The sequence below is a fragment of the Ovis canadensis genome, chromosome 17, assembly GCF_042477335.2.
Source record: "Ovis canadensis isolate MfBH-ARS-UI-01 breed Bighorn chromosome 17, ARS-UI_OviCan_v2, whole genome shotgun sequence".
NCBI classification, from domain to species: domain Eukaryota; kingdom Metazoa; phylum Chordata; class Mammalia; order Artiodactyla; family Bovidae; genus Ovis; species Ovis canadensis.
The window spans coordinates 61597642-61874355 of NC_091261.1; the positions used below are offsets into that span (position 1 = coordinate 61597642).

General features: G+C 55.1%; 2 protein-coding genes, 1 long non-coding RNA gene and 1 other non-coding gene across 36 annotated transcripts; 1 reads left to right on the plus strand and 3 right to left on the minus strand.

Annotated features, from left to right (window-relative positions):
* Positions 1-6856: 6856 nt before the first annotated feature.
* NCOR2 (nuclear receptor corepressor 2) lies at positions 6857-243227 on the plus strand. Of its 33 annotated transcripts, XM_069557624.1 has the most exons (50): positions 7131-7406; positions 41466-41512; positions 53455-53617; positions 86071-86288; positions 93104-93231; positions 95260-95437; positions 102345-102524; positions 106944-107057; positions 116547-116603; positions 124148-124200; positions 134928-134994; positions 142894-143066; positions 144226-144319; positions 147415-147593; positions 151128-151182; positions 153567-153665; positions 167393-167532; positions 169334-169506; positions 171398-171460; positions 184982-185124; positions 193420-193567; positions 197997-198047; positions 199137-199770; positions 206771-206891; positions 208049-208220; positions 212617-212781; positions 213900-214039; positions 214713-214815; positions 215021-215125; positions 215431-215534; positions 218601-218751; positions 221359-221499; positions 221863-221949; positions 222553-222851; positions 224662-225016; positions 226116-226337; positions 226912-227163; positions 228085-228234; positions 228369-228518; positions 228614-228836; positions 231237-231778; positions 232927-233076; positions 233245-233390; positions 233890-234083; positions 234936-235085; positions 235696-235841; positions 237207-237260; positions 239914-240138; positions 241286-241465; positions 242041-243227. In XM_069557624.1, exons 4-50 carry the CDS (start codon positions 86184-86186, stop codon positions 242220-242222), a joined length of 7743 nt encoding a protein of 2580 aa, XP_069413725.1. In that variant the 5' UTR covers positions 7131-7406; positions 41466-41512; positions 53455-53617; positions 86071-86183; the 3' UTR covers positions 242223-243227. The 33 variants fall into 33 exon arrangements, with proteins under 33 accessions (XP_069413730.1, XP_069413722.1, XP_069413744.1 ...); XM_069557629.1 differs by lacking the exon at positions 53455-53617 and having other exon boundaries at positions 6857-7406; positions 167396-167532; XM_069557637.1 differs by lacking the exon at positions 53455-53617 and having other exon boundaries at positions 7023-7406; positions 144229-144319; positions 167396-167532.
* TRNAG-CCC (transfer RNA glycine (anticodon CCC)) lies at positions 56350-56422 on the minus strand. The gene has a single exon. It is a non-coding gene; the product is annotated as a tRNA-Gly (tRNA).
* LOC138422562 (uncharacterized) lies at positions 154189-159562 on the minus strand. Its single transcript, XR_011249925.1, has 4 exons — positions 159480-159562; positions 158556-158638; positions 155603-155826; positions 154189-154690 (listed from the first exon to the last, which is right to left on the minus strand). It is a non-coding gene; the product is annotated as an uncharacterized lncRNA (long non-coding RNA).
* A 5708-nt stretch (positions 243228-248935) lies between the features above and the next one.
* Positions 248936-264277, minus strand: RFLNA (refilin A). Its single transcript, XM_069556606.1, has 3 exons — positions 263647-264277; positions 252225-252334; positions 248936-250501 (listed from the first exon to the last, which is right to left on the minus strand). Exons 1-3 carry the CDS (start codon positions 263851-263853, stop codon positions 250168-250170), a joined length of 651 nt encoding a protein of 216 aa, XP_069412707.1. The 5' UTR covers positions 263854-264277; the 3' UTR covers positions 248936-250167.
* Positions 264278-276714: the final 12437 nt, after the last annotated feature.

A 276714-nucleotide genomic window follows, 5' to 3' on the forward strand; every position in this document is an offset into this window, starting at 1 on the left:
ATCTCAAGAAAAAAAAATCCAGAAGCACACGCGGGGATGTCCAAAAACCAGATGTCCAAACTGGGGAAAAAAAAAGAAAAGGAAAAGAAAGAACTTTCATTATGCAACTTTAAACAGTCCACAGGGGATGTGGTCAAAGCAAATTGCCCCCCACTCCCACCCCGCCCCCTGCCTCTGAACCTCAATTCCTAGGCACCCCTCCTCCACCCAGAGGCAACTCCTGGTATCAGTCTCTCCTGTGTCCTGTTAGCCTCACCAAGCTCCTAGGACATCCCCGCATCCTCACTGCTCACGCGTTCATTTTTCTACTGGTCTCACTCTGGTTCCTTAAATATTGCGGGCACATTCCCACCCTAGGGCCTCTGCACTCCTGCTTTTACCCAGATACTGCAGGCATGGTTCCCTCCCTCACATCTACGGAGTCTTTCTTTCCCGATTTACTTTTTCTCAGAGCACTCACTTACTTACCTGTCAATAAAGCATATGATACATTTATTTAGTTTTCCTTATGGATCTGCACCTTCAGAATGTCAGCTTCAGGAGGGCAGGGACTTTGCTGTCTTGGTCACTTTGCCGAATTCCCTGAGCCTGGCTAACATGTAATATGGTGCTCAGCACACAGTAGGTACTCCTGAATTTATAAATACCCTTCTGGAAGTAGCCAAGCACAGATGAGCTCGTGGCTGCACAGTTGATTCCCCTTGCTCTTCTGTGCACAAAAGGGACCCCACTGCACGCCCAGGTCTGCACCTGCTTTTGTGCTAAACAATGTATCTTGGAGTTCTGCCCCCTTCAGAACGTACAGCCTGTTCTGTGCTCATCCACGGCTGCCGACTGTTCCATTGGAAGAATGCCCAGGCTCCACACGGCCTGCCCCACTGATGTCCACTCAGGCAGCTCGCCCTGGGGCCGCCGTGAGCAAGGCTGGGGGGACCTTCATCCTCCTTGGATGTCTCTGTTCTTACCCCCACTGGCTCCTGAGAGCAAAGATGCAAGCAGATGGGCTGCAAACACCCCAGAAATGCAGCCCTGGGAGAAAGGGAGTTGTTTATCTTCAGAGGTAATCAGGCCTATCAGACAGGGGCTTGATCTCATTCCCTGATTCCTTCTTTCTGAAATGCACACAGTGTCATAAATAAAAGCGCAGACATCAGAGGAAGCCGGGGGGTGACATGGCAGTTTCTTGCAGCGAAGGCGGGGGAGGGTGGCTGGGGGCCCTGGGTGACATTCTCAGTGATATTTTTGTCAGGTGAGATTGGAGAGGAACTCTGGACTCCCCTGTGCAGGAGAGGATGGGGATTTGGGGAAATCTGCTCCCTTCCAAAATCCTCTGTGTCCTGAAATTTAACTTTCCTATGAGCACCAGGGCATTTTTCCTTCCCTTTAAAGGGCTCTTAGCACACAGGCGGTGACATAACTTTGTATTTTGAATGTCGACTCCCTGCCTGATGCCAGTTCCTGAGGGTTCAGCTTGATCTCCTTTGCTCTTCCCTCTCACAGTGCCTGGCATATAGGAAGCACTTACTAAAATACACATTGAGGGACTTCCCTGGTGGACCACTGGCTAAGACTCCAAGCTCCCATTGCAGGGGGCCTGAGTTTGATCCCTGGTCAGGGAACTAAGATCCTGCAAGCTGCAACCAAGATCCACTGTAGTCAAATAAATAAATACATATTTAAAACAAAATAAAATACATCCTGAATGACCAAAGCTGGGATGCATGCATTGAAACCAGGCTTTCCCTCCTACCCACACCAGCTCACTGGGAAAGACTCTGATCTTGGGAAAGATTGAAGGCAAAAAGAGAAGGGGGCGGCAGAGGATGAGATGGTTAGATAGCATCACTGACTCGATGGACACGAGTTTGAGCAAACTCCAGAGATAGTGGAGGACAGAGGAGCCTGGCGGGCTACAATCCACGGGTCACAAAGAGTCGGACTTAGTGACTCAACAACGACCCACACTTATGGAAGAGGGTCTCCTGTTACCTTAGGAAGCTTCTGTTGCCTCCCCTACTTGGCCCCTCAACTTGGGGTGGGAAGCACGGGTCACTGAGTAGAAAACCGACCTGGGGAGTTCAGGTTTTGTCGGGGTCACAAACAAGCTGGCCTCTGCCGACTGTGGCCCACCCAGGCATTTGGTATTTGGCTTGGCCGCGCTTATGCTTTAACCAGGGTGACTCTGAGTGCCTCAGGACAGGCGTGGGGGTGTGCCTGCAGGCCCCACCCACCCCATTACTCACCTCTCCTCTAGTCACAGGCCCGCTGGTCTTGCCAGGCCCTGCGGGCTTTTACGTTTTGCCCTCTCGCTTTTATTTATTTATTTATCTTTTTTTTTTTTTTTTTTGGGCTGTGCTGTGCAGCTTGTGGGATGTTAGTTCCCTGACCAGGGATCGAACCCAGGACCACCACAGCAATGAATGTACCGAGCCCCAACCGCTGGACCACTGGAGAATTCCCACCCTCCCCATTTTGTGTGTGTGTTAATTGCTCAGTTGTGTCCTACTCTTTTCAATGCCATGGACTGTAGCCCGCTAGGCTCCTCTGTCCATGGAATTTTCCAGGCAAGACTACTGCATTTTAAGGCACAACAAAAGTATGAAAAGAAGTGTAAGATCTCCTATGTGTACACTGTTCTGATGTGTACAGGAGGCTTGCCCCTGTGATGCTCATCTAGGCATCTTTTGAGTTGTCGCTGACAGAGATCCAGAGAATGAGAGGTTTCCTTTGTGGGTACTCAGATGGCCAGCCTGGGGAGCTTTTGGGGCCACTGGAGTCAAGGAGGCTTAGGGCTGGGAATTCCCTGGTGGTCCAGTGATTAGGACCCAGTACTTTTATTGCTGGGGGCAAGGGTTCAGTCCCTGGTCAGGGAAATAAGATCTTGCAAGCTGCAGTTCAGTTCAGTCACTCAGTTGTGTCCGACTCTTTTCGACCCCATGACTTGCAGCATGCCAGGCCTCCCTGTCCATCACCAACTCCCGGAGTTCACCCAAACCCACATCCATCGAGATGGTGATGCCATCCAGCCATCTCATCCTCTGTCGTCCCCTTTTCCTCCTGCCCCCAATCCCTCCCAGCATCAGAGTCTTTTCCAATGAGTCAACTCTTTGCATGAGGTGGCCAAAGTACTGGAGTTTCAGATTTAGCATCATTCTTTCCAAAGAACACCCATGACTGATTTCCTTTAGAATGGACTGGTTGGATCTCCTTGCAGTTCATGGGACTCTCAAGAGTCTTCTCCAACACCACAGTTCAAAAGCATCAATTCTTTGGTGCTCAGCTTTCTTCACAGTCCAACTCTCACATCCATACATGACTACTGGAAAAACCATAGCCTTGACTAGATGGGCATTTGTTGGCAAAGTAATGTCTCTGCTTTTGAGTATGCTGTCTAGGTTGGTCATAACTTTCCTTCCAAGGAGTAAGCGTCTTTTAATTTCATGGCTGCAGTCACCATCTGCAGTGATTTTGGAGCCCCCCAAAATAAAGTCTGACACTATTAAGGTGCGGCCAAAAATAAAATAAAAGCAATAGAAACTTAAAGAAAGAAAAAAGAGGCGGCTCAAGGCCCCATGCCCTGCAGCCTTCAATCTGACCCTCTAAATGCCTGGTTTCCCCAGGCTTGCCTAGGGGGGCATATTTTCAGGGCAGACCCACTTGGAGTGGCTGGAAGTTTGATCTGACACTGCAGTTGCCCATATGGACTCAGTGACCCTGAATGGGATATCTTTAGGTGTCAGGCCCTGGGTGCTGTTCAGGGAGGCCCCCTAACCAACCCACCATCCACCCCCCACCTAGAGGATGAGATAGACAGAGGGAAGTAAAGATTCAACTCTGAAACATCCCAGAGGAGTGAGCATTAGAGAACAGGCCAGCCATGCCCAATTCCTTCCAGATTCTCCAGGGCCATGTCTGACACCCAGCCATTTTCCTCTGGGTTGTATTCACTTATCCATTTGTTCCTTCATTCTCAGTACACTTTAACTTAGTGCCTATTATGTGCCGGGAGTATTGCAGTGAGAAGACAGATGAGGTCTTTGCTCTCATGGAACAAACACTGATGATAAGACAATATATAAGTGACATGTCCAGGATAATTTTGGTGGTGAAAACAGATGAGGAAAAGGAATAGGGGGGTAGGTTAGTGATTGCCTTGGGAGTTTTAGATTGAGGATCAGTGAGGGCCTCTCTAGGGAGAGGGTATTAACCTGAAACTTGAAGTTAGATTCCTGTGTCAGGCAGAGGGAAAAGCAAGTGCGAAGGTCCTGAGGCTGGGGTGAGCTGAATAGTTTGCCAGCTATTTAGGAGGGAAACGTTGAAAGATTGGGAAGGGAACAGCGGGATCCAAGCCTAAGGCAGAATTTGGTTCCTTTGGGGCCAGAGCTCCCTCGATGCATATAACATTCCTTCACCTGTTCTAATCTGGCCCGGGTCACTTAGTGGATGTCCTTACACTGTCCTCGGGTGACTCCTCTAGCTCAGTCTCAGTCCTCCAACCCGTGAAATGGGTATATGGAAAATCTTTCCCTCACGAAGGCTTAATGAACTGTTTGGGAAGCTCTTAGTTAATCCTCATTCCCACGGGGTGTCGGGGCCCTCCAGAGAGATGGGGCCGGAGTGTTTGGCGGTTTTTTAAAGCTGCTATTCTTGTGAGTTACAAGTGGATCCCTGGGGCTGCTCCTCAAAGTCCAGTGGTGAAACATACAGAACGCAGAGTAGCAGTCAGGGCAGGGAGGAAATCTGTGGGGGGCTGGATGCAGAGATCTCTTCCAGCTCATCTCTCCAGAGCCTGGGTTCAGAGCACCCATCTGGAATCGCTAGCTGAGTGAGTCCAGCTAGTTAGGTTCTTCATCTCTCAGGACCTCAGTTTCCCTATCTGTATCGTGGGACCCATCTCAGGAGACTCCGACCCCCCATCTGAGGATTTCTGGGGGGAATTCGTGAACTCTGAGAACAAGCAGTTGTGTTGCTCCCTGTTGTACGTGAGGATGGGATTAATAATCATGAGAGACAGGAGTGGGCAAGAAAGTAGCCAGGTCCTGTGTAGAAAAATGCTGCCCCTTCTAGGGGTCTGGGCATTTCCATCTGTAACTTGGTAGGTCCAGAGGCTAGAGGATGGTTGAGTCTCTGCTTGACTCTTTGAGGGGTTTCCAAGTGACACCCCCCACCTCGGAACATTACAAAGCTGACAGTCCCCTTGCCTGCCTGACCCTCTTATTCCCCCAGATTCAGTCAAAGCCCAATGGCAACACTTGGGAGGCAGAAGCTGGGAGAAGGAACCCCTGAATTTACCCCTAGTACCCTCCTCCCCACCCCTGGGTGCCAAATCCCAGAACCAAATCTCATTGAAATGCAAATCCCAGAGAGTGTTCCCAGGTGACCTGTGGGTGGGGGTGGGGGTTTCCGAGTCTGCCTGGTGGGGTGGGACCCCCCTACCTCAGTTCCTCCCCTCCATCTCCTCCTCCAGGCCCCATCGGAAGGGCTAGTCCTTCCTTCCCTAGGTCTGGCTCTTGGCCTGTGGATTCTCGTGGTCTGGCTGGGTGCCTCTGGAGCTGGTGGAGCCAGGGTGGGAAGGGAGAGGACATTCATTGACCTGAGACCCCCTACTTCTGTTCCAGCCCTCAGCCCCTCCACAGACACTTCCCTTTTTCCAGATTTTGTCAGTCTCAGGTGCTCCCAGCCCCACCCTCCCCAGAAAAAAAAAAAAAAAGAGCCCGCGCAGCCTGAGGGGGCCAAGAGGGGCACTTTGCTACTAGGGAGGCTGAGAACCCCTGCAGGCACGCTGGAGGCGGAGGCCCGCCCTGCCCCTGGAAACCGCATGGCCGCCTCCCCACCGCAGCCATTCCCCACTCCCCCTGGGGGTTCTCAGATGTTGGCAGATGGCAGAACTGAATCTGCTGAGACGTCGCTCCAAAAAAGGAAAGTTGAACCGAAAAAAAAAAAAAAAAATTCAAACTCTCTTACATCTTAGGGGAAAGCAGAGGAGGAGGGAGGGTCCCGGTCTGGGGCTCCCGGTGCCCTCTGCTGTTTAAAAAGATCTCCCCGGCTTTGAGAAAGCAGCCTGGGAGGGGCATGAGGAGGGGGTAAATGAGGACACACGGGTTGTCACGGCTGCCAGTGGGGTTCCTGTTGGAGCGGTGAGCGCTTGCGTGTGCGCGGGCGAGTGTCCACGTGTGTGCTCGTCCGTGACCCTGCCCGCTCGTGCCCACCACACACTTGCAGCATCGTGTATCTGCGTTTGTGTCCCTGAAAGTCCCGAACTGGGAGTTCTTGCAACACATTGCGTCCCTACCTGGGAAAGATCAGGGAACAGATAGAAATTCTCGCCCTCTAGAAACGGACATTCTAGTGCATGTGTGTGTGTGTGTGTGTGTGTGTGTGTGTGTCCGCCCGCGTGCGTGAACTCCTGCCTGTGTCGGGGTTTGTTTATCTGCGGGTGACCTTATGTCTTAGGAGTCTATGTCCCAGGCTACGCTCACGTCTGCGGGGCTGGGGTGAGGGGTGGTTGCGAATTCTCCCTCGTGCCCACCTGGGTTAGCTCTCCTTTCTGAGGCCCAGTGTGTGAAGGTCCACTGGTGAGAGTCTTGCGCTCTACTGTGTGCGAGACACCCAGAGCGAACTCCACCGCTTGTGTCCCCTCGCATCTGTGTGCGTCCCTTAAAGGTCCTGTGTGTGGCCCTCCTCGTATGCCCCCTCCCCATCCACTGGTCACTCCAGAGTTAGACTGATAATTTAATAGCTGAAAAGCGATTATACTTCGAGTGAAGTATCTGGGGCTGGGGAAGAGGAGAGCGCAAGGCCCACTGGAGGAGGAGGGGGCGGGATGGGGAGGCGCTTTCCCCCTCCTTCCTCCTTCAGGGAGCTGCTAAAAAGAAACTCGGCGTCGCGCCCAAGCGTGTGTGTGTCTGTGTGGCAGCGTGTGCACGCGCGAGTGGGTGCGCGCAGGCCCGGGGGAGGCAACGTGGGCCCTTTAAGGAGCCCGAGGGGGCCGGGCCGGGGCGCGTCGGTGCGGGCGGGGAGCCAGGAGCCGGGAGGCCGAGCCGCCGCCTCCCGGGCTCCCGCCCCGCCCCCTCCTCCCCCTCCCGCCGCCGCCGCCGCCACCGCCGCCACCGCCGCCGCCGCCGGGGAGCGGAGCCGCGGGCAGGCCGGGCCGCATCGGAGCCCCGTGTCCGCCCGCGCCCCGCCCGAGCCGTGCGCCCGCGCCCTGCGCCCCCGCAATGCGCGCCAAGTTGCGGCCCGGGGACCGGGGGCTAGCGCCCTAGGAGGCGGCGGCGGGAGGATCGCGCCCCGGCTGGAGGCCGGGCCTGCTGCGCGCCCCCAGCCCGATCTGCACCGCCACTTGCCTGAGCGTCCGGGCGGCCCGAGCGCTCCCCGAGCCCGGGCGCCGCCGCCGCCACCTCCGCGAGGTGAGTTGGGGCGGGGGGTCCCCGCGGAGGGCCGGGGTGAGGCGCGGGGCGCGCTTCCGGGGAAATCGGGGAAGATCGGTCGGCGCACGCGGCGGAGTTGGCGGGGCCCCTGCACTCCCGAGTTGGCGCTCTCGGGGGGTGGCCTGCTGGGGAGCGAGGCGCCCCATAGACACTGCGGCCCGCGTGCGTGGGGGTGCCGGGGAACTTAGGGGAACTCCAGCTCCCCTGCGAGGGGACGGGAAGGAGGGAAGAGGCGTGGGGGGAGGGCGGGCGGGGGGTGTCCTGGAACTGCGCAGGACAGCCCCCCACCGTGTGCCACAGCCCTGGGGGCATGGCCGCCATGCGCCTCCGTCCTCTCCAAGCAGCCCTGGACTTGGGGGGTGACACTGCGCCTTATTTTCCAGTGGGCAGTGCGGCTCGGGGGTGCCCCTGGAGATGGCACCCTCGGCTCCCCGGCCTGGCTGCTCTGGAAGGCGCCTGGGAGGGGTTCCCGCCACGGGGGGCGGGGGGCTGCTGGCGTGGTCGCTCCTCGGAGAGGGGTCGGAGGGCTCTGGGTCGGGGTCCCCGAGGAGAGGCGCCCCTTGCTCCCCCCTTCCCCGTGGGCCGGTGTTCCTGGTGTCTGGGCCTGCCTCCCGCGGCTGGTGACGCCTCATGGGGCCGCCTCCTGGTCCCTCCCCCGGGCTGTGCGGATACTTGGGATGCCACTAGTTTGGGAAGTTGGAATTCAGAACTGATCCCACTTGGATTGGACCCGGAAGCCCCCGGTCCTAGTGCTGGGGGAACACCCCCGGAGACTTGGCGGGGAGTGGGGGGAGACCTGTGGGGCGCTCCTTCCCCACCCCGGACGCTTGCAGGAAAAAGCCCGAGGGAGTGAGAGAGGTCTAGGCGGGCGGGCGGGCGGGCGGGCGAGACACGCTGTACCTGTGAGCTGCTGTCGCCCGGGCCCAATTAGCGTGGGGCGCCCGGCGTTATTTTTACATTGTAGGTTTATTTTTTTGGAAGCGAGGGCCCTCCAGCCGCCTGTCGCGCGCTCCGGCTCTCTGAGGGTCTGGTGCAGGCAGCGGAGGCGGATCTGTGCTGTCGGCTCAGCCTCCTTGCTTCCTCCCCCTCCTCCTCCCCCCCTGTTGGTGAGAACTGGTTTTATTATGATTTTTTTTTTTTTTTTCCCTTTTGCAGATTTGGAGGAAGGATGTGTGAGGGAGGCAGGGAGGAGGGATGGGGAGAGGAGCCCTGCGGGCTGGCTGGATGAGGGAGTTCTGGGCTTGTTGGGGATTGTGTGATCCGTGGCCTTGACTTTGCTCTTTTTAAACCAGATCTGGGTCCCCGCGGTTGCTTTGATAGAAGGGGTTCTCCGGGCCTGCAGTGAGCTCGGAGGACGTCCCTGGGCATTGTTATGTACCTCGTGGTGGGTGGTCTTTTTTTTTTTTTTTTGGATTGAGGTGTAGGGGGAAAGCCCTCTGAGAAAGTAAGAGACCTTGAACCTGGGGAGCTGAACTACTCACAGCCGGCTCGTGCAACGTATTGCCTTTGGTGGGAAACACACTTTTGCCACTACTGGCATTGTGACTCTGGACAAATTACTCAACCTCCCTGTGCCTCAGGCTTCTCATCTGCAAAGTGGGATGATAACAATAATACCGAGTTTAGAGGGTTGTTATGAGAACCAAGGGTGGGAATACGTAGAAGGTGCTTGTATATGTATCACCAGTTACTGTTATTATTATTATTCCTGAGTTCTAAAACTTGGTCTTTATTCCAATGGCCTGGAAATTTGATGAGAAGGGGCGGCCATGCATTTTGCCAGAAGATGTGGTGAAGGGAGGGGGCCTTCTTTGCAACCCCTTGACTTTTCCGCTTGAGGACAGAGAAGGGCAGGTGGTGCCTTGAGCCCACTGAACAGATGCGCAGACTGGGTCCGGCTGTGGGATTCGCGCTGGGGCCGGACGCCGGCGGTGAGCTGGGAATAGGAGGCGGCGGTGGCGGCGGCTGCCAGGGCGTCCCGGGCGCTGTCTGGCTTCCTCGCGCCGGCTGCCTTGTCTTTGCTTGGAAATTTACCACCGCCGCCGCCGGGTGCCCGGGGAGTCTGCGGTGCCCAGACGTGGGGGCGGGTACCCAGCGGGCCCCAGCCCCTGCCTCTTCCCACCGAGCTATTTACGCTTGCTCTGGGATCAATACTATTGATAAAGCCATGTAAATGGTAATGTGGCTGTCAGGCCCCGGTGAGGGATGGAGACCCCCTCGTGGGGCAGCGCGCACTCTCCCTCCTTCCCTCAGCGAGGGTTTGGCTACGTGGGAAGGATTTATTTGGCATAATCCGTTCTTTTTTCCCCCCCAATTAATAATACTCATACCACCTCCTAAAGATTTCTGAGGGCTCTGCAAACACGAATTTAGCTGCATGAAAGGCCCGAGCTGGGAAGGCTTGATTGTTCTCCGGGCATGGGGGTTGGGGAGATTGGCCAGGCTCACACTGGCCCGCTGGCTGGCGTTGGAAAGAGGCCCCAGGAGTCCTGGCCCCCAGCATCTCGCCATTCAGGCTGGATGGAGGCTGCCTGGCCTTGATCCCCTCTGACTAGAGGTGATGGCGGGGTACCTTGTGCTGTGCTCCCAACCCGGCAGTGGGTGGAAAAGTTGGTTTACTCTGAGATTTTTTTTTTTTTTTTGCAGGGTGGAGGGGTGGGGGGAAGTGCTGCTAGGCATAACGCAGCTGGAGGGGTCTCCCTTCTGTAAGAAGCAGAGATGCTCCAGCAAGAGACCTGGAGCTCTCACCCCATCCTCCCAACAGCTCTCTGAACCGTAAATCCCCCACATCAAATGCTGCCTCTGACAATAGGGGGCTGAGAGCTTTTATTTGTGTGTGTTTTTCCCTCCTCCTCTATTTCCTCTTCATCTCTCTAATGCCAACAGCAGCCTCCCCAGGTGATACCTTCAAGACCAGACTCCCTGCCAGGGAACCAGCTTGGAGGAACTGGTCATTCCTGCCCTGGGCGCCCAGGGAAGGGGGCCAGGAGGGGATGGGAGCCTGGGTTGCCTGCTTGGGGAGGGCCAGGCTGCCCAGGGTCGGGCCAGGGGAGTCTTCTTAAAAGGCTTGTTCCATGAGTGGGTATGCAGAGTCCTCCAAGGAAGTGATGCTTAGGAAAGATAATCTGGCATTTTTGGAGGATCCTTGGAGGTGGGGAAGGGACTTTACAACCTGTCAAGTGAAGTTTTGGTTTAGGAGCTGAAAAATACTAAATATGATGCAATAATCCAATAACAGCCGACATATATAAAGTGCTTACTATGTGCCAGGTCCACCTTCATCAAGAATCTGTGTACTATTCGTTATTGCGCTGTGAGGTCAGGGCTCATATCATCCCATTTTATGGATGGCGAAATGAAGCCCAGAGAGGTTAGGTGACTTGCCCAAGGTCACACAGTTTGGATGTGGAGCTAAGAGTTAAGACCTGGGATTACTCGTGGTCGCCTTGGTGCAGCAAGAATGCACATACTGCAGACCTGCTCAGTGGAGCTGCAGACAGAAGACAGGAAGAAAGAAATGATGTTTCTTATTTGAGCAGCACCTACAGATCTTTGCCCTGCAGGGCTGGAGACTGAGAACTTGTTCTCCCCAGGATTTGGGGAGGGAAGACAGTGCCAGGAGCAGGTCTGAAGTTCCTTTGAAGTCTTATTTCATCTTAAACATTCATGCAAATTTGGCATTCGCTCTGGCGACAGGGCTGTGTTTATTTTGAAATGAAAACATGGTTTTGAATTATTTAGCATGGCGTATTATGGGACTCCAGAAAACTGCATCAGAAGAGCTCCTGCTCGCTGGTGGGCAGCCCTGGGGTTCTTTGTAGCTGGAGACCTTGGGAAGTCCTGCGGCGGATGACAGCTTTTTCCGGTTTTACGGATGAGGGTGCAGGTTAGAGGTGCCAGGCCAGCCCCAAGGTCACATGGTGGTGCTCCTTTCTTATGATGATCAAAATCATCATCACTGTTTTTCTTTTAGTCTAAAGTGAGGCTTTTCTGCCTGGGCACTTCCCCACCACCACGCCCAGGGAGAGGGAACTTGGGAACTTTTGGTTCATAGATCCGTAAAGAATCATCCTAAACCAACAGCAGAGGACTGTCTGGGAGTGTTTTGTCTGAGATTCGCACCACTGATCATTGCAAAGTTCCAGTGAGTTGCCGCCCTGGCTTAGCCATGTGCAAGCAGAGTGCCCTGGGACTGATCCCTGCCCCCTGGAGAGGCAGGGTGCCATGGTCTGTACAATGGGCATATTACCCACTAGGGCCGTGGGGTAGGGGGAGAGGATAAAAGGGCAGAAAGCTAGAGCTTTGGGTTTAATGTTCAGCTCTGCAGTTTCAAGTTGTGTGATTCTGAACGGGTTATTTAACTTCTCTGGGCCTCAGTTTGCTCATCTCTAAAATAGGGATGATGGTGATTCTACTTCTGGTTTTATTGTTATGAGGACTCTATGGATGTCATAATATATCACAGGAGTTGTTGTTATTTTGCCCCGCCCCGCTGTTTCCACCGTTGGAGAGGGGAGGCTTCCCCCTGTAGAATTTTTGTTCAAACTAGGTCCTCGCTGACAGGCTGGTTGGATGCAAGCTATTCTTTCTAAAAGGCTGCTGGGAAGGATCTTATGGAATAATCTCTTCACCTGAACCCCGCGCCTGGGCTTGTTGCTCTCTGGAGGCAGCAGGCTCCTCTCCTGTCCGACTGGTTGGTGATTCCCAGATCTGCCCAGGAGACCTGGGCCCTTGAAGGCCAAGGTTTTCTGTTCTGCTTTTAATTCCCTAGTGTCTGCTGAGAACTGAAGTTGGAAGACTCAGGCAGCCTGGAAAGTGGGGGGAAGACTGATGGGGAGGACACAGGGAGCCTCCTGGGGGAGGGCTGAGCTTCCCCTTACCCCTGGAGCTGGGGGGTGGTTCTCGAAAGGGCTCCTTTGAATCAGACCTGGCTCAAATCCTGCTCCCCTCCATTAAAAGCCTTTCGGCCTCAGTTTTCTTATCCTTAAATGGGGGAGGGGGGTGTGCAAAATAACACCCCTGGGAAGACCATCTAGGGCTGCATTGTCCTGGCACTCCTGGTAATGGTGGGGAGCATTCTGGACCTTTGCTGTCCCCTAACCACGAGGTGGGCTTCCCTGGCGGCTCGGATGGTAAAGAATCCGCCTGCAATGCAGGAGACCCGGGTTTGATCCCTGGGTTGAGAAGATCCCCTGGAGAAGGGAATGGCACCCCACTCCAATATTCTTGCCTGGAGAATCCCATGAACAGAGGAGTCTGCTGGGCTACAGCCCATGGGGTCACCAAGAGTGGAACGCAACTGAACGACCAAGTACACGCATATACATGCGCAACCACTAGGTATGTGTGGCTTTTGAGCGCTTGAAATGTGGCTAGTGCCGACTGAACTGGTAATTTTATTTCATGTTAATTAACTTACATTTAAAAAGCCACATGTGGCTGTGTCTGACGGCTGCCCTGATCAGAAGGCCCGAGACTGGATGATGAAACAAGATTCAGCATATGGGAGCAGGGCCTGACTCTCAGCAGCTGATTTTTTCCCTTCTTTCGTGTGTTTTTTCTCTGCCTGGAACCACTGGAGCCTTGTCATCTTGGAGGGACATTCTGCATTCTGTGATCCTGTTTCCCAACAAAGCCTGAGGCTCTCCCGGGTGCTGGCCTGGACTCCACAGCCCTCCGTCCACTCTCCCTTACCCACCTCCCTCACGTCCCCACCTCCTCCTGCCCTTCCAGCCTCTGTGGCAGCTCTGTCCAGGAGACCTTTCTGTGATGGTGCGATTGTTCCAGACCTGCCCTAACCGCTCTCCACAGGTGGCACTGAGCACCTCCAGGGAGGCTAATGCAACCCAGGATTGGACTGTTATTTGCTCCTTGATTTTAATAACATTTAAAATGTGATTTTCCCCATGGCTCAGCAGTAAAGAATCTGCCTGCCAATTCAGGAGACGCGGGTTTGATCCCTGGGTCGGGAAGATACCCTGGAGAGAAGGAAATGGCAACCCACTCCAGTATTCTTGACTGAAAAATCCCATAGACAGAGTGGACTGGTGGGCTACAGTCCGGAGGGTCTGTAGAGTCAGACATGACTGAACGACTGAGCACGCAGACACAAAATATGACTAGTGGGCTTTGTTCCTCATGGGCAGCTCTGACGGTAGAGCCTTGCCTTCTCTGTTTTTATTTTTGTCTTGTGGCTTGTGGGATCTTAGTTCTCCAACCAGGGATCGAACCCGGGCCCCTTGCGGTGGAAGCACAGAATTTGAACCACTGGACCGCCAGAGAAGTTCCTCTTCTTTCTTGACTCAGGGCCAAATGCCAGAATTCAGACCACTGGCTGGATGTTATCACCCTTTCTGGTCCTACCAGGCCACCATCCCTGAGCCTTGGGAGCTGGCTCAAGTGTCCCCTACATCCTCCCCTAACTGTCCTTTCTGCAGCAGGGGAGGTAGCCCCAGGTCTGTGCAAAGTGTGGGCAGCTCCCACTCGGGGCTGAGTTGAGGTTCAGGCTCAGAAGAATCTCAGGTTTGTAGAGATGATGGCCCAACTCCTGCCTTGCCTGTGTCCACACCTGCAGATACGTTGAGCAGGCCTGCTTCACACAGGGGCTGTCGTGGGCTGTACTTTTTTCCTGCTATGAATTAACACATTATGGATGTCTTTCCATGTTGATAACAACTAGATTAGCTTTGGTAGAGGAGACAGCATTGCTCTCTATTTGTCATTTGAAAAATACAGAAAACCCCCAAAATGATACACTCGTAGGGCTTCCCTGGTGGCTAAAGCGGTAAAGAATTCGCCTGCCAATGCAGGAGACACAGGCTTGATCCCTGGGTCGGGAATATCCTCTGTAGAAGGTCATGGCAACCCACTGCAGTATTCTTGCCTGGAGAATCCCATGGACCGAGGAGCCTGGTGGGCTACAGTCTATGGGGTTGCAAAAGAGTCAGACATGACTTAGTGACTAAGCAACGACAGCGTACTCCAACCCTGCCACTTGCTTTGGGCTTTATAAAAACTTATTTTAATAAAAGAAAAAGCATGGGCCTGTTAAAAAAGAGTAAAACAGAACCCAGGAGGTGTCGAGGGAAGTCTCCTTCCTGTTCTTGGCCTTCTGTTTGTGTCCCCCGAGGCAGATCCACACGGGTACGGTTTCCTCCCAGAGATACTCCGGCCATATGTCCGCCTCACAGGGACAGAGATGTGTGTGTTCCCTTTAAAAACAAGCACACACATGGTATCACACCATATTTATGTCGTACTTTCCTCCTTTAAATTATAATACATCTTGATTTATTCTGAAATATATAGAGAGCCGGGGTTCACAAACTACAGCCTGTGGGCCAAATCCAGCCCACCTCCTGTTTTTATATGCCCAAGCTGAGAATGGTTTTTACATTTTTTTGGTGGTTGGAAAAAAAAAGAAGAATATTTTGTGACATGTGAAAGTAAGTGAAATTCAAATTTCAGCATCCGCTGTCAAGTTTTATCGGAATGCAGCTATTCCTGGTGGCTCAGGTGGAAAAGAATCTGCCTACAATGTGGGAGGCCAGAGTTCGATCCCTGGGTATGGAAGATTCTCCTGGAGTAGGGAATGGATACCCACTCCAGTATCTTGCCTGGAGAATCCCATAGATAGAGGAGCCTGGCAGGCTATAGTCTATGGGGTTGCAAAGAGTTGGACATGACTGAGCGACTAACACACGCTCATTCATTCGTGTATAGTCTGTGGTTGTTTTCAGGATCAGTCAGCTCAGTTCAGTTGCTCAGTCGTGTCCGACTCTTTGTGACCCCATGAATCGCAGCACGCCAGGCCTCCCTGTCCATCACCAACTCCCGGAGTTCACCCAAACCCAGGTCCATCGAGTCGGTGATGCCATCCAGCCATCTCATCCTCTGTCGTCCCTTTCTCCTCCTGCCCCCAATCCCTCCCAGCATCAGAGTCTTTTCCAATGAGTCAACTCTTCGCATGAGGTGGCCAAAGTACTGGAGTTTCAGCTTTAGCATCATTCCTTCCAAAGAACACCCAGGACTGATCTCCTTTAGAATGGACTGGTTGGATCTCCTTGCAGTCCAAGGGACTCTTCAAAACCATCAAATTCTTCGTTTTCAGGGTACAGCTGCAAAATTGAGGAGTTATGACAGAGGCCGGAAGGCTGACAAAAGATGGAATATTGGTCCTCTTCCCCTTTGCATTTGCCAACCCCTGATAGAGAGCTGCCATGTTCTTTTTAACTTCAGCATAATCTTCCAGGGTCATATCAGAGGAACTGAGGCCCTTAAGAGGGTTGTGAGTTTAAGGGTCACACCAAGTAGGCCCTAAAGCCTCTTGTTCTAGAGACTTCTCTGGTGGTCCAGTGGTTAAGAATCCTGCCTTAGAATGCTGGGGATGTGGGTTCGATCCCTGGTCAGGGAACTAAGATCCTGCATGCCGTGGTGCAACTAAGCCCACATGCGGCAACTACTGAGCCCGTGCCACAGCTAGAGAATCCGTGCACTGCAACAAAAGATCCCACGTGTTGCAACAAAAACCTGACACAGCCAAATAAATATTAAAACAAAACAAAAACAACAAACAACCCTTATTCTTGCCTGGCTCGCTGTTCTTGCTGAGTTATGCTGATGCTATTGTAGAATGCAAGAGGAAAATGGGGATGGTTAAGGCAACTGACCTTTGGCATGGATTTTTGGGTTCTTAGATGATGTTTGAGGCTATAATCTCTTCTGTCCAGTGCTGAAGAATTGCTATAACACCTGGTGCTACATAGTTTTCACACTTTTTGCAAAGTCACTTAGAACCCATCTTGTTTCCCTCTTTGCTTTGGCCTCTAGGAAGCTCAGAGCCAAATTTTGCTGCCTGCCTTCAGCAGTCTAATCTGGTTTGTGTTTTGGACTTCATCCTGATTTCAGATTGGTTCATCCCTGATTTTTCTTCTTGGGCTTGCTCTCTGAATTTTATCTTATCATATGCATTCCTAAAAGTTGTCTCAGTTCTTGAAGGGTGAGCTGGAGCAGACAGGAGCAAAGAAAAGGGAAAACACTTGCAAGATGTTTCCATGTTTGTTCCTCCTGAGTGCCTGTGGGGGTGGGTGTGGGGTGGGTAGGGTGATTTCCTAATGGATAATTCTAGGGGAAGCCAAGGCCTGGCCCCATGGAGTGTCTTAACAAAGGTCATACCCTGGGCAAGAACCTGGGTCATTGGGTGTCCATCTTGGGTTGGGGCTTTGGCTTCCCAGGTGACTCTAGTGATAAAGAATTATCCTGTCAATGCTAGAGACACAGGAAAGTTGGGTTCAATCCTTGGGTCCGGAAGATCCCTTGGTAGAGGGTATGGCAACCCACTCCAGTGTTCTTGTCTGGAGAATCCCGTAGAGAGAGGAGCCTGGTGGTCTATGGTCCATAGGGTTGCACAGAATCAGACACGACTGAAGCAACTTAGCACACACTTACGCCTTGGGTTGGACTCAGGAAGATGACAGTCAGTAACCTGAAAGGTGAAATATCCCTATCGGAGGCCCTGGGGCCCTTGTGAACCACTTGGCCTGAAGGAAGGCCCTGGAATCGGATAGGTGACACTTAGCACTCCCCGATACTTCCGTCTGTTCTGTAGCCAGGGCCCAGGGATTTTGAAATTGTTGCCGTGGCAATGCTGAGGGTGTGTCGACACTTAGGGGCCTCTGGGCTCTTGTTCCAACCTTGGCGCTCTGCTGATGCTTTTGGATATTTCTGCTTCCTTCTGTTGACCCTGGGATATTTCTCTGAGCTGGAGAGGAAGTGGGGGGAAAAAAGTAAGCCATGGGTAGAATCAGATGAGATCACAGCCAGCTGCTCACCGAGTGCACGTGTAGGTATATTTCCCAGGGCTGACTCTCTGCCTCCTGTCTCCTGGGCTTGGCTTAATTTTCTGTGACTTTGTGTTTGGGTTTTAGGGCTTGTGAACGGGAGCTCAAATGAGCCACGGGGCAGAGTCCAGTGTCTGGCTATGCGATGCAACCTAGGACAAGTAACAGAGCCTCTGTATGAAGTGCCTTAGTTTACTCACCAGGGAAAATGGGGTCATGAATGCTCACGACCTCAGAGGGTGTGGTGAGGCACAGGGAGCTAAGGGGCCATTGGAGGCTTGAGTTAGTCCAGCAGGCCCTGTCCTTGCCCCTCATTTTCCTGTCTGCAGCTCATAAACCCATGGAGCCCACCCTGGGGCCAGGCAGGCTGATCCAGCAGGCTCCTTTACATTGCTCACAGATGTCCTAAAGCGGCTTCAGAACCACTCTGTCCCAAAATGGATCTCCCGTCCCCCTTTGCCCCCAGACTCCCAGCCTGAGCTTGCTCCCAGAGTGTGGGGCCAAGCCAGAGACCTGGGGGTCACCCTCTCACCTGCCCAGTGCCTGCAGAAGCCTCCATTTATCCTGCCCCCACAGTCTGTCCTGTGTAAGCAGCTGCGGGGTGGGGACACTGGGGCAGTGCCCCGACCTTACTCAGAGCCCCGTGAGCCCGCAGGGCTTCCCAGCACGGCTTGCCTGAAATCCAGGCCCTTCTCACTGCCTTGGAGGCCTGTCTCCCCAGCTGCCCGCTGACCTCTGACCTCCCCTTGGCTGGCCACCCCTGCAATTAACTATGTGCTATGTTGGAGTGGTGGGGCACTTCTAGCCAGGCAGGTCTGGAGGGATGAGTGGCAGGGGAGTGAATTTTTCTTTGTGGCCTGGGGGTTCCTCTCTGGGAGATGCTGGCAGTCAGAAGTCCCTGAGGCCAGGCCCAAAGGTGCACATGGCGGGGACCGCATGAGGAGAGGGGTGCCTCGAGGGCCCCTGCTTGTCCTCATGCTGAACTCTGGTGCCTGCCACAGACCCTCTGGGAGCATCGCCCAGCGCTGCGGTGCTGTCTCCGTGGCCATGGCAACCGCCTGGCACCGGGGCCCTGCTCATTAGGCTAACGAGGCAAGCTTGCCAGGCTGAGGTGGAAGGCCGGGGACGTGCTGCCCCGGGGCTTGGCGGGGCTTGTCTGCCAGGCCACTGGGCCAGGAGTGGAGCAGGCCCTAGAAGATGCTGCAGAGCCCAGTGGGATCAGGGGTCCTCCAGGGTCCTGGGGGCTCAGGCTTGGTTGGCAGGGTGGTGTTCTGGTGGGAATTATGTGTGGTGGTAACTCTTGTGACCAGTTAAACCAGGAGAGGATGAAATTGCGGGGAGAGATTGAGAGGCACCCACTTTTCCCCACTGCATATACTCACCAATGTGGTCTCCCATCCTCATGTTTTATTTTATGGTTTATCTTTTGGCCATGCCTTGAGGCATTTGGGATCTTAGTTCTCTGACCGAGGATTGAACCCATGTTTCCTGAATTGGAAGCGTAGCATCTTAACTACTGGATCACCAGGGAAGTCCCCCTCTTGAGTATTTGTAACCATTTTCACTTTGGCCCACCTCTGCTGCCTACTCCATCTAAGCCACTGTACTGGGTGGAAGAGGGTTCCCTACCAGCACACCCCCCTACACCCCCACCCCTGACCCCTGCCCCACCACCAAATTCATGTGCTTCTCTGAACCTCAGAGGGAGGCCTTATTTTGAAATAGGGTCATTGCAGAGGTAATTAGTTAAGATGAGGTCATGTTAGAATAGAGTGATCTTACATGGAATAATTGGACTGGTGTCCTTAAAAGAAGAGAAAGCTGTGTGAAGGTGGAGTGATCCATCTTCAAGCTAAAGAATGTTGAGGATTGCTGGTTAGATCCATGGAATAGACTCCCTGCCGAGAGGAAGTAAACAACCTACTCGACACCCTGATTTCAGACTTCTGACTTCCATAACTGGGAGAGAATAAATTTGTATTGTTTTAGGCCACCTAGTTTGCGGTCATTTGGTAGAGCAGCTCCAGGAAACTAACAGAACTCCCATCATCCCATCACTTGCTGGGACTATTGCAGTAGCCTCCGCACCAGTCAGCCTGATCATGTTCCTCACATGGCAGCCAGGGGATTTTGTTTTAGACCTGACCCTCCTGTGATCAGAGCCCTCCCATCTCAGGCATCGTAAAAGCCAACTCTTATTTATTTATTTAATGTTTTGGCTGCACCACGAAGTATATGAGATCTTAGTTTCTCCACCAGGGATTGAACCTTGCCCCCTGCTTTGGAAGCTTTAACCACTGGGCCATTGGGGACGTTCCAAAAGTCCACTCTTTATCTTGCCTACAGGTCCCTACACAGTCTGCTCCCTTCTCCCCATTCAATTTCCGATCTGTTCCGCTGATCTGGAACCAGCCACACTGGCCTCCTTGCTGAAATTCACTGACATGCTCCTGCCTCAGTGCCTTTGCACATGCTCTGCCTACAACACTCTTCCTCCAGGTGTCTGTGTGGCTGGCATCATTCCTTTGCCATCTTCGCTCAGCTATCACCTTTACTGTGGGTCCTTCTCTGGGCATCTTATTTAAAATTGCACCCTCTCCACCTCAAGCTCTCTCCTCTCCTCCTTTAGTTTCTTAGCACATGTCTCCTTTTGATGAACTGTGGTTTCATCTGTTCAAAGTGCTGTTGTCTGTCACCCCTGCTAGAATGCATATTCCAGAAGGCAAGGACTTTGGTCCCCATTCAGTGCTGCATCCTAGTTCTAGAACACCTCTGGACACACAGTAGGTGCTCAATAAATGTGAACGTCAGGTGCTAGCTAGGCATGGCCTGACCTGGCAACCCACTGCAGGATGTTTTGGGACCCAAAGTTGTCTGTCTGTCCCTGCATCTGATACCTTTGCCCTCACCTGAGACCCCCTTCTAACTCACCACAGGACATCACCCCCACCCCCCCAGGTCCCTGGCCCTCAGGCTACTTCCTCCCAGTCTCTCTTGTGGGTGGTTAGGATGGTCCTCTGGAGAGCGGAGCTGGTTGCTCTGGAGAGGCCGAGGTTTGGGATAATAAGATCCTGGCTACTCCAGGCCTCAGTTTTCCCCATCCATGAAATGGGCACAATCAGACCACTGGTCTCTTGAGGCTGTTGGAAAGGTTAAGTGAGGTGACACATGCAGGGGCACTGAGAGCTCAGAGAAGGACTTAGTTCAGTTGGTATTTGGTGCTGTTGGTATTTTCAGTTTGCTGTGTGGATGTTCCCTTTGCTGTTTTTTTGGAGGAGAGGTCAAACATCATAGCTAGATGACTCCAGGTGCTTGGGGGACTTTAAGCCAGGGTTCCTTTGGGTGGGTGGGTGGCCTCTGGATGTTCTTGTGACCTGGGACAGCTCCTTCCTGGCTCTGTACACCCCGGACCCCATCCCAGGAAAGGGAGTCCTGTGCTTAGGGGTGGGGATGGGGGAGGTGTGAGGGGAGCATTCCCAAGGCCTAGAAGCCTGTCTGCTGTTCAGTGAGAGAGAAGATCCCAAGTAACTCCATGAAACCCAGGGATGGGAGGTCCCCTTCTCTCTTTCTTGAGCTGGATTCTTCTTTTGCTCTGAGCCTCAGTTTCCGCATCCAAAAAATGGAAGTAAATGTCCTCCCTGCCTCCCAGAGGGGTCGGGTAGATTAGGGCACCTAGGGTGTCCTCAGTGATGGTGACCTTCCCTGGACAGGTGCTGTGCACGCCGTCTCCCTCCTTGAATTCCTGTTTGGTCTCTGCAGGGCTCAAGGGTTGGAGGTGGAGTCTGAGCTGACGGAGGCTTTCTGGGCAAGCCCACTGCATGCTGTTTCATATTAGCTCATTTAAGCCTCACGATAATGACAGCCTCACAATGACCACAATCACAATTGTGGTCAGAACTGTTAATTTCCCTGTTTAATGATGGGGAAGTCAAGGCACAGAGGGGTGCTGTCATTGGTTCAGGGCGCACAGCCTGTAAGCCCCTCCTTGGTGTGTGGTTGTTGCGAGGAACATCTGGACTTTCTTTCTGTCTTCCTGCCCCCCCCCCGACCCTGGATTGTGGACCCTGGGGGCTGGCCCTGCGTGCCTTGGCCTAGCCTGGCCCATCCCCCTTGAGGTCACCCTCTCAGGCTCCCCGCAGGCTCCTGGGCTCTGCCTTGCAGGAAGCTGACCCCACTCTCGAGACTATAAATAGCAGCCGCAGCAGCAAGCAGGAAGCTGCTCATGGCACCTGGGCTCTGGCTGCTGCCCCTGAGCGCCTCCTGGAACTGAGCTTCTCCTGGTGGAAATGCCAAGGTGGAAGCATGTGTGCACCCCAGGCGTTGCTCTGCAGGTTTGCTGTGTGACCTTTGGGCCCTCCCTGTCCTCTCTGTGCCCCTGAGCCCCTGGCTATGTGTCTGGGATGCCTCTGAGCTCCCTGAGCCATAAAGAGTGTCTCCTGGGTGTTTGGATGGCAGCCAGGGAGGTGTGGAAGGCTTGGTGGGTGGTTTGACATGGTGGGGGTAGTTTTTTCCTTGGAGGGGAGATAAGTGGGAGGAGGGCATTGATGGAGGCTGGAGAGGGAAGATGGGCCCTTTTTAAAGGCAGGGAGGAAGGGGAAGATGGGGTGGAGCTGCCTGGAGCGTCCTGGACTGGGAGGTGGACCATGGGCATGAGCATGGGCATTTGAGGCCCATCTTGACTGCTTGAGACCCACCTTGGGTTGCTGTGTAATTCTTGTACAACCTCTCTGGGCCTTGGCATTGTCCTCCCAGGTTTATCTGGCAGGAAAGAGATGCACAAAGGTTTTGAAGCAAGGAGACTATGTCACTGTGTCATCTTTCACGGGATGGCTTCTATGTTAATGTCACTGTGCTGGGTCATGGTTTCTGTCTGCCCTGCCAGGTCCCTGGAGACCCGGCTCCAGGGTGGGGTCAGTGAGCTCTGGTCATTAGGAGCAGTGGGGAAAGGGTGCTGACGCACTCCAGGGACCCCCCAGTTGGTCGTGCTGCTGGATACGTTGGGTGGCCTGTGTTTCCCCAGTCCCTCCTCACCACCCACCCCTGTCTCTGGCTGATACCAGCTATGCAGTGAGGGCTTGGTCCTTGGGGCAGTTGTCCAAGTTTAAGTATCATGCTACAGGTCAGTTGTACCTTGCAAAGCTTTCTGTTTTCCCAGAGGTTAGATGCTTTGTTAGTGCCACTGGTGTTCTTGACCTAGAATGCAGGGACGTGAAGAAGAAGGTTTAACTGGACGTCTTCCTTGTTACGGATCTTGCCGGAGTGGGAGATGTACAGTAGGTTGATTTATGACTGGTCCCCCTCAAACCCGCAAAAGTTGCCTGAGGAAATTGATGGATGAGTTATTTGTTGTCTTAGAGAAGTCTCTAGTGATAAACCATAGGGCTCTGTTTGATTCACGTTTTCATCAAAGGCTAGATTGAGCACCCTTGCGATATGTATTCACCATCCAGGTGACATAAAGGGGTATGCCTTCTCTCGCTGTGTAGGTGTGGAGAGACTGAGTCACGTGGACTCAACAGTTGCCTCCTAGAGCTCAGGGTTTGTAGAGTGGGCCTTTGGAGTGGTTCCCTCGAGTCCCAGAGATGTTTTGGAGCCGGTGGTAAGGCAGATGATGGTCTCCTTTAAAGACCTGCACAACAGTAAATCCCACAACCTGTGATTGTTCTGGGTTACATTGTTGTTCAGTCGCTAAGTCATGTCAACTCTTTGCCAACCCCTGGACTGCAGCACGCCAGGCTTCCCTGTCCTTCGCTATCTCCTAGAGTTTGCTCAAACTCATGTCCATGGAGTTGGTGATGCCGGCCAACCATCTCATCCTCATGGCAATGGGGAATTAAGGTTGCAGATGGAATTAAGGATGTCAATCATCCTTTGACCTTGAGATGGGGGAAGTTATTCTGGATAGTCGTGGTGGGCTCAGGGTAATCACAGGTGTCCTTATACGGAGGAGGCAGGAGATTTGAAAATGCTGTGTTCCTGGCTTTGAGGATCAAGGATGGGGCAGAGAGCCTAGGAATACAGGCAGCCTCTGCTGCTGCTGCTGCTGCTGCTAAGTCACTTCAGTCGTGTCTGACTTTGTGCGACCCCAGAGACAGCAGCCCACCAGGCTCCCCCTTCCCTGGGATTCTCCAGGCAAGAACACTGGAGTGGGTTGCCATTTCCTTCTCCAATGCATGAAAGTGAAAAGTGAAAGTGAAGTCGCTCAATCGAGTCTGACTGTTAGGGACCCCATGGACTGCAGCCTCCCAGGCTCCTCTGCCCATGGGATTTTCCAGGCAAGAGTACTGGAGTGGGGTGCCATTGCAGCCTCTAGAGTCTGAAAAAACAGGGAGTGCATTCTCACAGAGAACCCCCAGCAGGGGCATAGCCCTGCTAACACCCTGATTTTCTCCCTGTTAGATCCATTTCGGACTTCTGACCTCCAGAACTACGAGATAATGAATTTGTGCTGTTTTAAGTCACCGCGTTTGTAAGCATTTGTTACGGTAGCAAGAGGAAGCTCAAACAGAGCCTGCATATTCCCTGAGAACCTCAGCAGCCAGGGGCAGCCCGGTCACTTAGGTTGCTTGTGTCCCCAGCCACTAGTAACCTTGGAATCAGACTAAGGGACATAGAGTGAAGACAGGAAGCTGCAAACCATAAAAAGACTGTGCTGGAGGAAAAAATAAAATGCAAAGAAGAAAAGAAGTCTGGTGGTTCAGTGGTCAAGAGTCCGCCTATTGATGCAGCAGGCGCGGGTTTGATCCCTGGTCAGGGAACTAAGATCCCGTGTGTCTCAGGGCAGCTAAGCTTGAGCGCCACAACTAGAGAACCCCGTGCACTGCAACTAGAGAGAAGGTCATGTGCTGCAACTAAGTCCCGATGCAACCAAATAAATAAATATTTAAAAATTGGGGGAGAAAAAAGGTCTAGAACCAGCGGCATGACCAGCGGTTTTGGAGCAGGAAAGGAATGGTGCGAGGTAGGGATGTTTGTGTGTTCTTTCTTTCTTTCTTTTCATTCTTTCCAATCCAGTGGGGGTACTTGGCTCAGATGAAGGGCCAGAGAAAACTCTGTGTCCCCAGCCTGTCCCCACACTGTGCTGAGCCACAGATGATTCTCCTGGGTGGGGTCTCCCAAGGGGCAGGTGCTGACCCTTCTCAGAGGAGATGGGTGATGCCACACACCACTTCCTTCTTGGCTTTATTGGAAAAAGGAAGAAAATGACCCACGCCTTCAGCCCCAAAGGCCTCTGGGCCGGCGTCCAGAAACCTGAAGCCTGCAATTAAATGAAACTGGATCCTTAGGTGGGGAGAGCTTCTCCAACCTGGGGCGGAGGCACTGGAGACCAGGTCCTGGGGACCCGGCTGCTTGTGGATGGGCTATGTGGGGTCCAGGGGCAGGAAGGCTGCCATGGGGAGAGGGGAGAGGTTAGGAATGTTCTAGTCAGCCTTGGTCCAGGAGACTGGGCTCCAGGCCACCAGCTAAGGTGGCCACCTTTAAAAAAAAAAAATTATTTGGCTGTGCTGGGTCTTAGTTGCAGCACGTGGTGTTTAGTACCCTGATCAGGGATTGAACTCAGGCCTTGGAGGATGGAGTTTTAGCTACTGGGCCACCAGGGAAGTCCCAGGTGGTTGCCTTTTATTTCCCCCCAAAAAAAAAAAAAAAAAATTGCAGATGACTTTCTGGTCACCTGAGTCCCCTCCCCCGGAAACTACCACTTCTGCACTGGACGTGTGCCCTTCTAAAAATGTTGTCACAGGTGCAGGGGCCTCTGCCTGGTTTCCCGAAGGACCTAGGAGCCCTGTCTCATCTCTAGGCAGGGAAGATGCACGTGGCCAAGTCTTTCTGTGTGTGCTGCTCTGCAGTTTGCTATCGGAACGAGCTGTGGGACCCTGCCAGTTTTGTAGGTCAAAAGTGGTCGAATATCGACAGCTTTTATATAACTCAGCCCAGTAATTTCCTCTCCACACCGAGACAGGCAAGCAGACCGAAGTGGTTCCGAGCAGGGATTCCGATGGCGTGGGTTCCCACCCCCTCCGTGGCCTCTCACCAGCTGCGAGGCGTCACCCTGTGCCTCAGTTGCCCCTTATGTAAAATAGGGACTGAAGTAGTATGTGTTTTCTAGAATCGTTCTGAGAATTAAAAACGTAATACACAAGACTGTGTACCTACTGTGTGCTAAGTCGCTTCAGTCGCGTCCGACTCTTTGTGACCCTATGGTCTGTAGCCCGCCAGGCTCCTCTGTGCATGGGATTTTCCAGGCAAGAATGCTGGCGTGGGTTGCTATGCCCTCCTCGAGGGAATCTTCCCAATCCAGGAATCAAACCGAGGTCTCCAACGGTTCCTGCATTGCAGACAGATTCTTTATCACTGAGCCACCAGGGAAGCCTGTGTACCTATTACTATTATTTAAAAAAATTCCCTGGTGATCCAGCAGTTAGGACTCGGCATTCTCACTGCTGAGGGCCAGTTCAATCCCTGGTCAGGGAACTAAGATCCCACGAACTGCAGAGCATGGTCAAAAAAAAAAAAAAATCAGGATTTTGTGGCTTTAAACAAAAAAGAATTGTTTTAAATTTTGTACTGGGGTATAGCCGATTAACAAACAATGTTGTGAGAGTTTCAGGTGACCAGCAAAGGGACTCAGCCATACATACACATGTATCCATTCTCCCCCACCCCCCCTCCCTTCCAGGTTACCACATAACACTGAGCAGAGTTCCACGTGGTATACAGTAGGTCCTTGTTGGTGATCCATTTAAAATGTGTGTGATTTGTGATGTTTTGATGCAGTTAGATCTCGTTGATGAATTTTAACTTCTGTAGAGATAGCATCTTGTCATGGTGATACAGGACACGTGATCGGTGTATTCCCTACATGCCGCTAGGGTGGGTTGCAGTGTTTGGAGCTGCTCCAAGTGCCTCCAGGTGCTCATGCGCTGTCCTCCTCTGCGTATTCCTGGGAGTGAGACCGCCAGCTTGTGGCTCTCCTAGACGATGCTGGCAGGCTCTGCAAGAGGGCTGCCCTGGCTGGCCCTCTGCGTTGGGGTGTAAGATCTCCCCACAGCCAAGGCCTTGGGTAAGACATGTGGTTTGACAGCTACCTTACAAAAAAGACTTCCTTGGTTTCTTTTTTATTTTTTGGTGGTGCCGAGTGGCATGCCAAATCTTAGTTCCCTGACCAGGGATTGAACCCGCGGCCCCTCCAGTGGAAGCATGGAGTCCTAACCACTGGACCAGAGAAGTCTCTTTCTTCGTTTTCAGAAGCAGAACAGATGTGATCTCTATAAATTGGAAAATAAAGAAACCAAAAAAGCCTGCATATTAAAAAAAAAAAAAAATGGAACCACATTCCCATCCCCCATAGAGACTGTTGGCATCTTAGTGTCTGTGGGTTTGGATAGAAAGGACCACTTCTGACCTTTGCTGCCTGAACGTGATCATGGGGAGAGGGAACGGGGAACTGTCTAGATTCTGCAGCCCTTCTCTAGACCTGGTGGGTCAGAATTTTCAGGAATAGGGCGGGTGTCTGGTGGCTCTGGGATGGTGCTTGGAGTCAGTTGGACGTGAGACCTGCCTCTGCCCTGCAGTCGCTGTGTGACACTAAACACGAAACCTCGCCTCTGTGACCTCGTCTCCTTGCAGGCTTTTGTTCATGCTGGAGGTGCTCAGTTAAGGCTTGAGTGAACATAGTGCCGCAGGATTTCTCGACTGGACATTGCTGATGTTCGGGGTGGATGCTTCTATTTGGGGGCTGTCCTGGGCACTGTCAGATGCTTAGCATCATCCCTGGTCTTTACCCTTGGTACCCTCCACCCATCGTGATAACCAGAAATGATGGCAGAGGTTGCTCAGTGTCCTCTGCGGGGGAGGGCATAAACACCCCCCAGGATGCCTGTGGTACATGAGGGCTCTCAGGAGAGCAGAGAGGTCCTGCGAGGGAGTTTTCCTTGGAGTCTGTGTCCAGTGTGTAGATTTTGTTCATTTGGATGCTCTTACTGAGGGGACCTGCTGGGTGCCAGGAGCTGTCCCAAGCTCTAAGATGTGGCTGGGATTATGTCAGGTAGGTGCACCCTGGCTGCTGCCCCTCTACCAAGGCGTTAGCTGGACACTCTGCTCACCCGCTCCTGATTTGGCATCGGGATATGGTGGTGACTTAAGGCCCATCCCTGTCTCAGTCTCCCCCTATCTGTGAAATGCAGAAAGTGTTGTCCTAAAGGTTGCCGCTGATTCTGTGGGGAACCCTGTCACCTTTGTGGGCTTCCCAGGTGGCGCTTGTGGTAAAGAATCCGCCTGCCACTGCAGGAGACATGAGACGCGGGTTTGATCCCTGGGTTGGGAAAATCCCCTGGAGGAGGAAATGCCAACAGCCTGCTCCAATATTCTTGCCTGGGAAGTCCCACGGACAGAGGAGCCTGGCAGGCTGCAGTCCACGCTGTTGTAAAGAGTTGGACACGACGGAGCAACTAACACTAACACTTGCCGGGTCACAGGGCACACAAGGTGCTTTGTGATGGTGAGCAGATGATGTGTGCACAGACTCACAAGGCCAGCGTGCACACATCTGCCTTTGGGGATCGCTGCAGTAGGCATTGTGGGGGTGGGGTTAGGGGTGTGAGTGAGGTGTGGGCCGGTTGCAACAGTGTTCTCTCTGTGCCTGGCTGTGCGAGTGGGGGTCTTTGCTGGAGGGTACTCAGCTGCCCTCCTCCCCGAGTCCCTGAGGAGCCGGCTCAGTGGAGATCCCTAAGGCGATTAAGTGGGTTCATTTGATCTTGAACGTGAACTTGAGCAGGCGGCTTATCTCCTGGAGATGAAAGCCGGGCTGGCGAGGCACCACCTGGCCCATTCGCGGAGTACGGGATTTTCTCCTCCACCCCCTGCCCACCCGGGGCCTGTGCTGGGGGGCTTTTGCCCCATCCGCCTCCAGTGCACGTGGTGAACCCCGGCCGTGTGCTTCTTCTGTGTTGAGTAGCAGCAGGCACTCGCCGCGTTCATTCGTTGGGTCCTCTCCATGTCGTGAGCTAGCGAGGATCACATCATCACTTTCCCTGTGTTTCAGGCAAATGGCTGAGGCTCAGAAAGGTGGGCTGACTTACCTAGAGCCACACAGCATCCTTACAACCTCTGAGGATATTTACAGCATAATCTTGGAAAATCCCCTTTACTCCTTGGCACTGAGATTCCTCCTGAATATAGTCTTGACTTTATACAGAATTAACCAGAACAACAACAATCAGTGTATGCCCCATTGTAGTATAAAAGGAAATGGGAGGAAGTTGCTGCTGGCTCCTACTCAGCGTGAGTAAGTGTCGATTCGAGGCAAGTGAGATCAGAGGCGTTTCGGTTCTGGAAACACATGAAAGTGATGTTCAAGAAAAGGCTAGTGTTTGGATCAGTTCTGGCAGGTTTTGTTGTTTTTTTTTTTAACGGCCAGGTTATTTGAAAATTGTGTGGGGAGGGTGCCTTTCGCGGCGTGGGACTGTCCCACTGGCTGAGTGCCAGTCACAGGACAGCCAAAAACATCCCTGTCTGTTTCTGAGATGTTCCAGGGTGGGGACCCTGCCTAGGAGACCCCCTAACAACACAAAAATAACAATATGCTCTTAGTGGAGGGGTATGGGACCACTGTGGTTGAGACCCTCTCTGCTTTCATAACAGTAGGCCAGGTACTGTGGTCCCCCTCCCTGCTCCACTGTCTGACCTGGGCACCCATCCAGCCTTCTCCTGGCTTTGGAATCCATCTATTCTTGTTCCTACCATTTTCTTCATGCTCTCCAAAGGAGAATGAGAATCTTCAGCTTCTGGTCTCACATTCTTCCCTACTTTTCCTCCTCCTCTGAGAATAAAACTAGAGGCTTTGAGCATGCTGGGGAGCTGCCCCTCTCCCCCCTGCATTGATGGGTCTCCAGCCACATACCTCCCCCACCCTGGTCTCTGTACTCAGCCTCTCTACTTGCTGTTCCCCCACCAGGAATGCTGTTCCCTGTGATCAGCATGGTGACTGTCATTAGGTCTCAGGTCACGTGTCACCCTCAGGAAGTCCTCCTGGCTGCCCAGTCAAGCACCGCCCCCCACCCCAAGCCACTATCCCAGCCCTTCTCTCAGGACTGTAGTTGTTGATCAATGAAGTTTTTCAGTTGATTCCATTCCTTGGTGTGTTGTTGGCCTTCCCACATCAGAAGGTCACTTCCAAGAAAGCAGGGGCTGCTTCTGTCTCATCCACAGCTGAGCCCCCAGTGCCTGGAACGGTGTCAGGACATGACAGGGGCTTTCTGCCAAGGAATCCATTGGCTGTCAGTGTGGATGGCTTGTGTGTTTCTTAGCAGGGAGACCAGATCTGGCCTGACCTGGAGAAGAAGGAGGATGGGTCCTGGACACAGGGTCCTTGTCCCTTCAGGGGGTTCTACCCTGTCTGGAACTGACCAGACCAGAGGGCCAGCCCAGGGGAGGGGTGGATACCACTCACTGCTATTTCCTGTCCAGGAATAGAGGCTCTTAGCAGGGACCACGGTAGGGATGGGATCATCGGGGTGACATTGCCCCCAGGATTATTTGTCAGTGTCTGAAGACATTTCATTTGTCCCAACCCGGGGGAGGTGCAGCAGGTATAGTGGGTCGAGGCCAGAGATGCTGTGAACATCCTATAGTGCACAAGCGTTCGTGCTAAGTCACTTCAGTCATGTCCGACTCTTTGTGACCCCATGGACCTGGGATTCTCCAGGCAAAAATACTGGAGTGGGTTGTCGATAAGAACCAAATGTCTCAAGTGTGAGGACTTGGCGTCAGGCCTTAGAAACTCACATCTTCGTTCCGCCCTGGGCAGGGGAGGCAGGAGCACCTCGGTTCCCTTTTCGTGCCGTGTCTGTATTTCTGTGGCCCAGAGTATGTCCTCTCCCCCATCCCCCGCTCCCCTGGTTCTATAGGGACTCTGAACCTCCCACAGTTGCTTGTCCTAGCTGTCGCCAGCACCGGGAAGCCTGGCAGTTCCCTGGGTGCCATGCCCCCTGCCTGATGGATTCCACAGTCTGGCTGCCACACTCTCTCTCACCTTTCTGGTGGGAAATCCCTCTTGAGAGTGTCCTTTCCAGTACCCTTGTTTACAGATGGGGAAGTGGCGGCCCAGAGAGGGTAAGGAGTTGACCCAGGGTCACACAGCACAACACAGCCTGGATATGGGAGGCCTGATGCTTGAGCAGGAAAGGCCCTGAGGGAGGAACTGTTAGCTCTGGGGCTACTATGGTCCCCTCTCTCCACCCAACTGGTTCTTCCTTCTGGCCAGATTCCAAACTATATCACTACAGTCATTATGGTTATTTTATAACATTGCAAGTTTTAAAGTAGTTCACGTCTGTGTGTTTTTATATATATTGTCAGATTGCTTTTCTGTATTATTCAGGACACATTTATTCTTCTTATTTAAAAAATAAATAGGGAGGGGGGTTCAGGATGGGGAACACGTGTATACCTGTGGCGGATTCATGTTGATGTATGGCCACACCAATACAATATTGTAAAGTAATTAACCTCCAATTAAAATAAATAAATTTATATAAAAAACCCCCCAAAACAAAAAAATAAATAGTTGGTCCATCCCTACAATGGAATACTATTCAGCCATAAAAAAGGAATGGGTGCTGATCCATGTTGTAGTGTGGATGAACCTTGAAAACGTGAGGCTGAGTGAAAAGAGCCAGACGCAAAGGGCTGCACGTGGTGTGGTCCCATTGCTATGAAATGTCCAGAATAGTTAATCCGTAGAGACCAAGAGCAGATGAGTTGTTGCCAGGGGCTGGGGGGAGGGAGGGGGCGTGGAGGCAAACTGCTCAGTGAGTAGGGGTTTTCTTTTCTCTTTTGGGTGTTGGAAATGCTTGGAACTAGAGTTGGTGACTTCACAGCACTGTGAATGTAATCAAGGCCACTGAATTTTTCACTTTATAATGGTTACTTTTATGTTGTATGAATCTCACCTCAATAAAAAAACCCATTTGGGAACTGAAAAAGATACGTCTTTATTGGGCTCTTACTGTATGCTCAGCAGTCTGTATGCATACTTTCACTGAGTCTCTGAGTCCTGTGAGATGAGAATTTCCATTTCACTGGTGAGGAACTGGCTCAGAGATGTTGAGCAACACACCCACGGTCACCCAACTGGAAAGCAGGGGAACCTGGATTTGAAGCTAGGTCTCAGGCCAGTTCCTCAGGTCACCACAGCTGCAATCTGTGGTCTTTCTTGCCTGCCTGCCCTCCAGCCAGGAACATCCCTGCGGGCACTTCCCTGATGGGGCCCCGGGTCGGGGGCAGGGCTGGATGTGATATAAAGGCCCTGGGGCAGTTCACTGCTTGCCCCGTGGCTGTGCTGTGCCCTACTCCCTACCCCCACTCCACCACAGAAGCAGGAACTTTCCAACACAGAGCCCGGCTGTGAATCAGCGCGACTCACTCTGGGGAGTTCGTGGGGCCTCCAGGGCTGTTTTCAGTTTCCGTCGAGTTTCTCACTCTGACTCAGTGTTGGCCCCCGCCGCCCTGCCCCAGCAACCTGGGCTTCTGAGCACCTGCGGGACATCACAGAGATCCGGTTTTGAGGCTGCCCTTTGCTGGGTGCTCGGGCCTCAGTTTTCCCATCTGTGTAGTGGGGGCAGTGAGGGAGGTGTTTGGGGTGTTTACTGGCATCAAACAGTGGATCCCAGGGGCTGCACGTACCCAGGGTGTGCGTGGAGGGTTTTGGTGTGGACCTGAAGGGCTGAAAGCTGGGAGCTCCTTGGGGGCACTCAACGCGGGGGAGGCCCATACCCCATACCCGCTCCACATCTGTCCTCGGAGGGTCTGGGTGGAGGGCTGTGTGTGTCCAGGGCATTCTGTTCTCTATAACAGGCCACGGCAGCCTACATCTCCACTGGGTCCTGCTGCAGAGGCTGGGTTGGGGGGGGTCTGTGTTCCAGGTATTGTCATCATGACCAGGCTGGGGGCCTGAGCCTGGGTGTCCTAGGTCCTGGGGTGGCTGAGCCTGGGTCCCTGGGGTGGGCTGGTGAACCCTGATGGTGAGTTTGCCCTGAGCCCCTGCTGTGTGCTGGCTGTGTATTTCCACTCAAAGTAACCCTTGGCATCACCACCGCCCCCCCCTCATTTTACAGATGGGGAAACCAAGGCTCAGAGAAGCCAAGTGATGGCCTCAGGCTTAACAACATGGTAGAGCTGGCATTTGTGCCTGAGCCAGCCTGGCTTTAGTTCCCCTGCTTATCTCCTCCCTCCTGTAAAAGCACAGGAAACAGTCTCAGAGGTTTAAGCGACAGGCCTGGTCACCTAGCTCGAATTTGGTGCGGCTGGGATTGGGTCTGGGTCTCTGGCCAGATCCTGGGCTGCCAGGACTCTGTGTGTGGACTCGCTTGCCAGCCATCTCCATCCCCTTCTGTGCAGGATGGGCTGGTCTCCCTGGTGTGCAGGTCGTGGACACTGGGGTGGGTCAGAGGCTGGTGTTGGGGAGGGGAGGGGTTACCCGTGGAGACACGAGCTTTTGCCAGTGTGCCGTGTGCCATGTGCTGTGTGTAGAGGGGATGGGGGTGGGGGAGGGGGAATGGAGGGGGAATGGAGAGCTCCAGAGGTCCTGATCTTTCTCCCTGTACCTGGTCAGTGGGGACCACTCCTCCCTGCCCCCCAGGGTCACTGGACTCTTAGGAATATTCCCTGGGCCCCCTGGGTGACAAATCTCTTTCACCATCTCTTGACCCAGACAATTAATTGCTTCTGGTGATCCATCCATGGTTCCATGATCCCCCTGCTCTCCCAACCTGCTACCCTCAAGCCCCCAGACCCCCCACCTCCCCACCTGCCCTGCAGCCACTAATGGCCCAGACCCTGCTCCAGGGCAGGGAAGCCCGGGGTTTGGGGGGCCAGGCCTGGGAACGCTGAAGTGGTTTTCCCTTCTGGCTGACCATCAGGCAGCCTCTTCCCCAGGGAACCCTGCAGCTTGCACTTTAGGGCACTTGCCCTGTGTTCCTACAGGGTAGAAACTGAATTATCTTTACAGAGAGTCCAGGATGGGGCCTCTTAGGGACTTCCAAGTTTCCACCCCACGCAGTCCCCGGTGCCCCATTCCCAGAAAGCCCTCTCTCTTATCTCCCATCCCTCAGGGGACTCCCATGCAGAGGTGATGTGTGGTTAAAGTGGACACCCAGATGCAAATCTTAGCTGTGGGAACCCTGGGTACACTTTCTTGCCTCTCTGCCTCATTGCTCCCATCTGTAAAGTGGGGGAGAGTCATGGTAACTCGTGCGTACGATCTTGTAAGAATTAAACCAGTTAGTAAGCTAGAGGGCTTAGCATGGTGCCCACTCAGAGAAAGCCACAGTGGGTTCCAGGTGTCTGCCACTGGTGGTGCTGGTGATGAACAGACAGAGGGCATCTCTTGGGTCTCCGCAGGCCTTGAAGCAAAGCCGCCCACCCCGCCCCACCCCGGCCCCCACCCCGGCCCCCACCCCGGCCCCCACCCCGGCCTGGTCTGTGCTGCCTGCCTTGCCTTGACCTGGACTTGGCTGGGAGCCAGGCTGCCAACACTGGGTGTGGCCCGAGCCCCCTCCCATCCCCCCTTCCTTCCAGAAATGGGTCGATATCCTGGCTCCTTCCTGGCGTCTAATTGCTCCTGTTGGCTGCTGTCTCCACTGATGGCCCCACACCCTGTAGTGAGAAGATGGGCGAGGTTTCTGAAAAGTGTATTCCGAGGTCAAGTTGAGGGTGGAGGGGGTGGAGGACGGGGTGGCCAAGGGCAGTCCCCTGGGTGCCCATCTCTCTGCCCCTCACTGGCTGTGCCAGCTCGGGCGGATGGCTGAACTATTTTGGGTCTCAGGTTACCCATCTGTGAAATGGGGTCAGGATAGATGGCCCAGAACCTGGCATACTGTGAGCGCACTTACAGGAGGGGACTATTATTACTGCTGTGGTGACCTGCTGTGCTTGTTTCACCTGCCATAAGTGCAGGCCTCTAGGGAGCCCAGGTGGGTGATTTGGAGGCTGGGGCACTCATGGGCAGGGCTCAGGGCTACTCCTCCTCCTTCTCCTGACTGTGTGCCTCTCTTGGATGGCCCTCGAGCCCCGTGGAGTGGGGCGGTGCCCCCCATGGTTAGGTGGTCTGTGTCCCCTTTGGGCGGGGCCATGCATCCCCTTCTGTTGGGCCACAGCCCCTCCTCCCCACTTTGTCCTCCCCCAGGTCCTGTCCACTCAACATCCCTGCTGGCCGTGGTCTTGACTTGGCTGCCCCACAGCCCCACCCCCTGCCCCTCGGCTGTCGCTGACTGCCGTGGTGTGGTAGGGAATCGGAGACCTAGGTGAACTCTTGGTGACTGCTTCTCTGCAGTTTCAAGGAGCGCCAGCCTCAGCTGTCACTTGAGAAGGAAAATAAAATACCCCAGTGGCTTCTAAATGGAAGGAGCCGCCTCCCTCTCGCTCTGGCTGTCTGGCCTGCTTACTACCGCAGTGACAGGGAAGGGCGACACCTGGCCCCAGGGGACAGGGGAGACTTCCCTGTTCATCTAGTGTGAAGTGATGTGCCCGGCAGGCCCAGGAAGTTCTGGGAGGGGTGTTAGGTACCCCCCTAACCCCCTGCCACCCTCTAATGCCTCAGGGCCCTGGCGTGCTCCCGCCCTGAGTGCCTGGGTCACACTGCACCTGAAGTCCCCACATTCAGCCTGCAGGGACAGCTTCCAGAAGTTATGCCTGCCCCTTGGGGGCAATGTCGGGATCTGCAGGGTCCTGTTTAGGGCCTCCGTAGGGCATGTTTTGTGACTGGCTCATCTTGGCCTAGCAAGTTCACACTGCCATGCGGAGGCTCATGTGGGGGCCACTTCCCTTTCCTCAAAGTAGCAGGCATTGCAGTGGTCCCCAGGCCCTGGGTGATTTTTGTGGAACATGACCTGTGCTACTGAAGGAGTTTGAGGTGGGAAGGCAGGGGCTGCCAGGGACGGGGGGAGCCTGGTAGGCTTCCGTCTATGGGGTTGCACAGGGTCGGACACGACTGAAGTGACAGGAGCAGCAGCAGCAGCAGCAGCAGCAGCAGCAGCAGCAGCAGCAGCAGCAGCAGCAGCAGCAGCAGCAGCAGCAGCTGGTGAAGGAGCATCTTTTCTCCAAGGCTGACTCGGAGAGGGACCTAGTTCAGGCCCCGAGGGTCCTGGCTGGGGACCTTGTCCCAGCCCCTAAGCTCATTGGCCGAGTGATTGAACTTGACCTGTGCCCACTGAGGATGTTGAGATGAAATGACAGGGACTATGGATGGAGCATCTCCTCTCTGAGGGGCGGTACTGAGGGTCCTGGGCTGGAGGGGCAGAGCCTGGGCGGGGAACCTGCCCTGGGAGGAGGTGAAGACTGGGCGGGACTACAGTGGTTAGTTGTGGCTCCTGCTTCTGGTTGGGCACTGGCTTCTGGCCTCTGCACTGACTAGGGGAGAATCGTGGAGGACCCGCCCAGTGGGCGGACCACTGAGGTGAATGGCAGCCTGGCTGTGCAATCCCTTTTTGGAGCCTCAGTCTGTCCATCAGGGAGATGGGCAGCAGCAGCTCCGGAGGATCGGGTCAGGTTACTGCTGCCCTTAGACTGAGGGTCTGAGAACACAGAGGCGAGTACCAGTAACAGTAACAGCGCTCAGCCCCGTGTGTGCAATTAAGGCCACCTGGGCACCTGTTCTGACTTCTCTCACCAGCCATATGAGCCTGGGGCAAATGACTCAATCTCCCCAAGTCTCAGGTTGCTCATCTGTAAAATGGGGATAATAAATAACCCACCTGAGGGACTTCCCTGGTGGTCCAGTGGTTAAGAATCTGCCTTCCAGTGCAGGGGACGTGGGTTTGATCCGTGGTTGGGGAACTAGATCCCACCCACATGCCACAACTAAGACCCGGTGCAGCCAAATAAATTTAACGAAAGGGCTTGTTGAGGTCTACACTGTGCCGGGCCCCGTTCCAAGAGGCTGAGCTGTACTGAGTCACTTAATCATCGCAGTAACCCTCTGAGGGGACTGTTACCACCCCTCAGTTTACACACGGGGAGAGGGGGAGACCGAGGCACAGGGAATAAAGTGCCTTGGGTGTCCAGTGCGGTGGTGGCCGACCGGGACCGGAGCCTTAACTCCTCCTGTCGCTGCTTGCCTGTCGGCTGCAGGCATTGCAAGGGCTCCCTCAACTTCCGGAAAGTGTGGCCCCGGGGGGCCCTGCCGCGGGTGCAGCCCGCATGGCTGGAGGCCCGGAGGAGGCAGGGCTGGGAGAGAGGATTTGTTTTGAGCCCTGGCTTGGGCAATCGCTTTTAGCAACTTGCCCAAGGGACAGGTGGAGGCAAAGGCCAGGTGTTACCAGGGCCTCCGGGGGCCCGCAGAGTCAGGGCCTTGCCCCTGGGTGGCCTGGGGAGAACGGCCTGGAGGTACTGAGGCTTAGCTACCGAGCACTTAACTGGTATTGAGGCCGGAGCCCTGAGGTTCTTCTGACTTTAGGAGAGACGCCTGTGCAGGGAGACGCTGGGCATGGGGAAGAGGACACCGCTTCCATGGAGCCCTCAGGGATTGACCTGGAGGTGTTTCCCTGGCCCTGCCTCACACCGTTCTACTTGGTGATGTGACCGTTCAGAATGTGCTACTCCCCTCCTGTGGCCTCACCCTGGAAATAGTGATAATATCCTCGCCTCCTGGGACACCCTCGCTGTCTTCGCATTTTCGTCCTCACCTGCCATCACTCCTGTCATATACTGCAGGCTTACCCTGATTTGGGCTTTACTTGTGGCTCAGCTGGTAGAGAATTCGCCTGCAATGCAGGAGACCCTGGTTCGTTCCCTGGATTGGGAAGATCCCCTGGAGAAGGGAAAGGCTACACACTAGTGTTTTGGCCTGAGAATTCCATGGACTGTATAGTCGATGGGGTCGCAAAGAGTTGGACATAACTGAGCGACTTTCACTTACCCTGGTTTATGTCTGTTACTTCAGTCACTGCTTTTTGATGTCATCTTGCTCTTTTCTTTTTTTTTTTTTTTCCTTTTAAAGTTTTGGTTGTGCCTTGGGAATTCCCAGGCGGTGCTAGTGGTAAGAACCCCCCTGCCAATGCAGAAGACATAAGAGAAGCAGGTTTGATCCCTGGGTGGGGAAGATTCCCTGGGGGAGGGCATGACAACCCACTCCAGTATTCTTGCCTGGAGAATCCTATGGACAGAGGAGCCTGGCCGGCTACAGCCCATAGGGTTGCACAGAGTCTGACACGGCTGAGGCAACCTAGCATGTGTGCATGAACCCGTGAATACCTCTGTGTGTGTGTGTGTGTGTGTGTGTGTGTGTGTGTGTGTGTGTGACTGAAGGTGGGCACGAACAGGTGAGTGTGCGAGCACAGGTGTGGCTTAGACCTTGAATGAGGGGGTCTGCTCCCTGACTGGACTCCCTTGCACAGGGGTCAGAGCTGCCCGCCTCCTAGGAGGCCCAGGGCAGGGGGACCTTTCCAGGCCCAGGGAGGTCCCAGTGGGTGTGGTGTGGCTCCGGTGGGAAGGTCCTGCAGCTTGGGGTCAACCTGGGGGCCGGAGCGGCCATTTCCCCCGTCCTACTCCTCCTGTTCACACCCAAGGGAGGTCTTACTGCACTGCACACCCCTCTGTCCATCCCCCACCCAGTGACCTGGCTCCCGTGGCCTAAAGAGCTCAGATCTGGACTGGAATCCTGGCTCCTTCCCTTCCTAGTGGGATGACCTTGGGTGAGTTACCCCCACCCTCAGCATCAGCTTCCTGGGCTGAAAACAGAGGCCACCCCCATCTCCCAGGATGGTTGTGGGAATTATATGGGGTAATGGGGAAGCAGCTGGAACCCAGAAGGGCTACAGAAAGTGTATGTGGCTCTCCTGCCCTCTCCAACCCAGAGCCGTCTCCAGGCCGGGCGGCTGTGGGAGCCCAGCACGGCCACCAGGGCTCCTCTTCCATCCCTTGTCCGTGTGGACGCCACTTGCAAAATGTTCTCCGTCCTGTCCATTTGTCCCACTTCCATCTCCACCCATCCTCCGCTCCAGAGCCCGAAAAATGCACTCTCCAAATTCCAGTGGGACCGGTCCCTTTCTGCAAGCAGAACCCTCCGAAGGGTCTCCCCGCCCCAGGGAATAAAGCCCCCAATCCGCAGGGCCCAGCGTGATCAGCTCTGTCTCTTCAGCATTCACACACACTCTGTTCCGATTTCTGCACTGGGACCAGCTGTTCTCTGCCTGTGCCCCTCATCTTCTCATGTTGCCAACCTACCCCAATTTGAGCCAAGCACACCTTCCTTCTTGGGGCTCGGCATGGCTTCTCCTGGAAAGTCCCCAGATTCTTCAGGCTGGGAACTGCTCTCTGGACCTGCATGCTGCCAGCATTGCTGGAAGAACTCTATCTGTCCTCCTAAGGCTTGTGACCCTGGGGCTGGCCCAGGCCAGTCTTGACCCCACACCATCAGAGGATTACATTTGGGGACTAGCTGGGGCTGGGAGAAGGTGGGAAGCAGGTGGGACCTGATCTCCAAGCTGCCCTTCCAAGGTGGTGCCTGGGGAGAGCGCTCACCTACCTGACCCTGCCTGAGCCCTTCATAGGTCCTGCTGCAGGGGACTGGCCATGGAGGCTCCCGGGAGCCCCAGGCTGGGACGGCTGTGGAGACACACCTGGTCTCCCTACTTCAGCCTTCCTGCTGGGCCTTGTCTCTGCAGCTGCCCAGGACAAGTACCTAGCCTGGAGGCATCGTAGTGAAAAAAAAAAAAAACTTAAAAGAATAGGAGAGAAGGGGCAGGATCCTCCCCCTTGAGCCACTGGCGGCTGCGGCCCCTTTTAGGACTTCTGGGTCTTGGAGCTTAGCTGCCAGCCCCTGCATCGGGGTAACGTAATGTCCAGCAGGAACTGAGCCTACGTTGGCTCTTCAAGCACTTCATCTCCACGGTGTCCCTGTAAGGTCAGTGCTTTTATCTTTCGTCTTACCCACTTTATTTTTTAATTAAAAAAGAATTTGTTTTGGCTGCACTGCATGGTTAGCAGGATCTCAGTTCCTCGATCAGCGATCAGACCTGGGCCCCGGCAGTGAAAGTTCAGAGTTCTGACCACTGGACCGCCAGGGAATTAAATTCCCTCGTCCCCATTTTAGAGAGGAAGAAATTGAGGCTCAGAGAGTTGAAGCTACTTGTCCCAGGGAGCACACAGCTAGGAGGGGCAGAGCCCAGATTTGAACCCAGAGCTTGGTTCTGGAGCCTGAGCCCCACATGCAGTGGTCTCATGAGCGCTGGTAGCCTCAGCTCCACTCGCCTCTGATGCAGAGGAGGTTCCCTGAAGGCGCAGCCAAGGCAGAGATATTTGTGAATGGACGGGTTTTGGAGATGGCCTTGGGGATTGGGCCTGTCTTCTGGATGGGAAAACTGAGGTCAGAGAAAACGGAGGGCTTGCCCAAGGTCACAGCCGTTAGCAGAAGAACTGGGACCAGAGCCAGGTTTTTGATCTCGTCCAGTGGTCTGCCCGTTATTGTTTGTTTGAAGTGTGTTGCCTACTCAGTCGTTCTGACTCTTTGCGACCCCATGGACTGTAGCCCGTCAGACTCCTCTGTCCATGGAATTCTCCAAGCTAGAATAATGAATCGGTTGCCATTCCCTTCTCCAGGGGATCTTCCTGACCCAGGGATCGAACATGGGTCTCCTGCCTTGGTGGCAAGATTCTTTACCATCTGAGACGCCAGGGAAGCCCACTGTTTGTTTACTTGTTCTTTTTGTGTGTGTGCAGAGGCTAACACAGTAAAGAAAGCATAAACACGTTGGGTGCAGATTAATGAATAATTGTTAAGGAGATAGGTGATCAGTGTTCTAATTTTTGTGGGAAACATTTTTTTTGTTCTAGGGTGACTGCCTCTGCAGATCTCTTGTGAAAGTGGAGTCTTGCCTTTCCCAGAATCCTATAAATGGAATCCTAATGCGAGCTTAGTATCTGACATTCTTCCACGTGGTTGTGTGTTTGTAGTTTGTTCGAATTTATTGTAGAGTAGTAGTCCATGGTATAGATGTACCGCTGTTTGTTGATCCCTTTGTCTATGGATGGATATATTGTTTATAGTTTGTTTTTTTTTGTGATGGTGAATAAAGCTCTTATGAACATTCACGTATTGGTACAACTCTGTGTGTTGAGCATATGCTTTCATTTTTCTTGGGTAAATACCCAGGAGTGAAATTGCTGGGTCATACGGTCACCCAAATGTATGTTTAACTTCGTAAGAAACTGCCAAACTGTTTTCCTAAGTAGTTGCACCATTTTGCATTCCACTAGCAATGTCTGAGAATTCCAGTTGATTTGCATTCTTGTCAACACATGGTATTGTCTGTCTTATTTTGGCCATCCAGATGGATGTGTAGGGTATCTCTTGTTCTTATTTTTTAAAATATTTTTAAATATTTTAAGACCTGGCTGTGCCAGGTCTTAGTTGCAGCAAACGGGATCTTTTAGTTTTGGCATGTGGGGCTTAGTTCCCCAACCAGGGGTTGAACCCTGGGCCCCCTGCATTGGGCGTGGGGAGTCTTAGCCATTGGACCACCAGGGAAGTCCCTGGTCTCTTGTTTTTAGTTTGCACTTTCCTTCTGACTAATGATATTGAGCATCTTTTCGTGTGCTCATTGGCCATTTTTATATCCACTTTTGCAGAGTGCTATCAAGTCTTTTTGCCCATTTTTCTATTGGGTCGACTGGTTCTTATTTATTTGTGCGTGTGCTTTTAATATCCTGGACTCTTGTTTTTATTGTGCTGGCTTTGACTTTGAAGGGTGACTCAGGAATTCTTGAATGAGAGTAGTAGGCCCAGGTGTCACTTACTGGCTTTTTATGGGGTCCCTTGGGAGGTTAATGGGGGATGTTCATGGCAACACTGTAATCTACCACTGTTGGTCCAACACTGTTGGACCCCCAACACAGGCCCAGGGTCCCTGGGGGGGACTGCTGCAGTGTGGGCTGCCTTTGTAACCACATAGTTTGGATTAGAATCCCAGCTCCATGGCTTCCTAGTTGTGGATCCTGGGACTTGAGACTATGATTCTCTGAACCTCAGTTTCCCTCTCTGTCAAATGAGCTAGCAGTACCGCCTCATAGGGTTGTCATGGAGAAATACTTGGCCCCAGGCCCAGGCTAGGGCCTTGCCATCTACCTGCACTTTGATGTGGTCATGCCCTGGGCCATGTGTGGAGGCTGGGATCCTTGCTAACAAGACCCACATGTTCCCCTGCAGGTCCCCGGGAGTCTCTGAGGAATTGGAGTTGCTGGAGGCTTTTTCTGGTAGGTTCCTGTTTGTCCCCACTTGCTGTCTCCAGCGTATTGCTGGGACCTCCTCGGGGTGGTGGGTCGAAAGTTGCTGGGTTGCCATATTCTACTGGTGGGTGGATGTGGTGGGGTTGAGGGGGTGGCGCTCCGTGTGGCTTCATGGGGTGTGGAATGGGCAGCACCATTGCCCACTGTGAAGGCTGTGGGGTCCTCCAGGATGGAATATTTTCTAACCGGATGCACTGCTGTTCAGACAGGGCCTGGGAGAAGGAGCTGCCCCGATAGTGCAGCTGTGGGACTATGCATTTTCTTCATCTCTGGGGTTCACGGGCACATGGCTTCTGTGCCCTGATGGTGGGCTGCAGTCTCGGAGGGGGCGGGGCCTGTGTGCAGACTCAGAGAGGGCGGGGCCAATGTGCAGGCTCAGAGGGGGTGGGGCCTGTGTACAGACTCAGAGAGGGCAGGGCCAGTGTGCGGGCCCTTGAATTGGGACGTTGGATGTTGGAGGAGGGTGCGGGGCTGGACACCGGTGTGCCACTGTGGTCACTGTGCCCAGTGGGAGACCTGGGTCCCAGTCGCGGCCCCTTTCATGCTGAGCGCCCAGGGCAGGTCACTCACCTCCATCTCCCCTTCCGTAAACCCCGCAGGGTCGCTGCAGTGATTCAGTGGGGTGCTGTGGGACAGCGTCTGGCCCAGAGGAGGTGCTCAAAAGTCCATCACCATTTAGGGCTTTTCGTGTGACCCCATTTTGTCACCCTCATGGTGATGCTGCAAAACGGACTGTTATCCTCATTTTAACAAATGAGGAAAGGGAAGCATGCATAGATCACCTGTTCCATGGCTCAGCTGAAAGCAGAGAGCTGGCTGAGACTAATTCTTTGACCCTCCCAGGGAACCCGGTGGATTCTTCCTCAATGCACCCATTTCACAGCCATTTCACTGGGCAGACTGAGGCCCATGTTGGGCATGTCTGTGCCCACTGCCCTCTCTGTCTCCACCACCCACCTGGTACCTCTGAAGGCAGGAGTCTCCCCAGAGAGCTTCTCCCCCAGAGTGACTGGAGGGAGGCCATAGGGAGCACTGGCAAAGTTTGGGGTGTCAGGGGAAAGAGAAGGCAGACCAGAGGTGGGTCAGTGGGCTGGGCACAGGCTTGTTTTTTCTTTGGCTGTGCAGTGCAATTTGTTGGATCTTAGTTCTCTGACCAGGGATTGAACCCAGGCCCCCGGCAGTGAAAAGCACCAAAGTCCTAACCACTGGACCACCAGGGAAATCCAAGCATAGGCTTGAAGGAGAGGATTCAGGTCCTGGCCTGGCTAGCCAGAGAGGGAGGCATCTTTTATTTTATGTTTTTTTTTTTTCAACCAGGGGAGGCAAGTGGTCCTGAGCAGGGACCCCAGAGCCTGACTGCCTGAGTGCATATTGCCCTCTGTCGCTTACCGTCTCTGTGACTTTGGGCAAGTCCCCTTGCCACCTCATACTTCAGTTTCTGCATCTGTAGAATGGGGATGGAATCAAATGCCCCCATAGAAATGGTGATGAGCAGATCGTTGCTAAGATCTTGGTGCTTTGTATTTTTGTTGAAGCAGTCAGGTGCCCTAGCAGAGGAGGGGGCTGAATCTGCAGGTCTCCTGTGTGTTGTCCTTGGCTCCCAGGACAGGGGGCTGCCAACTGTCCCTAGCCTGGGAGAGGCAGTCATGTCCCCCAGAGACCCCTATGGGTGTGATGAGGAAATGCCACTCCCTCTCCTTCCCCAACCCCCCACTCTTCCCGAGAGTCAGGAATTTGGGGGAAGAAGCAGAGACACATCCTGGAGGGTACATGGGGTGCCCACCCAGTCCGTGCCAGTGAGGATGGGCTGGTCAGTGGGTATGGGTGCTGGGGAGTAGGCACTGGGCCTTTGCAGATGTCAGCTTGGCCCCTTCCCAGCTCTGTGCCACTGGTTTGGATTGGTGTTCAGCCACTGGGGCTTGGGACATAGGGCATGGGCTATCCCAGGCACCAGTTCTCAGCAGGCAGGAAGCACTCACTTAGCACCCCCAGCATTTTTCTTTTTTTTAATATATATTTTCTTGGCCAAATGCTCAGGATGTGGGATCTTAGTTCCTTGACTGCAGACTGAACTCGCACCCCTGCGTTGGAAGTGCGGAGTCTTAACTGCTGGCCCACCAGGAAAGTCCCTCCAGCATCTTTCTTTACCTCTTAGTGATGAAGCTGTTCTTCCAGGACTGGAGAGGGTTGTCAGCCAGGCCTGGCTCCAGGGAGGGTTGGAGGAGGGTCTGAAGAGCCTCCACTCTGGCCCTAGGTGTTCATGGTGGGGTCAAGATCTGTTACCTTCTCCTCGGGCTGCTGAGTACCAGTCACTGCTGTTCCCCCATCAGGGCCACGCTGGTGCAGTTGGGACTGGGGCAGTGTTCTGGGAGGGACAGTGGGGGTGTGGTCACTTATGTAGCCCCATTCTGCAGAGGAGCAAACTGAGGCCGAGAGAAGGGAAAAGGTCTCTCTCAGGCTAAAACACTGAGAGGCAGATTGAGGGTGAGTTTTGGTTGTCTCGTCTGTGATATCCAGCCCTGGACTGGCATCCTGAGTCTCTGGGGTGGTTTTGCAGTGGGTGGACCTCCTGCAGTGCATGCATGCTAAGTCATGTCCAACTCTTTGCAACCCCCTGGACTGTAGCCTGCCAGGCTCCTCGGTCCATGGGATTTTCCAGGCAAGAATACTGGAGTGGGTTGCCATGCCCTCCTCCAGGGGATCCTCTTGAGCCAGGGATCTCCTGCATTGGCAGGGCAGATTCTTTAGCACTAGTGCTACCTGGGAAGCCTCCTGCAGACCCGGGTGCAAGTCCCAGGAAGCTGAGACACTTTTGTGCCTTGGTTTCCTCATCTGACAAATGGGTATCCTCCAAGGGTTGCTGAGGGCACTGCTGGGCACTTCCTGGCTGCTACTGGGAGATTTTATTCTTCTTCTGAATACATTCATTCATCGAACGATTCTTTCTAAAGCACCTACTGTGTGCCAGGCTCTGTTCTGGGGCTGGAGTTAGAGCTGGGAGTAAGACAGACAAGCATCTTGTCCTCCTTAGGCGAGACAGACAGTTCACAAGTCAGATACATTGTGTGTCCTTCAGTGGTGAAGGACTAGGGTGAAGAACCAACAGGAAGGGTGTCTGGGGAGTGCGCAAGTGGTCTGGGGGTTGCAGTTTCAAATGAGGAGGGTCAGAGTGGCCTCCCTGAGAAGGTGGCATTTGAAGACCTGCAGTCTTTAGAGGAAGGGTACAGGTCTCTAGAGGAAAGGTGACCCAGGCAGAGGGAACCGCCTGTGCAAAGGCCCTGAGGCTATATGGAATGGACCTCCTGGTTTGCAGGAGTCTGTAATGAGTCACCTGGTTGGGGTTTTCTTGAGTCAGGCCTCACTCCTTTGTTCCTGAGCCTTTGGGGCTCTCCAGTAGACAGGAGGGAAGGACAGCCTTGGAGGTTGTCTGCTTCCTGAGCCAGGCCTTTGGTCCCACAGCAGGAGTAGGTTTCATCTTGGAAACGGGGAGCATGGGCGACTCTGGTGGTGGTTCCCACAGAGGTGATCAGCCCAGCCAGGCTTTCTACCTGGCCTTCTTGATGCCTTTGAAGTTGGAAGGCAGGTGGCCTTGCCTGGGGTGTTTTTCCCTCCTCTCCTCCTCTGCCTCTCGGTCCTCCATCAATCCCCATCCAAGGCCTAATGGAGAGCCTTCCTCCTGTGGCTGAGTTATCTGCTTGTCACGCCAGTGGCCCACCCGAGAACGATAAAAGGGCTTTTTGTGTGCAAGCACTTAGCTTCCTCCTCTGGGGCGATCCATCACGTGTAAGGGAGGCGGGAGGCAGACAGCAGGGAGGGAGAGAGGAGGTCCCTCCCCCTGCCGAGGAAGCCAGTTCTCCCAGGAGCCCCCCTGGCAGGACCCAAGTGGCTCCTCAGCCCAGAGATGAGTCCTGTCTGGGGACAGGTGGGGCCAGCTGGGAGGGAGGGCCCCAGGGGGCATGGAGGCTGGGTGGATGCTCTGGGCTCCCCTCCCATGCCCAGGAGCTCCCAGTTGGCAGCTCAGGGGCCTTCTGAGACCCTCTTCACCCCATCACTGGGGGCTGGGATAGGGGTTCTGGTGGGCTGGGGTGGGGGTTCTGGTGGGCTGGAGTCAGGTTCAGGGAAACAGGTATTTCTGAGGAAAAAACCACAATCAGAGGCAGAAGGGAAGCTGTGTGTGGGTCAAGGGGGATGGAAGTCCTGAATGATCATGAAACAGCAGCTGCACTCTGCTTCAACACTTTGTTGTCCTTATGCCCATTCAACAGATGAGGAAACTGAGGCACTAGAGGTGATGTGTTAGAGGAGGTGGCATTTGGACCCCTAAGCTAGGTACAGGTTTTGACCCTGCAGTAGGGAACTGCTTGAGGGTGGGGGTATAGGTGGGAAAGTGGGGTTTGGCTGGGCCTTGAGTCTCTCCCAGTGTGGTGCCTGGTAGTGTATACATGAAGGGTGAGGAGTCAAGTGTGGCTGGATGCTGAAGATGGGTGGGAGGGGAGCTTTCTGGGTCTCCTGGGGAAGATCAGGACCAACCAACTCCCAGGCAGACAAGTGGCCAATTGTATGTGGTGGGGGTTGGGGGAGGTTCAAGGCACTGGGACAGGCAGAATCACAACTGTCTGGACTCTGTTTGCCCCACCTGGGCAGTGGGTTGATGGGCATGTCCCTAGCTGGGGGGGCCCTGGTCCCTCCGTTGGGTGGAGGAGGAAAATGCATAGGTGGTTCTCTCTCCTTCCAGTTCAGGGTGCTCAGCCCTAGCCAGCTGTCCTTCCCCCGCCTTCCTTCCCCTTCCCCTCCTCTGTCCATCCCGCATTGCTCCCTGCTCCTCCTCCCTTTTCCTTCCCCTCCCCTTCCCACAGCCCCCCTCCTTCTCTCCACAGGCTACCCTCAAATGACAGCAATTAATGGTGCCTCTGATGGCGGCTGGGAGGACGAGGCTGACAGTTGAGCGTGTCTGCCTGCGGCTGGCCCTCTAATCGGGCCCGGGGGACGCCCCTCCCGCCCGGGCTCCCAGGCGCTGCCTGCCCGCTCCATCACTCACAGGGCAGCCGGAGCCGCCCTCAGACAGGCACACGGGAGGCCGGCACAGCATCTGCACCTCAGTTCCCGAAGCCCCCTCCCCTTCATCCTTTTCCCATCATCCTTTTTCCTACATAAATGAGTGGGCTCCGGGGTCACCCTGTCCTGCCCCAGTTAGTATATTCATGATGGCCTGACTGCCAAGGCATCCTTCTCTACCGGGAGGTCCTCTCCACCAGCTAGCTCCTGTCCCCAGATGACCTCTCAGGGTGTACCACACCACTCTCAGGGCGAGCTCCTCCCCACCTGGCCTTCATCCTTTTGTGTCCTCTCTCCTGGGAGGATTGAGTTGGGTGGAGTCAAGGAGACTTGTCCTGTCCTGGACAGCAGACATCCATTAAATGCTGGAAACTTGGCAGTCTGGAGCCTTCAGTGGTGGGGGCAGCTACCTGGACCTGGAGTCTTGTCTGGCAGTTAGGGACTTGTGCGTGTCTAGGGGACAAGAATCCTGGCCAGCCCTGTCCACAATGGGCCGGGTCCTTGCTTGTTCATCATTTTGCAGTAGCAGTAACGAGGCCCCTGCTGTATGCGGGCCTGCAGAAGTACTTCACCTTGGTGCATTTTACTCCACAATAACTCTCCAACGATCATGCTATTTATAACCTTGCTTCGGTAGATGGGGAACCTGTCAGATAGAGAGGCAAAAGTGATTTTGCCTAAATGACTCAGGAAGGAAGGGATAAATCTGGGATTCAACCCTGATCTGCCTTGTCCAGGGCTGATAAATCAGGGCCTTTGGGGAAACTTGAGGGACAGTAAAGGAACCAGCAGACCTGAGCTGGAAATGAGAATATAGTCCTTGAGCATGGGGATTGGAGTTAGTGGTGTTAATTTATGTATATATTTTTCTGTTACAGTTAAAATGAAAACCAGCCTTATTGAGATGGAATTAACCTGTAAAAAGATACACCCATTTTAAGAGTTCAGTTCCATGAGTTTTGGCAGAATGTAAACATTCATATGACTACCACCATCAGGAGGGTTTCTATCACCCCCAAAAAATCTCCATCTCCCAGCACCGACTGACCTGCTGGCATAAGGTTATAGACTCGTCTAGGTTTTTGCACTAAAATTATCTTAAAAGAGTGTGTACTTTTTGGTGTTTGGCCTCTTTCACTGTGTAAAGTTTTTGAGATTCATTTGTCATCGTGTGCTTATATGATTCCATTTGTTTATTCACTCATGAGTTGATAGACCTTTAGGTTGTATCCAGTTCTTGGCTATTAATGAATGAAGCTAGAAAGTCTTTAAGCCACTTTGCTTTTTCGTGCCTTATTGCATTGGCTGAGGCCACAGGGTAGCACTGACTAGAAGCAGCTGGCTGTGGGTGTTGTCCTAAATACTCCCATTTGACAGATGAGGAAACTGAGCCTCTGAGGGGTCAGGTGACTTATGGAAGGTCATTCGGTGAGAGTGGAGTGCTGTTTCTCCATCTCCAAGCTGGGAAGTACCAGCCCCATTGTTTTACCAATGTGCTTGCTGGTCCAGAGGGTCACCTCAGAAATCAGTGGCTGGGCGGGGGTGCCTAGAATCACCCTTCTTTCCCCCTGGGTTTCCTCTGCCCGGGGAGATGAGGGTATAAAGGGCATTCTGTACCTTCTGCCTTTCAGGTCACAGCACTGTTGAGTGAATGCCAACTCTGTGTTTCAGTCACAGAGACCTTCTGGGGAGCTATTTTGGGGTGAGGAAGCCCAGGAATGGGGGGAGGGGAGACAGAGTAGAGCGTCCCCTCCTTCCTTGCCCAAGGAGTGTGAGCTAAGATGACTTTTCGGGGAAGGAGGCCTGTAAATTAAATAAGCAATCCCGTAAATAAATAAGTAATGAAATTAGTGGGGTGCCTAATTACATCAGATTCATAATTATGGATGGATGCCTGCCCGATAATTGTACTTGTTTTTAATCTTCGGCTCTGACATGTGTCTCCTTCCATCTGATAGGATTCCCTGCCCTCAGCTGGTGGGAGGAGGGAGGCCCTGCTTTTGGGGGCTCCTGGTGAGCCTAGGTGGTGGTAGGGCCCCCCAGACCCCACGGATCCAGGTGTACTTGTCTTTTTCCTGCAGTCAGGTTTCTAAACCTTTTGAAATTGCAGCAAATGACAGCAATAACAAGAACAGGGTTTATCGTAGTAATCATGCTGTACTTTACCTATTATAATTTATTTAATTTTCCAGCCCTGCCTGTGAAGTAGAGATTGTTGTCATCTCTACTCTGCTGATGAAGAAATTGAGGAATAGAGAGGTTAAGTGACCTGCCTGAGGTCCCACAACCAGTGAGATTTGAACCCAGACTGTCTTCCCTAGAGCCTGCATCCTTCTGGGTCTCCTGTCTTCGCCTCTAGGTCATCTTGTGTGGGACACACACATCTGGAGAGCTGTCTCTGCTAGACATGTGCCCTCAGAGGGAGATGCTAATTTAGGGGGGCTCAAGGCCTCAAGAGGTTTAAGTGCTGGAAAGATCAGGTCATGCCTTCCACAATTGCTGTAAATCCAAACAGAAACCATTCTGAAACATGACACGTAAAATTATGTTTCATGTAATGAGAAAGCAAGCCCGTTTGCAGAAATTAAAATGACTTCTTTCTAGATCTTTCTTTTTGTGTCTTTGGTTTGCTGGCTCTTTGGGCACTCCTGGTCCTGCCTATGGTAGGTACTGTGCCAATGATCACTAGACCCAGCCCATTTTCCAGATGAGAAAACTGAGGCTTAGTGAGGCAGAGGACCTTGAGTGAGGTGCTGGAGCTGGCATTCTAACCAGCTTTTACCATCTGGTTTGGGGCCATGTCAGGTCCCTGGCATGAAGGGGGGGTGCCTCTCCTGTTTGAGAAGTGGAGGGGCCATGCACCCCAAAGGCTGGCTTCACCAGGTCCCTTGCTGTGCTTGGGAGCCAGGAGATCAGCTGTGCCCACCTCATGTGGGGGACAGAAAGGATGGAAGTGGCTGTGGGGCATTGTTGTTCTCACTTGCCGTCTCTGGAGACCCCAGACCCCCCAGCCAAAGTCACTGCCTGTTCTTTCACGGTGTGCCCTATGTCTTGGACATCTGACCCTGTCAGGGGCAGTGGGCCCTGAGCTCTTGGGACACCCAGGCCTCCACCAGGAATTGCCCCTTTGCAGACTGCAGGGAAGGAGCACCCTTCCCTTTCTGGGGTGCCTGATGGGGCCTGCATTTCTGAGAGTCCAGCAGGAGCTGCAGCTTGGGCTAGTATGCAGCATGCATGTGCTGACTTTAGTCTGGCGGGGTTTGGGGGCTCTCCTGTCCCTCTCTGTAGCCTGGGATGGAAAGGGGAATTGAGGACAGACTCACATGAGGAATTGTGTGTGTCCATGTTGTTCCTGAGGGTTGGAGCAATCTGGGGAGGCTGCCTGGAAGAGCTGGAACAAGCCCGTTGAATGAAGAACAAACATACCTTTGTTGAATAAGAAACATACTTTGGAGGAACTCATGTGTAAAGTACCTCAAACAGGCGTAGAGAAAATGCTACATTTATTACTCAAGCTAACACTTCCTGATTTTTTTTTGCTTGCCTTGGTGCTGTGTGAGTTTGCTGTTATCATTATTATGAACCCTAGAGTTTCTAATGATTCTTGCCTATATATTTTATGCCAGGCTGTGTTCTAAATCATGTCATATACACCCACTCATGTTCTCCCCAAGGCTGCCGTATAAGGTAAGGGCTAATATTACCAGCCCTGTTTTATGTGGAAGGATGCTGCAGGCACAGAGAGGTTAAGTGATGTGCCTGAGGTCACACAGCTGGCAGCTGGCAGAGCTGGGATTTGAACCCAGGAAGCTTGACTCCATGGCACCTGCTGTTAATTGTGGGGACTGTGCAGACACCACCTGCAGCCCTCCCTGAGCCTGGAGCCAGACTGAGTCTCTTGGCAGAGCTGCACCGGCGGTGGGCCAGGCTCCATGTGTAACGTAGGGCCCTCAGGCATGCAGCAGCTGCTCTGGGCTGGGCAGGACTGGTCAGGACATGAGGGGGTCTGCTTCCTGCCTCCTTGCAGCCAGCCTGGTGTCCCCATGGCCTCCTGGGAGAGGGGGTGGGTTGTCATACTCAGCCAACAAGACGCCAGGCCCTTGCCTTGTGGATCCTATGGGCTGATGGGGAGATGGACAGTGTAGTAAACACACATGCTCTTAGAAAGCAGGGAAATGCTGGCTGTGGAATAACAGGGTGGAGCAATTCAGCTTTGGGGTGGGGTGCGGTGGGGGTGGGGGGCTACTTGTCTTAGGTCAAGGAATCACAGGTAGTCTCCACGGAGGTGACAGTCGAACTGGAACCTGGACCAAAAGAAGGAACCAGACCTGTGCAAGGAAGAGGGATGAGCCAGCTGGGTAGGGAGACCAGCTTATGCAAAGGCCCTGGGGTCATGATGCCCCAGGAATGCTGAGGAGGCCTACCTGGCTGAAACAGAGTCAGAGGCACCAGGTTAGTTCTCAGGATCTGAGGCCGTTCAGTAGGCCTCAGGGGTTAGGCCCTCACTTTTAAGGCAGAGATTCATGGCCTTGGTTTCCTTCTTTTGTTCTTTTGCTAGCTGGTTAATTTACATTTACTGGGCACATGGAATGTTCCAGAGTCAGAATGATGGAAAAAGTCAGGCATCATTCGTGCCTTTGAGGAGTTTAGTGTCCAGAGGGAAAGGTCAGTTAAACAAGTGACATCAAGGGTCACACGGACAGAGTTCAGACCATTACTGGAGCGTAACAAGTTTCGAATTTGTCTCCGGGTCAGGACAGGCTTCTCTGGACAAGTGTCAATGGAGGCGAGACATGAGGGTGATTCGTTAGGACTGCTGAGTCGTGGTAGAGACACATTTAGGCTGGTTTAGGCCACAAGGAGGAGTCGATGGGCGCTCCTAATGGCAGAGTGTCCAGGGTAGGGCAAGTTCAGGCATGGCTAGATCCAGGGGCTCAAACCACACCTTGGAGAGCTGGCTTTGTGTCAGTTCTGCTTCCTTCTGTGTGGGCTTTGTTCTCAGGCAAGTTCATGCCTCCAGCACAGCAAACCAGGAGGAGGAAGAGCCGCCTGAAGCCCCAAGAACAGGCCCCCTTGCTCTTTGCCATTTCCTTACTGAATGAGGCCTTCAGTGTTGGTTCAGCTACTTTTACTGTTGGGTGGAGGTGGCCAAGGTAAGGGGAAGGAGTGTCCCCAACTCAGATGCAGTCAAGGAAAGGAATGAGGCAAATGGGAGGGGTGGGGATTGTGGCTAACCAACCTGCTGGATATTCTGATTTTTTTCCTAGAGAAGCTGGAAATCTGGATTTTATAAGCAATGCCCTAATTTAAAAACAAAACAAAACATTGTATATGCCAGAAAGAGCTTCCCTGTTGGCCACAGCTGCCCGTCATCCTTCTGTGGCCTCTGTGCTTAGCTGTGACTTTCGTTTCAAAATATTTTGCCCTCCATGATCTAGGCAGACTGGTCCATGGAATGTCACAGAAGGTCCTAAGACTTGGGAAGTCACGTTTTAGGCCTCCAGAAATGCCATCTCCACAAGTGGAGGCCTGAGGCTGCAGAATTTATCCCAGCACTCTCCAGAGGAGTTCAACCTGGTCTGAGAGACGATCTAGCCCAGTGGTTAGTGACCGGGGCATTCAAATACTGACTTTGCCACTCCTAGCTGTATGCCCTCAGACAAGTCACTTCACCTCTCTGTCCCTTGGTTTCCCCATCTGTAAAACGAGAATGACAATATCCTTTTGGGTTGTTGTGAGGCATCAGGGAACATGTGGGAAGCCTGTTCTTCCCAGTGCCCCATGTTGGGAGGGTGTGTGTCCCTGGGCTGGTATAATTTGTCCTTCCTGGGTTGAGCCCTGGCCATCTGGGGCTGGTAGTGGCCAAGAGCTTTCCTGGACACCTTCATCCTCTGCTCCTGGGTGTGGGTCCCCCTCCCCCAGCGATCCTTGCCAGTTGCTCTGTGCTCTTGGCTGCACGATGGCTCTGCACTTTGACGTGTAGCAATTAGCCCTGCCCGAGGCCAGTTCCCAGCTGTTGCCGGTGGGGGCAGCCCCTTTTAAAAATAAAAGTAGCACATAGGAAACTAGCCCTAGGGACCAGTTCACTGCCTTTAGCCAGCACGGCCAAGGGTTTAATGTGATGCTTTTGTGCCTGGAAGAAGTGATGAAGTACAGTGCATTTGGTCCCCTCAGGGAGGCCCCCTTCCTGCCAGCTGCCTATGAGTGGCTTATGGCTCCCTCTTTCAGGGAAGGATGTCTGGGTTCTTTGGGATCTGTTCTCCTCTGGCTCAGCCTGGGTGGGGAGCCCTTGGGGGCAGGATGATTTCAGTAAAATGCTCGAGCGTCTACTATACATGGGAATGCATATATGTCAGTGCCGCCCTCTCAATTCATCCTCCCCTGGCCTGCACCCGTCTCACTGTGTCTGTTCGCAACGTCTGCATCTCTGCAGATAGGTTCATCAGTGCCATTTTCCTAGACTTCCATGTATATGCGTTAACGTATGATGTTCATTTTTCCTCTGACTTCATTCTGTATGACAGGCTCCATATGCATCATATCACTGCAAATGACCCTGTTTCATTCTTTTTGATGGCTGGGTAATATTCCATTACATATGTGCTGCCACTTCTTTATCCATTCATCTGCCTGAATTGTATTTAAATCACACTTAGAGATCGGTTTTCGGACTGCGAAGCCCTACACGATCCCTCCAGGCCCTCCTCCCCTGCCGTGCTTTTCGGGCTCCTCGTGCTCCCGGAACTCACCAAGGACAGCAGCCTCAGGGGCTCTGCCCTGGCTGTTTGGTCGGCTTGGGACACTGTTCCCTGAGAAGTTTCCACATCTCTCTCTCTCTCTCTTACTCCATCCAGGCCACTGTTGAACTGTCACCTCCCCAGAAACTACCCGTCCATAGCTGCTGCCGTTCCTTGATGTCATCACATCTTGTCTGTTGCTGACTTCCTCACCTTTTCCCAAGTCACCCCCACGGGGGCAGGGAACCTTTTCTTGTTCCGGCTGTATTCTTCGTGCCTGGTGCGTATCACTGGGGCTCCCTAAATGTCCGGTGTCTCCAGGCCTGGGGTCAGGGACTCTTAGAGGTGGGCACAGCTTTCAGAAGGTCAGTAAACTGGATTGGAATGGAGTCTGTTCAACCAAACCACCTTTTTATTTATTTTGAATTGAGATGAAATTCACATCGTGTAAAATTTACCATTTGAAAGTGCACAGTTCAGGGACTTCCCTGGCGGTCCAGTAGTTGAGTCTGTGTTTCCACTGCAGGGAACACCAGTTCAATCCTTGGTCGAGGAGTTAAGATCCTACATATCACGTGGTGCAGCCAAAAAAAAGGTGCATGACTTATTGGTGTTTAGTATTAAACAATGTTGTACAACCGATAACTTCTGTCTAATTCTAAAACAGCTCCATCACTCTGTAAGGAGCCTCCGAACAAGCACTCTCACCCTTCCTCCTAGCAAATCCTGGCAGCCACCAGTTGGCTTTCTGTCTCTTTGGATTTGCCTGCTCTGGACATTTCCTATAAATGGGATCATACAAAATGTGACCTTTCGTGTCTGACTTCTGGCCCTGGGCATGATGTTTTTGAGGTTTGTCCACGTGGTTGCATGAATCAGTATTTCATTCCTTTCCCCTGCTGAAGAATGTCACATTGTATGGATGGACATCCACAAAGTCACCTTCTGTTTATCAGTAGTCACTCGCTTAAATCTGGGAGTGCTGGGCTTCAGGAAAGGAAAGGAAGAGGTGAAAAGAGCCAGATGTTTCTTTTTTTTTTTTAAGTTTCGTTTGTTTGTTTTTGGCTGCACTGAGTCTTCACTGCTGTGTGCCAGCTTTCTCTAGTTGCGGCAAGCAGGGGCTACTCCGTAGTTGCGGTGCGTGGGCTTCTCATCACGGTGGCTTCTCTTGCTGCAGAGCATGGGCTGTAGGGTACACGGGCTTCAGTAGTTGTGGCGCACAGGCCTAGTTGCTTCTCGGCACGTGGGATCCTCCCAGACCAGGGACCGAACCTGTGTCCCCATCATTAGCAGGCAGATTATCATCTACTGCGCCCCCAGGGAAGTCCCAGCCAGATGTTTCTAACTCGTTTTTCTCTTTCTCTTCCCCTAAACCCCACTCTGCTCCCAACCTTATCTTAGAGCCTGGCTGGGTCAGGAGCAGCCACGACGGGAGGGAGTGAGCAAGGATCCCTTCCACTTGGGGCTGGAGGCTGAATGGGAGCCATGACCGTGGGTTCCCTCTGGTCTCCTGAGGCTCCTCCCAAAACAGATGTAGTTTCTGCTGACCCTAACAGAGGCAGCAGGCAGGGAGGTGTGCCCCCATTTCTCAGCTAAGCAGACTTATGTCTGCAGAGGCTGAGATCTTGCCCAGGGCTGCTTGGCCTAGGGACCCCTCCTGCTTCTGTGGTCCCCATCACCGTGTATTCTGTAACGTCACTGATCTTTCCCATCGTCCAAAGCTTTGCCCACAGACAGGTTCCTGGAAGTACATGCTGGTGAATCTTGGTTTTTTAGAACACTGAGGGATGCTCGCCATCAGAATCTTGGGGAAGGAGGACTTCTTTTGCTAAGCAGATGGCCACACACTAACGTATTCTGAACAAGAGCTTGGTTTTGGTGGCTGGCTCTATCTCGAGGGGGCTGCCTGGGGCTGTTTCTGGTCTGTGATGATTTCCCATCTTCACAGAGTCACTCAGCAAACCATTTCATTCCCTGGCTCCTTGTAGGGCAGAAACAAGAAGTGACCGTGGAATGACCTGGCCCAGCTTTGAACCTGCCTGAAGCATAAATCCCTCTGGTGGGGGTTTGGGGTGTTACTCCTGATTCCAGGGCCAGCCTCTGAGAAAGTCTGGGAGCAGGTCTGTGTCCAAAACAAACAGAAAAGAACAAAAGGAACCCATGCTTTCTGACCCGGCTGCTTTGGGCTCCACCGCCTGCCTATTTGGTGGGGCTAGTTTGGTGGGGCTAGTTTGGCTTACTCTTGAGATCCTCTGATGGTCAGGATGAGAGAGGATGGGCGGGATCTTTGGTTTAAAAATACAGCATTCGATCACTCACATCTTTCTGTGCCTCGGTTTCCCCACCAATAAAAGAAAGCAGATCTTCAGAATGCTTCCATAATCCTCCGGAGTGTTTTCTTGGGAGAGGCTGAAGGGTGAGCTGATGAGAGTCAGCACACATGTGGCCTTCCCGTGGGCCTCTTCAGGGGGTCTCCTAGTGGCTGTTCTGGCCCCTCAGCCGGTTCAGTGGCTACGAACCTTGGTCACATGCGAATCTGATCTGCTGCAAACCCTCTATGGCTCTCCTCTGGTGGATGCAAGCCAGATTTGCGCCATTCAAACCTCAGTTCAACCACTTCCCAGCTGTGTGACCTTGGGCAAGCCAGTTAACCTCTCTGGGCCCGTTTCCTTCTTTGTATATTGAGTGCTCCTGCCTTTTGTTGTGCTGTGCTGAGGACAGATGGGTTAACTGATGAAATGCTTACAGAGCGCTTGGGACCCAGGATGAGTTACTATTACTACTGTCATCATTATTAAAATATTTTTTTTGTTTGTGCCTAGTCTTAGTTGGCTGGAGAAGGTAATGGCAACCCACTCCAGTGTTCTTGCCTGGAGAATCCCAGGGACGGGGGAGCCTGGTGGGCTGCCGTCTATGGGGTCGCACAGAGTCGGACACGACTGAAGCGACTTAGCAGCAGCAGTCTTAGTTGGCAGGATCTTTTTTTTTTTAGTTGTGGCATGTGGGGTCTAGTTCCTTGACCAGGGATCGAACCCGGGGCCCCTGCATTGGGAGTGCAGAGTCTTGGCCATTGGACCACCAGGGAAGTCCCCTCATCATCCTTATTACTTTCTGGGGTGTCTGCAGTCCAGCGAGTTAGGTGATTTGCCCAGAATTCTCATGCTCTCCCTCCCCTACTCCTCTCCCACCACTCCCTGACCTTGACTTCTAATTCTGTCACCGGATCCCCACTGGACTTGGCCACATCAGTTTCCTCTCTGCTTTTGCGACGCACCCAAGTCGATCTGGCCTCCAGACCTTCGTCCTTGCTGTGCCTCCTGCCTACGCTGCCTTTTCCTTCATCCGTATCCCGAGGGAACCCTTTGCATCACTCAGGATGCCATCTCGGGCAGACAGCATTGGGCCTGACTCCTGGCTGCTGGGGGCAAGGGAGCAAATCTAGAAATCCCTCTGGATCTTCTCCTGACACCTCGTCGCTCTTGCTCTGGGCACTGGGGAAGCCGAGCGGAGGCTGCCCGGCTGCAGAGGGGAAATCGACACCCAGAGAAGCTCAGACTTCTCTCTGAGTCACACAGCTAGCTGCAGCCAAGATCCAGACCCCTGGCTGACCACCAAGTCACCCATTTTGGCCAGTGTGCATGCGTGCGTGTAAGTGTGTCTGGTGTGTGTGTGTGTGTGTGTGTGTGTGTGTGTGTGAGACTGTATCTTTTTTAACCCTCTGGGCCTGTCAGCTGTGATGACCCTGGCTCAGAATGCCAATGTGAAGAGGTCATGTTTGCTTTTCCTGGGATGACAAGGACAGAAATATTTTAAAGGCAGAGCCTGCCCAGTGGCCATGTCACCCTGGAGACCGGAGGGCTGAGAAGGGATGGGAGTAGAGGCGTCGGTTCATGCTGGGTCCGGGTTGGGGCAGCCATGCTGCCCTCTGGGTGGATGGTCCAGCTCGGCGGGGGAGACTGGGTTGAGGAGGAGACGCCGGCGGGGAGCTCGCTTTCGCCTGGGAGCGGTGAACAGTGAGGAGGTTTTTCTACCGAGCTATAAAAAGGCCTCCCCATGTTTCAGCTCCCGAGTGTCGGCTGGAAGCCCGCCAGGGTTACCATGGCGATGAGGAATTATTACTTACTGCCAAGGCTGGGAGAGAAAGCTCGCGTACTTTTGGCTTCCCAACAAGAGGAGTGGACTTATGTAATTCCCTGTGTTTATAGGCCCGGAGTGGCAGGAGGCAAGCAGGGAGACTGTGGCCCAACACCGTATTTTCACCCTGCTGTGGGTCGGGTGGCCCCGTGGGTTGTTCCTGAGGGGTGGCCCTCTGCTCGCTCCATCTAAGGGAGGCATTGGGCCGGGAGCCTGGGGGGCCGGGTCGGCTGCAGGCCCCCCCCACCCCGTCCCCGAGCTGGGGTGGGAGCCCGCGGTCTCGCTGGAAGGCAAGCGCGGCTGCTCGGTGGGGTCGCCCCTCTTCCCGGGTCAGCCCCGGAGGAAGGATGGGTTTGAGGTTGGATGCCGTGTGTCCTCTGGAAGCCAGCAGCCCGGTCTGTGTGTGTGGACTCCGCTGACCCACTTGCTGGCACCTTCTACTTCTTTCTTTTTCTTTTCTTTTTTTTTTTGTTTTTGTGGGAGAGTTACTTCAAGTTGTGTTTGGAGCTGACGTGAGCGAGAGGCTGGTCATGTGCTCGGGTAAGAGAAGTTTCCAGGCTCGGTGGTGGGCAGGGAGATGCGGCGTGGCCCGGTCACCTGGCCGAGGAAGGGTGGGCAGAGAGACTGGGCGCCACAGATCGTAGGACCTGGACGTGGGATGGGGACCCCGTATGGGGGCTGATGGTTTCGCATTCTGGCTCCATGGGTTTGTCTGGGGAGGCTGGCAATGGCCAGGAGGTAGTGGCCCCCAGTGTCTTATCAGAGTGGCTGAAGCCCCAGAATGGGTGCTGGATGGGCAGGTGCCCCAGAAGGAAGGACAGGCTGGCCCCCTGGAGTGGATGCATGGGGTGGGGGGTGGGGGTGCTGCTTTCTGGAGTCCCTGCACCTCGTCCCTGCAGGGAAGCAGGCAAGACCAGGGATGCGGCATCCATTCATCGGTGCTGGCCCCAGGGGTGGGCGCCTCGGTGGCCACGGAGCAGGGGAGGGGGCCGGGTGCAGGCAGTGCCTTGGCCGCCCTGGCGCCCGGCTCCCACCGCGGTGGCGCTTGGCTGGGTGCCCGTGTCTGGTTTGAAATCAGCGCCACCAGCCCAGGCTTGCCCAGGGACCTGGCAGAGAGGACCTGGGATAAACACTGGAAAGTTGGAAGGGCTTCCTGAGCTCACAAGGAGCCTTCAGTTGCAAGTGAAGGGGATGAGGGAGCGATTTGTCCTGAGGTCTGGGTGCGCCGGGGCTGTTGGGAGGCAGTGGGCCATCTCATGGGGCGTGTGAGCACAGGCCAGGGAGGGCTGAGTTTCCAGACTGTGGGGCTCGGTGGCCGCGGACCTGGGTTTGAATCCTGGCTCCGTCCCTTTTTATGCTGGGCCTCCCACTGTGAGCCTCAGTTTCTTTGCCTGTCAAATGGGACCATGACAGGGCCGTGAGGATGAGGTAGCTGCTTTGCTCTGTTGCCAGACTGCCTGGGTTCATATCCCAGCTGTGTGACCTTTGGACCAGTCACTTCACAGCTCTGAGCCTCAGTTTCCTATCTGCAAATGGACATTCCATCTGTCTCCATCCCTAAGTTGTTGAATGGCTTTAAGGGGGCTAATGAATGGTTCCTGCCCCACCTCTCACGGACAGGGTGATCTTGGGCAGGTCATGGAACCCCCCAGAGCCTCGGTTCTCATGTCCATCCAGGGAGAGCTGCCCACAGAAGTACTTTGGGGAAAACAGAGACACACCTGCAGGGGCCTCGAGTGGGCTGATGTGGAGAGAGTCTGTAAGTGTAGACACAAGGTTGCATTTAAGTTAGTTATTAATACATCTTGGACTCCATTGGCTTGTCTTTTCCCTGTTGAGAGCCCTCCCATTTATAGACGTGAAACCCCAGCGAGTTAAGAAGGGTCCACCCCAGCCCCAGGCTCAGTCTGCATTTGGACCTGGGCTTGGGTCCCTGGGTACCCCCCACACCCCATGTATGCCTGTTTCTGCGCCATCCCCCACCAAGACTGGGCCACGCACCCCAACAGCGATTGGTGTGGCCTGGGGGCTGGGCACACACGGCTGGCTCTCCTGCCGAGGGTGGCAACTGTCCTGTGTTTGTAAGTGACACCGGATGCTGGGCCGGTGGCTGGCTCTGGCCTTCTCCTCTGGGGCCAGCGGGAGCCAGCAGGGACTTCCCTGGGTGTCCAGGCTGCCCTTGCCAGCTGCCCGCTGTCCGACTGTCCTCAGGCCTCTCCTGGGGACCTCAGGAAAGGCCGGTGCAGCAGGGGACCCCATGAATGTCTCCTTGCTGCCCATAAGGCCTTGGTAGTCACGTGGGTCAGCCACGGAGCTGTACTGTCCCTGCCCTGTCCTGCCCTGAGGGTCTCAGTGACTCGATCCCCTATCCACTGAGAAAGACAGTCACGTTTGGTGGTTCAGACCAGAGGTCGCACAAGAGACCCTTGTGGTAGAACTGTCTTGCATCAATAGCGGTGGCCACAGGAATCTACACTGAGATAAAAGTGCATAAATCTACACACACACACACACACACAAAGTGAGTGCGTGTAAACCCCCGAGATCTGAGTAAGATTAGTGGCATCAGTGTCAGTTTCCAGGTTGCAGGTATTATAAGGACGATGCCATTAGAGGAAGCTGGCTGAAGGGCCCACACAGTCCAGCTATTACAGCTGCACATGAACCTAGTTCAGTCGCTAAGTCGTGTCTGACTCTTTGTGACCCCATGGTGTGCAGCGTACCAAGCTCGTCTGTCCTTCACTATCTCTGGGAGTTTGCTCAAACTCATGTCCATCGAGTCGGTGATGCTATCTAACTCTCACCCTCTCTGCCCCCTTCTCCTTTGCCTTTGATTTTCCCAGCATCAGGGTCTTTTCTAATGGGTTGGCTCTTCACAGTGATCTTAAAAGGAAAGAGAGCACAGACTCGGAATACTGGCTGTCCTGGGTTCGATCCGCTTGTGCCCCTTGGTAGCCGTGTGAATTACACCAGGTGGCTTAACCCGGCTCCCTCAACCCCCTCATTTGTGAAAGGCGGGTAGTGTCGGGTACTCGTCAGGCTCGCGTGAAGATTAGATGCCTTGGTCCATGCTAAGTGTTCAGGAAGCTGCTGGCACACGTTGTGGGGTGAGGGGTGTTGTCACTGATACTCTTATCACTCTGATGGGATGGCTGCAGTTTGCCCTGTGCTGTCTAATTTCATATCCGAATCAGCCGCAGGAAGGGAGGGTGCTGCGTGAGCCCCACTTCTAAGAGGAGTTAAACTGAGGCTTGGCTGTGTGTCCCCCTCCGCCCCCCGCAAGGGCACACAGTTTGTAAGGACTGGAGCTAGGACTCAAACCCCAAGCCAGAGCCTGCGTGTGGAGTTTCTTTCCGCTGGGTGACCCTGGGGAGATTGCTTGCCCTCTCTGAGCCTCGGTCCCCTCCTCCTCTCCTCACCTGTCAGCCGGACAAGGGGCTGGGATCATGACCTGTGAAAACTAGGAAGCCTCGACTCTGGGCCCCTTTGCTCACTTCTGGGGCCCACCCAGAGCTCGCACCTCTCAGCCACATCCTCTGAGGTCTCTCTTTGCAACCCCAAGGGTGGGGCTGGGTCTTAGTTCTGTCTGTGGGCTCGCTCCTGACCTCGGCCTCCTCTCCAAGCACTTTGACCCCCTTGCTCTGTCTGCTGGGTGCAGCCTTTACCTCCTGCTGGTCCCTGCGGCAGCTACTGGTTTCCCTCAGGCTCCTTCCTGCCTCTAGCAGTGGTGAGAAAGCCTTTGGGGTGTAACTAGTTCACCCTTTCCGAGTGGCGCCAGTGGTAAACAGCCTGCCTGCCAGTGCAGGAGATGTGGGTTTGATCCCTGGGTCGGGAAGATCCCCTGGAGGAGGAAATGACAACCCACGGATGTCTTGACTGGGAATTCCATGGACAGAGGAGCCTGGCGGGCTACAGTCCATGGGGTCACAAAAGATTTGGACACAACTAACCGCGTGCGCACACACACACACACACACACACAGCCCACCCTAGAGTGAGCTGGGTTACCTTTGTTGGCACTTAGCATGAGAAAGCTGATCTGTGGGTAGGCATTTCTCCAGGGCTCCTGGGAAAGGTCATCAGAAGGTTGTGCCCCATACAGCTGGTTAGTAAGTGAGCATGGGCCCTTGGGCATCTCAAGAGGTCCAGGCAGGGCAGGTTTTGTGCCTCAGGATTCGGGAGAGTTTCAGAGCATCCCAGGCTGGAACAGGTGGGAGTCTGAGCTGCTGAGAGGGAGTGATGATGACAGTCATGATGGAGTGATGCAGGCTTGTGTCTCGAGGGAGGGGATATTGATCACATCTCAGGGTCTCGGGTTCTGGCTTTGCCGGACAGAGCCGGGAGGGTCAGGGAGTTGGGTGGGGGCTTAGGGACATTCCAACTGCAGAAGGCTCTTGGCTGTTTCTCAGAAGCTCCAATCAGGGTTGTGCCTTGGGACCTTTCTACCTGCTGTGCTCTTCCTGGGATGCCCTTCTCTGAGATCTTCACACCCTCCCCTCACTGAGCCTCTGCTCAAATGTCACATCCTAAGACAGGCCTCCACCTCTCCATCTTCACTTCTGTTAGCTTGCGGCTCTCATCACGTGCAATTTACTGTATGCCATGTCCCCCCAGCCTCTCCATGTGGAATTTTGTTCATCTCGGTCATCACTGCGTCGCTGGCGCTGGGCACATAGTAAGCGATCTTAGAAAACTTCCCTGGTAGGTCAGCATTAAGGAGACCCGGGTTTGACCCCTGGGTTGGGAAGATCTCCTGGAGAAGGAAATGGCAACCCATTCCAGTATTCTTGCCTGGGAAATCCCATGGACGGAGGAGCCTGGTGGGCTACGGTCCACGGGGTCACAGAGTCGGACATGACTGAGCGACTTCACTATAGGCTTCCCTGTTAGCTCAGTTGGTAAAGAATCTGCCTGCAATGCAGGAGACCCTGGTTGGGAAGATCCACTGGAGAAGGGATAGGCTACCCGCTCCAGTATTCTGGCCTGGAGAATTCCATGGACTGTATAATCCATGGTGTTGCAAAGAGTCAGACACAACTGAGTGACTTACACTTAGAAAACTATTGTGCCTGATTCGGTGTTGCCCACAAACTGTGGACCTGGGTCTGTCCCCTCAAGGTCCACGCGGATAGATGTGCACACCTGCAAGCGCTCTGGCTAGGGAGACCTAGGTCCCTCGAGCTGGAATTCATGGTAAACTCACCTCCTTGCACCCCAGAGCGACTGCTCCCAAGGGTTGAGATGAACTGGGGTGGGGGGGGTATTCTTGGAAAGCTAGAGTCTTTGGAAAAAACAGTTATTGTATGTTTACTCAAGAATGCCTTGATAGAACCTGCCAAGCATCCCCAGAAAGTCTGCACCTCCTGGATAGTGAAGGAGGTGGGGCTGGTGAGCAAGGAAAGTGCCCCCCTCCCCCCAAGGGGTTCAGGTTGTGGGAGCAGCGTGCTGACAGCATCTGCTTTGTGTGTTGAGGACTGACACTGTGGAGTTAGCATTCTGCACACCTTCGTGTATCAGGTTCTGCCCACAAGCCTCTCCAGATGAAGCACAGAGAGGGTAAGCAGCTTGCCCAAAGACACACAGCTGCAGGCACCTTACTGCGAGAGAGGCATGACTAATAGGTAGTGGCATTTCCTATGCGGCTGTTTCCGTGCCTCCGGGCGCTGCTCAGCTCTTTAAGCGGATGATCTTATTTCATCCTCAGGAGGCCCTTTGGTGTCCGTGTCTCAGAGGACAGTGGCACAGCTGTAGGGAAGACAGGCTCTGGACCCGGGTTCTGTTGGCGACCTTCCTCAGAGCAGGTGCTATTTTCTGGGAATCTGGCTCCGACCTGGGGAAGGGCCCACTTCCCAGTCTGAGAGCCTCGTTGGAACCAGATCTGAGGATGGGAAATGCCCATATGCTTCTAGAAGGCAGGGAGTTGGTTTGTCAGCATAGCTCTGAAGCTGGGAGGCAGGAGGGGCTGTCCCTGCGCACCCCCCAACCCCAGTCATGGATTTGCATGACAATGAGCCCTTTGTCCCTGGGTCCTGCCTCCTTCCCAGGCTAATAACATAATTCCAGGCCTGTGATGTCATAATGGGCCCTTTCTGCGCAGAGTGGGAGGCTGGGTGGGCAGCTGTGTGGGCCTGGCCAGGGCTGGGAATAAGGGGGTTGGTAATTTTCAGGGGGCAGAGGCTCTCCTTCCAGGATCCTCTTTCATCCTTTAGCAGGTGGGATTTGCTCCCATTTGACACAGGAGCAAACTGAGACTCTGAGGTTTGTGTCCTCCCCTCCCCCTCCCCCTCCCCGCCCCTGCCCCCCACCCCGCCCCTTCTTGGCCTGTGCAGCGGGGGGTGAGGGGTGAGTCATCACCCGTGGGCCTTCTCCTGGAGGCGTGGGTGTGAGAGTCTTGTGCTTCCTCTAAGTGGGAGGTAGGCCCTTGTGCCCAGATTCAAACTCTGGGCGTGTGGCTCCTCAGTTTGCTCATCTGCTTCATGGGGATTGTGCTGGGCCTTGTCCATGGGGCCAAGCGGGAGTGAGCGCTCAGTAGACGGGCGATCAGAAAAAGAGCCGAGGCCGGTGTAGTCGGGTGAATGATAGCCCCCCAAATGCATGTGCTTGTGTCTAAACGTGACCTGCTTTGAAGATGTGTCTTGAGATGAGGTGATCCTGGGTTATCTGGGTGAGCCCTAAGTTCAGACTGGTTTCCTTCTGAGAGACAGAAAGAGGAGGAAGACACACAGAGGGATGGCCACAGTGAAGATGGGCAGAAACCCGAGGGATGTGGCCACAAGCCAAGGGACACCTGGAGCCTCCAGGAGCTGAAAGAGTGCAGAAAGGATCCTCCCCTTCAGCCCTCAGAGGGCGTGGCCTTGCAGATGCCTAAATCTCCGACTTCTGACTTCCAGAGCAGTTAGAGAATAAATTCCTATTGTTTTAAGCCACCTGGATCCTGATTATTTGTTTACGGTGGATCTGGGGAAACTAACATAGCCGGTAACAACCCCGCCCCTGCCACCAATCTTTGGAGGTTGGGGGAAGCAATCTGTGGGAGGGGTCTGTGTGATGTCTTTTCCCACCCAAGCCTGAGGGCCCAGGACCATCTAGGGTAATTGAGTGCCCAGTGGTGTGAGGAGCCCCATATGAAGAGTCTGGAACCCACTTCCCTCACCCAGAACACAAATCTTTTTTTTTTTTTTTTAATGCTTGATTGCTCAGTCCGATTCTTTGCGACCCCCTGGACTATAGCCCACCAGGCTCCTCTGTCCATGGAATTCTCCAGGCAAGAATACTGGAGTGGGTTGCCCCATTTCCTTCTCCAGGGGATCTTCCCGACTCAGGAGAGAAGTTTTTTTAAAACTTAAGTGTTTGTTTATTTGGCTGTGTTAAGTCTTAGCTGCAGCACATACTTCTCCCTAGTTGTGGTTTGTGGGCCTCAGAGTGTGCGGGACTCAATAGTTGCAGCTCACAGGCGTAGTTCCTCTTCGGCATGTGAGATCTTAGTTCCTCAACCAGGGATCGAACCCACAAGCCCTGCTTTGGAAGGTGGATTCTTAACCACTAGATCCCCTGACAAGTCCGTAAATCCACAAATTCTTGAACCCGACCATCGCCTGCTTCTAACCTCTCCCATCTCTAAGGAAGGGGCCCCCTGGTTCCACACCAGACCCCATCCCAAGCCCAGAATGCCCATTCCCCATATGCTTGGCAGCTCACCAGCACTCGGATTGTCACCGTTCCCTGGGAAGCTGCCTCATTTGTCAGGTGCCCTTGATGAATGGAGACACCAAGGCTCAGAGAGGACAGGCTACCTGGGGAAAATCACACAGTCCCTTGGTGGTGGTGAGAGCCTTTGGAGACTCAGTCATAGCTAATGGATGGGCTGGCACCGTGGCTTCTGGGAGGGAGGGATCAGAGTCCTGGGCCACCTTGACAGTGGAGCGGGCAGTGTGTTTGTGGACGTTTCTGGGACACGCTGGCCCAGTGTAGATAACATCCTGAAATCTGGCTTTAAGTAGACACCGTCTTGGCCTCAGTTTCTGTGTTTGCAAAGTGGTCTTTGATCTTCAGCTCAGAGCCTAGAATTCTGCTCTTAGAAAATTTGTGGATTTAACAAGCATTTATAGATTGCCTGCTGTGTGTGACGTGCTGGGACTCAGTGATAGACAAAGCAGAGGTGGCTCCTGCTTTCATGGATCTTACGTTTGGGTTTGTGGGGGGTGGGAAATAAGGCAGCAGGACTTTGCGAAGGAGGATTCCAGGCCCTGAGGAGGGAAGGAGGAGGGCCGGTGGCTGGGCTGGGGGCCAGGAAGTTGCCTGCCTTCTCCTTCCAGGGCTTGGGGTCAGGGCTTTGCAGCAAGCTTTGGGGGCTGACTGGGTAGACTTGAAAATGGGTAGCCCTTCTCCAGAGATCCGTGGGCGCCTCCAGCTGGCAAAACTTGGCCTGAACCCATGAGCAGTGATGTTGGGTGTGAGACCTGGAGCGTGGTTGGGGGGATGGGTCTCCTCTAGTCCAGGAAGAAAGACAGGGGTACTCTGGTGATGACACAGTGGATAAGAGTTGAATGCTGGAGAGAGCTTTGCATCCAGGCTGTGTGATCTCAGGCAAGTTACTTAGCCTCTCTGTGCCTCAAGTCTTGCCCCCAGTGATGTTGGGATGATTCAGTGAACTGATGCCAACACCGTGTTAGGGACTAGCTGGGATCGTGAGTGCAAGACACTCACTTTTGGATCTAATACAGTGACTGCTTAGAACCTGGAAGCCAAAGTTGTGTTTGTTGGTCTTTCCGCTGCCCCATGCCTACCTGGGGGCCTTGGACAGACAGGCTTCTTTGCTGTCAGGTGCTCAGTCTGTGAAATGGTCACATGGAGGCTGAGGAGGGAAGGAGGGATGGTGGGAGAAGTGGAGGGAGGGTGGGGCCAGGATCTCCATCTGCTGGTTCAAGTCTTGGCCACCTTCCCAGCCAGCAGCAGCTGCCCGTTTTACAGCCCAGGAAACTGAGGCCCCGGTGTGACTGGGACCCAGGGTGCACCCATGGGTGGGCAGAGCCCCCTTAGCCTCCTGGCTGCAGACAATGCCTGCCTTCTGGCCCCCGCAGGTCTGCCAGGACCTCCTTAAGCCGGCCTCTGTTTATCAGCATGTTTAGTTCAGGGTAGCAGATGTTCAGAGAGAGAGAGAAAGTGCACTTGTGATGTTACTCCAGAAACCAAGGCTGGGGGCTGTATTTACTGCCTGGGGCAGTGTGGGTGGGGTGTGCTTGTGGTTGGGGAATGACCCAGATCTGAGTCAGCCAGGAGAGGCACCTTTATCTGCAAAGCCACTGTCTGCTGTATCCCCATTAGAACCACTGATGGCTCAGGCTGGGCTGGGAGACACCACTTCTGTCGGGTGAGAAACAGGGCAAACGGATCCCAGGCTCCTGCCTGGCCCCTTCCACACTGAGTCTGTCCCAGGCTCCATCTCAGTTCTCTTCTCTCCTTCTGGCTGTTTTTATACCTCTCCCAACCTGTGTGTGGCAGCTTCCCTGGTGGCTCAGTGGTAAAGAATCTGCCTGCAATGCAGGAGCCTTGGGGCCGTGGGTTTGATCCCTGGGTTGGAAAGATCCCCTGGAGAAGGGAATGGCTACCCACTGCAATATTCTTGCCCGGATAATCCCATGGACAGAGGAGCCTGGCGGCTATTGTCCATGGGGTCGCAAAGAGTCAGACACAACTGAGCAACTAACACTTTCACTTTTCACTTTCACTACCTGTACAGGTGAGGGGACCAGAGGGTGGAGGAAATCTGATTCCTGGGAGATTTCATGATGTTTGGAAGTTGGGTTTTAGGGTGTTGCTATCGTAAGTCTCTTGGTTGCAATTGGCAGACTTTTCTGCTCCTCCTGTATTTAACACAGAAGGCTTGGGGTAAGCTTCAGGAACTGTTGGATCCAGGTGCTCAGGTGATAAAGTGCTTTTCGTGTCCAGTCCGTGGTAGCACAGACTCATCCCAGCTCAGTAGCCCCAGTGGAAGGTAAGCATGTTGTTCCTGATATCCCAGCTAAAGTCCTGGGAATGAGATTTATCAGCTCAGAGTTGAAAGCCCCACCCAAACCAATCACTGCACCAAGTGCTGCCTCAACTGGTGCTGACTGGCCAGACCTGAGAGGCGGGGTCAGCCTACCCCAAGGCCAGGACTGAGGGTACCAGAGGGACCTCAAGAACACTGGCATGTAGCTTGCCATAAACAGCTCCATGGGTTGGAGGTGAGCCCGTCTTCCTCTCACATTCAGTGTGTGTCCTGTTGGGGCTGCAATGGTGTTGCTGGTGGGTAAGTGGCCTCTGTCCCTCTCACTCCCTGTTGTAATTAGGGGCCCCCTGGGCCCCCCTCCTCTTTCAAGCTCCCCAGACTTTGCCAGGCCCTCTCTTGTGGCTCCCAGCTGACCACATGTCAGAAGCCACAGGTCATATCCTGGTAGCTCATGGGCTATATTTGGATGTCAGGCTGATTTATTGCATTGGGTTTTTAGTCCAGTGTTTTTTAAATAAAAATTTCAAATTGAGGGATGTCTCAAAATCAGAATTTCTTCTCTCTCCCTTTTTTAAAAATTAATTTTTTTTGGCTGCGCTGGGTCTTTGTTGCCATGAGGGCTTCCTCTAGTTGCAGCGAGTGGGGCTACTCTCTAGTTGTGGTGCGTGGGGTTCTCATTGCTGTGGGTTCTCTTGCTGTGGAGCACAGGCTCAGTAGTTGTGGCTCACAGGGCTTAGTTGCTCCGTGGCATTTGAAATCATGCCGGACCAGGGATCAAACCTGTGTCCAATGACTGGCAGGTGACTTCTTAACCATTGGACCACTAGAGAAGCTCCAGACTTTCTTCTCTTGAAGGAATCAGAAGCTGTGATGGCCTGGGCTGGCCCCTTCCTGTGCCCCATGCTCACACACAGCGCCACCTGTCCTCCCTTGTCACAGTTCCAGCCTGGCCCGAGATACTGCAGGCGGCTGGTGGGTGTCCACAGCCCCCCTTTCTCTTTTCCCTTCCCAACTTCTGGCCTGGGACCCTCTGTATTGGAGTAGTTTAATTTTTTTCCTTTCAATGTTTAGTTGTATTTGTTTATTTTTTTGGCTGTACCAGGTCTCAGTTGCAGTGTGTGGGATTTTAGCTGGAGCATGTGGGATCTAGTTCCCTGACCAGGGATCAAACCTGGGGCCCCTGCACTGGGAGCGCAGCGTCTTAAGCCACTGGACTACCAGGGACATTCTGCCTGGAGCTTTTTAGATTCTCTTTTCTCCCCAAAGGGATAATCAAATCCCAGGGACACTCTTGCCACTCCTGGGCACTGAAAGCGTGTTTGCCATCTGGAACTCCTGGCTGCAGGGCCGGAGGACCTTCGATTCCTGGTCATTTCTCCATCATCAGACACTCACTCATCAGCGAACGCCCTCGGGCTATTTCAGTGGCCCCTTAAGCATCCACATTTGAGAGTTGAATGGATCGGATCAAAGTGGGTCATTTGCCCTTCGGCCTGGGCCTCTTGGTGGCAGTAGGGGGTCTCACAGCCAGGCCTGTGGGAGGTGGGCCCTCTGAGTCCAGACGGGTGGTTTGGTGGGGGTTGGGGAAGAGGTGATGTATGGAAGGGCGGGTGATGAGTGGGTGGGCTCCCAGCCTAGAGCAGCTATTCTTAGCAGCAGAAACATTTGTCCTTGTTCACATGTGGTGGAGGACGTCCCCCAGAGATCTGCCCTGAAATATTAGAGGCGACCCCATAAATTCCTCGGAAAGCTGTCCTTGAGGGCTTGTGTGCGCGGAGGAGGCTGGGAGCAGGCGTTTCCGGCAGCTGCACAGCTGTGGACACGTTTGCCAGATGTTGGTGCCGGGGAGTCGGTGGGAACCCAGGGGCTGCCCGCCTCACCTTCAGACAGGGACCCATCTTAAGAGGCATAGAGTTTCTAGTCAGCCCCTCCCTGCATCCAGGCCATCTGGGTAGAAGCGACTGGTCAGTGGAGAGCTCAGCTTACCGGGCACTGCTGAGGGACCAGAGCTGTGAGGCGCTGGTCTGTAGGCCCAGTCGGGTCGTGTGGCCATCAGATCCTGCCATCAGCCCTTAACTGTGGTCCCACTCTGCCCTTGGATCTGAGGGTCCACTGAGTGGTAGGACCCCTGGCAGTGTTCTTGGCAGTACTCTCTTTTCATGGGGTGGCTCTGACAGTGGGAACCCCCATAGAGCAGCTAGGTGCTCTTAGCTAGCAATCAGGGAGGCCTCCCTGGAGGAGGTGTGTGTTTTAAAAAAAATTTTTTTTTTTTTTTTTAGCTATGGTACAGTTTAAACACGTAACAAAAAATTTACCGTCTCAGCCATTTTTGTTTGTTTGTTTGGCCATGCTGTGCACCATGTGGGAATCTTAGTTCCCCAGCCAGGGACTGAACCCACACCCCTTGCTTTGGAAGCTCCAGGTCTTAACCACTGAATCTCCAGGGAAGTCCCTCAGCCGTTTTTAAATATACAGCTCAGAACGTTCACAGTTGTGCAACCATTATCACCATCATCACCAGAATTTTTTATCTTGAAAAACAGAAACTCTGTGCCCATTAAACACGAACTTCCCTTCTGCCTCCCCCAGCTCCTGGCACCTATCCTTCTATTATACTTTCTGTTCCTCTTGACTACTCTGGGGCTCTCATTTGGGTGGAATCTACAGTGTTTGTCCTTCTGTGTCTGGCTTATTTCACTCAGCAGAATGTCAAGAGCTGTGTTCTGCAGCCTGTTTTCGCTTAGGTTGTTGGTTCAGTCCCATCCAGGCTGAAGCCAAGTGGACGGACCCAGGACCCCAAACTCCTCATCCTTTCGAATGCCAGGGTCCTCCCAGAATTAGTAACCGGGTCACGGCATCTCACCACCAGCAGGCATGATGCTGAGCCCCCACATAGCTACCCCTGTCTCGGGCCTACAACCCACTCCATAGCCCCCCATCCCCATCCCAGCCTCAGGGCAGGGGGTTAATCGGTTTGCCCGGGTCACACAGCTGGTGCCAGGGCCCCATCCCCCACTGCCCAGACACCAGCCTCGTCTCTGTGTGTCCCCTCCCGCCCCCCCCCCCCCCCTTCTCTCTGCAGAGAAAATTACCGTTTGGAAGGCCAGATGGAGGAGCTGGGTCTAATGGAAACCACGTCCCTCCTGGGGCGCCCAGAACTTAATGAGGAAGAGCCAGGAAAAATCCGGCGTAATGTTTGTGAAATACCCCGGAGGGAGGGCGCATCGCACGGCAAGGGTTCTCGCGCGGAACCCTGAGACCTGGTGTGCCAGGAGGTTTTGTCAGGGCTGTGGCTTCCCTCTCTCTCTCTCCCTTTTAAAATTAAAAGAGGGGAAAAAAAGAAAAAGGGTCGAGGAGGAAGTGATTTTGAGCAGATCTTGCCCTGGCAGGGGAGCAGTGCCGGACGGCCGAGCTGGCCGCAGCCCAGCGGACGCAAATGTACCAATTAAATTGGAAACAGAAATGGGCCTCCTTGACGGCTCCAACGAGCACCGCCTCCCTTCTGCTGGCTTTGGAAGGGGGCGCGGGGCACTGGGCTGGCGGTTTGAGGGATCAGAATGAAGCTTGGCTGCTTCCTCGCTGTGTGACCTTGGGCGAGTGAGTTCACCTCTCTGAGCCTCCATTTCCTGTTCTGTTGAATGGGGACAGTCGTGTTTGATGTGGGAAATCGGATTCTTCCGGTGAGCGGGTGCCCGTGGATGAGGCCGAACTGCCAGTAGTGAGGAACAGCTCCGAGGACCCTGGGAGGGCTTCTCTGAGCAGAATGCGTGGCAGGGGGTGCCGGTGGGAAGTTCCCCCAGTAGCTGGGGATCCTTTTTCAGGGAGGTAAGAGATGGGGCGGGTGCCAGGGGTGTGTTTTTCCTGGAAGGTTTTTTCTTTTTTTGGCTGCACTTGGGGGATTGTGGCTTATGGGCTCTTAGTTCCCGGACCAGGAATCGAACCTGTGCCTCCTGCAGTGGAAATCAGAATCCTGGCTTCCCTGGTAGCTCAGCTGGTAAAGAATCTGCCTACAATGCAGAAGACCCCGGTTTGATTCCTGGGTGGGGAAGATCCTCTGCAGGACAGCATGGCAACCCACTCCAGTATTCTTGCCTGGAGAATCCCCATGGACAGAGGAGCCTGGTTGGCTACAGTCCACGGGGTGGCAGAGTCCAACACCACTGAGCGACTAAGCACAGCACTGCACAACCACTCAATTGCCAGGAAGCCCCTTCCTTGGAAGGTTTGATGCAGGATGTGGCGTTTGGGGTGGGGGTGGGGATCTCATCCATGGTCCCCCAGCCAGGTTGCAGAGGCATTTCTGTCCCGGGACCTGGTTATAGTGTGGGGCTGGAGCCGTTCCCCTGCCTGGCCCCTGGGCTCAGCGCAGACCACTCAGTTCCGCCCATTCCCGCCCCTGTCCCTGCCCCTGCCCCTGCCCTTGCCCCAGACGCCTGCACTGCGAGGGCAGAGTGATCCAGTTCAGGAGGGCGGAGTCTGGTAATGAGGCTACAGCCTGCTGACCCTCTTCCTGCCTCAGTTTCCCATCTGTAACTAGAGGGTGTTGAGTGAGCTGTCCTGTGGCCAAGGTCGCAGCGCGGGGAAGGGCAGCACCCTCCTCCTCGTTTCCAGACTGTGCGAGGCCCCTCTCATCCCGGGGAGTCAGCCCTCTGCTTTCTCCGCCATCAGGTATGGGGCTCCCCTGTCCCGTCCAACCTCACTGCACCATTTGGTCGGCTCTCTTTCCCCAGCTTAAGTTTGCTTATCTGCATCGCGGAGACAGTCACGGTAACTACCTCTGCCGGTAACATCAGCGCCATCATGGCTGTTAACTTGCCTCCCTTCCTCCCCCTAGTATTTGGAGCAATGCAGGGTGGTAACAGCCTTAGCTCTGATTTGGGGGGCTCATTATTATTTAAAAATACCTTTTAAGTTTTTATTTATTTGACTGCTTCGGGTCTTAGTTGCAGTATTCCCCATCTTTATTGCAGAGCATTGTCTGGCAAAAGGGCTTATTAGTTGCCTCGCGGCATGTGGGATCTTAGTTCCCTGACCAGGGATCGAACTCTTGTCCCCTGCCTTAGAAGGTGAATTCTTAACCATTGGACCACCAAGGATGTCCCTGGGGACTCATTTATGGGCGTTGAGCTTTCCATAGATCTTTCTCCAAAGAGTCATCTTTCCACTGGCCCTAGGGAGAGAGTTTGACAGATGGGATGTTAATAAAGCTCAGAGAGGATTTCCCTGGTGATACAACGGAGAAGAATCTGCTTGCCAATGCAGGAGACCTGGGTTTGATCCCTGATCCGGGAAGATTCCACATGCCCCAGAGCAACTAAAACTCATGTGCCACAGCTACTGAGCGGAAGTTCTAGAGTCCTCGAGCCACAACTCCTGAGTGCGAGTGTTGCAACTACTGAAGCCTGTGTGCCTAGAGCCCGTGCTCTGCAATAAGGGAAGCCACCGCAGTGAGAAGCCCATGCACCACAATGAGGAGGCGCCCCTGCTTGCTGCAACTAGAGAAAGCCCAGGCACGGCAGCGAGGGCCCACCCCAACCAACCAACCAACCAAAAAAAAAAAAATGCCCAGAGAGGTCTGTACTGTGCCCAGGGTCACAGAGCCACATAGTAGCAGAATTGGAAGTTGAACCTAGCTGGCCACTTTCCACACTTAGCAGTGTGTGGGCAGGTGGTGGCTTGGTCGAGAGGGTGCGTTTCTAGGGTGAGGGTGATCTGCTGCAGGGCGCCACCTTTTCCCTTAGTGCCTGAGGGGCTGTGACTCGGCCCACAGCCTCCGGGGCTCCTGCTATGCAGGTGATCCAAGATAGGGCTCAAACTGCTGGCTGTGAGCTCTCTCTGGGGTCTGGGAGACAGTGGGTAAACAGATGGCAGAGGTGCGTGGCGTGGGGCCCATGGGGGTTGCAGGAAGAAAGAGGCTTTTGGGAACCCAGGTTGGGGAGCTGGAGTTGGGGGAGGGTTCCTGGGAAGTGATGGTGGAGGCAAGGGCCCCATCCATGCAGCCAGGCCCAAAGGAGAAGGGGAACTGTGCTCTAGGTCATCTAGTCCTGTTTCAGGCTGGGGATATAAACAAAGGTAGCAGACTGCGAGGGGACATAGCAATCAGGAGAGGGATGTCCATCCCACGTGGGCAACCCCTGCTCACCTCCAGCCGGTCATGCCCCTAAATGATTTTGTTGCAGAAAAATACACTTAAGATTTACCATTTGAACCATATTAAAGTGTATGGTCTGTGGATGTGTAATAGATTCTGTGGCGTGCCACACTGTCACCACTGTCTCATCCTAAAATGTGTTCATCATCCCAAGGGAAACCTGCTGCTGCTGCTGCTAAGTCGCTTCAGTCATGTCCGACTCTGCGCGACCCCATAGACAGCAGCCCACCAGGCTCCCCCGTTCCTGGGATTCTCCAGGCAAGAACGCTGGAGTGGGTTACCGTTTCCTTCTCCAGTTCAGGAAAGTGAAAATTGAAAGTGAAGTTGCTCAGTCGTGTCCGACTCTTAGCGACCCCATGGACTGCAGCCTTCCAGGCTCCTCTGTCCATGGGATTTTCCAGGCAAGAGTACTGGAGTGGGGTGCCATTGCCTCCTCCCAAGGGAAACCTAATACCTATTAACAGTCACTTCCCATCCTCCCCTCCCCCAGCCTCTGGTAGGCGCCAGCCTGCATCTGACTCAGTGGATTTGCCTCTTTTGGACGTTTTGCATAAATAGAATCATTCAGTACGTGCTTCTTCCTTTCGGCATAATATTTTCACGGTTTTTATATCCCCCCCCCCTTTTAAAAATAATTTAATTTCTTTTTGGATGCACTGGGTCTTCATTGCTTCGCATACTTTTCTCCAGTTGCACCGAGTGGGGGCTACTCTCTAGTTGTGGCCCTGGGGCTTCTCACTGTCGTGGCTTGTCTTGTGGAGCACAAGCTCTGGGGCTCGAGGCTGAAGTAGCTGCGGCTCATGGGCTCAGTAGTTGCAGCTCCCAGGCTCTAGAATTTAGGCTCAGCAGTTGTGACACATGGGTTTAGTTGCTCCGCAGCATGTGGGATCTTCCTGGCTCAGAGATTGAACCCAGGTCTCCTGCATTGGCAGGAGGATTCTCTACCATTGAGCCACCAGGGAAGCCCTATGTGTCCATTTTTATGGCTAAATACTATTCCAGTGAATGGATCCATCACAGTCTACTTACCCACTCATCAGCTGAAGGATGTTCGGGTTGTTTCTGTTTCTTGGCTGTTGTGAATAGTGCTGCTCTGAACATTCGTGTTTGTTTTGTTTCATCACCTGCCTTCATTTTTGGGGCTGTATGCCTGGGAGGAGAATTGCTGGGTCACACGGTATCTCTCTGTTTATCTTCGTGAGGTGCTGCCAGACTGTTTTTCGCAGAGACTGCACCATTTCACATGCCTGCCTGCAACGTGTAAGTCCCTAGTTTTCAGAGAAGCCAGAAATTAGGGGTGTTTCTGTGAACTCCCTCTTGGTAACGCTTTGTGTTGAGCTGGTCCCTGGGTCCTGGCTCAGCTGGATGGGGAGACGGGGAGCAGGTCCCTGGAAACCTGCCCAATGAAAACAGATCTGAGGGTGTATGCCACATTCTGGACCCACTGGAAGCTGTTTTTCTGGCTGTTTCTTGGTGCCTGAGTGTGGCATGATGTGTCATGATACCCAGGGCTGTGAATCCCATTGGCCACAAGGGAAATGTTTCTGAGGCTGCAGTCAACAGGCTTTTCTTTTCTCCTCTTCCCCAGGAGGAAGGGGTGCTGGCTATGGGCTGAGGAGAAGTGGTGCCCAGGGGAGGGTGGGCCTTGAATCCATCCCACTGGGATTCTGGAGATTGGAATCAGAGGCAGCTTTCCCCCTGGGGTTCTAAGCCCAGCATCCTGGGGCTTTGGGAGAACTTGTGTGGGCTTGGGAGGACGTTCATGGGGATAATGATGCTCATCTGTGTCCCCCATGGCAGCTAGCAGGAAGCCTGATGGGGGGATGTTAGTGGAATAAAAACATGCTTGGCTCTGGGGGTTGGTTAAAAAAGTAACCTCTGAAAAGTGGAACACTTAAATTGATATCCATTGGTTGATTAGTCCATCCATCCATCCATCCATCCATCCCCCCTTTCATCCATCCCCCCTTTCATCCATCCCTGCATCTATCCTTCCTCCCTCATCCACCCACCATTCCTCACTCATCACCTTCATCCATCCATTCACCCGCTCTCCATCTATCCATCCATCCATCCATCCATCCTTCCCCCCTTCATCCATCCATCCCTTCATCTATCCATCCCTTCATCCATCCATGCATCCATCCATCCACCTATCCATTCATCCATCCATCCACCTATCCATCCATCCATCCACCATCCATCCATCACCCATCCCCCTTCATCCATCCATCCTTCCCCCCTTTCATCCATCCATCCCTTCATCCATCCATGCATCCATCCACCTATCCATCCATCCATCTACCCATCTACCTATCCATCCATCCATCCATCCCCCTTCATCCATCCATCCATCCATCATCCATCCATCATCCATCCCCCTTCATCCCTCCATCCCTTCATCTATCCATCCCTTCATCCTTCCATCCACCTATCCATCCACCTACGCATCCATCATCCATCCCCCTTCATCCACCCATTCTTCCCCCTTTCATCCATCCATCCCTTCATCTATCCATCCCTGCATCCAACCATGCATCCATCCATCCACCTATCCATCCATCCATCCATCCATCATCCATCCCCTTCATCCATCCATCCTTCCTCCTTTCATCCATCTATCCCTTCATCTATCCATGCATCCAGCCATCCCACCTATCCATCCATCCACCCACCTACCTATCCATCCATCCATCCACCCCCTGTCCATCCATCCATCCACCTATCCATCCATCCATCCATCATCCATCCCCCTTCATCCATCCATCCTTCCCCCCTTCATCCATCCATCTCTTCATCTGTCCATGCATCCAGCCATCCACCTATCCATCTATCCACTCACCTATCCATCCATCCATCCACCTATCCATCCATCCATCCACCTATCCATCCATCCATCCATCATCCATCCCCCTTCATCCATCCATCCTTCCCCCTTTCATCCATCCATCCCTTCATCTATCCATCCCTTCATCCATGCACCTATCCATCCATCCATCCATCCATCCATCATCCATCCCCCTTCATCCATCCAACCCTCCATCCATTCCTCACCTCATTCATCACCTTCATCCATCCGTCCCCACTGTATCCCATCTATCCATCCCTCCATCCATCCACTTATTTCTCCTTCCTCCTCCATCTATCCAACCATCTCCTTTCAGTTCCTGGCTGGAAGCTTTCCCTGTTGGGACCGGCCAGTCATTGGATGTCAGCTCTGATTGGCAGGCCTTTTTGTCTGACTGGTTCACTGCTGTAGCTCCAGTGTTTGGAATACTGCCTATACATTGTATATACCCAAATAATTTCCTGATTGGCCAGAATGTGTGGAGATTCCCATTGGCTTGGGTTTGTCTAACCTGGTACCAGATTGGTGGGGGGTGGCAGATAGCACCCCTATGGGCGGCACATTGAGTTGACTCTGAGAATGGTGACCCTCGGCCGCTCTGGACCACCGCCCCTTGGGCAGGGCCAAGGACATGCTGTGGTTGGGGTCCTGGCTCCTCCTTAGGGAGCCCAGTGACCTCTTTGCCAGGTGAGGAATGGGGAGGATGGTCTTCCTGCTGGAGTTGCCCAGGTGGGCAGGGGCCCATTTCTATAGGATTCTATAGGATCCTGGATGGTGGTTTTTTTTTTTTTTTTCCTGCACTACTTGGCACGTGGGATCTTAGTTCTCTGTCTAGGGATTGAACCTCTGTCCCCTGCATTGGCAGCACAGAGTTTTAACCTCTGGACCGCTAGGGAAGTCCCCGGATAGTGGCTTCAATAGTGTTAGGATTATGGGTGGGCCAGCCCTTTTGCCTGCATCCAGCGCACAGAGGCCTGCGCCCATGGCTGTAGACAGGGGGCACAGCTGAAGTTTCCCTGAGCACAGAGATGCGGGGGCAGGCTTAGCGTAGGAGACCCTTCACATCGCCCCAGCGCACAAGGTGTCATCCTTCCCATCTCACTTGGAGTGAAAGCCCCGTGTGACCTCCACTCGCACCGTCTGTGTCACCCTGCTGTTCCTACCTCAGGGCCTTTGCACTTGCTGTTCCCTCTGCCTGGTACACCCATCCAAGACATCTACACGGTTTCCTCTCTCTCCTCCTCCACGTGTTTGCTTAAGGACACCTTTTGGTGAGGCTGTCCCTGAGCACCCGCTTTAAAACTTCACTCCAGCCCCCATTCCCTGCCTACCTACTTCACACTTCTGCTTTTCTCCGTAGCACAAACACTGTCCGCCATCCTACAGTTATTCCCATGTCACCTCCTGGAACACCAGTTCCGAGACGGTGGGCGGGGGAGTTTGAATGTGGCTTTCGCTGCTGTGTGCTGGTACTTGTCCCACAAATGAAAGTGAAAGTGTTAACTGCTCAGTCGTGTCCACCTCCTTGGGACCCCATGGACGGTAGCCCACCAGGCTCCTCTGTCCATGGAATTTTCCAGGCAAGAATACTGGAGTGGGTAGCCATGCCCTTCTCCAGGAAATCTTCCCAACCCAGAGATCAAACCCGGGTCTCCTGCATTGCAGGCAGATTCTTTACTATCTGAGCTACCAGGGAAGCCCAACAAGAGGTGCCTATAAATCGTGGTTGACAGTAGGGGGTGGCCAGGGTACCGGGCAGGATTTCTGCCTGTGCCCCCATCCGCATGGGCTGTTCTGGCTCCTATGGGACAGGCCGGATGAGGCTCACCCACACCACTTACCACCTTCATCTCATGACCTGGTTCAGAGTCAGGTTCCTGGGCATCCATTCTGCACCATAAGCCCCTGCTGAAGGCGACCTTCAAATAGATGGCCTGGTCCCGATTTTTACTGTATGTCAAAAGCTAGAAATAAAAAGTGTGAACGGTCAGCTTCCTTCTAGCTGGTGTTTCTGCAACATCTTCACCTCACATTCCAGAACTGTTTTTATCTTCAAGTCCTGTCCCATCTCTCCACCTGCGCCCCAGTGCTGGCTTCTAGGTCTCCATTCTCCTTGGGCCACTGAATGCCTACTTTGTGCCAGGCTCGGAGATAGAGCAGTGAACAAAGCACATATTTATTGAGCACCTTACTGTATTGTGTTGGGGCTTTCCAGGTGGCGCTGGAAAAGAACCCATCTGCCAATGCAGGAGACAGAAGAGATGTGGGTTCAATTCCTGGATCAGGAAGATCCCCTGGAGGAGGGCATGGCAACCCAGTCCAATATTCTTGCCTGGAGAATCCCCATGGACAGAGGAACCTAGGGGGCTACAGTCCATAGGGTTGCACAGAGTCAGACGTGACTGAGGTGATTTAGCATGCATTGTACTGGGTTAAGTGGTGTCCTCCTCAAGTTCATGTCCACCTGGAACCTATGAGGGTGACTTTACTGGAAGAGAGGATCTTTGTAGATGTAATTAGTTAAGTTGAGGTCACACTGGAGAGGCTAGGCCTTAAGTCCAATGTAAGTGGAATCCTTATAAGAAGAGGAGGACAGGGACTTTCCTGGTTAAGACTCTACACTCCCAATGTTAGGCGCACAGGTTCAGTCCCTTGTCGGGGAACTAAGATCCCGCATGCTGCATGGTATGGCCAAAATGAAGACAGTCAAAAAGAAAAAAAGGCCATGTGGAGGTGGGCAGAGATTGGAGCGGTGGGGCCACAAGCTAAGGAAACCTGGAGCCACCAGGAGCTGGAAGAGCCAGGAAAAGGTCCTCCCCTGGAGCCTCTGAAGGGAGTGTGGCCTTGTTGTCACCCTGATTTTGGACTTCTGGTCTCCAGATCAGTGAGAAGATCCATTTCCGCTGTCTTTAGCCATTCAGTTTATGGCAATTTGTTACAGAGGCTCCAGGAAAACAGTACACCTACTATGTGCACCGTGCCCCTTGTGGGGGATTCAGCTGTCACTTAAAACAAACGTTTATGGAGCAGCTACTGTGTATCAGATGAGCTTCCCTGGTGGCTCAGTAATAAAAAATCTGCCTGCCAATGCAGGAGACTCAGGTTCGATTCCTGGGTTGGGAAGATCCCCTGGAGGAGGGCAGGGCAACCCACTCCAGTATTCTTGCCTGTAGAATCCCCATGGACAGAGGAGCCTGGCAGGCTACAGTCCATGGGTCACAAAGAGTTGGACAGGGCTTTGCGACTGAACAACTGTGTGTCAGACATCGAAGAGACCAATGAGGTGTCTGCCTACAGGCTCCCAAATCATCTGTGTGTCTCTGACCAGAGACATTCTGGGTGGGGATGGGGGTGTCATAGACCATGTCCCTTCTGTGAGACTGGTGGCTGCTCTGAGCACAGTGGAGGGTTCTGACGAGTGCTCGTGTGCTCGTGCTGGGGGGCCTCCTCGCTCCTGCCTGGCAGCTGATTTTAAATTCTGAGGCTCCTCCACTTGCTGCAATTTCCAGCGTGGGTGCCCATTAGCTCCAAGAAAATGTCAGGCACGTGCGGTGCAGACAGCTCCCCTTTCATCTTCCAAGGCTCAGGTCTGAAGGGTCCCAGGCACATTTCAGCTTCAGTTCCGGGCTCTTAACAACCAATCCCCCCGCTTCCCTGAGCTCTCAGACATCCCAGCCCCGGCAGCCATGATCCACCCTCCTATGAGCCAGGCTGCTTGGGATACGAAAAGTCCACGGAGTGTGTCTCGGTATGGCCTCCCTGGCTGTCTTGCCTGGGGCCTAAGAGGGATGTCGGGGCAAGATGGAAACGTACCCTCCCCCCACCCAAAGAAAGAGACCTCTCCCCAGCAGGGTTGGGGACTGAGGATGCAAGTCTGGTGGGCTCTGTCCTCACCTCGTGTTACTTGTCCTCATCTCCCCGGAAGTTCATTCATTGGGCAGCTGCTCTGTGCCCGGTGCTGTACTAGGCTCCCAGGAGGCCGCAGGGGGCAAGGCAGACTCAGAATCCAAGGCAGTGATGAGTTCTCTCTGTGGATGCGGAACGTGGGGTTGGCAGCATTGTGGGGGTGCTGCCGAATCAGAGCCACAGCCTATAGGGCTCTCCCAGGGCGGCTGCCTGGCTCTGGACAGGTGTCTCCTCTGGGGCAGGCGTGGTGGGGGTCCCTGCCGTGTGCATGGGAGCCCCAGTTGCAGCCCTCCTCAGGCTGATTCCGCAGGGTGGCAGGGCAGGTGCCCCCGCCGTGGTTTGTGATTCGGATGTGTGAGGCCTGGCAGGGCTTGTGGTGGCCCCAACCTATGGGGCTCAGGAGTGTCCTACGCTGCCTGGTGAAGCAAGCCCTTAACCTCACCAGAGTGCCCCCTCTTCTCCCTGGAACCCTGACCTGGCTGAGTTTGCCTTATTGAGCACCTTCTGTTCATCAGGCATCACTTCACAAGCGTGCTGTCCTCCTGGGTCCATGGAGCAGGAACATGCATGCTTCCAGTCTGCCATTGAGGAAATCGAGGACCAGAGCCCTGAGGCGTCTTGTCAGAGGAAGGGAACCACGGGCCCCATCCCTGGGGGAACGCATGGCCTTCTTCACTCCCAGAGCAAGGTGTTTCTGAGGCCGGCAGTCTCCTTCCCAACTTCCACACAGTCTGCTTCTGCTTCTTTGTCCCTGCTGCCCCGATCCCACCAGCATCATCTCATGAATCTTGTGATAACCCCCCCACCCCCATACCCCGGCCTCCTGGTTCCACGCTTGCTCTTCACGGCGTTTGCTTATCAAACACTCCGGCCCTTTCCTCTCTTCATCAACCACCTTCTGTAGCTCCCCACTGCCTTTCAAACAAAATCCACCCTTTCCATGGCCCATGGGCCTTGAATGACTCGAGGAATTTCTCAAGCACACAGTGCCTGTTCTCATCCCTGGGCTCTTGCTTAGGTGGTGGCCTCTGCCTAGAGCTCCGTCTCTTTCCCCCTCCCCCGGCTGTGTCTTGTTCACACTCCAGGAGGTTCTCCCTGGCTCCCTCTTGCCCTCCTCAAGGCTTGTAGAGCTCCCAGCCTGCACTCAGAGGTCACTATTTACTGCTTGTCTGCTCTCTGCCCCACCCTGCCGGAGCGCCAAGACCATCTGTGGCCTGGACCCTGCCTCATTCAGTAGCTTGGGGCTGAGCTCTGAGTGGGGACCTCAAAGTGTCTGGAGAACAATGGATGCCCACCATCCTCTCCTGACCCCAAAGCCCCAGACACGCAGTGATGTTGGGGCCACTGCATCGCTTTCCTGGTCTAACCTGGATCCTGTTCTCAGAACCCTGTTCAGCCAAGGCCAGATTCAGGAGACCCCCTACGTTGCCCCATGGGTCTTGCTCATCCTCTCCTCCCCTTGTCTTTATGTTAATTTATTTGGCTGTGCCGGGTCTTAGTTGCAGCACGCAGGATCTTCAAACTTTGTTGCAGCACGTGGGATCTTTAGTTGTGGCATGTAAACTCTTAGTTGCATGCAGGATCTAGTTTCCTGACCAATGATTGAACCTGGGCCCCCCACATTGGGATCTTGGACTCCTGGCCACTAGACCACCAGGAAAGTCCTCCCCTCACCCTTGTCTTTGGTGAAGCAATGTCATACTTTTTCTTGTTCTGCACCTCCCAACGTTGCTGATGAAGTCGAAACTTAATCCCCCAATGTTACGCAAACACCACCTTTATCTAGTTTCAAAACTTGCCTGGTGACCCTTACATCTACCAGCACCCTCCCCACCTCCATCCCACCCCTTGCCCCTGGCAGCCACCAACCTGTTTTCTGTCTCTCTGGATTCACCGTTCTGGACATTTCACATCAGTGGAATCATCCAGTGTTTGTCCTTTCGTGTCTGGCTTCTGTCACTCAGCATCCTGTTTGCAAGGTCCATCCACGTTGTGGTGAGTGTCCGTGTTTCGTTCCTATTTAGAGCTGAATCATACTCCATCATAGGGGTAGACCGTGTTCCATTGATTTATCCGCTCGTCCATTGACGGACCCTGCTGGAAGAGACTCAAACAGATGGTCTTGGCGCTCCGGCAGAGTGCAGCAAGGGTTTCCGGTGGTTCCCACCTTTGACTATAATGAATAGTGGTGTTGTGAATACGTGTGTGTACATTGATTTGTTTGAATCTCTTGTTTTCCATTCTTTTGGGTCTATGCCTAGGAGTGGAATTGCTGGGTCATATGGTAATTCTATGTTTAACATTTTGAGGAGCTGCCAGCCTATTTTCCTAAAAAAAATTTTATTTTTCAAGTTGGCAAAAAAAATGTGGCTGAGGTTGGGAGGGATAGAAATTGAGCTTATTAAAATAAGCTCGTGGTGAATGTAAGAAGTGTGAGGTCCCAAGGGTCCCCTGGCTTTGGGGACAACCTGCACCTAAGGAGGCTGGACCAGGGAGCTGGTGGAGTGCCTGTGGCAGGTGGGTGGCAGGGGTGTCAGTCCCTAAGCTTGGGGGTGGATACTCTGTGAGTGTTGATGAAGTGGGAAGCCAGCCAGGCTGGGCTTGAGGAGGGTGGGAAGGTGGCCAGGGATTCTCCAGGGCTGGTTTGAAAAGGTGTCACTTCCCTGGCTTCTGGAGCCCATGTGCAGTGCACAGTGTGAGCACCTGTCCAGGGCTGCCATCCCTAGTCGGCATTTCATTAGACAGAGAAGGTCAGAAAAGCTGTGGGTACATCAGACTTCTCACCACCTTGTGCAACGCAAAGCCACAGAGCAATTTGGATGTTGCCTGTGGTGCTCTTGGAGGAAAGGCAAGCAGAACCGACTTCTACCTGCCTAGCCGCTGGCCTCATCCTCTTGCTGGCCTCTCTGGGTTTAAAACCCAGAGAGAGGCTGGGATAGAATTGGCTTTGCTGCATCGGACCACAGGGTCTGCTGGGCTTTGTGACAAGCTGGGACAAAAGGAATTCTGGAACTGGGTCCAGCATTGGTGGCCACAACTGACCCCTCTCCGGAGGCCAGTCTCTTGTCTCTGGGCTCCAGGACAGATGCCAGATTGCTCTTGGTGTGGACTGTCAGGGGCAGCTTGGTCTCCCTTCCACATCGCTGTGACCGGCCTGCAGAGCTACTGCAGGGACAGTACTAGTGGTTGTAATCGTAGTAGCTCCTGTTTGCTGGGTGAGACTTGTTCCCACGTTCATAAGAATTACACGGTTTATCCTGTCTCTATGGCTGGGAGAAGTCCACGTGGGCTTTTCTCTTGCAGTGGTTGTGGGGTGGCAGCTTTGGCTCTGAATTCTTTGGCTTTGCAGTGGTGGAAGGCTGGACAGCACCCGATGGAAGGGTTGCCTGCTCCAAGACTCCTTCCTGCCCTGGAGGAGTCAGAACTTTTGATGGCAAGTGGCAGAAACCCAGGTTGGGCTGGCCAAAGCAAAACGCATAGGAGAGCCTTGACTTCCCTGAATGAAGAAGCAAGCTTTGAGCTGCCTTCAGGCATGGCTGCCATCAGGACCCGACTGTTCTCTCCCCACCCTTCACTTTTGCCTTTCTAGGGGTATGTTCTTGAATAGGTTTCTGCCACGCAGGGGCCCCACAAGACCCACAAGCTTTCATCTTCCTAGCTTGCAGCCCCAGTGGAGAGTGCCTCTTTCTGGTTCCTTCTCAAAGTCTCAAGACCCAGTGACTCTCATTGGCTCATATTGGGTCACATGCCAATCCCTGAGCCAATCACTGGTCCAGGGGAAGCAGGAATCTGATTGGCCAGGCCTGGATCATGTGATCATTCCTGGAGTCTGGAGAGGGAAGATGGTTCCTGAAAGGAAAGTCAAGTCTACTGTAGCAGGTGATGGGGGTGGAGAGCAGGAAGCAGTCAGGGCCCCCAGATGGAGGGGAGAGGGATTTGTTCCTCTCCTGACCACCATGATCTCCATCTTCCCTCTTAACATCCCTCCACATCAGATCTTCAGTGGGCAGAGCACCAGAGGAGGGTTTCGGGGCGTCCATGCCCTTGGAGAAGGATGGTCGTCAGTGGAGGGCAGGGCGATGAGGGACATTGTGATGAAATTTCAGGGAGCTGGGGGGTACACGTGAGGTGCACCCCCAGCCCTACCTGGGGACATCCAGGTGTTTCGTGCTTGCGCCATCTTGGATTTTCCTCAGCTTTTGAGTAGGGGCTTGTGAGTGGGGTGTTGCACATGGTGGGGGCCTGATGGACACCCCTTTTCTCTTTTTCTTTTATTTTTGATGTTGGGTATGATTTATTTGACTCTTAAACAGTACAAATGCAACAACCCATGGTCTCCCTCCCTTCCCCTTTCAGAAGGCACTGTCCTCTTAGCTACAGGGACAAGCAGAAGATTCCACATCACCAGAGCTGCCCCCAACCTCCCAGGTCTTTCCTTCTGTTCTGTTAACCACTCTCCTCCTCCTATGTGTGGTGCTGGTGTTTCTGAGTGGACACCCCCTTTCAGAGTGGCCCAGTGTGGAAGGGGCCCAGGACCTGGCAGACTCTCAATCCTGGCCTGGGCAGAGGAACCAGTTACAATCCTGGGGAGGCTGCCTGCAGCAATGGCCAGCAAAGAAGGGAGAGAAGGGTCCTGGAGAGAGTGGGGGGCCCCTAGAGATTCCTGGGCAAAGGCCTCTTCTGACCAGAGGCTCTCTTGCTCTCTTGACTGCAGTCCGTTCTTCTTTCTGAGTCTCAGTTTTTCCATCTGGAAAGCCAGTGGACTCTTGAGATTCATTCCGTTGTGAACACAGGTGTGCTTTCTCCCCTGCTTTATCCTTCGCCCGCCCCCCAGGAGCCACCTGGGGGCCCCTTGGGGCCGCGTCCCCGGCTGTTTCTGCAGCATGGCCCTTGGGTTCCCAGTGCCCTCGCTCTCAGCTTACATCCCGGCCGACCTCATGTTTGCCCTGTCCCCCAGCCCAGTGTCACACTCACCCACCCAAGGGTCACCAGGAGGCCCAGGCAGGCCCAGCTCTGCCCGTGGTCACCCTGTGACCTGCGTTCTGCCCGAGATGACCCTGTTCACCACCGCCGCCCCCCCCCCCCCCCCCAAGCTCGTGTGGACCTGTCCCCTCGTGGGACTGAGCTCCCAGGTGCTTTTGGGGAACTTTGCCCTCGTGACTCAAAGTGGCAGAGGACTTGGGGTGAGGTTGGGTGGGTCGAGGGTGTTAGCGGGCCGTTGGGGTGGTGGGGTCAGTGTCCGCAGAGTTGAGGTTCCATGGGGGTGAGGTTGGGTGGTCTGAAGGTTCTTGGGGGCCACAGGGGTGGTGAGAGCAGTGTCCGCAGGGTTCCCTGGGGTGCAGTTGGGTGGGCTGAGATTGCTTGGGGGCCATAAGTGAGGTAGGGCAGCGCCTGTAGAGTTGGAGTTCCCATGCCTGCTGAGCAAGGACCTTAGCAGTGGGGGAGGGCACAACTGTCATCCATGTGGCTTGTACAGCAGCTGCTGGCCTGGCCTGTGGTTTGGAGGGGCCTCAAACACCACTTGGCATCTCCCTCTGCTGTCAGTGGGCAGAGAGCGTGCCAGTGGCATGGAGGAGGGTCCTGGAAGACCCCTGTCTGCCCTCACTCCCTCACAGTGGCCACAGGAAGGACTTGGGGCCCCTCTAGGGTCCGCCAGGAGCAGCTGCCCCATGGCTGATCTTGCTTTCTTTTCTGTTCTCACAGGTGCCTGGGACAGGGTGGTCTGCGAGCAGATGACGAAGACTGGCTTTTAATCATTGTTGACCATTGAGAGGGAGATTACAGGGGCCCAAGAGCCCCTCTGGACGCCTACCACCATGTCGGGATCTACGCAGCCTGTGGCGCAGACGTGGCGGGCCGCCGAGCCCCGCTACCCACCCCACGGCATCTCCTACCCTGTTCAGATTGCCCGGCCGCACGCGGTAAGGGGCACGGATGTTCGCCTGGGGCCACCTTCGGAGTTTTCCTTTGTCACTGGGTTCCTGTTTCTCCCTGGAGTCGGCGCTGGTGTGACTCTGATGGTGTCCAGCCAGGGCTCACTGTCTCCCGTGGGGAAGTGGGGTGACTGGGCAGATACCACTGCTATCTGCGGCCTTGCCAGGTCCCGGGACATCTGGGAAAATCTCTTAGCTCCCACTTTAATGCTGGGAAGCTGGAGCCCAGGGCCAGGCTGAGCTGTGATCCCTGCCTCTGGGTCTGCTGTGGGGTTTGCACGTGGATGTGGAGCTCCTGCTGTATACACTGTCAGCCCAGCCTCAACCAGGCTCCCCTGCTTTAGGATTGAAGTGACTTCCTAGGGGCTGTGGTTCGCAGACCCTCCCCTCCTCAATCCTCAGGGCCTGGAGCCTATTCACTGAGTGATGCTCAGAGCTCCCGGATGACAAGGCCAGCACGTGTCATTCTCTGAATCTCTGACATGAGCGGGGGAGGTGAGGGGGTGGTGGTCCAGGGGGTTGGTTCTGCTCATGGGAGAGCTGCCCCAATGTTGGGGGTGGTGGCCTGGTGGGGAGGGAGCAGGTGTGACCTTGGTCAGCTTTTTAAAAAATTTTTGGCCATATCATGTGGCATGTGAGATCTTAGTTCCCCAACTAGGGATCTAACCCAAGCCCCCTGCACTGGAAGCCTCGAGTCCTGACCACTGTACCACCAGAGAAGTCTCCTTGATCAGCTTTTCTGAGCTGCACCCAACTCTGACCACCTCCTAGTGGGGGTCCCCTTTCCTGACTTCACCTGTGGCTGCCTGTGGCGCTGAGGATGGGCTTTGGTTCTGCTCTGTTGGCACTTATTGGGCACTTACTATATGCCGCATCTTCAGGGGCTTGCCAGAGGGCCCTCAGAGTCCTGGGCTTCCCCTGTTGGACCTCCTAGCTACTCAGCGAGGGACCGTGAGGGTTTGCAGTCACAGCCGGGGTTGAAGCTGGCCCTGCTGGCCCCAGTGTGTACATGCTTGTGTCTGTTCTGCGCAGGTGGCATGGTCCCTTCTCCTGAGACGCTGAGAGGATATGGCGTGGGAGGGCTTTTCCATCCTCCGTGAGCGAGACGTTTTTGCATATGAGCCCACTGACCCAGCCTGAGGGTGTCCCAAACACAGCGGCCTCTCGAGAATTTGGGCCCCAAGATGCTTTTGAGAGCTGGCTGTGATCAACAGGCACATTATGGATGGAGTGGTCGAATTCTCACAAACAGCCTGATGAAAGAGCACCTCACGTTATCTTCCCATTTTGCAGACGAGGAGATTGAAGCTGGGAGGTTAAATAATAGGCCTCAGTTTCAATCACTGTGAGGAGGCAGCGTTGCTTCAGCTTCAGGACTCTGTGTGCACGCATGCTCAGTTGCTGAATGGTGTCTGACTGTTTGCGACCCCATGGACTGTAACCTGCCAGGCTCCTCTGTCCGTGGGATTTTCCAGGCATGAATAGTGGAGTGGGTTGCCTTGTCCTCCTTCAGGGGATCTTCTCGGACCAGGGATTGAGCCTGCGTCTTTTGCACTGGCAGATAGATTCTTTACCACTGAGCTACCAGGGAAGGACTCTGAGCCCCTGTGAAAAAGATGCTTCTGTTTATTGGTCACCTACTGTGTGCCCAGGGCCCAGGACTATGCTCCTGGGGGTCATTTATTATTATGTATTGTCATCAGCTTTGTCATGATCACAACAGCAAAAATAAGCATTCTCATCCACTGAGTGCTTTATTTATTTATTTTTTTAGTATTTATTTATTTGGTTGTGCCGGGTCTTAGTTGCAGCATGTGGGATCCAGTTCTTTGACTGGGGATCGAACTCAGGTTTGCTGCATTGGGAGTGTGAAGTCATAGCCACTGGACCATCAGGGAAGTCCCTAGGGCGAGCGTTTAGTTTATACTCTTTGTGTATACAGTTGCCCTTGCTCCAGGGGGAACATTTTGCAGGTGAGCAAATAGGACGGGTTATGTAACAATTCTGAGCCTTGATTTTTCATCCATAAAATGGGGTAATGAGAGCATCTGTTGCCTGGTTTCTCCTGGGGATGAAACGTGATGATCTGTGGAACATCATTATGGTACATGTGTCCAATTGCAAAATTGTCACTGTCATTGGAGCTGCCTGGGGGGCCCCTCCCCCTCCCCCTTCTCCTCCCCTGCCCCCTCCCCACTGTCCCCTCCCCCCTCCCCCTCAGGGGGCCTCCCTCCCCGCCCTCCTGCCCCCTGGGTGAGTCCTCGAGTCCACATGGCCCTCCTATCTTGCCATCCCACCCTTCCTTTGCCTTAGCCTGGCCCTCTTGCAGTCATTTGGAGTCACCACCTGATCTCAGACACTTTCTGTTTTTTCTGCTGGACTGCCAGTGATGCAGGGTGTGGCTGGGCAGGACCTAGTGGTCACTTCCTCTGGGCAGGAGGCTGAGGCTGCGTGTGGGCAGGGCCCTGGACAGCTGCGAGGTGGGGCATCCTTATCCTGTGTGCTGACCGCAGTGGGCCCCGCTTCCCGACCACCCTGCCTGGTGCTGGGGCGGCCCAGCTGGGGTCCCCTGCTTGTTACTGGGAAGGCTTTAAAAGCAAGATTTCTGGGTGTCCGGGGCGGGTGGTGGGGTCTTGCTCTCCCAGGCACGTGTCCAGAGCTTTTCTTTGGCAGGTGGGAGGTGAGCATTGGGACTGTAATCTGGGGGTCCCCCTGCAGCCCTGAGCCCCTGACCCCTTACTGCCAGGCCATTGTACAGAGTTTCTGAGAATTCCCTCCTCCACCCCAAGTCTTTGAAAGACAAATGCTGAAGGAAAAGGGGAATAAAGGCACAGAGAGACAAATGCCCGGTCCAAAGGCCAGATGGGGACCCAGGGTCCCAGCACCTTGTATAATAGTTGAGACAGGGATGCTGGGATGAGGGGCAGAGCAAGAATGCCCAGATGTGCCTTTGAATCCCTGTCCCTCCCAACTTGCTGAGTGACATTGGGCTGCGTGGGGCAGGCTCAGTTTTCCCATCTGTGATATGGCTGTTGTGGGTCTGAGCATCACCGGCAGATGTTTGCAAGGTGCCTAGGGCCGTGTCTGCACACGGCAGTTATCTCTTTCCTCCTGGGAGGCTGGCGGGAGACTGAAGAGAGCCTGGATTCTGAGAGGGGGCTGGGAGCAGCCTCCTCCGCTGGCCTATGCTATGACCTATGGATCTACGTCATCTCCAGGCCGCCTGCTGTGTTATGCCTGGCTCAGATGGAGGGCTTAATTCAAGTGCGCTTCTCCGATCTGGCGTCAGGCACGCTCAGAGCCTCTCTCCATGGTGCTGTGCACGTGGCTTGCTCAGTCCCACCTGCTCCTCCCGCACACCCTCTCTGTGTGCTGTTCTCACCATCTCTGTGCTCTTGGCTTTCCTCCCCCACAGTATCAGAACCCCACATTTTTCCCCAAGGGTCCTGGAGTCTGACGGTCTCCCAGGATTGAGGGTCTGAACACATTCTCCCCTTCTTGTCTCTTTTCCTGCTTTCCACAAGCCACTTCGATTCTGCCGCCTCCCTCAGGTCCCCTGGGACCTCTTGAGCTCTCTTAAGTTCCTTCAAGCCTTGAGCTGAATGAATGCATTCAAGCCCCAAGACACAGGGTCTGAATCCCAGTGCCACTCCTCCCTGCTGTGTGGCCTTGGACAAGTTGCTTAACCTCTCTGTCCCTTAGTATTAGACGGGTGTTTAAGTGCACAGGCTCTCATGCTAAACCCCTTGCATTCATGTCCTGCCTCAGTGATGTCCTAGCTGTGAAACTCTAGTTTAGTGGTCTGGCCACCCCTTGCCTCAGTTTCTCCGTCCGTTGAGTGAGGGTAATTACAAGCCTCTGAAAGTGTTACTCAGTTGTGTCTGACTCTTTGCACCCTTATGGAGTATAACCCTCCAGGCTCCTCTATCCATGGAATTCTCCAGGCAAGAACACTGGAGTGGGTAGGCGTTCCCTTCTCCAGGGGATCTTCCTGACGCAGGGATTGAGCCTGGGTCTCCTGCATCGCCGGTAGCTTCTCTAAGCCTCTGAGGATCAAGTTAGTTGACACATGCAGAGGCCTCTGCACCACGCCTGGGGAGGTTAACGTGACTGATACAGTACTGTGTTGATGACTGATGCTGCTGCTGTCATGACAACAGCGTGCCCGTTAGCATCCTTTTCCGAGTGGACCCCAGGGTACACGGCAGGCTCTTCCTCCAGAGGAGGGGTTGGCAGACCTTCTCTAAATATTTCAGACTTTTCGGGCCATGCGGTTTCTGTCACAATGACTCGTGGCTGCTGCTGTCCCAGCGCGAAAAGCAGCTCAGCCAACACGTACTGGAGTGGCTGTGGCCGTGTGCCAGGGACACTTGATGAGACAGGCCGAGCCTGGCTTTGGCCTTGGGCCTCGTTGGCCCCAGATCAGTGCTTATCAGGCTCTCTGTGGGAAGGACCGGTCTGTTTCATTTCCAGTTTGTCACAAACGGATACATGGCCTTCTGCACGTGACCCAGTTTGCGGGCGTGAGGGCAGGTTTAGGCCGAGGCCGGCAGGACCGTGCTGGCCATGTGCTCAGATGCTGCGGTCGTGTCAACAGGCTCTCAAGAAGGATCTGAATCTGCTCATCTTCAGTGCTTCCCCTGAGACCAAGGGTCACAGACTCAGGAGCCGGCTTGGGCCACATACATGTATGGGGGCAGCGGGCGGGGCTGGAATGGTTTGAAACACATGGAGGGTTCTTATGTTGCTAGATGTGGCTGGAGGGTTCCAGCCAGCATGCCGGGTGTCTTCAGGCTCCTAGGATCACAGTGAGCCTCACTTTCGGCCTCTCTTGGGGTCTCCCCAGTTCTTTCCTTCCTGTAAAGATCAAGGCACCCTCGGGGGTCCCTGGACTCAGAGCCCTAGGGTAGAAATCAATATGGGTGGCCCCCAAGGTGGTCTTGGAGGGACTGTGCTCTGAGCTCATCCTGCTTGACTCTTAAACTGGGAAACTGAGGCCAGAAAGGCTCACACAGTGGCAGCCCCATGCCCTTGCCTCAGGGGCCCCAGGCGCCACGTGCATTTCTCCACCTCAGCTGGCGGCGGTAGGCACGCCATCCTGCCCGGGCCCTCTCCCGAGGGATTGGACTGTCTGCCTTTCTGCCGCTTTGTTCATTTTGCTTTTGTGTGAGAGGGAATTTTCCTCCTGGCAGACTAGCGCTTGCTGATTTCTTCTCACACCTCTGCGTGCGTGTGCACACCAGATCCGTGCCTGGCAGCCTCACCAGCGGGATCCCAGAGGCTGCCACCCACTTCCCCCAGCCCTTTCTACTTCTCCTTTTGAGAGCACCTGGTGGACATCCTGGAGTGTGGGGAAGCTCGGGGGAGGCCGAGCCCTCCTCTGCCTCCTGGAAGCTGCCGTCAGTCTTGGGGGAAATCCTTGGAGTGTTAAGGGGGATTTGTGGTTGGAGGCACAGAGGCCTCCTTCAGTCCAGGTCAAACATCCATTTCAGTTTTCTCTTCTTTGATTTGGCCACGCCTTGTGGCATGTGGGGATCTCAGTTCCCTGGCCAGGGACTAGGGAGCCCTTGCTCCTGCAGTGGAGGGGTGCTCACCACTGGGCCCCCAGGGAATCCGTTTTAATGGTGAAGACACTGAGGCTCAGAGGGTTTGAATGATGGACACTTACCTCTAGCCTGAGGCCTTGTAGCTTCTTGCTTCCACGTTGGCCTGCCCAGGAAGGCCCTTCCCTCAACATTTCCAGCCTCTGAAGTTGACAGGATCCCTCTTGATTCTAGTTACTCATCCCCTCCAGCTTCCTAGCCTCCCAGCCTCTTACATGCTGTTGTTTTGGAGGGTCTGAAACACATCCATTTCCAACACACCTACGTGGTATCATCTAATTCTTTTTGCAGAAATAACAGCTTTAAAAAAAAAATTAGCCAGACAGCAAAAGAATGACTAGATTTTTACGGAAGATTGGGAGAATTCAGAAAGGCGCCAAGAAGAAAATAAATCACCTACCATCCTACACTTTCCCAAGTCTTACTCTTGCCAGACATCACTAACTGATTGCCACCCACAGCGTGAATGTTCTCGGCAGACAGAAGTAATCGATTTGGACTGGTACAAGTAGGAAGCCTGTCCTGTTTTCTCCTTTGAAAGACTTCTTGTTTCAGTCTTTTTTTTTTTTTTAACATTTTAGTGCGTCTCCAGTCAGCGTGTAGTTGCTAATCGGAGCACATCTAATTCGTTAGTGTTTTGTTTTCCCCCAGATGATAATGGTGATGATGGCACATTACTGAAGAAGGAGGGTTTTGCCTGGAGTTTATCCTTTTGACTTTGAGCTGTGCTTGTGTATGTGACACACGTGTGTGGGTTTTCCCTGTGCAAATGGGAGACTCCCACGGCGGTGCTTCGTTTTGGAACCTGGTATTTGAGCCTTGCAGACTCTCAGTGTTTGCTGTGTCACCCGCTTCCCCTGACCCGTGTCTTGCTGTGTCTCCTGCACTGGAGACAGACACACAGGTTGTGCCTTTTTCCGGTTTTCTCTGCTAACACATGGGCTTGGTCGTCTCATATGGAAAGAGGGCCGGACTGGGAGACTGTGACAGGGCGGGGCGCCCTTTAGCTGAACAGGTCACTTCTTGGTGGCCACTGGCCCCAGGAATGCCTTCTGGCCGGACAGGGACTGAGGGCCGGGAGAGGACGTGGGAGGCTCCCTGGGTGGAGGAGCAGCACCGGGCAGGGGGCTCTGGCCCTGGGTCGCTGTGTGGGTCGCACCACAGTGGGGTGGGCGCTCATTGGCCTGTCTTCTGCTGCAGGATGTTGGGCTGCTCGAATACCCGCACCACCCCCGTGACTACACCTCACACCTGTCGCCCGGCTCCATCATCCAGCCCCAGCGGAGGAGGCCCTCCCTGCTGTCTGAATTTCAGCCTGGGAATGAAAGGTGAGGAGGGGCTTGCGCATCCATTGCTCAGATGGGGAAGTGGAGGCCTGTGCTGGTGGGGAGCTCCTGAGGATGGGACGTGTTAAATGGAGGTGTGTCAGCAGGGCTGGAGATGGGCAGGGAAGAGCCACGTGGCCCCTCGGACTTCCCGCCATGGTCCCGCAGGGGTCTCTGGGTGTGTGGCCCAGGCAGGAGGGGATGACCACCTAGAAGTAGGGGAGCAGGGCTGGGTTGCTGGTTTAGAGGGATGTGCCTGCAGCTGGCTTCACACGGGGAGCCCCTTTCCCCCTCCCTCCTCCCTTTTTCTCTGAGTCTTCGTCCATTCTTCAACTGGCAGACGAGGTCCCCTGGGCCTGCCTTGCCTTTGCGAAATCCAGGTGGGAGGGAGCAGACCATGCTGCAGGTGGGGGCCCAGCAGGGCCAGGGCTGAGGCTGTCAGGACAGGCCAGAGCCCTGAGAGAGCCTGAAGATGCCTGAGACGGTAATAGCACTCATTGCTAAGAGTCCTGAGCTTTTCTTTTCTTTTTTTTTGCTGCGTCTTTGGCTTATGAGATCTCAGGTTCCCAGCCAGGGACTGAACCTGGGCCACGCAGGTTCACCTTAACCACTAGGCCACCAGGGAACTCTTGAGAGTCTTGAGCTTCTAACACGTGATGAACTATTATAGGCTGTGGCTGCCCACAGGCACCTAGACAGACAGACTTGCGCGCAGGGAGCCCATGGTCTTAGCAGGGGAGATATTGCAAACACACAGGATGACTTGAAAATGGGGCAGGCGACTTGTTTCCTACTGGGCGGGGAACGGCTGCTATTTGGCTGGAGTGGCTGGTAAAGGCCTCTCAGGGGAGAGACACTTGGCACTAAGTAGCCAGTCATTCAGAGAGCCATTTGGAGAGTGAGGTGACCAGCCATTCAGAGAGCAGGGTGAAGGCATTTCAGGTGAAGGGAACAGTATGTGTAAAACCCTGGAGAGGGGAATGTCCTTGGACTTTTCCAGAGAGGCAAGGAGGTTGGGTGGCTGGGGTTAACAGGTGATTGGGGATCCAGAGGGTAAACTTCACAGAAACCAATGGGAGGGTTTCGAGCTTTTCTGGGCAGGGAGATGGCTGTTAGGAGGAGATGCCCCAGGCACTAAGGAAGGAGAAGAGCTAACATGGAAAGAGCTGGTGTGTGTGTGTGGTCCAGCCTAGCCAGTGCAAAGGCCCTGGGCCAGGAACGCAGCAGGCAAGGTGAACAGGGGCCAGATCAGGCAGGGCCTGAGGGTGGGGGGAATGCATCTGGATTCTTATTCTGAGTTTATTGGGGGAAAAAAGCATGAACTTGAAAGGCGTTTCAACAGGGGCAGCATTTGGACTGTCTGGTCAGCAGCAGCGGCTGGAGGTGGACGCTAGGAGTCCTGGGTCTGCTGTGTGTGCTCAGGCGAGATCATGTCCTCTCTGGGCCAGTTTCCTTCTTGGCCCACTAGGGAGGAGGGTTAAGGAGAATTAGTCACGAGTGATTAGGCTGGACAGCTCCTATCTCTGCATAAGACTGCTGGGCTGAGTTGAGAAAGGGGCAAGGCCAGGTTGAACAGCCAGAGTGCTGGGATAGACTAGTGATAATCACCTCTGGGTGAGTGATGTGCAAATAGCATCACGTGTGTTAACGTCTGTGTTAGACCCACAGTGTTTTTCAGACTTTCCCTATGAATCACCCGGGATCTTGTTTCAATGGAGAGTCAGACTCAGCAGGTTAGGGTAGGACTCAGAAGATTGTGTATTTGTAATCAGCCTCAAGAGGGGCTGATGCTTCCGCTCTGGGGACCACACTCAGGGAGCAGGCAGTCACCAGGACCCTCTCTTGCTATAAACATTGTCGATGAATGCTGTCTCGGAGGAAGACAAATCTGTATTTGAGTCCTGCCTTGCTGTGTGCCCTTGAGCAGATGGACACTCCTTTCGGGGTGGAAGAGGGCGTGGCTCATGGCCGTGCTCAGCAAGGAGGGCAGCAGGTGTGATGTCATGTGCTCCCCCCCGCCCCTGCTGGCAGGTCCCAGGAGCTTCACCTGCGACCTGAGTCCCACTCGTACCTGCCTGAGCTGGGCAAGTCAGAGATGGAGTTCCTGGAGAGCAAGCGCCCTCGCCTGGAGCTCCTGCCCGACCCTCTGCTACGGCCCTCGCCCCTGCTGGCCGCTGGCCAGCCTGGGGGCTCCGAGGACCTGTCCAAGGTAAGGCTTGGCCCCCAGCTGGGAGCTGCTCTGAGGGTTTGGGTGGTGCTGAGAGTGGGCAGGGTGCAAGGGATCGGGTGGGTGTGTCAGGCTGGGAGGAGGGACTGAGCACAGGGTGTGCAGAGGCTGGGCAGTGAGAGGAGGGTCTAGGGATGAGCTTGGCTTCGTGGGCTGTTTCTTGGCTGGAGAGGGGCATCTCCCCTACCCCCGGTTTCCATCCCCGAGTGTTTCCCGCCCTTGGGGACCATAGTGCCCTGGAGGGCTCTTGCATTTCACTCTTCTTTAATCAGAGTCGAGCTGAGATGGAGGGAGAGAATGTGCATAGATAAAGCACCCATAGTTTGCTGCTGGGAGAGGTTTTCTGCCATTCCAATGAACCTCAGGACCGACCCCTAGAAGCTCATTTGGTCTCCATCTAAATGGAGGAATCACAGCCAGTGGTTCAGATGCTTCTGTCTCCCAGGGTCGCCCAGCTGCCTCAGAGGCTGCCGTTTCCCTGCCACTGCCTAGGGTGCAGCAGGGACCATGGCCAGGTGACACACTCGTCCTTGGCCGGCTGCATGACGGATGTCCTTTCTGCACGTGCTGAGCGGTGTCACCGTGGTCTTTCGTGACCGCGGGGACACACATTAGCTCATTAACGGCTGCCCAGCTGCTGAGTGAGGTCAGTGCTCTTCTTCCTGCAGCCTCAGCGGGGGTGGGTGGGGACTGGGAGCCAGTCCAGGGGAGGGAAGTGGTCCCCTCGGACCTGCTGGATCTTCCTTCTCTGCCTGACACTGGATGGGATTGAATAGTGAGATTTCAGGCCGAGGCAGGTTCTTTAATAGGGGGACTGGCAGGAAACGGGGTTCCTGGGTTGGTCATGATGATGATGATGATAAACTAACACGGACAGAGTCTCTGCCTGTGGGCCGGGTCCATTTGAGTATCAATTCCATTGTGCCATCTCAGTTGGATGAAGACTGATCTGCGATCATCTTTTTAAAATGTATGTATGTTTATTGGGCTGCGCCGGGTCTTAGCTGTGGCATGTGGGATCTTTAGTTTCAGTATGTGGGATCTAATTCCCTGACTAGGGATTGGACTCATGCCCCCTGCCCTGGGAGCACCGAGTCTTAGCCGCTGGACCACTTGGGAAGTTCCTATAATCACCTTTTATATAGGAGACCCCAGGCTGAGAGAGCCACTCGCCCGCAGTCACCGGAATGTGGGAAGTGGGCACTGAAGCCCACACAGCCCAGGTCTGCCCAGGATGCTGGCCCCGCCTTGGGCTGTCCCTCTGGCCCTTCAAGCCTGCCATCCTGCCATCCCCTTGCTGGCATCCTCCTCTTAGATTCTGTGACCCCTCAGCCTCCTGGGAGGGATGTTGCTGTTGGAAAAACTCTTCCCTGAAGGGGGTCTTGGGTAGTGGGGGAGCAGGGTGCATGTGGCGGCAGACACAGGGCCATAACCAGGGAGGCTTGATGTCCTCCCAGAGGGACCAGAGCCCTGAGTGGCCCATGTCCCTGTGCTCACATCTGGTTCTGCCTGGAGAATGGGCTGGTGCGGGTCTCTGGTAAGCCCCCATCAGGCCTCTGCTGCCTGCCTGATGGCTCTGCAGAACTGGGCTCCAAGCCCTCAGGCCTGGGGGTGCTTCTGAGGGTCTCTGGGCCTGACAGGCACTCTGTGAACCCTTCTGCTCACCCCTCTCCTTCTTAGAGTGCCCCGGGGGGCCTCCTCTCCTTCTATGAGTCTTTCTCAGTCTCTGCTTCTGTCTCTGTGTCTCTGTCTCTCTCTGCCTGGATGTGTATGTGTATCTGTGTGTCTCTCTGTTTCTCTCTCTGTCTCTGTCTGTTTCTTCCCTTCCTGGACCCCATGGGTGTGGGGGAGTGATGGGCCCTGTGTTGGGGCCTGGCTGGACCAACTCCTGTAATTGCTCCAGGCTGTTAAGAGCATTTGGAAAGTATGAGCGCATTTTGGGCAAGGGAAGAAGCCAGGGGAGAAACACAACTCTGAAGGAGTTCAGATGTTTTTTGCGTCTGTTGTGTGGAATTTAGCTGGATGCGTGAGACAGGAATTTGATGGGATTTTTTTTTCTTTTAACAGCCCTGCTCCCTTCCCCTCCGGCTGTGTTCCTTTTTCATATAAAAATGTTCTGTTTTGTAATGCTTCCCTGCCCTCAAGCCTCTGGAGTCCTGTGGCATCAGAGGCTTCCTTTGAACTTCACCAGACTTGGTTCTGGGGACTTTAGAATCATCACAAACAGCACCATTTCTGAAAGTCTCTTTGTCTGTTGGGGCCCCGTTGGCTGAAAGGGACAGAAAACCCATGCAAAACTGGCTTAAACAGGGGTCCTGGCTCATATAACTGAAATACCAGCATTGTTGGCTTCAGGCACAGCTTGATCCAGGTGACATGTCCCTGGGTTCCTGTCTCTGTCCGTTTCTTGGCTCTGCCATCTTGCATGTGGTCTTGTTAACAAGAAGGCAATTTGAGATTCCAGGCCTTCCTCTTCCCACATTCAAGGTCAACAAAAAGAGCTTTCCCTGTGTTTCCACATTTCCAGACAAGAACTGTTTATCTCCCTGCCTTTGAGTAAGCCCCAGCCTATCCTGGAATCCATCATGGTGACTGGCAGAGTGGACTGTGGGTGCCTGAGCCTGGCCCTGCCGTTTCCTGGGTCTGAGACGGAGGAGGAGGGAGCCCCAGGGGGTCCTCTCCAGCCCTCAAGGCTTTTGCTTACCTCTGTGTCTGTAATTTTACATAATGAGCTTTTCTGTTCCACGTTGGCCTGAATTTTTATGCCAAGGGCATCTGACGGGGAAAATGGTGCCAACTGCTACCTAGCGACTGGTAAGGGCATTGGATTGTTATTTTCCTCCTGCGGGTTTGGACTGAAATGAAGGCCAGCTGCCATTGGGAGAACCATCTGGAGGCCCAGTAGCCGGGCTCCCCCAGTCCCATTCCTGGAAAACTCAGCACTGCAGAGAGCACTCTTTGCCCTCTGGTGTGCATCTTCTATTCACATAATATGAAATTAAGCAGGTTGAAGTGAGCAATTCAGTGGCATTTAGTACATTCACGGAGTCGTGCACCATCTCTGTCTAGTTCAAGAGAATTTTCATCATCCCAGAAAGAAACTGTGACCCATCAACACCCACTTCCTCCTCCCCAGCCCCTGGCAACCACCCGTCGGCTTTCTGTCTCTGAGGATTTACAAGTTCTGGCCACTTCACATCAATGGGATCATCCGATATGTGGCCTTTTATGTCTGGCTTCTCTCATTCAGCATCATGTTCTCAAGGTTCGTCTGCGTTGTACCGTGGGTCTGTACATCACTCGTTTTTATGGCTGAATCATATTCTATTATACGGAGAGACCACACTTTGTCAATTGATGGACCCATCTTTGCAGCTTTGCTGAGAATAAAAGCCAGGCCTGCACCTTGAGGAAGAAACCATTGAAGAAGACAGCTTTTCCCCATTAAGACTCTAAGAAAAAGTTTCCAACAACTTTTCCAATAGTTCCTGGTCATTGCCAACTGCTTCATCCAACCCCTCTGCTGCCCTTGTCAGCTTTGGGGACGGAAATCTTTTTCCTCATGGCATTTTATTAAAAATTTTTTTTCTTTCTTTATTTGGCTGCCTGGGCTCTGCATTGCAGCATGCGCTCTTTATCGCAGTGTGTAGGCTTCTGCAGCTGTGGTGTGCAGGCTCAGTTGCCCTGAGGCATGTGGGATCTTACTTCCCCGACCAGGGATTGAATCCAAGTCCCCAGTGTTGGAAGGCAGATTCTTTACCACTGGACCACCAGTCCTGCTCATGTCATTTTGAGAATTATCCCCAAATTAGATGAGCTGTTTTGGGGTGTCCTGGCTCTGAAAGCCTCCTGTCCACAGTCCTCGTTCTCACCTTGCTCCTCTCCGTCCCTTCTTGGTCCTGGTGGAAGATCAGAGCAAGGCAGGGGAGATGTTTCCTACAGCAGGTAATAGGACCGGGCTCTGGGAACCACGTCACCGAAACCTTTCATCTCAAGAACGCTGAGAAATGATTGAGGCTATTGGGGGAGACCAGCCAAGTTTAATTCCGTGCACAGCTTTGCTTCTAATATCAGGGAGTCGTGGACCCTGGAAGGGACCTCGCTCTTGCTTTCCTGCCCAGCCACATGGTTCTGAGGGATGAGTGAATGTGTGGTGGCGACCTTGTTTCTGCTGTAGGAGCCCCTGCCACCTGGTTGTGTGCTCTGCCTGCTTCTGGAGAGTTCTGATTGAGGCCTTGTCTCTCCTGTCCTGAGCCCTCCAAGCCAAAGCTCTATCACTTTGTGACTGGTGACCTCAGGCATGTCATTGAACCTCACTGGATCTTTAGTTTCATCTGGAAAATGAGGAAAAATGTACTTGCACTTCCCATGTGGGCTGTGACAACTATGTGAGTTAAGAGCATAGCAAGCTCCAATCCTGGCCCTCAGCTTGGGTTTGTAAATAAAGTTTTATTGGCACCCAGCCATGCCCATTCCTGGGTGTCTTGTCTTTGGCTGCTTTCCCACTGCAATGATGAGTGAGTGGCTGGAGCACAGACTGTCTGATCTGCAAAGACTGAAGTGTTTTTACACCTGGCTGTTTACAGAAAGTGTGCTGACTGCTGGGTTAGAGCCATGCCCGACCTGTGCCTGCCAGTTCCTTGCCCTCTCATCTGTGCTGTGGGAATGCAGTGGCAGCCCCCTGGGAGAGCCACAGTCAGAGTTGAGGGGTAGGTTGTGCTGAGTAGAATGCCTGGTTCAGTTTCCTAGGTGTCCCTGAGGAGCGTGGAGGGCCACGTCAGGGCCACATTCGGCCCTGTTGAAGGACTTGGGGCCTCTTCTGCCTTTTCCCCAAGGGTTCTGGGTGTGTGGAGGATCTGAGAGTCCTGACACCTGCTCTCCCCCACATCTCAGATGGAAATGATAAGGCCAGAGTGATCCCCAGACCCTTGGGCCCTGTGGGCTTCAGTGGGGTCTGTGTGTGTAGGACCGAGACCCAAGGACAGAAAGGGTGGACTTACGATGGCACCAGAGGGCTTCTCTGGTGGCTCAGATGGTGAAGAATCCGCCTGCAATGCAGGAGACCTGGGTTCATTTCCTGGGTCGGGAATATCCCCTGGAGAAGAGAATGGCAACCCCTTCAGTATTCTTACCTGGAGAATCCCATGGACAGAGGAGCCTAGCAGCTACAGTCCATAGGGTCGCAACGAGTCAGACATGAGTGAGCAACTGACATACACCAAAGATGGTACAGCCTCTGCTCAACTTGAGCTGGGGGGGTCGGGGGAGGGTGGCACTTGGCAGCCCTGGGGCTGCAGTTGTCCCTGCGAATAATGTGTCCTCTGTCCTCCGGCTGCAGCTGCTGTGGGGGTGGGGAGGCAGCCGCCCGGAGCTACTCCTGGGGCCTCCTCTGCCACAGCTGCCGGCTTGGCCTTGAGGATGGTTCAGGGCAGGGGCCAGGTTTGGGGGAGGATGGTTCCAGCCAGTGCCTGTGGAGCCCTCAGAGTGCGCCAGCCTCTGAGCTGAGTGCTCTGCACATAGGTACTCATTCAAGCCTCACAGCAGCCGGAAAGTGCGAATGGTCCCATTGTGCAGATGGGGAAATGGAGGCAGGTGATATGCTTGTGGTCACAATGATCCTGGGTGGGGATTTGAACCCAGGGCCACATAGGTGAGTGCTCTGGGGGCAAGGACTGGGTTTTATTTTACTTCCTCCTCATTGTGCTCCCAGCAGCCTTGGATGTTCAACAAACTTTTACTAGTGGAATGGAGCCACTGACTCCCTTGTTTGCTTAACACATTTTTGTTTTGTTTTTATTTTTGGCCACATCGTGTGGCTTGTGGAATTTTATTTCCCTGACCAGGGATTGAACCCAGGCCCTCAGCAGTGAAAGTGAAGTCCTAACCACTGGGCGACCAGGGAATTCTCAAGGTTTTTTTTTTTTGCCTTTTTTTTTTTAGCACATTTTGGAAAATGACTTCATTACACAGAGAGTAACACTCAGTAAAGGAAAAGCAGAAAAACACTGGTAAATAAAAAGAAGAGGTAGGAAGAAGGGTGGGATGAATTGGGAGATTAGGATTGACATATGTATGCTACCATGTGTAAAAGAGATAACCAGTGGAAACCTATTGTGTAGTACAGGGAGCTCAACTCAGTGCCTTTTGATGACCTAGAGGGATGGGATGTGCGGTGAAGGTGAGAGGGAGGTCCAAGAAGGAGGGGATATATATGTATAGCTGATTCACTTCAATGCACCGCAGAAACTAATGTAACACTGTAAAGGCAAGTAATACCTCAGTTTACAAAAAGGAAAGTGAAAATATCCCCCTTTTCTCCCACTTCCCCAGGAAATACTTCTGACATCTCTGTTTCCCATTCTTATAGTTTTCTTGTGCGTTTGTGTATATCTTCTACAAAACCAGATTTGTACTGTGTATGATATTCTATAACTTGCTCATTTGGACTGAGAATTGTGAATAAGTGTTCATGGAGGGTCAACTGAGGCCAGGCCTTGGGTATTTGGAGGTTGTGGGTTTTGATGCCAGTTCTCGAGAAGCTTGATCTGGAGGGAGGACACAGACAGGGTAACAGGGTAGGAGAGAGGTGTGTAATGGGAAAAGGGAAGAGGGAGGCCTTGCAGGGAGGTTTGGAAAACTTGCATGTAGGAAGATAGAAGAAAGGATCTGAACTTTGGAGAAGGCCAGGGAGGGGACATCTGGCAGGAGACCAGTGAGGGCAAAGGCAGGGAGGTGGGATCAGTGAGCAACCTTGTGTCTGGGACGTGGGGGCCGGCACAACAGATGCCGGGTGTGTTGGTACCTGAAGTCATGGCTGGAAACGTTCAGTGTACTGGGGGTGTGGGTGCCTCCTGTCCTGACCCCATGCCTATTCCTTTCTCCCTTGCAGGACCGCAGCCTGACAGGCAAGCTGGAGCCGGTGTCTCCTCCCAGCCCCCCGCATGCTGACCCTGAGCTGGAGCTGGTACCTCCACGGCTCTCCAAGGAGGAGCTGATCCAGAACATGGACCGGGTGGACCGGGAGATCACCATGGTGGAGCAGCAGATCTCCAAACTGAAGAAGAAGCAGGTGTGGGTGGGTGGGGGAATGGTGGACCTCAGTTTCCGATCCAGCAGCAGCTGCAGCTGAGAAGATAACATAGGAGGCATTGCAGTTGTTCGCGTGTGATGAGCACTGCCTGTGTGCCGACTCATTTTTACGCCCTTTATGTTTAGTGGACAGGAGAGCTGTTTTGTGTGGTGCTGCCTTTCGGAACTTCCTAATGGAAATGCTCTGGATCTGCCTTGTCCACAATGGTAGCCACTACCCATATGTGACTGTTGAGCCTTCGAAATGTGCCTAGTGCAGCTAAGGAACTGAACATTTAATTTAGTTTAATTTGAATTAAATGAGCTGTACACTTGGATAACCAAATATGGCCACTGTCCTGGATGGCACAGGAAAGAACAGCTGTGCGGTGGACAGTTGATTCTCTGTGCCTCCCTTTTCTCATCTGTAATGTAAAGGAAAATTTCACATGATTCTGGCCCTGGCTCTGGAATCTGGATGAGCTGGACCTCCTACCTCTGCCTCAGAGCATTCACCTCTCTGAGCCTCAGTTTGCTTGTCTGTAAAATGGGCACAGACATGACGCTACCTCATAGGGTTGTGAGGAAGGGACAGAGTCACGTGATGAAAAGAAATCAATATTGTCATTGAAATCAAGGAAAAGTTAACATAAAGAATAATAAGATTAATTTTATAATTTTATTTTTACCTTTTCTTGGCTCTTCTGCTTCCCTCTCTGGCATCTTCAGGTGTCTGCTCAGATGTTCCCTCCACAGAGGAGACCCCCCCTGACCTTTATAGGAGTCCTCATCCTCACCCATTCTTTATCCTGGAGGTCAGCAAATCCAGCCAGATGTGGCTCAATGCTTATTTTTGTAAATAAAGCCTTATTGGCACATAGCCACATCCAATTGTTTACACATCGTCTGTGGCTGCTTTTATGATTCAACCGCAGAGCTGGGTGGTCACAAAAGAGACTGTGTGGCCAGCAAAGCCTAAGATATTTACTTTCTGGGCCTTTATAGGGAGTTGGCCAATGTCGTCACCCTGCTGAATGGTGTCACCGTTTGAACGAATGTATAGTTTGTTTTGTGACATTGTGGTCTTTTCATGACTACAGTGTAAAAGCAGGGTTCTTTTTTTTTTTTTTTAACTTGTATTTATTTAATTTAGTTTTCGATTTGTGCTGGGCCTCTGTTGCTGCGTTCAGGCTTTGTCTCGTTGTGGTGACGGGAGGCTGCCCTCTGGTTGTGTGCAGGTTTCTCATTGCAGCGGCTTCTCTCGTTGCAGAGCTCAGGCTCTAGGGCGCGTGGGCTTCAGCAGCTGTGGTGCTTGATGCTTAGTTGCTCCACGGCATGGGAAATCTTCCTGGAGCAGGGATTGGACCCATGTCTCCGGCGTTAGCGGGCAGATTCCCAACCACTGGACCACCAGGGAAGTCCAGAAGCAGGGTTCTTGTCTCCTGTTCCCTGCTGTGCTCCTAGCAACACTGGCACAGAGTAGCTGCTCCTTAAAAACTGTGGATTGAGTCAGTGTAACACCTGTCTTGACCCTGGGGGAAGCAGGGTCGCACCTGATTCCCTCCAGGTAAGGATGCATGGGCTCCATGACGGATCTAAGGACTCATTCTGGCCACCATAGGCAGTGGAAGGAAGGCCAGTGAGAGACGCTTCCTGGAGGCCAGTTTAGGGCAGTGTGACAGGCTTTGAAAGTTATACAGGGGGAGGGGAGCATTGATTCCAAGAGACCTCAGGACTGTCACTCGCCTGGGGGCGCCTGAGAATGGTCCAGCAGCCTGACCAGTCAGTGAGGCTTGGCCTACTGCAGGAAGTGAGTGGGTTTCCAGGATGGCAGTGCATCATGTGGGGAGGCTGGGCCCTGATTGGAGTCAGCAGTTATTGCCAAGGCCAGTGGAGTGCTGGGCCTTTAGGTCCCCCAGGCCTGGCTCTGGGGTGAGGCTGAAGCTACAGGCCATGTGCACACCTTTGTGACTAAGGCTGGAAGCCAGGTGGCCCAGGGCAGCCCTCGATAGCCAGATTAAAAAAAAAAGAAATTCCACTTTGGCATTTTTCTTTTTCAAGTAAAATTCACAAAACATAAAATGACTCTTTGTAAGGTGAACAATTCAGCGGCATTTAGTCTGTTCACAGTGTTGTATGAGCACCCGTTCTATCCAAGACATTTTCATGACCCCCAAAGAAGACCCCTGTGCACACTAGCAGCCACCCCCTTTCTCCCTGCTCCACCAGCCATTAACCTGCTTTCTGTCTCTGCGGATTTGTCTGGACATTTCCTGTAAATGAACCAAACACCACGTGGCCTCTTTTGTCTGGGATCTTTCACTCGGTATCATGTCTTCAAGGTTCATCCACGTTGCAGCCTCTGCCAGCGCTTCATTCCCTTTGTGGCCAGTATGCCACTGTATGGATAGATGGTCCACAGTTGTTTATCTGTTCATCAGTTGGTGGACATTTAGGTTGTCTCCACCTTTTGACTCTCATGAATAGTGCTGCTGTGAGCTTTTGTGTTCCTGTTTCTGTTTGAGCACCTGTTTTCAGTTCTTTGGGTCTGTATCTAGGGATGAAATTTCTAGATCCTACAGTAACTCTGTGTTTAATTTTTAGTGTCTCAGGGAGGGTCCCCTTCACTGATGGGTGAGAATCTTCTTCCCTGCTAAGCATGCCTTCCATTTCTTGGCTTAGTTTCTTTCCCACTTTTTGGAGGGATTTCAATGTTTTCCTGAGGGCTGGTTGTCCTTCTGAAAGCCACCACTAGGGGTCACTGTGGGACTGAGGCAGCTTGGCTCAAGCAGCCTGGCTTCTTTCTGCATGGCCCCTCTCTTGGCTGTATTTTCAAGTTCATAATGGTTTGCTTCATGGTCATGGGCAGCGTGTGTGAGCCTTATGAGCAAAGAACAGTGTTCTCACCTCCCTGAAGATGCCCTGTCAGATTGTATTCCCCGGGCATTGGCCCCCTGTGTGACCTTGGGCCAGTGTCTTAAACTCTCTGGTTTTTGCTTTGCCTTTTTGATATAAAGCAGATAACAGCATGCAGGGAGGTCTTTTATGGTGTTTGGAGGAGAAGGGTCCAGTATGAAGACCACAGGGCTTATGATAATGATAATAATGATGATGAGAAGCTGCTCATTAGGTGCTGAGTGCTTTGTGTGCATCGCTCATTTACGCCTCATATCAACTCTCTAGGATAGAACTTTTTATTATCCCCATTTTCCAGATGAGAAAAGTGAGGCTTGGGGGAGTTCAGCCACTTCTCAAGGTTACACAGCAAGTAAATACAGTTAAGTCCACTGCATATGAACAAGTTCCATTCCGAAAGCACATTCCTAAGTCCAGTTTATACCTTAGTCCAACGAAGTTACACAGGCTTCCCTGGTAGCTTCACTGGTAAAGAATCCGCCTGCAGTGCAGGAGACCCTGGTTCAATCCCTGGGTTGGGAAGATCCTCTGGAGTAGGGATAGGCTGCCCACTCCAGTTTTCTTGTGCCTCCCTGGTGGCTCAGATAGTAAAGAATCTGCCTGCAATGTCGGAGACCTGGGTTTGGTCCCCTGGAGAAGGGCATGGCTACCCACTCCAATATTCTTGCCTGGAGAATTTCATGGACAGAGAAGCCTGGCAGGCTACAGTCCATGGGGTCACAGAGAGTTGGACATGACTGAGTGACTTTCACTATGAGCAACTAACTCTCAACCAACAGTTAGCCTAGGTACCTAACTAACACAATTGGGTATATAGTACTGTACTATAGTAGGTTTATAATACTTTTCACACAAATAATACATGAAAAAAAACACAAAAAATAACCATTTGTAATCTTACAGGACCTTGAAAATTATAGTAATTACATTACAACAGCTGGCATACAGGGGCATGCTTGCATCTTTGGAAGTTTGCAGCTCAAAGGTTCATATGTAGGAGACTTACTGTTGTAGAAATAGTTTTCCAGTATGGACAGTTTGGCTCCAGAGTCTCCATAGCCTCTCCTGAGGATGACGGTGCATGTGTTTGATGATGGATAATGGGTCACCTTCAGTGAGCCCCCAGTCTGACTGTACATAAATTAACCCATCCAGGAGGCACGGCCATGAGTCCCACTTTACAGATGAGAAAACTGAGGCATAGCGGGGTTAAACTGCTTGCTAATACTCACCTAGCGGGTAAATCACCAAGGCGGAACTTACACCCAGGTAGGCTGGCAGCAGAGTCTGGAGCCAGCCCAGGTCGGGCCCTTCCCTGTGGGAGCTGGGGCCTCTCCAGGGCTTGGAGTTCCTGTGGGTGACTCAGAGGAAATGGTTAGCAGCCTGACTTCCTGTGTGGGGCCACCAGCCTGGCTGAACGGGGAGCCACCCCCGCTGTTGGGGGGGCCGCCTCTCCTTCCGCCTGCTGGCGTGCTCACCACTACACTCTCCCCGCTCCCCACAGCAACAGCTGGAAGAGGAGGCCGCCAAGCCACCAGAGCCCGAGAAGCCTGTGTCACCACCGCCCATCGAGTCTAAGCATCGCAGCCTGGTGCAGATCATCTACGACGAGAACCGGGTATGCCCCATCCTGTCCTTCATAGCCCCGGCCCCACCTTCTCCTGCTTGCCCTGTGCTGGCCACCAGGTGGGAGGCAGGTGTCGCTGTAAAGGATCTGACTCTCTCCCGGGGCCTCAGTATTCCCATCTGTGAAATGGGCATCCCTGGTGACCACCCTCCCACAGATCTGGGTTTGTGAGTAGGAGGGAAGGGGTGGCCACTGGAGACCCATCTTGGTGTGGCTGTGGTTTGGACCATGGCTGGCCTGTGGGATGCAATGAAAATGCAGGCATTAGATCATAGGAGAGCTTCAGGGGCCAATTGATCAGTGGGGGAGATGGGTAATCACTTAGGTACTCAGAAGAAATTCCTGTAATGCAAAGACAGTAGTAACATTATTTGTCATTCAACATTAGTTGAATAGCTCCTTCTTTTCAGGTGATGGGCAAAGTTTTTTTACATAGCAGTCGTCAGAGAGTAGGTATGGTGATTGTTTCCAATTAACAGAGGGAGAAACTGAGGCCCAGAGACATTAAATGACTTGTCTAAAGTCACACAGCTGGGAAGTGGTGGGCCTGAGATTTGAACCTGTGAGCTGTCAGATCCCAGAGCCTTATTTGTCGACACTGGCCTCTGTTTACACTGAGCCCTGGAAAGAAAGGGCTGTTGGGATGGTTGAACATAGAGTCTGTAGCAGACTATGGAGCCTCGTAGGGATCTTTGGAGGGCAGCTGTTGGGTGTCTGAAGGGGAAGGGGCTCAGGGTACCCAAAGTAGAGTGTCTCCCAGGGGGCTGAACCCCCAGGCTGGAGCTGCACTGAAGTGGAATCTGTTATCTGATGAGGTGGTGAGCTCCCCATTTTTCTCAGTCAAACCACTAAGAGCTCAGCTTCAGTGATTTGCAGTTGACTCTTTCCAAATGTGCTCAGGGCCTGTGGATATCGAGTCCCCTCCTTGATTTTACAGGAGAGGAAACTGAGGCCCAGAGAGGGATTGTTCCTTGTCTGCGGTCACACAGTGAAGTGTGACAGATGGACTCCTATGATTCCCCCCTGCTCCTGTCCTTGGCCCCTGGCCATGCTTCCCAGCTGTCTCTGCTGTGAGATTTGCCCCGGCTGCTGGATCAGTGCTTAGAGTTCAGGCAGGCGCTGGAGAGTCCATGGTGTCCCATGGCTTGGATGGCTGACTCTAGAGCCGGGGAACATGTGGTTGGTGCCTGTGGCTGTAGCTCCAGGCAGGAAACTATTGGATCAACTGGTTTAGCTCTGCCATCACCTCTTGAAACTGCAATAGGTGCAGGATGAGACTGAACTTGCTGGGAGCCTGGGAACTGTGTGCCGGGCCTGTCAGGGCTGGTCACCTCTCACACCGTGGCTTCCTACCCAGTCAACACCGGTAACGATCACAATGATAGGAGAACTGAAGGGGCCGTGTGTACTTTAGCCAGATGTCGTAGGTTCAGATCCCGTCTCTACCATTTTCTGGCTCTGTGACCTTGGGCATATTTCTTAAGCCTCCCTGTAACCCATCTTCCTTACCAGTGAAATAATGATAATTATAGCACCTACCTTGTACCAGGGTGTGGGGATTAAATAAGTTCATTATGTAGCATCCTTGGAACAGTGCCTGCCACCATGTAGGTGCTGCTGCTGCCAAGTCGCTTCAGTCGTGTCCGACTCTGTGGGACCCCATAGACGGCAGCCCACCAGGCTCCCCCGTCCCTGGGATTCTCCAGGCAAGAACACTGAAGTGGGTTGCCATTTCCTTCTCCAATGCATGAAAGTGAAAAGTGAAAGTGAAGTCACTCAGTCGTGCCCGACTCTTAGTGACCCCATGGACTGCAGCCTACCAGGCTTCTCCGTCCATGGGATTTTCCAGGCAAGAGTATTGGAGTGGGTTGCCATTGCCTTCTCCATGTAGGTGCTAAGCTTGGGCTATTAATTGTTATTGTCATTGTTCTTTTATTCTTGCCATTGTTTACGTTTTATATGATTTCACTGTATTCTTTCCAGACCTGTATAAGATAGGTACTATTATTCTCTCTGTTTTACTCATAAAAAACCACAGTTCAGAGAGGGAAAGTGACCTACCTGGGGTTGCACAGCAAGTGAGTTTTGAGGCTGGGGATCAGAACCAAGAATGAATTGGCTCCAGGACCCTGTGGCAGAGGGGGCAAAGGCAGAGCTCCTGGAGCTGTCACCCCAGGCCTCCCTGATCCTCAGGTGGTATTGTCCTCTCTTCACCCCAACAGCACCTCAGGCTGGGGACTTTATGCCCATTTATGCTGATTTCATCCTGATGGGGTCCTGACAGTAGGTGAAAGACACTGGCCTTCCCGCAGCCCCCTACTCCATGTTTTCAGATGAAGAAAGAGAAACTCTGGGTAATTTCCCCAAGGCCTTACAGGTAGTGAGTGGCAGACTGGGACTCCAGCCCTAGATCCTGAGCTTCTGAGAGCAGTCGCTTGCCTGGCCAGTTCAGGCGCTCTGGCTGCAGCACACGCGCCCCACATACTCCTTCATTTACGCACTCATTCAGCAGCTGTGTAACTGAGCATCTGCTTGGGCCTGCCACTGTTTCAGGCACTGGGGTGCAGCAGGGACCCGGGCCTCCTGCCCACTCCCAGTGGCTTTCTGGGAGGAGATATCAGTTCAGTTCAGTTGCTCAGTCATGTCCAACTCTTTGCGACCCTATGAATTGCAGCACGCCAGGCCTCCCTGTCCATCACCAACTGCGGAGTTCACTCAGACTCATGTCCATCGAGTCGGTGATGCTATCCAGCCATCTCATCCTCTTTCGTCCCCTTCTCCTCCTGCCCCCAATCTCTCCCAGCATCAGAGTCTTTTCCAATGAGTCAGCTCTTCTAATGAGGTGGCCAAAGTACTGGAGTTTCAGCTTTAGCATCATTCCTTCCAATGAACACCCAGGGCTGATCTTCAGAATGGACTGGATGGATCTCCTTGCAGTCCAAGGGACTCTCAAGAGTCTTCTCCAACACCACAGTTCAAAAGCATCAGTTCTTCGGCGCTCAGCTTTCTTCACAGTCCAACTCTCACACGCATACATGACCGCTGGAAAAACCATAGCCTTGACTAGACAGACCTTTGTTGGCAAAGTAATGTCTCTGCTTTTGAGTATGCTATCTAGGTTGGTCATAACTTCCCTTACAAGGAGTAAGCGTCTTTTTTTCATGGCTGCAGTCACCATCTGTAGTGATTTTGGAGCCCCCAAAAATAAAGTCTGACACTGTTTCCACTGTTTCCCCATCTATTTGCCATGAAGTGATGGGACCAGATGCCATGATCTTCGTTTTCTGAATGTTGAGCTTTAAGCCAGCTTTTTCACTCTCTTTCACTTTCATCAAGAGGCCTTTTAGTTCCTCTTCAGTTTCTGCCATAAGGGTGGTGTCATCTGCATATCTGAGGTGATTGATATTTCTCCCAGCAATCTTGATTCCAGCTTGTGCTTCCTCCAGCCCAGCATTTCTCATGATGTACTCTGCATATAAATTAAATAAGCAGGGTGACAATATACAGCCTTGACGTACTTCTTTTCCTATTTGGAACCAGTCTGTTGTTCCATGTCCAGTTCTAACTGTTGCTTCCTGACCTGCATATAGGTTTCCCAAGAGGCAGGTCAGGTGGTCTGGTATTCCCATCTCTTTCAGAATTTTCCACAGTTTATTGTGATCCACAGTCAAAGGCTTTGGCATAGTCAATAAAGCAGAAATAGGTGTTTTTCTGAAACTCTCTTGCTTTTTCCATGATCCAGTGGATGTTAGCAATTTGATCTCTGGTTCCTCTGCCTTTTCTAAAACCAGCTTGAACATCTGGAAGTTCACAGTTCACGTATTGAAACCACCCGCCCTCCCAGACACACCATGGGTCTAAAGAATTTGCCCCTCCTTGTCCCAGTCCCTCTTTCTTTCCTTTCATCTACCCCCACCCTTTGCTCCAGCCTCATACCCTTGTACTTCCTTGAACACTCAGGCATGCTTCTTTCTCAGGGCCTTTGCACTGACTGCGTCCCCTGCCTAGAGCTCCTTTTTCCCCGTCGGGCTGTCTCTCTCTTACTCCTTCAGCTGTTTGCTCAAATGTCCCCTTTTTGGCCAAGGTCCATTTTGACTCTCTGTTTAATCCTGAAAACCCATCAGCACCTCCTCTCCCTGGCTTTAATTGTCGCCACTGGACATAATTTATATTTTGTTTGTTTATTGTGAATAGAGGCTCCATGAGGGCAGGATTCTTTTTTCCCCAGCTATATCTCCAGTGCCTGGCACACAGTAGGTGTTTCTTAAGTATCTGTTGAACAGATGAATGGATGCCAGAGAGGTGGGAGACTCTCTGCACAGAGAGTCTCTAGTTTTGGGTGGGACTGGCCTGTGTCCCCAGTGGAGGTTGGCGGGGGTCCCCCTGCCTGGGCCAAGCCTCAAGGGCTGGAGGCCGGGTGGGCGGGAGCAGTCAGGACTTATTGCCCCTTGGGGGATCAATCGGATTAAATTTTAATCCTCCTTCCTTCTCTGCGGGTTCCTCTGAGAGGCGGACACAAGGATCTATCTTTAAATGCCACGCCGGCTGGAAAATGTGGCTTCCTGCCGGGCAGAGCCTGCCTGGCTCTTCTGCAGACTGGACTCAGGTTCATTATCCATTCGGGGCACATGGACGAGGCGCCAGCATGCATGGGGGGAGCTGCCTGTGTGGGTGGGGCCGGGCAGGTGCACGCAGATGGCAGAGCAGGAGGCAGGGTTGCTGCAGGCCCCAAGGGGCAGGAATGGGCAGGGCGGGGCATGACCGGGATTGGGAAAGGCTTCTTGGAACCAGTGGGTGGGCTGTCGACCTGAGGAGTGCCTTCTGTGGGGGTTGCAGCACATGTGGAGGCTCACAGAGGGGATGGACTCTCGTTTGATCTTAAAAGGGAACGTGTAGGGGTTGGAGGTTGAGGTCTGGCGGGTGTGGGAAGAGGCTCACACTTTGAGTTTGGGTGCAACAAACACACACAGCACTAGTGAAGGATGTTTACACATCCTTATACAGTTTACATGGTGCTGGCACTGTAGAAGCCCAGGGCAGTGGGCAATCCAAGCAGACTTCCTGGAGGTGACTTGAGCTAGGTCTGCACAAATGGGCACCGCTGGGAAAAGGTGGAAGGATATTTCCAGTGAAGAGGATGACAGCCCCTTCCGAAGATGGTGAGGAGGCAGAATTCACGGAGGCAGGGCCCTCCGATTGCTCAGGGATGAGGAGGAAATAGAGAGTAAGAACCAAGTCCTTTTTTGTCTTAGATTTTAAGCATCTTTCTAGTAAAGTGTGTATACAGTGTGGTTAGGACTACTCTGGACGAAGATGAATAATTCTATCAGTAATAATAACCAAGAATGTGAAGCATTTTGTAGAGCATCTTGGGAGTCCAGGAACCCCAATGCCCAGCTTCAGACTCCCCTCCCACTCGAGTTGTGATACTGGCGTCCCAGGCTGAGCCCCGCCTCTGCCTCTGTGTCTGTCTAACTAGCCCTGGAGTCCAAGGCTTCCTCCAGGTTCCTGTGCATGTAGGGAGTGCTGTGCTCTAGAGTTAACGAGGGCCCATGAATTATACCTTGGCACTCGGTCACTTCCATCCCGCACCTGGAAAGGGTCTTTAGGCTGCAGCTACAGATGAGGAAGCTGAGCCTGGGGGGAGGGGTAACTGCTCCCCTGAAACGCTGTAGCACTTGCCAGGTATGGAGGGGAGGGTGGTGCAGCCTAAAGTGGGGTGCAGGGGTCCCAGACTTCCTGGATGGGTAAGTGGGTATTTCCTGGTGCTGCCTCCTCTCTGCAGAAGAGGACGGTGAGGCTTGGAGCTCAGACTGGAGGAGCTAGAATGGGGGCTTCAAGGGGCGGGGGGCTGGCCAGGGGTCTGGTCAGGGTGAGGCTCTGGCCCTCCTGCCCAAGAGCTAGGACTCTGTGTGGGTGTCTGGAGGGAGCGGTTCATGTGTGCCTGTGCGTGAGTACATGTGTTAACAATGGACAGTTGTTTTCATATGTGCAAATTATGTGTTGGAGCCACCTTGCGGGGGACGTGTGTGCACTTGTACCCCACACATGTATGTGTGTATTTGTTTACGTGGGTAGACCTACTGAGGGCTCTGTGTGTGTGGGTGTGTGCCTGTGTGTGGCTCAGCATGTGCGGGGCGTGTGATTCCTATGCATTTGTATGTCTGTGCACGTGTGTGCGTTCCAGTGGGATGACTTTGTGTGGATACACATGTGTTTGAGTCAGCACGTGTGGGGCTGAAGTGACTTGCTGAGGGTTAAAGCAGAGCAGACTCCCAGACGTGGGTCCCTGATGGATAGCTGTGTATTTCTCGAAAGCCACCCTGACGGCCCTAGCTCGCTGGAAACCACCAAGCAGATTCCCAGTGGCACCCCGTCCCCACTGCTGCCAGCGCCCTGCCCCTGCAGACTGGACCAGAGAGCCTGGGAGCCGCGATGTGTAGCATGAGGTGGAAGAAGCGCCCCCAGGAAAATGTGAGGAAGTGGGGTGCCAGTTCAGGGCCTGCCTGTCCCATCCTTTACCGGCTACTTGAGCTGTGAGACCCCAGCCTCGGCTTCCTTGTGTGTAAATGAGGCTGATGCTAGAAGCTTCTGCCATGAGTACCTGCAGGAATCCAAAGGGACAGGGCTTACAAGGGATCCAGGCCTGGCACGTGTAGGGGGGTCACCTGGTGTGAGCCATGGCCGTGTCATTACTGTTGACAGCAGTAATAACAGCTAGCCCTTACCTAGCACTCCCCACATGCCAGATCCTGATTTTAGCTCTGATTTTAGCTTGGAATGTGTGTCAGTTCATTTAATTCTCTCAACAGCTGCATGGGGCGGTGCTGCTCTTGTCCCCATTTTGTAGATGAGGAAACTGAGGCTCGGAGGCGGTGAAGGGACGTGTCCAGGACCACACAGCTGGCAAGTGGATCAGAGCCCAGTCCAGCTGCCCGTGTGGCCTTGCTCTTGACCGCCCTGCTGTGCCGTGTTCCAGTGTTGCGGCATCTTTAGGACTGCTCCATGACAGTTTTTCTTTTTTTCCCTGAGTGACCTTTTGGAAATTGAGTTGTCTTAAAAAGGCCCCAGGGCCACTCAGGGCTTCAGCACAGAGCCTGGGGGAAGGCCTGTTAGGGAGCAAAGGAGCTCTCACCGGCTGTGTTGACAAGAGTTGGCTGCCCTGGGCTGTGCCTCGTCAGCTGGGCTCCCTGTGGCTTTGGAAGGTCAGGAAGGGTCTCTTCCCTGCTCTCTTCTGCAGGGGCTGCAGGAAGGCCCCTCCCTAGGTGCTTGTGTTCCCGAGACAGGGAGGATGTGATAGAAGATGGTATCCTCTGTGCTTCATAGGACACAGGGTTCCTGAGCCCCCGTATGGGTCCTGGATCTGAGACCCGGGCCCAGGGATGTGATGTGGCAGTTCTAGTGTCCCAGTCTCTCCAGCCCTGCCCTTCCTGTGTTTGACGTCACCTCTTTGTCTCAATGGGCAGTTTCCCATCTTCACAGAGCCTCATGAGTACACATAAACTCCTATTCATTCCTCAAAACCCTGACTGTGTATCCCTCCTTTTACCTTTCTGGAGAGAGTGACTGACCCACTTAATGACTCCCTCGTATACCTCACGTACCTTTCCTGCCTGAGCATACTAACCTGCCATCACTGCTCATGACTAACTGCCCACTAGCCTCGGTTTATTGCAGACAGAGGCTAATATTATTCGTTTTGTTTCATGCTGTGGTGCTTAATACAGAGTGGCTGCTCAAATGTTTGTGGAAGCAACCCTGTCCTCTTGCCACCCTATACCCAGTCCTTCTGGTCCAGCTAGGGAATTCTTCCATCTTTGGTCCCCCATGGCTGACAGTTTCTGGCTTTGTGATGTGAGCAGGGCTGGGGTGGTTTGTAGTGACTGCCAGACGGGTACCTGCCACAACTGAAAGAAGATGCGGGACCTAAATCTAGGGGAGGCCCTGGATAGGACCAGCTCTTGTCTTTCTCCCTTCTTGGAGCCTGGAGCTCAGAAGAAAGACTTATTATACTATTTTCCTGTGCCTCAGTTTCATCATCTGTAAAATGGGGATATTTCTATCTCCCTGACTCCGTGTTATGTGTGATTCAAATACTACTAATGCATGCCGTGTACCCAATGCTTGACTCATAGTAGGTTCTCAATAAAATGGCCATCATTAATGATAATCATCTGCACCGCCTCCCCCCCCCCCCGGACGATTTTTTGGCCCCCAGCCACACTCTGAGGCTGCTGCCCTCAGGGTTCTGGCTTTGCACAAAGGGGGCCGAGATCATGGCTTGTTCTTGGGTGGGCTGGGCCCAGGGCTCTAGGCAGAGCCGTCCTCGGCGCCAGCTTGAGCCCACCTACATACCTGCCCCCTGGCACGGGGGCTGGGGGAGGGGTGAGGCTGGCCCTCAGCATGCCTCCCCACTGCTGTGACACCTGGGCCTCCAATTCTGTTGTCAGCCATGTCCTCTGGGGCTCTGGGTCACCCCTGTATGGTGGATCTGGATTAGGGGGTCACTGGGGGAGGCTTTCGACCTGATGATGGTGAGTTGCTTGGCCTGCCCTGCCTGTCCACGCCGAGTCCTGGCTGGTCTCCGAGTTGGGCTGAGTGATAAGCACCCAGCCTGTCCTGGGTCACGGGAGGGTCTCAGGTCTCCCACGTGTGCACTGTGGGCACCCCGCTTTCCATCTGATAGAGACATGCCCCGAAGCCACCTTTCCCAGCTCTGTGCCCACCCCATCCCCTGGCTGGCCCAGCCAAGCGGGCCCTGTGGTCCCAGAACTGGGGGCCTGGCACGGACACAACGTGTCCTTCATGGTCAGGGTCCAGCCTGTTGAATTCGCAGTCACCTAGCCCTTTCTGCCATACGCTCCTGTTTTCCTAATAAGTCCTGAGTTGTGAGTGGGGAGGGAGGCGGGGAGCTCCAGGGCAGCTCAGAAATAGTCACATGATTGTGAAATAGAAGAATCCTAGAAAGGGTATCTTCCCCATGCCTCTATCTCGCCCTCTCTCCCCCTCCTCCTCCCCACTCACTGGCGGCACCAGCTCCGAGGTAATTGGAGACACTCAGCCAGCTTCCAGGCTTCCAAGGCAGAGGAAGGCATCTCGAGGCCTGGCCGGGGATCTGTGCCCACCCCGGGCCCTGGGTGAGGGGGGCGCGTTGAGCTGGGGGCTTCGGGGGAGCCGGCACCGGAGAACAGGGTGTGTTTGTTTGAATCGAAACTTGGCGGGCTTGCCAGGGCTGCTGTGGGGATGCTCAGGCCTCTCTGTGTTGGTCTGCAGCCCAGGGAGGGCTGGCGAGGGGGACCTTCCCCGCCCCCCACCCCCACCCCTGGGGCCTGGATGGGCGTGCTGGGCTGGGCAGCTGCTTGGTGTTCCAGGAGGAGGCCTCTATTTATAATCTGTTCTCTGTGTGTGTGTGTGTGTGTGCGTGCGCCTTGGGTGTCTTTTTTTTTTTTTTAATTCTTCCTCTTCTCCGTCCCTCTGCAGAAGAAGGCCGAGGCTGCACATCGGATTCTGGAAGGCCTGGGGCCCCAGGTGGAGCTGGTGAGCTGGGGAACAGGGTGGGGTGCTCTGGGAAGCGGGGGGTAGCTAGAGAGGTGGACGGGGCGGCAGGTGGGTGTGGAGAAAAGGAGGAAGTTGTCTGTTGCCAAGCTGCTCTGTCCTCTGGAGGAGGCAGGAAATCCACCCTCTGATAAGAGGGACAGGCAGATAACAGTGGGCAGGTGGGCTGGGCCGCGCTGGGTGCAAGGTGGGGGTGTGTCAGTCCTCCGGCTCTGCTCCCAAGCCCGGCCAGTCAAGCTGTAAGATTGACCAGTTGGAGTCCAACCCGTGCGGTCTGGCTGATTGCAGAAAGCCCGTGCTCCGGGCCGGGTGATCTGGGTTCATCTCGCAGGTCTGTTGCTTCCTAGCTGTGTGACCCTGAGCAGGTGTCTTAACCTCTCTGTGCCCTGTTTCCTTGTCTGTAAACTGGGATGGATAATCGCACATACCCATTAGTGAAGATGAGCCATACACCCTTCTGTCAAGCCCTGAACATGCCACCCCTTCGACAGTAAGGGAGGAGGGTTAGTTGTTACTGTTACCACTGTCAGTGTCATTTTGCTGATGGGAAGATGCCACGTCGGCAGCAGAGACTGGAAGCAGACCAGGCCTCTTCTATCTCAGGCACCTGTCATCCTCTTGTGTCACCAAGGATAGGAAGCACAGGAGCGCGGAAACTCCCGGCTGGTGGCTTTGGAGTCCTGGGAGAGATGGCCAGAGCTCCCGCCTGCCCGGGACCCGGGCGCGGGTGTCCCATGGCGCGGGTGGGTGCAGAGATGGTGGGCACAGCATGGGGGATGCGCCTGCTGGATGGTGCGAGGGTCTCTGCATGTGTGTACCGGGTGGGGGGCGGAAATAAAGTTTTACGCATTTGGAGCCTAATTTTAAACTTGGCCCCACCTTGCGTTTGCCGCGTGGCCTTGGGAAAAGGACTCGGTTTTCTCATCTGTGAAATGGGGACGCTGTGGATCTTGATGAGGGACCAATGAAGTCGTGTGCGGTAAAGGCTCGCCCGCACAGCACCTGGCCCCTGGCAGGCACTTGGTGTTGTGGTCGCCTAAGAGGGTGGAACTTTTGTCCCTGGAGTTTTTTTCTGCAGTGACAGCTGCTCCCCAGCCTGGGGGGCCGGCTGCGGATGGGCCACTGTGGAGCTGTGAGCAGCTGGCCTCTTCCTGTCCCCAGGTCCTTGCAGGGGGCAGAGCCAGACAGGGAGTTGGGTAGGGGTAGGGGCTCCTATGGCTCAAGGACAGAGCCCAACGCTCCTCCTGCAATGGGTGACAAGCTCCCAGCCTGAGCTCTTGCTTCCCGTTGGGCATGCTTTCTGAGATGTCTCTCGCAGCCTCTTTTTAAAAAAGCTTTTAAGTAGCTTTATTGAGACGTAATCCACGTGCCATACAATTCTCCCATTTAAAGAGTACAATTCAGTGGTTTTTAGTACGTTAGCAGATGTGTGTGAGCGTCTCCACAATTGACTTGAGAACATTGCACCCTCTCAGAAAGAACTCTGTTCCCTGAACTATCACCTCCTTATCTTCCCCCTGCTCGCCTCCCACCCCTCTCCCCCCAACCACCAATCCGCTTTCTGTCTCTATGGATTTGCCTGTTCTGAACATTTCGTATCAGTGGAATCAGACGACACGTGGCCTCTTGTGCCTGGCTTCTCTCTCTCAGCTTCCTGTTCTTAAGTGGTAGCTTGTGTCTTGGTTGCCTCATTCCTTTTTATGGCTGAATTGTATTCCATTGTACGGATGGACCGCATTTAGTTTATCCATTTACCCATTGATGGGCCTTTAGGTAGATTTTGCTTTGGGGCATTATAAATGAATCTCTGTGGACATGAACGTACAGATTTCCATGTGAATATGTGTTTCTCTTTCTCTTGGGTGGATATCTAAGCCTGGACCTGCTGAAAGTGAAAGTGTTAGTCCCTTAGTCGTGTCCGACTCTCTGAGACCCCACAGACTGTAGCTGCTAGGCTCCTGTGTCCATGGGATTCTCCAGGCAAGAATACTGGAGTGGGTTGCCATTCCCTTCTCCAGGGGATCTTCCCGACCCAGGGATTGAACCCAGGTCTCCCGCATTGCAGGCAGATTCTTTACTGTCTCATCCGCCCAGCTGGATCATATTCATTCTGTGTTTAACCTCTTGAGGAACTAATTGCCAGATGATTTTCAAGAGTCACTCCACCATTTTCCATCCCCATCAGTCAGCCGCTGCTCACCTTGGTTTCCCCTTTCTTGCCAGGGGAGCTCCAGGACTAGATTTGGCCCCTCAACCATTTCTAGACCTGAGGCCCTTCCTTTCCCCTTTCCTGACTTAATTACTCCCAGGGGCTCCTGAGTAGGCGGTGGGGACCTAAAGGGAGATCCCTGGGCCTAGAGGCCTGAGGAATTCCTCCGAAAGCAGCAGGGTGTCTGTGGGGCTCACAGTCTCAGTGATTCTTTCCTGGGTCTTTGGGGGTGAGGACACCGTCCTCTGCTTGGGGTTTTCAGAGAGGAGGCTCCCTCAAGGCTGGTGGCACAGGAGGCGGAGGTCTGGAGTGACTGGTGGGGCTGCGTGGCTGTCCCTGGAGTCCTCTTGAAGTCAGTCCATAGGCTCTTGGCTCGGTGGCCTTTGGCGGGGCTGGAGAGGGGACTCATGCTGACAGAGCACCAAGTCAGGCCTTGTGGAGATGTCACCATCCACCTTCCAGGTGAGGCTCAGAGAGGGCAGTGCCTTGCCCAGGGTCACACAGTAAGAGAGGAGGTGGAGAGGTGTGCTGAGCCCAGGGGGTTGCCACCAGCCAATTCCTCAAAGGTCTGCCCTCTGCCTTGGGTACCACACGGCCCGAGTGGCCAGAGGTATCCTCCTAGCAGAGGCAGCTCAGAGGCACACTCTTCGCAGAGAGCTGCTTCGTGCCACCCGAGAGTCCTGTCTCAGGCTGGGAGCGGGGCTGGCGCTGCTGATCCCAGGTCTCAGGTCACTGGGCAGCACCACTGGGGAGTCCAGTTTCCCGGGGGTCTCTTCCATCTGCAGCCAGGGAGCAGTCAGCCGAGGAAGACAGTCACCTGGGGGGCGTCCTGGGCCCCGCAGAAACGCATGTGGGCAAGAGAGATAATAGTGAGAGTGGCTCCGAGCAGGGCCCTGCGGGCTCGGCCCTCCACCCCTGCACCCTGGGGACCAGGCCTGGCCCAGAGGAAGGGGCAGCCCAGCCCCCACCTCCTCTCCATACCGCTCTGAGTCACTGGTTTCCTTCCTGTTCAGAGGTGTTATTTTAAGAATGCGGTGTCACCAGAGGACCGAGGCTCAGCGCTGACACTTCATTTCTGGCGCCTCGTCCACCTGGTTCTTCTCGGGGAGGAGCCCCGTCCTTCTCCCCAAGACCTAGCTCCTCTGTCTTAGTCATTTCTGTCCCAGGCCTTCCAGTCTGGCACATCCTGGCCTGTGTGCGCTTTCTCCCTCCTTACTCAGCTGCGCCCCCATTTCTAGAGGAGGAAATACAGGCGTGGAGGGGGTGGGCCTTCCTATTGATACCCCAGCCACTCCCGCACTCCCGCCCCGCCTCGCTCCTCTGGGGTCTGGGCCAGGGATTTCCCCGCCTAAAGCTTTTTTTAAATTTAAGTTTATTATTATTATTGGCTGCGTTGGGTATTTGTTGTTGCGGGCAGCCTTTCTCTAGCTGCGATGTGCGGCTTCTCACGGCGGTAGCTTCTCTCGTTGCAGAGCACTGGCTCTAGGCGCACAGGCCTCAGTAGTTGTGGCAAGCAGACTTAGTTGCTCCGCCTGTGGAATCTTCCCGGACCAGGGATTGAACCTGTGTCTCCTGCACTGGCAGGTGGATTCTTAACCACCGAACCACCAGGAAAAGTCCCACCTCTTTGGTCTTGTGTCGCCCTGGCAACAGGAGAAACCTGGGCGGTAGCAGAGAAAGCTTCTGTGGGTGTGAAGGCCAAGGTGGCCTCATGGCCTCTATATTAAAGGACATGCCTCCCAGGACAGAGCAGGTGTTGCCTGGCCTTGTACAGCCCCCTGCAGGTGGTGAGGAGGGGTGAGAACCCCCACCTCTGGCCCTGCCCCCTCCCCCCTAGCAGTGTACCAGCCAAAGATGCCTTGTGATCCTTCCTTACTCCCATGACAGGGCAGCGAACAGCCTCCTGAGGCCAGAGTATTTCCCGCCCAGGTCTGTTTACCTCAGTGCCCAGCGAGTGCCTCCTTGGAGGACAGCCCCTCTGGTTAGAAGCAGCACATCCCACGGTGTTCTCTGATTTCTTCCCGGTCTCTTGCTGAAGGCCACCTGGGGCAGCAGAGTGCTGTGTCCTTGTCTCCCCCAGCAGGGCTGGAGGGTGAAGGTGATCCCTCTCCTGCAGGTTTGGCAGGTCAGAGGCGGGCTGGGACCCCACCACCCTCCCGGAAGTCCGTCGCCTCTTTTCTGGCCCATCCCACCTTGTAGAAACAGGCCACCCCCCCCCCCCCCCCCCCCCGCTTCTCACCCCTAGCCCATCACTGGCACCGGGGGTCTCTCTATGTTGTCCTTCAGCCCCTCCTGGCCTCCTTAGACTGTAGAGACTGCCATCTGTAAAACCAAAAGACGGCAGTTGAGTCGCCAAATCTGACACTTCCGGGGCTTCTCAAAAGCCCTATAAGGTAGTTCCTATTTGCTCTATGCCCATTTTCCAGACGAGGACACTGAGGCCCTGATTGTTGAAGGCATATGTCTGACAGTTAGCAACGGGAACGCCATCACTTAAATTGGGACCCATCTGCTCCCCGAAGTGAACATGTAAGGCATGCCCACTCCTGCCAAGCTTGTGTTTTATTAGCTTGTGGAGAACATAAAAGACCTGATGCAGAGTCACCCAGGATTAAGCACAGCATTTAACGCCCTGGAATTCAGTACAGGCATCTTTGTAGGACTCCTTGCCGTCCTGAGATGTGGGCCGTCATCGTGTGCAGTAACGTGTTAACCTTCTTTGGTTGGGGAGTTCTGCACTGAGTCTGACTGTGGTCTCTCCTGCTGCCCTGATGTTCAGATACACAGAGTGGGGGTGGGGAAACCTCCTCGATTAGAGCCAAGCACCTGGAAGAGCAGCTGACCCAGCATGGGGGGAGATGGCCTGTGCCAGCCATGGGGCAAAGTCTCCATCCTGGGGGGAGTAGCTGAGCTTGGGGCCTGGAATTGCCTGAGGAATGGTCAATTGTCCTCAGCCAAGGCTGTCCACAGAGGGTAGGAGGCCTGTCCCTGGGGAAATGACAGGTTGGACCTGTGCCATGATGCTTGGGGGTGGTCCCCATCAGCTGGGACGATGTCAGGAGGTGTGTTCAGCTCCCTCTTCAGGGGTTGGTTCAAGGGCAGGGCCTGATATACCATCCTGCCTCACCCCAGGGCCCTACCTCGAGGCTTCCGGACACCACATCTCCGTCTTTGCCTGCCCAGCCTGACCCATCACCCTCTGTACCTGAGGCTGGTACCACCGTCATCCGTGGCTGCCTGTGTGGGTGTGTGAGACGGAGAGAGGGAGGGAGGTGAGAGGGATAGGAAGAGAGGCCAACACAAAGCGAGATGCACAGAGAGGCGTGCCGGCAGAGAGAGGGCAAACCCCTCCCTCCAGGGCTGGAGCTGAGAGGTGGGATTCAAGTGTCAGCTCATCTCTTACCAGCCAGAGGCAAATGTTTCCATCTCTCAGAGACTAGATTTTCTCATCTGTAAAATGGGGATGGTAATTGTATCAGTTAGTAACCGCTGTGTAACAGACTGGCCCCAGATTTAAAGAACAAGTTGATATTTCCCACAAGTATAGAAGTCAGCTGAGCAATTTCTCTTGATGTGGGCTCGGCCCACTCCCATCTGTGGGCAGCTGGAAAATCAGCTGGTGGGTCTAGCTTTTGGCTAGGATGGTTCTCGGTTTTTGGCTAGTGCTGCTATCTTCCGTGCCAGCTTCTTGCCTCCAGCAGGCCAGGCTACACTTGGTTCCTTGACGGTGAGGGGCAGGGGGAGCAGGCGAACGAGAGAGGAAGAAAGAGCAGAAAGGCTTCATCTGCTTTCCCAGTTTGCACCTGCCCCACTGGGGCTTCCCTGGTGGCTTAGTCGGTAAAGAATCTGCCTGCAATGCAGGAGACCCAGGTTTGATCCCTGGGTCGGGAAGATCCCCTGGAGGAGGGCATGGCAACTCACTCCAGTATTCTTGCCCGGAAAATTCCATGGACAGAGGAGCCTGGCAGTCGACAGTCCATGGGGTTGCAAAAGAGTTGGACACGACTGGGCGACTAACAGGCAAACAGAAAAACAAAAACACTGGGTGTGGATGGATACAAGGTGGGCAGGAAAAATTGCTTCCATGAATACAGTCACTGCACCTTGATGGTGACAAGGACCCTGATACTTCTTGGGCCTCTCAGTCTTCCAGACGTGACTGAGAGCTTTGCATTCATTATCTCGTTGGATCTTGACAACAACTCTCCGAGTTTAACGCCATTTACGGATGAAAACCTGGGGCACAGATGGGCTGAAGTCGCTCGCCCAGAGACATACAGCTGGAAGATGCCAGAGCCAGGATGTGAGCCCGGGTGGTTAGCCTTTAACTGCAGCCCTGCCGTCCAGGAGAGAGAACACACAGCATCCAGCTCAGCTCTTGCCCCATCGCAGATGCTGCAGCAACTTCCTCCTTTTGATTTGCACACTTGTTGTTGTTGTATGTGGACCCAGTTCATTCATTTCTCACTGCTGTGTAGCCTTCGAGGAATAAACGAGTCCTGACTTCCTATTCCTTTTTCTGAAGGTGGATACTCAGCTTGCTTCTTTTAAAAACATTTTTGGCCGTATCGTGCAGCGTGTAGGCTCTTAGTTCCCTGACTAGAGATTGAACCTGTGCCCCCTGCATGGGAAGCACAGAGTCTGAACCACTTGGCCTCCAAGGAAGTCCTGGCTTGCTTCTAACGTGTTGCTGTTACGAACAATGCCTTCCGTGCTTTCTGGGGCCCATCTCCTGGTGGAACACAGTGCCTGACTGTTTCCAGGGCACCTGCAGGAGGGGAGAGGGTCCTCGGGCACACCTCCCTTCACATCTCAGGGGCACAGATAACCTGTGTATGTTTCCGTCGGCTGTATGCACGCCTTCCTATCTCCCCTTGTTTTCACCAACCCTTGGCACTATTGGACTGTTTTCTCTTCTGCCAGTCCCTGGTGGTGGCCGGGTATGTCACCATGTTGGGCAGTTTTCTCTGTTCAAGGCCGTTGCTGATCTCAGCTCACCTGGGAGGTGTGTGCTTGCCTTGGGTGCTCATGCCCGAACTGTCCTGTGTCCCGCAGAGCAGCCACGGTGGCCCCAGGGGAGAGGGCCATAGTACCCATCGCTGTGCCCAGAGGGTCACAGTCTGTTCCTGGCGGGGGCTGTGGGCTGGGTCCCCATGTTCTGTTTCATGCCTGCCGGCGGCTGGTTCTCACACCAGTGGACAGCTCCCTGATGCCAAGGCCTGGGGTGCCGCAACAGGGCAGTGGCCAGCCCAGCCCGCGCCAGCTGCCCACAGTCCTGGCCCGGCTCTGACCTGCCTCCCTCTCTGTTTTCCTGCAGCCATTGTACAACCAGCCCTCCGACACCAGGCAGTATCATGAGAACATCAAAATGTGAGTACTTGAGGGCAGCCGTGCAGACGCACAGTGGGGTGGGTGGCCCGGGGTGGGATGCGGGTTTTCAGTTTCCGTCGGGGCTCCCAGCCAGGGCCAGGTGCTGGAGGAGGGGGTGGAAGGGGGCGATTCGGGCCGGAGTTCTGGGCCAGGCTGGGCCTTGGATGGAAAGGCAGAGGTGGTGAGGGGCCAAGGGAGTGGCCCCATGAAGCTTTGGGAGACAGACCGTGGCTGGGGAGGGTGGGGAAGCTGCATGCATAGCTTCTGAGAGACAGAGGCGGAGGGCTGCAGGTCCTCCTCCTGTTTGAGCTGGAGGAAGCTGTTACCAGGAGGAGGAGTGTGAGCTCGTGCGGTGGCCACGGAGTAAGCAGAGACCCTGTGGTTTGGGCTCTGATGTAAGCATAGTTAGGACTGTCTGTGGTGCGCACAGGGGGTCCATCTGTGACACAGCCCAGTGTGGGAGCAGCTGGGGGCACTCACCCAGACCCAGACGCTTTGGAATGGCCAGTATGATATAGCCCAGTGAAGGGGCCTTTTCCCAGATGAACACTAGAAGCAGAAAAATACCAGTGAAGTGCCACGCACACTTGGCGTGGGCCAAGCTGGCAAACCAGGGGCACCAGGATGGTGCTGGGGGCCAGTGTCTTTATGTGCTCAAGCTGGGCACCAGGCGCTGAGGAATTGTGACTGTCAGAGGTTGGCTTTTTCCTGGGCGTGCATTAATAGCAGCATAGCTTCCTTGGCCGAGGAGGGGTTATTACCTCATGTCGTTATCCAGGAGTCTAAAAGGTCAGAGGAGTCTTGCCTGTTGAAGAACATGTGGCTGTGAACACTCCAGGGATGTTAGGTTATAGGAAGGTCCTTTGGGATCACAATCTTTGAACGGTTCAAGGTTCATTTTTGTGTGACCTCAGGAGGGCGGTGCTTAGCTGGTCCAATGGGCAGTCCAGTTTGGTCTGACTGTCTGAACTTCCTTGGGGTGGAATTGCAGGGTGTATGTGCGGCACTGAGCTCCCCATCCCTGGGGGCATGCAAACCTCCTGATGGTTTTCAAATATCTGCTGGGGTTGGATAGGTTGTTGGGGAGGTCCCTCCTCTTGTAGTTTTTGGACCCACATGACTAATCTAGGCTCTGGTGACCCAACACAGCCACCCCCCTTGCAGCTCCCGGTGGCTAATGGAGCAACCTAGAAAAGTCTCTTGTTGCCACTGAGGTCCTTGGCTTATTTGGGCTTGTGAGCACCTGCCTCGCCTTTGTTGCTGCCTGTCACTTAGCCTGTGGCTGCCAGGGGCTATGGGGTATCCTTTCCGGGGGAGCATTGGGGTATCCCTGGGTTTTCGGTGTCCTGTGTGGCCTGTGCTTTTGTTTGGCCTTGAGAGTGTGTTCGCCGTTCTGGTACCAAATCCCTCTCAATACTACATAGTTTATTTTCCAATCAGGCCATATTAGTCCTTTATAAAGCTTCCCAGGACCTGCCTGGGGCCACTGCTGGGGGTGGGGGAGCCCTAGATGGAGTTTGGTTTAGGGCCTCTCATGGCTGGTTTAGGGGATGAGCGTGGCATGTTCTCAGCTGGGCAGACCCTGCTGGGAACGTTCAATCATTCAATACACATTTATTACACTATGTGCCAGACCCTGTTCTAGGACCTGGGGATTTAGCTGTGAACAAGACAAAGTTCCCTACACTTTCATTAAGCTATATCTAGCAGTGGAGACAGAAAACAAGTTAAGTAAATGAGAAAATATCAGCAAATAAAAAGTACTGTGGTCACATAGCTGCCTTAAGCTCTTTATGCTTTAATATACCGAGTTGTATTTTTCCTTTCAACATAAACATTTTTGATAGCAATATTATTACACTAGAAGTCTTGCATACATTTTTTTTTCCACTAGACTACAAATGAGTAATATTTTAAGCTGAATAGCGTGGATGATTTCAGGTTATAAGAATGGCCATAGAATCCAAACAACAAAGGCAAAAGGTATCCATACAAATAGTACTAACTGATAAGATACTGCTGCTTATAAGTAAAATAAAGCTATGAGTTTACTGAAACCAGTGCCCAATTCTTATATCCTATAATCTTCATCAGAGGACAGTTCTCCTCTACTAGGGTACATTTTGGCTAAGTGGGTAACTGCCTAGTGAAATTTACTCCAAAATCTAAGTCACAGATGAACATGTTTAAGTTTAAAACATAGAGATAAATAATTTTGAGATTTCTTCGGTGGTAAGTGGTCTGTTTCATGTTAGAAAAATGTATCTGTAAGCAAGTTATTTGAATTGCTTTCTTCTTAGAATTTTAATTTTTTTCCCCATAGTTTGCCACTGAAATCATAATCAATTCTGTAATTTTAGTTCCAGTGTGATCGTGATTAAATCAGTACAGTCATTTACTTTAAAAAATACTATGAAGGGACTTCCCTGGTGGTTCAGTGGTTAAGACTCCACTGCAGAGAGCATGGGTTTGACCCCTGGTTGGGGAGCTAAGATCCCGTATGCTGTGTGGCATGGCCGAAAAAAAAAAAAAAAAAACAAAGACAAAAAAAAAGTGCTATGAAGATGGCAAACAGGGTGATGGGAGAGAATGTAAGGGGTGACTTTAGCTGAGGGGATCAGGGCCACGACCTGACAGCTGAGGGAACATTCAGAGACCAAGCAGCAGCTGGCATGTAGACCCTTCCCCCTACCAGGGGCAGGTGGAACAGGCGTTGCAGAGGCCCTGGGGCTGGACTGAGCTGGTGGGATCACAGAGAAGCCTGGCAGGTCCCAAAGGGGTAGGTGAAGGAGAAGGTGCTACGCAGATCACCTAGGGCTGGCGACGAGTTTGGGGTTTTATTATCTGTGCTAAAGGAGGCTAGTAATGAGGTTTACGTGAAGTGATGTGATGGAGTTTTTACGAGCCCACGGTCTAAGGGGCAGGTTGAGGACCACAAGCATCTGGCTTGAGTGGCCAGTCACTCTCGGTGCCTCGGTTGCCGCATCTGTGAGATGGGTTGAAGATTCAATGAAACCCCAGAAGTTATTCAGTGTCAGGCCTGTAGGAAGTGTTCTGTGATTTTTCTCACTTCATCAGCAGAGACCAAGAGAGCTACCCTCCCTCATTCATTCACTCATTCATTCAACAGATATTTAGGAACACTTGCTCTGTGCCAGGCACTGTTCTGGGCACCGAGGAGAGAGCAGTGAGTGAGGAGGTCTGCCATTCTGGTGGCGCAGACGGATCATAAAGAAATACGTCTGTGATATAATGATAGCTTGATAAGGACAAGAAGACAGATCAGGCTGGGGCTGGGGTGAGGCGTTCTCTTTCTCAGAGTGCAAAGCTTCACCAGCTCACCCCAACTGGGCCTCCTCCCAGGCTCCCTCCCTCCTGCCTCTGTAATCGCCACCAGGTGGAAGGTTATCCCTTCCCCAAGGACCTTGCCCTGTCACTTTAATTTCTCTGTGTCTGCTCGCTGGGGCCTCTGAGTTAAAGTTAATTTCACGCCTGACTTCCTGCTGCACTGGCAATTTTGGACGTGTTGAAGTCACCTGTACCCCACTTTGATGCCTCTGCCACCTGCCTCCTCTGGAGGCGTGGGGGCGGCCGCTCATGCTCCTGGCTGGGGCGGGAGACTGGCTGTGGTCTGGTCTTAGCCCCAGTCTTCGGCAGTGACTCTGCGGACCTCCTAGGCTTTGGGAAGCAGGGGAAGGGGCCAGGGGTGGGTGGGGGGTGACCCCAGAGCAGCATCAGTGGGTGTTCCGTGGAGGGGCTCGCTGCCCTCTGCAGGCTGGACCCACGGGGAGAGCTGGGGGCTGAATTCTCTGGGTCGGGGAGCCTACAGTGATTCGGTGAAAGGTTGTGGGTTTGATGCAATGGTTACAGTTGCAGCCCCTTTGTGCTCTGCCGTGGCCACCCCTTCACCTGGTGTTGAGCCTTGTTCTCTCCTCCCCTCGAGGCTGGAAGCCTGCTGGCTCCTGGTGGCTCTTCCTTCCGGATTTTCTTGTCTTACAGACTGATTTCTCCCCTTTTCCTGCCTTACTGGGGTTTGGCTGATGCCCTAGGGCCATGCAGGTGGGAAGGGCACTGTGGACCCAGGTTACTGTTAACTGGTCCTTGTGGTCTTGCGCTGGAGGTTCAGAGATGTTGAGTAACTTCCCCAGGGCCACACAGCCACACTCTTTAGACCAGCCCAGTCTGCATACACACCCTGCTTTCCTTGCCTGTGTCTGCAGTCCAGGCTTTGCCCCTCACTAGCCCAGTGACCTCGGGCAAGTCACATCACTTTGCTTGTCAGTAAGTTGGTCTCCTTGGAAGTCCCACTGTGTGGGAAAAGTATGCTTGGCCCCCAGTGAGCATGTTTCAGACCATCAGTCACCCCAATCTGACAAGCTTTTCCCAAGGCATTCAGGGCCCTGCACGGGCTGCCTCCATCTTACTCTTCCCCTGAAGTCGGGGGGTCTGGTTCTCCTGAACACCCCTCCTTACCCCTTCCAAATTCACCATCACCCTTCCTCCCTTGGAAGGGTGCCTACCTCATTTCTCTTTGCCCACCCATTCACTGCTTCTCCCAAGCCTGTGCTCAAACCTCATCTCCTTCAGGAAGCCTCCCCTGATTGTCCCATGCTTTCCTTTTTCAGAATCCTGTAGACCCCAGGGCTTGGCCAGACTCTCCTTGAACGTCCACAGACTTTTCATTCCTTCCTAGCTCCCCTTCTCCTCGTTCAGTGTCAGCTAACAAAGCCTGTATTTCTTGACAGGTTGTGCTTTCTTAAACCCTGACTTTTCCAGGAGACTGAGATATCCTTTGCACCCTAAAAATGCTTCCACCAACGAACTCATCACATTGCTGGTCTGTCGGTCCTTCCGGAACCCTTTGAGAGAGACTCTGCTTCTTGTTTTTGCCAGACAAAATCTCGGCAGAGAAGATTTGTCTGCAGTATGCTGTTTGCAGCTGCAATACCTAAACACTTCTTGCGACAAAATAAACACTCAAAAAAAAAAAAAAGTTTGCCAGAAGAGTATTGCACAAATGAACACCCCAAGCCAGATGTCTAGAAGCTTGTGAACCCAGATGCATGCCTCTGGGGCAGGAACAAAGTTAGGGAAGGGCTGGTGGGAGGTGCTAGGGAGTGTAGGGACTAGGGGGAATGGTGAGCTTGTCACTCTTTTAAATGGGCAATCAGGGGACTTCCCTGGTGGTCCAGTGGGTAGAACTCCAATCTTCCAGTGCTGGGGACAGAGTTTTGATCCCTGGTCAGGGAACTAGATCCCACACAGCCCAATTAAAGTGTTGACATGCCACAACTGAGACCCAACACAGCCAAATAAATAAACATTTTAAAAGGGTGGCGGGGGGACAGTCAGACCTCAGTTCCCAGTCTGTGGCCATAAAGGAGTGTGATCAGGCTGCCTGCTTTTTTTTTTTTAAGAGAAGCTCTCTGTTCATCTTTTTATGCAGCAGCTTCTGGTTTTCAATAATGGCAACAAACGCAGTGTTTTCAGAAAGCTCCACAGCCCAAACACAGCAGTCTCAGGAACTGGCCCTGCTTGGTGGACTGCACCTGTTTGCAACCTGTGGACTTGACATTGGTCCTCTTTGGCAGTCAGCAAATGGATACCTGCCATGGATACCAGCTTGCTCTGGAAGGAAACCCGGATCAGCTGGGGAGGACACGTGCCCTCCAGTAGCTATGAGGAATGGAGACGGCTGCTTGCCTGGCCTCTGCCCCTGCAAGCGAGCCTTTGTTCTCACTGAGGCCTCTTCAGCTTGAAGCCACAGCACCGTGCTTGGGGTAGACTGTTCCAGGCTGTGTGAGTTTCCTCAGGCTGCCAGAACTCTTCACAACAACCAGGCTGCCTGGAAACTATAGTGATTCATTCCCTCGTGGTTCTGGAGGCTGGAAGTTGGAAATCCAGGGATTGGCAGGGTGATCTCTTGCAGGTGCTATGGGGAAGATCCTTCTGTGCATTTTCTAGCTTCTGGTGTTTGCTGAGCATCCTTGGCGATCCTTAGCCTGCAGACGCTTCACTCCAACCCGATCTTCACGTGGCCCTCTTCCTGTGTCTTTTCATCCCCAAACCATCTCCCAGTCCATGGGAAAATTGTCTTGCATGGAACCTGTCCGTGGTGCCCAAAAGATTGGGGACCACTGCACAGACTTTCTTTGGATTTTCCATTTTCCCACTGATGCCTGTTTTCTGGTCCAAGATCTGATCCAGAATCCTTCTATGTACTTCATCTTCGTGACCCCTTGGCCTTCACTCTGTGACCATTTCTCAGTCTTCCTTGATTTTCCTTACCTTGTCACTTTTGAAGAGGACTGCTCTCGGAATCTGCAGCATGTCCTACGATTTGGGTGTGTTTGATATTTTTTCAGGAGGAGGCTGGGCTTGTGGATTTGGGGGAAGAGTGCCCCCGAGGTAAGGGGGTGCCCTTCCCATCACGATACGTCAGGGGCACCCAACACCCTGACTGGGGGTGTTTATGTCACTACAGGTGGTGTTGACTTTGCTCCCTTGCTCAGGGAAGTATCAGCTGCCTCCCTGTCAAGTTGCTGTCTTTCCCATCCCTACTCTGTGCATTTTTTTTTTTTGATGTGTGGGCCATTTTTAAAGTCTTTATTGAATTTGTTACAATATTGTTTCTATTTTACATTTTGTTTTTTTTGGCCAGGAGGCATGTGGGATCTTAGTTCCCTGACCAGAGATCGAACTTGTGCCCCCTGCTTTGGAAGGTGATGTCTTAACCACCACTCTGGACCACCAGAGAAGTCCCCACTCTATGCTTTAGGAGCAACTTGCTGTCCAGCCTACTGTCAAGGGGAGGGAAGTCCAGCTGCACCTCCTAAAGGGCGAATATCAAAGACTTTGTGGACTCAAGTGAAAGCCGCCACGATGCTTAGTAAATATTTGGGGAAAATGCTTTGCAGCTATGCAAATTTCTCATCTTTCCTCAACGTTTTGCCAGCCAGTTTAACATTTGTGGAAGGGTCTTGCCTGTAACAGTTAGCACCGTGGTATCTAATAGTGATTTTCTACTTCCCTCAGTCCTTCTGGGTTTAGTAGTTGAAACTCTGTAAGGCTTCCCAGGTGGCTCAGTGGTAAAGAATCCGCCTGTGGTGCAGGAGACACAGGGTCTGATCCCAGCATCAAGAATATCCCTTGGAGAAGGAAATGGCAACCCACTCCAGTATTCTTGCCTGGGGAATCCCACGGACAGAGGAGTCTGGCAGGCTACAGTCAGTCCATGGGGTCACAAAGAGTTGGGCTTGACTGAGGATGCATGCACACGCACAAAGAACACGTGTCCCTTCTCTCTCCTTTGTTTATTTATTCTGTCACTGATTTACATCTGTGTAGATGTTTATTTTATTCGTCGGGTTATAGTCTAGCACTAGAGTTATTTACTTTGCTTCTCAGATTGTTCCAGCTGTGGTCGTCAGAAACTCTTAGGTTGGGCCCTGTGTCCTTTTGACACCCTCCCACCACACTTCTTTTGGTGTGTCCTTCCTTTTTAACACTTCTCTGTTTAAAGACGTTCTGGGCTCGTCTTGTATATTTCCTGCCCCAGCGCCGGACTCAGTCATTCCTCCAGGGAGAAATGGCTCTATTTTTTCTTTGGCCATGTCCCCCTGCATTCAGGATCCTAGTTCTCCGACCAGGGATCGAACCCATGCCCCCTGCAGTGGAAGCACCGAATCTTAACCAATAGGCTGCCGGAGAAGTCCTGAGAAATGGCTCCTTTTACTGGAGAGTGGTGTTCGAGACCAAGACCTCAGAGCTGGCGGGCTTATTGCTCTGGACTGTCACGGCTTCTTGGCCTTCTCAGCTGCTGCCTTTAGGTCCAAACCCTCTCCTGTGTTCCAGCCCATGAGGCCTTGCACAGTGGGCCCTGCTCACCTTGTGCTCTCCTCCTCTCTGTCCCTCCACAGCACTCTGCAGCCACAAGGATCTTCTTCTGTCTGGTCTGCAAACACTTGAGTTTGTTCCCACCTCAGGGCCTTTGCACACCCAGTGTGCTCTGCCTGGAGTGCGTCTCCCTGTGGGTCGTTCCGTAGCTGGGCCCTCCTGGTGATTGAAATGTCCAGGCCAACTCTGAGACATTTTTCTGCACCCTGAACCTGAAATAGCTATGCCCTCCCCTCCCCCAGCCACTACCCCATCCCTCTGTGTAAGTTTCTGAATCTAAGGTTATCATTTTTTAAAATATTTATTTATTTGGCTGCGTCAGGTCTTAGTTGTGGCATGCAGGATCTTGGTTGCTACACACAGACTCTCTAGTTGTGAGGTGCCAGCTTAGTTGCTCCAGGGCATGTGGGATCTTAGTTCCCTGACCAGGGATCGAACCCATGTCCTCTGCATTGCCAGGCAGATTCTTAACCATTCGACCACCAGGGAGGTCCCCAGGATTGTATTGCTTATTGTCAGCATGGTCCCTCTATGTATCACCTGCCTCCGTGAAGACTCGGAGGACTCAGGGCTTTGTGTTGCTCACCCCTGGGTCCCCAGGACCCAGAACAGTGCCTAGCGCATAGTAGGTGCTCGGTGAACTTTTGCTGAGTGACTGAGGAGATGAAAGCATGGTGCCATTGCTCCCATTATTCAGATGAGTAAACTGAGGCTGAGAGACCTGAGATTTGCTCAGAGACCCCCTGCTGTGGAATGAAGGGTTCTGGTCTCAGCCTGTATGGCTGAGGACCCCCAGTGCCCACCCTGCTGGGGAGGGCAAGATTGATGTTAAGTAGTGAGACCTCGAGGTGGGAGGCCTGCACGACAGGAGGTGAAATCAGATTGATCCAGGGAGCCCACGGTCTTACCAGCGACCCTCCTGGAAGTGAGTGTGGCCTTTCCTTGTCGGGAGATGGATGGAGACAGGGCTGGAAGCCTGGCTGGGGTCCATAAATGAAGAGGGTCCGTGCAGGCCTGTCAGTGTCTCAGACTTGAGACCTGATAGTGAGGATGCTGGAAATCCCTGCAGGGTCTGGGGACACTCATCCGGACAGGGGTAAGGCGTGCTGGTAGACCTGTGCATGCATGGCTCCCAGCCACTGGTTTGAGAGCTTTTTGCAAGGGTTCTGGGTACAGCTGAGGCTATGAGCAAGTTGGGGGACCCCGCCCCAGAAAAATTGATCCCACTGTACACTCAGATGGGATCAAGCAAGTTCACAGGCCTGATGGCCTCCCGGGGCCTGTCTGTGACCCCCGCAGACCCCAGCTGCTGCACTCTGCTGTGTCTTGGAGGTTGTGGGGAGGGGGCTGGGGGCAGTGGGCCCTTGGGTGTGCCTTCCCCCCTTTCCTGCATCGCTCGGCATCTCTGACTCTCCCTCTGCCTTCTTCTAGGGCTCCATCTCCCTTTCTTTCATTTTTAGTTTATTATTGAAGAATGGTTGATTCACAGTGTTGTGCTGTACAACTCTGCTGCACTGCGAATACGTATATACAAATGCATACCTTCTTTTAATATTCCTTTTTAAAATTTTGCCTCCTATATACCATTTCCATTCCTTTACTTATTCTTAATTGGAGCATAATGGCTTTACAAAAATATTTCATTGGTTTCTGCCATGCATCAACATGAATCAGCCATAGGTACACATATGTCCCCTCCCTCTTGAACCTCCCTTCCATGTCCCACCCCTCTAGGTTGTCACAGAGCACTCGGTTGTTGTTGAGCTCCCTGAGTCATACAGCAGATTCCCATTGGCTGTCTGTTTTACATATAGGAATATTAATATTCTTTCCCCTTATGGTTTATCACAGGATATTAAGCATAGCTCCCTGTGCTCTACAGTAGGTCCTTGTGTATCCGTCGTCCCGCCCACTTTCTTTGGATCTTGTCCTCCTCTGCCTGGAGGCCTGTTCCCCTCCTGTCTCGCTGTCTGTGTCTCTGCCAGGCTCCTTCCCCTCTGGGGCTCTGTCCTCATTTGGGATCTTATCCACTTCTCTCTCTCTCTCCCCTTGCTTCTCTCTGGGCCTCTGCCTGTCCTTCTGCTTTCCTTTTCTCTCTCATTCCTGGTCTCGGTGTCTCTCTCTCTGCTCCTCTTTCTCTCTGAACCACCCACATCCGTCCCACCCCCTGAAAGTGCCCACTCCCCTCTGAGCCCGCGGTGCTATGTGTGGCCTCCTTGGTTAAGAACCCCGATGGTGGGAGGGGTCTGGCTTCACCGACCTGAGGCGTAAGACCCCTCGAGTGCTTCCTGGAGTTCCTGCTGCACTGGCCCCCACCAGCCTGTCGCTGGCCTATCCATATCACCTCTACCCCAGGGGGGGCAGAGCAGGGTCTTTCTTGGTTGGAGGTGGCTTGGGGTCACTGAGGCCAGACCCCAAGATCCTGCCTCTGTGTGGCTGCAGCTTTCGGGGGCTTAGTCTGCCCGGCCTGTGTTCCTGGTCTAAGGCTGTGGCTTTTTCTCTGTGGCTGGTTTTCCGTGGCTAACAAGAGAGGGGAGCTTGGGTGTGTGTAGGGGTGATGGCAGCTCTGGGGAGGGCAGGAAGTCACAGGACCTTGACCCCCGTTCGCAGCCCTCTTTTCCTGCAGACCATGCTCATCCAGAGTATGGGTGGAGGGCACCTCCTATAGGGCAGAGGAAAGACACACATTGGGAGTACGTGGCTTGCCTCGGGGGATTATGGGGTCTCTTCCCTCACCGGAAGCCAGTGATGGGGCAAACTTCAGCGAGGGATGAAATTCCTGAAACCCTGCCTTTCTGACCTGCCCCGTTGGCTGTCTCCTTCTTGCTTAGAAACCAGGCGATGCGGAAAAAGTTAATCTTGTACTTCAAGAGGAGGAATCACGCCCGGAAACAATGGGTAAGTCATCACTGGGGCCCCCAGCCTTAGAATCTCTTCTGCTGCCCCCTCCCTTCTGTGAGCCAGGCTTCCTGGAGAGTGGAAACGGTCCCCGCCACTCAGACCACGGCCCCTGGGACCCCTGGGTTCTGAGCCTGATTCCTAAGTGTCCAGGGCATGAAAAAAAGCCAAGGACAGCAAGAGAAATAGGAAAAGACAGCAGCTGCTTTAGTGAAGCCGGGGGCTCGGGTTCAGCTGCCTCAAGGAAGCAAGGGTGTGGGCGTGAGGGGGTGCTGGAGACACTGCCCCTCCTTTTCCCACCTGGAAGAAGAGAAAGCATAACATTAGCTGGGAAACCTGGTCCCTTGTCAGAGGACCCACTGTGGATATTTTGGGCAGAGAGAGGTCTGCTGTCAGAGGTGGAGGACGGGGGTGGGCTGTGCGCTGGGTGACGGTGATTGCAGGGGATTCCCTGGGAAATGAGCCTTTCCCAGCCCACTGTGCTCATTCTGGGCTCAGGAAAGTCAGGACCCGGAGAAGCAGTGAGGCCTCCTTGCGGCAGTATGACTCCTGCGTTCCGCTGCATGCACACTCCAGGCTCAGCTGGGAGGCAGCCCCAAAGCAGGGAGAGCACACGCCAGAGAACACCTTTAGCTGTGGTTTAGGATGCTCGTTTACATCACTGGTTCTCTGGGGGAGGTAAGGGCTGAGGGATGGAGGGAGTGTTACCCGTTAGTGTTCTTCCAGCTGGGAGAGGAAGAAAAGCTGGCTCAGATGGGCTTGACCGGTCAAAGAATTTCTGTAGCTGAGAGTCTACTGAGTGGAGTTCAGGAGTGGTTTGATCAAGCAGTGGTTTGATCAGGTTGTACCTGATCTGATGTACCTGAAGTCTATGCGGTTTCTTGGTGGTTGTTTTTTTTTTTTTTCAACTCTGTGTTAGCACATTTAACAAACTGATTTTCCTTTGGGACCTGAATTTCTGTAGCAGGCTTGGAGGCCAGAAAGAGAGAACTTTTCTTTCTTAGACCATCTCACAAAAGATCGGATTGTATCACCTGAGGGCCCTGGATCCTTTGAAACAGTTTCTGAACCCACCCTGCTCTGGCCTTAGATGTCAGCTGGACCCTCAGAGAAGGGAGATACTTCTGTCCCAGATGCTGAAGGACTGAGAGGCTGGGGGCGGTGGGGGGGCAGCAACACCTCTGGACTCTGGGGACCCATGGGGTAAGAAGCGGTGGGCTTCCCAACCTTTCCTTTCTTGACCTTCTCAGACTCCTAAATTGACTGGATGGTGACCAGAAGCACCCAACTGGGTAGATGGGGTTCATGAAACAGGGCATCCTATGTTATTCACTGAATTAAGAAATATTTACTGAACACGTGCTGTGGGCCTGGTGCAGTGCTGAGCTGTGTTATACTGAGTGGAGGAGAGGAGGGACAAGTGCCGGGCAGAGAAGTGGGGTGGGCGACAGCCTGGATGTCCCACCTCAGAACTGAGAGAGGAATGACCAGAAAGGACGACCTGTGTGAGTATCTGGGGGTCTGAGTGTCAAGAAGCGGGCGTAGCAAGTGCAGAGGCCCTGAGGTAGGACCCAGCATGGGGTGACATGGGACAGAATGCAACAGGCAAGTTGGACTACAGCGCATGAGTGAGGAGACTGTGGTGGAGAACCTTTCTGTACTGGAGAGGAACATTTGGATTTTATTCCAAATACAGTGAGACAGTTTATTCTTAATAAAGAATACAAAGTCTTTAAGGATTTTTAGTGATTCAGAGAACTTGACAGTCATGTAGGCAGTTTGACAGGATACAGTGAACGGCTATATGCCCACCATCTAGAATTCCTCATGGTTAACATTTCTTTGGGCTTCCCAGGTGGCGCTAGTGGTAAAGAACCCGCCTGCCAGTGCAGGAGACGGAAGAGATGCGGGTTTGATCCCTGGGTCAGGAAGATCCCCTGGAGGAGGGCATGGCTCCCCACTCCAGTATTCCTGCCTGGAGAATCCCATGCACAAAGAAGTCTGGTGGGCTACAGTCCATGGGGTCGCAAAGAGTCAGACACAACCGAAGTGACTTAACGTGCACGCACTGCTTTACATCCACTTGGTGTGTATGTGTGTGTGTGTGTGAGTGTGAATGTTTTTGTATTGAACGCTTAGAAAGTAAGTGTGGATGCCCAGACCCTCGCCTGTCATGCTTCTCTGTCTCTTGGATGAAAGAAATTCAGGAGCACACCTCAGGATGTACAGCCTTTCCTGAGTAGTCCTGCCTGGGGGTGAAGGGCATGGTTGGGGAGGTCCTTTCGCTGGGGAGAACGGAGATCTGATCTACATTTTAAAAGGATCCTGGTGACTGCTGAGGGTGGAGTTGGGTGGACGTAAGTTCTTAAGAAATCTCCCAGGGCTCCTTGGAGGTCCTTTGAGGGGATGGAGGGGAAATGGGCTTATTTAAAAATAGGGGAAGAGGAACTGGAGACTTCTAAGAAACTCTGGGTGGCTTTGTGGCCAAGCTGAGCCCGTCTTAAGAGAGGCTTTTGTGAAAATGAATTCGGGAAACCACAGAAACTGACAGGAGGGCATCAGGCATGATCTTGCTCTAGTTCTTATATAACGGGCCCCGAGGCCTGTGCATCGTTGTCAGGCGGGACCTGGAGGGGGCTTGGTCAAGACGTGCCCCTTCAGATCTGTGTGTTTCCCGCCTCCACCTGAGTCAGTTCTCCGGTGGAGCTCTCACTTTTCAGAGGTTTCTGGGACTGCGACCTAGCAGCCCAGGCTGCCCTGCATGCCTGCTCTGCCCAGAAAGCTGAGGCTCTGTACCCAGAGGGGTGCCCAACCCCAACAGGAACCCCCACCGGGCCTGCCCTATCCTTCCCTGAGCTTACCCCACGACCCTGGAAGCCAGATTGTGTGTGTGTGTGTGTGTGTGTGTGTGTTGGGGGAGGGGTGTAAGGCTGAGTCACTAATGTACAGGTTCAAATCCCGTCCACCATACCTGCTGTGAGTGGTCCTGGGTGAGCTGTCTAGCCCCAAGCCTCGCTTTTCCTCATCTGTGAAATGGGGTCATGGTGGCGCTGCAGGAAGCACAGTGCCTGGCGGGGAGAGTGGGTGTGATTGACGGTGGCCCTGCAGAATGGGTTAGTTAGCAGTGAGCCTAGCCTGGACGGTGGGTGCATTCACTTCCTGAGGTGGCTGTAACAAATGGCCACAAACTAGGTGGCTGAGAAAACAGACATGTATTCTCTCTGTGCTGGAGGCCAGAAGTTCAAGGTGAAGATGTGGGCAGGGCTGTGCTCCCTTTAGAGGCCCTAGGGGAAGCTCCTTCCTGCCTCTTCCAGTTCCTGGTGCTCCAGACGATTCTTGGCTGTGGCCACAGGACTCCCATCTTGGCCTCCATCCTCACCTCCCCTTTCCCCTCTCTTCTCTTCCATGGACATCTGGCCCGGGGTCTAGTGTGTGTGTTAGTCCCTCAGTCATGTCCCACTCTTTGCAATCCCACGGACTGCAGTAAGCCAGGCTTCCCTGTCCTTCACCATCTCCCAGAGCTTGTTCAAACCCACGTCCATGGAGTCGGTGATGCCATCCAACCATCTCATCCTCTGTCATCCCCTTCTCCTCCTGCTCTCCATCTTTCCCAGCATCAGGGTCTTTTCCAATGAGTCGGCTCTTTGCATCAGGTGGCCAAAGTATTGGAGCTTCAGTGTTGGTCCTTCCAATGAATATTCAGGGTTGATTTCCTTTAGGATGGACTGGTTTGATCTCACAGTCCAAAGGCTTCTCAAGAGTCTTTTCCAGCACCACAGTTCTTTTTTTAAGAGATGGCTAAATGAAGCACGTTCTGTATCCTCGGCACCTCTGATGTCCTTATGCTTCACATCTGGCTTTGTTCTGACTTGGCCCAGCATCTGCTTTTGCAGCCTGAGTGATGGGCCGCAGGACACAGGCTGGGAGAGCCCCGGCCTGTCCCCTTCACCCATCTCTGAACACGCAGGACAGCCAGTGGGGGAACATTTCTCTGACTCCATGGCGCCTGAGCCGCTGAGCCCAGCGGAAGAAAGCCTTTAGGTGAGGCTGCAGGCTGGGCTCCCTGGGGGTATGGAGGGTGCCAGGTCACTAGGTGACCATAGAGATCGGCTTCCCTGGCCAGCCGGCTCCAGTCAGCTCCCTGGCACCTCCCTCTGTGTTCTCTGTTGGTTTGAGACTGTCTTCCTCAGTTTAGGGGGTTCCTCCTGGGCACCCCATCTCTTATTTCCTCCCTAATTGTAGAGTTGCATCCTGCCATACCTGGCAGGGCAGACGGGTTCAAATCCTGGCTCTGCTCGGTGACTGGGGCAAATCACTGGACTCCTGGCCTCAGTTTCCTGTTTCATTCAGTGGGGACTGTAGGAACACCCACCTCATCAGGCTACTGAACGAGAGGCTACAAGCAGCATGCTTGGAGCAAAGCCCAGACTACCGTGGTTGCTCGGAACTGTCAGCTGCAGGACGACCCTCAAATTCAGAGGGACCCCAAATAGCCAAAACAGTCTTGAAAAAAACCATCAAGTTGGAAGACTCACTTCCTTATTTTAAAACATATTGAGGTGGTCCAGTGGTTAAGAATTCACCTTCCAACAGAGGGGAAGATCCCTCATGCCGTGGGGCAGCTAAGCCCGTGTGCCACAGCTACTGAGCCCACGCTTTAGAGCCCTCGAGCCGCAACTATTGATCCTGAGCGTCCAGAGCCCATGCTCCCCAACAAGAGAAGTCACTGCTCGCCACAGCTGGAGGAAGGCCACAGGTAGCAACGAAGACCTAGCACAGACAAAATTAAAAAGTAAATTTAAAAAACCCTGCAGAACTGCAGAAATCAGCACAGTGTGATTCTAGCCTAAGGACAGACACGGAGGACCATGGAACAGACTAGAGAGTCTGGAATTAAGCCCTCACATCTGTGGCCGGTGGATTTTTGACAGGAGGCCAAGTCTACTCGGAGAGTTAGGACCGTCTCTTCAATAAATGGTGCTGAGACAGCAGGATAGTCAGACACGCGGGAATGGAGTTGGACTCCACCTCACAGAATTAACACACACACTTACTCGAAATGAGCTAGAGACCTAAATGCAAGAGTGAAAGCCAGGGCTTCCCTGCTGGTCCAGTGGTTAAGAACTCAGCTGCCATTGCAGAGGACACGGGTTCAGTCCCTGATCCAGGAAGATCCCACATTCCTTGGAGCAGCTGAGCCCCTGTGCCACCGCTACTGAGGCCTCTGCTCCTGGAACCCATGCTCCGCAACAAAGGAAGTCACTGCAGTGAGAAGCCTGTGCACCGCAGCTAGAGAGCAGCCCCTGCTTATTGCAGCTCGAGAAAGCCCGCATGCAGCAACGAAGACCCCATGCAGCCAAAAACAAATAAAATAAATCTTAAAAACCCAAACCTCTAAAGCCATGCAATTAAGAAAAGCCCTGGTGGTGAATCTTGACAACCTTGGATTTGGCAGTGGCTTTTTGGTGCGACCTCCAAAAGCATGAGCAGCGAAAGGAAACGTAGACACACTGGGCTTTATCAGAACAACCGTCAGGATCCTGACCGCCCGTCTGGACCGTGTGATCCAGGCCTGATGGCGCCCAAGCTCTGAGCTCCCACCTGGACAGAGGAGCGACGGTGGTCACGGGAAGGACTCGGCTCTGTGCCTGGCACGCGACGCAGCGGTCCTTCGGCCAGTGTCAGTGGTGATGCCGATGGTGATGGTGGAGCCGACGTTGCTGTTTATGATGGTGACGATAGAGATGGTGAGGATGATGGTGGCGATGGTGCTGGAACAAAGAATTCTCGCAGAGGGTGACAAACTGTGGTCACAGGGGCCATCCTCCTTCTCCTGTGCATATTCTTGCCCCTGTCGCCAGCAGGCGAGCTTAGCGGTGCTCCAGCTTCTGAAATGTAGGTGTGAGACAGTGTGTGAGTACCTGTGTGCTTGAGAGAGTGGGTGTGTGAGATTATGAGTGAGTGTGTGTGGTTTGTATTGTGAGTGAGAACATGTGTTACGTGTTTGTCAGTGTGAGTGTGTGTGAGTGTGTGCATGTGTATATGTGTGGGGATGTATATGCTTCAGTGTGTGTGTATGTGTGAGCATATGTGTGTGGAAGTGCGTGTGTGATCCGTATCCTCCCCCGGCCAGCAGGGCCACCCAGGTGGAAACTCCTGGCAGGGTCATCGCTGCCCCAGGAGGGGCTGTGGCCACTGCCACGGGCTGTCCTGCGGTGCCCAGTGCCCTCAGCCCTCAGTGGACAGAGAGCACGCCCAGCACACAGGTGACAGCAGGTGGCACTGTGGTCAGATATGAAGGGGAACTTCCTCACGTTGAATAGTCCTCAGGAGCTGCTCGCGTCTTTGTGTGTGGTGACTGGGGCTGGGCAGTGTGACTGGTGACCCCTCGTGGCTGTTCTGTCCCTTTTGCTCTACAAGGGCCCCAGGCAGGGCCGGGTCATCTTGCTGGCCTCCCCTCCACTGGGCAGCTGGTTGGTGGCCCCGTGGGTTTCTTGCTCATCTTCACTGGTAACTGCGTTTTTTTCTCTCTGCTGGTGTTTGGGTGAGCACGTTCTCACCGTTAGCCCATCTGACATTTCCCTGCTCTCACCCATCAGACCCAGGCCTCCTGAGCACCGCAGGACAGCCCGTGGCAGTGGCCACTGCCCCTCGTGGGGCAGCAATGAATGACCCTGCCAGGATTTCCACCTGGGTGGCCCTGCTGGCCAGGGGAGGATACTGATCACACACTCACACTGAGAGGGTGGGGAGGGTCCCCTGCTCTGACAATGAGCCGAGTGTCCTTCATGTTGGTCCCACCCCAGGAGTCCTGTCTGCAACATGTTGAAACGAACACATGTGGCCATTGCATGCTGCTAGAACTTGACCTCCCAAGGGTTCTTGGGGCAGCCCGGTATGTGTGGCGCCCCCGCTAGCTGGGGATCGAGTTCTGCTCCTCCTCGTAGATGGCCTGACAGCCCCCTGGGGACTGTCAATGCTCCTGGGTTTGTTGAGGACCAAGGTCACAGACTGCCTTGGTCAGAAGGTGAAATTCAGGGTGGGATGGGGTGTCTGGGCACGAAGACCAGAGGCAGGTTTTCTGATTATGATGAAGTGTCAAGAAGGCATTCAAGCGAAACTCCCAGACCGTGCCATCTGTCCACGGCAGCTGTTAGAGATGGGGAGATTGGGTCTCAAGAGCAGCCGGACGCTTCCTGCCTGCTTGAGGTCTGGGTCACCTTGGAGACTCAGAAGCCAGGCAGCTTACACTCTGGGCTGAGCACGGGTCTTTTCTCTAAGGAAGGACTTGTATACAGCAGGAAGCACTGTGGTTAGACTCAGAGAGGGACTTCCTTGTCGTGAACAGATAGCAGCTTGAGTCTTTACACCCAGTCCTTGGATCTGGGGAGCATGGCTGGGCCTGAGGCTGGGGGATGAGGAACTATTCAGAAAGAGAATGCTTTCCACGGGGCCGCCCCAGGTCTGACGGGCACCCCAGAGCTGCACCATCTGACACAACTTACAGTGATGGAAATGGTCTGTGCACAACGCCCACTGCAGACAATAGCCCTGGCCCCAGTGGCAGGGGGACCAGGGACCTGAATTTAAATACAACTTAGTTTTACATGATTCAGCTTTAACGGCCACATGTGACTGGAAGCGTCTGTATACTATAAGGCCTTTCTATAGGAAGGCTGGGGGTGGGGGTGGCCCACGCCCCAAGGAGCAAGGCAGCCAGATCCTTAGGGCAGACGGTGGCCTGGGTCTGCCCCGGTCTCCGCGTGATCGTGTGTCTGCCCGTGCACCTGTGTGTGATCGCACACCTGCCCGTGTGCACGGCAGAGCAGGGAGCCCTGGGGTGCTGAATGTCGGATACAGGAGGAGCAGCTGCCACAGGGCTCCCCCGCGTCTCCCCAGGAACAGAAGTTCTGCCAGCGCTATGACCAGCTCATGGAGGCCTGGGAGAAAAAGGTGGAGCGCATCGAGAATAATCCCCGGCGGCGGGCCAAGGAGAGCAAGGTGCGCGAGTACTACGAGAAGCAGTTCCCCGAGATCCGCAAGCAGCGGGAGCTGCAGGAACGCATGCAGAGGTGAGCTGAGGGCCGGGCCCACTCGCGCCCCCCACCCTCCCCCTCTCCACACCACCCCCCACCCGCCACCGCCTCCTTCCCTGCCTCCCAGGACCTGGGGCCGCTTGCGGCACCGTCCGCAGAGGACCCCTGGCTGGCATGAAAAGGAAACCACGGCAGGTCTCGAATTGCACCCCAAGGGCCGAGTTAAGGCCTCGGGTGTGTCACTCAGCACCTGCCTGGCCTTAACACTTCTTGGAAAGAAACTTAAATCCATTTTGATGGAGTGAGCTCTCCTTCCGGTGTGCCATGGGCTGGTACCCACCCCAGCTTCGTTCATTTACGTGGCCCCCGAGTGTGAGATCCCTGGTGTAAGTCAAAGGGAAAGGATGCTGGTCACACGTGGCGGGCATAAGGACTGGGTGCAATCCTGTGTCGGAGTGCCCAGCACACAGTAGGTGCTTGGTGGCATGTGAGTGCGGTTTCTGTTGTCACACAGATAAGGCAATGGGCTGTGAGCAGGGATGATGGACTTCACTCTTTCTTTTTTTAAACAAATAGATGAAAATTTATTATTGTATGATTCTTAGTTTTAAGTTATTCCTGCATGTTGTCTCCTCTTTCCATTAAAGCCCTTGATTATTTGCCATGGGTCTTTTTGTTTTTTTTTGCCACACCACATGTCATGTAAGATCTTAGTTCCCTGACCAGGGATCGAACCCATGTCCCCCACCACAGTGGAAGCTCAGAGTCTTAACCGCTGGACCGCCAGGGAAGTCTCTGGATCTCACTCTTCACTGGATGCTCACATCCCATGTCTCACTGAATGCCTGCTCCCAGTCCTGGGAGCCAGGCACCACCTTATCCCCAGGTTACATGGGAGGACATGGAGCCAGAGGCTGTGAAGAGGCAGGGCTGGACTTTGTACGTGGATCTGTGTAGCTGGTCTTTTGTGAGGGGCATCTTAGGAGAGAAAAAGCGTTCTGGCATTTTCTGGGTGAGAGTGGGGATGCTCCATCCCTCCCCCAGACCCCTCAGCTTGGGGCCATCCGTGTGGGTGTGGGAGGCCTGGCTCCTCCCCGCTGCCCACACGCTGCCTCTGGGGAAGTTGTGGGCTCAGGGCTGTGCCGCTGCGCCGGCTGCGAGGGGCCGGTCCTGAGTGTGTGCCTTCGATCTCCAGCAGGGTGGGTCAGCGGGGCAGCGGGCTCTCCATGTCGGCCGCCCGCAGCGAGCACGAGGTGTCCGAGATCATCGATGGCCTCTCAGAGCAGGAGGTAAGTCCTTGACCCCGACCTCAGCTCCACCCACTGTGTGCCCTGTCCAGGGAGAGGGTCCGGCAGGAAACAGAATTCACCTGGATGGTTGAGATCAAGGGCTTGATACTGAATGTGGGGTGGAACCAAGGAGGGATGGGGAGGCCCCAGGGGAGCAGCCGTTGGCTGTCCCCGGGCCTGCAGGCTGAGCGGGGAGAGAGGCCTTCCTGGGCCATGCAGGAGGGGCCACCTGGCAGGACGTGGCCAGGAAGGGTCACAGCTGGGGGGCCCCGTCGTGACGCCATGGCAGAGTAAGTAGCCTGGCCTCTCGCTCCTCCCCCGCTCTCTGGCTACTTTCAGTGCTTCCCATTGGCTGAACCTGACCCGAAGCCAGAGGGCACAGGAGCCCGAGGGTGGCGGTTTGTAGGTCAGCCTCCCAGTTGTCCAGAACCAGGGTCAGAGGAGGGTTTCTCAGCTCACCAGCTGTTCACCAAGCTGGGGACCTTCTATCAAGAGTTCCCAGGTGACCTATCAGCCAAGTGACCCTGGCTCTGGTCACTGGAGCCCAGAGGTGGCCACGGAGCAGAGGGAGGAGGCATTTGCTCCTGGGGCAGGGCTGGTACAGGCCTGTCCCCTCCCAAGTCTTACAAGCATCTCATGTGTCAGTTCCCCATCCCCCCCTCCATGTTCCCAACATCACAGTGGAAAGGAGGGGGCCTTGCAAAAGGAGGGGAGCACATTCTTCCTCCCCCGGGCCTTGTGTCCAGGGAGAGCTTTTGTCCAGCTGGGAGGTATTACAACTCCAGATCAGTGCAGTCACCGCTGACGAGCTGCATGTGGCTATTTAAATGGAAATGACCAGAAACGAAATAAAATTAAAAACTCAGTTCCTCCGGTGTCACCAGACACATTGCAAGTGCTTAGAAGCCACGTGTGGTTAGTGGGCCCGTGCTGCACAGAGCAGACCATAAAACCTGCATCGCTGCAGAACATTCTATTGGGCCGTGCTGGCCTAGGCCACTGAGTCTCATATGGGACAGACTTAAGAGTCCTGGGGAGGGGACGTCCAGCTTGAATTGTGATTTCCCAGGCCCGCACCCCCAGCGGTTCTGATTTAGCCAGTCTAGGGTGGCAGAACTCAGAACTCTGCATTTTCACCAGGCTGTTCATGCAGGTTTGACACAGGTAGTTCGGACTATCTGGCTATTTAAAAAAAAGAGCCTTCATTTTATTTTTATAAATTTTAATTAAAAAAATAATTTTTTTTCTTGTCCACGCCTGGCAACATGACAGATCTTAGATCCCCAACCAGGGATCGAACCTCTGCCCCCTGCATTGGAAGGAGGAGTCTTAACCACTAGACCGCCAGGGAAAAGTGTGAAAGCCAAAGTGTCAGTTGTTCAGTCATGTCCGACTCTTTATGACCCCATGGACTATAGCCCGCTAGGCTCCTCTGTCCATGAGATTCTCTGGGCAAGAATACTGGAGTGGGTTGCCATGCCCTCCTCCAGGGGATCTTCCCGACCCAGGGATTGAACCTGGTCTCCTGCATTGCATGCAGATTCTTTACCATCTGAGCTACTAGGGGAGCCGAAGTCCAAGCCTTTGTCTTAAAACCTCACATGATGTGGCCCTGTTTTGAACACCATCTAGTCTGCAGAAAGCAGAACTCAGAATGCCTTTGCCCACACCTGTGGGTTTGCTCCGGCTCCTGTCCCGCCGATGGTGGCCAAGTACACAACCCACATTGGCACGTGGAAGCAGGAAGAGGGTGACCCTTTCCTGCAGGCTCCCTGCTTGATGCAGGGTGCATGGCATCTCAGCTGATTCAGGGTCCGGCACCACCCCCATCCCAGAAGACCACTTCCCCAGCTCCTGGCCACATGAGAGTGCAGCCACCAGGGTCCTTGGGGCGGTTGAGGGGACAGTGTTTAAGGGTGATGGTCAGAAAGGGAATTCAGGGCAGCAACTGTTCACCCAGTCCAGGCTGACCTGAGGTTCCCTGGGAGGGTGGCAAGGAGGGGACTGGACAGGAAAAGAGATGCTCGCGATTTCGGGGGAGCTTGCAGTAGTCAGGATGTGAGCCCACTGTGGATGGAACCATGGAGTAGGGTGGGGGTTCCTGCCAAGAGGAACCCGGCTTGGATCTGCCAGGACTGTGTGTCTCGTGCAGGTGAGGGAGATAAGAAAGTGATGGTATTGGAGGGCTGCTCAAGTGCCGGGGAGGCTCAGGCCTCCCTGGGAGTCCTCCTCTCAGCCAAGGTCAGGGCTGTGCCCCCATTGCGCTCCCCTGCTTCTGTTGGGAATCCCCAGCACTGAATGGAGTGCTTAGATGTGGGAGGCTGGGCAGCGGATCCTTTGAACCAGCTGACCTTGGCTGGGCTGGGGCCCTCGCCTGCCTCTGGAGATTGGTAATTAATCGCCAGTAATGGGCTGGCTGCAGAGATTTGGGGAAATGAGTCCAGCTGAGTGGCGGCTCTGAGCCTCTTAATAGCTGCCCCGATGCATTAGGAGCGAGCCCGCCCGACTCCTGCCATGCACAGGGCTGGGCAAGCTTGGTCCCCAGTGGGCACACTTGAAGGAGCGGGATCCGGGGCTGGAGGTGGATGGCTGGTGAGGAAATGGTTCTGCAGCCTCGCTGGGCCCTCCCAGAGCAAGGCAGCCCCTCGCCCCACCCTGCATGCCCTCTGAACCCAGGGTGGGGGTGGGCAGCCCCGTCCCTGAGCCAGCCAGGTTGCACATCTTCCCTGCAGTGTTTTATGGCACTTGCATTTCTAAAGGGAAGATTCATCACTCCCCTCTTACTGCAGATAAGGTGACTGCTGCTCTCTGTTGAATTTACAGCCCTGCCCACCATAAACCTGTCTGGGGCTGCTTTTAAATTCTCCCTTCCCCCTGCAGGGCCTGTTCTCATTTTTTAACCCATCATGCGCTTTCTCTCTGGTTTTGTGTTTTCCCATTCTGACTTGGAGCATCCCTACCCTCTGCTCATTCACTTGGGTTCCTCTGTGCTGGCGGGAGCACCCCGTCCCCTCCCCCGCCCAGTCCCCAGCTCCTTGTCGTCTTGCATTTTCCAGCCAGGGAGGTGCCCTCCGTCATCTCCATTTTCCTTCCAGAACCTGGAGAAGCAGATGCGTCAGCTGGCCGTAATCCCGCCCATGCTGTACGATGCCGACCAGCAGCGGATCAAGTTCATCAACATGAATGGGCTCATGGATGACCCCATGAAGGTGTACAAAGACCGCCAGGTCATGAACATGTGGAGCGAGCAGGAGAAGGAGACCTTCCGGGAGAAGTGAGTCCCCTGTTGGTGGGGTGGGGGGCACCTTGGCCAAGGCCACCCTCCCCTACCCTGGGAAGCCTGTCCTGTTGAGGTTTGCCCTGGCTTCCCAGGGCCGTGACGACAAGTGACCACCAACTGTGTGGCTCACAACAGCTGGAATGTATTCTCCCACAGTTCTGGAGGTCAGCAGTCTAAGATCAAGGTGTGGGCGGGGTGGTTCCTTCTAGAGGCTCCGAGGGAGGGTCCCTTCCAGCCTGGTTGCCAGCGGTGGCTGGACATCTCTGTCACCCCTCTGCTTGCAGATGGATCCCTCCGTCTCAGCTGTCTTCACGTGGTCTTGTTTCCCGTGTGTCTCTCTGTGTCTTCTCCTTTTCCTATAGATTCACCAGTCACATTGGATTCAGGGCCCACCCTACTCTAGTATGACCTCATCTTAACTAATTATATCCACAAAGATCTCATCGCCAAATAAGGCCACATTCTGAGATTCTGGGAGGACAAGATATTTGGGGGGACACTATTCGGACCAGTAGAGTGTCAGGGAAGCTTTATGTGAAATGAGTCAGTGAGTATTAGAAGAACAAGGCAGGAAGACCTTCGAGGCTGGGCTGAAGGCTGGGGCAGGGGCATGTGGCTGGCTGGTAACTTTGGTTTTCGTTTTATCTGGAAAGTGGCTATTGGTTGAGCACCTCCTTCATCACAGACGCTAAACAGATGTCTTCTGGGGATTGTGCATTTGTCCCGCTTATCCCCCATAACAGCATTACCCATCCCCATTACACCGAGGAGGAAGCAGAGGCTCAGAGAAGTTTAGACGCTTAACAAAGGTCACACAGCTTGCAAAGGGTGGAGGCAGGATTCAGAATCCCCCAGCTTCAGGTCAGGGGCTCAGCTGCAACTGGGAGGCTTGTCGGGGGAGAGGGAAGACGGAACCAGGGAGTAGGGAGCGCTTTGGGAAGCAGAGGCAGGATCTAGATGCTCAGAGGTGAAGCTGGGGCTTCTGATATGGAAGAGCAGAATGACTGTTTTGGGGAGATGAGTGAAGGGCCAGATGGAGAAAGCCCTCCTTTCCCCAACTAGATTCGAAAGGTGTGTCCCAGGGAAGCCCATCCTGAGCACATTGCACCTTCACAGCACTGAGGACCCTGTGAAGCAAAAGGGTGGGGAACTGAGGGACAGGTGGAGACCTTAGTGCTCAACCAGGAGGGTGTTGGGGGCTTAGCTGCTGGATGTCCACGCCTACCACCTCTTTCATCGCCAAGAGAGTTTCCTCAAAAAAGATGACCTGCATGGGTCATTAACTTAACTTCTCCAGCCACCCGCTGTGGTTCCAGGCCATAGGGGCTGGGGCTCTCTCTGCCCTTTGCAGAGTCAAGTGACCCCAAAATGTCAAACTAGGCTCCCGAGATGGGGATGCTTCTGGGTCACGGGCAGGGCTGGGGTGGGCAGGGCTGGGGTGCGTCAGCTAGTGCAGTCACCAGGACTTGGAAATGCAGGAAAAGAGACTGAAGAGGCTCTCGTATGGAAAGTATTGTGTTTTTGTTGTCGTTGTCGTTTTTTAAATGGCTTTTGATTATGGAAATTCTAAAACATACATAAAAATAGAGGGATGGTATAATGCCCCCTTGAGCACCTAACACAGATTCAGCAGTCTTCCACAGGAAAGAGGGCTTTGGGAGCAATTTCCACATGTGTTCGGGGACTACTGCTCAGGGACAGAAAACCCAGGTACTTAGTGGCTCCTTTCTAGGTCCTCATGCTCACAGACGTGCTTGCCCTGCCATTGAATCAAGTTCTCTCTGTTAGGCGTTTTACACTTTAAGAACCAACTATAGTATGGTCATGGATTCCAAGAATTACTGTTGCATTAGATATTTAAATCCCCCTAACATGTTTCCTATTTTTATTTATGCTTTTTTTTTTTTTAAAAAAAAGAGGTTTCTGGGGGTGCTTTCTATGTTTTGGCCTTTCTGGAGCTTTCCTGTTCTGACCTAATGATTGCATACTGTTAGTACAGTAGCTGAAGAACGGGGGACCCAGGCTGGGCTGATGTGGGCTGAGACCCAAGTTGGCAGCTTGTGTCCTTCAGGGTGCCAGGTGATCGCTCCTTTTCAGTGGAAGTTATAGCACTCAGGGCCTTTGAAAATCGTGTGTTAGTGCCGTAGAGCTCACTTAATGGCCTTGTGATTTCGAACAGCCACTTCTCCTCCCTGAACCTCAGTTTCCACATCTGTAAAATGGGTGTAGCCTCAGTGCTTCCTTGTGTGGCTGTTGAGGTGCCCCATGTCAGAGTAAATTCTCAGTAAACATCCGCAGAGGATACAGGTGTAAGTTGGAGGGAGGTGAACAGTTGACCTAAGGGAATCCTCTGAGTTTGCTTCTTGGTCTCCTGAGGGCCCCATCTCTGCTTGGGGAAACCCCAAGGAAGGGATATTTTGGGGGGTGGGGGTGGGGGAAGGAAGTGTCACAGGGGCAGGGAGAGAAAGGGAAGATTCTGTCTGTCTGGAAAATCAGGGCGTTAGGCCGCCTCCAGCTCTGCAAGCTGCCTGAGGCGGGCTTGCAGGCCGGGAAGCCTGCCTGACTCGCGGCTTCCTCTGGGAAGACAGAGAGGCTGTTCCGGATTCTCCAGTGTCTGGTTGGGGAGCCGGGGAGGGGCCGGCTGGCCTCCAGCCCAGCCATCTGGAGGGCTGGGCAGGATGATCGCCAGCCCTGGCCCGGACTCCCTGGGGGTGGGGGTGGGGGTGGGGGACCCGGGGCCCCTGCCTCCCCAGCAGCCTCTTCCCTCCCCAGGGAGGCTGCGGGGTGGTGGTGTGTCGTGGCGGGGTGGGGGGGGGGGGCGGGGGCGAAGCAGCCAAGGCCCCGCCCAGCATCCCCGGGGCCCCAGCAGCCGTGACCCACATCTCCACCCCCGCCGTCCGCCTGCTCCTGTGGCCCTGACATTTCAGCCTGGCCGAGCTCTTTCCCAGTAATTCTCTCGGCTTCGCAGGAAGCCAGTTGGTGGGGCGCCAGTTCCCCGCCACCCCTCCAACTTCGGTCCCTTCTTGCCGCCTCCTGGGCTGGCTTGCCTCCTGCTCGCCTCCCCGCGGGCACTTGGAGCCTCTGCTCCCATCTCCCGGGGAGGCCCGGCAGCCTCGAGATTCTGTGCCGTCACCTCGCCCTTGGGGGCCCCGTGTGGGCCGGGCGAGGCCCAGCTTCCCAGGCCCAGCCGGAGATAGAAACAAAAGCAGATTTTTTAAAGGGGGGGGAACCCCACCACAGGGCTGCATGTAATGTCCTCATTTTTCCTGGAACCCGCCTCTAGCAGGACAAACAAATGTATTTTCAAAGGCGCTAAAACTAGTGACTCACTCCAAGGAACGCCCTCTCTTACCCCTCGGTCCCGCCCGCCTCGGCCCTTCCCACACCCCCCTGGGCTTAATTGCTCCGAGTGGGGCGGCGCCCGTCCAGCCGGGCCCGCGGAGATGGCAGGCGCCCGGGAGCTCGGCGGCCGCCCAGCCGGGCAGCCCCCCTCGGCCTGGTCTCAGGCCCGCCCTTCTCTCCTCGCAGATTCATGCAGCACCCCAAGAACTTCGGCCTGATCGCATCATTCCTGGAGAGGAAGGTGAGTCTGCCCAGGAGTGCAGCGCCGCCCGCCCCTCCCCGTTCCCCTCTGGCGTCCACTTCTGCGGGTAGCCGCTTGGGCTGCTGGTGAAGGACCCTCCCTCCCCACCCACGAGGCCTCTGCCTGCCGGCCCCTTGCTCTCCTTGCTGTGTCTGACAGCGCTTTCCTCCTGCCTCCCTCCTGGGAGCAGCCACAGGCCCCGCCCCAGCCTCCCGGGCCCTCGGGGGCGGAGCTCCAGGCTGGGAAACCCCAGGAGAGTTGTGTGCACCAGCTCCTCCTCCGACGTGGCAGCGAGCATCCTGGCAGATTGGGCCTGGGTTCTAGAAGCTGTGCTGTGCCTGGCATCCTAATTAAGTCTTATGGGCAAGAGTGCTGGTCTTCCAGGGCACTGGATGGAATGACCTTTCTAGGTCCCTCTGATGGTCTCTATGCTGACACACCTTATGCCAAGCCAGGCGTGTGGCTGGCAAAGTCCTCATCCCCTTTGGATAAAACCCGATGGAGAACTGACACTTGAGCTTCACAGGGGTGGTGCCCTTCTCTGCTCCAGCTCCCTATTGGCAGGTGGACACAGAACGTCCTAGGGAATGGTAACGCCCCCTTTTGTGCACCCACGAGGCTGGGCTGGACGTGGCCCTAGGTCAGAGTCTGCCATTGGGCCCTAGCATCATCGGGGTGGAGCCAGACAAGCTTCCTGAAAAGGTTTACTTTCTGGAGCTGCTTGTCTGGGTGTTTAAAGCAGCATTTCCCCGAATCTTGTTTCTCAGTGTGGGGGTGTCTGCCCACCCCTAGCTTTGCAAACACCCTGCTAGTGGAGGCCTCATGCTTCCTAATTTTGGGAGGGCAGTTGGAGCAGAATCCAGGCGGGTGTTTTAAAGGGTAACAGTTGTTCCCAGCATCTGCCCTTAATGAACTGATACCCATAGAAGGAGGGAGATGGGGCAGCGTCGGGAAGCGAAATCTCTCCCGGCCTGAAAAACCAGTGTAGAGAAGCAAGCCCATAAATAGCCTCTCCCCTGAGTTAGTGGCAGCTTCTTACTAGGGGTGTGGACAATGCAGAAGACTCTAGGTTGGGGCTCCCCGGAGATTCAAGGAGGGATTTCAGACGTTGGTAATTGAGCAGCGCTGTTTGAATGAGGAAATCAGAGGTCTCTATGCTGGAGAATAAACTTTATGGTGTTCTTTGGCTAAGAGGCAGCCCAAGCTAAGACTCAAATAGAGCTTCCAAAAGGGTCTAAGCTGGAGCCTCCTGCTATGCCTCTGGGGACTGGTGTGTCCTGACAGTGAATGAGGCCAATAGCAGGGTGGGAGCCCAGTGGACTGGCCAGCTTGTGCCCACCTACAGGGCCAGCTCATTGGTTATCCAATGCAGGAAGGCACTCTTCGTGAATTGTTCAAGGGGAAGGCAGACACCCACATCCCCCAGTGTGCAGATATTGGCATCTGATTATAAAATGTTATTCCGAACTATTTTGCGGGCCGTGTGTGTGGTCAGGTTTAGCCTGGGAGCCACCTCTGTTCACAGTCCGTTCCAGGAAGTGGATGAGGACACAGGGGTTTGAGGCCCAGCCCGCCTCTGCACCCAGCAGCCCTCATGGATTGCCCCTCAGAGGCTAGTTCCTGGCTTGGCACCAGCTCCGAGCATCACAGAAACATTTTACATCATGTCAGTAATGGCTGCCAGCATAAGCGAGCTGTCACCTGGAGTGGGCCCAGGTGGTGGCATCATCGCATTCTGTCCTCCAGTTGCTCTCTGTGGATGATGCCCTCTTACTGATCTCATTTGGACAAGGAGGAGGTGGTGGAGTTCAGAGAGAAACAGCCACTTACTCAGCAAGTAGAGGTGTCAGGTCCACATGGAAAAGACCACGACAGAGAAAAGACAGAAAGGTCCCAAGAGATGAAGAGTCGTATGGGGGCATTAGTCAGGCTGGATGCACGAAGCTTGGAAGAGGTTACTCGGGGCCTCAAGTATTAGGGGGGAGGAAACTGGCGTGAGAGAAAGGAGACCCCAGACCCCAGCTGGGGAGCTGGAAGCCTTGTTCCCGAGTGGATGGCAGGTGACGGCTTTATCGGCGCGACTGCTGATAGTAGCAGCGCCCACCATACGGAGAGGTTACACATTTGCAGTGCGTGCTCTGTGGTCCTAAGTCCTTTACACGTATGTATATTAACTTCCTTGGTCTTCATGACAAACCTATGAAGTGTGTGGTAAAGTACTCCCATGACACAGGTGAGGAAACCAAAGCCCAGAGAGGTTCAGTAAACTAGCCAGGGTCGCCCAGCCAGTGTGTGGAGGAAGTGGGATTTGAACCCAGGCTTCCTGCTCCGACTGCCCACACTGCACACTCCTCAGAAGTCTTTTCTCTCTCTCTGTCCTGCAGACAGTGGCTGAGTGTGTCCTCTATTACTACCTGACCAAGAAGAATGAGAACTATAAGAGCCTGGTGAGGCGGAGCTACCGGCGCCGAGGCAAAAGCCAGGTGAGAAGGGGGCAGTGTTGGGATGGGTTCCCAGCATGCTCTGCGGCCAACTCCCAGCATGCTTGGCAGCTGGCAGCCCTGACTGCTGCTCGCAGTGATGTTTCCACATGTGTCTCAGCAGTGGGTCCCTCATTTTGGGTCCTCTCAGTGGCAGCTGGGAGACCCTCTCTGGGGGTATGTGTCGTACCCCAACAGTGCGGAAGAGAGCTGGGAGAAATGGCCATTTCCATCTTCAGCCTGGAAAATTCTAGAAGAGCTGACTTGGTGACCCATAGGCTCTGGGATGAATAGGGTCACATTCCCAGAGCAAGGCCTGGGCTTCCGGGATGACTTGGACTGGCTCACAGACTTAACATCTAAAAATTTTTAATAGTTTTTGGTGTAACGTATTTTTGAAGGAAAAGAGTAGCCAGTACTTGAGATTGCCGTATTTCAAACATCGCTGTATATGACTGAGAGATGATTTAAGTTAGAGCAGGACTTGGCAAACTAAGGCTCTTGGGTGAGTCAGGCCAGCCACTTGTTTTGTGAATAAAGTTTTATTGACACGGGGCTACACACACCTGTTGAGGAATTACCGTGGCAGCTTTTCTGTTACAACAGCAGAGTTGAATAGTCATGACAAACTGCAAAGCTTGACATACTCACCATCTGGTCCTTTGTAGAAAAAGTCTGCTGACCACTGACTTAGAGGAAAAGGCTATTCATTTTTAAAAAATTAGTAAATATGTTAAAGATGATGGGGGTCAGTGGCGCACATTTTTAAGGGGGCTCATGAGTGTTTGGTGTCGGGGAGACAGAGGGATGGGGATGGATTAGTCTTGCTTTGGGGCTAATGAGAATCAGCCCTGAGCCAATGCTGGGAGTACTGAGGTTGGGGGTCGGGGTTAAGGCAGGAAGATATTAGAGTGGACTTGTGCTGCAGGCAGGGGGTTGTAGGCGGGACCCTGCAGAAGGCGCTGGACACTGCTGCTACATGCTGGACTGGAACTAGTTGAGGCATATCCTTCTCTGGGGCCTCTGGCCTGGGAGATCGCACAAGGGAAAGGGACGAAGGTCAGAATTAGCAGGACGGAAGAGCAACACTCAGAGGTTCTGGTAGGTGAGTGCTCCCTGACATTGGCATTTTTCCTTTCCGAGGGCAGCAGGGACAGGACCTTGAGGGTGTCAAGTCCAGCCAACTCCCCTGGGGTTCCAGTGTCCACTGTGAAGCAGCTGCTCTGTGATCAAGGCCCACAGCCTTTGAGGGGTTGGTCTACACATCCCATGTTTTTTTCTTGCTTTCTGGAAACTGTGCTTCAGGACTGTGAGTCCATTCCCCTGTTGGCTAAGCCACGTATAATTAGGGAAGCAAGTCTGTTGGCAGGGGGCAATAGACAACCCCTTACTGCATCCTGAACATCAGGCCAAAATGATTGAGACAGAGCATTGGTTGTTGTGGGCCCAATCGTTGAAGGGTGGCTGCAATTGGTTTGAGGATAGGGTTTTCTTCTAGGTTTAGCACGGCCACAATTGGCCAGCCTGCTCGCCCATCTTACAGATGCGTAAAACTGAGGTGTATTAGCTTGGAGCGAGTCAGTTCTAAAGACCTAGCTGCCACGTGTTAGAAATTGAAGTGCCTTTAGGAACTTTTCTAGACTGAGAGGCAAGAACTCAGATAAATGCCAGGCAGAGAGCCTAAGTATGCTGGCATAAGAGGCAGTAGGGCATGGCATGGACTGTGGCTAAACAAAGGGGGAAATAAGGCCTCTAGATTGATTTTAAAAACATCGTCAGGTACTTTTTGAGCATCTCCTGTGTAGCAGAACCCCTGCTCCCCTACCTTTGTAGGGACCTTGTGGGTGGGCTCATGAAGCCCTTTCTTGTGGCTGGGCTGGGTGCTCAGGAGGGGAAAGTGTTCTGAGTCAGATGGGGAGAGACAGGGCCATTCTCCTCACCTTATGCAGAAAGCCACATTTGCATGGAGGGAGGCAAAGAAAGGCTGTGTGTTGGCGTCACCTTAGGGAGGGGCTATCTCCAGAGGAGTCCTGGGAGGTGGGGGGCCTGACTCCCCGGTCCTGGCTGCCATGCTTTTCACTTTGTGGTGTTTATGCCTTGCTTGCTGACTCATCTGTCCACTGGACGCTTGTGTGCTGATGCAGGTGGCTCCATGCCCAGTCATCTAGAGCAGGCATACAGGGGTGGTTCCAGGTTAGTATGCCAGTGGTCTGCCTGAGAGGTTCCATCGAGTAAGGGCCCCCAAAGATGAGGTTGAGGAGCAGCCCCTTGGAGATGAGGACAGAGGTAAGGGTGAACTGGGCAGAGGGAACAGCAGGTGCAAGAGCACCGGATCACGAGAGAGGGCACAGTGCCCTGAGAGTCTTTGGAGCAGGAGTCCGAGTACCTTCCAGGGTCTTAGAGTGAAGAGATGGAGAATCCATGGGAGACAATAGGGAATGGTGAGGCCTGGGGTTAACTAGCTAGCTTGTACCTCATCAGCTCCAGCTGAGTACTTGGCCCCATATTGTCAGATCTGATTTTTTTTTATTTTATCTAATTTATCTTTTTTAAATGGTATTTATTTGTTAATTATTGGTTGGGATGAATAGTTTTTCATTGCTGCCCTTGGGCCTCCTCTAGTTGCAGTAAGCGGGGGCTGCTCTCTGGTTGTACTGCGAGGACTTATCCTTGCTGTGGCTTCTCTCGTTGTGGAGCACAGGCTGTAAAGCGTCTGGGCCCAGTGCTTGTGGTAGACAGCACACAGTTGGTACCCTCGAGCATGTGGAATCTTCCAGAGCCAGGAATCGTACCCATATTCCCTGCATTGGCAGGAGGATTCTTAACCACTGGACCACCAGGGAAGTCCAGATCTGATTTTTTTTTTTTTTTAATATATAATGACGACCTGGAAATCTGGAATTACATGAAACTGTCTGATTTTAAAATCTCAGATCACGTATGAAACAATGACAACAATATGCTGTCTAGGCCAGACAACTCATATTTGCTCTTGAAATCTGTTCTCAGCCCACAGGATCTGTGGGCTAGAGTGTGATAAGGCTCAGGGAGGAGGTATAGAGAGTGTGTGTGACTTGCGACAGAGGCCAGGATCAGGGCACTGGGGGCCCTGGAGTGCTTTATGGCTATAGAAGAAATGTTTGCTTCCTCTTTTCATCTGAGTCGTTCTGGGTCAGCTGTGGCTGTGATGCTGGGGTCATGGGGTCCGGTGAGGTTTTACCCTCTGCCCAAGCTGGTGTCTCAGGCTGGGGCACCCAGGGTAGAACAGGGATGCAGAAAGAGAGAAGGCAGGGCAGGAGGCCTCCACCTCCTTCGGGTCTCTCCCCTCCCTCTGATTAGTGAGGGCTGCAAGGAGGCGTGGTGTGGTCCTGGCCTTGCCAGGGACAGAGATTTACACACAAACCCCGGAAGGGCTCCTGTGCCAGGCAGATCCACTGTCCTCACCACCATCCGCCAGCCCTGTTCATAAATACGGGATAAATGGGTCACCCCAGGTGTTGACTTTGTGGTCATAACTCATCTCTTGGCCCTGTGACAGCGAAATAAAAGGCAGACACAGGCCCCGCAGCCCCTCTTCTTAATTCAGGATGCACTTACTGGAGTGAACCTCAGCTGCTTTCTCTCTCCATGATTTTATAAAACCTGTGATCCTGCTGATAAATCTCTCAGGAGGTGGGTGGAGGTGCCCCAGCCTGGCATGGATTGTGGGCAGGTGTATCTGTTTGGGCACCTACCTGTGGATGGACGGATGGGTGCCTGTGGTGGTCGACCCCCGTAGGTTAATACTGTGAGCAGATGGGGTGGGGGTGGGGGTTGAGGAGTGGTAAGGCAGGCAGAGACCCTCTGCTCTGTACAGCCGGAAGTGCCAGGTGGGAATGAGCCTGGAGGGTGATTCACTGAGGGCTAGGGAGCTGTCACCGTCTGTCAGAGGCACAGCAGGTGCTCAGGTGACAGCTCGGCCGTCCCATCCTTGTGTCTGACCAACACTTGGCCCACTCCAGCAGCTCAGAAACTTGGCACAGGCTACGGTCCTGGTGTTTCCTGTGGCTCTGGCCACTCCATAGCTAAGGACGGCCACTAGGGGCCGCTCAATTTGTCCGCCCACAGATGTCCCTCAGGTGGGCGGGCCCGCCTGCTTCCATTTCTCCAAAGTCCACCCCCGGCGCCCACCTCCACTGAGGTGCTGCATGTATGACACTGTGTGGTCACCCAGCTTCCCTGGTGGCTCATGGCAGAGAATCCACCTGCCAATGCAGGAGATGCGGGTTTGATCCCTGGGTCAGGAAGATCCCCTGGAGAAGAGAATGGCCACCCACTCCAGTATTCTTGCCTGGAGAATCCCATAGACAGAAGATTCTCTGGTGGGCTAACACTTTCCCAGGTTCCCCAGGTGGGCAGAGAGGGCCAGGTCTTAGCCCAGAGGCCATAAAGGCTGAGTGCACTCATAGCAGCTGGGGCAGCAAGCTTCTTCTAGGAAGGGACCTGGTCATTCCATCCTGGGGACAAATCCCGCATGTCTGCATATTTGCAAACTACACTCCATGGTGGTGCTGACCTGCCTTGATGCTTAACCAGAGTGGGCAGCAAGATGTTGCCTCATGTGTTCAGGTGACACCCGCCCTGTAGACACCCTCTCCACACCCAGTGCCGGGCCCCTGGTTCGTCATGGTGGTGGTTGCCATTCAAAAGCGGGCATGATTACAAAAGCAGATATAAAATTCCTGCATGAAAAGCATTGACCAGCAGATGTCTCTGAGCTCAGACCTTCAGTGACCCGAGAACGCAAGGCTGCCCTGGCGTCCACTGCAGTGGCCCTGGCCCTGCAGCGGCTGGAGGCAGGGACACCTGTTGGCTATTTGGAATATCAGAGAAGGTGCCATCCTGGGGACTTACCTGCTGGTCCAGTGGTTACGACTTCACGCTTCCGATGTAGGAGGCCAGATTTGATCCCTGGTTGGGGAACTGGATCCAACATGCTGCACAGCGCAACCAAAACAAACAAACAAACAAAAACCAGAGAGAGAGGGTGCCATCCACTTTCCAGAAGCTTTCCCCTATCCTGACAGAGGGAGGCTCAGGAATTCCAACCCTTTCACACCCATCCCCTGCCAACCCCACACACCTGAGCTTTGGCAAGGAACCCTCACCCCCTGGACCCCAGTCCCCAAGATCTAGCCACGAGTGGCTAGTGAGCTTGTGGCCAGGCCCCCCGTGTCCTCTCCTCGAGGTGAGTCACTGGCCGAGGCAGGGACCAGCTCGGAGCACCAGTGACGGCACTGTGGTTTATAGTTCATGATTCATGGACGGAGGGGCTGCATTATCCCAGCTAAATGCGGTGCTGGAGCCCAGGAATGCTGTGGTCAGAAGTCTCTCCCTGACTTAACTGTGCGAACTGTCGGGGAGCCAAGATTGAGACCACTGGCCCAACTCTGCAGGGGGGACTCCTGGTGATGGGGGAGCATACCACGGAGGAGGCCTGTCCCCAAGGGTGTGTGCCCCCCCCCCCCCACTTTGACCCCTCAGGGCCACTCGGCAGCTGGGAGCTGGGCTGGTCGTGGTCTCGAGGCCACATGGTCTGTCTTTTCTTCCCTTGTAGACGGGCACAGGGACAGGGCGCCCAGCCTTCTGCTCCTGGGAGCTGAGAGAGCATGTCCGGGGTGTGGGGGGGGGGGCGCCACTTCCTCCCTCCTCTCTCTGGCCTACAGCCCCGTTCCCCCATCTCTCCTCTCTCTGTGTGTCTGTCTCTCCCCCACACATGCCCCTTCCCCTGTATCCCTCATCTTCCTTCACCCTCCTTCCCTTCCCCCACCTCCTTACCCAGCTCCCTGCTGGGGGACAGGTGACCTTGTTCCCAGTTGCTCTGCTCTGCACTCCAGAGACTCCCGCGCTGCGGGCAACTCGCATGGGGGACAGCGTGACCGGAAAGCATTCCAGGGCAGGGCCAGCCAAGCGGCCGTCCCCGGAGGGAGGGGGTGGCCAGCACGCAGTCGGTGCTGGTTCCCAGACCCTGGCTGCCCGCCCCGCCCTGCCCCAGGCGGATGATATCACTGGATGGCTCAGCCTGGTGAAGTGCAGAGGGGACATGTGGCCCGCCAGTCTTGGCCACATTGCCTCCAGGTTGGGCTGTGCTGTTCCCTGCCCGCTGGGTGAGCGTGAGGGGGCCGGTCCCAGACCGCCACCCCAGCCAGATGGGCCTCCAGCTTGGGGGTCAATCTGACTCTCCTCGGCCGCCCAGGCCTGCAGGAGGTGGCCACTTCCGCTCTGCTGGGGGCAGGCTGGGCTGGGCGGGATCGTGTCCAGGTTTAGGGCTCCAGCAAGCAGATGTCCCTGGTTTTGTGGGCAGAGTCCTATGGACAGCTTGTCCAGGCCCACGGTCTCCCAGATACATCCCCGCCCAGGGCACACAGTTACCAGGAAAGTGGCTGGAGTGGCCAGGCCCCAGGGACCCGGCAAGCTGGGCTGCTGTTTGAGGAAGAGAGACACTGACTTCTCAGCAGCCGTGACACAGAAGCAGCGGAGACCGGGCTTCCCCTCTGCACTGTCTGAGGCAGGCCGCACCGAAGAGACAGGAAGACACAGCAAATGTGATCAGGGATCAGTCTGACCCCCCGGGGGGTGAGAGGTGGGGGCTGACAGACCTCACATCCAGGCATTTCAAGCTTGGCTGCCAGGAATCAGGAAAGAGTTACCAGCAGAGCAGCATTCGTGTGGGCCTGCACCGGCTCAGGTCACCACAGGAGGGGTCCCCGTGGAGGGGGTGTAGGGGGAGACAGTGGCCAAGCTCCAGTCCATTTTGTCCTTCCTTCACAGTGTCACCCTTCTGGGTGATAGTGAACGAGACAAACCAGGTCCCCGGAGCTGTCACGCCCCCTGGGGGAGATCGGCGGTGCACAAGTAAATGACGTGGTTATCCGAGGGGGCGGCCAGGGGTACAGATGGTGAGCCAGGGTCAGGAGGCAGCTGACATAGGAGAGAAGGCAGCTTTGAGGGAGAGGATCCTGAAGGTTTCTCAGAGGAGGTATCCTTTGGGCTCAGACCTGAGCGATAAGAAGGAACCGGTCAGACAGAGTAGGAGGGGGAGTCTCCCAGGCAGAGGGCACCCTGAGTGCAAAGGCCCTGAGGCAGGAGGCAGGAACCAGTGTGACATCTTCCAGGAGGGGTGTGTGTGGATGGGAGGAGCTAGATCACCCGGCCTTGAGGCGTGGACCACTGATTTTATCCCAAGTGGCTGGACAAGATTGATTGACAGTTAAAGCAGAGGCTTGGCCGCCTCAAGCAGGCGTCTCCTCCCTCGCAGGCAGAAAAGACGTGACGGGTGTGGGTGTTGGGTGTTGCTCTGGTTATGCGAATGCATCGGTGTGCGATGGAGTGCTGGTGAGTGTCTGACAACCAGCTTTCCGGGCGCGAAGCCCTGATTGTAGCACGCACTGATTGCCATGGTGGAAATACTCCTCCCCCGCCGATTCCAGGCTACCAGCTGAATGTGGAGTTGGAAAGGGGCGTGCCTGACACCTGGTGGGACGCGATCCTATCCTACCTGCACCGTGTAGGCACAGCTGCCTACGAGAGCACAGACCACAGCCAGTGGTGTCAAGTAATGAGAAAGGGGTGCATTTTTTGAGTACTTACTACCTTTGTTTTTACTATAATTTCTTTCATTATAAAGTTATGTGTTTCCACTTTTAAGAATGGCTGTCTCTAACAGCTCAACTGCAAAATTCCTGGAAACTGAAGTCTGCACTTGTGAGCTGGTACAAGCCGACCCAGCACACCTGTATCTGTGTGTCTTGTAAAGGACGCTCCTCACCGGCCAACAAGGCATCCCCAGCCTGAGTTTTATTTTCAGGAAGACACGTGGGCTGGATTAGAAGGGTGGGGGCCGAATGTCAGGGAGGGCCTGCCAGCCACAGAAAACTCTGTTGTGTCTTGGTCTTGACCCCTGACCTCACTCCTCCCACCAAGCCCTGGACTCCTGGGATGTCCCTTCACTCTGCAAGAGATAGGATATCTCAAGGGCAGACCCCTCCCGGATTTGCTCGCTGGCACATAGTTCATGCTCAGCAGAGTGTTTGTTGAATGAATGAGTGATATTGTGCTGCAGTCACTGTTTCTGGGTGTTGGGAAATTCTCATCAGATTTTGGGAGGACCTGTCATCTGAGAACTAAATCTCACCAACTCCTCCCTGGACGTCGCTACCACCTCTTCGCTGAACTCTCCTCTCATTCCTCAAACTGACAGCCACTCCTCCCTTGACGAGCTGCCGCATCAGCCACAACATGGGGCGGGACACGACATTCCCCCCTGCCTCCACTTTCTGAAAAAGGCCCCAGTGGTTGTCAGGGCGCCTCCTGTATTTCCTTTTCTTTTTCTTTTTAAAATGTTTGTTTACCAAACATTTCTTTACCTCACCTTTCTTTACCAAAAGCCTTTGGAGGCTCAGCTCAGAGGCCTCCTCCCTCCTCCCCCTTCATCAGGGTAAATCGCTGTTGCTCCTGCAAGGTACATCGCTGTTGCCCCTGCAAGGTACTGGACCTTTTAAAAATTTTCTTAACATTGCAGCTTCCATGCGTCCTGTCATAGTTCCTAGTCTTTGTCAACTGAAGTGCTAGCTCTGTAATGTTGGGGACGGAATTTTCTATAATTTGGTACTCCCCATGGGGGCTCACGGAGAAGGCGATGGCACCCCACTCCAGTACTCTTGCCTGGAGAATCCTATGGACGGAGGAGCCTGGTAGGCTGCAGTCCATGGGTTGCGAAGAGTCTGACACCACTGAGCGACTTCCCTTTCACTTTTCACTTTCATGCATTGGAGAAGGAAATGGCAGCCCACTCCAGTGTTCTTGCCTGGAGAATCCCAGGGACGGGGGAGCCTGGTGAGCTGCCATCTATGGGGTCGCACAGAGTCGGACATGACTGAAGTGACTTAGCAGCATGGGCGCTCACAGTGTATTTGTGGAGGGAATAAACAAGGGGAGTAGGCACACTTTGGCCTAAGTGGGAGTGAGAGGAGCCTGTGATTCCCCCAGTCCAGGGTGAGAGGCTGAGCGCCTGTCTGTGGGATCTTGCTAGGAAAATGCGGTGTGACCTTTGGCGAGCTACTTCACCTCTCTGTGTCTTTGTGTGCTCGTCTATAAAACAGACTGTTGGGAGGCTGTTATTAACTACAGGCATGAACTGAAGAGAAGGCCTCGTCACACGTTCGTCGTGCTTCGTCAGCATTTGTTGTTTCTATTCGTAATGTTTTCTGTACTGCTTCCGGTCTGGGACTTTAGCATAGCGCAGGCTCACTGATGGGCTGCTTGTCCCGCACTCAGCGCTCGGTAAGCAGGGGTCTCTCAGGGATCTGAACTGAGGGCTCTGGCGAGCCCTAGATCCGGTCAGGTTTTCCGCAGAGCTGTGCTGTGGTTTGGGAGGTGGCGTTCACGCCCAGGCACTGGGCACGAAGCCCACTGTCAGCATGACCGATGGTGTGTCTGGAAAGCAAAGGTGGACCTCACCGTGAGCTCCAGAATCGTTTGAGATGGTGGAATCTGGCTTCCAGTCTTTTCCCGGGTCCACAGGCATCACGAGCTGCTAGTGGCCAGGGTCCTGGGTGTGCTTTGTGAAACAAGGACCCCCACCCCACCCCACCCCAGAAGCCTGGTTCCTCAGAGCGTGGTCCGGGAACCAGCAGCATTGGGGGGACCCGGGGAGCTACTTAGAAATGCAGACTCTCAGGCCTGCTCTAGGCATGCTGAGTGAGCATCTGCATTTCTCCAATATTCCCAGGTGCTTTGTGTGTGCATTTCCGTTTGAACAGTGCTTGTCAGTGACAGAGGGTGGTCAAACTATGGCCCGCAGGCCAAATCTGGCCCCCTACCTGTTTTTGTAAATAAAACTTTATTGGCACATAGCCACGCTTATTTATTTACATTTTGGCTGTTTTCACACTATAAACAGCAGAGTCAGTAGTTGCGAAAGAGACTGATGGACCGATGGCCCTAAAGTGTTTACCATCTGGCTCTTACAGAAGAAGTTTGCTGATCGTCAAACCTAGCTGCCCATTGGAATACCCTGGGAATTTAAACACGCTCCTGCCAGACTGTCACCCTGAGGTCCTGATATGACTGGTGTGGGTGGAGCCTGGGCGTCGGGACTTCCCAGAGCTCCCCAGGTGACCTGAGTGTGCAGCTGTGAGAACAGTGGCTCTAAATTGCCCGTGAAACCCAGCAAGTGCAGTTTCGATCAATGATGGGCCTAAGATTGGAAGCGGAGCTCTAATAAGTGTGAATCGTCTCAGAGTTAGCTGTCACCATGTTTGCTGTCCTCGAAGGCTTTCAGGGACTGAGCTGGTTGATGGGGACCTGGGAGTTGGGGCCTCCCTCTGGCTCCATCAGTCTCCCAGAGCGAGTGGACGCCAACCCACTGACCTCCTACATGTCCCAGGCAGCTGGTTACTATTGTGCCTGACTGTCCCTCCCAGTGGAAACCAGGTTTCAGGCCAAGACTGACCTAGGATTTCTCTCTTTCATCCCCTCCACTCGCATCACTCAGCTTGGGGTACAGGGACACCTCCTCAGAGGAAGATGGAGTTCAGGCCCCAGGAAACTGGGAGCCCATCCATGGGGCTCTGTGCCCTGGCTCCAGAGTGACCCTGAAGTCACTTCTCCCGGAGGATGGGATGTGGGAGTCACCCACCCCTGCCCTGGGGGACTTGAAAAGAGTGTCAAGTTGGAGGCCACGGGGTCTGGCATTGGGATTGCACACCTGGGTGGGAGGCAGCAGCGATAATGACCTTGTTCTGGTGCGGATCAGAATTTCAGAGCTTCCCCATAAGACTGGCAGGATTGGGGCAGTCAGGGGCGGGGTGGCGTGGTGGAGATGACAGGAGAGGGGCTTGGTTGTGCCCGGGGTCAACTCAGCCTCTGGGTTTGAATCCTGCCACTGCTATTGCCCAGCTTTGTCAGTCACCCTCGCTGTGCCTCAGTGTCGTCTTCTGTAACATGGGAGTGTGATGGGGGTGATAAAGGAGATGAGGAAGTACATAAAACATGCCGGGTGCGGGGCACTGGGAGCTACTTTTATTATTAATGCTGTGATGTTGATGGTTATACAGGGGAATGGGTCCTTATGGGCTGGCCCAGGCCCAGGCAGGGGCTCTAGGAATCTTGCAAGAGGGACAAGGTAGCCTTGATGGAAAGGGGCAAGGATGCCCATAGACACCCTACCTGAGCCTATGATGCCAACCAGTATGTAGAATCAGGTGAAACCCCCAGAGGGGCTTTAGGGACAACAGGATCAGGCCTCCTCCCCGCCTCTGAGAGCCCCCTTTTCGTTCCCTCTGAGACGGTGAGGCTTTGCCTGTCTGAACCTCAGTTGCCTCTTCTGCAGAATGGGGACAGTGGTCCCTGTCCTTTCCCAATGGAGGTAGGCTAGGGCGGCATGGTCCAGGGAAGGAGCGGCCACAGTGGATGAACCCCAGGTCACCATTACTGTTGGTTTTTCATCATCTTTATCCTCAGGACTTCAGAGGGGCCAGGAACTGATCAATAGACCGTGCACAGCACAGCGTCGGGGCGGGTAGTGAGCTCTCGGAAAGTGCTGGCCTCTTCCTCAGTGGGGCTTTTGGAGGATGTGGGGAGGGCTGAGTCAGGAGGGCCCTGGGCAGGAGGGCACAGGTGCAGACTTCCTTGGAGCAGCCCCGGTCAGTCGTGCTGTGTTAGTGCAGGGCTGGGGTCTGTGGCATGCTGCCGCCTGGCTCAGCAATTTGAGAGTTGCCTCTGCTGGCTGTGCTGGGGGCAGATAGTGGCCTGCTTTGTGGCCCAAGGGTGAGATTCTGGTGGGGGCTGAAGACACCGCCCCCAACCTACACCCAGGGAACAATGACAGGTGCTCCTGGAGTCAACCACTGGGAGGGACAGCAGATAAAGCTTCGGAGTGAAGCTGCAGCCCAGTTGGGCATTCTTGGCACAAAGTCCAACGATGGTGTTTCAGGAGACATCAAGCCCCCTGAGGTTGGAAAGCCCCGGCCCTGCCCTTCCAGGCCCTGGACGTCAGGTTCCTGAATATGCAGAAGCCGGGCAGGTCTCACAGGTGAAGACAGCAGCCATGCCGAGCAGCCCACGGGGCAAGGGTCCCTCCCCAGTCGGCCATGCCATCTCCCCTCGCTCTGGATCCTGGTCCCCGCCGCCCCCCCTTCCATCTTCGCCAGCGGTTGGAAGTTTAGTGTTTCAGGGTTTGGGGTGGTGGTGAGGGACAGTTCAGAGACATTGGGACACCCATTGGGAATTGACAGCGACATAACAGGGGGCAGAGGGAGGCTTTTCTGCCTCCTTGCCCCTCTTCTTGGAGATCAGAGGAAGGTTCTTGGGGAAGGGGGCAGACCTGAGCCAGGAGCTTCCTGGGTTCACACTGCTGCAGTCTCAGAAAGCCGATGGTTCCCATGAATACCCAGACCCCCGCTCTGTACAGATCGCCTGTAGCTGACCCCTGTGCTCAGCCGCATCGTGAATCATAAATTAAAACTACAGAGAAGGGCGGGGGATTAGGGGAGGTGGGGTCTCAGGCCAAGGCAGCCTGCGCTGGGGATCAGCATGTGTTCCTGGTATGGAGGAAAGATGGGGAGAAAGGGAGCCCCCTGCCCTATGCCCTCACCTTCTCCATCTGCTTGGGTTTCTTTCTCCTTGGTTTAAATGTTGGTGTGACCACACCCCTCAGCACACATTGAAAGGCTTTGCATTTCGTTTTTTTAAATTTCATTGACTCCTGGGGTTGGAAAGATGGTCTGCTTTGGCAGCTGCTCGCAAGGAGCACTTTGGGGGTGGCTAAGAGAATCAGTGTGTGGCTTAAAAGAAATCAGGCAGGACAGAAAGGAAGTCAGGTGGCAGTGTGGGGAGGAGCTCGCCTGCCCTCCCTGTCTTGGTGAGGGCAGGGTCAGCAGGCTGGCTGACTGGGGCAGGTTGGCCAGTGGCGGCTTCACTCACTCGGGAAGGAGATGAAAGGAATAGGCCTGCAGGAAGGGGGCTGGTTTTGTTGTAAGCCCCTTTGATCTCTCCTGTCCAGCAGGCCTGCTGTCTTCCCCTTCAAGGGCTGACTCACTGGAGAGGAAGACCAGGCCCACGGCAGCAAAAGCAGGCCCTCGTCATAGCAGCAGCCATCCTGAATGGGCCTGGGGACAGCCCTTCCGTCTACCCATTTTACAGATGTGGAGACTAAGGCCTGGAGAGCTGGCCTGAGCTTTTGTCTGGGGCAGTCAGGCAAGCAGGCAGGCAGGGAACTCAGGCTGTGACCCAGTTTTCCCTGTGTTCACCCTGCTCTTGCCTGAAGCTGACCAGGGCCCCACCCTCCTGCCTTGGGGCTCCCACCACGCTTAAATCCTGGTGCCAGATGCCAACTCTGTAAGCATTCTCTCGTTTTGGCCTCCCCATGCCTGGCTGAGGGGTAGGCATGCTTTCAAAGGGAAGAATCGGAGCACAGAGAGCTTAAGACTCTCATCCAAGGTCACGCAGTCACCAAGTGCCAGAGGCCAGGGGTCTGACACGAGCACTTTCTATACCTTGCCCTTTGACTCCTGCCTCCCAGTGCCCCAGATTGTGGGGCTTTCTGCCCAGCTCACAGTGTAGGTGTTGGAGAAGGGGGCTCCCGCGGACTCCCCCTCCCCTCCAGCTCTCAGTCCAGGTGCAGAGCCTTGCCTGCCTGACTGTGTCCTTCTCTCCCCCACTGCCCCCTGCCTTCCCCTGGGGCCTGGCAGCAGCAGCAGCAACAGCAACAGCAGCAGCAGCAGATGCCCCGCAGCAGCCAGGAGGAGAAAGATGAAAAGGAGAAGGAGAAGGAGGTGGAGAAGGAGGAGGAGAAGCCTGACGTGGAGAATGACAAGGAGGAGCTGATCAAGTAAGGCCAGCCCGGTGGTCCTGCGGGGGGCCCGGCCACAACCCCCAGGTGGCAGGTGGGCGGGCAGGCTAGCAGGGGGGCCATGGTTGGTACTCAGCCTGCAGGCCACCCGCCCTCCACCCTCCGTAAAGGCGTGTGAGCATTTGCCGTCTATCTACAGCAGATCTCCTGCTGAGAAGGGAAGCGCTTTCTCCTTTGCCGGTCCCCTGGCAGCACGCACCCCCCTCCTCCTCCCTTCCGGAAGCCTGTTCCTCTCTCTTTCCTCCACCTGCCCGCCTTTCTCTTGAAGCCTCTGGAGACCTTAGAGACTGATGGCTCATTTGAGCTCTACTCCTGAGCTAATAAATCCAGGCAATGACTTTGGAACTCTTTGCCTCACCCCCCTGCCCCACCTCCCCATCTTCTCCCCTTTCCTCTGCTGAGTCTCCTGAGATGCTGAGAGCGGGAGGGGGGGAGATCTGAGAGGACGAGGTACACGCAGGCGGCAGCCCTCACCTTTAGAATTATTGCTGTCAGTGTGAGTTCTTGCAGATCAAGGCACAGCCTCGCCTCGGGGCCCCTGACGGCCTCCCGTGCCTGCCAGGGGTGGAGCACCGCCAGCTGGAGATTCACTCAGAGCAAGGGGTGAAGGGGGGGGGCGGGCACAACTTAGCGCCAGGTACCTGGAGCGAGCTCAGGAATGTGGCTTCTGAGAACATCTGGCTTCGTTACCCCCTGTCTCCCAGACGTTCCTGCGAGGGCCTTCAAGAAGATGAATGGAAGGTGGTGGTGATAAATCTGAGCGGCCCTGCAGTAAACTCCCCTGAGTCGGCTTCTGAGAAGAGTCCCAGCCCCAGCTATTGAGGTCACATGCTCCCCACACACCTGACTCGGCCCGCATCAGTCCGGCGGAATACTCTCCTCTTGCGTTTTCTGCAAGCCCCAGTGGCCCGTGATAACACAGAAGGCAGAGTTAGCATTGTTGGTAGGGAGGGGGACATCTCCTCTGTGGGGAGTAAAGTAGCCTGAAGGGTGTACCAGCCTGCACCCCTATGCATTTAATCCAGTAAGCTTGCAAACGGATAGCAGAGAGCATCTCTAGTTGATGTATAAAATGGGCTTGCAGGGCTTCCCTGGTGGCTCAGTGGTAAAGAATCCACCTGCTAATGCAGGAGACACAGGTTCGATCCCTGGTCCGGGAAGATCCCACATGCCTTGGAGTAACCAAGCCCGTGAGCTATAGCTACTGAGCCTACGAGCCTGGAGCCCGGGAGCCACAACTCCTGAAAGCCCATGTGCCCTAGAGCTGGTGCTCTGCAACAATAGAAGCCACTGCAATGAGAAGCCTGATCACAACTAGAGAGTAACCCCCACTCTCCACAACTAGAGAAAAGCCCTTGGAGAAATGAAGACCTACCTACCCCGGCCAAATAAATAACTTAAGAAAAAATGGGTTTGCAGATAGCCACCAGCCCATACCCACACTGGATGAATAAAATAAGGCAATCAGTTACCTACCAGCCCACATCCCTGTTGGAGAATAAAGCAGATGACAGCTACCAGCTCTCACCTCGCTTTTGATAAATAAGATGGCATTGCAGACCTCTACCAGCCTCATTCCCTCAATCTGGTGAATAAAGGAGCCTTGCAGATTGCTACCGCATTACCCCGAGCTTTCCCCCTTTTTTCCGCTCCCTTGGGCTAGTAGAAAATCGCTGGCAGCCAGTGCTCATCTTGCTAAAGAAAAACGGCTGTCTTGAAACTGCCGTTTAGGTTCCTGGCCCAGGTGAAACCATCCTTGCCTCCCCTCTCTGGCCTTTAGGGAGAAGACGGACGACACCTCTGGGGAAGACAACGATGAGAAGGAGGCAGTGACCTCCAAAGGCCGGAAGACCGCCAACAGCCAGGGGAGACGCAAAGGCCGCATCACCCGCTCGATGGCCAACGAGGCCAACAGCGAGGAGGCCGTCACCCCGCAGCAGAGCGCTGAGCTGGGTGAGTCTTGGGCTGGGGAATCAGAATCCCAGCATTCGTTGCACACTTGCTATTTGACCTCTCTGTGTCCTGATGGCTTCATCAGCACCAGGGTTGTGAGTAATGCTTATAACTTGTAGGGTTGAGCATTTCAGTGACTTTGCGTGTAGGAAGAGCCTAGAACAGTGCCTGGGGCAGGTTCTCTGCCCGTCAGCTGTGATCCTTCCAGAATTGGAGAATTCACCTACAAATCCAGAGCACCAGTTTGGTTTTGTTTTTCAATCAGAAGATCTGCCCTCGGGTCTTCCCAAGGCTTTCACTGCCGGCAGCCTGGGTTCAATTCCTGGTCGGGGATCTAGAATCCTGCAAGCCACACAGCATGGCCAAAAACCCACCCCTTTTCAAGAGGGCCTGAGTGCTGCTGTCCCTTCCAGCCCTGGGAGGCATCTGGGTTTGTACGGTCACCTCTGTGGGTCTCAGTTTCTCCTGCTCAACAGATGCCCACCCCTAGGTGCTCCGAACCTAAGGTCAGGGAAAAAAGAATTACATAGCAATTCCCAAGTTTGGCCACAGGGGGGCAGCCGGTGTGTGCTTGTCTATACCATTTTGGCTGTTTGTAGCCTGCCCTCTTGTGTCTGCGGGAACTCCCACCGGAGGCCTGAGTGCTCAGGCTGAGGCCCCAACCACCTGGATGTCTTCCTAGGGTGGGAGTTGATGGAAGGGATGGTTTCTGTCTCACAGATGCCCTCCTTGTCCACACCCGAGGTTTATGCCAGGCTCCTCTCCCTTCTCCCTGCGAGAGATCATTTGTACCCATTTCATAGATGGGCTGTTTGAGCCTGAGAGAAGGAACATTGCCTCCGTAAAGTCATGGAGTCAGTTGGGATTCAAACCCAGCCCATTGGCCAAAAATCCCATTCGGCTCCTGTAAGCTCTTGCCGGCTGCCCCTTGGGGCCAGCATGCCCAGAGGCACTGGGCAGGAGGGCTCTTTTCAGAAGGGTGTTGGTGCACCTGACTTCTAGGGTCATTCTTCTGGACCTCAAGCTAATGTTGGGGCTGGGTGGTGGGGTGGAAAACACAAGCCTGGTCCCTCTGACGGGCTCCCCATCCCGGGCTCCGGCTTCCAGAGCCTCCCTCTGGGGGTCCTGTAGGTGGGGGAAGGGGAAGTTGGCCGTGGCAACAGAGAGCTGGGGAAGCTGTCCAAACTTTCCCCCGGGGGTCAGCAGCCTTTACCGAGTGCATACTCTGTGCCTGGTGCTGTTCCAGGCACCAAGTCCATGAAGCTGACGTCCCTCATGCTCACCCCTCTCACGACGTCTTAAGTGACTTTCAAGGAAGGACCGGGGCTCACGCATAGGGGATCTCGGAGGAGAGGCTCAGAAACAGCCACGGCAGACCCTTGGCCAGCTCCCTGAAGGCAGCTGCCTTACTTTTCAAGAACACGAGCCGCCTCCATGTGCTCTACAGGTCGGAGCAGAGTCTAATAATCACCCTGTAGGACAGGGTCCCCCAGCAGGGGACAGGGGGCCATGTCTAGGCGCATTTTGGATTGTCCCAGCTGGAGTCGGGGCTCCTGGCCCCTGCTGGGTAGAAGCCAGAGCTGCTGCTCAAGCCCCTGCAACACCTGGGCAGCCCCCACCACAGAGACTCATCCAGCCCTGGTGAGTCCACGCTCAGATGAGGTCCCTGCCCATCCGAAGCTCATGTCCCTCCTCATCTCCCCGCCCTAACACAGTCACCAAACTCTGTCAGGTGTATGCAGAGGCCCTGGACTGCCTCAGCTTCCCCATCTGTGAAATGGGGTGATTGCACATACACTCCCCCATCCCAGCAAGTGCCCCAAGCTGCCAGAGGCAGAGAAACCGCCCCTCTGCGGACTGCTGCCAACACACCTGTTGTGTTCCTTTTCAGCTTCCATGGAGATGAACGAGAGTTCTCGCTGGACGGAAGAAGAGATGGAGACAGCCAAGAAAGGTGAGTGGTTTCTGGCCACTCTGATTGCCCTCGATGTGTGTGCAGGCCCTGCAGCTTGTGTGGTGGGGAGGAGGTTGACACGTGCCCTTATCGGGGCTGTGGTGTGGTGTGCAGGGGACAGGCTCCGCTTCTGGGTGTTCTCAGACTGGCCTCGTCTCTTCAGGGCCTCAGTTTTGTCCTCCAGAAAATGGGTCTGTGTGACCATGTTGTTGGGGGACAGCATCCGTGGCCTCTGGGGCCAGCACATCATGGCCTTATAGACAGAGTGGTAGCAGCACTCCTAGGCGCCTTGAGGGGAGGGGCAGGACCTGCTGGCATCCACTGCTGTGGGGTCATGGTGTCAGCCTGTCCTCCCATCAGCTGCACCGTCTCCCTGCGCTGTGATGCTGACCCCACATTCTCTGTGGAAGCCATCAGCGTGTCCCCATTGTTCATTAGAGCCTGAATGGCTGGGCCCTTGCCTCCCCTGCTCAGTGGACTGTCTCTGAGCCTCAGTTTCCCCATCTGTGAGATGGGAGGGGTGTCCAGATGGGCCCAGAGAAGCCAGAGATAACAGGCACTGTCGGGGCTGTGTTGGTGTCGATCCCCCGGCCCCCATCTCTGGGAGATGTTCGAGTGCCATCAGACTAGCGTTGTACCGACAGGAAGGCTGAGGCTGGTGGGGTCGGTGTGGAGGGGGTGTCTGAGCCCCATTCGCAGGCTTGCTGTCATTCATCTTGACCCCAGCCCTGAAGGGTAGTCTTGTTTTTGGCCCTATTGTGGCCGTGGAAGGGAGGAGCAGAGGCTGGGGATGGCTGGGATCCTGAGTTGGTGACCTGGCCGCCCCCCCAGCTCTTGTCCCAGAGGTCCTTCTGAGGCCCCACTGCTGACGTGTAGCTTCTTTGTGCCCAGAGCGCCAGGTCGTGGCTCAGGGAGGGAACAAACGGCCTTTCTAATGGGGGACCCAGTTGCACAGGGGCGGTCGTGTGTGAGGACACCCAGGCCTGGGGGCTGAGACCTTGGACTGTGTGCCCTGCTCCTGCCCTCTGCCCTAGGTAGGGGTGCTGAGGGGCCTGAGCGTCTGGTCCTGGTGTTTCAGAAGCTGATCAGATAGAGACTCAGATGTAGAGAACAAGCATATGGACACCAGGGGTGGGGAAAGAGGGTGGTGGAGTGAAATTGGGAGATTTGGATTGATATATATATATACCGTTGATACTATGTATAAAACAGATGACTAATGAGAACCTATTGTATAGCTCAGGCTCTACTCTGTGCTCTGTGGAGACTTAAATGGGAAGGAAATCCAAAAAAGAGGGGATATATGTATACGCACAGCTGATTCCCTTTGCTGTACAGCAGAATCTAATCCCGATTGCTTCTCCAGGGGCTCAGTGGTAAAGAATTGGCCTGCATTTCAGGAGACCGGGTTCAATCCCTGGGTCGCGATGATCCCCTGGAGGGCATGGCAGCGCGTTCCAGTATTCTTGCCTGGGAAACCCCGTGGCCCAAGCAGCCTGGAGGGCTACAGTCCATAGGGTCCCAAAGAGTCCAACACGACTGAAGCGACTGAACACAGGTGTGCAGAGACTGACACAGCGTTGTAAAGCAGCTGTGTGGTGGTGTGGTTTCTCGCTCAGTCGCGTCCGGCTCTTTGCGACCCCGTGGACTGTAGCCCGCCAGGCTCCTCTGTCCGTGGGATTTCCCAGGCAAGGGTACTGGCGTGGGTTGCCACGCCCTCCTCCAGGGGAGCTTCCCGACCCAGGGATGTAACCTGGGTCTCCTGCATTGCAGGCGGATTCTTGACCAACTGAGCCACGAAGGAAACTCCTGTAAGGGACTTTATTTAGTCCAGTAAAAATTGAAAGAAAGAGAAACTGACCAGACTTGGTCAGGCCCTCCACCTGGGACCCGACCCCTCCCCTCCTTGGAGGCTCCGGACCTCCCTCCTCCAAGCTCCCAGCCCTCAGGTGAGGCGGAGCAGGAGGACGGGCCCAGCTGGCCCTCGGCATCGTGGGTAGGAGGAGGAGCAGTCATGCTTCCTGTCGTGGGGAGGGCCTACTTTCAGCATCTCAGGGGGCCTGTGGGCAAGCTCCCTAGCTGCCAGGGCACCGCGGGTGCTGTCAGCCCCCCAAGGGGGCCATGTCATCCTTTCCTCTGTCTTCCGCGTTTATTCTGTGGTTTCTGGTATGGATTTCACCGTGTGGCGTAACAAAGACTTTATTTGAAAAGTGAGTGATTTTTCTCCCCTGCCTTTAATTTTGGTGAAACACACATAACATCAGATCTACCGTTTTAACCATCTTAACGTGTACGATTCAGTGGCATTAAGTACATTCCCAGTATGGTGCGACCATTACTCTAGAACTTTTTATCACCCCATACGGGAACCCCATGCCTGTTATCAGCCACTCCCCCCCCCCAAGCCCTGCCAACCTCCAGCGTCCACCAGTCCACTTTCTGTCACTGTGGATTTGCCTGTTTGGGACTTTTCCATGAATTGAGTTGTACAATGAATGCCCTTTTGTATCTGAGTTCTTCCTCTCAGCATCCAGCTGTCGAGGTTCATCCGTGTCCTAGCCTGTGTCAGCACTTCATCCCTTTTTATGACTGAGTTGTAGTCCTCTGTATGGACATGCCACATTCTGTTTATCCATTTGTCCGCTGGTTAATGGATGCTTGGGTTGTTTCCACCTATGAGCTCTTGTGCCTAGTGTTGCTGTGAACATTTGTGTAGAATCACATGTTTTTTTTTAAACCACATGTCAGACTCTGAGATCTCAGCCATTGGCAGTGATATTGCCCCAGGGGACCCCTCCACCACCACCAGAGCCGTGAGGGGCTCCATGTGCACATCTCAGAGCCGCCAGCCTGTGTTGCGTTTTCTGTCGTCATGGCAACCCCATCCCTGGCTCCCCTCCTGTTGCCCAGGAACAGGGAGTTGGCTGCGAAGCCCTCTCTCTCCCTTTGGGAAGGGCAGACCCAGGGGCTGGGAGGACGGCTGGGGATGACTCATCGGCTGAGCCGGGAGTGCGCCCCACCGTCTGAAGGTTGGGTCCTCAGGGACGGCAGTGATCTCACCCTGAGTCCCAGCCCACAGAGACAGTGGTGCGTGCGTCCCCCCCCCCCCCCACCGGGGGACGGTGCATGCCGAGGCCCTGCTCAGTGACATTTGTGTTAATGTGACGAGCACCAGTGCGCTCGTCCTCTGTGAATTACAGCAATCTGCACAATTACCGCTCAGGGTGGCTGCTAAAGGCAGCGTGTTCCAGGCGGCAGGAGGGGGTCGGGGCGGAGAGGCAGGTACTGGCAGCCCCCAGGACTCCAGCGGGGATGTGAGGGAGGGGGCAGTTCCAAGGCCCCCAGCTCTTAGAAACCCAGGAAAGTACCACAAACCCCGTTGTGTCCGAGGCAGATGACATCCACCTCCTGCCCATCACCCACATCAGCCCAGTGCTTTGCCCTGTGCAGGGCAAGGGTATCAGAGATGAGCCAGCTCTGGTCCTTCCCTCGGGGACCCAGGAAGTGAGCATCCAGGTGTCCCCGAGGTCTTGGGACCACTGAGCCTGCTCCAAGCATCCTGGGGGGCTTCCAGTAGCCAGGCCTTGTAGGATAATCTGCAGACGGTCCATCATCCCCAGAGAGACACTGGACCTCAGCCTCGGGATCTTTTAGCTCTGTGATATCAGGCAAACCCATCAACTTCTCCGTGCCTTGGTTTCCTCATCTGTACAATGGACACTCAAGGTTCACCCATTGTATTAGTTTCCTGGGGCTGCCGTAACAAAGCACAAACTTAGGTGGCTTAAAAACAAGAGACGTGTTCTCTCACAGTTCTGGAGGCCATGAGTCCGAAGTCAAGGTGTCGGCAGGGCTGGGCTCCCTCCGAGGGCCCTGGGGGAGGATCCTGCCTCTTCTCTTCCAGCCTCTGCTGTTGCTGGCAGTCGTCGGCGTTCCTCAGCTTGTAGACATTCCAATCCCTGCCTCCATCTTCCATGGCTGCCTTCCCTCTGCATGTCTCTGTCCAGATTTTCCTCTTCTTATAAGGACCCACCCTAATCCAGCATGACCTCATCTCAACTTGATCGCATCTATAAAGACTTTTTCCAAATAAGGTCACATTTGCAGGTTACAGGTGGGTGGACATGAAATTGGCGAGGGGCGGGGGACACTAATCCAGTACGACTACTTTTTAAAAAAAAATTATTTATTTTATTTCTGGCTGTACTGGGTCTTATTTGCTGCATGGGCTTTTCTCTAGTTGTGGCAAGCAGGGGCCACTCTCTAACTGTGGTGCCCAGGCTTCTCACTGCGGTGGCTTCTTTTGCTGTGGAACATAGGGTCTAAGTGTGCAGGCTTCAGTAGTTGTGGCACAAGGGCTCAGCGGTTGCAGTCCTTGGGCTTAGCTGCTCCGCAACCACGTGAGAGTTTCTGCTATCAGAGATCAAACTCACGTCTCCTGCATTGACAGATTCTTTACCACTGAGCCACCAGGGAAGCCCCTTTGTGGGGATTTGCTAAAAGAAAGCAGAAACGCTTAGGAGGGTGGTGACTTAGACACGCTGAGTTCGCCGTCAACCATTTGGAACGATAACCAGCCCCTTAGCCTTGTGACCCTGACCTGGCCCATCCCTGCCTTAGCCTCGTTTTCCCTTGTCCTCCAAAATGAGACAGGGATGCCATCACTGAGCCTTATTTGTGCAGTCCTTGGTATACAGTAGGTTCTCAGAAGTGGCAGGCCTGCAGTTCAGCACACAGACTCTGCATTTGAGTCCTGGCTCTGTCCCTTGTGGGTGACGCTGAACAGTACGTGCACTTCTGGGGGCTTCGGCCCCTTCCCTGCTGTGCAGGGAAGGGGGTTGGTGATATAAGATGACATTTGGAGGTGGTTTCATGGCACTGGGAAAGGGCCCTGGGGCTGACACCCAAAGCACAGGATAATAAGTAATACTATTAAGTATTTGTCAGTACTTCCTGGTAGCAGGTACTGCTAAAGGTGATCTGTGTGTTAAATCACTTCATCCCCACCAACCTTATGAGGCAGGTGCTATTTCTTGTTTCTTTATCCAAAATGATAAAACTGAGACCCAGAGAAGTTAAGTGACCTGCCCAAGGTCACACAGCTGTTAATTGGTATAGCTGGAATTCAAACCCAGGCACCCTAGTTACAGAATGGGGCTGGTGTGAGGTTTCAATAAATGAGTCCATGGGCCTGGCTACTATTAATCTGATGATGAAGTGGGGGGAGCGCATCCCAGTAAAGGAATAGCATGTGCCAAGGCCCTAGGGCAAGGGCAATGAAGTCAAGCAACAGGCTGTTAAAACCCAGCAAGCAGGACTTTGCTGATGGTCCAGTGGTTAAGACTCCACTTTCCAGTTCAAGGAGTACAGGTTCGATCCCTGGTCAGGGAACTAAGATCCCACCTGCTGCAGGGTGTGGCCAAAAGTTAAATAAAAACAACCAAAAAAATCCAGAGAGCAAGGGAAAGAGAGGCAAGGGATGGAGAAGCCATTGGGAGGCTGCCCCCATCCCACCCTTGCCGGCCCGACCAGCTGTGGGCAGGAGTTCGGTGGTTGCTCTAGAGCAGGGGAGGTCATAATGTGGGGAGCCGTGGCCCAGGGACAGGAGAGCTGCAGGGTTCCAGGTAGCTGGTGAGCATCTGCCCTTCCTTTGTACATGGAGTCAGGGCTGCCTGCCCTGGGGCTCACACCAGGTGGGGACCCAGCAAGCGCAGGGCAGCCCCGGGGAGCTGGCCGCCTGCCCCCGGGCCCAGCGCCATGCTGGGCAGGCACTGGGCTGGGATGTGAAGCTCTGGTTCCCCTGGGAAAGGTCAGCCTGGCCTGGCTTGCAGTCTTGACCCAGCTAAGTGGGAGGCCCTGAGCTCGGCTGGCACCCCCTCCTGGTCCCCAGCCCCCTTCTCGGGTGGACAGGGCGCCAGCTGTGGAGGGGGTTGGGGAAGGCCTCGGGCACACCATTCCCAAGACCAGAAATAGGCACTGGCCCAGCTCTGCACTGCCAGCCCCTCCCTGGCCTCAAGTGGCCTGCCTGGTGAGGAGGGTGAGGGCAAGGTGCCTGGGCCCAGGGGAGGGCCCTGCAGAGACCAGGCCCTGGTGGCCCCAAGCCAAGCCCATCAGCCTGGGTGGAGCCCAGGTGGGTCCCAGAGCTCTTCCCCCAGTAACTCCAGGCCCACTCTGCCCACAGGACTCGCCTCCTTTCATGGGGAGTGAGGGAGAAACCACTAATTGCTTTGTACCTCCAAAGTGCTTGCTGTGCACACTGGCTGGTTTAATTAGTTTTTACGGATGAAGAGTCAGGGCTTGGGGAGGGGAGGTGCGAGTCCCCAGCCTGGGAGCTCAGGCCTCCACTTCCACACGTCTGTCATCAAAGCCTCCTGCCGTCCTTCCTGCAGGGACCATGGGAGAGCAACGGTGGGTGTGCTTGGCCTGGACGGCCATGCACATGCTCGCTGGGGCTTACAGTGGGCAGCGTGACACCACGGTCAGCGCACAGGGTTGGCAGCTGATGGATGCACCTGGGTTCGGGATGCTGGGTCACTTCTGAGTAAGTGAGGGTCAGCAGGAAACAGGACCAGCATGCTGAGTGGGGACTGAGGACAGTTGATGAACGGGGTGGGGTGACCTCGAAGATCATTAGAAGAGAGACTGCAGCATCCTAGGGCTGGCATCAGTGGGGAGCTGTCACCACCTCCAGGTGGAGCTGAACTTCATCTTGGGTGCACTGTTCCCCAAACCTGGATTCTTCTGGTGTTCAGAAGGAGGAGAGAGTTGAGGTTTCTGCCTGAACTTGGGGGACCCAGCCAGATATCAGGGTAAGCTCCTGACCCTTCTCTTGTTGCTTGTCAGCAGCCTTGAAAGTAAAGTCAAGCATCTCCCAGCCCACTCGAAATTCCAGGAGCAAAATCCACACATGGGCATTCAAGTTGGTGCTTCCTCAGAGAAAGAGACCCAAGGCAGGTTACACAGTAATGACAATCCCTGTTAGCATGTGGCCGGTGCTGACTGGTCCCTGAATTTTGCATGAATGATCTTACTTAATCCTCCAAGGGACCCTCAAGGCAGCCTCTCCATATTTGAGGACACACTCACACATGCACACAGACACACCTTCTGCTTTGCAGATGGGAAAACTGAGGCCCAAGGGGCCAAGTGATGAGCTGGGGCTTGTACAGCAAATAACCTGGAGTTGCTTGGCCCCAGAATTTACCAGTTGGCTGTGCTCTATTGGAAAACTTGACATTGAACGCATAATTTCCCAAAATGGTAGGATGCCAGGTTGCACACAGGTGATATTTTTTTCATCTTAATGTCTTTGATCATGTGTTGGGAGATCACATTGTCCCTAAGATGTGCAGATATAATAGCTGAAGCTGAGGCTGATGTAGGCACTGAGGCTTACTTTGAAAAGAGTAGAAAGGTAAGTCCAAGTTCAGGTGTGAAGTTGTCTAGCCGAATCCCCTCGGGGACTGGCGGGAGGTGTGTTGGAAGCTCAGATACACTGTAGGTTTCCAGCAAGGTCGCCAACCCTGTGCTGAGTCCAAGTCAAACCCGCCCAGGGCTTGGAGTTTCCGAAATAAGGAAGTGGCATGACTCAGGACTAAATCGGCTGGTTTTTCTTTCTTTCTTTTCTTTTCCCCCGCTCTTTTGATAGTGTTTTAGGCAGAAAATCTTGTTTTGCAAACCAGAGTTTCTCTTGGAAAGAGGTGGTTGGTGGGAGGGCTGTAGACACGTCCTTCTTGCAAGTGGCCTGTTCTGCTTCACGGAGGGAATAGAAAAAACTTCAGGGCTGGCTGGGGCTGGCTGGGGTGGTGGGAAACAAGTGTCTCCCGGGGGGAGGGATGCGAGTTTTGGGGGGGGGGGGGACTGCAGCTGTGAAATTCCCAGGACACAGATGGATGGCAGTGTGGTACTGCCCGAGGGTGCTGGAAAGATTCCTCCACCCTCAGGCTATCAGAACTTGCCCATGGTGGGGTTGGGGGGTGTAATTGGTGCAGGTTTGCAGACCCCAGAGATGAGAGCTGCCTGCAGTGGGGACCCTGAGATGGTAGCACCTTGGGGAGGGTCACGACAGGGACAAGGTCTTTCTGGGGGCCTGTGTACTTGAGTTGATGGGGGCTTAGACACTGCTCCCGTGAGAACAGTTCGTCTCAGGCCCCCAGACAGTGTATGAGAAGCTCCCTGCTGAGGGTAGCCAGGGCAGCCAGGGCGGCCAGGCCAAGCCCCCTTACAGGGAACCCCCCCTCACCATCACCCCCTGCTCCTTCGCCTCTTTCTGTGCTCCGTGACTCAGACCTCCTGGCTTGGCTTCCTGTCTTGGTCAATTTCACTTCCTAGTTCTGATTCCCCAAGCTTCAGAACGAAACTCCTTCCTTAGAAATTAGAAGTGAGGTCGGGGAATCCAAACCACAGGGGATGTTGGCAGAATCTGCTGTCTGGGGGCACAGAGTGCGTGAGGGCGGGCCCCTGGTGTGAGAGGGGGGCACTCCCTCCCTTCTCTTCTGGGGAAGGTTCAGGACCCCCCATGGGGATAAACGCTCAGCCCACTACTCTCTTTGAAGCTGGGGGCCCCAGCAAGGTAGCAGAGGTGCCTGGGGGATGCCCAGTGAGCCCCCAAACCCACATGCCTAAGGTATCTGGAGCTTTATTCATTTGCCGGGTGCCTCCTGCCCACCTAGCAGTTGTGGGTGCAGAGACACTGCCCTCAGTGAGCAGCGGAGCCAAGGAGCTAATTTCAGGGAGCAGCGATCAGCGCTCTGGAGATACCAAAACCCCGTAACGGCAGGGTGGCCGGGAGGAGAGCTTTGGAAAGAGTGGTCACAGCAGGCTTCTCTGAGGAGCTGTCCCTTGAAGCTGAGAAGTGAAGGAAGGCAGAAGGAGGTCTGTGAAAAAGCCACGCAGGCAGCAGGGACAGTGAGTACGGATGTCCTGGGGCACACCTAGGGGCTGGGCAGGAAAGGTCCTGGTGGGTGGCTGGAGCAAGGAGAGGGGTAGGAATCGGGTTGGACAAGGGGGGCGGGGCGAGTCTGCGGGGCCTCACGCACCACACCAAGGCCTTTGGGTGTTATTCCAAGAGCATTGGGTCATCACTGGCAAATCTGAAGCAGAGGAGTGACCCGATTGGATTGGCATCCTTAGAAGCCCCCTTGGGCCTCCCTTGCAGAGAAAGGATCGTGGGACTCAGGTGGGATGTCCGGCTCCCCAGCATGGTTGGGCTCTGTTGTCCTCCCTGGGGGTGAGACCCAGGGCTCACGGCGAAGACTGGGGGCAAGGCGGTGGGACAGGGGTGGGCTGTTGTTCCTTGGGTTTCATGGGCAGGATGGAGAGGCTTGAAGGCAGAAGGGATGAGCAGGTCAATGACCTGGGAGTTGAAGAAATCGTTTGTGACCTGGATCTTGCTCCAAAGTTCAACTCAGTTAACTTTCAACTCCCTGGGAGCTAGCTGCCTGGGGCATCTGTAGCAGGTGTTTTTTATGGGGCACAGGCTGACCTGGGCGTCTCAGAGAGGGAAGAAAAAAGTAGCCATGGCCCCAAGACCCTCGGGGAGCAGAGAGCTCCCTAAGGACTCCAGACCCTCCCCCTCCCATCCTCAGGGGTTGGAGGTCTCACTTGCATTTGGAAGAATCCCCTCAGATTCTAAGCTTTCTCCTAGAAGGCGAACCTAGCCCTGCCCACCCACCGCCCCCTTCCAGCCCATCCAGACTTCTAGAGTCCCCCACGATGGGCCAGGCCACCCTGGCAGCAGTCAGGCGGGAAGGGGGGCAGACCACAGGTGGAACCAGCGCACAGGGGAATGACGGCGGAAGAAGCTGTTTGCTCCCCGGCTGCTTGCCGGGGTGGAGAAGCTCTGTTTTTCTGAACCCTCATCTGTTCTTACCGCTGCTGACGCCGCCACCGCCACGGATGGGGAGAGAGGGAGGGGGAGGCCAGTGCCAAGTTGGCCCGCCCCCTTCTGAACCTGGGCTTCTGCCACGCTCCCCCGCCCGCCCGCTCCCGGGAGCCTCCGTCTGGAGGTCACATTCAGCCCTGACGCGTCTCGCTGGGTCAGGCAGCAGGAAGATCGGCCGAGTCCTTGCGCGCCGCGGCGAGGCTGCCGGACAGGCGGTGGGGGTCGGGGTGGAGGTGGGGGTGGGGTCTTTGGTTTCTGCCCAGTGGCGGCGTCAGGGGTCCGGGGGCTGAGCGCCCACGCTGGGCACGTCGGTGCCCAGAGGAGGCGCGGACGCGGTGCTCCCTGGTGACGCCTGGCACGGGGCACCGAGCACACAGCCGACAACTTCCCGCCGCCCTCCCCCATCAGGCGAAGGGCACCTCGCATGCCCGCAGCTGCGGGGGGCGGGGGGTGGTTACGGCTCAGGGGTGGCAGCGCTGCCGGAGGAGCCCTGGGCCACCACAGGCGGGCGGGCCGGCGGGCCGGCGCGCGCAGCACAGAGCTGCTTCCCCGCCCTCCCCGGAGCCACCCTCCGCCTGCCGCCCTCCATCGCCCGGCCCCTCCCACCGCCCGACCCCTCCCTCCTCCCTCCTCCCCTCCTCCCTCCCTCCTCCCTCGCGCCGCCGTTGGACGAGAAGGATGTGAGGCTGAGCTGAGCCGCCAGCAGACGCCAGCCAGAAGCCTTGCGGAGCCGGCACCACGGCCGCCCAGCCTCCCGCCTCCCAGCCCGCTGCTCCCAGCTCCGATCCCTGGAGCATCCTCCAAGCCGTATGTTTCCGGAAAACTTGGCCGAGGGGGAGACGCAGATGAGAGGATGTGAGTGAGTGGCTCCGGGGAGGGGACTGGGGATTGGGGGGGCTCTTGGGACACGGTGACGGGGACCCCAGGGGTGACAAGGACCTCAGGCTGGGGGGGGGTACTCGGGGTTTCTTTACCGTGGGGTCCCACCTCACTTTCTTCTAGGGCCCCTTCCCAGCCTCTCTGGCTGTTGGGTGGGGGCTCCCTGGGAAGGAGGTCTATGTTGAGGCGGATCCGGGAGGGGGCCTGAACAGTGTGCTCAGAGGTGCTCTCTCCAGGTCAAGGGGTGGGGGGCTTTACGCCTCATCAGGTTCAGGTTGTCCCCGAAGCATGGTGAGGTCTACAGGGCATATCCCTGTGCCCAGCACCCTTGGTCTGGGTTCTCAGAACCAGAAGACAGCCCATACCCATCCACCCCCACCCCAGGTGTCCTGGCCGGTAATATTAGGACACTCACCCCAGCTCTTTGCACAGCACTTAAAGAAACTGAGGCCCAGACAACAGAGCGAACGGCGGGGACCACACACAGCAAGTCCGGGCAGGGCTTCAGGGTGGCTCAGTCCAGCGGTCCTTCCCAGGCAGCGTTCAGGCAGGGCTGGGCGACACCCCCCCACCCGCCCCCCAAGCCCCTGCTGCTGCCACGAGTGGAGTTAATTAGAACCTCAGCCTCTCAGCCAACTCCATGCCATCTCCTTATTTATGTGTCCAGTTTGTAAATGTCAACCTCCCTGGGGTCCAGCCACCCCCTGAGTCCTTGTCCACCGCCCCTCCCTACCCCCCACATACTTACCCCCCCAGCAGGCCCAGATGGGAGACCCGCCCTCTCCCTCCCGGGGTTCCGGCCCAACGTGTTTGCCTGGGCTCTCTTGGCCCCGGTTGGGGAAATATAAATAAACGCGTCCCCGTCGTCCTCGGCCAGGTTCTCTGGAAGTGGCAGCTGCTGCTGGCGCAGGCGGAGGGAAAGGTCAGGGGGCTGGGTTACACTTGATCCCACACCCTGACTCCCCCCGCCAACCCACCCCCCCCCCCAACCCCCCGCCCCGTGCCTGTCCTTGAGGAACCCTGAGCAGCGGCCGTGGAGCCACGTGGCCTGGTGGCCTCCACAGGGGAGCAGGTGGCCTGTCAGTCCAGCACCCCCTCCCCCACCCCACTGGGCCTATAGGCGGGAGAGCGGACAGCCCTGGACCCCATGTCCACTCGGCCCCGTGGCCCACCCCGTGAGCTTGCGAGTTGCTCTGATCTCCGGAGCATCGGTTTCCCTCCTGTCCAGGGGATGTGAAAACAGCCGTGGCCTCGACAGCAAGGATAAGAGGGAACCAAGTCTTTGAAGGGCTTTGCAAACTCCAGGTTGCTCGGCCATGTGACACGGTGGTTTGTTGATGTTGTTTTTGATGCTGTTTTATTTCTGTGTGAGCCTTGTATGTAGCAAGCCGCCGGCACATGTTTGGATGAATGGGTAGATGGAGGGAGGGATGGATGGATGGATGAATGAAAGACAGAAAATACCGACAGGCAGAATGTCAGCCCCTCAGGCTCCCACCCCTGCAAAATATAGCCCTCCTGGCTTGCAGCTTGATTTGATTCAAGGAAAACGACCTCAAACTTCGTTATGGGAAATCTTGCACTAGTCGTTAGGAGTCTAGCTCTGGGGCTCAGAGGCCGCTCTGTTCCCAGCAACGTGACTCAGGCTTCGTTCCTGCTGCCCTCTGGGGGCCCAGTCCTGCCCCGCAGCCCCTGGAGGCTGGAACCTCCCCTCAGCCCCTCCTGCAGCTGTCAGGAGGGGGGCAGGCCCTACCTGCTTGGGCTGACCTGGGCGCACAAGGCGTGCTGCTCACCAGGGGATATGAGATAAAAACATAGAGGTACCGGCTGATGTGAGGCGAGCCCATGTATTGGGAGCACGGTGGGCTGATGGGCCGAGACTCAGGGCCGGCTGGAGGCGGGTGGGGGGTGCGTCGGGAGGGACTGCATTTCTGCTGAGCCTGGCATTTACGGTGTTGAAAATGGAATAGGGGCTGGAGGTGCAGCTCTGGCCCGAGTCTGTGGGCATGGAGGGAGCTTTCTCTGCCCTAGGTGAGTCTGGGGTGGCGCCTGCCAATTCCTAGGGGTTTCTCCCCACATCAGAAGTCTGTGAGTCTGTGTGAGAAGCTCATGGAGATGAGGGTGGCTGTGATTTGTGGAGGCAAGTCCACCCCAGATCCTGAACGAACCTGGTGGGGCACGAGTCCAGGGTGGGCCTTTAGGTGTCCCAGGGGAGCTTGGGGTTGCCCCGGTTAACCTGGGCACGGAGGCTCCTGGCCCGATTCGCCCCCACCCGAACTCCACCCTCCCACCCCTGCTCACACGGTCCTTCCTTTCCCTGGCCCGGTGCGGCCGGAAAACAGCCCTGTCTCCCGAGGCCTCCTCGTCTGCAGCTGCGAGCGAGTGTCAGTGCCGGGTCACGACCAGCAGGGGAGGAGGAGAGGTGGGGCCCCGGGCGGGATCTGTGCCCCTGACCTCAGCCCCAGAACCCTTGATGGTGACCTCAGCGGGGGTGCACCCTGGCTGTTCCCACCTGCCCTTCCAGTTCCTGGAGCCCAGGCCTCTCTCAGAGGGCCCAGTCCCCTCCTTCTTGTACCCTCCCCCACCAGCCCAATCCCCGTGTGTGTCTCTTTCCAGAAACCCTGGACTGGTGCAGTGAGCCTGAGGCCCGGGATCAGGGCTGTTTTTGGCCCGGGGCTCTGCTCTCCATGCCACAGACACAGGCCCTCTCTGCCCTTCCAGCCCCCTGACACCCCTCACGTGCCGTCCTCCTCCTATAGGTCTCCTGGAACACGGCCGGAACTGGTCGGCCATCGCCCGGATGGTGGGCTCCAAGACGGTGTCCCAGTGTAAGAACTTCTACTTCAACTACAAGAAGAGGCAGAACCTGGATGAGATTCTACAGCAGCACAAGCTGAAGATGGTGAGTCCCCCACCAACCTCCTCTCCCTTCCTCCCCTGCTGGGGTCACACCGTGGTCCCGTGTGGTCACTGCAGCCTCAGAGCCCTGGGCAGGGAGGAGTCTTAACACCAGGTCTTGCTCAGGATTCAGCCCCTCCCGTTTCTTGCTCAGTGGTCCCCCTGGAATGCTGCTGGGATTGATTCCATGCCGTCAGCATCCCTCCTGGGTACTTCGATGGACAGGCCCACCCTCCCGCCTCCCCGGCTCCACCACCACACCCCCGCCCCCTTCTCACTAGCACTCCCCGGTCAGACCCCTCTGAGGGCCTTGAGCTCCGGGCAGGGAGGAAGGAAGGAGCGTGGTGGGTCAGGGCACTGACTCACCAGGGACTTGGGGCTGTCAGCACATTGGAATGAAGACCCGGGGCAGATGAACCCTAAGTCAGCATCACCCCCTACCCCCATTTGAACTCACAGTCTCAGGGCCACCCCGAGGAGCAGCCGGCTGAGCCCTGTCCTCCAGGGGACTGGAGAAGCAGCTCAGACCTCCCCCTCCCCCAGGAGCACAGAAGGGGCGGGCTTGCCTCACTGCTCTTATGAATGGTCTGCACACTTCCTCCGCAGCTGTTACTGGGAAGCTGTTACAGGGCCATTTGGGGGCGGCATCTTTTCTTCTCTCTTTTTTTTTTTTTCCCTTTTCTTTTCCCTCTCTCTCTCTGCCTCCCTCTCTTCCTCCTCTCTCTCTCCCTCCCTCCATTGCTCTCTCTTCCCTTTTTGGGCACACTTGTGACATGTCAAGCACGGTCATCATTTCAGATCTGGGGAAACTGAGACTCAGCCAGGCTCGTAAACAGCTGACTTGGGGGTGAACCCACAGCTACGTGACCTGAGGACTCATGCCTCTTGTTCGGCGGGCTGCATAGTTCCTTGCAGATGTGAGGGCACAGGAGGGGCACACACAGCTCTCCACCCCCCAGTTCCCCACGATCGGGCGGCTTCTGCTGGGTTTGAAGTATGTGCAGCCTGTCGGAGGTGGGGGTTGAATTGCTCCTCATGCAGCCCACCGTGGTCCAGAGAGGGCAAGCAGGCTACTGGGGTCACACAGCATGGCAGGTGGATCAGGGAGCAAAATCTCCCTCTTTGAATGCTGCTGGAGTGCTGTGCTAAATTTGAGGACATCACTCCCCAGCCCCTGAGCTTCCCAGGTGGTGCAGTTGGTAAAGGACCTGCCTGCCAATGCAGGAGACATAAGAGACATGGGTTCAATCTTTGGGTCACGAAGATCCCCTGGAGGAGGAAATTGCAGCCCACCCTAGTATTCTTGCCTGGAGAATCCCACGGACAGGGGAGCCTGGCCACAGTCCATGGGGTCGCAAAGAGTCTGACGTGACTGAACGACTTAGCCCACCCACTCCCCAGCCCCCTGAGTATTCTTGGTTGGAGGAGGATGCTATTGCATGGCCCTGTGGTCAGGGCTGAGGCCCACCTGCAGGCTTCATTGGGTCAGGCCTCTGCCTGCACCCCGTCCCCACTGTGTCCGGTCAGGCTGTGCCCCCTGCCCCTCCCCTGCTTCCTCTGCAGTTGTTTCCCGGTGCTCCTCTGTTCCTCCTCAAGCTTCAGGCAGGGCTCGCTCAAACACAAGGCGCTCTGCTGGTCTTCTAGATTTTCCAGTACTCTGGTTTCTGCAGGGAGGAAGATGGTGAGGGCTGAGGGGCACCTGGTCTGTAACACAACGCTGGCTAAGATCCCGTAGCACAAGGTGGCGGTGGTGGCTGGAGGCAGGTGGCAGGTCACCTGTACACACCAGGGGCAGGGGCTGGCCCTGACAGCCCCCAGGGACAGAAATGTCTTCTTCCTGCTTCCTCCCCTTCTCCCTCTGACCTGTCAGTCCTCCCTGCCTCTCCCCTCCCCCTCCCATTCCCTGCTCAGCCCAGCCCAGTGCCCACACACCAGCGTGCTTTCCCCAGGCTATTGGGTTACAGGAGTCTCCTCTCAGAGCCTGCTGGCCCACGGCCTCACTTTCCAGGTTTCACTGGGGCATGGCCCTGCTGCACCCCCAAGACCCCAGAATTTGAGAGCGTGGGTTGGGGAACCAGAGCTACTAGCTGGATAGGTGGTGTGGCTCGTCCTCTGGGAGAAAGTGAAATCAAGCCCTGGCTTCATGAATTGGCACCTGTGACCTTGGGTAGTGGCTTCACCCCACGAGCCTCAGTTTCCTCATCTGTAAATGATAATGACAACCCTTACTCCTAGAACTCAGGCTGCCCTAACTACTAGTAGTAGTACCAGCATCATTTTTATTTTAAAGCCACTGCCTCCCCCTTTTCTTCTCAGGGGTGTTTGAGGTGCTCTCTTGAATAATATCTACAGGAACAGTCATGGTAGGGACTTGCCCCAGACACCCAGATTCAAATGCAGATTCTGATGCTTTCTAGCTATGCAACCTTGGGTGAGTGGTTTGTCTTCTCTGGGCCTTAGTTTCCCCACTTATGAAATGGGGATAATTCCCACCTCAAGGTGGGCTTTCCAGGTGGCGTAGTTGGTAAAGAATCTACCTGCTAGTGCAGGAGACACAAGAGACATGAGTTCAATCCCTGGATGGGGACCAGTATTCTTGCCTGGAGAATCCCCATGGACAGAGGAGCCTGGCAGGCTGTAGTCCATGGGGTCACAAAGAGTCAGGCACGACTGAGCACATACATGTCCACCTCAAAGGGCTGCTGTGGGAACGGTTTGAGTGAAATGGGTGTGGGGTGCTTAGAAGTGTTCCTGGCACGTTGTGAGCGTCCCTCACTGAGAGCCACGTGGCGGCGGCAGTGTTGGCGGGTTCAGTAGTGAATTGCCCGTGGCCACCTGGTGCCTGGTGTCTTGGATGACCGGACAGTGTAAATGCACTCCTTCCCTGCTGACTGTGAAGGAGTGGACTTACACTGAAGGCTGCGGAGAAAAGTGCACTGAGAGGTGGGGTGTCGCATCTCTTTTGGTTGTTCATTGGGTATAGAGTATGTCCACTCCTGGATTGCCTGAGGAATTGGTTCATTAATCGATTGGTTCATTCATTCATTCACTCATCCAAAGAGGCAGTCTAGCCAGATGGTACAGAGTGGGGCCCTGGGTAAAGGGCACACAGAGTTCTGCTGCCTCCTGACTGGTGGTGCCCGTGGCACTCAGCCTCACTTTAAAGGAGGTAAGACCGGCCCCCATCATGGGGTTGCTGTGAGCTGCAGAGGCTTTCCTACTTGTAAAGGGCCATGCGTGGTCCTTGATCAGTGCTTAATAAGTATTGGACCCCCACTGCACACTCAGCACGGCTTTACTGAGTACCTACTATGTGCCAGGGAAGAAATGGCAGGTGCCATCCATATACATGTGGTGGGATTTCCTGCTGGGCTGAGGAGCTGAGTCTTTCTTTAATGGACAGTGGGAACCATCAAAGGTTTGTGAGCTGAGAGGCCACCCAGCGGGGGCTGGGCTTGAGGTAGATTGTGTGGGTCCCAGCAAAGCACAGCCAAAGTTGATAGAGACAATCGTCCTCCTTGTTCTCTGACCCTGAACTTGCTGGAGGACAGGCAGCATCACTGGTGGGCTGAGGAGGAGGAGGGGGTGTGAGCAGCAGGGGGACCCTGAGCACCATCTTGGGCCCCTCCCCAGACCCCTGAGGTCATCACCATTGACCCCATCCTCAGGTGGAGATGCTGAGGTCAGATGGGAGAGCGGCCTGGTGAGGCCACAGAGAGGGTTTGAACTCACATCTATAGACGCCCCTGGCCTCCCTTTCTGGACCCCTCCCTGTGTTCCAGGACTCCCACGGAACTCAGCAGAGGTGGTCTTGGTGGGAAGCAATGGCCCAGAAGGTGGGGGCCAGCAGGCCATGTTCTGAGGCCAGCAGACGGATGAGAAAGGGCTGTTTGGAAGAGTGGAGTTGGCTCTCCTTCCCTGCTGACTGCGAAGGAGTGGACTTACATCGAAGCCTGCGGAGAAAGTGCACTGAGGGATCTGGGGACCCATCAGCCTTGGGTCCATCCATCCTGACAGTGGCCACCCGGGGTGCAGGAGTGAGTTTCCTGTCACTGGAGAATGCAGGCAGGCCTCACAAGATGCTGCCCCACACCCTCCAAATCCCGGGAGGGAGACAGGTCCTTATGATTCCTGAAGCAGGGGCAGCCACCTCTGGCTGCCGGCCAGGCCCTGTCTGGAGCTCAGGAAGACATGTCACCCTCTGCCAACGGAGGAAGCAGTGGGGGAAGCAGGGGGTCAGGGGGTGTCCCCTCCTGCCTTGCGCCAGATCTGGCCTGAGTGTGGCCACCGACAACGTCAGCAGGAAGCAGGGTCGGGTGGGCAGGCGGAGCACGTCCCAGAGTTATGTAACATCTGGCACTGGTGACTTCTCCGAGGTTTTCCCTCCCCCTGCTAATGGCCAAAGGTTACCCTTTCCTCCCATCTGTGAATCCAGGCCCTGGGGCTCAGCTTCCGTGTCTCTCCGTCTCTGTCTGTCTCAACCCATCCCCCGCCTTGTTTTCCTCTGTTGCCTCTTCCATCTGAAGCTGCACAGGCCTGAAGAGAGAGAGATGGTCAGGCAGGGAAGTACTTGAACCTGACCTGCCGTGAAGTCTGGGCTTCTTGACCCCATAAGCTGTGTGATCTTGGGCAGGTGTCTTTGCCTCTCTGAGCTAGTGTCTTTGTCTATCAGTTTCATGCATCTGAAGAAGTAGTTACAGAGTGCCTATTCTGCACCAGGCTGTGGTCTAGGTGTGCTGGGAATTCAGCTGAGAACAAAGGTGCCAGCCCTCGAGAAGTTAGTTCTAGCTGGAGAGACAAATTAACATTAACACACAGATAATTTCTGATTGTGGTCTGAAGATGGTATGATGAGGGATAGTAGTAGAAAGTGATTGATGGGGAGTGAGATTAGCTCATTTTGACAGAGTAATCAGGGAAGACCTCTCTGGGGAAGTGATGTACGAGTGAAACCCTGATGGAGGCAGGCATTGTGGGTGTCTGAGAGAAGGATGTTCAGCCAGATGAATGACCAGTGCAAAGGTCCTGTGGCCAGGGCATTGTGAGCACATCTGCATAAGAAGGGCAGTGTTTGTAGAAGACCTGGAAGGTAAACCAGTTAGAGAGCTGAGTGGGGTCTAGACCTAAATCACACTAGACTGTATGGAGTGGGGAGGACTTGAGTTTTTATATTGTGGGTTCTCGGGAATGGCTGGAGAGTTTAAAGCAGGGAGCAGAATTCTCTGACTTGCAGAGTAGATGTGCAGATACAGGAAATTTGTACGTAGGGAAGGCTTGACGCATAGTAGGTGCTTAATAAACATCAGCTGTGATCACTAACACTAGTATCGCCAGCATCTCCTGTTCCATACACAACTCTCAGTTCTGGGGTTTGGGGCCACGTGTAGAAGAATTTGGTATGGTTGCCGGGACACGAAGTCCACCAACCCCTGAGACCCGGTGTTGGGGAGATCCCGGTCTTGACATCATCCTCACCTCGCTTGGGACAACGTGGCCTGGGCTGCGGGTCCAAGGGACCTCAGTTTCCCCAGGGAGTGCCTCCCCACCTGGCCCACAGGAAGCCCCTGTTCCCTGTGAAGCTCCTAGTGTTATCCCTGACCCTGCCCCCCGGGCAGCTGATCGCTCTCCCTCACCCAGCCCCAAACACGCAAGTGGGTCCCCATCTGCTAAAAATAGATTGGGGAAGAAGCGGGAACCCTCAGCTGCACCCACAGAACCCACATGCCACAGAACTTTCTCGTGTCCTCGCAAGCTCTAGCTGGGGGACCCTCCCGAGAGAAGCTCGGGATTTGGGGCTGGGCTGCACCAGCCCCTGGAGGCGGGCGGATGGCGGTGGAGCCGGGCGTGCCCAGGGGCCCGGTGGACATTCGGCAGGGTGGGGCTGCAGCCCTGGCCGAGTGCTGGTGACGGAAACCGTGACTAACGGGCAAATGGACTTTTTCCTCTTCCTCCCTATACTCTGAGCGGCTGTACTCCAAGGAGCCCCGTTTGCTCAGGAAGGAGACAGGACAGGAAGTGATCTGACTCCTGGGCAGGGGCTGGAGCTTGGGGACCCCTGAGGCCTGCTCAAGGCCCTGCATGGTAAGCGGCCAGGCTGGGCAGGGCCTGCTGGCACCTGGAGGTGATGGAGCATTTGTCCGAGAGTGAGTTGAGCTGCATGGGGCCGGGAAACTGGCAGAGGGGAGGTGCACTAGTGCCCTTTTCCCTGTAATAGCTTACCACAAACTGGTACGGAAACTTGCTCTCTTGCAATCCTAGAGGCTAGAAGTCTGAAATCAAGGTGTCGGCAGCGTCCTGCTCCTTCCAAAGGCTCCAGGGGAGGCCCCCCACCCTGCTCTCCCAGCTTCTGGGGCCGGCCCACAGTCCCGAACATTCCTCGGCTGGTGGCTCTGGGTGCCTCTGTGTTCGAGATTCCCTCTTCTTCTAAGGACACCAGTCATATTGGATTTAGGGTCCTCCCTCATAGCGCAGGTGGGCTTCCCTAATAGTTCAGTTGGTAAAGAACCCGGCTGCAATGCAGGAGACCTGGGTTTGATCCCTGGGTTGGGAAGATCTCCTGGAGAAAGAAATGGCTACCCACTCCAGTATTCTGGCCTGGAGAATTCCATGGACTGTATAGTCCATGGGGTTGCAAAGAGTCGGATACAACTGAGCAACCTTCTTCTTCTTCTCACCTAATAAGACCTCGTCTCACCTAATTACATCTGCAAAGAGCTCATTTCTAAGTAAGATCCCATTCTAGGGTTCAAAGTGAAAGTGAAAGTAAAGTGGCTCAGTCGTGTCCAAGTCTTTGCAACCCCGTAGACTGTAGCCTGCCGGGGTCCTCTGTCCATGGGATTCTCCAGGCAAGAATACTGGAGTGGGTTACCATTTCCTTCTCCAGGGGATCTTCCCGACCCAGGGATCGAACCCAGGTCTCCCACATTGGAGGCAGATGCTTTAACCTCTGAGCCACCAGGGACATTTATTCTGGGAGGAACCTAGTCATCCCAGGGTAAGGGGCTTTGCTGGGAGCTGTTGACACGTCTAGGAGCATTTAGGTTCCATCTCCTTCCTTGGGAACCCAAAGGGTTCAGGCTGTGACCCCTCCCATCACACTGGCAATATTCGGGTGGGTCCCCTCTTAGGGGCCAGTCCACCCCCCTGGGAGTCCCTGGTCACTTCGGATCCCCAGCACACGCTGCTTCCCCACGTGCCCTCACTCTGCCAACTGTGTGTTCAGGCCTCGATGCTGCCTATTCAGTCACTCAGTAAGTCAATCAACAAACACTTTCTGAACCTCTGCCTGGCTCAGCCTGGGGGTAAAGAGACATCCTCCTGGGGCACCTGGCACAGTGAGGTGCAAAGACAGGAGCCGTCAAGGAGGAGTTGTGCCAAGGCTGGGGGTGGGCCCCTGGCTCCCAGAGTGGGGAGCAGGGCTTCTGGGGACCAGACGGGGGCGGTGGCGGGGGGGAGGTGTGGAGGGAAGTGAAAGACTGCCAACCGAGGGCCTTCTTTCTGTTCCTCGAACCACCCAGCTGGCTCCACCTCCAGCCTCCGTACTTGCAGTTCCTTCCACCTGGGCCACTCTCATCCAGAGCCTTGTCTGGCCAGCTTCTTCTCAGGACTCAGCTCAGATGTCACCTCTTCCGAGAAGTCTTTCCTGAGCCCCACCCCGCTGCAGTCTCGCCCCGCCCTGTCTGTCCCCATGGGCTGCCGTGCTTCCACCTCTGAGCCTTCTTTTTAATTGACGTGTTGATCATTGTCTCCCTGACTAGCCGGCCTGTGGAGGGGCAGAGACCCTGTCTACATCATTCTTTGTGCTTTCTTGTCCCCTGGCGTGCTATAAATGACACGCCACCCAAGCTAGCCTGGGGGCAGGTGGTGCCACACGGGGACACATCATTCATTCATTCTCTCCAGTGCACTGACTGCACCGCCTGGCAGTGTACCCTCCAGGGGGTGTGGTCATCGCTTTGGCTCGGACAGCCAGCAGGGCTGGAGCAATCCGGGGGGGCCCTCCAGGCAGAGGCAGCCCTTCCTCACCCGTTCTGGAAGGATGTTGGGGTAGCCCCTAGGCCACGCTGCACCCTGGTGTACCTGGGACACGATGGAAGAATGAAGCTCTGGGTAAAAATAGCCATTGGCATGTCTGGCTGTGGAGCTGGAGTGCGAGCGGGGAAGAGCGCCCTTGGGACAGTGGCCGGGATCACTGTCCCTGGCAGCTATGGCAGGCTTCTGGCTCCGGGAGCCCCCGGACTGGCAGCCCAGGTCCTGGCCCTGGTGCTGGCCCTGACCTGCCACTATCCCTGTGCCCTAGGAGAAGGAGAGGAATGCACGGAGGAAGAAGAAGAAAGCCCCGGCCGCTGCCAGTGAGGAGGCCGCCTTCCCACCCGTAGTGGAGGACGAGGAGATGGAGGCGTCGGGCGTGAGCGGAAATGAAGAGGAGATGGCGGAGGAGGCGGAAGGTGAGGGTGGGCCGTGGGAGCTGGCCTCTTCCAGAAATGCCTGGGTCCTGCTGAGAAGGGGCCTGGACTGCCCCAAGGGGAGAGGCCGATCATCATGGTGGTGATGGTGATGGTGGTGGTGGTGACGATCATGATGATTACGATGGTGGTGATGGTGACGATGGTGGTGATGGTGGTGATCGTGACGGTGGTGGTGATGGTGACGATGGTGATGGTGGTGATGGTGGTGATCACGATGGTGATGGTGACGGTAGTGATGATGGTGATCATGATGGTGATGGTGGTGGTGGTGGTGATGGTGACGGTGGTGGTGATGGTGACGATGGTGATGGCGATGATCATGATTACGATGGTGGTGATGGTGACGATGGTGGTGATGGTGGTGATTGTGATGGTGGTGGTGGTGATGGTGACGGTGGTGGTGATGGTGATGATCATGATGATTACGATGGTGGTGGTGGTGACGGTGGTGGTTATGGTGGTGATCATGGCGGTGGTGGTGGTGGTGACGATGGTGATGGTGGTGATGGTGGTGATCACGATGGTGATGGTGACGGTAGTGATGATGGTGATCATGATGGTGATGGTGGTGGTGGTGGTGATGGTGACGGTGGTGGTGATGGTGACGATGGTGATGGCGATGATCATGATTACGATGGTGGTGATGGTGACGATGGTGGTGATGGTGGTGATTGTGATGGTGGTGGTGGTGACGGTGACGGTGGTGGTGATGGTGATGATCATGATGATTACGGTGGTGGTGGTGGTGACGGTGGTGGTGATGGTGGTGATCGTGACGGTGGTGGTGATGGTGACAATGGTGATGGTGGTGATGGTGGTGATCACGATGGTGATGGTGACGGTAGTGATGATGGTGATCATGATGGTGATGGTGGTGGTGGTGGTGATGGTGACGGTGGTGATGGTGACGATGGTGATGGCGATGATCATGATTACGATGGTGGTGATGGTGACGGTGGTGGTGATGGTGGTGATTGTGATGGTGGTGGTGGTGGTGGTGACGGTGGTGGTTATGGTGGTGATCGTGACGGTGGTGGTGGTGGTGACAATGGTGATGGTGGTGATGGTGGTGATCACGATGGTGATGGTGACGGTGGTGGTGATGGTGATCATGATGGTGATGGTGGTGGTGGTGGTGATGGTGGCGATGGTGGTGATCATGATGGTGATGGTGACGGTGGTGGTGACAGTGGCAACAATAATCATGGTAATCAGCCTCTCTGCACTCGCAGGACACTTATTCATTCTGTCCTCCTGCCCCCTGTGAGTTCAGTCTTGTGCTTGGTGACCCTACGCATCCAGGACATATCCAGTTCTGGTGACACCTATTATCTTGCCAGCATATCTGGTGTCACATTTTAGGGGAAAAAATTGTTTACTTTTGAAAATAGTTTTTTTTTTTGACCACACTACACAGCATGTGGGATCTTAGCTCTTCAACCAGGAATCAAACTTGTGCCCCTTGCAGTAGAAGTGTGGAGTCTTAACCACTGGACCGCCAGAGAAGTCCATAAAAATAGTTTTCTGACCTGAACCATTATTTTGTACTCCAGTATTCTTGCCTGGAGAATCCCATGGACAGAGGTGTCTGGTGGGCTACAGTCCATGGGGTTGCAGAGAGTCAGGACACGACTGAGCGACCAATATTTTTCAACTTGACCAATGTAAGCAGAACGAATACCGCTGGTCGATAAGTATTCAAAAGTTATGTAATTATGCTTCACTTTGCTCCCAAGTGTCCGAATTTGAATGATAAACTGCACAGCCCCCAGCTTTCTGCCTGGGGCACTGAGGCTGGGGGCAGTTGCACCAGGCACCCCAGAGTTGCGTCGTCGGCCTGGATCTTAGATGAATTCTGCCACCTGGTGAGGGGCTGCTAAAGAGAGAGTGAGAATTAATATTTAAATTTTGCTCTCAGTTCTGCCCACTTCTCAAAAGAATTTCAACTGCACAAGATGGTCACTCAGCTTTGGAGCCTGGCCCCCATGTAACACCCGGCTCCACTATGCAAATAGCATTTATAGATGTGGAAGTCACACGAGGCTGCCCAAGGGCAGGCTTGCATCCCTGGTCACTGATTACTCTGCCTTTGGCCCCCAGTCCCCTCCCTTTTACTTGCTCTACATCAGTCCCTCAAGGCATGACAACCCTGAAGACCCCCACACACAACACCTCTGAAGGCCCCCGCCCCCCGCTTCACTAAATGTGTCTGCTTCTCCTACCATCCTGCCAGCCAGAACTCCCCAGCGGGGCCTCAGGTTCTTAGTGAAGGGACCCTCCTCTCCTCCCGTCCCGTCTCCTGCCCAGGTTTCCCTCCTGTCGCTCCTATCTGCCTGCCCCTGCATTTAAACTCCCAAACTTCTGCCAGCATTTGCAAGGAAGGTGTAAATCACCCCTGGCTCTGTAAGCAAGACATGCAAATAAATCCAAGTTATGCCAGGCTGCAGGGCATTCACCAGCCCGAATCCTACTTCCAGGTTGAAAAGGAAGAATCGGCCCATTTGGTTGTTGTGGTCTTACTTTGGGGGTGACCTGGGGTGCTGAGTCTGGCCTCCTCACCAGCGCTGGGTCTCTCCAGGCCAGGTTGGCTAGAGGCCTGACCAGTTTCTGATGGAAGGCTCCAAATCCCTCAGGTCATTGAATTCTGAGTCCTGGGTTTGTAACCAGGAAAAGGGAACCTGGGGAGCAGGAACCCACTCTCCTCTTTAAATATCTTCCTGGCTGTGTGTGGGCAGGATGCAGGCTTGGTGGGAAAGTTAAAGGAAGCCAGACTTTGGCTCAGCATTAAAAGCAGAACAGATGCTGCCCAGTTAGAGAATTTTGAGGTAGTGAGTTCCCTGTCCCCTGATGGTTCACACTCCCTATCAAAGATGGGAGATGGGCATTCTTGGCTGGTGACCCAGGGCTTCTGTGACCACCTGGCGGCCTGGAGCACATCACGGGAGGCAGTTAAGAAGATTCTGCCCAAAGGCACCAGGTGACAGCCCCATCTTACAGATGAGGAAACCGAGGCCTCATGTGGGGAGGGAAAGGAGAATTACTCACATAAGGTGTCACGTAGCTGGTAGACTTGGAATCTGCCAATCCGACTGGCATTTGCTGTGTAAACCTGTCCCTTGTGACCAGGATAGGGGAGGAGAGGTAGGTCCCGGGTTAGGGCCTGAGGTCTCTCCAGTGGAACCATCTAGAATATCCCAACAGCACCACAGACCCCTCCAGAGGGTAGGCAGCAAGGGCCTTGTATCCAGGCTGGAGATGAGTCCAGGGGAAGGGGGAACGATCCATTTGACCCTGTAGTTTCTCCAGTAAAGACTGTGCTTGTAATAAAGAGCATCAGCCTTGAATTATTCCCTTTAATCATCACAACAGCCTAACAGGTACTGTCATCACCCCATTTAATAAACAAGGACTCTGAGACACAGGAAAGTTATCCAAGGAAGCCAGTTGGCCTGTTCGGGGACCAAGATTTAAACTTGTCAGAAATACTGATTCTTGGGCCCCGCCTTTACCGACTGAGTGAGAAATGTTTTAGGAGTAGGCCCAGCCATCTGAGTCTTCACGACCCTCAGGCACGCTTATGCCTGAGAATCCCTGACAGAGATAAGCTGCTGAGTAAGGGAGAGAGCCAGGCGTAAACCACTCATTTTGTAGATGAACACACAGGCTCTGGGGCTGAGCCATTTGTCCAGAGGACCTCAGTGCTGGCCCCCTTCGTCCTGTGGTCTGACAATGTGAAAAGAGGGAGTGACATTGCCGAAGTCAGAAGATTGGGTCAGGAACCCCATGGTGAGGGATACAGGATGTTGGGGTCAACCGTCTCCTGCCCCCATGCAGTGTGGCCTGGGACAAGTGACTCAACCTCTCTGTTTCCTCATCTGCAAAGCAGAGTGGTGATGATCGTCTCTAACTTAGAGGTTATTGAGAGTGAGTTGTGTGTGTGAAGCACTTTGCCCAGAGCCCAACACCAACAGAGCAAGCCTGTGTTGCTGTTGTTGGGATGGTCATTTCTGGGAGGAGTAGCCTTTGCTCTGGGCCTTGAAGGGAGGCAAGAGACAGGAGAGGTGGGAGTCTGGGGGCAGTAAAGGCTGAAAGAAGTGTTTTTGTAGGGCACTGGCAGCCCCTGCTGGCCTGGCTCTGCATCTGAGGGGTGAGACAGGGCCAGGCAGCCCCAAAGGCCTCTCCCTCCAGCCCTGCCCCTCTCTGAGGCCAGCACCCCACCCCTAGGAGCCTGGAGCCGGGAACCAGAGAAGGCCAGTGACTTGTCCAAGGACACCCAGGAGTGTTCTGGGCTGCAGGCTTTCGGGACCAGGTTGTAGGTCCTCCCTGCCTGCCTGGCCCCAAATCCTTCTCCCTCCCCACCTGCTGCTCATGTCACCTCGCTTCTAACCCTTCTCTCACTTCCTTCCAGCCTTACACGCCTCTGGGAACGAGGTCCCCAGAGGGGAATGCAGTGGCCCAGGTACGAATGTGGCCAGCTGGCCTTGGGGTGGGGTGGGGGTAGGGCCAGGCCAGGGTGGGGGTTGTCTACAAGGGCCCCACCTCTGGGAGCACACCTCTGCCTGTGAGCGCCACTGCTGGTGCCACCACTGCCTCTGTTCCCCCTCCTCAGTGTAGTGTCTGTTCCCCATGCTGTTCCCTGGCTCACACCTGCGGATCAGTGCACTCGACTTGACTGTTCTGTTGATTCCTTACTAGTGTGTCCACCTGTGACTCTTAACCCACTTACGTTTCCCCTACAGCAAGTGTGGGGGAGGGAGGTTTCAAATGTCCCCATTTTGTAGAAAGGGAGGAAAATTGAAACCCAAAGAAGGGAGAGGAGTCGTGGTTAAGGCTAAGGAGCCAGGCCTGGAGCTGAGGGCCCCTTTCCCTTCGTCTGTGCACATTGTCACTCGATCAGCACTTACTGTGCAGCTGCTGCAAGCCAGCCCTGTGGACAGCGGCCAGGGGCTGTAGCTGGTGTGGACCCTCTCCCTGGGAGCCCCTCCAGGCTCACTGGCCGCATTTTATGAGGACGACCTTCATGACACAGCAGCAGACAGTTAGGAGGTGTCACCCTGTGTGCCGCAGCCCCTGTGAGGTGGGAACTGTTCTCCCCACTCTACAGATGGGGAAAGCGGGTCCGGGAGGCCACTGTGTCAGCAGGGGCAGAGCCAGGGCTGCAGCTCCGATGAGAACAAGGCGACCCCAGAACGAAAGCCTGCACCCCTGGCTGCCCCTAGCCTGGCTCCGTAGGGTGCTGGCCACCCACCCAGCCACTCCGGGGATCGGAAGTTAACAGGTCCTGGGCTCCTCCAGGGTCAGCAGGTGGAGAGGGCAGCCAGAGGCGGACAGGGGTCTGGGAGGGGCCAGGCGGGCTGCCCAGGCGTGTAGGAGCCTCGGGGCTGTTTGGTGTCCAGGGATGGGACCGCGGCCTCCCGAACTCCTACCCAGAACCAGGCTACACAGTCAGGGTCATCGGGTGGTGAGAGGAGCGTGGGCAGGGCCCTGCCTGTCTCAAGCTTGAGCGGCCCCCGGCACTGCTCACCCCATCTTTGCTCTCTCCGCGCAGCCGCCGTCAACAACAGCTCCGACACCGAGAGCGTCCCCTCACCTCGCACCGAGGCCGCCAAGGACACGGGGCAGAATGGGCCCAAGCCACCGCCTGCCCCGGGCACGGATGCACCACCTCCCGAGCCTCCCACCCCGCCGCCCGAGGACACCCCGGCCCCCACCGAGCCCACCCCGGCCCCCGAAGCCACCAGCCCGCCCACACCCCCACCAGCACCCCAGTCGCCTGCCACGCCCCCTCCTGTGGTCCCCAAGGAGGAGAAGGAGGAAGAGGCCACAGCCGCCCCCTCAACCGAGGAGGGGGAAGAGCAGAAGCCCCCTGTGGCCCCAGAGCTGGCGGCCGATGTGGGCAAGGCCAAGATGGAGGAGCCAGGCGAGGCGCACCCCGTGGAGCCTGTCAAGAGTGAATGCGAGGAGGAGGCTGCCGGAGAGGGGCCTGACAAGGTGAAGGCGGGCCAGGAGGCCGCAGTGGAGGCTGTGCCTGAGGGGGCACTCAAGGTGGAGAAGAAGGAGGCCAGCGGCTCTGGGGCCAAAGGCCCCACGGCCAAGGGCTCAGGCGCCCCCCAGGACAGTGACTCCAGTGCCACCTGCAGCGCCGACGAGGTGGACGAGCCCGAGGGTGGCGACAAGAACAGGTGAGTGCGCCGGCTTTGTCGTCTCATTCTGTAAGCGCTTACTGAGCATCACCTGTGTACCGAGACAACGGCACACGAGGCCGATTCCACGCCTGCCCTCGGAGGGAGAGGGGCCGTCACTAAGGGTTCTCCATCTGGCAGGAATTCCGATGTTGGGACAGGGCAGCATCGATGGGGTGGGCCCCCATTAGCAGTGGCCTCTGAGCTGAGCCTGGGCAGGGAGGAGTAGGGTGACAATGAGTGTGGATTAGCTTCCAGAGCTGCCGCCACCAAGGGCCACCCCAGAGTCAAGGCATCGGCAGGGCCACTCCCCCGAAGGCTCCTTCCCGCCTCCTCCAGCCTCTGGTGGTGCTGGCCACCCTCAGCTTGTAGACGCGCCACTCTGTGGTCCCGTGACATTCTCTGCATGTGTCCCTGTGCCCGCATTTCCCTTTTGCCGTAAGGACGTCAGTCCTTGGATGAGGGTCCACCCTCAGGACCTCCTCTTAACTGCATCGCATCTGCAAAGAGCCTATTTCCAAAGAAGTTCACGTTCATAGGTATTTGGCTCTTAGGACTTGAACAGACTTGGAGAGACAAAGTTTTACCCTCAACATGGTGGGACCAGCAAGTGCAGAGGCCGGGGGTGGGGACTGAGCCTGCACGATTCAGCAAACCAGCCCGCCTTGCGGGGCCTCCGGGCTGGGTGGGTGGCTGCACTTTGTTCTCAGGACAGTGAGACCTCTCCAGCTTGTGCCTGTGACTTGGGGTGTGTTTCAGGCTCTGAAACTTGCCGGCTGTGTGAGGGGGGAGATTTAATGAGGGCCAGAGGGGCAGAGGGGTGCGCCTTGTGAGGCGGCCTTGGGGATGTCCTGGTGAGGCTGGTGGCGGTGGACATGGGGGCAAGTGGCAGATGCCCGGGATCCTGGCCGGTTCATGTTCTGCCCGCTGAGGGTCCCCGAGACCCCGGCCAGAGCGGAAGCCAGCAGGCCCCACTCAGGGCCCAGTGTGGGCAGCAAAGGGCAGGGCTGCGGAGATCCACGCCCGCTTGCATCTGGGCGGCTTAAGGAATTGTTTTCTAATGAGGCGGGCCGGTCATTTTTATTTTGACTGAAAACAGTGCAGTCTGTTTTCGCTCCTCTCACGTCTCTCGGAAAAGTTCTGGGCAGCGCGAGAAGGAGGAAAATCTGACTTTCAAATCCGACCGGTTCACTGGGAGCCGTTTCCTCTGCTCTGTGATTCACCTTGGGGCATGCGGAGATGGCAAATTCTAGAACGTTTCATGTGAAAACCGGACTTGGTCAGAGCTCGCTGGGTCCCCATGTGTTCGGTGAGCTACCTCTGGTTCCTGGCAGGACCCTCAGCCCACTTGTATGGCTCTTGGATAAGCAGAGGTCTGGCCAGCAGGTTTCTGGGGGCCTGGAGGTCCTAAGTTTCCTGCCCAGTGGGCACAGCTTGGAAAACAAGAGTTCACGGCGGCCTGATCTGCCGGGGAAGGCCCTGGGCCAGAGTCTCGCTCTTTGTGCCTGGGTAATGGGGTCAGGGTGGGCGGCTCCCCACCCTACTCCCTCTGGCCAGAGAGACAGTCATGGAAACACACGTTTCTGCTCTTAGCGGGAAGAGCGTTGAGCTCATGGGACAGCCACGCTGATAAGCGGCCTCCTGGAGTCTGTGTTTTGGGTACACATGGCCTGCCTGGGCTGGACACCTCGGAGGGTTGGCCTGGGTCCCAACAGCTTCCCCCTGGACCCCTCGGGCCAGGCCTGAAGCCCCACAGCCTACTTTCAGCCTCTCCCCACAACAGCCTCAGCCCCACCCAGGGACGTGTCTTTCTATCCCCCAGCTGGGTCTGGCTCCTGTCCACTCTTCCTGCCTGAGCGTCCAGCCTTCGGTCCCTCGGGAGCAGGAACCCTGGGCTGGGAGTCAGGACACCTGGTTTGTCACGCCCTCTGTGACCGAGGCCAGTCCCCCACCCTCAGGGTGAGGCTGGACTCAGGCCAGCCTCCTGACCTCTTCCTGGCTGGCAGTCCGCCACCCCTCCCTCCTGCCCCGGCCACGGCCGCACGGGGCCAGGCGGGCGCCGGAGGACGCAGGCGAGATGCGTCAGAGTGCGCCCTGGCAGCCAGCACCACCCCCCTCCACCACCCCAGAGAGATCGGTGGGCGACCCCAGGTCCTGGCCTCCTGCCCACAGCCCTGCCTCCCGCCTGGCAGTCTCAGCGCAGTGCACTGGGCGTCCCTGGACAAGACAGAAGATGCATTGCGTTCTGGCCCATGCCCGTACGGCTTTGGGAGAGAAAATCATATCCTGCTTTTTACTCTCCATTGCTTTCTGCCAGACAGCTCCGCCTGGGAGTTTTCTTGGCCAGCGGCCAGAGATAGTGGCTTTGATTGCAGAGCCTTGAGTTTGCCTGCCTCCGCCTGTTCCGTTTCCCAGAGACGGTGTTGGGCACTTTCTGGCAGGGCTGGGCCTTCATAAGTGCCTTGCCCTGGACCTCAGTTTTTTCATCCACAGGATGGGTGTGGGTATCCCCACTTACGGGCTGCTTGAGAGAATAATGGAGTTCCGAGCCCCCAGTAAGATGCCCAATGAAAGGAGTTGTTCCCTTCCTTTGGAACTCCTTCAGGAGCCCCCAAAGTTCACTCCATGAGGAGGATGGAATGTAGTTGCTTCCGCTGAGCCCCTGGAATTTCAAAAGAATGTAACAGCAATTTCTCCTTCATTTCTCTATTCTGTAAATGATTAACTAGGCACCAGGGTGTGCCAGGTACCATCCTGAGCTCAAGGCGAGCAGCAACAAATGAGGTCCTGGCTCCAGGGAGCTTACATTTCACTGGGAGCGATTAGTACGGAATTGGAACAGCAATGGAATAAAGGGAATGCTCGTGTGATAAGTGAACAAGGGAGAGATTGGTTATGGAGGGAGTGTGACTTGCCTGAGGAGGTGACATTGAAAGATGATGGGAACACAGAGTATGAGACACGGAGGGAAAGTCGGCAGAGAGAATGGCCACTGCAAAGATCCTATGGCCTCACGAGCTTGTGTTCGGTAGATGGCAAAGAGGCCTGTGGCAGAGAGCAGAGCGAGTGAGGGAAGGGGGAGAGGGCACGAGAGGAGGTCACAGAGGTGGGCAGAGTCCTGGCTCTACCTGGCCCCACAGGGCCCCGGGGGTTGACGCGAGGAGTGGGGTTTTATCTTGGGAGCGTGGGAAACCAGCATGACCATGCCGTTGTGAATCTGCACGATCCTGCCTTCCCAGCCCCAGCCTGGCAGCCGGGATTATCCCAGCCCAGCGATAATGAGGAATCTGGGGAGGGGGCTCAGCAGAGAAGGGACATGCTGTTGTAGACCCAGCGTCCCCTGGGCCCCTGCCCCCTCCCCAGCCCTGGTCTTCCGGGGCGGGAAGCAAACCCGCAGGGACAAGGAGACGGCCCAGGCCGCTCAGCACTAGGCGTTGTTGTCATGGCTTCCTGTGCCTCCCCGTGTCCTGCCCACAGGACAGTCACTGGAGGGAGCGACTGTTCTCATACCCATTTTACAGGTGAGGAAACCGAGTCAGGCACAGTTGGTCAAGTCACCTGGCCAGTGGTGGGATTTAAACTGGGAGGTGGAGTCTTGAGCTTCAGGGTTAGGGGGCAAGGCCCCAGCTGCTCCCAGCCGAGTTGCCGGCTTCCCCCGCCACCCAGCTTCCCCCCAACCCCCGCCCCTGCCCCTCCCGGCCCAGGTCACGTGCACAGTGCCAGGCTCCGAGAGCCCCTACCCTGCTCTGGTCTCTGAGGAGGAAAATAAACGCCCTGTCTTCCAAGAAAACAAAGGAAAGAGAACAGAGGGAGGGCGAGACTATGAGGAGAGCTCCTGGGGTGGTGGCTCCTGCCGCTGTGGAGGTGGGATGAGGCAGTTTGGGGGCCACGTGAGTGCCAGGCATCTTCCGGCCCCTCGGCGTGGTGGGGAGGCTCAGGCCCCTCGGGCTTGTTAGAGACCAGGCTCCAGGCCCTTGCTCTTGGATGCTGCCCTCTTTACAGTGAGCGGTCAGGCGACTGTCATCTTGTCAGCTGTGAAGTACTGTGCCCGTGGCTGCAGCCCCCACTGAGCTCTTGCCTCCCTGGGTGGGGTCGGGGGGACTCAAGAGAGAGGGGTCTGGGCCTCCATGCACACCCCCAGCTGGTGACTGCTGAGGGCGTTTGAGGATGATCCCTGCTCCCCTCCAATCTGCCTGCCCCCTGCCTGGACAGGAACCAGAGGGGAACCAGGGCAGGGCAAAGGCCCTAGTTTGCTGACAGTCAGAGTGAGACACAGACACCTGGCTTCTTATTTGTATCATAAAAGCATATTTTGTGTCCCTATAAAATTATATTTACACAGATATAAAAGTTTATATTTTAACCTTAAAATTTGCATTTTCAAATATTTTATACAATAGATAATAGTATAGCATTATTACTTTATTGTTCATGGAAACAATATACTTAATATATCAAACCCTTGATTTTGTGGTCAGCAAGGAGTATATTATCTTTTCCTTGTAACAGCTTTACTGAGACATAATTCACAAGCCATACAATTCAGCCGTTGAAGTGTGATTTTTTTTTTTTTAGTACATTCACAGAGTTATGTAATCATCAGCACTGTTTAATTCCAGGATATTGTCAACTACCCCAGAAAGAAACCCCAGGCCATTAGCTGTCAGTCCTTATCCCCCACCCCCTGGCACCCGCTCATCTTATCTTCTGTGTCTATGGATTTGCCTCTTGGGGGAATTTCATGTAATTGGAATCACGCAGTACGTGGCCTTTTGCAACTGGCTTCTTGTGCTCAGCATCGTGTTTCTGAGGTTCATCCAAGTTGTGGCCTGGAGTCATTCTTTTTGGCTGAGTAATATTCCACTGTATGGACATACCACATTTTGTTTATCCATTTCACCTGGTTTTGGACGTGAGGGTTGCTTCCACCTTTTGGCTTTTGCAGATAGTGGCTGCTATGATCTTCCGTGAACGGTTGGTGTGTAGGTGTGTGTGTGTCTATTCTCACGAGGGTATGCCCAGCAGTGCAAATGCTGGGCCCTGGATTGACTCTAATGCACTTCCTGAGGAAATGCCAGAGCATTTTCAGAAGGGCTACAGTGTATTCACTCTTAAGTTTACAAATACAAGTTGATTTAAGTGGACAGTGATAACTAGTTGCAAGAGGAGGGGAGCAAGGCTGGGCTGGTGACATTTGAAGCCAATGGTGAGGGGTACAGGACAAGTGAGAGCATCGGTTCTTGGACCTGGTCAGGGTGCTTTGGCCTAAGGGTAGAGGGCCAAACGAGGCTGGGCCTGGGTCTCCGGGGGAGTAAGGATGGGCAGCCACCAGAGGAGAGGCCTCCAGTGGTCCTGGGAGCCTGAGCAGGATCCGGAGAGGTCGAGAGAGGTGAGGACGGCAGGGAGGGTGAGCTGGTCAGGAGGACTGTGAAGCCCAGCTGAGCATGAAGTCAGTCTGACCTCGGAGCCTGGCGCCACTTGCATGCAGTGGGCAGCCCCAGGGGTGTCGCCAAGACTGTCTCTGCTCAGCTGAGCGTGTGGCAGATGTGGGCAGAGGGTCAGCACCTGAGGGACTGGCTTGTCACGGGCCACGGTCCTGTCACCGCAGAGAGCGGGGGTCCCCCTCGGCTGCACGTCATGCGTCTGTCCTACACTGCTGTCGGGAAGGCACATGATCCGCTCTTGGCATCCGGCAGCCAGCTCTGGGTGGCGTGAGCTGCACCCTGGCTATCACAGATCTTACCTGGAAGGCAGGGGCTGTACCGACAGTCTGCACGTGGCATCAGCCAGGATGGTCACGGCACACACTAGGGGCTGTGCCCACAGGACCCTCAGGCTTCGCTGACCTGTCTTGTGATTCTCCCTCCTGGTTGAATCCTGCTGACGTGCACACTGATTCCCTCAGACCTGCTGTGTCTTCAGGGAATGGTGGTCCCAGGTGGGACTCGAGAGCTGGGCAGGAACCCGGCAGCCCCGGTGCAGGGGTGAGGGGCTCTGAGGCTGGGGCTCTGAGCTTCTGCCCTTGAGACCTCGTGCCAGCTGGTGAACCAGACGGGGCTTGTGGCATGGCACCGGGCCAGGGCTGTTGTGTCCTGGAAATCCCTGAAGACCTTTCAAGGAGGGGACACTGGTGAGCAGCTCTGGAGCCACGTCCCAGGGCAGCCTCTGCCCCGGGCACCCGAGGCACTGTAGCTCTTCCCTGGGGTGACCCCAGCCCTGGCATCCCACCATGTTTTAGCCCCCTGCCCTTCCTGCCCGCCTCTGTGCACCCATGTGCAGACACGGCGCGCGCGCGCGCACACACACACACACACACACACCGTGCACCCTTAGCAGGTTGCTGCCCTGTTCTGCATGTCAGCAGCAGATAGACGTGACCTTGCTTTAAAGGACAAGCCACCTGCAGGCCCAGCCCAGCACTTATGGCTGCAGGGCGGGCGGTGTACACGCTGACCCCCCGCCCGCAGAGCTTGCGCCCGGTTAGCCAAGATTCCAGTTAGCCACGCATTCTGGTTGAGTGGGAGGGTGCTCCAGTCCTCGTCTCCAGTAAGCAGGGCCCACTCAGCACCATACCTCAGGCCCCTACCCTGGGGCCTGAGCCTCTCATACTTGGGTGATGAGTCATCTCCCTGAATCTCTTAAGCCTCCCCAGCCTTAATCACGTTGATTCTTGGGTTTCCCAGCAGCTTCCCAAGGGCCAGTCGTGGTACGGGCCCTGAGTGTGGGCTTCTCTGGGACTTCCCTTGTCCTGGGCCATCTCAGGAGCGTTTGAGCCTCTGGGCTGGGGTGGGAGGGGTCTTGGTCCCTTGTGGGGCCTGAATGGAGCAGAGGAGGGAGAGAGGAGCCCCCACCCTGACCCCAGGTCTCCCCGGCGCTGGACATTCGCCTCCTTCTGGTGGCACCCCCAGCCACATCATCCAGGCAGGAGCCAGGAGAGGCTGTGAGCCCATGGACCTGACACTGGTTTCCCCATCCCCCCTGCCGTCCCCCCTGCCACCAGGCTCCTGTCACCACGGCCCAGCCTCCTCACCCCGACCAGTGACACCAGGACCAACGCCTCGCCCCAGAAGCCGCTGGACCTGAAACAGCTGAAGCAGCGGGCAGCCGCCATCCCCCCTATCGTGAGTCCCGGGCCCGCCTCCCATGACCCAGGACCCCCACCCAGCCAGGACCCGCAGAGCCCCCGTGACCTTTACTTCCTGTTGGGGAGACAATAAATCAGGCTGATCGCAGGCCAGGGAGGTGGAGGCCCGGCACCTGCAGCCCCTCGCTTCCCACCACCTCCTGTTTCCTATAGAAATCCTCATGGAGACAGGCAGGAACAGTAGGGGGGCTGGGGGCCCCCAAAGTTCCCAGCCTACAGGTCTCCTCCCTCTGGCTTCCCAGCCTGGCAGCTCTCACCGTGCCACCTCTGCCTGCCGAGGGTTCTCCGGAGCCCCCCCAACCAGGCAGGAAGCCCCCCACTGTCACAACACCTCAAAGAGGAGGGCGGGGCCCCACCAGTTAACTTGAGACCCTCTGCAGGGGTTGGGGGGTTGTCCAGAAGATTCTCCAGGCCAAGCAGGAGGATCCTCAGAGGTGCCATAATTGTAACGGCTCAGTCATTGGTGGCACTAGTGGTAAAGAACCCGCCTGCCAATGCAGGAGACGTAAGAGATGCGGGTTCGATCCCTGGGTTGGGAAGATCCCCCTGGAGGAGGGCATGGCAACCCACTCCAGTATTCTTGCCTGGGAAATCCCATGGACAGAGGAGCCTGGCGGGCTACAGTCCATAGGGTGGCCAAGAGTTGAACACGACTGAAGCGACTTAGCACACTCACATAGTCATTGCCCTCTCCCAGGACATGAGCCTGGCCTTCCCGTGCACCTGGGGGCTGGGGGCTGAAAGACTCTGAGCTGACCAGGGCTTTTTGAGTGAGGGGCACAAGGAGTGCCAGTCTGTGCTGCCTGCTCCCCACAGCTGGGCACTGTCCCATTTGTCAGCTCTGATCTCTCTAAAACCCCGAGAAATTTGGGGAAGGGGGAAGGGGCTAGGGGCAGGATAATGAGGGCTCCCAATCCACAGCCAGGCACCCGGGATGGCTGGGCATACCCCCTACACTATGCACAAAGCCCTCCCTTCCTGGCCCTCAAGCCATGTGCCCTTGGGCGTGTTGTTACCTCTCCTGGGCCTCAGTTTTGAGGCTGGTCCCACGCAGGGGGCCTGGAAGGCTTTCCCTAATCTCTAGGACCTGCAGACAGCCTGTAAAGATGCTTTCTCCTCCTGGCTTTCCCCCAGCAGGTCACCAAAGTCCATGAGCCGCCCCGGGAGGAAGCAGCTCCCTCTAAGCCAGCTCCCCCTGCCCCCCCACCGTCGCAGCACCTGCAGCCGGAGAGCGACACCCCCCAGCCGCCCAGCAGCAGCCCTCGAGGCAAAAGCAGGAGTCCTGTGCCTCCTGCCGAGAAGGAGGGTAAGTGTTTGTCACTGGCTGAGGGAGTCAGAGGGAGAGGGGGCTGATGGGCGGGCATAAGGGGCCTTTTGTGTATGCCAGCAGCTGTTCCCAGCTCCAAGGCTGTGCTGGTAGGACAGGCCAAGTTAATGAGTGAAACACGTGGGAGTGAGGCAGTAGGGGGTGGTGGGGACTGCAGCATGGAGCACTTACGCTCTTTCTGAAGTGGGCTCATGTTGCCTCAGCCAAGAGTCACCACGTGGCAATTCAGGCCTGGGGTTGTGGGTTGTTCTTTCAGAGAAGCTAGAAATCCGTCTTTTCATGTGAAATCTTAAGAGTTTCTCAACATTGGCAACTTCTCAAAATTTCCACAAGCTTTGTGCGTATACGAAAACACGTCTGTGGCTGTTTCTGGTTGCATGTGATTCAGTCCACACGTGAGCTTCTAGAACCATGAGGCTCAGCGCCAGCTGGCAACAACTCTTGGCCTGGGCAGGAAGCACTGCCCTCTCCAGCTTTCACCCTGACCTTATTCCAGGCCGAGGTCACTGGGTTCACTGGGGAGCCAGTGAGTGATTCCCCGAGCAGCTGTGTTACAGCAACTGCCCGGGGCATGCTTTACTGTCACCACATGAAGTTCAAGGTCAGGAGACAGGTGGGGTCTGGTTTCTTGTTCTCTGGATCTTCTATCTCTGCCCCACTCCCCACCGGCCCCAAGAAGTCTCAAGCCTGTATCCCTAAGGGACACCCCTCCCAGATCAGCCTGTCACAGCACAAGCAATGGGGGCTGACCCCCTCCCTCCAAAGGCTCCCCCCATGCTGTGCTAGCCCAGGCTCCTGAGGGCTGCTCTAGGGGTCCGAGGGCAGCAGGACCCCAGGCACTGCCACTGTCCAACATAGCCACAGACTCGGTGGCCAGGGCCATATGCGCCATCACCTCGAGCAACTTCTGGTACGGCATCTTGCCGTCTCTAGAAAGTCAGGCTGGCCCTTGGCCATGGACCTCCCTGAGGGCGGTGCTGTGTGTCTGAGGACAAAAGCAGGGCTGTCCCTAAAGGAGGCCAGCTCCACACGTCCCAAGTGACAGCGGTCTGCCAGACACCTCCTGGCTAATCGGCCTACCCCCACCTATCTCCCTGCGGCTACCTTCACCTGCCATAGGAAGTCTCAGATGCCACCCACGTGGACGGGCATGCATCCATCCAGCGTGTGGCCAGGGGATCAGGACATGTGTTGAACACCCACCATTGCCAAGCACTACCCCTGGGTAGTGTGGATCTGGCAGTGAGCAGGGTGAACTTCCTCTTCCGGGCAGCCGCCCTTCTTGTGAATGAGAGTATGTTAAGCAGGGGAACACATAAGGAAGCAAGATGACCTCAGGGTAGTTCATGGAACGAACGAGACAAAATGGGGTGAGTGATGAGGGGCTCAGGGAAGGGGTCTCTGAGACCAGGATAAGGCAGTGGTGGGGAGATCTGGGGGAAGGGCATTCCAGGCACCGGGAACAGCATGTGCAAAGGCCCTGGGGTAGGAACAAGCTTGGTGTGTCGGTGGAGCTCCCAAGAGGTCATGGTGGCTGGGGAGAGGGGAGGGGAGGATGGGGGATGGGGACCAGATTGTGTAGGGCCTTGTAGGCTATGGTGCTATGGACCTTTGGTCTCGGGTGTAGGAAAAGAAAGCCTTTGCAAAAGGGACTTTCAGGGTGTATGTATGTGTTTGTTGGGGACTGAGGAGAGGTCAGGCTGTCCGATTTCTATTTTGAAAAGATCTCTTTTCCTCTGACCATTGTTGGGAAGAAAGGGCTACAGGGAGTTGTGGGCAGATGGAGGAGGGCACAGCGCTGTTCCTGGCCAGCAGTGGTGGCAGTCTGGACTATATGGGTGACTGTGGAGATGGAAGGAAGGTGGGGGTGCCTTGGAATTTTGTTTCAGAGGCAAAGCCAGTGGAACCTGCTGAGGAACCTAAGTGTGGGGTTGAAAGCAGGGTGTCAACTGCCTCCTGGGACCCTGCCGGTCACCCACGCTGGGCCCGGGACTCCCCATGGGTGGGGGTGCGGTTTGCTGGGCAAGAGTGTAGTGTGAGACATGGGGTCTGGTCTGGAAGGACATTCGAGGGCCAGGGCACTAGCCCAGGGCAAGGTAGCTGCATGGCAACGTCAGGGGCCCACACAGCCTTGGCCAGCACCAGATCTGAGCCAGGTCAGGCTGTGCTTGGGTGGCTGGACACCGCACAGGGCCAGGCAGAGCCTGCTGGGACGGGTCACAGGCCCTGTCCCGGGAGAAGGTGAGCCACCTCCCCCCTGGTCTCTGAGTCTGGCGTTCGGCCGGTTGGCACGGGCGGAGGGCCGCGCCGTTTCCTGGAATCGCTCGGCAGCACCAGAGATGGCGCACCTGCCATCGGGTATGGTGGCCTGCCCTGCGGCTAGCACCCTTAGGCACATGCATGAACTTGACACCCAGCTCGACCTCTCTCTGGTCTCTCCCGCTCCCCTGCCCCCTGGCTCCGCCCACTCCCTCGGGCTCCCCAGGCCCAGCTGGAGGAACAGGTTGTCTCTCCAGGCTCTCAGCCACCCGCCCAGCCTGGCCAGGGCCCAAGTTTCCCTTCCAGCACCGGAGGCCTCCTGCCCCCTCCCACCACAGCTGCGGCTGAGCTGGAGAGAGCAGCCCGGGTGCGCACAGGGTCGGGTCGCTGGATGCGCGCCATCCAGGGCATTTGGGGATTTTTCTGGGCCCAGTGCAGGCCCTAGAGAGGTGCTCCATTAGAGGAGATTGAGTGTAAGAACCCTTACCTGGGTTACTGCCCGCATGTGTGACCCCCTCTCCTGCGGGCTACCCCCACCAGCAGGCACATAGGTCCAGCAGGAGCTCTGTCTCTCCCAGGAGAGATGGGGCGGGGGGGGGGGGGGGCGGTGTACAGCATACACAGCCTCCATCCCTCCTGCTGGGCCCACAGCGGGCACCTCTCATCGCTGCCAACACACTCCCGCTCACCCGGCTAGGTCTTCAGAACCTCACCCCTTCGTCATCTGGAGGTGGCCCCAGGGAGGACACCTGCCTGCTGTTCCCATCCCAGGCCCAGCGTTCCCAAGTTGTTAGCAGCCGCTTACTCCCCGGTTCCCCCACCCCACCCCCCAGCTCCCATGGGTCTTCCAGCCTGATACCAAGTCTCAAGGGAGAGGTTTGGTGCTTAGGACTGATTTCAGCAGCGAGAGGCCACAGGAGAACACTGTGAAGACAGCCTGGTCTTTGGCTGTGTCTGCAGGCAGTTCTCAGGCCTGAGAATCTAGGGTCAATCATTGCTCCTCTTCTGGTGCTCAGCGTGTGTTGCGAAGGTTAAGGTCACAGCCTGTAGCCCATCTACCTGGGCTCAGGGCTCCTGCTCGCTGGCTTTGAGCCTTTAACCTGGTGACTTCACCTCTCTGAGCCTCTGTGTTCCCATCTGCAAAATGGAGATAATCCTCATCAGTTCCTGGAAGGGTGTTAGGAGGATAAACAAGTCAGTCCACACAGTGCTCTTAGTTGGACCCCCCCATAGGAGAGCTGTTCTGTTATCTGCTGCTGCAGCGACCGTGAGGTCAAGGGGTCAAATCCTGACTTGGCCAAATGTTTGCTGGCAACCCTAGATAAGTCCATCAACGTGTCTGTATTCAGCTCCCATTCCACAGCGCCGGGCCTGGGTGCTCTCTTCCTCCCAAGTCTGCAAGGAGGCTTGTTGAGTTCGTGCTTTCAAAACACCCGGCCCAGTGCCCGGATGTGGAACTCGCTAGTATACAGGCTGACCTGTGCATGCTGTCATCCCAAGCATGTGGGCTCCTAGCCGCACCTGCCAGAGCACACGTACACGGGTCTCAGCAAACTGTTCCGACCGCCTTCATCATCTAAAGAGATCAGCAAGCCTCTTCTGGAAAGGGCCAGATAGTAAATATTTCAGGCTTTGCGGGCCAGTCTCTGTCGCAACTCCTCAGCTCTGCCGTAGATGATAAATAAGTGGGTAGACGTGACCACGTTCCGGTACAAGTGTACACGCAAAATCAGGCGATGGGTGGGCCCCTTGCTGCCACCTCCATCCCCTGGTTGGGAGGTTTGTCCAGGCCCCTCGCTCACCTGGGGCCGGGCCAGCGCCTGTGTCTTTCCAGGGCTGAAATCAAGGGTCGCAGAGAGGCCCCCAGCCCACTCCCGAGGCACACTTGTGCTCAGGAGGACATTAGCAGAGTCAGAGTGGTGCCTGGTCTACCGACTTGGGGGAGCTCCACCCTAGGAGCCCCCCACCTCCCCATCACTGTTGGTTGGGACCCTCCTCTGGCCGAGGCTGGTGCTGCAGGCAAGGTGAGGGGCGCTCATTTGAGCAGGGCAGCCAGGGCTGGGGGCCTGAGGGCTGGCTGAGCATGGCTGACTACCTGCCCTGCCTCACCCCTCAGCAGAGAAGCCTGTGTTCTTCCCGGCCTTTGCAGCTGAGGGCCAGAAGCTGCCCGCGGACCCCTCGTGCTGGACATCAGGCCTGCCCTTCCCCGTGCCCCCTCGCGAGGTGATCAAGGCCTCTCCGCATGCCCCTGACCCCCTGGCCTTCTCCTATGCCCCACCTGGTGAGTAGTTCACCCCCAGCCTGGCCTCCTCCACGAGTCAGCCAGCAGGCAATCACTGGGTACCACCAGTCACCCACCAATCACTGGGCACTGCTTGGAACTGCATGCAGAAGGGTCTTAGAGTCTGACGGGTCCTAATGGGAGGGATGGCTGGTCAATGAAGGGAAAGGGGGCTCCGCTGAGGTTTGAGGAATCTCCAGCATGACAACGGAAGCACTGGTACTAGGGAGCCGTGGGAGGTGCTTGAGCTGATGATGAGAGAGGCAGGTTTGGAGTGGGAGCACCAGCTCCCACCAGTGACTTAGAGCTGGAGAATGAGCAGGTCGAGAGAAAGGTGTAAGTAGGGGAGGAGACAGCTTTGGCTTACAAACATAGTCAGGCTGGATTTAGATCTTGAGGTTCCCAGTCCTGCTCGGCCCTACCAGCCATAAAAGGGGCAAGGCTAGAGGTGGATGAGGACTTTAATTAGCAAAGGTCATCCTCAGCAGAGCTGATCCTGCAGGACTTATGAGCCAAAAGAGCCAGAAAAACAGGGAAGGGTATGCCAGGCAGTGGGAACAGCATGTGCAAAGGTCCGGAGGCAGGAAAGAGCAGGCGAAGCTTGAGACACTGAATCAGACTGCCATGGTGGAAGCGCAGTGCCCAGTGAGCCTGGGGAGACCATACCCGCAAGGTCAGGTGAACCTGAAAGCTGTGTCACAGGCTAATATCTTACCCTGGAGGCAGTGGGGAGCCACAGAAGGGTCCGCAGGGGAGGGGGGGGAGCAGGTGAGTCAGTAGACTTTGAAAAAGACCCTTTTGGTTCCTGTGAGCGGAGTGAGCTATTGGAGGGTAAAGGAGGGGTGGGGAGACCAGTTAAGGAGTCTAGGGAGAGTGGAGGGACCTGGTCCAGGACCCGGAGGTGGGGTGGATGGAGGGAGGTGGGGTGGGTGGAAATAGTGGTGTCTGAACCAAGGATGCAGACAGCTCCCCAGGGCAGAGTTGGGAGAGGAGCAGTAGGGGGGCACGTGTGGACAGGCACTTCCCTGGACAGGACAGGGACACGGTGGGGAGAGGCCCCGGGGGCTGTATCTCTGACTGCTCTGGAGCCCCATGAAGGACAGACATGTGCCCTGCAGGTCACCCGCTGCCCCTGGGCCTCCACGACAGCGCCCGGCCCGTCCTGCCACGGCCACCCACCATCTCCAACCCACCGCCCCTCATCTCCTCCACCAAGCACCCCAGCGTCCTCGAGAGGCAAATGGGGGCCATCTCCCAGGTGAGGTGGGAGGGCCAGCCCCCCAGAAATACCTGTGCCAGCTGGTGCCCAGAGAATAGCCCCTTCCTCTTTCAAGGGTTTGGCCTTTCCATCTGTACAGTTGGGGGAGGGGTCGCTGGGATCGATGGTGTCTGGGTGGGGGCCAGGCACCCAAGTGGCTAGGTCCAAGCTGGCTGCAGCCTGCCCCAGGCTTCAGAACCTTGGGAGGTCACCCCATGGGGCATTCAAGAGCGGGGGCGCTGCATCCAGACTGTGCGGCCTTCAGCAAGTTACTTAACCTTTCTGCACCTCCCTGTGAAACGGAAGAGCACGCTCACTAGACACCCAGCACCAGCATGTGCAAAGCCTTGTTCTGCCTGCCCCTTCATCTCCCTGACCTGCCACCGTGTGTTGCAGGGCAGGGGCAAGGCTTCCACCTTGCCCAGATGCTCGTGGGCACCATTTCCTTTAAACCAGGTCATGATGGCCACCACACAGGTGAGGGCCCTGAGGCTCAGGAGAGGCAGTGACTTGTCCACAGTCACTCAGAGGAGCAGCAGGGCCGGGATTTGAGCCCCAGGCCTCTCTGACCCGTGTGTGGTCCCGAGGTTCCCCTCCTCTTGCGCTCTCATGAAAGCGGGTGTCAGGAAGCCCTGGTTGAAGCCTCTGGGACCCATGACCTCTGCCCCCACAGGGAATGTCGGTGCAGCTCCACGTCCCATACTCAGAGCACGCCAAGGCCCCCGTGGGCCCCATCGCCATGGGGCTGCCCCTCGCCATGGACCCGAAGAAGCTGGGTAAGGATCCAGACCCCCCAACCTTGACGGCCGAGGCTCATCTCCCACCCTTTGTGTCAAGGGGTGAGGGAGGGCAATTTGGCCTTTGGGACTCTGGCCTGAGCATGGGGGGAAGGACCCCCAGCCCCTGGGTAGGGCGGGGAGGGGGGCCATGCCTCCAAATCCCTGCCCTGTGGCTCTGCTCACCGCTCTCGCCCATCCCCAGCACCATTCAGCGGAGTGAAGCAGGAGCAGCTGTCCCCACGGGGCCAGGCAGGACCCCCTGAGAGCCTGGGGGTGCCTACGGCCCAGGAGACATCCGTCCTGAGAGGTGAGGGCGTGGGAGCTGGGCATGAGGCACGGTGTCTTGCCCTCATCCCTGTGGCTGCCCCTCCATCCCAGGGAGGGTCGAGGCAGGAATAAGACCCCTTATCCAAACCCTGTCTGAGAAGTGTCAGCTCTCAGAGGGTTTGACAGTCTCTCTTCCCAAGTGTCTGTCTCTCCATTTAGGGGCGGGGGGACTCTGCATTGAGACACCACGAGTGGAGGTGGTCACCTGGTCCTTGCAGGTCACCAGGAGCACAGTTGGGGTGGCCCTGGGTCCGGCTCTTAAGCCCTGTGTCTCATGTCTTCCAGGGACGTCTCTGGGCTCGGTTCCAGGCGGAAGCATCACCAAGGGCACCCCCAGCACGCGGGTCCCCTCCGAGAGCCCCATCACGTACCGTGGCTCTATCACCCACGTAGGTGTCCGGGGCCACAGCATGCGGGACCAGGGTGGGACTCGCAGGCAGCATTCTGGACGTGGCCCCGATTGTGGACAAAGCAGTGGGCAGCCCACCCACTCCCTGCCAGCATCCCTGTGCGGCCCCCGCCCCAGTGGATAGGGTGGCTTCCTGGGGTTACCCGCTTGTTCTCTGAGCATTCATCTTCTCTCCTGGGAGCCAGGCATTTAATGTGCTGAACAAAAACCTCGAGGGCCCCCGAGGAGCTGGCAGGGTAGTGGAGGGAGGCAGACCGGTGAAAACTGAGCAGTGGTTTCAGACTTTGAGTCAAACATTGCGATTAAGAGCATCCAATGCTGCCGAGGCCACATAGACAGGGGAGCTGGGGGAGACCTCTCAGAGCTGTGACCCCTTTAGGAACCTCAGGGAACAGCATTCTGGGCCCGGGGAAGAGCACTCCCTCCCATACGTGTCTGAATGATGAAACTTCAGGCTGCAGGCTCTGACAGTGAGGTGTCTTTGCACCCCAGAGGCCTCAGATCCCACCACGGAGGGGGCCCCTCATGCTTCAAGTTTCTCTAAGACCTGTCGGTTTTGAAATCACCAACTTACAAAGGCAGCTGCCAGGTACCTAGGGCCAAAGGCAGGCCACACACTCACCCAGGCAGGGGACCGACGCCCCCAACTCAGTTTCGAAACCCTTTTGGTAAAATTGTCTCTCGCTGAGTCATTCTCCTATTGAGTTGAGTCGTTCAATTTTGTCTGACTTTTTGCAACCCCATGGACTGCAGCGTGCACACCAGGCCTCCCTGTCCCTCACTATCTCCCAGAGTTTGCCCAAGTTCATATTCATTGAATCAGTGATGCCATTTAACCATCTCATCCTGTCGCCCTCTTCTCCTTTTGCCTTGAATCTTTCCCAGCATCAGGGTCTTTTTCAATGAGTTGGCTTTTTGCATCAGGTGGCCAAACTATTAGAGCTTCAATTATCAGTACTCATACAGAGTAGGGATTCTTAAATCACTTTTTTTTGGCATGTGGGATCTTAACTTCCCAACCAGGGATTGAACCCGCACCCCTTGCATGTGAAGTGCAGAGTCTTAACCACCAGATAGCCAGGGAAGTCCTGCTGAGTCATTCTCATAGAGTGGTTTGGGATTAAAGGTCGCCATCTGAAGTGCCTGGGCATCCGTTGGCCTCTGCTTTCCAGGTGGCCGTGACCCGAGCCATGTCGGTCATTCACACCCCTGTGATGGTTGTTGGCAGAGGGTGGCAGCTGCCAGATGTGTGCGGGTCAGACTTTCCCACAGCCTCTTGACCAGGTGGTGATGAAATCTGTGCAGGCAACACAAACACACAGACTCACACGTACACAAACACACACACAAACTCGTACACACGTAGACTTATAATGGGTGTGCTTATGTCAGCTGCCCCTGGGGAGGCCTTTCCTGATGACATGCAGTTGGCTCCTCTGCCCTGTGCCCTTTTGAGGAGAGAGGTGACTGCCCACCACTGGACCGTCACCCAGACTGAAGCCCATTTATTCTACGCTGTTTGTGCACAAGTCTTCTAAAGTGTGACCAGGGGATCCTGTCTAGGGTGTCTGCTTTGAGACGTCTGGGGAGACCTGTCCGGAGAGCTGTTAGGGCATTTTGTTTTTCTCCTCCTTGAAGACCAGGATTTGGGATAAAAGCCCAGGGGGTGCCAGTTGTTGCCCTTACCCCACAGAAGGATGTTTCTTGGCAGAGATGCTCCCATGGGGAGACTCGAAGGGCACCAGTCCCGGGCTTGGCACACGGTCAGACTCACATCTCTGAATCGGCTCTTGGATTCATAGAAAGAGAAGAGAGACGTCTTGATCTGGGGACAGCTTGTCTGTGCCAGGTGCCTTCAAGAGTCGCGGACAGAGATTGCATCCGTTTTGCAGATGTACAGACTGAGGCTCAGAGAGGCAAAGTGACTTGACAAAGGCCACACAGCAACTCGCCGGTAAAGCTGCTGTTTGCCATCCAGCAGTCTGGCTCCAGATTGATATTCTGACCCTCACACTCATGTTCTTGGAAGTCACCCAAGGCAGGATGCTACCCCATGGGGCCATCTTCTGTCTGCCTGAATACACCCCTCAATAGGAAGCACACTCCCTCTAAGGCCGTAGCTCCTGATGGGGCCAATTTTACCTCCAGGGGACACTGGGCAGTGTCTAGGGACGTCTTTGATCGTCACATCTGGAGGGGCAGGTTGAGGGGATCACATGGCATCTAGTGGGTAGAGCCCAGGGTGCTGGGGTAGGGGCGCTGCTAAGCATCCTACAGTGTCCAGGGTGGCCCCCACCACAGAGAAGCATCTGGCCCCACAGGTCACAGTGCCAAGATTGAGAAACCCTGTGTCAGAGCTCAGATTTCTGGTGTCCCGCCCTGATGTGAGTCCCCATTCTCGTTTGGGGAGCGACACGTGGTCACAGGCACGTGGACTGACATCCCAGCATCCAGGCTCTGAGAAAGTATAAGTCATGTAGTACAAGTAGAAGCACAGGCCCGGGACCAGACTGCCTGGCTTCCCAGCCTGGCTCTGCCCTCGCTTAGCCAGGTGACCCTGGGCGAAGCTACCTGGTGTCTTGGTGCCTCGGTTTCCTCATCTGAAATAGGCTCAGTAGTACCTGACTGAGGGCTGTTTCCAGGATTAAGTGAGTTGATACCTGTACAGGGTTCAGAGCTTATGATTAATAATATCGCTGATGTTTGTTCCGTGTGGTTGTGTTCTGGAGGGCTCTGCCTCCCCCATTTTTTCTTTTTTCTCTTGGCCACACGGCAGCTTGCGGTATTTTAGTTCCTCAACCAGGAATTGAACCTCAGTGCCAGCAGTGAAAGCATGGAGTCCTAACCGCTGGACCGCCAGGGAATTCCCTCTGCCTTCCCTTTTGAAGCCGCATGTGTATGAACACATATGCAGTGATATACACATGTGTGCCTGTGTGGATTTGGAAGGCACACGTGCACACATGCTGGTCATGTCTGGCGAGTTGGGGGTGGGTGCAGTCCCTGGCCAGAGCCTGCAGGTGATCACCCGCCTCCACACCCCCAGGGCACGCCGGCCGATGTCCTGTACAAGGGAACCATTACCAGGATCATCGGTGAGGACAGCCCGAGCCGCCTGGACCGCAGCCGGGAGGATGGGCTGCCCAAGGGCCACGTCATCTACGAGGGCAAGAAGGGCCATGTGCTATCCTACGAGGGTGAGTGATGCCACCATGGCTATGAGAAGCTGGTGGGCGGGCAGGGGCTGGGCAGGCTGTCCCGTTCAGGGCTCTTTGATGTCCGGCAAGGACTCCTGAGGAAGAGGACCAATGGGGACCTACAGGTGGTGGTTCATCTGGTCACTTGATGTTTACTGGGGGCCACCCATATGCCAGGGGCTGGGGGTCCAGCAGATGAAGCCCCCTCAGAAGGCTCTCAGGACAACCCCCCCTCCCCAGGTACAAATGGAAAGTCACCTTGTTAATCTTGTCATTAAACCTGTCTGTATCCACTGTGGCTTATTCACCAAACCCCAGACTTTCGTGTTTCTGGAGCTGGTCAAGAGAGAAGTTTCCAGAAAATATGGTTGGGGTTAAAGGGCAGCCAGATGTCTTCAGAAAAGTCTGGGGGAGTGTGTTGCCCTCCTGTCAGCTGTGTGTGGTTGAGAGCCGAGGAGGAGTGTGTTCCCATTTTCCAGGTGTGGGAGCTGAGGTACAATGGTGTCCAGTGGCCCCTCAGAGAACAGGATCCCTGGGACGGGGGTAGGGGAAGTCTTTGGTCCATTGAGGGGGGTTCCTCACGAGGCAGGGCTGGGGTGACACCAGGAAGCACAATCAGAGAGGTGGTGACCTCCCCGTCCCTGTAGGTATGTAAGTCACGTAGGTATGTAAGTCAGAGCAGGTGAAGATCGGCCTTAGCTGCCTCCCACCTCTCCTTAGTTCTTTACAGTTTAGGAAGCAGACTTACGGCCAGCCTTGCGAGTGGGGGAACAGGCCCAGGGAGCAGAAGCCCCAAGCTCACACCCCTAGGCCTCTGGCCCTGGCAAAGGCTGCGCTCTCTGATTGACGGCACGAGGGTGGCAGGCAGGGGCGGTAACTAGTGACACGCTGCCCCCTTACGCCCTAGGCCCCCCACTTCAGCGCTCCTCACTCCACTCACCCTCCCTGGGTTCCGCTTCCCCACCCGGGAGCCCTGCCTGGAAGGAATTAAGGGAATCAAGGGCTGAGATGTCAATTTCCTGGCAGCCTTGGGCACCCAGGGGTGCAGAGATAAAAGCCGCTAATGGGCGCCCCTCTCAGCCGCTGGCAGCCGTGGAGCCACAAATTGCTTCTCCTCCAATGGGCGGGTGCTTTTTCTTCACTATCCGCCTCCACTGGCCCAGCACCCAGCCCCTATGGCCCCCCAGGTCCTGGGAAGCGGAGGTGGTACCATGGGGCTTAGGCACTTGCCTTTCTCTGCTACCAAGTGGTGGAGACAGCCTTGGGGACTGGCTGTCAGTTGCGTTCTGTGCCAGCCTCAGTACCTGGCTGAGTGCCCTGGGGGATGGCCAGGGGCCCTGAGAAGGGCAGACAGAGAGGCAGTCAGGGTGTTGTGAGTGGGGAGCCCTGGGTGGCATCTCGGCTCAGGCCTCCAGATCAGTTCTTGAGCCCCTGCAGGCCTTAGGCTTAGCATCCGCAGAATGGGTGTCTGTCAAGGCCTTTCATTTCTCATGTGCTTCCTGGGGCCTGGGGACTAGTGATGCCAGTGGCAGGCAGTAGATGGCAGGGAGGAGACTATGGCAACCCTGGGAGTGACGGCCATCTCTACAGGGGCCCCTGCCTCTGTTCTCCGGCAGCTGATTGTCACCCTGTAACAAGTGCAAGCTCGCCAGCCAGACTTCTGATCTCTCCATTTTTATCTGACGTCTCCTGGTGTTTAAACATCAGCAATCAATTTTGAGAAAAATTAGGAGCGGTGATACCGTCTATCCGCCAGCCACTAGTTTGTAACCCCGTGGAGGAGCTCCTGCTCTGAGGATCCCTCGGGGTCGTGATGGAAATCCGTGAGAGCCAGGGTACCCGTTATTCTAAGGGGCCGGCCTGGGGCATGCAGGACTTGCTTCTGATACCCACAGACTCCGCCACCCCTGGAAGGAGAGGCCAACTCAGGATCCCCCAGCCCAATGGGCAAAACGGAACCGTGGCCTCCTCGGGGGCCCCCTCCTGGCTGCTCAGACCCATGGCCAGTCGAGCACCCATGTGCCCAGCCTGATGTGCCCGCCCTCTGGGCTCAGCCTGGCTGGATGAGGCCACCCGTGCTGTGGACCCTCCTTGTCCCTCCCACGTCCAGCCAGACACACACTCTCCCCACGTGGACACAGATGCACATGGTGTTTTGCATGTGGCCTCACGTTGTTCACAGTGGACACACACACACTGTCACACGTTGCACACACACAGACCCACATTGACACACAGGGATGGTTGTGCCAACCCTGCATGTTCACACTCAGCTGGTGCATCTTTGCTCACATGCACGTGGTTCTGCACGTTCACGTCACACGTCCGCTCCCACGAGTGTTCGTCTGTGCACACTCACATGCCTGTGGACAGTCAAAGGTACAGACCCACCAACCAGCAGAGCAGGCCCTGGGCTGGACTGCCGGCTGGGGGTTCCTGCGGGAAGGCCCAGCTGGGCCCGGCTTCAGCCGCGTGGCTGACGGGCTCTCGTGACGGGGGTCCGTTTGAGCCGCTGTCGCCCTCCGGCCCTCCAGGTTGCTGGCCCTGGGCTCGGTGCACACAGCCTCCCGGGGCTGCCCTGCATCGTGACCGTGGTCTGGTTTCCAGGTGGCATGTCCGTATCCCAGTGCTCCAAGGAGGATGGCAGGAGCAGCTCAGGCCCTCCCCACGAGACGGCCGCCCCCAAGCGCACCTACGACATGATGGAGGGCCGCGTCAGCCGGGCCATCTCCTCAGCCAGCATCGAAGGTGTGTACCCTGCCCGGCTCCCGATTCTGGGGGTGGAGCAGGGGCCGTAGGACCTGCCCTGGGGGCTTCCCCACTTGCTGGGTTACATCAGCTCCCCCTGGGCGGAGTGCGGGAATAGTTATCCCGACTTTATAGATAGGAAAGCTGGGTGTTTCTGAGGCTCCGTCCAGAGGTGGCACAGGGCCCAGAAAGCGGGCCACTTGCCAGCTGTGCCCTCTATCGCCACCACCATTAACATCAGCTCGGGGACTGGGTGGCTGGAGGGACCCGCTGGAGGGAGGCAGGGGCTGTAGACCCTGGCCAGTCACTGCCCAAGGCCGGGTCAGGGAGCCGTGGGACGATGCTGTCGCCCGCCCCCTCCAGGTCTCATGGGCCGCGCCATCCCGCCCGAGCGACACAGCCCCCACCACCTCAAAGAGCAGCACCATATCCGAGGCTCCATCACTCAAGGTACGCTGCCCTCTGCTCCCGGCGTGCCCAGCCACTGCACCCTTGGGGCAGCTGCAACAAGCCCTCGGGTTTACAGTCAAGATGGGCAGGGGAGGGGAGGCACACCAGAGTGCCGTGGGCACCCAGAGAAGGCGTATAACACACGTGTACATGACAGGTACGAGTGCAGGTTGAAAGGCAGAGCAAGGCATGAAAACCAAACTTGAAAGCAAACTACTGCCCATCACCCTTCCCTCTTATTTACTGAGCATCTCCTGTGCTCTGTGCTGGGTGCCACCCCAAGTGCTCTCTGTTCATCATCTTATGGAACAGCCTCCAAAAGGAAGACACCCACATTCTCCTGGCTGGTCAGTGGCAAGCCAGGTACTTTTTAACATGCTTTGTATCTGTATCATCCCACTGAATGTGAATGACTTGGTGAGGTGCTTCAGTTAATACTCCCATTCTATATATGAAGAAGTTGAGGCTCAGAGAGGTCAAGTCATGTCACACAGCAAGTGAGGACTTGAACCCAGGTAGTCAGGCTTCAGAATCTCCCCCAGGTTAGGATGAGCAAGGTGGGAGGCAAGTACACACGGGTCAGTGCCCCCTCCTCCCTGGCAGGGATCCCACGGTCCTACGTGGAGGCCCAGGAAGACTACCAGCGCCGGGAGGCCAAGCTCCTGAAGCGCGAGGGCACGCCGCCACCGCCACCTCCGCCCCCTCGGGACCTGGCTGAGGCCTACAAGGCCCGGCCCTTGGAGGCCCTGGGTCCCCTGAAGCTGAAGCCAGCCCACGAGGGCCTGGTGGCGACGGTGAAGGAGGCCGGCCGCTCCATCCACGAGATTCCACGGGAGGAGCTGCGGCGCACGCCCGAGCTGCCCCTGGCCCCCCGGCCGCTCAAGGAGGGCTCCATCACGCAGGTACGGGGGCCAAGGTCGGGGCAGAGGATACCAATAGGCATGGCTCTGGCCCCTGTAAATGGGGGAACTGAGGCCTGGACTTGTTGTGTGCCACACCCAAGGTCACACAGCTGCTCACTGCTGAGTTGTCATTAAATCCATTCCAGGGTCCATAGCAGGAGCTTTATATTATACGCATGACCTCATTCAGTTGTATTTACAGCCCAGGAGAGTCATACCCAGGCTTCCCAGGTGGCTCAGTGGGTAAAGAATCCGCCTGCAATGCAGGAGACACGGGAAACAAGGGTTTGATCCCTGGACTGGGAAGATCGCCTGGAGAAGGGCATGGCAACCCGCTCCAGTATTCTTGCCTGGAGAATCCCATGGACAGAGGAGCCTTGCAAGCTATAGTCCATGGGGTCGCAAAGAGTCAGACACGACTGAAGCATCTGAGCCTGAAGTCATACCCATCACCCCCATTCTTCAGATGGAAAAACTGAGGCCCAGAGAGGTCAAGAAGCTTGCTGAGAGCCCAGAGCTAGGTGTAATAAAGCTTGATTGCACCCTAAGTGTGAGCCAGGCGCTCGCTGCCTGAGAACTTGGCATCATGACTTATGTAACCCTCACAACAGTGTTGTGAGGTGTCCTCATTTTAGTGGTGAGGTAACAGGTTCAGAGAGGTTAAATAACTTGTCCGGGGTCACACAGCAAGTAAATGGCCATTGTGAATCTCAAATCCAGATGTCCTTACATCTGTAGCATCTTTGCATCTTGGCCTCCTCCGGCAGGTTGCATCCCCACCCCACCCCTGCGCCTATCCACTGCCTGTGGCACTGGGTCCCCCAGAAGCCCCAGCCTGGAAGGGGAAGATGAACTCTGACTCTGTGAGGAGCTGGTCCTTTTGAGGACCTAAGGACCACTATCTCTTCACAGGGTCAGATATGTGAACAGGAAGGAGAATGAGATCCATGGGGGACTGCATGGCTGAGAGGTGGTAGGGAGGTGTCCAGGGGGCCTCAGAGTTGAGTCAAGGCTCAGAAGCACCTAGGGAGAAGGCAGGAGCGGTGGGAAGGCCGTCAAAGGCCAGGGGTCAGGTTTGGCGCTCAGCCTACAGGCAGTTGTGGGCCACTGGCAAGAGTCCATCATAGATCCAAAAGGGAGGCCAGTCTGATTCTAGAATATTCTTTCTAAAATGAGGGCATTTCCCCTTCTTAAGAAAGTAAGTAAAACATTTGTGAATAAAAGCAGAGTCATCTTACTTGCAAAGACACAAAGCCCACTGTACCCTGGGTTTCCCAGGCCTGCTTAGACAGGGTGGAGTCTTCTCCCAGGCAGCCGGGTTACAGTCTCATCATGATCCCTGTTCCTTCAGCTGCCCTTTCTGGCCCAAGAGCAGACATAACCTCAGCCCTGACCTCTGAGACTTGAACCTCAGAGTGGTGGAACTGGATTTTACGGCTGGATTTTCTGGCTTGGCTTTGGGTGGGTCAAGGAGGGTCCCAGACTGATGGGAAGAAGGCATTTACCCTCATGGGGTTGTTAAGTTTCTTTCCAGCAAATCCCAAGGGCCAACGAGGGTCCCCCACTTGCTTCAGGAAGGGCTGACCTCTGCACTTTGTGCCCCCTTCTTCAGCCCCCAGGGTGGCTCTGGGGGCCAGGGGGGGGCAGGGCAAGGGCAGGTGGGCTCATCTTAGGTTTAGCAAAGCCCTTCACCCCTGCCCCTGGAGCATGAGATGTCTCTCCCATTTCCTAGCAGAGAAACTGAGGCTCAGAGAGGTTGTGCCACTGGTGGTCACGTCCCCCTTTCCCTCCGCAACCCCGTCCCCCCCAGGGCACCCCGCTCAAGTATGACACCAGCACGTCCTCCACCGGCTCCAAAAAGCACGACGTGCGCTCCATCATCGGCAGTCCGGGCCGGACGTTCCCGGCTGTGCACCCGCTGGACGTGATGGCCGACACCCGGGCGCTGGAGCGTGTCTGCTACGAGGAGAGCCTGAAGAGCCGGACGGGTGCCGTCAGCAGCTCGGGGGGCTCCATCACCCGGGGGGCCCCGGTCATCGTGCCTGAGCTGGGAAAGCCGCGACAGAGCCCCCTGACCTACGAGGACCACGCGGCGCCCTTCGCCGGCCACCTACCCCGCGGATCACCAGTGACCACACGGGAGCCCACCCCGCGCCTGCAGGAGGGTACGTGAGCCAGGGCCCGAGGAGGGGCGGGGCGCGGGGTGGGGCGAGGGCGGGGCGGGGGCGGGGCCGCCGTGGGCTCTAGTCTCCGAAAACTGCCTTGCGGTCCACCCCTTAGCTCAGGAACATCCTCAGGGCCACCACAGCCAGCCCACCTGCCAAACCTGTGGGTTCTGCCTCCAAACCATCCTCAGAATCCTCTGCATCTCCCTGCCGCCTCCAGTCCACCTGGCTTCCCTGACCACTCTCTTGTGCTGCTATAATCTGCTTCCCAAAACGGCAGCCAGAATACTTTTTTGAAATATTTACATGAGTTAAGCCACTGTTCTGCTTAAATCTTTCTAGTGACTTCTCACTGCTCTTAGGGGGAAAAATAAAATCACCGTTTTTCCGCCATGGCCATGCAGGATCCGGCTCCACCCGCCTTTCCATCTCACAGCTTTATCTCTGTTACTTGACCACACTCAGCTTTCTTGCTCAGGACCTTTGCACGTGCAGTTTCCCTATGCCTGAAATGCACCCTCCCCCCTTCAGATCTTTACCTAACTGGTTTCTTTTTGCCCTTCAGGACTCTGTTCAAATGTCACATTGTCAGGGAGGTTACTTATGGTCACCCTCCGCCTTCACTGTTCTGGTCACATTCTATCACAGTTTAAATTTTTCTTCAGAACATTTATTACCTTGAAATTCTTTTTTGATGACTAGTTGGTCATCTGCCTCCTACATTGAATGTCAGCCCCATGGGGGCCAGGGTTTTCCTGTTTGGTTTGGTGAGGGAGCCCCAGCTCTTAGAAAGTACTAGGCATATCATAGACACATGATAACTATTTTTGGCTGATTGAATGAATGAGCAGAAAAGGGAACAGAAGAATGGATGAGCTTTTTAAAAGAATAAAAAGCAGAAGCAAATGAGTGAATGAGTAAATAAAAGGAAAAATGAACTAGAGGCAAATGGCTGGACTAAGAGGCCTGGTTTCTGGGACCCCAGAGACCCCACTCTCAAACGATTTCCCATAAGCACTAGCTTCAGCAGCCCCCATGCAGGGGGTGGGACACCCGTGTCTGAGGTCCGATGCCATCCACACTTGGCTCATCCCCACAGGCAGTCTCTCGTCCAGCAAGGCATCCCAGGACCGAAAGCTGACATCCACGCCCCGGGAGATTGCCAAGTCCCCGCACAGCAGCGTGCCTGAGCACCACCCCCACCCCATCTCGCCCTATGAGCACCTGCTCCGAGGGGTGAGCGGCGTGGACCTGTACCGTGGCCACATCCCACTGGCCTTCGACCCCACCTCCATACCCCGAGGAATCCCTCTGGATGCAGGTGATTGTTCCAGACCCAAGGAACCCTGTAGCATCAGTGTCAGCCCAAGGGCTCCTCAGGCATCAACTAAGCTCCACTAGAAGGGGAAACTGAGGCATGCAGGGCGGGGAGAGGGAGAGCCCCAACATTGCAGTCATGTCAGCAGTTGAGGTGAGAAAGAATTTCTCTTGGGGGGGTCTCAGGGTCATGCTGGGTTAAACATTTTTTCAATGGTTTTCTTTTCCTCTGAGACTTATCAGCGCCTTGAAAATTGCAAATGTATCAAAAGAGGGCTCAAGGGTGTGCATTCCCCAAACAGACATGATCTGAAAATCTGTGTAAAAGGACACAGCCCTTAGGTATTTTTGTGATCCACATTTCGGATACCCTGTGTTTGGGTGAATTTTGATCCCAAGAATATTATCAGTAAGAGGCACCCTCGGGTATGTTGGAGAGCAAGAGTTTTTCTACTTTGAGGCTGTCAATTCTGTTTTGTGGGAGTGTTTGGGAGAAGCTGTGGGGCATTAAGACAGGCAGAGGGGCATTCCCAGCCGAGGTGTGGGCCGGCCTGAACTTACTCCCCTTCTCCTGGCAGCCGCTGCCTATTACCTGCCCCGGCACCTGGCCCCCAACCCCACCTACCCACACCTGTACCCGCCGTACCTCATCCGCGGCTACCCCGACACGGCGGCACTGGAGAACCGCCAGACAATCATCAACGACTACATCACCTCGCAGCAGATGCACCACAACGCAGCCACCGCCATGGCCCAGCGAGCTGACATGCTGAGGGGCCTGTCGCCCCGAGAGTCCTCACTGGCCCTCAACTACGCCACCGGCCCGCGAGGTGGGTGGGGCAGGGTGCTGCCAGGCACACGGCTGGGCAGGACCCTCTACCCAGAATCAGCCTTATCCCTGGTCTGCCCAGGTTCCTGAAAGCACAGGACACGTATGTGCCCATGCCTGTACACCTGTCCTTGCCGAGAGTGGTCACCGTAGAGTCCCAAGTGGTGTCACCTTGCTGAGAGCACACACAGACCCAGCGGGTGGTTTAACTTACTAATGTATTTTGGCTGCACCTTGCAGCTTGTGGGATCTTAGTTCCCCGACCAGGGATCAAACCCAGGCAGTGAAAGCCCACATCTTAACCACCACACCGCCAGTGGTTTAGAGTTGTGTGTGGCTACATCCTGGATGGCACATGGGCTGTGCATGTGCCTGTGTGTCCTGTTGATGTATGTGGTCCTTTAAAAAAAAACTTGGAAATGTAAGGCTGTTTGAACTTCTTGTTCCCTTGATGAGCACCCAGCCTGTGGTTACTTTGCACATGAATATTACACTCTCTAGAAACACTTCTGGAATGTTCTTTCGGAACAACCAAGTCCTCGTTAGGGTCCAGTTGTTTTAAAACTGGTCACACTAGGTATTTCAAACAGTGGGGATTGAATACAAGCAACTGATGGCCTAGGGTCACAGGCAAAAGGGGCACAGCAGTGTATGCAGTGGCGCCACCTGCAAGCTACCTCTACTTCAGGGCTTGGGAGCAAAGGGAGGAGGGGCTGTGAGCAGCCGGCATTCAGACCTAGGGTGTGCACCAAGGAGGGAGCACGGGGCAGTGCTGCTACGGGGCAGTGCTGCTTCTCAGAGGGTGCGCGGTGCTCCAGTGGGTGGTGCGCTGCTCCAGCGGGTGGTGCGGTCCAGCGAGCAGGCAGCCTGGCTCCTCTCCTCCCCAGTGGCTGCAGCCCCCACCCCACCTCCTCTCTCACAGGCATCATCGACTTGTCTCAAGTGCCACATCTGCCTGTGCTGGTGCCCCCAACACCAGGCACGCCAGCCACCGCCATGGACCGCCTCGCCTACCTCCCCACTGCACCCCAGCACTTCAGTAGCCGGCTCAGCAGCTCCCCGCTCTCCCCAGGTGATGCCCCCACCCCAGTGCTGGGCGTCCTTGGGCAGATGCCTTGGCCTCTCTGTTCCATCCCGGAACATGAGTTGGGGTGCGGGGGGAGCTTCCTGTCCTTGGGGCTGAGCCGCAGGCCTTTGGGCTTCCAGGAGGCCCCACTCACTTGACAAAACCCACCGCCACGTCCTCGACCGAGAGGGAGCGGGAAAGGGAGCGTGAGCGCGAGCGCGAGCGCGAGCGGGAGAAGTCCATCCTCACGTCCACCACCACCGTAGAGCACGCACCCATCTGGAGACCTGGTAGGACGGCTGAGCCCCCAGCCCTCGCCGCGGGGGCGGGGGTGGGGTCTTCGCAGCCACACCACAGGTCTGATAGCACAGTTTGCCTCCCCCAGGTACGGAGCAGAGCGGCGGCGGTGCCGCCGGCTGCAGCGGCGGGGGTGGGGGCAGCAGCAGCAGCCGCCCCGCCTCCCACTCCCACGCCCACCAGCACTCGCCCATCTCACCGCGGACCCAGGACGCCATCCAGCAGAGGCCCAGCGTGCTGCACAACACGGGCATGAAGAGCATCATCACCTCCGTGGAGCCCAGCACGCCTACGGTCCTGAGGTGGGCCAGGTTGGCACAGGGGTGGAGACCGGCCCATGGTGGGTGGGGGGCTGGTCACTGGATACAGGTGGAGGGATGTGCGCTGGTACCAATGGGCCCGGGGATAAATGGGAGGGTGAGCGATGGGTGGGCAGAGTTGGGTGAGGAGGTAAATTGATGGATGATTTGGTTAGATGGATGGATTGTAATAGATTTGGATAAGTGGATATCCACTTATGTGGATGGATAAGTGGATGGATGACAGGTGAGTAAGTAGGCGCATAGGTGGGTCACTGGTAGATGGAGGGATGGCAGACTAGATGAATGGATAGGTGGGTGGACAGACAGATGATAGTGGGTGGACGAATGGATTGATGGTTAGAGCTAGGTGAATAGGTGGAAGAATTGATGGGAGGCTAATGGGATGGTTAGATGGTTAGATAGGTGGATGGAGGGTAGATGGGTGAATAGGCAGATGATGGGTTGGGTAAGTGGAGGAATGTGTAGTTGGGTTAGGTGGTAGGTGGGTGGGTGGGTAGATGAGAAGGTGCATAGTTGATGAGCTGGGTAGGTGGGTGGGGGTTGGGTCGATGGATGGATGAGTAGGTGGATGGGGAGGGTGGCTGGTGAGCAGCTGGGTAGGTTGTGGAGTTCAGGAATGGAGTCTGTGGAGCAGAGAGGAAGAGTCAGGTCGAGGGCTGTGAGGAGAGGCTCTCCTGCTCCTCCAGGGATTCAGCAGAGCCCCACAGGGAGGACGAGGTCAGGTGCCTCTTGTCTGGATCAAGGCCAGAGGTTCCCTGGATACTGGAGAACCTGCAGAGGGCCCGGATGTGTCTGGTCCCCAGAGTCCACTTCCTATCACAACAGGCCCGAGTCCCTGCTGGTGACCCACCTCCTACCACTGCCCAAGGCCTGTGGGCTGAGCTGCCTGACTGGGGACAGGAGTTTCCCCAGGGCCCTTCTCTGCCCAGGGACCTGTGTGGAGGCAGCTGCTTCTTCCAAAATGAAGCGTCCCTTCATGCAAGTCTCCCCACACTTGGCTGCTGTAAATCATGCCCTCCCCACCGCAATTCCAATTACAAAAAAACAACAACGTCATTTACCAGAAGCATCATCTTGGTGTCCTCCGAGTCAGTTCCCAGCAGTTACACAGAACAGGAGCACCTGACTCTTAAGAGGAGGGTGCCCAGACATGAGCTCCCACCAGCGACAGCCGGTGAGAAGCTGGAGCAGGAACAGCAAAGCCTTCCCCAGTAGCAGCTGAGGAAGACCCTTGAGGGTGAGGGTTAGTGAAAGACTTCCTCATGGAAACACTGGGCTAGAGAGAGAGACCAACGAGAGATAGTCGGGCCAGCTCATGTCCAAGCCTATTTCCTCGTCTGCAGCGTGGGGATAATTATACTAGCCTGTGAAGGTCAGAGGGAGTGCATTTGTGCATTTCTTCCTCCTGGTGGGCTTGCAGTGGGTCTCCTGCCCTGTGCTGGGTATGGGGGACACGGTGATGCAAGCCCTGCCCTCTTAGGGCTTATGGTTTAGACCAAGGCAGCAATCAGGGAAGGCTGCCTGAAGAAAGAGGCATGGGACTCTTGAGTAGCCAGCTCCAGCCCAATTGGAGTGAGGCGAGCACTCTGGGCAGAAGAGACAGCAAGGAGCCCTGGTTGGCCCCTGGTGGCTGAGGTGAAAGAACTGGGCGCCCCTGCCCTTTCCTCTAACCTCCCACCCTGGCCCACCATCAGGGCCTTTGCCCTTGGGGTTCTGATTCTTCACGGGGCTCACTCACTTCCTCTCGAGCTCATATGCCAGCCCCTCAGGGAGACACCCACCCCACTCATGCCTGAGAGCCCCCTTGCTGTTTGCTTGTTTTCCACCCAGAATCGTTACCTTCAAGCAAGTGCCACAATAATAGGAGTTTAATTTATCATGTTATCATATCAGCCTGTGTGTAGTGTGTCTCCTCGCCTAGAACATAAGGCACTTTTGTCTGTTTTGTGCACTGTCATATCCCTGATGTCTAGAACAGTGCCTGACATAGTAGGTGCTCAGTAAGGGTTGATGGGATGATGGATGGATGGATGGATGGATGGGTGGCTGGATGAATGGATGGATGGGTAGATGGATGAATGGATGGATGGGTAGATGGATGGATGGATGGGTAGATGGTTGGATGGATGGGTAGATGGTTGGATGGATGGGTAGATGGATGGGTGGATGGATGGATGAGTAGATGGATGGATGGATGGGGTAGGTGAGGCCCTATGGCATGGGGTCTCACAGGCCACAGTTGGGAGGGTTTATTCTGGGGAATGAGGGAGCTATTCCGGGCAGTGGCGACCCCTCAAGGTGTCAAAGTGAGGGAGTGACCCTGCCTCAGCCTTAAGGGCCACAGCTGTGGCTCCTGCAGCTGCTGACCCTCCCTCTCTCCTCCCCCAGGTCCACCTCCACCTCCTCGCCTGTCCGCCCAGCTGCCACATTCCCACCCGCCACCCACTGCCCGCTGGGCGGCACCCTTGATGGGGTTTACCCCCCACTCATGGAGCCTGTCTTGCTGCCTAAGGAGGCCCCTCGGGTTGCCCGGCCTGAGCGGCCCCGCGCGGACACTGGCCACACGTTCCTCGCCAAGCCTCCGGCCCGCGCCGGGCTGGAGCCTGCTTCCTCTCCCGGCAAGGGCTCCGAGCCTCGGCCCCTGGCACCCCCCGGCTCCAGCCACGTGGCCATCGCCCGTGCCCCAGCGAAGAGCCTCGCATCCCACCACGCCAGCCCAGACCAGCCGGCGCCCCCCGCCTCAGCTGCGGACCTGCACCGGGAAAAGACTCAAAGTAAACCCTTTTCCATCCAGGAATTGGAACTCCGTTCTCTGGGTAAGACCACCCTGACAGCGGCCACCTTCATAGACGCGATAATCATGCGTCAAATTGCTCACGATAAAGGGCCGCGAGAAGGAGGTTCGCTGGCCAACGACTCCCCTCGCGATGGTAAGACTTCCGGCCCCGCCGCCCACCCACCCCGTCTTGTGGCCTAAAGATATTTTCAGATCTCTGCTTTTTATTTTTCCCCTCCCCCCATTTTTCGTTGGTTTTGGTATTTTGTTTTGAAACTCGTCTTCGTCGATTGCACGCTCTGATGATTCCTCAAGCTGCGCCTACCCACCCTCTGATCGGAGCGGGGAGCACTTCATCATTTGCACATCGTTTTTATCATGATTTTTCTTTTTTCTTTTGGATTTTCGCTTTTTTTTCCTTTAATGAATGGATCTGTGATTTTGATTCCAGCTGCGCCTCCCATCTTCCCCTTTGCACCTTTGTCTGGGGAGCGGGGCTGCGGAGGGGCGCAGGCCCACGCCTTTGCCTGCTGCTGTGTGTGGTTTGGAGGCCGCCTCCCCCACCCCGCCCCACTGCCCCCAGGGTGTACAGTGGGGAGGAAGTCGGGGAGGAAAGAGAAGCACCTTCCCACTTCCCAGTAGGAGCTGGGAACCTGGCCCCTGCGTCCTCTGCCCAGGTTGTGAGGGGGGTCTTGGGGATGCTCTGGCCCCGTGTCTCCCTTGCCGACCCACCAGCCAGCTTCCCTGGGGAAGAGGGGAATCTTCTGTGCCTGTCTCCCACCTCCAGCCCCAGCTCAGGGCTCCTCTGTGCTGGAGAGGGGGATGTGGGGGGGATGACCCTGGGATCTGAGTGTCACTCACCACCACACTGGCCTCACACCCTCGCCACCCGTCCGCTACCTCTACACTCCCTTCCCGAAACCCATCCTGCCCCATCTCCGGCCCCACCCCGGCCCCCACCAGCCGGGTCTGTCTCCCGTCCCCCTTGCCCACCTTGTTGCTGTCCGTCTCTCACTCTCTCTGGGTCTCTCTCCATCTCTCCCGACCTGTCTGCCTGTGTGTCTCGTTCTCTGCTTTTCTTCTCCGTCCACCTCTCTTTGCAGTGCTGTCTCACCCTCCTCTCCCAACATGTCCCCACCCTTGGCTGGCCAGCAGCCCTCACGCTGGCTCACTCCCGCTCTCCGTCCACCCAAATCTTCCCCACCTCTGGCCCGGGGGAACCCATCCATCGTGGAGGGGCGGGCTGGGAAGGGCAGCCCTGGCCCTGGCTTTGGCCTGACTCAGGGCCTCGCCCGGCTACAGGTTATCACGGCGGCAGCTACAGCCCCGACGGTGTGGAGCCCGTGAGCCCCGTGAGCTCGCCCAGCCTGACCCACGACAAGGGGCTCCCCAAGCAGCTGGAGGAGCTCGACAAGAGCCACCTGGAGGGAGACCTGCGGCACAAGCAGCCAGGTGGGGTCCTGCCCCCACAGACGGGGAAGCTGAGGCACTCGGAGGCGGTGGAGTTGGCCCCGTGTCTCAGCTCAAAGGGCAGAGCCGGGATCTGAGGATGGCAGCCCCAGGGGGCCACCGGCCTTGCCCACCCTGGCCACGCCCTGACCAGCCCTGCTCTGCCCGCAGGCCCTGGGAAGCTCAGCAGCGAGGCGGCACACCTCCCACACCTGCGGCCGCTGCCCGAGAGCCAGCCCTCGTCCAGCCCGCTGCTCCAGACCACCCCGGGGGTCAAAGGTCACCAGCGGGTGGTCACCCTGGCACAGCACATCAGTGTAACTACCCCGCCTCGTCATTGCCTTTGCACCTGGGGCAGGACTAGGTCCTGAGAAAGGGAGGGGAGGAGGGTCCACATGTCCTCTAATGGGTTAACTGAGTCCTGGGTAGGGGTGGGGGGCGAACCAGGGATCTGGGGGTTGGCAAGGGCACGTCATGCCGGGCTTCCCAGAGTCGTCTCCAAATCAGGTGCTGTAGCTGTCCCCCCTCCTCCACCGATGGGGCGTCAGGTGCATAAGCCCATCCACGATCCATACCTCACACATGCTGGCCTGTGGAATCTGACCCATCTCAGGGCCCAGCTGGGGACTTCTGGCCTCACCCCATGCACCTGGGGGCATTGAGCTGCTACAGACAGGCTCAAAGCTCCTGGGGAGCCAAGGCCCACGCCCCCGGGTTCTGCCCCCAAAGCTCAGCTCAGCCCTCACCCCATCTGGAAGGTTCTGGCAGCTGGCTGGCACCTGACCCTTCATGTCTCCCCTGACCTTTGGCCTGCAGGAGGTCATCACACAGGACTACACGCGGCACCACCCGCAGCAGCTCAGCGCGCCCCTCCCTGCCCCCCTCTACTCCTTCCCCGGAGCCAGCTGCCCTGTCCTGGACCTTCGCCGCCCACCCAGCGACCTCTACCTCCCACCCCCAGACCACGGGACCCAGGCCCGTGGCTCACCCCACAGTGAAGGGGGCAAGAGGTGAGCAGGGGTGGGAGACAGGGTACCCCTTGCCAGTCCCCACCGAGGAGCTTTGTTAGGTGTCTGCTGCGGGTAGGGTGAAGCTCGGGGGGCGGGGAGTTGGCTCAAGGTCACAGAGCAGCTGGACACCTAGCTGACACGTACACCACACTCAGGGGGTTCCAGACACTGAGCTAAACCCTTCACACACGCCAACCAGGATCCTCACCACAGCCTCAGGAAGTATAGGCAGTGTTACCCCATTTCACAGATGAAGAAACTGAGGCATGGAGCAGTGAACTCACTTGCCCACGGGGACGCAGCCAGTAAGCGGCGGAGCTGGGATTCGAAGCAGAGCTGTGTGATGTGAGAGTAGCCTCCCAGCAGGCGCACATGCACTTCACACTCCTGGTTACCCCTAGGGGCCCCCGGTCAGAGAGGAGAGAGGAGGACCCCCTTGAGGGCCCTCCACTAGGATGAGGGAGCCACTCTGGGTGGCACACAGAGGAAAGGAGATGGCAGGATGTCTTTGGGGGAGCAGTGGGGTCCCTGGTGTGGGGAAGCAGCAGGGGTTCGACAAAGTGCCCCCCACGGGCCAAATCCTGCCATAGCCTGTTCTTGCACAGTCCGTGAGCTGAAGACGGTATTACATTTTTAAAGGATTATTCTTTTTAAATGAAGAAAAATATAGTCAAGACCACAACTGGCCCATCACTCCTGAAATATTTATTATTTGGTTCCTTATAGGAAAAGTGTGCTAAGCGCTGGTTTAGAGTGAGGCAGGGCTTGCAGGGGAGTGGAGGGAGGGGTGCGCCCCCTTCAAGAGGGAGAGCTCAGAGCTCTGACCACCGCTGGGACCCTCTCTCCACCCAGGTCTCCAGAGCCAAGCAAGACGTCAGCCCCGGGCAGCGGTGAGGATGGTATCGAACCTGTGTCCCCGCCGGAGGGCATGGTGGAGCCTGGGCATCTGCGGGGCACCATGTACCCGCTGCTGTACCGGGACGGGGAACAGGCGGAGCCCAGGTATCTTCTCAGCGGCCCCTCCCCTTCCTGGGGCGCTCAGGAATACAGCCCTTGCCCACCTGTGGCCTTGGTCCACCACTGTGCAATTGAGGGCTTGACAAGGGCTTCAGGGTGCAACTGAGGACCTCAGACCTACTAAACAAGGTCGGAACTTGGGAGACCTCCATGGCAACTTCCAGGGTCTTGGGCTGGGGTCTCTCAGCTCAGGCTGGGCCCCTGTTGCCAACACTTGAGGATCTGAGATTTGAAGAGCTACATGTTCTGGACCAAGCTGGGGCCCAGGGTTGGGAGGGAGGCAGAGAAAAAAGCCCCCTCATCTCAGGGGAAGGTGTGATCTGAGCCCATTTGGGCCCCTTTTCTGGGCGTCTGACTGTGGCAGGCAGACAGGTATGGCCCACCAGGACAGCTGGGGTTCTCCAGAGATACCGGAGCCCAAGGATAGGGGATTTCAGAAGACATGGTCCCTGAGAGACTGAGGAAGCAGGCTCGGGGGTGGGAAAAGCATGATTCTGAATTTCTAAGGCAGATCAGGTGGTGAGCGCCCCATCATCAAGGGTGTGCAAGCTCAGCACCAAGTGAACTGACCTGTGGTGTCTGAACCTTGCAATAGGATGGGCTCCAAGTCTCCAGGCAACACCAGCCAGCCGCCGGCGTTCTTCAGCAAGCTGACCGAGAGCAACTCGGCCATGGTCAAATCTAAGAAACAGGAGATCAATAAGAAGCTGAACACCCACAACCGGAACGAGCCAGAATACAGTAAGCGGCCCACCCGCTCCCCGGGAGAAGGATGACAAGGGGGCGAGATTGGGGACCAGCACGGCCAGGTGGACCTGCCGACCACCTCTCCTGCTCACCCGTCACCTCATGTTCAAGGAGCCCGAGGTGGTCTCTCTTTTTGCTCTGGGTACCTGGTGGCACAGAATGCAGTGCCCAGAATGGTGCCCAGCGCACAGGGGGCTCTCGGGGAATATTTGCATGAATGGGCCAGTTCACGCTGGGCACCAGAGATGGGGGTCACGCGTGTCTCCCATTCACAGTGTGCCTCACTTTTGTGATTTTCCCATTTGTATGGTTCCTGGATGTCAGTCCTAGCTCAGCTCCCCACCCCTGTTAGCACAGCGCCTGTCCCATAACAGATGCTCAGGAGACCCTCTGAGCCGGTAAACCAATGAATGAAGGGTCCTCATATCCCCAGCTTCAAAGAGCTCTTTAGCTGGGGAGAGCTCGAGGGCCTTGCAGAGCCTTTTCTTTTTCTGGGGCTGGCATTGCAACCTTGAAGACAGTCCCTGGCCCAGGCTATTAAGTCCAGAATCTTGTCAAGTGCCGTGCGCTGGCCAGCGGGTGAGCAGCCCCCGAGAGCTGACTCAGAACGCAAAATCTCAGATGTCAGGGCCATCTGGCTATGACCTCTGTCACCCCATTGATCACCAGGATTGATTTGGCTGACCTGGCTGGCTGGCGGGCATCCCCTTCCTCCCTCACTGCTCCACGCGTGTGCCTCCGAGAGCTGTGTGCTCAGTTGAAGAGGATGACCTTCCCCTCTTTGGTCAAGGGTGTATGAGTAGCTCTGTGCTCCCCTCTAGCTGTGCTAGAACCTCCACATGAGCGCTCAGGGTCCATTTGTAAGAGAATCCTATGGACAGAGGAGCCTGAAGGGCTGCAGTCCATGGGGTTGCAAAGAGTCAGACACGACTGAGCAACTTGGCACACACACACAGGGTAGTCAAGCTTCCAAGACTCAAGACAGCCAAGTGAGGCGTTATGTATGGCAGGCTGCCTTTTTTTAAAAAAAATACAGACTCTCAAGTGCTGCCCCAGGTGGTGCTGGTGGTAAAGAATGCACCTGCCAATGCAGGTAGATGTCAAGAGACACGAGTTCGATCCCTGGGTCGGGAAGACTTGGAGGAGGGCATGGCAACCCTCTCTAGTACTGTTGCCAGGAGAATCCCATGGACCAAGACTAGCCCTGCTGCCTTGCACAAGCTCCCGGCTGGTACACCTTGCCTAGACCAGACAGGAAAGCGGGGCGGGTGGCGGGGGCATGGGGTGCGGGGGACGGGGCAGATGATTTCCAGGATCCATGGGCCCATCGCCCTCACCCTTCTTATCATTCCCCTCCAGACATCGGCCAACCGGGGACAGAGATCTTCAACATGCCCGCCATCACCGGAGCAGGTAACCATCCATCCCGGGGGCCACCAGCCCTGTGCCTGTCCCCCCACCCCACCCCCATCACTATGCACCCTGGGGAGGTCACACTGGGTGTCTGGACCCAGGAGGAGACTTGGGAGTGAGGTCACGGAGGTCTCTGAGCCCCACATCGGCTGTAGCCATGGTGAAAAGCAGCCTTTCTCAGTTCGAGTGTGTCCCCTCCTCTGGTCTAAACAAACGTTGCAGTGGGGATACAGATGCACATAAAAGGCTGGAGACGAGGGAGAGGGGAGGCCTGCAATGAGTCTCTAATGGAGTTCAATTTCAAGGCCTCCTGGTGCATTTAGGACAGTGTTAGAATCACACACAGCTGTCCAGAAACTTACCCGGCTTGTTTGTTGGGGTCTCAGATGGAGACTCAAGTCTGGATGGGTAGTGAGCCTGTGTGCTCACATACAGCCTGCCCTTGTGGTCCAGGTGGGCATTTTATATAGACAGAGCATCAGTTTTACTTGAAAATGCTAGCCAGGGGGCTAGGGGAACACTGTAGATGTATTCTGAGAGGAGTGTAAAATCCACACGTGTTTTTAAGCTGAGACTTAAGCCTTTTATGATGCATTGGAGGCCCTTGGGCTTGGATCCCCCAGCCTCCAGTAGGGGCCACACTGTGCATTTCTGCTGCCTCTGTAGGGCTGGGTGGGGAATGGCCTTGTGTCTGGTATGAAACGACTGAGCCCAGAGCAGATGGGGCTGACCCTCTGCCAGAGAGGAAGCATCTTCGGGAGGAACACAGGGGCACATACTGGCCTTCTCGGGGCCATCACAGCTCCAGGAACAGCTGAGCAAAAGACAACTCTTGGATTTTATCAGGGGGCCACAGGGCCTCTAAATGCTGAGCCTTAGGCAACAGGGAAGAGGCAATCTGGTCGAAACAACAAGATGGTCAGAAATGGATGTTTTCAGAATGTTTCAAACCTTGACTGAGACGCTGAGACACGCAGGTACATGTGTATGTAGAGATTCACGCGCAACAACGAAGATTTATGTGAAAACTTGTATATAAATTAGATTCAACTTTTTTTTCAAAGCAATGTAATCCAAACAAAAGAATTTCCCCCAGACCTCAGTCTCTGCTGCTTTAGCTCCTGCTTCAGGACTGGCGGTGGGTCAGCTTCCTGACTAAGTACCAGTCAGACCACGTATCTATGACCTTGGCGTCGGGCTCATCTGTGATTGTAGGATGCTAACCTACCGAGGAACCATCATGACCAGTAGCCCTCACATCTATTTTTTTCCACTTCCCAGTGTTTTAGTTTGTAGGATCATAAATGGGTGGACCGCCCCTCCACCCATCCATCACCCCTGTTGGAAAATTTGCTTTTTCTTGATGGACATGGCTTTTTTTATTTGAAGTGCTGATGAAACATGGCCAAGACCCAGCTTAAAAAAAAGTCAAGGGGTCTTGTGGCTGTGAATGAGTTTGAAAGTAAAAAGAAGAGAAAAAGAAAACGTAGACAGCAGATAGTTGCTTTAGAAATGTGACTTTAGAACTGCTGTGTCACGAAGTCAGCAGTCCAGTTTACAGATGAGTCAGGGGTCAGCCAGACTTGCTAATCATACAGTTGGCTCGGAGCAAAAGTTTTAAAATTCATGAAAAATTCTGCCTGGTGGCAGGCAGAGAGCTTTGTCGGCGGTTTTTGAAAGCGAAGTCTGGTTTAACAACAACAAAAATGCCCCAAAGAGGCACATTCCCCGGGGTTTGCAAAATCAGTCCCTAGGAAACACGAGAGGGTCAGAAAACCTGTTAAACAGAAAGAAAGGAGTAACTGGCTTGACTTCGCAGTGGGTGTCTGGAAGGACCCATGGGGGCAGCCGTCGATCGGGCCACTGCGGGCCGGGGTGGCCGGGCGGGCGCGGCCAGGCCACCGTCTCCAGCTCTGCCCTGACCCTCGCACGCGCCGTAACTGCATGGCTGCCACCCTCCCCACCCCCCCGTCCGTCTCTGCACCTCTCTCTCCTCGTGGCTCCCTGGGCGGGCAGAAGGCGTGGGAGGAGAGTTAGGCCCCAGCTGCAGGGCGGTGGGGGACAGGCAGGGGGCTGGGCGCCCCCAGGTGGGGGCAGCGGAGGACTGTCTGGTCACCTTCCCCCCGTCCTCTCCGCAACCCTGGGAACCAAGGAAGGACTCCCCCATGCCCAGCACTGCACTCAGGCTGGGCTTAGTTTCCCTGCAGCCCTTTCCCCTCAGTAAGGGGACCTCTGATCCTGCCCTCCACCCCACTCCCTGTTTTTAAGACCACTTGGATTTTAAATAATGACACAGCCCCAGCTGGGGTTAGGGAGCCAGAAGGGGCTTCCGATTCCCCAGAGAGCAGAGTAGAAGTGAGGCTTGGTGGGGGGTGATGAGCATGTAACTTCCCCAAAGCCCACCTCTCCCCCTCACCCGCACCGGGAATCCCTAAGAGTCTCCAGTGACCAAGTCAGAGGGAGGCTTCCCGCCCCATCGCCCCATAGGGAAAACCAGGGCGGGCGGGGTAGACAGGGAAACTGAGAATCGTCGCTTTGCCGAAATGTGCTCACTGTGTATTCTCTCTTCTCCTCCCTCTCTCCCTCTGTGCTTCTCTCTCCCTCCCCCCTCTGGCCCCCTCCTGGCCCCTCTGTGTGTGTGTCTCTCTCCCAGGCCTCATGACCTGCAGAAGCCAGGCGGTGCAGGAGCATGCCAGCACCAACATGGGGCTGGAGGCTATTATTAGAAAGGCGCTCATGGGTAAATATGATCAGTGGGAAGAGCACCCGCTCAGCGCCAATGCTTTTAACCCTCTGAATGCCAGTGCCAGCCTGCCCGCTGCTGCTATGCCCATAACCGCTGCTGACGGACGGAGCGAACACGCACTCACCTCGCCAGGTCTGCAGGCCTCCTCCCGCCTCGGCCCTCCAGCCCCGCCTGCCCGCCCACCCCGTCTTTCCCTACCCTGGTGTCATTAATCCTCCCGCCTCCTCCTCCTCCTCCTCCTCCTCCTCCTCCTCCACGGTCCTCTGACCAAGGCCCCCCCTCCCGCCCCCCACCCCCAGCTTTGGAGCTTGTGACTTGACTTTTTTGTGCGTGTTTGATGTGGTCCTGGAGTTGGCTAACCCCATGCTGGGCGGGCACCCCTAGGTGTCCAAGTTGCCCCGGGTCTGCCCTTGCCCACTGGGCACGAAGGAGCTGCCGCTTTTCTAAAACCACTCATGCCGCTGCCCGAGCCCTGCCCTGCCTTCCTCGAACCCTGCCGGACACAGGTCTCTGGATGCCTGCGTCCCGGCCCCTCTTGTGTCTCCTTGGGGGCGATTGGGCTGGAATGAGGACCTTACCTTCTCTGTGTGGATCGAGGGGACCCCTGGGCTCATGGGCAGCCAGGCCGGTGGGCTCTGTGCCTGAGATTGCCACCATGCGTGTCCATGGCTGGCCCTCGGGCCTGATGGGGAAGAGACCAGGGTCTGTGTGCCAGGCCCAAACTCAGATGAGTTAGGGAAACCACACGGGCCAGCTCGCCCTCAGCCCTGGGTCCTGAATCAACACTCCACATATCAGAGCAAGGGCTGGACAAGGAGAGCGCTTGAACCATTTTTCTAACCTGGACACTGTGGCCCCAGGAAGTTTTTGGACTTAAGGCAAGCCCAGGCCTGGCCTCAGGGCCCCCGGCTTCCCTGCAGAGGGCCTGCAGCCCTCCAGGCCCCAGCACAGTCCTAGGGCGGTCAGGGTCAAGCCAGAGGCCTGAGGCTTTGTGCTTGGAGTATTAGCCCATAGTGGGCAGATGGGCCTCGGGGCAGCCTGAGGGGGCTTTGCACATAGTACTATCCACTGCCCTAGTAGAAACCCCTGCACATCCAGGCGCATGGCTGGGTCTGGACATCTGGTTGACCTCTTTGGCTTCCCAGGGGCCCGAGCTACTGTTCCCCCTCCCCAGGGGGCCCAGGAAGCAGGGGTCAGGGCCTCACCCATCCTCCAGTCCCCACAGCATGAGACCTGTCCTCACAGTCCAACGTGGCCCCTTCCGTGTGTCTCCCTGCAGGTGGCGGCGGGAAGGCCAAAGTCTCCGGCAGACCCAGCAGCCGAAAAGCCAAGTCCCCAGCCCCAGGCCTGGCATCTGGGGACCGGCCACCCTCCGTCTCCTCGGTGCACTCGGAGGGAGACTGCAACCGCCGGACTCCACTCACCAACCGCGTGTGGGAAGACCGGCCCTCGTCTGCAGGTGGGCGCCTGGGCTGGGCGAGGGGGCCAGGCCAGCTGCTTGAGCACCTGCTGTGCACAGAGCGTGTGGCCAGGCCTGTTCTGAGAAAACCCCTCAGGGCCCTGCCCAGCTAAACTCAGGCTCACACAGGGTCAGGACACTTCCTGTATGGGCCCAGCTGGAGGGCAAGGGTGCAGTTAGAGAGGATGAAGGATTCTGGAAGTGAAGAGAGAAGCTTGTGGGCAGGGACCAGTCCCATGGGTTTGCAGGGGGGTTGCAAGAGAGCTGCCCACCCCCGATTTCTTTGTGAGTGCGAGGAGGTCCCTGGCAGAGGTTCAGGAGATCCCTTGGCTGCAGAACAGGCCCCGGGGACAAGGGCAGGAGCAGCTAGGAGGCTCCTGCAGGGCTGGAAGATAGGCTGCTGGGCATGGATGGGATGGGAGTGGTGGCAGGGAGTCCAGGCGGGCAGTTTGAGAACATTCAGGAAATAGAAGGGGCAGCGGAGGCAGGAGGGTGAGGGCCCCAGGGTGGCAGGTGGGTGGGGCCCACAGGGACTGCCTGGCTCACCGAGTTGTCTCTCCCGGTCTCTCCGGCAGGGTCCACCCCGTTCCCCTACAACCCCCTGATCATGCGGCTGCAGGCGGGGGTCATGGCCTCCCCGCCCCCGCCCGGGCTCCCCGCGGGCAGCGGGCCCCTGGCCGGTCCCCATCATGCCTGGGACGAGGAGCCCAAGCCGCTGCTCTGCTCGCAGTACGAGACGCTGTCCGACAGCGAGTGACGGTCAGAGTGGGGAGGGGGCAGCGAGCAGCTGGAGCAGCGGGTCGAGGAGTGGGCGGCTGCCGACTCCCCGCACTGAGGAAGGAGCCCCTGAGTCTGCCTGTGCGCCCATCCGTCCGTCCGTCCGTCCGTCCGTCCAGAGCCGGCATCCTTGCCTGTCTAAAGCCTTAACTATGACTCCCGCCCCGGCTGGCCCGCGCAGTGACCTTACTCAGGGGATGTTTACCTGGTGCTCGGGAGGGGAGGGGCCGGGCCGGGCAGGGGGCGCAGCAGGCGTGTGTGGCGGCCACACGCGTACAGCCGGGGCGGCCAGGGACCCAAAGCAGGACGACCACCCACCTCCCACGCCACTGCCTCCCCCCTTAACGCATTTGGAACCAAAGTCTAAACTGAGCTCGCAGCCCCCGCACCCCCAGCCCCGTCTGCCCCCAACCCACCTCTCGCTTAGCACTCTGGACAGACGGACACGGGCCCTGTCCAGGCCCCAGCACTCTTGTCCCCGGACCCCAGGGGCTGCCCCAGCCGACGAGACCGTGGGAAACCGAATCAGGCCAGGTGGGCAGGTGACAGGGCCAGGTGTGGCCTGGGGCGAGCGGCTGCTCCGAGGAACTGGACTGTTTGGTTCACGCAGCATTGCCGCAGTGGCGGGAAGGAAAGGCAGGTGTAAATGATATATTGGTTTACAGGGTATATTTTTGATACCTTCAATGAAATAATTCAGATGTTTTAAGCAAGGAAGGACTTACCCAGTATTATTGCTGCTGTGCTTTCGATCTCTGCTTACCGTTCAAGAGGCGTGCGCAGGCCGACAGTCGGTGACCCCATCGTCCACAGGACCAAGGGGGGTGGAGGCTGCCAGCCCCCAAGCCCCCCCCCCGCGTCCTCCCTTCCTCCCTTCCTTGGGCAGAATGAATTTGATGGGTATTCTGTGACCGCCATCTGCGCACGGCGGTGGCGTCCTGTCATTTACACACGTTCTTCTCATTAAAAAGCAAATTATACTCGAGTTACAGAGGCTCCTTCTCTATCTCGGACCCGCAACCCAGAGTGGGCAACGCAAAACAGGACGGTGGGAGTGTAACCCTGCAGGGGACAAGGACACGTCCCCTGACTCACAAGACTCGTCCCATCTGCAGGTGAATGTTGTTGTTCAATTGCTCAGTCGTGTCCGACTCTTTGCAGCCCCATGGACTGCAGCAAGCCAGGCTTCCCTGTCCTTTACTATCTCTCAGAGCAAACTTATGTCCCTTGAGTCAGGAATGCCATCCAACCATCTCATCCTATGTGTCCCCTTCTCCTCCTGCCTGCAGTCTTTCCCAGCATCAGGGTTTTTTTCCAGTGAGTCGGCTCCTCTGCAGCCGAGTATTTATACCAACCGTAAGGACGTCGATGTGCGGACATTGAACCATCACACCCATGGTGGGAGTACTGAATTTTCACCCACGAGGAGGGTATCGGAAATTCACACCCATGCTGACAGTGTCTGAGACGGCCATCATCAACTCTGAACTGTTAAATACCTTAAACGTTATTGTTCTGGGACTTGGCTGGTGGTCCGGTGGGTAAGAATCCACCTTGTGGCACATTGGGCAGGGGCTTGATCCCTGGTCGGGGAACTAAGATCCCACGTGCTGCGGGGCAACTATGCCTGTGCGCAGCAGTGAAGATCCCGTGTGCCCCGACTAAGCTGCGGCATAGCCACATAAATAAATACTTTAAAAATTATTCCACCTACACCTCGTTAGAAAACAGACAGATCCTTGGCTTTGAACATGCGGCAGAAGAGGGAACAGCCCTCCCAGCTCAAGTCTTAAGACACGTGCCGATTAGCGACTTGCGGTTTTGGTTGAACGGGTCTCAAGGGCTGTGCTCTCAAGACCGCCCTGTTCCTTCAGGAGTGGAGCCAGCGCTTCAGAGAGGCTGCAGTTCTTTGCAGCGGATATGGCGTGTGGGATTGGCGTTCAGGGCGGGGGGCAGAGGAGGAGAGAACCAGGGCCGCTGGAGGGAGGAATTGCCATTCCGAGCCCAACGTTTAACCTGGTGGTCAACCCAGCACCCCATCTCCCCAGGGTGTAGACCGGGGCATGGGGGGGTTGGAAATCTGCATCCCCAGGGGACTCTGCCCAGCCTCGCTGGCACTACAAGTTTACCCTGCGAACCTTTGCCATGAAGGGAGTAGGCAGAGGGCTTGAGTCCCACAGGGTGCAGCCTGGCACCTGGGCTGCAGTACTGGTGCTGACAGGCAGGTGGCAGTGTTGGGCCAGCAAAGGGTCTTGTCCTGGGTGGGGCCTCCCTCTGCCTGGGGTGCGGGCCAGCCCCCGCCTGGAATCCAGGGTGGGTCAGATTGTGCAGGCCACACCAGCCACCAGGGGTGTCACCCAGGATCCCATGGCTCTTCCCACAGCTGTAGTCAGACCAGGGTGATATGGGGGTGGGGGTGGGGGTGAGGGGGTAATACAACTGTCAGCCCACAGGGTCATCTCTGCCAGCCCTCTGTCTCAGGATGTCAGAACTGACACCACCCAGCACCTCTGTATTCTCAGGGCCGGTAGCACAGACCCCACGCCAGGATGTTGGCAGGGCACAGAGAGAACTCAGGCCCTCCTGGTACCTGCAGAGGGTCCACCCACTCTTCCAGGCTCAGCCCCCAAAGGGTTCATCCAACTCCTCTCTGGGTCAGTTTCCTTACTGGCCCATCTTAAAATGGAGTTCGCATTAACTCCCTGGTGGAGTCTGTCCAGTGCAGAAGACCCGGGTTCGATCCCTGGGTTGGGAAGATCCCCTGGAAGAGGGTATGGGAACATACTTCAGTGTTCTTGCCTGGAGAATCCCATGGACAGAGGAGCCTGGCAGGCTACAGTCCGTGGGGTCACAAAGAGTTGGACACAACTGAGCAACTAACACTCATGCTGTTCCCTGACCCACATTTCCCTGAAAGACTTTTACACACACTTCAAAACCCAGTTAGGTCATTCCCTCCTCTAAAACCCATCATCTCTCCCCATCTTCTCTCCTCTGGGTCTCTGCTAACACACCGCAAGCTACTGGACAGAACTCCTGGAGAGCAAGGCTCTTGCTTTTCTCTTCCTGTCTGTTGTTAACCAAGCCCCCTGGTGACTGTTGAGCTTTGAGTAGGAAAGGAGAGACTGTGGTGTGTAAAGTGGGGGACTGTTGTCAGCTAGTGTCCCTGTGTCTCAGTGTGGCATTGGTTAGAACGCCTGGGGGCCCCCTGGTGGATATGAATGATTCTCTGGGTTCACAGTGGCGCCTGGGAATCTGTATTCATCCAGCAGCCCAGATATTCCTGATGCAGGTGCTTTGCAGCCCTCCTGATGGCAGGGGTGGTACCCAAGGTTGGAACTAGAACCCGATCCCTTCAGTTCCTTATGGCCAGGAGGTCTCCAATATGGCCACAGACAGCTCTTCAGAGGAAGGCCCAGCCCACTGGCCTGAAGAGCTGCCGTCCACAGGGAAGGCAGGAGTGGGCTGGTCCCCAAGGCACCCAGGTTGGCTCAGGACAAGCCTTCCTGGGCCCAGGTGACTCAGACAAAATGACAACTGACCTGGAACAATCAGGGTGTCTTCCTGGAGGTGGTGGTTCTTGGGGAAGGATGTGCTGAGTGGAAGGAACCTGTGTGGGCAAAGGGTGGGAGGTGAGACCCAGCGAGGGCATTCAGGAGGCCAGGGTGGGTGGACATAGTGTGGGAATTTCTGAGACAGAACAAGCAACACCCAGTAAGATGAGGGGCTGGTTTTCTGAAATTGGAGCTCATTGACTTGTGAGGTACTGGGTTCTGAGGGGGAAACAGGCCAGGAAACTCGTGTGGGGCCAGGACAGAGACCCACTGCCTCAGGAAGGGGCAGGCCCATCAAGGGGCCAGGCCACTTACGGGACAGGCAAGAGGGAGGTGGTGTGGCCTGTGAGTACGGATGGACTGTGGGGCCAGCTGCCACCTAATGGCTGTGTGACCCTGGCCAAGCCATTTGAACCCTCTGTGCCTTGGTTTCCCCATCTGTAAAATGGGACAATGGTATTGCTGGGAGGAGTAACTCAGAGCTGGGCTGTGTAGTTCTGTAGAGACACAGTTTACCCATCTGAGCAGGAGTTGGTAGGGTAAGCCCAGGAAAAAAAGACATGAATGGGTTTGTTAGGAAAGGAGAGAGGGGAGGGAAAACTCCAGGTGGTCCAGGTACACTGACTCATTTGCATATTACCAGGAAGGGGTGGGACTGACTTGATCACTGGCAGCTGGTGGGAGCGAGCCCTTAGAAGGACAAGGAGGGCTGCCAAAGGAGAAGTGTCTGTCTTCATGCCTTCTCCGGGAAGCCGGGGAAGGTTCAGCTGTGGCAGTCACAGGACGGGCTGTCTGTCCATCTCACCCCTCTGGAGTTTGGCCAGGTCCCACTTCCTCATTAGAATGTCTCACCAGCTACTTCACAGGCTCCTTGGGAGGCGTAAATGAAAACAAGTGCTGACAGCAGGGTCGGGCGGCCTGCAGACAGCGAAGGCGGCCTGTGTACGTGTCGGCTGCCAGGGCTGCTGTTGGCAGCATCACTAAGGGCAGGCGGGGATGGGACTGCCGACAGGGCCCCTGTTTGTAGGTGGGCGGGGGCTGCCGAGTTGGATTTGAGGCCTGTGAGTGTGATGAACCCATTGACTGGCTGGGGAGACAGCAAAAGAAGCCTAGCGACGTGGGTCAGGATGGGTGTGTGGGGCCAGAGCCGGTCCTCCAACCTGGGAAGTGTTTCTGCAGCTGCATGAGAGATGGACGCCCTGACTCGGCCCCAGGCTGGTCCCAGCTTGATTCAATTGCAGCCAAAGCTTCACCAGCATGGATTCTCACTGTCCCAGCAGCCAGGGAGGTGAAATCATGTGCCCATTTTGCAGATGTTCAGAGAAGTAAAGCAAGAGACTCTTTCCAGCCACCATGCCATTCCCATGTCGGTCTTCCCCTCCCAGGGAGCTTAGTGAGCAACCTCTGCCCCCCAAGGGTTTGCCCCCAAGGGCATCTGGATCTGGAGAATGTTGTGGGGAGGACAGAAGACCAAAGCCCCTTCTGCAGACAGCACCCTGAGCCTCAGTAGTGGGGTCACCAGCGTCCAGGCTCTGTTTGGGGGGTAGTAATCCCAAGGGTTGGGACAGGTCCCAGATGAAACGGGCACCACTTTCTGCTGGCCTCCAAGTCCTCTGGGTTCTGGTAGGACACACAGCTTCTCTAGAGGAAAATCGGGGTGTGCTTGAGGGTCTTATGGCTGCAACCCTTGCACCCCTCTTACTCCTCCCCTCAGGGTGGGCCTCTTGGAACCCCGGCCATACAAGGAGGCAGGCTGGAGTTCCAAGGTCATCAGGGAACATGCAAGCTGTTTTCACGGTCCAAGGAGATGGTCTTGCTTGATTCTCAGAGGCACAAGTGCTACCCAGGTCCTTGGGGAGGTACTGAGATCGTTAGGGTGGGGGGATGAGGCCTATCGGGGATGACACCTGTGAAAGACAAAGGCAAGAAGCAGGACCTGGCAGGGATCCAGCCTTGGTCAACCAAGAGCCAAGACGCCCGTCAGAGAGATCCCGTCCCTGTGCCCTGTGACTGGAAACCATCAGCTAACTACCTGCCCCAGAAGTTGTTTCTTGAACGGCGACCCCTGGGACATCTACAAGGTAACCAGGTTTGTCAGCACCATAATTGCACATGTCAGGAAGCCCAACCCATTTTTCCTCCCAAGCGGGGAGATCAGAGTTGTGACTGGAAAGTAAACTCAGTTGACTTTGCCTGGCGCCAGCCATGCGGTCCCAGCACGCGTGCGTGTCTGCACAAAGCCCCAGCGCTGTGTTTGCGCCCCGTTTGTCCTCCCCAAGCAGCCGAGGCCTCGAGATTCTTTCTCTGGGTGACATGAACTTGTCCCTTGGCCCTACCCTCCTGCCTTACCACCCGTACTCCTTGTCAGAGACCATCCTCCTGCAAGGCTGGAGTCTCTGCAAAGATACCAAGCGTGCGCACTCAGTTGCTTCCATCGTGTCCGACTCTGCTACCCCATGGACTGTAGCCCACCAAGCTCCTCTGTCCATGGGATTCTCCAGGCAAGAATACTGGAGTGGGTTGCCATTTCCTTTTCCATGGGATCTTCCCAACCCAGGGATCGAACCTCGGTCTCCGGCATTGCAGGTGAATTCTTTACTCCTGAGCCACTAGGGAAGTCCATTGCAAAGACACCAGCACTCCCCTACTCAAAAGAGGACACTATCCTAAGCTGATGAATGCCCTCCTCATTCACAATCTGGGGCCCCAGTGGTCCCTCCAAAGACGTGGACCAGATAGATGGGGAGAAGATGTAACATGGTCAAGACCTGCTTTGCAGAGGCAGCACGGGCCCTTCTCCAGGGATACAGCCAGCTCTGGGGGTCTGTGGGTGTTGAGGGCTGTCATACGGTGTGGCAAAGCATGGGAGCATCAAATATTCAGATTGCCGGGACTTTCTTTGGAATCACCCCCAGACCAAGTCCCAGCGTGGGGCCTGGGCCTCTGCATTAATTTCCTAGCTCCTAGGTGGAGCTGGTGCACCCTGAAGCTGTCTATGGGGAAAGGGGTGCTAGCACAGGGCTCTGACCCTTCCGAGTGTCTTCCTGTCCGCTGTGAGCAGCCGGGAGGGACCATGGGCCTGTGAGTACCACCCCCTCCCAGGGAATCCAAAGGTCCTGGAGGCACGGAAGAGGGAACCTCTTTGAATTTGCACATTTTATTAAGATAATCAGTCATTAAGTTATTTCTTTGTTAATCAGAAAGCATCTTTGTGGAGAGACCACGCACAGTCTGTATAGTTATATAAAAATATACCAGTCACCTTGCCTCTCCTGAATATGAGCTCCAAGTTGCCCTTCTCCCCAGCGAGGGGGCTAAACCCCATCTTAGGGGGGAGGCCAGGGGAATGTCGGGGTAGCCCCCACCTAAGGGTCCAGTCTGAGGGCATCTTTGGCCACACTGGGGGGCTTTGGGTCACTGGTGCCGAGCAGCCCCAGGTCGTGGCCCCAGCCCCCACGTGTCCTGGCTCTTCCCAGGAGCACGGGGCTCTCACGTCTTCCTCCCTGACCTTGGGCGTGTGCAATGAGCCCTACAGCACCAGCCATTGCCGAGTCATCACTGTAGGAGGGAAAGGCCTGAGCGAGGGCAGCCGGGCCCCACAGAGTCTCTTTAAGCTGACGGCTGTCAGGTGCTGGTGGTCATTTCCAAGAGCTTAGATGCCTCCCCTTGGCACCTGGCTCGAGGGCTCTGATGTTCCCGAGTCCTGGTCCTGAAGGCGTCGGCGGACGGGTTAGCAGTCTGCCCTGCGGGTGAGGCTCTGGACATGGAGCTGAAAGGCTGCGGTGCAGATGGGCTGGGCCCTCCATCCTCTGCCCTGGGGCACGGGCACCGGGACAGCATGGGCAGGGCTTCTCCTGGCGGCTCCCCAAACACAGCCCACTCTGGCCCTGGCATCGGCATCCAACTTTAGTCCAGTCTCCTGGCCCACCATCCGCTGGAGGTTGCCAGGCTACAGCTCTGGGGGTTAAGCTGCGTGCATTTATTTGAAAGGCTCGCTTTGGAAACAGCCTCCTCCAGGGCTGCCGGGTGTCTGAATAGCCCCCTTCTTCCCTCCTGTGCAGCCAAGGCTGGGATGCCTCCATCCTGCCGATGCTCGGGGTGACCTCGCCTCAGGGGCAGCCAAGGACACGTGCCTTCTTCTCTCCATTGCTGCCTATCTACCTGCCCCCGCCCCCTGCTCCTCCGAGAGCCAGGCCCAAGCTGCCTCCCCAAATAGGTGCTGATAAAATATATGTGTTTATTGGGTGAGTCCCAGCGGCCAGGGTAAACACAGCCCGGGGTCCCTCTCAATAGGGGAGTCCATCCTCTGGCCACCCCAGGGATGGCCCTGGTTCGCCGCCAATGCCACCACCACCCGGGCCGGGCTGCGGGTCAGAGCGGCGCAGGGCCCAGGAGGCTGGGCCCGGGGCGCGGGCACAGCTGCAGCTGCACGCTGGCAGTGAACCAGCAGCGGGGCTGGCCCAGACTGAGGTGCAGGGTGGTGCGGAAGGAGTTGCTGGCGCACTTGGGGAAGATGATGGTGGTGCTGCGGAAGCGCAGGGCGCGGGGTCGCGGCTCCAGGGTCAGCTGGCTGCGGTAGTTGCGCCAAGTGCAGTTGGGGGCGGCCACGATCGTCTCGCTGTAGGCCGTGACCGTGGGCACCGGAGCGTAGAAGACCTTGTCCCGGAAGTGCTTCTCCGATGCGTACTTGACCTCAGAATTGCAGCTGGTGGAGGGGAGGACAGGGGTGAGCTCAGGGCCAGGCAGTCAGGTCACGATCAGAGGGCAAGGTGAACATGGAGCAGCCTGGGCTCTTGCAAAATGTCAAGGTCAAAAGGACAAAAAAGGGACCCTGCCGACTCGGAGAAGACTCAAGAAATGGGCCAACTACCTGCCACACGTGCCCCTGGCGGGATCCTGGACTGGGATTAAACATAGGCTATAAAAGGACATTTGGGGACAATGGGCGGAATTGGACTAGGCAGTGGTCGTGTTTTTAGCTTTCGCTGGTCCGATTTTGGCAAGCTGACCGTCATTATGTGAGAGGATGTCCCTGTTCTCAGGAAGGACACCAGCCGGAGTTATTTAGAGGTTCGAGGTCAGGATGTCGTCATCCTCCTCTCAAACAGGTCAGAAAAAATGCTTTGTTGATGTAGAATGAGGGAGACTGTGGATGCTCAAGTCAATGAGGGCAATATGGAAACAAGGAGTCAGTTCAACCGGGGCCCCCCATACTCTTCCTGCAACTTTCTTTACATCTGAAATTTTATCAAAGTAAGCTCCCCAGAGTAGCGTCGGCTCCTCTAGATGAGTGAGCCCCTCGCGCTGCCCCGTGCTGAGTTGCTCAGTCCTGTCTGACTCTGCAACCCCACAGACTGCAGCCCGCCAGGCTCCTCTGTCCATGGGATTCTCCAGGCAAGAATACCGGAGTGGGTTGCCATGCCCTCCTCCAGGGGTGACCCCCTCACAAGTGGCCAGCTGCTCAGCATCCCCCAGCTCTGCTCCCAGATCATCACACTGGAAGGTAAAGCTGTGGGGAGCGGGGGATTCACCTGTCTCCTTCCCCACCAGATCCTACAGGTGATCCACGGGGGGAGGGAAGCAGACTCCCAAGAGCCCAGGCAGCCTGCAACCACCCTGGCTGGGGCCTCTGATAATAAAAACTAAAAAGGAGAACTTTGGGGGCAGAAAATTCTTTAAAGTAGACCCGTTTGTCTCCTGGGAACATATCCAGAGCTGGAGGAGCAGGAGGCAGAGGGTCCCACATCCCTGACCAGGCTAGAGTGATGTGAACAAATCCATCTGAGCATGCCATGGATACGGGGGCTAGACCCACGGACCTCAGACTGCACCTTCTGGAAGCCTGAGCCCCAGAAGCCCTCTTAGGAGGGCAGATGGCTGGAGAAAAGCACCTGAGGGGGTGGGGTTATTGTTCAGTTGTGTCTGACTCTTTGTGACCCCACGGACTGCAGCACGCCAGGCTTCCCTGTCCTTCACTATCTCCCAGAGCTTGCTCAAGCTCGTGCCCATCGAGTCGGTGATGCCATCCAGCCATCTCATCCTCTGTCGCCCCCTTCTCCTGCCCTCAGTCTTTCCCAGCATCAGGGTCTTTGGTTCCCTTAGCTCAGCAGTGCAGGTGCCACTTGAGATACCCTGTGATGGGAGGGCACCTAATACACTTCTGGGCAATGGCTCCTTGGGGGATAAAGGGGAAAATTTATAACAATCAGCCAGGTTGGGGGTAAAGGGCCTGGTACGGGGAGATAACGGGTGTGGACAGTAAGGGCCGCAGAGTCTCTCCAAGTCACAGCCATGCCTCCTCGGGGAGCATCACCCAGAAGGGCTGCCTAAAGCGAGGGGAACCTGCCAAAACCCCCAGCCTGGCCCCCCACCCATCCCACCCCACCCCACCCCACCCCACCCCTACCCAGCCCAGCAGCCCCACTCACCGGATCTCCGGTGTGGGTTCTGGGTTCACCTCAATGCTCTCCCCAAAGAACACAGGCAGCATCCGGGGCCTCATCTCTCGTGCCGGGGTGCTCGGGGGGTGGGCTGGGGGCTGTGGGGAGAGCCAGGGATGCAGAGTCACGTGAGCAGCCCTTCAGCACTACAGCCTCAGCTCCCTGATGGACACAAGAGGAGCTCCGCATACCCTTCCAGTCCTGGCTTTCCTGGAAACCTGCTTCTGCAGGGTCCATCAGGAAGCCCACCCCAGCGTCCCTCTGTGGAATCCAAGCACTCTGATGCCCACTCACCCAGTGGCCTGCCCCCCGCCACCAACCACCTGGTTCTCAGGCGTCACTATAAGGGGACGTGGTCATAGCCTCTTTCTACAGTGCCCAGGCCACCTGAGCCCCAAGAGCCAGGCTCAGAGCCCTGTAGAACTGAGAACCCTCTCAAGGAGCCCCTGAGCCCAAGCCTCGCGAGCTGCCCCCCAGGGTGACATGGCAGGACGGAGCTCTGCGATGGGCTGAAAACCGCACTCATCAAGGCAAGAGTTTCCAGCCCTTCTTGGTGCGTGGCTGTGGGTCCCTCATTCAAATCCTTCACAAGATCCTCTCTGGCCTCACCTGGATGAGGGATCACAGCAGTGGACACTCTTCGAGCGCGAGCTGCACCAGGCACTGCTCTGAGCCCCCCATGTACCCATTCGTTCACTCATGGGACGGAGCTGTTACTAGCATCCCTGTTATATAGATGCTAAAACTGAAGCCCAGAGTGGCCAAGTAACTTGCCTGAGGCCACACAGCGAGGAAGGGGCAGAGCTGGTGGCCTAGCTGCCAAGCCTGTGCCCTCGCCTGTGTTCCCCCACTGCCTCTCAATGCCCACAAGACCGGCGCTGCAGCCCCAAGACATGACCTGTCACCCCGTGCTCACAGCAAGCTTGCCCTCATGCACAGGATCTCAGAGCCGCCTATCCAGGCCCATATCCAGCTAGCCTTGGCCACATTCCAGGCTGCTTCTGCACGTTGGCTTATGCTGTTCTCAGTACTGGGAATGTCCTTTCCTTTCTCTCTGACTTGGTCTAAGGTGACAACTCAGAAACCAGCTTCCTGTCTTCCCGAACATCCTCTGTGGGGTCCCTGGAGCTCCCACCTGCTGGTCTCCATTGCTGCGACCCTTTTGTGTGTCTGTCACCCCCACGCCATGAGCACCTTAAGATTCAGGACCAGAGGCCCACTCTATGCCCAGTGCCTGGCACCTTTCAGACCCCGTGCTGTCCAAAGGCAGGACCTCACGTGCAAAGCAGCACCCTGCCCCCCCACACACTTGTGAGCCCGAGCCAGCCCCATGCCTGTCTTTTAATCTGCTATCTGCCTATGGATGTGGTCACCGAAGCCGCCTCCTCAGCTGATCACAGTGTCCCCAGAATACAGGCCGATGAAGGACCACAGGAAGAAAATACCCAAGACTTGGACAAACAAGGGGTTCCCCACAGGCCCCCAGCAGCTGTCCTCAGGGTGGTCCCATCTCTCCTTTGCTGGGCGTGGCAGGTAGAATAATGTCTCCCAAAATGTGAGGTCCTAATGCCCAGTTCCCGGGAATGTGCAACCTTACAGGGCAAAAGGGACTTTGTAGGTGTGATTAAGGATCTTGAGATGGGAAGACTGTCATGGAGTATCCCGTGTCTGCCCCACCCCCCATCATCACAATGGTCCTTATAAGTGAAAAAGGGAGTGAGCAGGGCAGAGTCAGAAAGATTGAGGACATTACCCTGCTATCTTAAGGATGGAGGATGGGACCACCAGCCAAGGAACATGGGTGGGAAAGGCAAGGATTCTCCTTGAAGGAGAATCCCCTAGAAGGTGGGAAAGGCAAGGATTCTCCCCTAGAGTATTTGGAAAGAACGCGTGGGTGTGTGCTCATTCGCTTCAGTTGCGCACGAATCTATGCGACCCTATAGACTGTAGCCTGCCAGACTCCTCTGTCCATGGGGATTCTCGAGGCAAGAATACTGGAGAGGGTTGCCATGCCCTCCTCCAGGGGATCTTCCCAACCCAGGGATCGAACCGGCACCTCTTAGTTCTCCTGCTTTGGCAGGCAGGTTCTTTACCACTGGCGCCAGCTGGGAAGCCCCCAGAGAGGATGCCATGCCCAAATCCTTGCTTTTATTAATAGCCTGTGAGACCCATTGCAGACGGCTGGCCTTTGGAACTGTGAGGTATCCTTTGCATTTATTCTGATTTTGCTTATTTGTTTTTGACTGTGCCGGGCCTTTCTCACAGCACACGCGCTCTTCGGTGGCCTCAGTCTTCTCCAGTTGTGGCCCATGGGCTTGGTTGCCTGACGGCATGTGGGATCTTAGCTCCCTGACCAAGGATAGAACCCACGTCCCCTGCATTGGTAGGCAGATTCTTAACCACTGGACCACCAGGGAAGTCCCTGGAACTGTAAGCTATCGAGTCCGAGCTGTTTCAAGCCACTATGTGTGTAGCCATTTGTTAAAGCAGCGATAGGGGGCTAATACATCATGTGACCTGGCAAGCAACTCCCCACTCGGGGTTGCAGCCTCCTGGTCCCCAAAGTGGGGTGACAGGAGCACCTGCCTCACGGGCCGTAGTGAGGACTGCAGGATTCAAAGTGCGTAAATGAGTGGGACTGTGCCTGGCACTGAGCAAGCTCCGTGTAAGTGTGGGCTTGTATTCTGAATGCTTTTCATAAAGGGTCAAGAGGCAGGGGTGAGTGATCCTCTCCAGAGAGAGGTCAATCCACATCCCCTTTTTAAGATTGAGACAACCCTGCTCTGACCTGCCAGAAGCAAGCATGCATCATTCAGGAGATTTAAGTTTAAATATGAAATAGTGATAGGAATTCCCAGGTGGTCCAGTGGTTAAGATTCCACACTCACTGCCGAGGGCCCCGATTCAATCCCTGGTTGGGGAACTAAGATCCCACAAGCTATGCAGTACAGTCAAAATTTTAAAGAAAGAAAATAATTTTTTAAAGTGACAAGATTTTAGAACTTTGGGTGTTCTCCATGGCTCTGTGAACTCAGCACTGACCTCAGCTATAAAACTCCATGACTTGATGTTCGTAAAAACCATACTCTCTCCCTGCAAGACTCTCTGAAAGTATGAAAGTGATCATGTTAGTTGCTCAGTCATTTCTGACTCTTGGCGACTCTATGGACTGTAGCCCACCAGGCTCCTCTGTTCATGGGATTCTCCAGGCAAGAATACTGGAGTGGTGAGCCATTCCTTATCTGAAGTATGGCACTCCCCCAAATGTGTGCAGTGGTTTGCTGAGCACCTACTGTGTGCCGAACACCTACTGTGCACCAGATCCTGGGTGGGTTGGATGAATCACAGTGCCTCCCAGGATTTGTCTTGTGGGACAGAAGAGGAGAGAGGAAGATGCAGGCATGCAAGGGGCTGTGGATACGGGTGCTAAGGTTTTTGGTGGCATCTCTAGGTGGAAGGGTAGAGGGAGGAAGGGGTAGCCTGCTACTGGTTTTCATCACCCACCACCCCCCACGCCCCCACCCCATCCCCGCCCCGCCCCCACTCCCCACCCCTATGAAAGAACAGTTCCTAAGCTCAGAAGCAGAGAGTACTTCTTCAGGAGGTAATGAAGAACCAGGTACCACCATCCCTCTCAGGTTCACTCAAGCCTCCTAATGAGAGCTGAGTTCATGTTTGGGGCCCCATTCTGGCCAGATTTCACTCCCTGACTGGCTGCCAACAGAGGGAACTAGGCTGACTTTACAGGCTGGGCCAGGAAGCTGGCACTCTGGGCATCATTGTCCCGAGGGCCCCGGTGAAAAACAGCTAAAATCCGTCCCACCCAGGAGTGCCATACAAGAGCTGGGGGAAGCTACTGAAAACCCAGACGGAGGCTGGCATCCAGGGACCTGGGCCACAGGACAGCTGCAGACCACCCCCGCAGGGTTCCAGGGGCCCATGCAGCTCCTAGGTGCCCCACAGCTGCCTGCCTGGCCCCAGAAGCTCGGGGCTCAGTCTTGCAGCTACAGTGGCGGGCCAGGAAGGCAAGCCGCCAACCTTGCAAAAGCAGCTCACCCAATCCCCCACCCCAGCCCCCGGACACCCCCATGGGAGCCACCAGGATGAGGGCAGGCTGTGGAGAGGGTTGGGGCACACAGGCCCAGGGGACCTTTGCTGCTGCACCTGCTCGCCTGGCCAGGCCACGTGGAACGAAGAACACTCCCAGGCACCTTGCTCCCCTCACCACTCCCCAACCCCAGGCGCAGCCACAGGCCAGCTTGTTCCCCTAAAGGCCCAGGTGCTTGCTCCACTATGAAGAGGACCCACTGAGAGATGCCTTCGCCCAGGGAACCTGCACACTGTGCCTCAGTTTGTCCATCTGTACAATGGGATTATGCCATTTGTGAAGCCCACAGTCCGGGGTACCCAGGTGCAGGCTGGTTAGTGTCCCCTTGAAGCCCTGGGGGGCAGGGCCAGAGGAAAAGCAGCTGAGACTCCGGGGCAGAGGAGCAGAGAGGCTGAAGGCTGGATCCCCATCTCCCAGACACCACGCCCTCCACCTTAGGATAGTAACACAGTTGGACCAGCCCCCAACTCCTTCTGGGCACCAGAAGAGCCCCATTCTAGGCTGGGGAGGGGGCTGGCCTGGCTCCCTGGTCTCCTGGGCAGGCAGGGCATCTGCGTGGGGACCAGGGAGGACTTCAGAGAAAGCAGGACCCAGAGAGCAGTGAGTTGCAGCTGCCCTCTGCCCGCCAGGCCCCATCTGCCTCGCCCAGTGATTCATGTGCGAGGATAAATACTGGAAGTAAAAATACACATGGGCGTCTGGAGCGCTGCCGTCTCTGGCTGCTGTACACAGCACGGCCCACAGGACAGCAACGAAAGATAAGTGCTGCTGGGCTGTGAGGGCTCTGTGCCGTGTGGTGACAGCCCAGCCTGACCGGGGGTCCCAGCCCGGCTGGCGGGGACAGCTAGGGGCAGCACAGGGGCGTTTGTCCCCAGGCTGGGTGTCCCACAGCGGCCCCTCACCTGCCACTGCATGGAACGTGGCTAGAGCCACGTGTGTCCCATGAAACTTTCTGCTCAGCCAGGGGGTATCAAGCCCCCATCAGTGGAGAGCGAGTGGCAGGAGGAAGGGTCCAGGGAGACCCCACACTGGCGTGGGGGCGGGGCACCCTCATCAAAGCCATGGGGAACCTTTGTGAGGGCTGAAACGGACCTTCCCAAGGCTGCTGACCTACCTGGTGGCCACAGTTTCTACTGCGATCAGAATTAAACTGATGATCTTCAGCATGTTTGGGGAGTTGAGACTAAAAGCTCCCTTGGTGGGCTATGGTGGACGGTAGCCTTCACCCATGAGGAAAGCGATTCAAGAAGGGGTTATTTATGCCCCAAGAATCCTCATCCTTTTTATGAAAGGCCTTGGGGATTGGTGGTCAGTTCTGGGTTGGTGTGGGAAGGGGCGGCAGCAGGGGCAGGGGGCTCCCAAAGGCTAGTTGCACAACACAGAACAACAGAGGAGGTGAGCGGGGCCAGGCTGGGGAGCCAAGGGGACCCCAAATGGTCTAGGGGCTGACACTCAGAGAGTGAACCTGAGCCAAGCTATAGAGCACAGGTTGGAGGCGGGGCTGAAGGACAGGCCTGCTCCCCAAGACAAGTGACCAGAGGGGCCCAAGCGACAGGAGGGTGCTGGCTTGGCCTGTGACCCCCACAAATATATAAGTGTGTGAGTCACTCAGTCCTGTCCGACTCTCAGCGACCCCACGGACTGTATGTAGCCCACCAGGCTCCTCTGTCCATGGAATTCTCCAGGCAAGAATATTGGAGTGGGTTGCCACGCCCTTCTCGAGAAGATCTTCCCAACCCAGGAATTGAACCCTGGTCTCCTGCATTGCAGGCAGATTCTTTACTGTCTGAGCCACCAGGGAAGCCCCCACAAAAGTATGTTCACATCTTACTTTCTGGGACCTGGGGGTGTGACCCTCCTTGGAAATAGGGTCTTTAAGTAAGGAAGATCAAGTTAAGATGAGGTCCCACTGGGTGGGGGTGGGGCCTGATTCAATACAGCTGGGGTCCTTATAAAAAGAGGGAGCTTTGGACACGGGATATACAGAGGGAAGAAAGTCCCTGGGGATGGTGGCGTGTGTCTACAAGCCGAGGCACACTGAGGCTGGCAGTCACCACCAGAAGCTGGGACAGGCACATGAATGGGTTCTTCCCTAGAAGCTCTGGAGGGACGGTGGACCTGCTGACACCTGGGTCTCAGACTTGTGGCCTCTTTGTACTATATCCCTCCCCCGACAGGGAGGCCAGCAGTCCCAGGGCGAAAAGGACAGACCCATCTCTGGGTGCCCCTCCACCGGGTGCCACTTTCCCAGGATGGTGGCTCCTGATCGCTCCCTCACCCCCAGAGCACTTGGCAGGGCAAGGGCCTATTTATCTTCTTTTCACACTAAGGCTCCAGGTGGAGCTTCTCAGACAGGTGAGCCTTTCACAGAGAAGCGGGGCTGTCAGAGAGGTTGCTGGGTTTCCGCTGGAGGCCGCTGTGTCCAGGATTAAGCAGATGGGGGCTGAAAGGAGGCGCCAGGGTTTCTGGCTCCTCACAGCCTTTCTTCCTCCACACAGGCTCCTCCCTCCGTGGGCTGACACACCCGTTCTCTTCCCTTGACCCTGCTTAGGCAACTGCGCTGGTCAAGGACACACCTGTGGGCCTGCTAGGGGGCCAGGAGGCTGACCTTGTTGTCTTCACAGTCTGCCATACACCTAACCTTCCATTTTTCTCTTCATTTGTCCATCTACTCGTCTGTCCATCCCATTCATCCATCTGTCCATCTACCCATCCATCCGTGTGTCCATCCATCCATCTATTATCCATTGTCCATTCATCCACCCATTTGTCCATCCATCCTTCTCTCCACATATGCATTCATCTGCCCATCCTCCCATCTGTCCATCCATCCATCCATTCATTTGTCCATACATTCTGTCCAATCTGGGCTCTAGTTCCCAGAGAGGGAACTCCCTTCCCTCTCTGCCCTCCTCCTTGGTTTCATCAACACAGACCAGAAACAGAAATGAGAAAATCCAAGTGTCCTTGGGTGGAGGGCTCTGGGGGCCCAGCCAAGATCCCAAGAGGCGGCTGTGACCAAGATTTCCAAGAGCTGGGCGGCAGCCCCAGGAAATTTTCAAAGATAGGGCAAAAACAGCCCACTCCCCATCACCAATTCTACCTGGATCTGGCCCCAAGGGCTGCCCTCAGAATCCAGGTCCAGGGAACCAGCACCTCATTCTTCGGGAAATTCTCCAGCAGGCCACTCGGGCATACACTCGATGTATAAACAGACCCCAGGAGATGAGATGGGGGTGACGGGGCCCACAACACTGGCTGCTAGAGAACCCACATCCGTATCTGAGGGGTAGCAGCTCAGACTGCCACCTCTGGTCACAGGGAGGGCGAGCCCTTCATCTGCCACAGGTGGGTAACCTCTCATCTCCCCCACCCCATGGCGGCTGTCCCCTCCAGTGGGCACCCAGAGATCATGACTTGAGGTCCCAATGCCATCTGCACCCTCCCTAAGAGCGGTAAAGAGGGGACAGGGCTAGCTGCTCGAACTGCCCAGGTTAACTTGGAGGGGCGGGTATCTGCCACACACACTCACTCAGCCCTCCTGGCAACATAAGCCTCTCCCCCATGATGCCCCCAAAGTCCCCCAGCTCCTTCCAGGCAGCACAGGGAGTCGGGGGGGGAAGTACATGGGAGCTGGCGGTCCAGGGCCTGGGAGCTTGAAGGTGGTACAGACGGCTTCTGTCCTGTTCCTGGCTGTATCCCTCAGCGGGCCTGGCTTAAATATTCGAAGGATGAACGCAGCTGACAGGCAGAGCCCGGCTGGCCCAGCAGGCGGCCTTGGCTGTCCCGGTGTCCTGCAGGTGAGCAGGGTCCCACCGCGTGGAGGTAAGACCTCCTTCCGCCCTCCACAGAGCCTGTTACACGCGGGCCCCTCTCAGTCAAGTCTCTGATTTGGGTTTCTAAATTTGGGGGAGTCTGGGAACTCATGAGGCTCTCAAAAAATGAAAATGAAACAGCCACAAGTCCATTCTTAAAAGACCAAATGGAATTTTACTTTCTGGCCTCAGCTGGGTCTACAAGTCCCTGTATTGGCCTTGGCTGGCCTCACTGCGGCAGCTCAACCACGCCGGCTTGCTCCTGCCTCAGGGCCTTTGCGCTGGCCATTCCCTTGGACTGACACACGCCTCAGGCCTATGACCATGAGGGCCACTCTCATTTTTCTGGTTTCCATTAACTGTCACTTCCCTGACCACCCTGTCCACTCGCACCCAGCTCTTTAAGGGCAGAGAGTCAGACACGACCGAGCGACTGGACTGAACCGAACAGTCCGTCTAGTGTTGTGTCATGTATTCAAGTTGGTGACTGTCTCTCCCACTAGAATGTCAGTTCCATGGTGGCAGGGACCACCTTTGAACATCTCGTTCACCCCTGTGTCACCCACGAGCCCCCAAACTGCATGACATACAGTAGGTGCTCAGTAAGTATTGGTGGAATGATTCCCAGATCTTCCTTTGGCTTGAAAATCGCTAGAAATATTACCATTTTTGCTTCAAAGAGTGGGCAAGAAAAAAGAAAAAAACCTATGGTCAAGATAGGGTGGTGGTTGGAGGTTCACTCACACCCAGCCTGGTCCCCAGTGCCTTTTAGGTCTTGGGGGGCAGTGTTGCAGCCAGCCAGTTACCCTACATCCATGGGGTACTGTCCAGAAGGTAAGTTGAACTTATTCGCAAAAAAGTAGGGGGAGAGGGGACCTCTTTGTAGAGGGTGAGCAAATTTAACATGCACGTCCAGCATGATAAATACGGTGACGAGCCTGTGAGGACCTCAGTGACCTGGGGGTGGGGACAGACCTGCAGCTCACCCCACTCCCCTCCCCCCGCTGGGGCGTGTGGCACCAATGTTGACCGGGAAGGCAGTGCCGGGAACAGGGTGTCAGAACAGAGGTGTCTATCCCAGGCTGAACCCCAGGCCCACACGGGGTGCCAAAGCAAACCCGGCTCTGTGTGGAGTCAGCCTCTTCCTGGGCATTTGAAACTACTGGCTCCAAAATGCAGGAGAAATTTCTGTCCTTCTGTGCAAGATTGGCAGCTGGTATTTTTGCCTACATCTGCTCCCGGGAAACATTCTCAGTGAGTGTGTGTGTGTGTGTGTGTGTGTGTGAAGTCACTTCGGTCATGTCCAACTCTTTGTGACCCTATGGACTGTAGCCCACCAGGCTCCTCTGTCCCTGGGATTCTCCAGGCAAGAATACCAGAGCGGGTTGCCATTTCCTCCTCCAAGGGATCTTCCCAACCCAGGGATCAAACCCACATCTCTTATGTCTCCTGTGCTGGCTGGCGGGTTCTTTACCACTGGCGCCACCTGGGAAGCCCCCCAGTCAACTATACTCCAATAAAAAATTTAAAAATAAAAAATATTAAACAAAAAAATAAAGTATGTTAAAAAAGTTTTTAATAAAATTTTAAAACCCACGCAGATAGTTAATTAGCCACACAATGAAAAGTAGGATAATGCAAGGTTTAAGTGTAGATGCTCCGGAGCCCAATTTCCTGGGTTCTAATCCAGCAAAGTCACTGACCTCTCTGTGCCTCAGTCTCCCCCTCTGGAAAATGGATCTAACAAGAGCACCAACATACTTCATAGGGATATCATGAAAATGAAATGAGTTGGCAGAAGTAAAGAGCTTTAGGACAGTTCTTAGCACATGGGAAGGCTGTCTAAACGCAGATGTCATTACCTGTGCAGACAAAGCCCCAGGTCTTGCCCTCAAGCCAAATTAAAAAGATTAGAGACATAGCTCAGTTCCATATCTGGCATCTAGTTAGCAAGGAGAGGGAAAAATAAAGTCAACCAGGACAGCCAAGACAAGTAAGCCGGGTGCGCTGTTCCTGTGGCTGCCCCTGGCTGGCAGGAAAAGCATCCAGAAAACCTTCTATAAGGCAAATTCTGGGTGACCCAAACAGTAAAGGGGAAGCCTGGTTTTCCGCCCCTATCCTCCAAGCCGCACTGTGTAGGACACCAGAGGAACTGAGTCCCAATGCGAGCAGCCCAAATAACCCCCATTCAGCAGTGCCAGGTCTGAGACATTCATGCAGGAGAGCTGGCGCATTCGGATAACAGGATCAGTTTCTCTGCCAACAGCCGGGGTTACACCTATCGATCCCTGGAAGTCCGGAACGCCTCTCCCACCCCCTCACCCACAAAGAGAGAGCAAAGTTCAAATTCAGCACATAATTTTGGTCTAAGACAGGGGTTTCCCAAACTTTGCTGCACTAGGATCGCCTGGGGAGGTTTTAAAAATCCTGATGTCCAGTTCTCAGCCTCTAATAAATCAAATGAGAATGTCTCGAAGTCCGAGGTGGGTATGGGAATTTTTTTTCTTTTTTTAATCTCCCAGAGGTTCCCATGTCCTCCCGAGTTTGGAACCCACTGGAGCAAAGGACAAGGGAGACACCAGCGACATTCCTGTCTGTAGGCGGGAGGCGGGAGAGCCATTCCTTTCGGTTCTGGGGAGATTTTCCAATGAGCGGGATGCATTTACTGCCTTGTGAGGGACCAAGCACTGCCGGGGGCCCCAGGAAAGTGCTGCCAGGCTGGAGTTGTGCTAGTACACCCATGAAAGCATGCAGAGAACTGCAAGAACGGGGAGATGCCACCCGGACTGGGAGCAGCCTCCAGATCTGTTTGTCATTCCTCAAATCAGAAGGCACCCCATCCCGCCCGCTTGGCTCCCGCCTGCCGGGGACGGGGTGGGGTGGGGTGGGGGGGAACCCAGTCCCAGCCCAGCCACCAAGCGGGGAGACCCTGGCAGTCCACCTGAAGGTCCCACCGCCTCTGGCAAGAGGTAAAACTCTGGCGCCTCCGGACCTGGGGTTCCAGCCTTCCCCAGGCACCGCCTCAACTCCACGTCAACATCCCTCAAAATCCTGAGGAGGAAGGGTTCCTGTCTGGGTTTGGTTTAAAAAAAAAAAAAAAAAAAAAAAGGCTTTCACGTTGGCAGCACAAGGGGAACAGTAAACAGGGAACCTGGGTCCATTGCTGCAGCCTGGGGCTCCAGCTCACCTCTGGGAAGCCAACCTCTTTGAGAATTTCAGACGGTCCTCACCCCCTGTTCTTTTACTGCTGACAATAAGACTCCCTGGAGAGGCCGGCAGCCAGGGAGAGATCTGCAGGGACCAGGCTGGCCCACCCCCACCTAGGCGCCTCGATCCCCACCTGGGGAGCATGGCTGTCACTTGGGACACCTTCTTGGCTGGGGGGATGCCGGGATGAACCCAGGCCCGGCTCCTGAAGTACCCCGTCTCCTTGGGGGGTTGTGGGGGCAGGCACTGCCGCCCTTTCTGCCCGAAGGTGCGTGCTTACCGCTCTGGCCTCGCCGGGTCCGGGGGCCTCAGAGGAGGCGCCGGCGCCCCCCGCGCGGGCGTCAAGGATGCCAGGCGCCAACGAGTAGAAGGGCGGGCTGGGGCTGGGGCTGGGGGGTAGCCCGGAGTCGGGGCTGTCCAGCACACCCTCCCGGCTCTTCTCCTTGAGGCTCTCCTCCATGCCCTGCAGATGCAGGTGGCCCACCATGTCTGGGGGGCGCGGGGCGCAGGCCCCCGGCTCCTCGGGGGGCTCCTCCACCGCGCTCCGGGGCCCGGGGCGGGCGGGCTAGCGGCGGCGGCGGGGCGAGGGCTGCGCGCGCCCGGGACCTGCAGGCAGAGCCGAGGGGCGGCGCGTCAGGCCCCGGGGCTCCCAGAGCCCCCGGGTTCCCCGACCGGCCGGGCCGTGCGCGCCGCGTCCAGGAGGGGCCGGCGGTCGGGCGCCCGGCTCTGCGCGCTCGGGACGGCCGCCTCGCCGCGCTGCCACGCCGGGCCTGCCGCCCGTCCGCCGCCGCTGGCCGCGCTCCAGCCACGCCGGGCCCGGCCTCGTCTCTGCGCTCCACCGCCCGCGGCCCGGCCCAGCCCGAGGCGCACGCCGCCGCGAGGCCCTCTCCGCACCTTCCCGGCCGCGCCTCCTTTTCTAGGCGCCTCCTCCTCCCTCCTCTCCTCCTCCCGGCCCACCCCGCCTGCGGCCTCCTCCGCGGTGGGCAACCGCCCCGGCCGGCGCCTCCACCAGCCCGCGCCCGGGGGACTGCACAGCTCGACGTTGTGTGTGTTGTAGTCGCTCAGTCGTGTCTGACTTTGTGCGACCCCATAGCCTGTAGCCAGCCAGGCTCCTCTGTCCATGGGGATTCTCCAGGCAAGAACAGTGGAGTGGGTTGCTATCCCAGCTCCAGCGGATCTTCCCAACCCAGGGATTGAACCCAGGTCTCCTGCATTGTTGCAGGTAGATTCCTTACCATCTGAGCTACCTGAGAAGCCCTACAAGCCTCCGGAACAAACACCCCAGTGGCAGCACTAGGGGGTGATTCATGGGGTCCTCAAGCCATCCTAAGTAACATCTGTAGTAGTAGTCGTCCCAATAAAAGAATCTTCAGAGATCTCTGTTTTAGAAAGTCTGTAACTTACAATGGAAGGGGCAAAAACAAGATGCTTAAACACCTCACCAGGCTTCAAGACCTGTTCCTTGGCTCCTCTCTTTCCAACGAAACTGTCCACCCCTCTGTTTACCTTCTAAGATAGGAACCAGTGGCCAGGGGCACTTGTGTCTCCATTATCGATCATATGAGGCCAACACACTGAGCCTTTGGAAGTGGACATCACTGAGTGAAAATGGGGCTGGGGGAGGTGACCGGGAGATTAGAATTATGTCCTGACTCCTCCAGCATTTTGCTGGGTGCCTAGTTTCTTCCCAGGCTTCCCTGGTGGCTCAGAGGGTAAAGCGTCTGCCTGCAATGCAGGAGCCCTGGGTTTGATCCCTGGGTTGGGAAGATCCCCTGGAGAAGGAAATGGCAACCCACTCCAGTATTCTTGCCTGGAGAATCCCATGGACAGAAGAGCCTGGTGGGCTACAGTCCACGGGATCGCAAAGAGTCGGACATGACTGAGCGACTTCACTTTCACTTTAGTTTCTTCCAAGCAGGTTCTTGCTCGCTGACAAAGGTCTCACCCGTCTTTCCCCTGTTTTCCTTCCTTCCTTGCTTCTCTTTCTTCAGGTGACTAACAAAGGGGTCCTTACATTTCCAGCTCCCACCCACACATCTACCCACACAGATACTTCCACACCATCCCCAGGTGAGCCAGCCTTCCATTCTGAAAGTGGGGACTTCAGATGACTGATAAAGGGGATCCTTACCTTTTTAGCTCCCACCCGCTGAGCCACTCCACAACACCTCCATGTAATCCAACCTTCCATTCTGAAAGCAGGGAGCCCAGGGGTACCTGCAGGTTGCTTTGAAGGAACCAAAGGACTGTGGAAGAGGCTCATATTCTAGCTAAGGGAACAGAGGTGGCAGAGAAGGTGTGAGAGTGTGCACAGATACACTACTTAGTTTCTCTTTGGTTGGTGTCTGCTCTTCAGACAGCCCCAAACTGAAGGCACCACCTTCAGGCATGTTCATCCCATGAGGATTGATCAAGCCCCCACTGTGTCTCCAGCCCTGGCTCAACCTCAGAACTACCCGACAAGCAAGATAGTCCATCTCTGGGGTGCCCAGTCTGATGAGTGGCGGAAGCAACACTGTGAGGTTCAGGGAGGAAATTAACAAGGAACTGCCAGCAAGAACCATCAGCGGGACAGTTTCTTGTTGGGGTGCTGATGGAAGTTGACTCTGAAAAGGTGACATTTTAAGATGAGTCCTGAATAACCACACGTGAGCTGGAGGAAGAGAATTAGCCTTCAAGGTGGGGGACACCAAGGACAAAGGTGCTGTCAGTAGTGAGAATGAGATTCAGTCCAGGAAGTCACAGAAGGGCGGGGTAGCTTCCTTCGAGTGTGTGTGTGTGTGGGGGTTGCATAGAGGGACATGTTATCATGAATTTACAGCCCATTTCCATATCTACCAGGAAGATCATGGGCAGTCTGCTGCCCAAACAGAACTTTGAATATCTGGAACATTCTAGAAAAACACACACACACACACACACAGAACTGACTGTTTGCTTCAATTCTTGGACAAGATATGAATTCCTCAGCCTTGGGCTCCTTGACCAGAAACACATGGGTGACTTATCATTCACAGGACAAAAGTGGGGGACTGTGCCTTCCAGAACATGAACACATTAAGATGCACTTTCCTTTTCTTTTTTTGGCCGCACAACAAGGCATGTGGGATCTCAGTTCCCCAACCAGAGATCGAACCCATGTCCCTTACAGAGGACACTCATAATCTTAACCACTGGACTGCAGGGAAGTTCCAAGATGCACCTTCCCCAAATGCTTACCCACTCGAGTCCACAGAAGAGAGCTTGCATCCATTGCTGGGCTCCCCTGGAGAAAAATCTTTGACAAGAACTGACTGCTTCTTATCCCAGGCAGCAGCATCCACCAAGGGCAGGTGGGGGACTGGGGGCGGTGTGGGGGGCAGACTTGAAGGGTTATCTTGACTTTATTTAAAGTGTTGCTCTGTTGCTCACATGGAATTTTTTGTATTAAGTTTGACCTCTAAAACATTGCAATAAAATAGTATTTGTCATGATTTCTGAGTTTGGGACATTTCCTATATATATATATATATTTTTGGCCATGTGCTATGCAGGATATTAGTTCCCCAACCAGGGATCGAACACATACCCCCTGCATTGGAAGCTCAGAATCTTAATCATGGGCCACCAGGGAAGTTCCTGGAACATTTCCTTAAATTTTGTTCTGTAGGCGCGTGCCCCACTCTCCTCCCCCAATCCTGGCTCTCTTGTGCCATTCAGGCTTATTAGAGGTGCCTTCATTCTGGAAGTTTCCTGGCACCCACACACAACTTCCCCTGAAATGGAGTAACACTGGGGATGTGTATACACCCAGCAGCAGGAAAAACATGACCGCGCTACAAATGTCAAACGCCCAATGAGCAGCCCACACAAACGACTCCGGTGACCATGACCTCTGACCTATTCGAGTCCACTGCTACAGGCTGGGGGCTGTCCATCCACTGAAAGCCTGTACTGTAAAAAGCTTCTGTCTCTCCCCGTGCCAGATGGTCTGCAAATGTCAAAGAGAGGAGAAAAGGCCGAAATTTCCATAAGTTAGCTCGAGCCCGGGGCTAGCATTGGGTGGCTGGCTGTCTGTCTTGGTCAGTCTCTGGACGAAAGGGGCTGGAATCTTGGTCACAGGAGGCAAGAAGAGCAAGAAGAGGGATCGTTTCAGATCAGAGTAAACGCTCCGGGCCAGGTGCTGTGGGTGGAAGCCGAGATCGAGTTTGCAGGGATGCCTATGTGGGGCTAAGGGATTTGGACTTTATCTGCCTGAGGATGCGGAACATGTAGATTTTAAGAATGATATGGGATGTCCCTGGTGGTCCAGGGGCTGAGACTCTGAGCTCCCAATGCAGGGGGCCGGGGTTCGATCCCTGGTCAGGAAACTAGATCCCACACACCACCGCTAAAGACCCTGCGTGTCACAATGAAGATCAACGATCCTGCGCACCCCTACTGAGACCTGGAGGAGCCAAAGAAATAAAGAAATAAAAAAGAATGAGCTGATGTTAATTGCTTCTGAAGTTGGAGCAAAGAGGGGAGAGTGGAGACAGAGAAAAATTGGGTGAAGTTGATATTTAACAGAAAAGAAATATTAGGGTACCCGACAAGGGGTCCAGAAGTGGGTAGCCAATACTGGAGGGACAGAGACCCAGGAACCACACACTTCCGGGAAGGAAGAGGCTCATTCAGCAGCTCAGGCTGTCACCTACTTTTAAGAAAGGTGACCTAGCGTGGTCCCAAGTTCCATGGGGCTCACCCAGCACTCCAGCCTCAGGGAGACTTCCCTGGAGCTGCTCTGTAAGGGAGAGAAATTCAATGCTGGGAGAGGGGAAGGCCAGCGGATGAAGGGGAAGGGCACAGAGGAGAAAAGGCTTTTTCATGGACAGCCATGAGCCACTTGTTCCAAGCAGCAGTGAGCAACATTCATGAAGTGGGGTTGGGCCTTCTGACAAAGGCCCCTGCACACACGCTGTCTCACCCTGGAGCCATGCAAACTACCCTCACACTCCAGATTCCCGTGCATTCCTTCCAGTTTAAAAGGGAGCAGCTCAATCCGTGGAGGCTCAGAGAGGGTAAGTGATTTGCCTGAGGTTACACAGCTGTGAAGATGAAAGCAGAGCAGAGGCCTTAAGGAAGGATATGGGGAAAGTTGTCAGTGGGTCCCATTGTGTTGTGAGATGGGGGAGGCAAGACTTAGGTCTCAGTGCCTGGCAACGAGGCATCCCCCTGACCTGCACGGAAAACACCGAGGCAAGCAGCCCATCTGGGGAGCATGTTGAAGACCCTGAAGGCCCAGGGGCTGGAAAGCAAGATTTTGCTCACGTGACACAGTGATTGTTCACGGGTCACCCCCCGGCTTGCCAACTGCCCTGGAAGTTCCTCGGGGACGGGGCTTGGCACTTCTGTTTCCTGGTGGGCTGTGCACACCATACACAGCAAGTCTGAGTAATTGTACTTCACCTGAAGGGCTCTAATCACGCACATAGCAGTCCCCAGGGAGGCAGTGGCAGGTTCATTTAATCAGATTTGTATAGTTTCCCGGGATTTCCCAGGTGGCTCAAATGGTAAAGAATCCGCCCGCAATGCAGAAGACCTGGGTTGGAATTATATCACCTTTAGAGAGGAGAAAACGGAGGCACAGAGAGAGTAAGTGTTTTGCCTAACAAAACAGCAGAGCCCAATCTTCAGATCCTCATCTTGGTTCTTATTCAGGAGTCTGTCTGCAATAAGGAGCTGTCTCTTTGCAGGGGTCAAAGTCAAAACCCACCCAGAAGTGCCCTTCCTCCAACGAGGATTTGGTTCCCACGGGCAGATCGGAGCTTGTCTGCTCTTATCTCATGAGCTTCCATCAAAGTCTAAATGAGGGTTCTTGCCAGCAGGAATGGGGTGCACCCCTGGGTGGGGCTATAATAGGGTCCATGGGCACAGGTTCTCCTCGTCACTGGGTGTGGTCACAGCTGTAATGCTACCCCTACCCACCCACTTCCAGGAGCGCTCCCACTGGAAGGAAAGGGGTCTTCTTGCTGTCGGCATGCTTGGCTGCCCTGGTTGGAGTCCCAGTCCTGTGTGATTTGGGTAATTTGCATGTCCTCAGTGTGCCTAGGTGTCCCCACCCATAAAGTGGGGATGTTAATACAGGAATTAAATGATGATTAAATCCACTGGGATTAAGTGTAAGCCTAACGAGAGTCAGCTTCCAGGCCTGCCAGTGCCAGGCTGAGCCCTCGGCAAAACGCCAGCGAAAATTCTCCAGGATTGGCCCTCCCTTGCTCTTAATCACAGTACCTCATTTCCTCTCTAGTTAAAGTGAGCAAAGTAATTAACATATTAAATATATACGTGTATACGTATAATCAGTATATCAACATACAATCAATATTGAATACCTGTGTATATGTTATAAGCACAGGTATACATGCACACATATACATTAGCATATGCATGCTCAGTCACCGAGTCGTGTCCGACTCTTTGCAACCCCATGGACTGTAACCCACCAGGATCCTCTGTCTGTGGAACTTTCCAAGCAAGAATACTGGAGTGGGTTGCCATTTCCTCCTCCAGGGCATCTCCCTGATCCAAGGATCAAACCCACATCTCTGGCATCTCCTGCACTGGCAGGCAGATTCTTTACCAAAAAAGAAAAAAAATGTATAAATATATACATTTATATTGAAGAGAAGGAGGTGAAATGTGAGCTAAATCCTTATCTTTTATGTGCAGAGTGCATAGATATTGTCTATCTTTAGGGAATCCAGGAAACAACAGTAATCAAACATTATTTGGTGTTAGAAGGTAGCCACCAGGACTCTAAGTGGAGTTTGAAGAGGCAGAGGGGGACTTCACTGGCAGTCCAGTTGTTAAGACTCCAAGCTTCCAATGCAGGGGACTCAGGTTCGATCCCTGGTTGGGGAACTAAGATTCCACATGCCAGGCAGCCAAAAGATAAAAGAAAAAATTAAAAATAAACAAAAAAAGCAAAGAGGCAGAGGGCAGAGAAGTTGAGAAACAGTTGCTTTGTTATCATAAGCTCTAGACAACTCCCAATAGATTTTTTTTAAAAGGATAGTTGATTTACAATGCTGTGTTAATTTTTGCTGATTCAGTGATACATACATATATATATATGTATACACACACACACTTTTTTTCATATTCTTTTCCATTTTGGGCTATCACAGGATATTGAATAGAGACCCCTGTGCCCTACAGTAGGACCTTGTTGTTTATCCATCCTCTATATACTAGTTTCCATCTGCTGAGCTCAAACTCCCAAGCCATCTGTCCCACCCCTGTCCGCCTTGGCAACTGCAAGTCTATTCTCTGTCTATGAGTCTGTTTCTCCCATTCGATTTGTTCCCAAGGGCATGGGATCCAATGGAGCTGGCTATCAGTGAGAGGCCCAGGGCTGAATGTGCAATGACAATGACATCTGGGCTACAGCCCGGCCCAGCCTGGGCCAGCAGAGCCTTGTCCGCCCCTGCTGGCCATCTGGCCTGAGAGGCTTTTCCATGGCCCCCTTGCTCGGTGCCCAGCTTGGGCCACAGATGTCCCTGCCGGGCCACAGCTTCACCAGTGACTCACTGATTCGTTTTTAGCGCATCCTGTGAGCCTGGGGCTGTGTCAGCCCAGCAGCTGTCTGTCTTGGGGTCAGGGACTGTGCACAGAGGGCAGGGACCGGCGTCCGTGCCAGGCCCAGCTCTTGACAACCGGCCCCACGAGGGACGTAGGGACAAAATGCAGCCAGAGCGTATCTGGACCTGGGATTGCATCCTTCTGCTGACCTCTGAACAGATGAGTCTGGTCTAGCCTCAGGATGCTCAGTGCCTCAAACAAGAGGATTAAAACTGCTCTAAGGGTCTGTGGGCTGCCTTTCTGGCTTGCAGTTTCTGCTGCTCTTCACTTCTCTCCTTCTAGAAGCTCTCGCCTCTCTCCTTCTAGCTGACTGCATCACTGCACACTGGCGTGCAGAGGCGCACACAGCTGAAAGGGTTTTCGCGGCTGTTAACTTACTGGTTCACACCTTTGGGCTTTAAGGAGCTTTTTAGCTGAAAAGGCCTTTTCTGCCAGCTTCTCCCAAGCTTGAGTAAACAAAAAACTATTTATGTCTTCAGAGCACTTCATTAAGGCAGGGCAGGGATAAGATCGGTGACAGGGTGTAGTAAAAACGCAGTCTTTTAAGTTAGGGGAAGGCGGGCGGCCCCAGGCCAGCTGCGCGTTCTTGGGGAAGCCAAGTCCCCAACCAATTTTTGTTTTGTAAAGCTGAAAGAATAATATCACGAAAGCCCAAATATCCTTCTCCACCATACCTCAACCTTTAATGCAATGATATTATAGAATCTCGATCTCATCTCAAAATTCCCCCCATTGGACTTCCCTGGTGGTGTAGTGGATAGGAATCCCCCTGCCAACTCAGGGGACCCAGATTCTACCCCTGGTCCTTCGATCCACGTGCTGCAGGGCAACTAAGCCCATGCGACACAACTCCTGAGCCCGAGCACTGAGAGCCTGTGCTCCCCAACAAGAGATACCACTACAATGAGAAACCTGTGCATCATGACGAGAGAGCAGCCCCTGCTCGCTGCAGCCAGAGAGAGCCCACATGCAGCAGCAAAGACCCAGTGCGGCCAAAAGTAAATTAAATAAAATTTTAAAATAAATAAATGAATATATCAGTGTGTGTATGTCCAAAAAAATTCCCCCAATGATCCCAACAATGGTAGAGAACTGCTTTCTTTTTTAGTCTGGGGCCCAAGCATTCTGTGTTCCTAGCTGTCACTGCTGGGGGCCCATTTCTATGGGTCTCTTGTATTTCTGCACATCTTGGGAGCAGACGCTCTGGCTGCCCTTTGCCTGGACTGTCATTTCTAGGATGTTTGTGAGGAGTACAGCTCCAAAAGGTAGAGACAGTGTCTCCCTCCAAAGCAAAGCGTAGGCGTGTTTACCATCCAGCATAGGAAAGATAATATCAGGACTTTGCTGGTGATCCAGTGGTTAGAACTCCAAGCCTCCAATGCAGAGGCTAAAGGTTCGATCCCTGGTCAAGAAACTAAGATCCCATATGCCATATGGAGCAGCAAAAAAAAAAGAAAGAAAGAAAGGTAATACTTCTCTTGGAGGGCAGGGGCATCAGGCAGGCTTGTTGTCCATTATAAAATATTTGGGCTTCTCCCACTCAGGGTTCCTCTACTATGAGGCAAGCAAGGCACTATGTGTACAAGTGATGCTTGGCCTTCTTTGAGTGGCCCTGTGGGACCCGGAGCTTGGGAAAAGTGGCGCAAGAAATGCTGGCACTCTGGCTACTGTGAGTAATAACATCCCCCGTCCCTGATCCCAGTGCCTTCCGTTTTTTGCCAGGACCCAGGCGACAGGGGCAGGCTAACTTCTGAGCTGGCTGGGAGGGTGACATCTCAGACCTTTCTAGTCTCTGATCATCTTTTTCAGACAAGAGTATGAGTCACTTCACACCCTCAGTGGTCATTTCTCTTTCATCCTGTATTCTAGAGTAATCCCGTGCCTTTCTATGTCTGTCTAGACTTCGACAGTTCCAAAGCATACAGACCAGTCGCTCTGTAGGAAGTCCCACAGTCGGCGTTAGTTTGATTGCTCCCTGATGATTAGACTCCACATAAACACTCCTGCAGGAAATTCACAGGGTTGTTGTGGTGGCACTATCAACGGAAGGGACGTCGGGTCAGCCTGTCCCATTATCGATCAGGCAAACATCTTGTCACTTGGCCGAGGTGGTGTTGGACCAAAGTTATCTTTCTCTTTGTAATTCATCTGGAATCCGTGGAAAGATGTTTTGACCCATGGAGATATCCTGCTCCTGACAAGCTTTAACCTCCACAAACTCCAGTCGATTCATCTGCGAGAGGCAGTGTGCTCGGTGACAGCCCCACGGATACCACGGCAAATTATGCTTTTCTTCAGCAACTGAGATCACCCGACCTGCAGAGCCTAAAATGTTTCCCACCCTGCCCCTTGTAGGGAAAGTCTGCTGACACTGCAAGAGGGGCTGGTGGTGGATGGAAGCAGAGTTGTTAGTCAAGGACTTACCATCAGTAAATCTCCTCTAACACGTTCATCCCTCTCTGTCTCTTTGGCCGAGTTGCATGGCTTGAGGGATCTGAGTTCTCTGACCAGGGATCAAAACCATGCCCCCTTCATTGGAAGCTTGGAGTCCTAACCCCTGGACCACCAGAGAATTCCCCCTATATATTCATCTTTATGTACCAGTTTTGTTACCATTTTTTTCCAGTTTTTTTTTTTTTAGGGTTTCATGGTTTTCCTGCTCTCAAGCTGCGCTTAAAATCACACACAAACATCTTCAGGGTTTGACGCATGTGGACCCAGCGTGCACACACAGAGGACTAAAAGCCGTGGAAGCTGCCCCTTCTTCATGCCTCTTACTTGGTGAATCTGTGAGAGGCAAAATGTTCCCAAACGTGGCACACCATCTAAATCGGATTCAAATGATTTTCTCTGACTAGAAAGCATGATGTTACGTGAATTGGTGAATATGTCTGCAGAGATCCATGATGCCTAAACATTATTTCTCAATTTTTTCTTGCCTGGAGAATCCCATGAACAGAGGAGCCTGGCGGGCTACAGTCTATGGGGTCACAAAGAGTCGGACACGACTGAAGCGACTTAGCACGCACGCACGCAGACACACGGTTGGGGGGAGTGGGAATGAAAAAGTTGTTATACTGAGAAAATTCCTCCAAAAATCACAATGGATTTTCACTTTGCCAGTATGACAAACACTCGTTAACTGGACAGTTGTTCTCTACATCTGAATAAAGAAGCAGAAAGGACACTTGTGTGCATTAAATATACGTAAGTGGACTTCCCCAGTGGTCCAGTGGTTAAGACTCTGTCTTCCAATGCAAGGGAGCACAGTTTTGATCCCTGGTCAGGGAACTACGATCCCTTATGCTGCACGGTGCAGCCAAAAACTTAAAATTAAAAAAATTTTTTTCATTTAAAAAATAAAAATGCAAGTTTCCTTTTTCAAAAAAACACAACATACATAAGAGTAACTAGCCTGGGTGGAGCCAAAAGGACACGAGAGTAGCCGAGAGGCGTGCATATGAGAGAACAAACTCTTTCCTAGCTCCTGCCAAACCCCAAGCTATTTCTCTGTGCCTCAGAGGGACTGAGGGTGGAGGCGAAGCTGCCAGGGGCCCTGTATTCCCCTCCGAGAGGGCCCTGGGGTGAACACACTGCAGCATAGGGCAGACAAATACTGTTTGCATTCATTTCTCAAGGAAGACACAAGTCCGGGCAGATTTTCTGGTTGTGTGGTTTGAAGCTGACAGTGGAGACCAGGGGCATTGAGTAGGAAGCCAAAGAAAGACTCTGGGCTCCTGGCATGATGCCCCGGAACTCCAGGGAGGCAGAGTCTGGGTACCAGACTCTAGAGAGGGTGTGGTGTGGGCAGAGGGAGGCTCAGCAATGCTCTCCATGTAGTCTCACGACACCGAGGGAAGGGGAGAGGAACCCTTATTCTCCGTGCCTTCAATCATGCTACCATGCGTGCTAAGTCACTTCAGTCATGTCTGACTCTTTGCTACCCTGTGGACTGTAGCCTGCCAGGCTTCTCTGCCCATGGGATTCTCCAGACAAGAATACTGGAGTGTGTTGCCATGCCTTCCTCCAGGGGATATTCCAGACCCAGGGATCGAACTCCTGTCTCTTACTTCTCCTCTCCTGCATTGGCAGGTGAGTTCTTCACCACCAGTGCCACCTGGGAAACCCACCCCTTCAATCAGTAGTTATTAATTGAGCACCAGCTGTATGCATGGCATGGGGGTTACAGCCTTGCACAAGTCAAGCTTCGTCCCCATTGTTATGGAATTCCCAGTCAGGGCTGGAGATGGATGGGAGAGAAAATAGTTGATCAAGATAATTTCAGAAGCTTATGAATATTATACAAATACAATGGGATGACAGGAAGAGAATAACCAGGATGGGTCTGCTGTTGACGGGCTGGTGAAGAGAGCCAAGGAAGTGCCTTTGGAGGTGGGTTTGAAGGGTGAAAAGGAGCTGGCCTTGGGTAGAGTCTGAGAAAGGGCATTCCTTGAGAGGACACTGAAGGTACAAAGTCCCTGAGGCTACCACAACTTGAGGTACTCTTTATTTTTTAATAATGTAACACAGGATTTATTAGCAGTAAGGGTCATATTCAATTCTAAATAGAAGACTTTTTCTATAAAATATTACAATGTAATATCCCTTCAGCTGGGTAGTGGCAGAACCAACAATCAAAACCAGGTGTCTATTCTGAGTGTGCTGTTCTTATCCATGCCTTTAGTAAGTTATAGACTAAGTGAAGTGTAGATTTTGTTGGAAATAGCTGAGCCAAATCTTGAAGTGCTCTTTATATAGGGAAGAATGAAGAGAAAGAGACAGAGGGGAGTGGGGTGGTGATGGAAATAAACAGAGAAAGGCAGACAAGAAAAAAAGAGATAGGGGAACTTCCCTGGAGGTCTAGTGGTTAAGACTCCATGCTTCCAATACAGTGGGAACAAGTTCAGTCCCTGGTCAGGGAACTAAGATCCCACGTGCCTTGCAGAAAGGTCAAGAAATAATTTTTAAAAAGAAAGAAAAAGGAACTGGAAGACAAAAGTGAAAGAGACCGGTTGTGAAAGGCTGGAGGTGAAGGACGGGAAAATTCATGGAGGGGAGGGGCAAGAAAGCCACTGGCTATAGAAACAAATTGTGTACATGTGGGGAGAGGGAGACAGGCATGTGCAAAGCAGGCCCACACTGCCTTCACTCGGGATGGTCCCTTCATGTCTCTACATGCATGGACTTGGAATTTTTGCTGGCTTCCTCTGTGTTTAGTTCTTATTTCCCCAATTGGATTACAAACTTTGCAAAAGCAGAACGTATGACTTATACTGTTTTCCCCCTTTCTGCACAGCACTTACCACAAGGCTCTGTATACGGTGGGCTCATTAATTATTGTTTGAACCAATGGATGGATGGATGGATATCTTCTCAAACTAGACTGAAAGAAAGTGAAGTCACTCAGTCTTGTCCGACTCTTTGCGACCCCATGGACTGTAGCCTACCAGGCTCCTCCGTCCATGGGATTTTCCAGGCAAGAGTACTAGAGTGGGTGCTATTTTCTTCTCCAGGGGATCTTCCCAACCCAGGGATTGAAGCCAGGTCTTCCGCTTTGCAGGTGGATTCTTCTACCAGCTGAGCCACCAGGGAAGCTAGACTGTGTCTCTCTGCCACTGGCCACGTTGTTTACATTTTGCTCAGGTTGTGTAAATATTGTGCACATAGATATGCCCATGTGAAACACAAGCTCACTTAGCTTTAAAATTGTCTCTGACCTTCAGCAAGTTGGCAAACTGAACAGAGG

Bases quoted from the DNA above. Each gene is read 5' to 3' on its own strand.
- RFLNA (XM_069556606.1), bottom strand. From the start codon at position 263,853: ATGGTGGGCCACCTGCATCTGCAGGGCATGGAGGAGAGCCTCAAGGAG. The intron at 252,335-263,646 runs GTAAGCACGCAC...CTCTCCCCACAG, and splicing joins GACCCGGCGAGGCCAGAGCG to CCCCCAGCCCACCCCCCGAG. The intron at 250,502-252,224 runs GTGAGTGGGGCT...CCCCTCCACCAG, and splicing joins GAACCCACACCGGAGATCCG to CTGCAATTCTGAGGTCAAGT.
- NCOR2 (XM_069557621.1), top strand. From the start codon at position 86,184: ATGTCGGGATCTACGCAGCCTGTGGCGCAGACGTGGCGGGCCGCCGAG. The intron at 147,594-151,127 runs GTGAGTCCCCTG...CTCTCCTCGCAG, and splicing joins AAGGAGACCTTCCGGGAGAA to ATTCATGCAGCACCCCAAGA. The intron at 151,183-153,566 runs GTGAGTCTGCCC...TCTGTCCTGCAG, and splicing joins CATCATTCCTGGAGAGGAAG to ACAGTGGCTGAGTGTGTCCT.